This window comes from Ranitomeya variabilis, chromosome 2 (assembly GCF_051348905.1).
Source record: "Ranitomeya variabilis isolate aRanVar5 chromosome 2, aRanVar5.hap1, whole genome shotgun sequence".
NCBI classification, from domain to species: Eukaryota; Metazoa; Chordata; class Amphibia; order Anura; family Dendrobatidae; genus Ranitomeya; species Ranitomeya variabilis.
In genome coordinates, this window is record NC_135233.1 from 641,227,219 (window position 1) to 641,481,304 (window position 254,086).

Sequence of the window (254,086 nt, forward strand, 5' to 3'; positions counted from 1 at the left end):
TAAAAGTAAAAGTAGTGGGGGGTTGGGTCTTCCAAATCTATTGGCATATCATAATGCAAATCTAATAAAGCAAAGCCAAAACTGGTTAAATAAAAAAGAGAACCCAGTATGGCTGGAAATGGAAACATCCCTCCTTAAATCAATTTCTTTGGGAAACCTTCTTCTCAAACATATCTTTAACTTAAACAAATATAAATCTAATCACCCAATAATTTCAGCTATCATTCAAACATAGGACAAATTGGCTAATCCCTCTGGAAAAAAGGATAAACATGCATTTGGAGAAAACATTCCAATTTCACTAATAGCCTCAATGTTCGGACATCAAATACCAGACTTATGGGAACAAAAAGGCATAAAAAAATTAGGAGATCTGCTTGCAAATAACAAATTATAAAATTTTTCAGAAATCAAACAAAAATATAACATGCCTTCCTCAGAATTCACTCATTATATTATTAAAGAGTTTCTTCAAGATTTTCTCTCTAAGGTTCCCCCCAAAACAGAATCAACTTATTTACTATGTAAAAATACTAATCACAAGATATTTTGGAGTACAAAGTATCTATACAACATCTTTAATAAAGACTACAAATTTCAAAAAAACAAATATATGATAAAATGGGGGAAATCATTAAAACTAAATATAAGCAAGGACCAATGGGAAGATGCAATCAAAAACACCTACTCTAACATTTCCCTACAATTACACGAAACATATTATTAGCTACTAACAAGGTGGTACCTTACACCGAACAGAATTTCTCACTTCGGAGGAAACTCCTTGCCTTTGTGTTGGAGGGTATGTGGAATTAAAGGGAACCTGTCACCCCGTTTTTTGAAGATGAGCTAAAAATACCGTTAAATAGGGGCAGAGCTGGGCGTTACATTAGTGTCTTTGTGTGCCTTTATAACCTACCTAAGCTGCCGAAATACCTTTGTAAAGTCGCCGTTTTCTGCTGTCACTGACGCTGGTCTGGTCATATGGGTGTGGTGACAGCGCTGTTTCTCCCCCAGAAACCTGCTCATCATTACGTTGGTGGCGTAGTGGTGTGCGCATGTCCAAAGCGAAGATCCACTGCCCAGGAGATTCAAAACAGCGCGGTCTTCGCTATTCGCAGTTTACCGGTGGGCGCGGCCATCTTTCCTGTGGCCGCGCGTGCGCAGATGGAGCGCTCTGCTGCCCGGGGCTTCAGGAAAATGGCCGCCGCGATCTCCATCTGCGCACGCGCGGAATCCCGCGGCCATTTTCCTGAAGCCCCGGGCAGCAGAGCGCTCCATCTGCGCACGCGCGGCCACAGGAAAGATGGCCGCGCCCACCGGTAAACGGCGAATAGCGAAGACCGCGCTGTTTTGAATCTCCTGGGCAGTGGATCTTCGCTTTGGACATGCGCACACCACTACGCCACCAACGTAATGATGAGCAGGATTCTGGGGGAGAAACAGCACTGTCACCACACCCATATGACCAGACCAGCGTGAGTGACAGCAGAAAACGGCGACTTTACAAAGGTATTTCGGCAGCTTAGGTAGGTTATAAAGGCACACAAAGACACTAATGTAACGCCCAGCTCTGCCCCTATTTAACGCTATTTTTAGCTCATCTTCAAAAAACGGGGTGACAGGTTCCCTTTAAAGGAGACTTGTTTCATATCTTTTGGTCCTGCCCAAAAATTACAAATCTGTGGAACCAAGTATCCAGATACATAGGCACACTTCTAAACCGGGACTTTGTCAAACAGCACTCCTTTCCATAGATACTGAAAAACTGCATTATTCAATAAGGTTTAACAATTCACCTCTTGTTGATAGTTAAGAACAAAATCGCAGCTATGTGGAAGAGATCAGAAGTTCCGAGTTTCTCTAAAATTGTGGACAATCTAAATTTACACAATTCATTAGACTTTAAATTCTCAATAGCGAACGGATATTTACACAAATACAATAAAAAATGGAACATTAAATTCCAAACCAACAGAATAATCAATAGACTGCAGGAGCTGTTGACGACTTAAATAAATTGATAAATATTAGTTTATAAATACAGTTAAAGAAATTTTTTGGGGGCTCTCAGTTATTTAATCTCTTTTACCTATTTAGGTCAGTGGCCCAAAATTCAAGGTTTAAACTTATGGTTTCTTCTAGGTATGGTATTTACATACCTATTTTACTCTTCCTCTCACAGCACCTCTTCCTCACCCCTCCCTTCCTATTCCCTCCCCAATTTTCCTCAGATATGAAGCATATTACAATCTACTGAAAAATGCTTTGTTAAAGAGTTTCAAAATGTTAATAAAATATTTGGAAAACATGGAAAAGGCGCAATAAAGGTGCGCCAAAAATACAATTGTGATTGGCGTGTATTTGGGGTCTAGCGATGGGGGCGGGACTGGAACAGAGATTGGGGAACTGCTGCTGCTGTGCTCACAGATCGGTCACAGTGCACACAGACAACACACACCACAGGAGCATCGCATTGGCCACCAATGAATTTCTCTTGCTCAGAAGCACCGAGGGGATACACAACCGCTCTACACACCAACTCTGAGGTAAAGCTACCGTGCGGAGTGGTGATCGCTATTTTAGATTAACCCCTTTGGCGCTGATTAGTTGAGCAATAGTTACTGGCCTATCAGTGCCAAAGGGGTTAATCAGCCGAGCTGATGTCGCGATCACCCCATCCATTGTGATTGCTGTGGTTTCATACAGTACCAATCACAGCATGTTAAATTTGATTTTTTTTTCAACTTTATTGTGACATCGCTGTGATTGGCTGGTCAGAATTGATCAGCCAATCACAGCGATCTCCAATGCTGGGCAGCAGTTCAACCACCTGGAGTGACGTATAGAGATGGACTGCTGTCAGAGACAGTAGCCATCTTAACTCCGTCACCGCGCGATGCAGCGCAGGACCAGAAATACCGGCGCCATATACATGTCTTTGCAGAAAGGCAGCTTCTGCAGCGCTGTACATGTACAGTGCATGTCAGGAAGGGATTAAAGGAAGCCTGACAGGTGATACATGCTGCCCAAACCGTAGGAAGCATGCATCAGGGACTGGCTGTTTGTCTGTGAAAAACTGCAGCGTTTCAGAGACCAACATAGTTTTAATATACACACAAATAGGCAGAGACTTGTCAGTCACTGACAGCGAGCGGGGACATGGCGGCAGTGACCCAACTACACTAATAGCGCACAGTGCGGCTCGGTCCCTGTTGGCTTTTAAAAGTATGTTTTCTCTGATGCCGCAGCGTTTCTTAGACAAACATACATGGCTGTTATAGAGCGAGTGGTTGATACATGCTGCCCACAGTTTGATCAGCATAGGACATCTCGGTGGCTCAGTGGTTAGCACTACAGCCTTGCAGACCTGGGTTCAAATCCCACCAAGGACAACATCTGCAAAAGTTAGTATGTTTTCCTTGGGTTTGCATGGATTTCCTCTCACTCTCCGAAGACATACTGATGGGGAAATTAGATTGTGAGCCCTAATGTGGACAGTGATGATAATGTCTGTAAACCATTTTTGAGTTAATATCACTATATTCAGTTGAAACCAGAAGTTTCCATACACTATATAAAAAGACACATATGCATGTTTTTCCTCAATATCTGACATGAAATCAGAACAAACCTTTCCCGTTTTCGGTTCATTAGGGTTACCATAATTATTAATAATTGCCAAATGCCAGAATAATAAGAGATAAAGAATGTTTAAGGCATTTTTATTACTTACTGCAAAATCAAAAGTTTTCATACATTTCATTAGTATTTGGCACCATTGCCCTTAAACTGAATGACTTGGGTCAAACGTTTGGGATATCCTTTCAAAAGCTTACCACATTAAGCTTTGGGCCCATTCCTGGTGTAACTGATCCAGTATATATATAACTGATTGAAAACATATCAATAATTTGTATTGATTAATTGAAGTGTTGAAACCATTAAAAATAACTCTTACTACACATTCCACCCCTGGTTTCAACCACTTTAATTAATTAACCTGCCACTAAATTACTGTATATACTCGAGTATAAGCCGACCCGAGTATAAGCCGACCCCCTTAATTTTGCCACAAAAAAATGGGAAAACTTATTGAATTGAGTATAAGCCTAGGGTGGGAAATGCAGCAGCTACCGGTAAATGTCAAAAGTAAAAATAGATACCAATAAAAGTAAAATTAATTGAGATGAGACATCAGTAGGTTAAGTGTTTTTGAATATCCATATTGAATCAGGAGCCCCATATAATGCTCCATACAGTTCATGATGGGCCCCATAAGATGCTCCATATTAAAATATACCCCATATAATGCTGCACAAAGGTTAATAATGGCCCCATAAGATGCTCCATAGAAACATTTGCCCCATACAATGCTGCATAAAGGTTGATGGCCCCATAAGATGCTCCACACATTATGGCCCCATAAGATGCTCCACACGTTATGGCCCCATGAGATGCTCCATGCATTGTGGCCCCATGAGATGCTCCACACATTAGGGGCCCCATGAGATGCTCCACACATTATGCCCCATAAGATGCTCCTCATATATGCCCCATAAGATGCTCCTCATATATGCCCCATAAGATGCTCCTCATATATGCCCCATAAGATGCTCCATACATTTGCCCCATTTGCTGTTGCTGCGATTAAAATAAAAAAAATCACATACTCACTTCTCTTCGCTCAGGCCCCCGGCTGTTGTGAATTCTGCTTTTGGGTTCTGTTGTGAATTCTGCTCTTGGGCTCCCTCCGGTGGTTGTAAGTGGTAGCGCTGCTGTCTCTGAATCGCAGCATTTATCAGGTGTGTTCACTTTTTGCAATTTTGACTGGGCTATTTAGTCTTGCTTCACCCTTTAGTCAGTGCCAGTTGTACATTGCTCCTGGAGGATTCACATCTCTGCCTGGTCTCTCCTGCTTTGCAGTTCATTTCAACAAAGATAAGTTCTGGCCTTGATTTTTTGCTGTCCACATGCTGTGGCCTTATTGTTCAGTTCTTTTCCATGTTTTTGTCTTGTCCAGCTTGGTCTGTATAAGGATTTGTTTAGCCAAGCTGGTATCTCTGGAGATGCAGATATACCCTCCATATCTTTAGTTAGCTGTGGAGATTTTGTATTTTCTGTGGTGGATATTTTCTAGTGTTTTAATACTGACCGCATAGTACTCTGTCCTATCCTTTCTATTTTGCTAGAAGTGGCCTCCTTTGCTAAATTCTGATTTCAGTCTGTGTATGTTTTTTCCCTCTCCTCTCACAGTCAATATTTGTGGGGGGCTGTCTATCCTTTGGGGATTTTCTCTGAGGCAAGATAGTTTTCCCTTTTCTATCTCTAGGGGTAATTAGTCCTCCGGCTGTGTCGAGATGTCTAGGGAGCGCTAGGTACATTCCACGGCTACTTCTAGTTGCGGTGTTAAGTTCAGGGTCTGCGGTCAGTACAGGTTCCACCTTCTCCAGAGTACGTCTCATGCTGCTCTTAGGCCACCAGATCATAACAGGGTTCCCTCCGGTGGTAGTAGGTGGTAATGCAGTTGTCCCTGGGTTGCAGTCCTGGTCAGGTGTGTCTGCTGATTGCAGTTCTGACTGGGGTATTTAGGTGTGCAGGATTCATTAGTCCTTGCCAGTTGTCAATTGTTGTTGGGAGGTGTTGGACCTCTGCCTGGTTCCTCCTGCCTTTCTGCCAAATCAGCAAAGATAAGTGTCTGGTTTTTTTTTCCTGTGGCACACATGCTGTGTGCTTCACAATTCAGTGCTCTTCTTTGTGTTTTCTTGTCCAGCTTAGACTGTGTCAGTATTTTCTCAGTCTTGTTGGATTCTCTGGAGTGGCAGATATACATTCCATGTCTTTAGTTAGATTGTGGAACTTTTTGTATTATCTGCTGTGGATATTTTTGGAAGGGTTTTAATACTGACCGCCTAGTAATCTGTCCTATCCTTTCCTATTTAGCTAGAGTGGCCTCTTTTGCTAAATCCTGTTTTCTACCTGCGTGTGTCTATTCTTCTCCTACTCACAGGCATTATTTGTGGGGGGCTGCCTATCCTTTGGGGGTCTGCTCTGAGGCAAGATAGCATTCCTATTTCCATCTATAGGGGTATTTAGTCCTCCGGCTGTGTCGAGGTGTCTAGGGTTTGTTAGGCACACCCCACGGCTACTTCTAGTTGCGGTGTTAGTTCAGGATTTGCGGTCAGTACAGGTTCCACCGACTCCAGAGAAAGTTTTCATGTGGCTCCAAGGTCACCAGATCATAACAGTACAACTGGCCCATAATGAGTTAAATGCATCTCAGAAGAAGGGACGAAAGGTGTTGAGCCATTTTTTTTTCTGCAGTCTGTTTTGTCTTTTCTTCCCTCTTTATTTATGGGTGGCTGAGGAGTCTTGTGCCAGCATGGATGTTCAGGAATTAGCTTCTCGTGTAGACCAGCTTGCTGCTAGGGTACAGGGTATTTCTGATTATATTGTTCAGACTCCTGCTTTAGAGCCGAAGATTCCTACTCCTGATTTGTTTTTTGGTGATAGGTCCAAATTTTGGGGTTTTAAAAACAATTGTAAACTGTTTTTTGCTCTGAGACCGCGATCCTCCGGTGACTCCATTCAGCAGGTTAAAATTGTCATCTCCCTGCTGCGTGGCGATCCACAGGATTGGGCATTTTCCCTGGAATCTGGGAATCCGGCCTTGCTTAATGTAGATTCCTTTTTTCAGGCTTTAGGATTATTATATGATGAACCGAATTCTGTGGATCAAGCGGAGAAAACCTTGTTGGCCCTGTCTCAGGGTCAAGAGGCGGCAGAATTGTATTGTCAGAAATTCAGAAAATGGTCTGTGTTGACTAAATGGAATGATGATGCTTTGGCGGCAATTTTCAGAAAGGGTCTTTCTGAATCCGTTAAAGATGTTATGGTGGGGTTTCCCACGCCTTCCGGTCTGAGTGATTCTATGTCTCTGGCCATTCAGATTGATCGGCGCTTGCGGGAGCGTCAAATTGTGCGTGCTGTGGCGTCGTCCTTAGAGCAAAGTCCTGAGCCAATGCAGTGTGATAGGATTTTGTCTAGAACAGAACGACAAGGATTCAGACGTCAGAATAGGTTGTGTTATTATTGTGGCGACGCTTCTCATGTCATTTCAGTCTGCCCTAAGCGGACAAAAAGGATCGCTAGTTCATTTACTATCAGTACTGTACAACCTAAATTTCTGTTATCGGTGTCCTTGATCTGCTCATTGTCAGCATTTTCTGTCATGGCGTTTGTGGATTCAGGCGCCGCCTTGAACTTAATGGATTTTGAGTTTGCCAGGCGTTGTGGTTTTCCCTTGCAGCCTTTGCAGAACCCTATTCCTTTAAGGGGGATTGATGCTACACCTTTGGCTAAAAATAAGCCCCAGTTTTGGACACAGGTGACCATGCACATGGCGCCAGCCCATCAGGAAGATTGTCGATTTCTGGTGTTGCATAATTTGCATGATGTTATCGTGCTGGGTTTTCCGTGGTTGCAGGTACATAATCCTGTGTTGGATTGGAAATCTATGTCTGTGACTAGTTGGGGTTGTCAGGGGGTTCATAATGATGTTCCTTTGATGTCAATCTCCTCTTCTTCCTCTTCTGAAATTCCAGAGTTTTTGTCTGATTTTCAGGATGTATTCGATGAGCCCAAGTCCAGTTCCCTTCCACCGCACAGGGACTGTGATTGTGCTATTGACTTGATTCCAGGCAGTAAGTTTCCTAAGGGCCGACTTTTCAACATGTCTGTGCCTGAACATACCGCCATGCAGAGTTATGTTAAGCTACATAGGAGCGATCTGATGATCGCTGCTATGTAGCAGAGCCAATCAGGCTATGCCAGCTTCTAGCCTCCCATGTTTAAAAAAAAATATGAAATAAATAAAAAAAATATGAAATAAATAAAAAAAATATAAAAGTTTAAATCACCCCCTTTCGCCCCATTCAAAATAAAACAATAAAAATAAAATCAAATATATACATATTTGGTATCGCCGCGTTCAGAATTGCCCGATCTATCAAATAAAAAAACGATTAACCTGATCGCTAAACGGCGTAGCAAGAAAAAAATTAGAAACGCCAAAATTACGTTTTTTTGGTCGCCGTGACATTGCATTAAAATGCAATAACTGGCGATCAAAAGAACGAATCTGCACCAAAATGGTATCACTAAAAATGCCAGCTTGGCACGCAAAAAATAAGCCCTCACCTGTCCCCAGATCATGAAAAATGGAGACGCTACGGGTATCGGAAAATGGCGCAATTTTTTTTTAGTAAAGTTTGGAATTTTTTTTCACCACTTAGATAAAAAATAACCTAGACATGTTTGGTGTCTATGAACTCGTAATGATCTGAACAATCATAATGGCAGGTCAGCTTTAGCATTTAGTGAAGCTAGCAAAAAAGCCAAACAAAAAACACACATGGGATTGCACTTTTTTTGCAATTTCACCGCACTTGGAATTTTCTTCCCATTTTCTAGTACACGACATGGTAAAACCAATGATGTCGATCAAAAGTACAACTCTTCCCGCAAAAATTAAGCCCTCACATGGCCATATTGACGGAAAAATAAAAAAGTTATGGCTCTGGGAAGGAGGGGAGAGAAAAACGAACTCGGAAAAACGGAAAATCCCAAGGTCATGAAGGGGTTAAAGGGAGACAGCATCCTTCCTTTAAATATGGCACTCCTGTACCGGAAAGCATAGTTTCACTGGGGAAAACAACAGGGGGCTTCTCTTCTGCCCTGACAGGACGCGGAACAGTCCTTTTAGTATACGGTGCAAAGGCACCACAAACGCAACAGTTCAGTCTCTTCAATGGCACGCGCCTCGCGCCGCTCCAATAATATCAGGTTCCCTTTCCTGGTCCCGGGTCAGGGGTGACTCTGCGGCCGCAGCAGGCACAGGTTGACTCGGAGAGGCAGGGGTGGCAGGAGGCTGGGAGGCAGGAACATCACGGACACTCGACCGTGCCAAGCTCGAGTCCGCACGTTGTGCTATCTCCTCCTGGGTGCATAGGGCCACCGTGAAATAGCCCCGTGGGCAATGCATTTTGTAGAAGGAGACCCAGTCCCCTTCTTCCAGGGGTCTCCCGAATTTAACATAGGCCGCGTTCACGTAGACCTTATGATGGGTCTCGACCTCGCGAATGAAGCCGTAGCCTCGGCCTGTTTCCACATAAGTAAGCTGGCCATAGGTGCGGTGACCAGCCATAGCGCCACCTCCTGGCTGGCGTAATTCGGCCACACCTCCTTCTCTTTTCTATTTCTGCTCCACTACATTGGCCATGAAGCAAAGTAACAAACTTTATTAGAAACACAATTAAAAACACACACATTTAAAAGACACCAAATGAAAATACCAGGAATCCATGTTATATCACAAGTTAACAGCCAACCATTGGCATATGGTAATATACAAAGAGAAGGTGTGCAATAACTCCATGTGATCCTACTAAGTGGACCCAGTTACCATGAACCACCCCATAACCGCCTTAATATATCTTAGCCAATGCTATTCTGATGTTTAAAGAAAGTGCCGGTCAGAGAACCTGATCCACAGTGGGTTACCTGGTTGCCATCCACTGGTTTTCAGACGTGGGCCGGCCCGCGGGGCTGCGGGGCGGAGAGCGGTGGACGCATGCGCCGATACAAGCAGCGGTGTGAGTACCCGGTCACATGACTGCCAAGTGACATGGGACTTACAGGATATAAGGTGTGGTGGTTTGGGAAACGACACTTCCCCTTGATAAAGCAGCAAGAATAGCAGCGAAACGCGCATCGGGGGTGACGCTCAATCCAGGGATCTCCATGTGGGTAAGATTGTGCTTGTGCTTTGGGAGGGGGATTCTTTGACGCCGGATGGCTTGGTACTCATATTGCTCCTCCGGGCACTCTGCATGTTAGTCCTCACTGTGGATCAGGTTCTCTGACCGGCACTTTATTTAAACATCAGAATAGCATTGGCTAAGATATATTAAGGCGGTTATGGGGTGGTTCATGGTAACTGGGTCCACTTAGTAGGATCACATGGAGTTATTGCACACCTTCTCTTTGTATATTACCATATGCCAATGGTTGGCTGTTAACTTGTGATATAACATGGATTCCTGGTATTTTCATTTGGGGTCTTTTAACCCCTTAACGACCGCCGATACGCCTTTTAACGGCGGCCGCTAAGGGTACTTAAACCACAGCGCCGTTAATTAACGGCGCTGTGGAAAAAGTGAATAGCGCCCCCCAGAGTCGGATTTTCTCTGGGGTCTCGGTTGCCGAGGGTAGCCGAGACCCCAGAGAACATGATTCGGGGTTTTTTTACCGACCCCCGAGTTGCGATCGCCGGTAATTAACCGTTTACCGGCGGTCGCAACAACAACAAAAAAAAACGCGATGTGCCGTTTAATTTCTCTGTCCTCCGATGTGATCGCACATCGGAGGACAGAGAAATAGGGTCCCCGATGGCCCCCAATAGCCCCCCGATACTTACCTACCTCCCCCGGTGCTCCTCGTGGGTCCCCATGGGCGCCGCCATCTTTTTTCCGGGAAAAAATGGCGGGCGCACGCGCAGTATGCCCGCCGCCCGGCACCCGGAAGATCTTTGGGGTCTCGGCTGCCGGGGGTAGCCGAGACCCCAAAGAACATGATCGGGGTCGGTTTGCACCGACCCCTGTTTTGCGATCGCCGGTAATTAACAGTTTACCGGCGACCGCAAAAAAAAAAAAAAAAAGCGATCTGTATTTCTCTGTCCTCTGATGTGATCACACATCAGAGGACAGAGAAATAGGGGGATTCGGGGACCCTAACATACTCACCCGGTGTCCCTGGGTCCTCTTGTCTTCTCCTGCCAGCCGGCTTTTTCCTTAAGGCGGGCGCATGCGCAGTGCGCCCGCCATCTGCTGCCATCTGCCGGCCGGCAGGAGAAGACGAGTTGGGGCTAAAATTAGGGTTAGGGTTAGAGTTAGGGTTAGAGTTAGGGTTAGGGCTAGAGTTAGGGTTAGGGCTAGGGTTAGGGTTGGGGCTAAATTTAGGGTTAGGGTTAGGGCTAGGGTTAGGCTACTTTCACACTAGCGTTTTTTGGCTTCCGTCGCAATGCGTCGGAGAAAAAACGCATCCTGCAAAAGTGCTTGCAGGATGCGTTTTTTCTCCATTGGCTTGCATTAGCGACGCATTAGCGACGGATTGCCACATGTCGCATCCGTCGTGCGACGGATGCGTCGTGCTTTGGCGGACCGTCGGCACAAAAAAAGCTACATGTAACTTTTTTGTGCGACGTGTCCGCCATTTCCGACCGCGCATGCGCGGCCGGAACTCCGCCCCCGCCTCCCCTCACAATGGGGCAGCGGATGCGTTGAAAAAACAGCATCCGCTGCACCCATTGTGCGGCGCTTACAACGCTAGCGTCGGTACGTCGGCCCGGCACACTGCGATGGGCCGAGTACGACGCTAGTGTGAAAGTAGCCTTAGGCTTCTATCACACTTGCGTCGGTACGGGGCGGTCGCAATGCGTCGGCGCGACGTACCGACGCACGTTGTGAAAATTGTGCACAACGTGGGCAGCGGATGCAGTTTTTCAACGCATCCGCTGCCCAGTCTATGTCCTGGGGAGGAGGGGGCAGAGTTACGGCCACGCATGCGCGGAAATGGCGGACGCGACGTACAAAAAAAAGGTTACATTGAACTTTTTTTGTGACAAACGGGGCTAAAGTTATGGTTAGGGTTGGGGCTAAAGTTAGGGTTAGAGTTGGGATTAGGGTTTGGATTAGGATTGGGATTAGGGTTACGTTTGGGATTAGGGTTAGGGGTGTGTTGGATTTAGGGTTTTGATTAGGGTTATGGTTAGGGTTGAGATTAGAGCTGTTTTGGGGTTAGGGTTGTGATTATCGTTAGGGTTGTGATTAGGATTATGGATCGGGTTAAGATTAGGGTTAGGGGTGTGTTGGAGTTAGGGTTGGAGTTATAATTTGGGGGTTTCCACTGTTTAGGTACATCAGGGGGGTCTCCAAACACGACAGCCAATTTTGCGCTAAAAAAGTCAAATGGTGCTCCCTCCCTTCTGAGCTCTGCCGTGCGCCCAAACAGTGGTTTACCCCCACATATGGGGCATCAGCGTACTCGGGATAAATTGGACAACAACTTTTTGGGTCCAATTTCTCCTGTTACCCTTGTGAAAATAAAAACTTGGGGGCTAAAAATCTTTTTTGTGGGAAAAAAAAATATTTTTTTATTTTCACTACTCTGCATTATAAACTTCTGTGAAGCACTTGAGCATTCAAAGTTCTCACCACATATCTAGATAAGTTCCCTAGGGGGTCTAGTTTCCAAAATTTGGTCACTTGTGGGGGGTTTCTACTGTTTAGGTACATCAGGGGCTCTGCAAACGCAACATAACACCCACAGACAATTCTATCAAAGTCTGAATTCCAAAATGGCGCTCCTCTTCCGAGCTCTGCCGTGCACCCAAACAGTGGTTTACCCCCACATATTGGGTACCAGCATACTCAGGACAAATTGGACAACAACTTTTGGGGTCCAATTTCTCCTGTTACCCTTGTGAAAATAAAAACTTGGGGGCTAAAAATCTTTTTTGTGGGAAAAAAAAATATTTTTTTATTTTCACTACTATGCATTATAAACTTCTGTGAAGCACTTGAGCATTCAAAGTTCTCACCACATATCTAGATAAGTTCCTTAGGGGGTATAGTTTCCAAAATTTGGTCACTTGTGGGGGGTTTCTACTGTTTAGGTACATCAGGGGCTCTGCAAACGCAACATAACACCCACAGACAATTCTATCAAAGTCTGAATTCCAAAATGGCGCTCCTTCCCTTCCGAGCTCTGCCGTGCGCCCAAGCAGTGGTTTACCCCCACATATGGGGTACCAGCATACTCAGGACAAATTGGACAACAACTTTTGGGGTCCAATTTCTCTTGTTACCCTTGTGAAAATAAAAACTTGGGGGCTAAAAAATCTTTATTGTTAAAAAAAATATATTTTTTATTTTCACGACTCTGCATTATAAACTTCTGTGATGCACTTGGGCATTCAAAGTTCTCACTACACATCTAGATAAGTTCCATGGGGGGTCTAGTTTCCAAAATGGGGTCACTTTTGGGGGGTTTCTACTGTTTAGGCACATCAGGGGCTCTCCAAACGCGACATGGCGTCCGATCTCAATTCCAGTCAATTTTGCATTGAAAAGTCAAATGGCGCTCCTTTGCTTCCGAGCTCAGCCATGCACCCAAACAGTGGTTTACCCCCACATACGGGGTGTCGGCGTACTCAAGACAAATTGTACAACAACTTCTGGTGTCCATTTTCTCCTGTTACCCTTGGTAAAATAAAAATTTGGAGGCAAAAAGATCATTTTTGTAGAAAAAATGCGATTTTTTTTATTTTCACGGCTCTACGTTATAAACTTCTGTGAAACACCTGGGGGTTTAAAGTGCTCACCACACATCTAGATAAGTTCCTTAAGGGGTCTAGTTTCCAAAATGGTGTCATTTGTGGGGGGTCTCCACTGTTTAGGCACATCAGCGGCTCTCCAAACGTGACATGGCGTCCGATCTCAATTCCAGCCAATTCTACATTGAAAAAGTAAAACGACACTCCTTCTCTTCCAAGCTCTGCGGTGCGCCCAAACAGTGGTTTACCCCCACATATGGGGTATCGACGTACTCAGGAGAAATTGCACAACAACTTTTGTGGTCTAATTTCTCCTGTTACCCTTGTGAAAATAAAAATTGGGGGGCAAAAAGATCATTTTTGTAAAAAAAATGCGATTTTTTATTTTCACGGCTTTACGTTATAAACTTCTGTGAAGCACTTGGGGCTTCAAAGTGCTCACAGAATATCTAGATAAGTTCCTTAAGGGGTTTAGTTTCCAAAATGGTATCACTTGTGGGGGGTTTCCACTGTTTAGGCACATCAGGGGCTCTCCAAACGCGACATGGCATCCGATCTCAATTCCAGCCAATTCTGCATTGAAAAAGTCAAACGGTGCTCCTTCACTTCCAAGCTCTGCGGTGCGCCCAAACAGTGGTTTACCCCCACATATGGGGTATTGACGTACTCAGGAGAAATTGCACAACAACTTTTGTGGTCTAATTTCTCCTGTTACCCTTGTGAAAATAAGAATTTGTGGGCGAAAAAATCATTTTTGTGAAAACAAATGCGATTTTTTATTTTCACGGCTCTACGTTATAAACTTCTGTGAAGCACTTGGGGGTTCAAAGTGCTCACCACACATCTAGATAAGTTCCTTAAGGGGTCTAGTTTCCAAAATGGTATCACTTGTGGGGGGTTTCCACTGTTTAGGCACATTAGGGGCTCCCGAAACGCGACATGGCGTCTGATCTCAATTCCAGCCAATTCTGCATTGAAACAGTCAAACGGTGCTCCTTCACTTCCAAGCTCTGCGGTGCGCCCAAACAGTGGTTTACCCCCACATATGGGGTATTGACGTACTCAGGAGAAATTGCACAACCACTTTTGTGGTCTAATTTCTCCTGTTACCCTTGTGAAAATAAGAATTTGTGGGCGAAAAAATCATTTTTGTGAAAACAAATGCGATTTTTTATTTTCACGGCTCTACGTTATAAACTTCTGTGAAGCACTTGGGGGTTCAAAGTGCTCACCACACATCTAGATAAGTTCCTTAAGGGGTCTAGTTTCCAAAATGGTATCACTTGTGGGGGGTTTCCACTGTTTAGGCACATTAGGGGCTCCCGAAACGCGACATGGCGTCTGATCTCAATTCCAGCCAATTCTGCATTGAAACAGTCAAACGGTGCTCCTTCACTTCCAAGCTCTGCGGTGCGCCCAAACAGTGGTTTACCTCCACATATGGGGTATCGGTGTACTCAGGAACAATTGCACAACAAAATTTGTGGTTAAATTTCTGTTTTTACACTTGTGAAAATTAAAAAAAATGGTTCTGAAGTAAAATGTTTGCAAAAAAAAGTTAAATGTTCATTTTTTTCTTCCACATTGTTTCAGTTCCTGTGAAGTATGTAAAGGGTTAATAAACTTCTTGAATGTGGTTTTGAGCAGCTTGAGGGGTGCAGTTTTTAGAATGGTGTCACACTTGGTTATTTTCTATCATATAGACCCCTCAAAATGACTTCAAATGAGATGTGGTCCCTAAAAAAAAATGGTGTTGTAAAAATGAGAAATTGCTGGTCAACTTTTAACCCTTATAACTCCCTAACAAAAAAAAAAATTGTTTCCAAAATTGTGCTAATGTAAAGTATACATGTGGGAAATGTTATTTATTAACTATTTTTTGTGACATATCTCTCTGAATTAAGGGCATAAAAATACAAAGTTTGAAAATTGCAAAATTTTAAAAATTTTCGCCATATTTCCATTTTTTTCATAAATAATCGCAAGTAATATCGAAGAAATGTTACCACTAACTTGAAGTACAATATGTCACGAAAAAACAATCTCAGAATCAGTGGGATCCGATAAAGCGTTCCAGAGTTATAACCTCTTAAAGTGACACTGGTCAGAATTGTAAAAATTGGCTCGGTTATTAAGTACCAAATTGGCTCTGTCACTAAGGGGTTAAATGTGTGTGTTTTTAATTGTGTTTCTAATAAAGTTTGTTACTTTGCTATATATACTCCCGTTGTCCTCCTTCATATACATAGGTCTTATTGGGAGTTATGCGCATAGGGGTGGGGACATTGTTCCTGACTACCTGGTTGATTATGAGTCTGGGTTTGAGTGGAGTGTTACTACATTGGCCATTCAGGCCAGCTGATCCGGGGAAGGAAAGGGTCCATCATTAATGTGAGCGGGACATGCGGCTCCCTGGCACGCCTGGGTGTTTGTGACGTGCCTCCCCTCTAACACCAGGCGATCTGTCGTACGCCTCAGGACCTCCGACTCGTCTCTCACAGGTCGGTCGGTTGTGACAGGGGGGAACGATTTGTGTCGGGCTCTGGGAGCGGACGGAGGGGACAGGGTCTTGCTATCTTGGGGCATGGGTCAAGGCTCACCGCCTCGAGTTGGCATCTCCGGTTCATGTCCTCTCCGCGTCCACTGCATCCTTCCGCGGAGGTGGTGTGGACTGATCTCTCTGGAGGTTATTTCGGCTCCGGCTTCGCTTCCGGTTCACACCCCTCTGGAGTTGTCGCTGGTTCCGGTCCCCGCTGAGTTAACAACTTTGGCTCCGGGCGACGAGGTTCCTCCTGGCACAGAAAAGCTGGCTCCGCAAGATGTTCTGGCTCCAGTGAACATGAAGAGGACTGCTCCGCTCGTGATGTCTCTGGCTGCGGGATGATGTGGACTTTGTCGGCTGCCAACTCTGTGCTGAAGAACTCTTTGGGCTCTGGTAAGTGGGGTGCTCTGAGATTTCTTCCCACTGTCCGGCGGGCCGGGTTCTTACGTCCTGCCGCCAACTTCTTCCAATGCGGCCTAGGCCGCCACAGCTGCATACAAGATCCTCTTCTGGGCCCCACCCATTCCAAGGTGGAGTCGCTTCCAGTCGCTCATCCCATTTTTCAAGTCACTTCAGTAGTCGTGGGGGTAGGTTTCTTCGGTGCATCCTCCGGAGGCGTCGCTCAAGGGATCTTTGCACCATTTCAGCGCAGACACACCCACAAAGGGTACAATTCTAGCAATAGTCCTTTTTGGCGCCACGCACTACCATATTGGTCGCCATTTTTGCTGTGTCAGTCCTGAGCAAATTTACAGTCATATCCAGGTTTTCTGCCATCCCCAGGGCATCCGTACCTCCTGAAGTTAGTCAGGTCCAAAACATTTTCTTCTTCATCGCCGCGCTGGCTTCACAGCCATATGGGGCAGTGAGATCCTGCCGACTATGCCAAGTATAGGAAGGGGAAGCCAGGGAGGTAGCTATGGCTGACAGCAGTCCCTGTATCACTCCCTGGACCCCTTCCCGCATAGGAGCATATCTCTCTGTTGCAGTACCTTGTAGCTGTCTTTCTGCGCCATCTGAACTCTACCGGTACAGGGATGTATTCCTCACAGATGGTTCCGCAATAAAGGAGACACACTCTTTTACTCAGCACAGCTTGTTCAAATACAAGCGCTTCAAGTATCACGGTTTCTTCCTTTCTATCCCTTCTCTGTCCTTTCCTTCACTATGCTCAGCCCCAGGTCAGAGCGAATCTTCTGGTCCTGCAGAATCTGTTCCATCCAGAATTCTTGCCTTACATGGGAGAGTCCTACACCATTTCACCTCGGTTCTAAGAACTGCCACCCAGGCAAAGATCTGCCACATCTCGTGTGCACTACCCGTGCTGACCAGACTTCTCTCTTTTGTGGGGACAGACTTCTATGAGCTGCATCCGCAGCGCTTCCTTGCTTCCTCCTAGAGGAACTTCTAGTGTAGCTGTACTATGCTGGGCCCCTTTCTTTAAGTTGCGGAGCACAGTGACTCCTGGCCAAGTAGCCCAGTGAGCTGCAGTGCTGCACGGGCGCCCAGGCCCCGACTGACTAAACCAGGAAACTTACACTGTCGTAATTCCACTGTGCCCCTCCTACTCTAACTATATACTATAGTGCCCCCCTCTAGTGGCCAACTATGGACACTACACCCCTAACACTATACTGGGCCTGGGGACAAATTTTCCCTATAAACTATATGTGCAAGTGCATAGCAAACAAAGGCATTACATAAATATACAGAGCAATATACGGAAGGTATAGCAATGTGGAGTGCCCGCGAGGGCAGTACTGGGCCAGTTCTTAAAGGGGATGTGTCACAGCAGCAGTGACCCGGTCCATGGCCCTGGGCATCCAATAAAAATCAATTAAAGGGGAAAAATAAAGTTTATAAGGGAAATTGTGACGCCACCTGTGGTACTCAGCAATAAAGATGTTAGCCGACGCTGCAGTTCAGATCCTCTGGGGCTGTTGGTGATGCAGCAGAGTTGGCACAGCTCTCCACAGGTAGAGCTAACCCCAGGGCAGGTGTAGTATTTTTATGATGATGGTGGTTGTGGTAGGCCGGGCAGGTGTAGAAAGAACACAAAGGACACAGAAAGGTGCAGTTTCCAATGCTTTACTCACAGTTCTCCAGTCCACAAACATCAACCTGATGCTGTGTTCTCCAGGTCAGGGGTCCAGCAAACTCCCAGGCAATTTGGGATGCACCTTTGCAGGACTCTCGTATGCGTTTCTCTGGCCGTCTCACTACGCTTGCTTCCACTTCTCCTGCCCAGCGCCTAACCCACAAGCCATCAGCCACGAACCTGGTTGGGCGACGTCTTCTCTGTCCCCTGGATTCTATACGGCAGCCTTTTTGGTGAAGTATGGGTGGATGTGGCTGTGCTTCTTGCAAAAGCCACAGCCTCCGGTTTCTTAGTTGAACTTTAAGTATTCCACTAAGTTGGGGCTGGTCTCCTAACTACGACCTGGTCCCTCCACGTCTGGATACGGGCCCCACAGTTGGCTTCTGCACTACCCATGCCCCTAGAACCCCTTCTGTCCTTCTGGGATCTTCCTTCAATTTCTCCCTCTCAATTCTCTTCAAGCTGTCAGCAGCTGCAGACCCTCACGTCTGCTCAGCTCAACTTCTCTCAAAATCTCTTCTCAGACTCCCACTGACAGGGAGCCTCTTTCTGCACGTCTTACTCCATTCTGCTCCTCTCACAATCTGAATAACTTTCTCTCCTAATTAGCTCCTCCCCTACTCTACCCCCCCCAGCCTGGGATGAGGGCTTCCTCCCTAAGGGTACGCCCAGCTGCCCCGACTAAGCTGGTGTGTGTTGGATGTGAGTGTTAGAGTCCTGGGTAGTGCTCTCTCCTTACCTGAGAGTGGGATACCACACCTCTGGGTGAGGTGCAGCATCTCTGTGGCGACTGGACCCCAGGGGCGTCACAAATGCTCTTGTACACGGTGGTAATACACTTTATGTGTAGCAGTACCAACTTGTATGGACACATTAATAACATATACATTGTTTACACTAAAAGGGGGTTGAGGGGAAGAAGGGAACAAAAACATATTTACATCCCCTACATGTATACAGTAGAGATGAGTGAATATTTCAATGTTCGATTCGGACTACGATCGCCAAATTTGCAATATTCGTAGATTAATTTGTTGAATATTCGCCGAACATAACCGACCGTCATTACAGTCAATGGGACGCAAAAACAAATGCATGCACAACACCTTAAAATAGCCCCAAATGCGGCCAAAACACATCAAATGAGAGACAGACACCAGGAAAGTGGCCTCAATTCACCCACAGTACAAATTGCAGCAAGGCACTGCAGCAATCAGCCAGGCATGTGGTATCGGGGACTGGGACAGCATTTACAGCTTTCAATTGAACGTCACAGTAAGGCGAGGTGGGTGATAGATCAGTGTAGGGCCCCTTTGCTGGGAGCCCTGATAACACATGCAACACCTCTACCTGCTTTCATGCTGAGCCACACTCAAGTGGCACAAATATCAGTTTTCTAAACTACCATTGTCAGAAAAATGTAAGGATAGCAACACGGGTAGTTGATTCCAAGCAATTGGAGGCCTACACATTTTCAAAAATTACTGGTAGACACCACAAAAGTGGCATCAATTTCACTACAGTAGAAACAGGATAATAGGGACTGACAGGTCTTCCACTGCATCCAATCCAACAGATGGACACCCAACCAGGAGTGTTCACATTTAACCCCTTAACGACCAGAGGTATTTTTGGTTTTGCATTTTCATTTTTTGCACATCTTCTTCCCAGAGCCATAACTTTTTTTTATTTTTTGGTCAATATGGTCATGTGAGGGCTTGTTATTTGCGGGACGAGCTGTACTTTTGAACAACATCATTGGTTTTACCATGTCCAGTATTAGAAAACGGGAACAAAATTCCAAGTGCGGTGAAATTGCAAAAAAATTGCAATCCCACACTTGTTTTTTGTTTGACTTTTTTTACTAGGTTCACTAAATGCTAAAATTTACCTGTTATTATGACTCTCCAGGTCATTTCGAGTTCAAAGACACTAGTCATGTCTAGGTTCATTTTTATCTAAGTGGTGAAAAAAATTTCCAAAGTTTGTTAAAAAAAAAATAAATTGTGCCATTTTCCGATACCCGTAGCGTCTCCAATTTTTGTGATCTTGGGTTGGGTGAGGGCTTATTTTTTGTGTGCCGAGCTGACGTTTTTAATTATACCATTTTGGTGCAGATACAATCTTTGATGATCACCCATTATTGCATTTATGTTTACTTTTTTTCCTCTCTACGCCGTTTAGCAATCAGGTTAATCCTTTTTTTTATTGCTAGAATGGGAAATTCTGAATGTGGCAATACCAAATATGTGTATATTTGATTTTTTAAATTTTGTTTTATTTTGAATGGAGCGAGAGGGGGTGATTTGAACTTTTAATATTTTTTTATTTTTTTAATATTTTTAAAGACTTTTTTTACTTTTGACTAGACTAGAAGCTGCCATAACCCGATCAGCTCTGCTACATACAGGCGATAATCAGATCGCCTATATGTAGCTGAATTGCTCACTTGCTATGAGCGCCGACCACTGGGCGGCGCTCACAGCAAGTGGGCAGTGACAACCATAGAGGTCTCCAGGAGACCTCTGGTTGTCATGCCAACCCACCCATGACCCGAGATCACGTGACGGGGTCACCGGTGGGCAGATTTCCGGCGCGATTGCCGGAAATGCATGTTAAATGCCGCTGTCAACGTTTGACAGCGGTATTTAATGGGTTAATAGCTTCAGGTGGATCGTAATTCCTCCAACCACCTGTTACGGACAAATTATAGCATAGATGGTCAGCACTCGACCATGTAGAGAAAAGGTGCTAGTGAAAAGGAACCAAAGATTCCGTAAAGTCCAAAAATAGATATAGAATCACTGCACTCAATAGAAAAGTATGCTTTCAAGTGAATAAATTTTATTTACGGTGGTGGATGAAGCGACAGTATTTTTGACGTTTCGGCCGAACTCCGGCCTTTATCACATAGTCGCCTTTAAGGTCACCGAAAGATTATTGGCACCGTTTATTGGGATATCTCAAATTGATGATATACATCCAATTTAGTGGATAATCCAGGAGGGGTTTGCGGCAAGCCAAAGGAGCGCTGTCCTGACTGTGATGATTGAGAAAAAATAGGAGGCGCAGTAGTTTTGCTGGAGCAACAGCGTGCTCGTGCAGTATATGTGTACTGCACTGGAGGAGGAACAGGAGCAGCCAGCCAAAGGAGCGCTGTCCTGACCGTGAACACTGAGTCGGATTGGCGCAGTGGTCCTGCGAGCACAACGGCGTGCTGGCTGCTCCTGTTCCTCCTCCAGTGCAGTACACATATACTGCACGAGCACGCTGTTGCTCCAGCAAAACTACTGCGCCTCCTATTTTTTCTCAATCATCACAGTCAGGACAGCGCTCCTTTGGCTTGCCGCAAACCCCTCCTGGATTATCCACTAAACTGGATGTATATCATCAATTTGAGATATCCCAATAAACGGTGCCAATAATCTTTCGGTGACCTTAAAGACGACTATGTGATAAAGGCCGGAGTTCGGCCGAAACGTCAAAAATACTGTCGCTTCATCCACCACCGTAAATAAAATTTATTCACTTGAAAGCATACTTTTCTATTGAGTGCAGTGATTCTATATCTGTTACGGACAAATGTCAGCTGTTCAAAACAGCTGATATGTGCCGGAAAAGGTGCGGGCTCACCGCCGGTGCCCACACCAAGCAGGGGGAGGCATCCAATGACAAATAAATCTGTCATTGGTTGTTAAGGGGAACAACTGAAGGCCTTACACCACAGAAGTGGCATCAATTTCACAAGAGTAGAAATAATATAATAGGGACCGACGGGTCTTCCACTACGCTCAGTCCAGCAGATGGACACCCAACCAGGAGTGTTCACATTTCCAAAAATTACTGGCAAACACCACAAAAGTGGCATCAATTTCACTATAGTAGAAATAGTATAATAGGGAACAACAGGCCTTCCACTACACCCAATCCAGCAGAAGTTCACCCAACCAGGAGTGTTCACATTTAAGCAAATGAGGGCCTGACACCACCGAAGTGGAATAACTGTCACAAGAATAGAAATAATATAATTGGGACCGAGACGTCTTCCACTACAGCTAACCAAGCTGATGTGGACCAACCATGACTGTTCACATTTTCACAAATTTGTGTTAATATCAGCAGCAGCCACAGAAGCCACACTAAAGATATCACAGAGTGCAGTTAAGTAACATTAATACATCACACTAAAAAATGCAATATCAACTAGTCTGTACAGTCTGTGATTGGGGTGCAAAAGTCCTTGGAGATCCATGACTTTTTCATCGGGATGAAAGTTAGGCAGTCTACACTTCCAGGGGACAGCCGGCTGCGCTTATCCATCAGGACACCACCAGCAGCACTGAAGACACGTTCTGAGAGAACGCTGGCTGCTGGGCAAGAAAAAACCTCCAAGGCGTGTGAGGCGAGCTCAGGCCACTCATCCATTTTGGAATACCAAAATGTGAAAGGGTCCAAACCCTCCCTGATGGTATTTTTATTCAGTTCTAGATACTCCTGCACCATCCTCTGCATTCATTCACCAAGTGTAAGACTTGGACTCTGTTCTGCTGGTGCACGAGTTGGTCTAAAAAAGTGTCAAAGGGCTCACAGAAATTACTTCTTCCACTTCCACCACTGCTGCTGCTAATGTTTTGGCATTGACAAATTGATATGCCAGAGGTTGGAAGTCTAAAGCTGCAATGTGAACAGTGTGCTTCACTGCTGCCTTGGGGAAAAGCTTTCTTGAGGTTGTGTAAAAGTGTGTTTCAATACTCCAGAATTCATGGGTCCCTTTCTAAGGCTAGAATCATCTGGCAAAATTTGGTTTTATAATGTGAATATAACAGAGTAGCAACCCAGTAGTCAGCAGTGTTCCTAATCACAACTATACGGGGATCATGTTGCAGATAGTGCATCAAGAAGGTATTCATATGTCGGGCTCTACCATGAAGTCCAAGCCCATGCTGTGTTTCTGGCTGGGTAACAATGAGGCTTGTTTCCTCCATCCCCTCCTGCCAACCACGAACAACAGAGAGGGGAGGATTATCCTCTTCATCTAACAGTTGCTTGCCCATCAGCTCTTCCTCCTCCAATTGTTCCTCAGATCTTGCACCTTCGATAACAGTTTGTCTGTTATCACCAGCTCCCCAGGATCTCAGTAATTTACCCTCCCTTGGCATCCGCCTGTGTGATGACTTGAACTTAGAGACAATGTTATCCCTTCCGCATCATCCTCTACTTCCTCCTCTTCTTCTGGGACCACCATCTCCTGCAGGCTATTCAAAGTCTGCTCCAGAATACAGTGGGGAAAAACAGCATTTAGTCAGCCACCAATTGTGCAATCTCTTCCACTTAAAAAGATGAGAGAGGCCTGTAATTGACATCATAGGTAGACCACAACTATGAGGTCAAAATGAGAAAACAAATCCAGAAAATCACCCTGTCTGATTTGGCAAGATTTATTTTGCAAATTATAGTAGAAAATAAGTACCGTATATACTCGAGTATAAGCTGAGATTTTCAGCCCATTTATTTAGGCTGAAAGTGTCCCTCTCAGCTTATACTCGAGTCGTTGTCCCAGGGGGTCGGTGGGGGAGCAGGGGCTGTAACATACTCACCTGCTCCTGGCAGGGTCCCTGCATCTCCGATGGTCTTCCTGTGTTCAGCAGTCACGTGGTACCGCTCAATAATGAATAAGTAATTAATACTTACTTTAATGAGCGGTACGATGTGACCGCTGAACAGAGGAAGAAGCTGCCGGCTCCTGGAGACCATCTGACAGTAAAAAGCTGCCAGGGACCGCGCCGGGAGCAGGTGAGTATAACGGGGGGGTGAGCATTGCGCAATATCCACCTGTTCCCGTTCCACCGCTGGTCGTCGCTCCGTCTTCCACATCCTCTGCCTGTGACTGTTCAGGTCAGAGGGCGCGATGACATGTTTAGTGTGCGCCGCCCTCTGCCTGAACAGTCAGAGAGCTGGAAGACAGAGCGGCGCGCAGCGGTGGAATGGGGGTCAGGTGAATATCGCAAGTGCCGGGGGCCTGAGCGATGAGAGGTATGTGATTTTTTATTTTAATCGCAGCAACAGCATATGGAGCATAATCTATGGAGCATTTTATGGGGCATAATCTATGGAGCATCTTATGGGGCATAATCTATGGAGCATCTTATGGGGCATAATCTATGGAGCATCCTATGGGGCATAATCTATGGAGCATCTTATGGGGCATAATCTATGGAGCATTTTATGGGGCATAATCTATGGAGCATCTTATGGGGCATAATCTATGGAGCATCTTATGGGGCATAATCTATGGAGCATTTTATGAGGCCATTAACCTTTATGCCGCATTGTATGGGGCAAATATTTCTATAGAGCATCTTATGGGGCCATTATTAACCTTTGTGTAGCATTATATGAGGCGTATTTTGTATGGAGCATCTTATGGGGCCCATCATAAACTGTATGGAGCATTATATGGGGCTCCTGATTCAATATGGATATTCAAAATCATTTAACCTACTTATGTCTCAATTAATTTTACTTTTATTGGTATCAATTTTTTTTTTTTAAATTTACCAGTAACTGCTGCATTTCCCACCCTAGGCTTATAGTCAAGTCATTAAGTTTTCCCATTTTTTGTGGCAAAATTAGGGGTCTCGGCTTATACTCGGGTCGGCTTATACTCGAGTATATACGGTATTTGGTCATTATTAAAAGTTCATGTCAATATTTTGTTATATATCCTTTGTTGGCAATGACAGAGGTCAAAGATTTTCCGTAAGTCTTCACAAGGTTGGCACACACTGTTGGTGGTATGTTCACCTATTCCTCCATGCAGATATCCTCTAGAGCAGAGATGTTTTGTGCCTGTCGCTGGGCAACATGGACTTTCAACTTCCTCCAAAGATTTTCTATGGAGTTGAGATCTTGAGGCTGGCTAGGCCACTCCAGGACCTTTATATGCTTCTTACAAAGCCACTCCTTTGTTGCCCTGGCGGTGTGCTTGGGATCATTATCATTCTGAAAGACCCATCCACATTTCCTCTTCAATGCCCTTGCTGATAGAAGGTTTGCACTCAAAAGCTCACGATACATGGTCCCATTTATTCTTTCATGTACACGGATCAGTCTTCCTGGTCCCTTTGCAGAGAGACAGCCCCAAAGCATGATGTTGCCACCCCCATACTTAACAGTAGGTATGGTGTTCTTTGGATGCAACTCAGCATTCTGTCTCCTCCAAACATGACGAGTTTTGTTTCTACCAAGCAGTTCTACTTTGGTTTCATCAGACAGACCATAAGACATTCTCCCAATACTCTTCAGGAAAATCTAAATGCTCTCTAGCAAACTTCAGAAGGGCCCGGACATGTACTGGCTTAAGCAGGGGGACCCGTCTGGCACTTCAGGATCTGAGTCCCTGGCGGAATAGTGTGTAACTGATGGTAGCCTTTGTTACAGTGGTCCCAGCTCTATGTAGGTCATTCACTAGGAGCCCCAAATCGAAGGAGTTTATCAGTGGTCTTGTAAGTCATCCATTTTCTTATTATTGCTCCCACAGTTGATTTCATCACACCAAGCTGCTTGCCTATTGCAGATTCAGTCGATTCAGTCTTCTTAGCCTAGTGCAAGGCTACAATTTTGTTTCTGGTGTCCTTCGACAGCTCTTTGGTTTTCACTATAGCGGAGTTTGGAGTGTGACTGTTTGAGGTTGTGTACAGGTGTCTTTTATGCTGATAAGAAATTCAAACAGGTTCCATTACTACAGGTAATGAGTGGAGGACAGAGGAACCCCTTAAAGAAGAAGTTACAGGTCTGTGAGAGCCAGAAATCTTGCATGTTTTAGGTGACTAAATACTTATTTTCCACCATAATTTGCAAAATAAAGGTGATTTTCTGGATTTGTTTTCACATTTTGACTCTCATAGTTGTGGTCTACCTATGATGTCAATTACAGGCCTTGCTCTTCTTTTTAAGTGGGAGAACTTGCACAATTGGTGGCTGACTAAATACTTTTTTTCCCCACTGTATAGATGACCGGAATAATGATTCTGATGACAGTGTCATCAACGCTAACCATCTTAGTAGTCATTTCAAAACTGTGCAGAAGGGTGCAGAGGTCCTTAATTTGTGCCCACTATGTAAACCTGATATGCGCCACGTCCATACTGCATTGGCCCAGGTTATACAACATTACATATTGCGTCAGGGCTTGTTGCAGCTGCCACAGTCGCTGCAACATGTGCAGAGTGGAATTCCACCATGTCGGCACATCGCATATCAACCTGTTAACTGGCATGGACAAAGACCTCTGTGTCAATGCAAGTCGATGTCCTGAGGGGTGCGACAGGCTGAAATGAGCACACAGCTTACGTGCTTTCTGGAGCAGCTCACCCAGGCCAGGATAGTGGCAGAGAAAACGCTGTACCCCCAGGTTGAGGACGTGAGCCATGCAAGGCACGTGTGTTTTTGCCTCGCCGTAGGGCCACCACCAGGTTCACATAGTTATCAGACACGGCCTTCCCTGGATGCAGGTTCAGCGGAGACAGCCATTGATCAAACTCAGCCTGGAGAGCTGTCCACAACTCTTCAGCTGTATAACTGCGATCTCCAAGGCATATCAATTTTAATACTGCCTGATTGCGGTGAGCCCTGGCTGCGCAGTACGGAGGTGGTGGGGATTCGCTCTGCACTGTTGGAACGCATGTCTCGTTAAGGCAGAGGTTGAGGGCGCAGGTGGGGGCCCTACAGGAGATAGAGGAGGCAGAAGCAGTGGAGGAAGTGTTAAATGTGGAGGTTTGTCCTGCAAGCCTTGGGGATTCCAAGACTTGTGGAGCAGCGCCTGTCCCCACAGCCACCAGAGTCACCCAGTGCCCATTCAGCAAGATGTAATGCCCTTGGCCAGGCTTACTTGTCCAAGTGTCTGTGATGAAATGCACCCTGGCAGACAGAGATTTAGTCAAGGAACGGGTGATGTCTGCACCATGCTGGTGTAGCGCAGGCATAGCTTTCTTTGAAAAGTAATGGTGACTGGGCAATTGGTTCTGGGGGGACTGCGACAGCCATCAGCTTTTGGAAGCCGTTTGTATCTACCAGGCGGAAAGGCAGCATTTCCATGGCCAACAGATTGGAGGTGGTGGAGTTCAACCTCTTAGCTTTGTCACGCGTAGGAAGAAACAATCTTTTACTTGATCACAACTGCTGAACTATGGGCCGGTTGCAGTGCTGAGAAAGGGCGGAGTACGGTGAACCAGATAAACTGCTGGACCGTGAGAGAGGTGGAGATGTTATGGTGGATTGAGAAATTATTGGTGTGCTTGTTCTCTGATATCGGTCAAAAACAGCAGGAATGTCTGCTTCCATTACAGCTGATGGTGGGCTCTCAGTCAGCGTGACTGGAGCGGTTAAAGAACCCGAGGTTCTGCAGTCAAAGAGCTGCGTCTCAATAGTTGGCATGGTAACAGGGGAGGAGAAAGAAGCAGCAGATGCCATTGATGGGGCAGCAGATGGTTGTTGAGGTCCACTAGTCCTCATTTTTGCACAGTGGGATTCCAACAGTAAAGCATGTTGATTGTGCATGTGAGGCTTCATACATGTAGTAGTCAAATTACTGCACTTTTTACCTCGACTCAGGTTTTTTTTGCAAAGCTGGCAGATTACGTGAGTTAGCTCATTCTTTACAGTGTCAAAAAAGGCCCAGGCTAGGCAACCCTTGCTACCCGTGAGCTGCAGACCTGTGGACGCTGCTGGTCACAGGCACAGTTGTGGCTAAGCATGCATTGCTCATCGTGGTTGAATCACTACGTGTCTGCGAGGTATGGCGCAATCTAACCTCGTCTTCCTCCTCAGACCTACTCAGCTGTGTGCCTCTATGTTCACGCCAACTGGGATCTAACACCTCATCATCATCATCCTGTGTGTTATCACATTCCTCGTCCTTGGAGTCACCCTCCTCTTCTTGCCCTGACATCACAGTACAGTCCACATGAGCCTCAGATATCTGAGTCTCATCAGGATCACCTCCCCCACAGGGGTTAACGTCTGATGACGAGGGTCAGGATGCTGTTCAGACCCTACTTCATCCTGCCCTGGATGCAAGCTTAAAAAATTTTGCGCATCAGTGCAGATTTCCTCCTCTTGACTCTGCGAAGCTTTTGAGTACACTTCTGATGACCATGGCATAGAATCTGTGAACAGCTCTTCAAACTCACCCATCTGTTGTTCCGTACAGTCAGTTGTACGGTTGGAGAGTTGGGATGCGGGGGGGGAGCAAGGGGAATTTGGGTGCCACCTCTGTGGACTCTACTGGGTGTGATGTTGAGGTGGAGGAAGAGGAGGAGAGGCCACTAGAAGCTGCGCTTGCCATCCACTCGAGTATCTTTCTGGGCATCAACGACAAGGCAAACTGCTGTGCGTCTGCCAAAGAAAGGTAGCGGTGTAGCCTGTCCAGTAACAGAAGTTGTCAGTTGTGTTTGCATAGGTCGCTTCACTAGTTCTTTCACAAACATTACCACCTACCCCACGTACACCTTGAACATCAAGCCTAATTCCCCTTCCACCACGGCCTCACTTTTTCCCAGTCATGTTGCTCAGATAGTGTGGTAGGAGTACAGTATTAGCAACAAAATTAGATTTTAAACTCTGCACCACCTCTGCAAACAGCTGAATTTCAGCTACATTAAATTCCAAGTTGAAACATGGCGTGCTGTATCGTGTTAGTCACAGAAAAAAGAATTGTGTGGATGAGGCCTGTATGACAAAGAAGTTATGCTACAATTTGAAAGTCAGGTCCCTTATTGTATGACACTAAGAACAGAATAATTATTGCGTGGCCTATGGATCAGGCCTCTATAGCACACTAGATGCTACAAACTATTTTAAAGTCAGGTCTCCTACTGTATGACACTACAGTGGGATTAATGTGGTCTTGCTTCCAACACATTTAGGAGGACGTAATGGCACAGTGAATATAAAAAAACATAGAGTAGGACTGCCCCATTATGAGAATGCCTTGGCGTGGCGGGGTGGCTCAAAGAATTGATCAATTGTTTGCTAAATATCTCATTTTGAAATACAGTTAGAAATCAATATGTGCATGTGCACTTTATGTATTGCGTTCTGACCATAAGCAGCGCTGGCTTCTCCCCTTTTTTTTTTTATATTGGTTTGTGGCTGACCACCACTGTTGCCGTGCGTGCAGGGTTATGCACACCATTCTTTCTGCGTTCATTGTGATTGATCTAGGCTGCCACATACAGCAGCCTTGCCCTGCCCTAGGCTCTGTTTGATTATGCACCTGTGTCTGGGCCTGTCTCACCCTTTATCTGTGGTGCTGGTTAGGCTGTGTGGATGTAGGATGGGTAATGTCAATATGTGCACTTTATGTATTGCGTTCTGACCATAATCAGCGCTGGCTTCTCCCCCTTTTTTTAATGACACTAGGAACACAAGCATTTTTTTGTGGCCTATGGATCAGGCCTCTAAAACACACTAGATGCTACAAACAATTTGAAAGTCAGGTCCCCTATTGTATGACACTAGGAACAGAATAATTTTTTGTGGCCTATGGATCAGGCTTCTATAACACACTAGATTCTAGATTCTACAAACTATTTTAAAGGTAAGGGAGAGATGGATAAAGTCAGCTCACCAGTCTTCATTAGATTCCAACGCACAGAGCCGCCCTGATGAAAGGCGTAGTCAAATTGCAAGCAGAAAAAAGAGTTGTCTCCAGCATAGAAATTCATATGAATAAAACTTCACTTTTATATATACCTTTGTTAACCCCTTCCCGACATTTGACGTACTATCCCGTCGAGGTGGGGTGGGCCCGTATGACCGCCGACGGGATAGTACGTCATAGCCGATCGGCCGCGCTCACGGGGGGAGCGCGGCCGATCGCGGCCGGGTGTCGGCTGCATATCGCAGCTGACATCCGGCACTATGTGCCAGGAGCGGTCACGGACCGCCCCCGGCACATTAACCCCCGGCACACCGCGATCAAACATGATCGCGATGTGCCGGCGATGCAGGGAAGCATCGCGCAGGGAGAGGGCTCCCTGCGGGCTTCCCTGAGCCCCCCGCAGCAACGCGATGTGATCGCGTTGCTGCGAGGGTCTTACCTCCCTCCCTGCCTGCTCCAGACCCGGATCCAAGATGGCCGCGGATCCGGGTCCTGCAGGGAGGGAGGTGGCTTCACAGACGCCTGCTCAGAGCAGGCACTGTGAAGCAGCCTGCACTTCTCTCAGATCGGTGATCTGTCAGAGTGCTATGCAAACTGACAGATCACCGATCTGTATTGTCCCCCCCTGGGGCAAAGTAAAAAAGTAAAAAAAAAATTTTCCAAATGTGTAAAAAAAAATAAAAAAAAATATTCCAAAATAATGAAAAAAAAATATATATATTATTCCCATAAATACATTTCTTTATCTAAATAAAAAAAACAAAACAATAAAAGTACACATATTTAGTATCGCCACGTCCGTAACGACCCAACCTATAAAACTGCCACACTAGTTAACCCCTTCAGTAAACACCGTAAGAAAAAAAAAAAAAAAACGAGGCAAAAAACAACGCTTTATTACCATACCGCCGAACAAAAAGTGGAATAACACGCGATCAAAAAGACTGATATAAATATCCATGGTACCGCTGAAAACGTCATCTTGTCCCGCAAAAAACAAGCCGCCATACAGCATCATCAGGAAAAAAATAAAAAAGTTATAGTCCTGAGAATAAAGCGATACCAAAATAATTATTTTTTCTATAAAATAGTTTTTATCGTATAAAAGCGCCAAAACATAAAAAAAATGATATAAATGAGATATCGCTGTAATCATACTGACCTGACGAATAAAACTGCTTTATCAATTTTACCAAACCCGGAACGGTATAAACGCCTCTCCCAAAAGAAATTCATGAATAGCAGGTTTTTGGTCATTCTGCCTCACAAAAATCGGAATAAAAAGCGATCAAAAACGGTCACGTGTCCGAAAATGTTACCAATAAAAACGTCAACTCGTCCCGCAAAAAACAAGACCTCACATGACTCTGTGGAGCAAATGTGGAAAAATTATAGGTCTCAAAATGTGGAGACGCAAAAACTTTTTTGCTATAAAAAGCGTCGCTGGTTTCACACTTGCGTTTTTGTCTGCAGCGTTTTTTGCACAAAAAAACGCATGCGTTTTTTCCCTATATTTAACATTGAAAACGCATGCGGTTTTTTTGTACGCGTTTGGTCGCGTTTTCAAACGCATGCGGGTTTTTTCTGCATGCGTTCATTTTCAGAAATACAACCTGCAGTATTTTCTTGCGTTTTTAAGCACATGCGTTTGTTTGCGTTAAAAACGCATGCATTTTTATCGAAAAAAAAACAGAAAACACACTGAAAAGCCACCCACCATCAAGGTGATAAAGGGATCCAAACCCTAACCCTAACTCTACCCCTAACCTCACCCCTAACCGTTTAATGAACATTTTCTGACAGTCATAGTGCCACGTATTTCAGTGCCACGTATTTCAGTGCCACGTATTTCAGTGCCACGTATTTCAGTGCCATGTATTTCAGTGCCACGTATCACGTATTTCAGTGCCACGTGTTTCAGTGCCACGTATTTCAGTGCCACGTATCACGTATTTCAGTGCCACATATTTTAGTACCACGTATTTCAGTTGCACGTATTTCAGTGCCACGTATTTCAGTGCCACGTATTTCAGTGCCACGTATCACGTATTTCAGTGCCACGTGTTTCAGTGCCACGTGTTTCAGTGCCACGTATCACATATTTCAGTGCCACGTATTTCAGTGCCACGTATTTCAGTGCCACGTATTTCAGTGCCACGTATTTCAGTGCCACGTATTTAAGTGCCACATATCACATATTTCAGTGCCACTTATTTAAGTGCCACGTATTTCAGTGCCACGTATTTCAGTGCCACGTATTTCAGTGCCACGTATTTCAGTGCCACGTGTTTCAGTGCCACGTATCACGTATTTCAGTGCCACGTATTTCAGTGCCACGTATTTCAGTGCCACGTATTTCAGTGCCACGTATTTCAGTGCCACGTATTTAAGTGCCACATATCACATATTTCAGTGCCACTTATTTAAGTGCCACGTATTTCAGTGCCACGTATTTCAGTGCCACGTATTTCAGTGCCACGTATTTAAGTGCCACATATCACATATTTCAGTGCCACTTATTTAAGTGCCACGTATTTCAGTGCCACGTATTTCAGTGCCACGTATTTCAGTGCCACGTATTTCAGTGCCACGTGTTTCAGTGCCACGTATTTAAGTGCCACGTATCACGTATTTCAGTGCCACGTATTTCAGTGCCACGTATTTCAGTGCCACGTATTTCAGTGCCACGTATTTCAGTCACGTTTAGGGTTAGGGTTAGGGGTAGGGTTAGGGTTAGGGCTAGGGTTGGAGGTAAAGTTAGGGTTGGGGCTAAAGTTAGGGTTGGGGCTAAAGTTAGGGTTAGGGTTTGGATTACATTTACGTTTGGATTAGGGTTGGGATTAGAATTATGGGTGTGTCAGGGCTAGGGGTGTGGTTAGGGTTACCGTTGGGATTAGGGTTAGGGGTGTGTTTGGGTTAGGGTTTCAGGTAGAATTGGGGGGTTTCCACTGTCCAGGCACATCAGGGGCTCTCCAAGCGCGACATGGCGTCCAATCTCAATTCCAGCCAATTCTGCGTTGAAAAAGTAAAACAGTGCTCCTTCCCTTCCGAGCTCTCCCGTGCGCCCAAAAAGGGGTTTACCCCAACATATGTGTTATCAGCGTACTCAGGACAAATTGAACAACAACTTCTGGGGTCCAAGTTCTCTTGTTATCCTTAGGAAAATAAAAATTTGGGGGGCTAAAAATCATTTTTGTGGGAAAAAAAAGATGTTTTATTTTCACGGCTCTGCATTATAAACTGTAGTGAAACACTTGGGGGTTCAAAGTTCTCACAACACATCTAGATAAGTTCCTTGGGAGGTCTAGTTTCCAATATGGGGTCACTTGTGGGGGGTTTGTACTGTTTGGGTACATCAGGGGCTCTGCAAATGCAACGTGACGCCTGCAGACCAATCCATTTAAGGCTGCATTCCAAATGGCGCTCCTTCCCTTCCGAGCTCTGTCATGCGCCCAAACAGTGGTTCCCCCTCACATATGGGGTATCAGCATACTCAGGACAAATTGGAAAACAAATTTTGGGGTCCAATTTATTCTGTTACCCTTGTAAAAATACAAAGCTGGGGGCTAAAAAATCATTTTTGAGAAAAAAAAAAAAAATTATTTTCACGGCTCTGCGTTATAATCTGTAGTGAAACACTTGGGGGTTCAAAGCTCTCAAAACACATCTAGATAAGTTCCTTAGGGGGTCTACTTTCCAAAATGGTGTCACTTGTAGGGAGTTTCAATGTTTAGGCACATCAGGGGCTCTCCAAACGCAACATGGCGTCCCATCTCAATTCCAGTCAATTTTGCATTGAAAAGTCAAATGGCGCTCCTTCCCTTCCAAGCTCTGCCATGCGCCCAAACAATGGTTTACACCCACATATGGGGTATCAGCGTACTCAGGACAAATTGCACAACATTTTTTGGGGTCCAATTTCTTCTCTTACCCTTGGGAAAATAAAAAATTGGGGGCAAAAAGATCATTTTTGTGAAAAAATATGATTTTTTATTTTTACGGCTCTGCATTATAAACTTCTGTGAAGCACTTGGTGGGTCAAAGTGCTCACCACACATCTAGATAAGTTCCTTAGGGGGTCTACTTTCCAAAATGGTGTCACTTGTAGGGAGTTTCAATGTTTAGGCACATCAGGGGCTCTCCAAACGCAACATGGCGTCCCATCTCAATTCCAGTCAATTTTGCATTGAAAAGTCAAATGGCGCTCCTTCCCTTCCAAGCTCTGCCATGCGCCCAAACAATGGTTTACACCCACATATGGGGTATCAGCGTACTCAGGACAAATTGCACAACATTTTTTGGGGTCCAATTTCTTCTCTTACCCTTGGGGAAAATAAAAAATTGGGGGCGAAAAGATCATTTTTGTGAAAAAATGATTTTTTATTTTTACGGCTCTGCATTATAAACTTCTGTGAAGCACTTGGTGGGTCAAAGTGCTCACCACACATCTAGATAAGTTCCTTAGGGGGTCTACTTTCCAAAATGGTGTCACTTGTAGGGAGTTTCAATGTTTAGGCACATCAGGGGCTCTCCAAACGCAACATGGCGTCCCATCTCAATTCCAGTCAATTTTGCATTGAAAAGTCAAATGGCGCTCCTTCCCTTCCAAGCTCTGCCATGCGCCCAAACAATGGTTTACACCCACATATGGGGTATCAGCGTACTCAGGACAAATTGCACAACATTTTTTGGGGTCCAATTTCTTCTCTTACCCTTGGGAAAATAAAAAATTGGGGGCGAAAAGATCATTTTTGTGAAAAAATATGATTTTTTATTTTTACGGCTCTGCATTATAAACTTCTGTGAAGCACTTGGTGGGTCAAAGTGCTCACCACACATCTAGATAAGTTCCTTAGGGGGTCTACTTTCCAAAATGGTGTCACTTGTAGGGAGTTTCAATGTTTAGGCACATCAGGGGCTCTCCAAACGCAACATGGCGTCCCATCTCAATTCCAGTCAATTTTGCATTGAAAAGTCAAATGGCGCTCCTTCCCTTCCAAGCTCTGCCATGCGCCCAAACAATGGTTTACACCCACATATGGGGTATCAGCGTACTCAGGACAAATTGCACAACATTTTTTGGGGTCCAATTTCTTCTCTTACCCTTGGGGAAAATAAAAAATTGGGGGCGAAAAGATCATTTTTGTGAAAAAATATGATTTTTTATTTTTACGGCTCTGCATTATAAACTTCTGTGAAGCACTTGGTGGGTCAAAGTGCTCACCACACATCTAGATAAGTTCCTTAGGGGGTCTACTTTCCAAAATGGTGTCACTTGTAGGGAGTTTCAATGTTTAGGCACATCAGGGGCTCTCCAAACGCAACATGGCGTCCCATCTCAATTCCAGTCAATTTTGCATTGAAAAGTCAAATGGCGCTCCTTCCCTTCCAAGCTCTGCCATGCGCCCAAACAATGGTTTACACCCACATATGGGGTATCAGCGTACTCAGGACAAATTGCACAACATTTTTTGGGGTCCAATTTCTTCTCTTACCCTTGGGAAAATAAAAAATTGGGGGCGAAAAGATCATTTTTGTGAAAAAATATGATTTTTTATTTTTACGGCTCTGCATTATAAACTTCTGTGAAGCACTTGGTGGGTCAAAGTGCTCACCACACATCTAGATAAGTTCCTTAGGGGGTCTACTTTCCAAAATGGTGTCACTTGTAGGGAGTTTCAATGTTTAGGCACATCAGGGGCTCTCCAAACGCAACATGGCGTCCCATCTCAATTCCAGTCAATTTTGCATTGAAAAGTCAAATGGCGCTCCTTCCCTTCCAAGCTCTGCCATGCGCCCAAACAATGGTTTACACCCACATATGGGGTATCAGCGTACTCAGGACAAATTGCACAACATTTCTTGGGGTCCAATTTCTTCTCTTACCCTTGGGGAAAATAAAAAATTGGGGGCGAAAAGATCATTTTTGTGAAAAAATATGATTTTTTATTTTTACGGCTCTGCATTATAAACTTCTGTGAAGCACTTGGTGGGTCAAAGTGCTCACCACACATCTAGATAAGTTCCTTAGGGGGTCTACTTTCCAAAATGGTGTCACTTGTAGGGAGTTTCAATGTTTAGGCACATCAGGGGCTCTCCAAACGCAACATGGCGTCCCATCTCAATTCCAGTCAATTTTGCATTGAAAAGTCAAATGGCGCTCCTTCCCTTCCAAGCTCTGCCATGCGCCTAAACAATGGTTTACACCCACATATGGGGTATCATCGTACTCAGGACAAATTGTACAACAACTTTGGGGGTCCATTTTCTCCTGTTACCCTTGGTAAAATAAAACAAATTGGAGCTGAAATAAATTTTGTGTGAAAAAAAGTTAAATGTTCATTTTTATTTAAACATTCCAAAAATTCCTGTGAAACACCTGAAGGGTTAATAAACTTCTTGAATGTGGTTTTGAGCACCTTGAGGGGTGCAGTTTTTAGAATGGTGTCACACTTGAGTATTTTCTATCATATAGACCCCTCAAAATGACTTAAAATGAGATGTGGTCCCTAAAAAAAAATGGTGTTGTAAAAATGAGAAATTGCTGGTCAACTTTTAACCCTTATAACTCCGTCACAAAAAAAAATTTTGGTTCCAAAATTGTACTGATGTAAAGTAGACATGTGGGAAATGTTACTTATTAAGTATTTTGCGTGACATATGTCTGTGATTTAAGGGCACAAAAATTCAAAGTTGGAAAATTGCAAAATTTTCAAAATTTTCGCCAAATTTCCATTTTTTTCACAAATAAACGCAAGTTTTATCGAATAAATTTTACCTTTAACATGAAGTACAATATGTCACGAGAAAACAATGTCAGAATCGCCAAGATCCGTCAAAGCGTTCCAGAGTTATAGCCTCATAAAGGGACAGTGGTCAGAATTGTAAAAATTGGCCCGGTCATTAACGTGCAAACCACCCTTGGGGGGTGAAGGGGTTAAAAACATGGTCTCAGGCTTGTACAAGTTGTGGGGTCCCTGGTAACCTACCAACGTGTTTCGGCCTATGAGGTCTTACTCATGGTATGAATACGGTCCCTCATCATGATAGTTATATACAGATCAACAAAGAAGTGACAAGTGCAATCGTTAATTTCTTTAAACAGACAGGTGAAAACTCCCTGCCATGTTAACCCTTGTAAAGACAGCACAAAGTGATATCACACAAAAAAAAGCAAAAAAAAAGAAAGAAAGCTCTAAACAAATGTGAAGTTTTATTCATATGAGTTTCTACTTTGGAGACAACCCTTTTTTCTGCTTGCAATTTGACTAAGCCTTTGATCAGGGCGGCTCCGTGCGTGGATGGAACTTGGAATCTAATGAAGACTGGTAAGCTGACTTTATTCATCTCCCCCTTACCTTACTATTTGACTTATTCTGATCTTATTGTGCTCCCTACCTTTTTTGGATATACCGTATATACTCGAGTATAAGCCGAGATTTTCAGCCCAAATTTTTGGGCTGAAAGTGCCCCCTCGGCTTATACTCGAGTCACGGTCGGCGGGTGAGGGGGGAGAGGGCGCTGAGGCATACTCACCTAGTCCCGGCGCTCCTGTCGCTCCCCCTGCCCATCCCACTGTCTTCGGTGCCGCAGCTCTTCCCCTGTTCAGCGGTCACATGGGACCGCTCATTAGAGAAATGAATAGGCTGCTCCACCTCCCATAGGGGCGGAGCCGCATAATTCATTTCTCTAATCAGCGGTGCCGGTGACCGCTGACAGAGGAAGAGGCTGCGGCACCCGGAGACCAGCTGTCCGGGGGAAGGAGCGGGACGCCGGGAGCAGGTAAGTATGTCATATTCACCTGTCCGCGTTCCACCCGCCGGGCGCCGCTCTGTCTTCGCGTCCTCTTGCTCTGACTGTGCAGGTCAGAGGGCGCGATGACGCATATAGTGTGCGCGCCGCCCTCTGCCTGATCAGTCAGTGCGGAGAGACGCCGGGACGGGACGCTGAGGAGCTGCAAGCAAGAGAGGTGAGTATGTGTTTTTTTTTTTATTGCAGCAGCAGCAGCAGCAGCAGCAGCAATGGCACAGCTTTATGTGGAGTATCTATGGGGCAATGGTGCAGAGCACTATATATATAAGGCACAGCTTTATGTGGAGCATCTATGGGGCAACGGTGCAGAGCATTATATATAAGGCACAACTTTGTGTGGAGCATCTATGGGGCAACGGTGCAGAGCACTATATATAAGGCACAGCTTTATGTGGAGCATCTATGGGGCAACGGTGCAGAGCACTATATATAAGGCACAGCTTTATGTGGAGCATCTATGGGGCCATAATCAAAGGTCAAAGGTGCAGAGCATTATATATAAGGCACAGCTTTATGTGGAGCATCTATGGGGCAACGGTGCAGAGCACTATATATAAGGCACAGATTTATGTGGAGCTTCTATGGGGCAAAGGTGCAGAGCACTATATATAAGGCACAGCTTTATGTGGAGCATCTATGGGGCAACGGTGCAGAGCACTATATATAAGGCACAGCTTTATGTGGAGTATCTATGGGGCAACGGTGCAGAGCACTATATATAAGGCACAGCTTTATGTGGAGCATCTATGGGGCAACAGTGCAGAGCATTATATATAAGGCACAGCTTTATGTGGAGCATCTATGGGGCAACGGTGCAGAGCACTATATATAAGGCACAGCTTTATGTGGAGCATCTATGGGGCAACGGTGCAGAGCACTATATATAAGGCACAGCTTTATGTGGAGCATCTATGGGGCAACGGTGCAGAGCACTATATATAAGGCACAGCTTTATGTGGAGCATCTATGGGGCAACGGTGCAGAGCACTATATATAAGGCACAGCTTTATGTGGAGCATCTATGGGGCAATGGTGCAGAGCACTATATATAAGGCACAGCTTTATGTGGAGCATCTATGGGGCCATAATCAAAGGTCAAAGGTGCAGAGCATTATATATGGCACAGCTATCTATGGGGCCATAATCAAAGGTGCAGAGCATTATATATAAGGCACAGCTTTATGTGGAGCATCTATGGGCCAACGGTGCAGAGCACTATATATAAGGCACAGATTTATGTGGAGCATCTATGGGGCAAAGGTGCAGAGCACTATATATAAGGCACAGCTTTATGTGGAGCATCTATGGGGCAACGGTGCAGAGCACTATATATAAGGCACAGCTTTATGTGGAGTATCTATGGGGCAACGATGCAGAGCACTATATGTAAGGCACAGCTTTATGTGGAGCATCTATGGGGCAATGGTGCAGAGCACTATATATAAGGCACAGCTTTATGTGGAGCATCTATGGGGCAACGTTGCAGAGCACTATATATAAGGCACAGCTTTATGTGGAGTATCTATGGGGCAACGGTGCAGAGCACTATATATAAGGCACAGCTTTATGTGGAGCATCTATGGGGCAACGGTGCAGAGCACTATATATAAGGCACAGATTTATGTGGAGCATCTATGGGGCAAAGGTGCAGAGCACGATATATAAGGCACAGATTTATGTGGAGCATCTATGGGGAAAAGTTGCAGAGCACTATATATAAGGCACAGCTTTATGTGGAGCATCTATGGGGCAACGGTGCAGAGCACTATATATAAGGCACAGCTTTATGTGGCGCATCTATAGGGCAACGGTGCAGAGCACTATATATAAGGCACAGCTTTATGTGGAGCATCTATGGGGCAACGGTGCAGAGCACTATATATAAGGCACAGCTTTATGTGGAGCATCTATGGGGCAACGGTGCAGAGCACTATATATAAGGCACAGCTTTATGTGGAGCATCTATGGGGCAACGGTGCAGAGCACTATATATAAGGCACAGCTTTATGTGGATCATCTATGGGGCCATAATCAAAGGTCAAAGGTGCAGAGCATTATATATGGCACAGCTATCTATGGGGCCATAATCAAAGGTGCAGAGCATTATATATGGCACAGCTATCTATGGGGCCATAATCAAAGGTGCAGAGCATTATATATGGCACAGCTATCTATGGGGCCATAATCAAAGGTGCAGAGCATTATATATGGCACAGCTATCTATGGGGCCATAATCAAAGGTGCAGAACATTATATATGGCACAGCTATCTATGGGGCCATAATCAAAGGTGCAGAGCATTTTATATGGCACAGCTATCTATGGGGCCATAATCAAAGGTGCAGAGCATTGTATATGGCACAGCTTTCTATGGAGCATCTATGGGGCCATAATGAACGGTGCAGAGCATTATATATGGCACAGCTTTATGTGGAGCATCTATGGGGCCATAATGAACGGTTCAGAGCATTATATGTGGCACAGCTTTATGTGGAGCATCTATGGGGCCATAATGAATGGTATGGAGCATCTATTTTTAATTTTGAAATTCACCGGTAGCTGCTGCATTTTCCACCCTAGGCTTATACTCGAGTCAATAAGTTTCCCCAGTTTTTTGTGGCAAAATTAGGGGGGTCGGCTTATACTCGGGTCGGCTTATACTCGAGTATATACGGTAATTTTTTTTTTCACATTTGTACATTCTTATATAGACTGGAAATAACTGGTGCAGTGACTTTTGATATGGACAGACATTGTCTCAGTAAATTTTCCTCAATTTTCAACCAGATCAGTGAAGGCACTACTACTTGTAATAATGGAGGGGCTTCCCTGGTTAATTCTTTAGAAGATCTTTCTAGAAAGTTAGAAAATTGTAAAAGCAAAGAAATAAGACTTTGGTGGGATATGAGTTCACTTGAATCTTATCTGTCAAAGAATCTCATACCAAGAGGTCTAATGATAAATAAAAAACCCACCTTTGTCTATTCGGACAAATTCACACAGGAATGGGATCACATATTATCGCAAATGCTCGCTACAATTGATGGAGAAAGTTCTAAATAAAAGTGAAGTTTTATTCATATGAATTTCTATGCTGGAGACAACCCTTTTTTTCTGCTTGCAATTAAACCAATTTAAAGTCAGGTCCCCTACTGTATGACACTAGGAACAGAACAATTTTTTGTGGCCCCTGGATCAGGCATCTGCAGCTTAATTTTAACCCAACAATGACAATGTGTGATACGGCGGGTTATCTACCTTTTTGCAACTGAAAAATGATTTAAAAAAATGTTACGTGCCCTAGGTCTGCAGACAGGATCATATCACTGCCACAAAATGACAAGGTGGAATACAGCAGGTTGTTTCACATTTAGCTTGTGAAAAAATATTAATTAGAATGATATACTTGTGCATGGAGCACAATAGAAGCAGTGCACAACACACTTGTAGGGCATGTGCCCTGCTGGCTTTGTCTGTGAACCTCAGTAAAGGCCAAAAAGAAAGAATGCTGGAAGGTAAATTTAACAGCCACACTGGACACTAGCTAGATACACTGTCTGACTGCTGCTAACAGTGCCAGCGTCAGGAGCAGCCTCTCTGCGCTGTTACAGTGTCAAAATGGTGCTAAAACAAGATGTCCACTATTGATATGGAGAGGGACATGTGATTTCAGCACCCAATAATACAAGCCACTGTGTCAGGACATTGTGGGTGTTTCCTGCGCTCTGATTGGCTAGCCACAATGTGCACACATAAAGTTAAGGTAAAAAAAAAAAGACTGCTTACAAGAACGCCGCGCCTCTGAGCTCTGCAAACCCCCTTGCCTCATTAAACACGTGCCAAACGCTCATGATACACCACCATTATCATTGCTAAAGTGCTGAAAATACTTTTGTGGCAACGCATATATTTTACCGCACTTTTACAGAATGTTATCAATTTTTTTTTCCTGATTTTATAAAATTTTACTTAGGTTTCTGATCATGAAATCCGAATGTGCCATATTCGTGCCGAATTTATGTTTGGCGATCGTTTTCCAAAGCAATTTGCTCTTCACTAGTAGGTCGGTTTCACACTTCCTGATATTTCTAGTACCGGAAAAAACAGTACCGAAGATGTCCGTGTGTGTACTACGTGCGGCACACGTGTGGCAACCATGTGCCACATCAGTACCACACTGACAGCCGCCGGGCAAGAAGCGTTACAGTTAGCACTGTTCCCTGGCAGCTGGTGCTGAAGACGGCTCTCATCATTCTCCCCTGCTCTGCTGGAGATCGGCCCGAGCAGAGGAGGATAATGTCTGAGCGATGACAGCAGGTGGGGGCTTTTAGGACTCTTACCCCATCATCCGACACCTGCTGCCGCTAATAACAGTGACAGCAGGAGCGCATGATGGGGGTATTCCTCATCGGCCGCCTGCGATCTAACGAAATAAATGAATGAAAAACCCGACTTGGGTTCCCCCCTATTTTCTTGAACCAACCAGACAAAACTTACAGCCGGGGGTTGGTATTCTCAGGCTGGTAAGGGGCCATGGATATTGCCCCCAGCCTAAAAACAGCAGCCCGCAGCTGCCCAGAAAAGGCGCATCTATTAGATGCACCTATTCTGGCGCTTTGCCCGGCTCTTCCCACTTGCCCTGTAGCGGTGGCAAGTGGGGTTCATATTTGTCATCACTGGCATTTTCCCACTGTCCTGAGGTCACCACAGTTCAGCCCAGCCTCAATGATGTCACCGATGATGAATGATGCTGCGTTCCCAGCATCTCATTCTCCAGTGGTTTTCAGCCGGGACAGTCACATCTTTGGCACCGTCCAGGTTGACAACTGTTTAGTCACCAGACATGGATTAAAGCATGGGACAGAACTACGGACAGGTATGGTATTATTGTTGTTTTTTTATCTTATTTTTATTACAGGAGATCGAGGGCTTTGCAGGAATCAGGCATTGCAGTAAGTGTGGTTTAATTTAGAATAATAAAGGAGTCTTTGTCATTTTTTCAAATAAAGGATTTTATTCTGGCTGTGTCTTTATTTAGCATATAACTATAGGATTAGTAATGGATGGGTGTCTTATAGATGCCTCTCCATTACTAAGCTGTAGGCTTGATGTCACCTGATATTACAGAGGTGACATCAAGCCCACAAATATGAGCCCCACTTGCCACCGCTACAGGGCAAGTGGGAAGAGCCGGGCAAAGTGTCAGAATAGGCGCACCTAATAAATGCACCTTTTCTGGGCAGCTGTGGGCTGCTGTTTTCAGGCTGGTGGTGGCCTATATTAATGGCTCTTTACTAACCTGAGAATAGCAGCCCCCAGCTGTGAGCTTTAGCAAGGCTGGTTGTCAAAAATGGGGGGACCCTACACCCTTTTTTAAAATTACTTATTTAAATAATTAAAAAACCAGCATGGGGACCCCTCTATTCTTGATAACCAACCATGCCGAAGCTGGCAGCTGAGGGTTGCAGCCCCCAGCTGTGAGTTTTGTCTGGTTGGTTCAAGAAAATAGGGGGAACCCAAGTCGGGTTTTTCATTAATTTATTTTGTTAGATCGCAGGCGGCCGGTGAGGAATACCCCCATAGTCCGCTCCTGCTGTCACTGTTATTAGCGGCAGCAGGTGTCGGATGATGGGGTAAGAGTCCTAAAAGCCCCCACCTGCTGTAATCGTTCGGACATCATTCTCCCTTGGTCGCGCCGATCGCCAGCAGAGAATGATGAGAGCTAGCTTCAGCATCTGCCACCGGGGAACAGCGCTTACTGTAATGTTTCCTCACTGGCAGCCGTGTGTGTATACAGCATACAGCGCAGAGCCCTGTGTATACAGCATACAGCGCAGAGCCGTGTGTATACAGCATACAGCGCAGAGCCCTGTGTATACAGCATACAGCGCAAAGCCGTGTGTATACAGCATACAGTGCAGAGCCGTGTGTATACAGCGCAGAGCCGTGTGTATACAGCATACAGCGCAAAGCCGTGTGTATACAGCATACAGCGCAGAGCCGTGTGTATACAGCATACAGCGCAGAGCCGTGTGTATACAACATACAGCGCAGAGCCGTGTGTATAAAGCATACAGCGCAGAGCCGTGTGTATACAGCATACAGCGCAGAGCCGTGTGTATACAGCATACAGAGCAGAGCCGTGTGTATACAGCATACAGCGCAGAGCCGTGTGTATACAGCATACAGCGCAGAGCCGTGTGTATACAACATACAGCGCAGAGCCGTGTGTATAAAGCATACAGAGCAGAGCCGTGTGTATACCGCATACAGAGCAGAGCCGTGTGTATAAACCATACAGAGCAGAGACGTGTGTATAAAGCATACGGCGCAGAGACGTGTGTATAAAGCATACAGAGCAGAGCCGTGTGTATACAGCATACAACGCAGAGCCGTGTATATAGCATACAGCGCAGAGCCGTGTGTATACAGCATACAGCGCAGAGCCGTGTATACAGCATACAGCGCAGAGCCGTGTGTGTACAGCATACAGCGCAGAGCCCTGTGTATACAGCATACAGCGCAGAGCCGTCTATATAAAGTATACAGCGCAGAGCCGTGTGTATACAGCATACAGCGCAAAGCCCTGTGTATACAGCATACAGCGCAGAGCCCTGTGTATACAGCATACAGCGCAGAGCCATCTATATAAAGCATACAGCGCAGAGCCGTGTGTATACAGCATACAGCGCAAAGCTGTGTGTATACAGCATACAGCGCAGAGCCGTGTGTATACAGCATACAGCGCAGAGCCGTGTGTATACAACATACAGCGCAGAGCCGTGTGTATACAGCATACAGCGCAGAGCCGTGTGTATACAGCATACAGAGCAGAGCCATGTGTATACAGCATACAGCGCAGAGCCGTGTGTATACAGCATACAGCGCAGAGCCGTGTGTATACAACATACAGCGCAGAGCCGTGTGTATAAAGCATACAGAGCAGAGCCGTGTGTATACCGCATACAGAGCAGAGCCGTGTGTATAAACCATACAGAGCAGAGACGTGTGTATAAAGCATACAGCGCAGAGACGTGTGTATAAAGCATACAGAGCAGAGCCGTGTGTATACAGCATACAACGCAGAGCCGTGTATACAGCATACAGCGCAGAGCCGTGTGTATACAGCATACAGCGCAGAGCCGTGTATACAGCATACAGTGCAGAGCCGTGTGTATACAGCATACAGCGCAGAGCCGTGTGTATACAGCATACAGCGCAGAGCCGTGTGTATACAGCATACAGTGCAGAGCCGTGTATACAGCATACAGTGCAGAGCCGTGTATACAGCATACAGCGCAGAGCCGTGTGTATACAGCATACAGCGCAGAGCCGTGTGTATAAAGCATACAGCGCAGAGCCGTCTGTATAAAGCATACAGAACAGAGCCGTGTATACCGCATACAGCACAGAGCCGTCTGTATAAAGCATACAGAGCAGAGCCGTGTGTATAAAGCATACAGCGCAGAGCCGTCTGTATAAAGCATACAGAGCAGAGCTGTGTGTATAAAGCATACAGCGCAGAGCCGTGTGTATAAAGCATACAGAGCAGAGCCGTGTGTAGACAGCGCAGAGCAGTGTGCATACCGCATACAGCACAGAGCCGTGTGTATAAAGGATAAAGCGCAGAGCCGTGTTTGTATACAGAATACAGCGCAGAGCCGTGTGTATACAGCATATAGGGCAGAGCCGTTTGTATACAGCATACAGCGCAGAGCCGTGTATACCGCATACAGCGCAGAGCCGTGTATACAGCATACAGCGCAGAGCCGTGGGTGTATACAGAACACAGCGCAGAGCCATGTGTGTATACAGAATACAGCGCAGAGCCATGTGTGTATACAGCATACAGCGCAGATCCGTGTGTATACAGCATACAGTGCAGAGACGTGTGTATACAGCATACAGTGCAGAGCCGTGTGTATAAAGCATACAGAGCAGAGCCGTGTGTATAAAGCATACAGAGCAGAGCCACGTGTATAAAGCATACAGAGCAGAGCCACGTGTATAAAGCATACAGCGCAGAGCCGTGTGTATAAAGCATACAGAGCAGAGCCACGTGTATAAAGCATACAGAGCAGAGCCGTCTATATAAAGCATACAGCGCAGAGCCGTGTGTATAAAGCATACAGAGCAGAGCAGTGTGCATTTGTAGACAGAGCAGAGCAGTGTGCATACCGCATACAGCGCAGAGCCGTGGGTGTATACAGAATACAGCGCAGAGCCGTGTGTATATACAGAATACAGCGCAGAGCCGTGTGTGTATACAGAATACAACGCAGAGCCCTGTGTGTATACAGCATACAGTGCAGAGCCGTGTGTAAACAGCATACAGCGCAGAGCCGTGTGTGTATACAGAATACAACGCAGAGCCGTGTGTATATACAGAATACAGCGCAGAGCCGTGTGTGTATACAGAATACAGCGCAGAGCCATGTGTGTATACAGTATACAGTGCAGAGCCGCGTGTATACCGCATACAGCGCAGAGCCGTGTGTTTATACAGAATACAGCGCAGAGCCGTGTGTGTATACAGAATACAGCGCAGAGCCATGTGCATATACAGCATACAATACAGATCCGTGGGTACACAGCATACAACGCAGAGCCGTGTGTATACCGCATACAGCACAGAGCCGTGTGTGTATACAGAATACAGCACAGAGCCATGTGTGTATACAGCAAACAGTGCACAGCCGTGTGTATACCGCATACAGTGCAGAGCCGTGTGTGTATACAGAATACAGCACAGAGCCGTGTGTATATACAGAATACAGTGCAGAGCCATGTGTGTATACAGTATACAGTGCAAAGCAGTGTGTGTATACAGAAAACAGCACAGAGCCGTGTGTGTATACAGTATACAGTGCAGAGCCGTGGGTTTACAGCATACAGTGCAGAGCCATGTGTGTATACAGTATACAGTGCAAAGCAGTGTGTGTATACAGAAAACAGCGCAGAGCCATGTGTGTATACAGTATACAGTGCAGAGCCGTGGGTTTACAGCATACAGCGCAGAGCCGTGTGTATACAGCATACAGCACAGAGCCGTGTGTATACAGCATAAAGCGCAGAGCCGTGTGTATACAGCATAAAGCGCAGAGCCGTGTGTATACAGCGTACAGCACAGAGCTCTGTGTGTATACAGAATACAGCGCAGAGCCATGTGTATACAGAATACAGCGCAGAGCCGTGTGTATACAGCGCAGAGCCAAGTGTGTATACAGAATACAGCGAGAGTCGTGTGTGTATACAGCATACAGCGCAGAGCCGTGTTTATACAGCATACAGTGCAGAGCCGTGTGTATACAGAATACAGCGCAGAGCTGTGTGTATTCAGCATACAGCATAGAGCTTCGTGTATACAGCATACAGTGCAGAGCTGGGTGTATACAGCACAGAGCCATGTGTGTATACAGCATACAGCGCAGAGCCGTGTGTTTACAGAATACAGCGCAGAGCCGTGTTTATACAGCGCAGAGCCGTGTTTATACAGCATACATTGCAGAGCCGTGTGTATACAGAATACAGCGCAGAGCCGTGTGTATACAGCATACAGTGCAGAGCCGTGTGTATACAGAATACAGCGCAGAGCCGTGTGTATACAGCATACAGCGCAGAGCCATGTGTGTATACAGAATACAGCGAGAGCCGTGTGTGTATACAGCATACAACACAGAGCCGTGTTTATACAGCATACAGTGCAGAGCCGTGTGTATACAGAATACAGCGCAGAGCTGTGTGTAGTAAGCATACAGCACAGTGCAGCGTGTATACAGAATACAGCGCAGAGCCATGTGTATACAGCATACAGTGCAGAGCCGTGTGTATACAGAATACAGCGCAGAGCCGTGTGTATACAGCATACAGCCATGTGTGTATACAGAATACAGCGAGAGCCGTGTGTGTATACAGCATACAACGCAGAGCCGTGTTTATACAGCATACAGTGCAGAGCCGTGTGTATACAGAATACAGCGCAGAGCCGTGTGTATACAGCATACAGCGCAGAGCCATGTGTGTATACAGAATACAGCGAGAGCCGTGTGTGTATACAGCATACAACGCAGAGCCGTGTTTATACAGCATACAGTGCAGAGCCGTGTGTATACAGCATACAGCTCAGAGCCGTGTGTATAAAGGATACAGAGCAGAGCCGTGTGTAGACAGCGCAGAGCAGTGTGCATACCGCATACAGCACAGAGCTGTGTGTATAAAGGATACAGCGCAGAGCCGTGTGTGTATACAGAATACAGCGCAGAGCCGTGTGTATACAGCATATGGGGCAGAGCCGTGTATATACAGCAAACAGTGCAGAGCCGTTTGTAAACAGTATACAGCGCAGAGCCGTGTGTATACAGAATACAACGCAGAGATGTGTGTATGCAGAGCAGAGCCGTGTGTATACAGCATACAGCGCAGAGCCATGTGTGTTTACAGAATACAGCGCAGAGCCGTGTCTATACAGCATACAGAGCAGAGCCATGTGTGTATACAGCATACAGCGCAGAGCTGTGTGTATACAGCATACAGTACAGAGCCATGTGTGTATATAGTATACAGTGCAGAGCCGTGTGTATACAGAATACAGCGCAGAGCCGTGTGTATACAGCGCAGAGCCATGTGTGTATGCAGCATACAGCGCAGAGCTGTGTGTGTATACAGCATACAGCGCAGAGCCATGTGTGTATACAGAATACAGCGCAGAGCCGTGTGTATACAGCATACAGCGCAGAGCCATGTGTGTATGCAGCATACAGCGCAGAGCCGTGTGTATACAGCATACAGCGCAGAGCCGTGTGTATACAGCATACAGCGCAGAGCCGTGTGTATACAGCATACAGCGCAGAGCCGTGTGTATACAGCATACAGCGCAGAGCCGTGTGTATACAGCATACAGCGCAGAGCCGTGTGTATACAGCATACAACGCAGAGCCGTGTATACAGCATACAGCGCAGAGCCGTGTGTATACATCATACAGTGAACCGTGTGTGTATGCAGCATACAGTGCAGAGCCGTGTGTATACAGCATACAGCGCAGAGCCGTGTGTATACAGCATACAGCGCAGAGCCGTGTGTATACAGCATACAACGCAGAGCCGTGTATACAGCATACAGTGCAGAACCGTGTGTGTATGCAGCATACAGTGCAGAGCCGTGTGTATACAGCATACAGTGCAGAGCCGTGTGTATACAGCGCAGAGCCATGTGTGTATGCAGCATACAGTGCAGAGCCGTGTGTATACCGCATACAGCGCAGAGCCGTGTGTGTACAGTATACAGCGCAAAGCCGTGTGTGTACAGTATACAGCGCAGAGCCGTGTGTATACAGCATACAGCGCAGAGCCGTGTGTATACAGCATACAGCGCAGAGCCATGTGTGTATGCAGCTTACAGTGCAGATCCGTGTGTGTACAGTATACAGCGCAGAGCCGTGTGTATACAGCATACAGTGCAGAGCCATGTGTATACAGCATACAGCGCAGAGCCGTGTGTATACAGCATATAGCGCAGAGCCGTGTGTATACAGCATACAGCGCAGAGCCATGTGTGTATGCAGCATACAGCGCAGAGCCGTGTGTATACAGCATACAGTGCAGAGCCGTGTGTATACAGCATACAGTGCAGAGCCGTGTGTATACAGCATACAGCGCAGAGCCGTGTGTATACAGCATACAGCGCAGAGCCGTGTGTATACAGCATACAACGCAGAGCCGTGTATACAGCATACAGCGCAGAGCCGTGTGTATACATCATACAGTGCAGAACCGTGTGTGTATGCAGCATACAGTGCAGAGCCGTGTGTATACAGCATACAGCGCAGAGCCGTGTGTATACAGCATACAACGCAGAGCCGTGTATACAGCATACAGCGCAGAGCCGTGTGTATTCAGCATACAGTGCAGAACCGTGTGTGTATGCAGCATACAGTGCAGAGCCGTGTGTATACAGCATACAGTGCAGAGCCGTGTGTATACAGCGCAGAGCCATGTGTGTATGCAGCATACAGTGCAGAGCCGTGTGTATACCGCATACAGCGCAGAGCCGTGTGTGTACAGTATACAGCGCAAAGCCGTGTGTGTACAGTATACAGCGCAGAGCCGTGTGTGTACAGTATACAGCGCAAAGCCGTGTGTGTACAGTATACAGCGCAGAGCCGTGTGTATACAGCATACAGCGCAGAGCCGTGTGTATGCAGCATACAGCGCAGAGCCATGTGTGTATGCAGCTTACAGTGCAGAGCCGTGTGTGTACAGTATACAGCGCAGAGCCGTGTGTATACAGCATACAGCGCAGAGCCCTGTGTATACAGCATACAGCGCAGAGCCGTGTATACAGCACAGCGCAGAGCCATGTGTGTATGCAGCATACAGTGCAGAGCCGTGTGTATACCGCATACAGCGCAGAGCCGTGTGTGTACAGTATACAGCGCAAAGCCGTGTGTGTACAGTATACAGTGCAGAGCCGTCAGTGCATACATTATACAGTGCAGAGCCGTGTGTATGCAGCATACAGCGCAGACAGAGCCATGTGTGTATGCAGCTTACAGTGCAGAGCCGTGTGTGTACAGTATACAGCGCAGAGCCGTGTGTATACAGCATACAGCGCAGAGCCCTGTGTATACAGCATACAGCGCAGAGCCCTGTGTATACAGCATACAGCGCAGAGCCCTGTGTATACAGCATACAGCGCAGAGCCCTGTGTATACAGCATACAGCGCAGAGCCGTGTGTGTACAGTATACAGCGCAAAGCCGTCAGTGCATACATTATACAGTGCAGAGCCGTGTGTATGCAGCATACAGTGCACAGCCGTGTATAGTTAGCAGCAGCACAGATGCGTGCTCTCACACGTGACTGATCACATGGTCATGACATCATCACAGGTCCTGCAGCTTACTCCCATCAGCCTGTACCCTGTCGGCATGGAGGCTTGTGACATGGAGGCTCTGAGGGAACAGCTCCGCCATAGAGATGCTGAGATCCGGAGCCTGAGAGAGCAGCTGGCTTCCTGCCGTGCGGTAAACACTAGTGGGCGCTCTGACGGGGGAGACAGTGCCGCCGGGGCGCAGCGGTGACGGAGCCCGGTGCTGTCTGGGCTGGCTGTTACCGGAGAGCACAGAGGCAGTGCAGTGTTGTTATTGCCTGCTACACAGATGTGGTGGGACGGGCTAACCAGAATGCACACAATGACTTATAGGTCCAGAAATATGGAGAGGGGTTATAGATTTCATCTGCATCTCGGCCATGGAATGAGCATAACATATGTACATGTTTTAAGTCTACGTTCACATTTGCGGTCTGCGCCGCAGCGTCGCCGCATGCGTCATGCGCCCCTATATTTAACATGGGGGTGCATGGACATGCGTCACACTTGCGTTTTGCGCCGCATGCGTCCCTGCGGCGCCCGCGTCCGGGCGCAGAGGACGCAGCAAGTTGCATTTTTGCTTCGTCCAAAATCAATCAAAAAAAGGACGCATGCGGCGCAAAACGCAGCATTGTGCATGCGTTTTGCTGTGTTTTTGTGTGCGTTGTGCGTTGCGTCGCCGACGCTGCGGCGCACAACGCAAATGTGAACGTAGCCTTAACACGCCTGTTTATATGGCTATGTGCTCATTTCCCAATTACCTACATACAGTTCATTCCGTGCAGAAGCAATAAGCCCTCTCCATAGTTCTGGGCCGATCAGTTACTATGTTCATTCTTTTTATTGATTCCTTTTCTACATTCTATTTAGTGCGTCCTCGCAGATGTGAACGAAGCCTTATCGTGTGCGCTTCCCCTAGGGCTCATGCCTACTTGTAATCGGACGAATGCAATCCGATAAAAGATCAGATTGGATTCGGACCAATGTTATTCTATCTTTGTGTCATCTCCTTTTTCCAGCTCGGATCGGATCACCATCAGAGTGGAAAAAAGTCCCAGCATGCTGCGAATGTAATCGGAAATTGGATCACATCCTGCAATAAAAGTCAATGGGTGCGAGAAAAAAATCTCTACACACCGATCGCATTTGAAAAAACGGCAATTCATTCAATTAAAGGACTTTTTTTCTGGGTGTCTGTTTTCTTACAATGTGACTATGGGGTTAGTAATGGGAGCGTCTTATTGATGCCTCTCCATTACTAACCTTGGGGCTTGATGTCACCTGACAATACAAAGGTGACATCAACCCCCCCCAACTATCACCCCACTTGCCACTGCTACAGGGGAGTGGGAAGAGTGAGGCTAAGTGCCAGAATTGGCGAATCTTAGAGATGTGTTTTTTTCTGGGGCGGCTGAGAGCTGATGTTTTTAGCCTGGGGGAGGGGGCAGTATCCGTGGCCCCTTCCTAGGCTATTAATAACAGCCCGCAAGCTGTCTGCATAGGCTTACTGGCTATTCATTATAGGGGGACCCTATGTCATTTATTTTTAGGGTCCCCCATTTTAATAGCCAGTAAAGGCTAATTATACTTAATAGCCTGGGAAGTTCCATGGATATTCTTCTTCTCCTTCCATATATATGTGTGTGTTACTGACATCGATATATCTATTGTAAGCATAACGCCCAAGCCCTTATTCTCTCAAGGAATGTGCAACACTTCATATATCACCAAAACATACTGGAATCACAGATAGATAAACTGTGTCCAAAGAAGTGTCTCCAAAAATATGTAAAAACAATTCATTTTATTAACAAATAATTAAAATACAGACAAACATGAACATACAATAAGGTGCCTCAATACAACCATTAGCAATAAAGACGGACAGCATGAGCAGGACACTCAATGTTTAGGAGCAGGAGTAGGTTCGAGCTTGGATTAAAAAAGTTCAGTATATGGTTCACTACAACACTACCAATGCTATTGCAGCGTTACAACACGCAAATGTAGGGTATTTGTTATATGCTAATTATCCACAGTGATCCTTTCAATACCTATTAGAACTGAACCATAATCCAAAGCAGTAGAAATACCTATACTGCGTATGTTCCAATTGAAACAACGATAAAGCCTAAATTGCTGATCCACCCCGTAGCCCACACATATTACCTGCTCCTTGTCTCTCCCAATGTGCTCAGCCAAATGGCACGCTGTTCCTGCCAGCCGCGTTTCGCGTTCTGCTTCTTCTCCCCCAGAAGAATATAAGACACCTCTCCATTACTAATCCTATAGTTACATGGTAAATAAAGACAGCCAGAATTAAGTCTTTTATTAGAAAAAAAACAAAACACACTTTCTTATTTAAAAATAACAAACACAGTTATACTCACCTAACATCTAATTCCGCCAAAGCCCTCTTTCTCCTGTAATAAAACAAAAATGAAAAACAATAATATCCACACCTTTCTGTCGTTCTGTCCCACGCGGTAATCCATGTCTGGGGGATAAATCATTTTCAACCTTGACGGTGCCAAAATGTGACCGTCCAGACTGAGAACCACTGGAGAATGAGCTGCTTCGAGCTGTCTCTAAATGACGCTCGCCATGCCTGTGCAGGAGCAGCTATCGGAGATCCATCTGAAGGGGTTAAATTAATTTACAAGCAGGAGCTCTGCTAATACAGCTGTACTCCTGCCTGTAAACGTTGGGGAATGAATGGACTGCAGGGGAACGTAGTTACCTAGACTCGCGGTGATGCGCCCCCTGCTGGCATAAACTCATATGAACTCGAGCGTGGGAAAATATTCAGAAAAGTTCCCACGCTCGAGTTCATATGAGGTTATGCCAGCAGGGGGCGCAGCACCGCAAGTCTAGGTAACTATGTTCCCCTGCTTCCATTCATTCCCCAGATTTTACAGTCAGGACCACAGCTGCATTAGCAGAGCTCCTGGCTGTAAAATTATTTAACCCCTTCAGATGGATTTACAGCGTGGGATAAGACTGAACGACGGAAGGTATGGGATATTGTTGTTTTTTTATTTTGACTTTGTTTCAGGTGACAAGGGTCTTCAATTGGATTGAAAGTATAATAAACTATTACAACACCCTTTGTCTTTATTTTATTAAAATACCTTTTTCATAATGTGTGTGTGTTTTATTAACCATTTACTACTATTGGATTAATAATGGAGAGGTGTCTTATTGACACCTCTCCATTATTAACCTGGCTTAATGTCATCTTACAATAGCAAGGTGACATTAACCCTTTATTACACCATATCCCACCGCTGCTCGGGATTGGGAAGAGAGTGGCTAAGTGCCAGAATAGGCGCATCTTACAGATGTGCCTTTTCTGGGGTGGCTGGGGGCAGATGTTTTTAGCCAGGGGGGGGCAATAACCATGGTCCCTTGCTAGGCTATTAATATCTGCCCTCAGTCACTGGCTTTCCCTCTCTGGCGGAGAAAATTGCATGGGAGCCCACGCCAGTTTTTTCCGCGATTTAACCCTTTATTTTAACAGCTAGAGCCCCAAAATTTTGCACACACACTACTAACATTAGTAGTGAGGAATATGCAAAAAAAAGGGATATGAAATGGTTTACTGTATGTAAACCATGTCTCATATCATGTCGGGTTTGGGAAGGAGAAATGAAAAGCCGGCAATTGAATTACCGGCTTTTCTGCTATCTAGCTCTGTAATAAATATATATATATATATATAGACTGTATATATGTTTTCACGAATATTTGAGCCCATGGATCCATTGTATGTCCGTTTTGCAAGCCGGTGAGCAAATCTCGCCATACGGATTACATAAGGAGGTTTACATGTGCAAAATAGGCTGCCACACCCTGCCTACGGATGACATATGGATCACTATTTTGGGAACATTTCTGTGTATTACGGCCGTAAAAAAACGGACCGTATTTTCATACGCCTAGTGTGACGCCGGCCTAAGGGTTTAAATTAATGATGTGTACAAAGTAAACATTGGCGACCAAGGTATGATATTGATCATTACCTGTGGCTGACCAAGGTGTGAGATTGAACAATGCCTGAGCAACTCAATGACAGACGAAAATCTGAAAGTAATCAGTGTCCTACACACTCAATGCACTGCCACTCCCCCAACTGTTTACATTTGTATGTATATTTTTTCATGAACTTATCTGTTGCATTGGTGACTTGTGTTCATGCTTCTGTGGTGAAAGCAAAGCTGAACTTTGGGATCCTGAAAAACGCAGCAAGAAACTCGCCAAAAACACACCAAAACCTGCATTGTTATCTCTTTTCTGCCAAGATTGCAGTTTTGCTGCAGAAAAAAAGCTGAAAAAACTTAGAGTGAAAACCTATAGAGCCACGTTCTGATGCTCCATACAATTACATTGTAAAAATCACTTCAGGGTCAGGCAGAGCTCAGCGTGATCCCGGCCAGTCTGCAGAGCGGTGACGTCACAGAGAAGAACGGCTCTGGACACTGGAGAAAGTAGCAGTAGCTGAGTATATTAATACATAACACTACACTACATGTCCTCCCAAGACCTCCTACTCTCTTCCACAGTTATTTGTTCCTCACCCAACCGCCTCCAAGACTTCTCCTGAATATCCCCCATCCTCTGGAATTCTTTGCCCCAAAGCGTCCAGTTATCCACCACATTCGGAACCTTCAGACAGAACCTGAAAACCGATCTCTTCAATAAAGCTTACAACCTGCAATGACCACACTACCGCCTCACCAACACCGGAGTTCCTGCAGCCCTCCAACCTGTCTCCTTCCCCACCATCCTGTAGGATGTAAGCCCGCAAGGGCAGGGTCCTCGCCCCTCTGTATCAGTCTGCCATTGTTAGTTTGCTTACTGTAAGTGATATCTGTAATTTGTATGTAACCCCTTCTCATGTACAGCACCATGGAATCAATGGTGTTATAGAAATAATAATGTACCCACACATTTAATGAAGAGGAATCAAAGTTGGTGGGAGTGCTCTTTTTAATGTGCCCAGAGACGTCCAAAACGTTTGACACCCCCTTTAATGCTCTTATTTTTATTTTTCCAGGATAAAAGTAACACCTCAGCATTGGAGCTGCATGATGTAGATAAGAAATTGGTCCAAATTGTGAAGACTTCTCTTACCAATGATGACATTTTACGATACAGCCGGCAACTTGTTTTACCGGAGTTTGGTGTTAAAGGCAAGTGCTGTGTCTCCTATACATAGATGTCTAATGTGTGTCTGACTACTCACCACAGGTTTTCAGTTACTACAAGTAGTATTTAATTTCACTTTCCATAATCACATTTTAGCCTGTAGAAGAGAAATAAAGTGTGTGGTGTTATGTTTTTAATGTTTGTTTTTTGTTTTGTTTTTTTAACTTTTAACCCCTTAGCGACCGAGCTAATTTTGACCTTAATGACCAAGACAAATTTTACAATTCTGACCATTGACACTTTATAAGGTTATAACTCTGGAACGATTTAGCGGATCCCACTGATTCTGAGATTTTTGAAAAAAAATTTTGTCAGGAAGTTATAAGGGTTAAAAGTTGAGCAGCGATTTCTCATTTTTACAACAATTTGCAAAACCATTTTTTTTTAGGAAACACCTCACATTTGAAGTGATTTTGAGGGGCCTATATGATAGAAAATACCCCAAAGTGACACCATTCTAAAAACTGCACCCCTCAAGGTGCTCAAAACTACATTCAAGAAGTTTATTAACCTTTCAGGTGCTTCACAGGAATGTTTGGAATGTGGAAGGAAAAAATAAATACTGTATATACTCGAGTATAAGCCGAGATTTTCAGGCCACTTTTTTGGGCTCAAAGTGACCCTCTCGGCTTATACTTGAGTCAGTGTCGGCGGGGGGGTCGGCAGGTGAGGGGGAGTGGCGCGGTGACTCACCTGCTCCTGGCGCTGTCCCTGCATGTCCCATGGTCTCCGGGCAGCTCCTCCTGTGTTCAGCGGTCACGTGGTACCGCTCATTAAAGTAATGAATATGCACGCATATTCATTACTGTAATAAGCGGTACGAGACCGCTGAACACAGGAAGATGCCGCTGGATCCCGGAGACCATCTGACAGTGAGACCGCTGCCAGGGACTGCGCCGGGAGCAGGTGAGTATATCGGGGGAGGTGAGCAGTGCGCGATAGTCACCTTCCTCGTTCCACCGCAGCGCGCTGCTCTGTCTTCCTTCCTCTGGCTGTGACTGTTCAAGTCAAAGGGCGCGATGATGCGATTAGTGTGCACGCCGCCCTCTGCCTGAACAGTCAGTGCAGAGGATGGAAGACAGAGCAGCGCGCAGCGATGGAACGAGGAAGGTGACTATCGCAAGTGCCGGGGGCCTGAGCGAAGAGAGGTGAGTATGTGATTTTTTTTTATTTTAATCGCAGCAACAGCTTATGGGGCAAATGTATGGAGCATCTTATGGGGCCACAATGTATGGAGCATCTTATGGGGCCACAATGTATGGAGCATCTTATGGGGCCACAATGTATGGAGCATCTTATGGGGCCACAATGTATGGAGCATCTCATGGGGCCACAATGTATGGAGCATCTCATGGGGCCATAATGTATGGAGCATCTTATGGGGCCACAATGTATGGAGCATCTTATGGGGCCACAATGTATGGAGCATCTTATGGGCCACAATGTATGGAGCATCTTATGGGGCCACAATGTATGGAGCATCTTATGGGGCCACAATGTATGGAGCAACTTATGGGGCCACAATGTATGGAGCATCTTATGGGGCCACAATGTATGGAGCATCTTATGGGGCCACAATGTATGGAGTATCTTATGGGGCCACAATGTATGGAACATCTTATGGGGCCACAATGTATGGAGCATCTTATGGGGCCACAATGTATGGAGCATTGTATGGGGCCACAATGTATGGAGCATTGTATGGGGCCACAATGTATGGAGCATCGTATGGGGCCACAATGTATGGAGCAACTTATGGGGAATAATATTTCGAGCATATTATGGGGCCATAATGTATGGAGTATCTCATGGGGCATAATGTGTGGAGCATGTTATGGGGCATAATGTGCGGAACATCTTATGGGGCCATCAACCTTTATGCAGCATTGTATGGGGCAAATGTTTCTATGGAGCATCTTATGGGGCCATTATTAACCTTTGTGCAGCATTATATGGGGCATATTTTAATATGGAGCATCTTATGGGGCCATTATTAACCTTTGTGCAGCATTATATGGGGTGTATTTTGTATGGAGCATCTTATGGGGCCCATCATGAACTGTATGGAGCATTATATGGGGCTCCTGATTCACTATGGATATTCAAAAACACTTAACCTACTGATGTCTCAATTAATTTTACTTTTATTGGTATCTATTTTTATTTTTGACATTTACCGGTAGCTGCTGCATTTTCCACCCTAGGCTTATACTCGAGTCAATAAGTTTTCCCAGTTTTTTTGTGGCAAAATTAGGGGGTCGGCTTATACTCGGGTCGGCTTATACTCGAGTATATACGGTACTTTTCTTTCACAAAAATTTTCCTTTTTTTTTTTTTTTTTTTCCAATTTTGCGAGGGTCACAGTAGATAATGGACCATACAATTTGTTGTGCAATTGCTCCTGAGTGCGCAGATTCCCATTATGTGGAGGAAAACAACTGTTTGGGTGCACGGCAGGGCTTGAAAGGGAAGGAGCGCCATTTGACTTTTTTAATGTAAAATTTACTGGAATAATTAGCCATGTTGTGTTTGGAGAGCCCCTGATGTGCCTAAACAGTGGAAACCCCCAACAAGTGACACCACATTGGAAACTAGACCGCTTAGGGAACTTATCTAGATGTGTGGTGAGCGCCTTGAATTCACACGTGCTTCACAGTTTATAACGTAGAGTTTCCACTCCATGATTAAGACCTGCCTGGGTCGAAACATATTGATTTTTATGCCTTTTTTTTAAAATCATGAGTGTATCCAAACTGCCTGACCTTTTTTGTTACCTGTTTTTAATATGAAGAAATAAATAGATGTTTTAAGAAACCTTGGATTTCTTGGGATCATTCGTCCAAAGGGGTGCTGGATGTTAACTATTTGATAAATCTCTGAGTGACGTGACATATGAAACCCCCGATGGATCCATTCACTATAATGAGGCAATAAAAATAAAAACAGGAAAAACACATACGGCTTCTAAAAAACAATCTTGACATAATAGTTAACCAAATTTTAAGTCATATATAATTCTATAGCCAGTGTAATGGAACAGTATAGGACACACTGTATACTTGAGCAAAGCAAAAACACGAAAAAACCCCACAGTGCAGTAGTCCAAAATTTAGATAAATAATGCAAAATTTTATTAATATACAAAAGATCACTGACAAATAAGTGGGTTAAAATTGGCAATAGCACGCATATAAAGGGCAAAAGAGGCAGGGTGGCAATCCTGCTGAATATATCGTATGTCAAATCTATGATAACTACCGTATATACTCGAGTATAAGCCGAGATTTTCAGCCCAAATTTGTGGGCTGAAAGTGCCCCCTCGGCTTATACTCGAGTCACGGTCGGCGGGTGAGGGGGAGAGGGCGCTGAGGCATACTTACCTAGTACCGGCGATCCTGACGCTCCCCCTGCCTGTCCCACGGTCTCCGGGTGCAGCAGCCTCTTCCCCTGTTCAGCGGTCACGTGGGACCGCTCATTAGAGAAATGAATAGGCTGCTCCACCTCCCATAGGGGCGGAGCCGCATAATTCATTTCTCTAATCAGCGGTGCCGGTGACCGCTGACAGAGGAAGAGGCTGCGGCCCCCGGAGACCAGCTGTCCGGGGGAAGGAGCGGGACGCCGGGAGCAGGTAAGTATGACATATTCACCTGTCCGCGTTCCACACGCCGTGCGCCGCGCCATCTTCCCGGCGTCTCTTTGCACTGACTGTTCAGGTCAGAGGGCGCGATGACGCATATAGTGTGCGCGCCGCCCTCTGCCTGATCAGTCAGTGCGGAGAGACGCCGGGACCGGACGTGAGGAGCTGCAAGCAAGAGAGGTGAGTATGTGTTTTATTATTTTTATTGCAGCAGCAGCAATGGGGCAATAATGGTGCAGAGCACTGTATGGCACAGCTATGGGGCAATAATGGTGCAGAGCACTGTATGGCACAGCTATGGGGCAATAATGGTGCAGAGCACTATATGGCACAGCTATGGGGCAATAATGGACGGTGCAGAGCACTGTATGGCACAGCTATGGGGCAATAATGGTGCAGAGCACTGTATGGCACAGCTATGGGGCAATAATGGTGCAGAGCACTGTATGGCACAGCTATGGGGCAATAATGGTGCAGAGCACTGTATGGCACAGCTATGGGGCAATAATGGACGGTGCAGAGCACTGTATGGCACAGCTATGGGGCAATAATGGTGCAGAGCACTATATGGCACAGCTATGGGGCAATAATGGTGCAGAGCACTATATGGCACAGCTATGGGGCAATAATGGATGGTGCAGAGCACTGTATGGCACAGCTATGGGGCAATAATGGTGCAGAGCACTGTATGGCACAGCTATGGGGCAATAATGGTGCAGAGCACTATATGGCACAGCTATGGGGCAATAATGGACGGTGCAGAGCACTATATGGCACAGCTATGGGGCAATAATGGTGCAGAGCACTATATGGCACAGCTATGGGGCAATAATGGATGGTGCAGAGCACTATATGGCACAGCTATGGGGCAATAATGGTGCAGAGCACTGTATGGCACAGCTATGGGGCAATAATGGTGCAGAGCACTGTATGGCACAGCTATGGGGCAATAATGGTGCAGAGCACTGTATGGCACAGCTATGGGGCAATAATGGTGCAGAGCACTGTATGGCACAGCTATGGGGCAATAATGGTGCAGAGCACTGTATGGCACAGCTATGGGGCAATAATGGTGCAGAGCACTATATGGCACAGCTATGGGGCAATTATGAACGGTGCAGAGCACTATATGGCACAGCTATGGGGCAATAATGAACGGTATGGAGCATCTATTTTTATTTTTGAAATTCACCGGTAGCTGCTGCATTTTCCACCCTAGGCTTATACTCGAGTCAATACGTTTTCCCAGTTTTTTTGTGGCAAAATTAAGGGGGTCGGCTTATACTCGGGTCGGCTTATACTCGAGTATATACGGTATATCCACCCAGACAGTCCATTGGAATTCATCATTGTAACAACCGTAGAAAAATGTATAAATCTGCAAAGTATAAAGACATGGATTGCAAATAAATGAGCAACATACCAGGTGGAAGTGCACAGGATGCCACGCCGTCTCCCGCCCCTTGTCCTTCTTTTCAGAAGTGCACAAAACTGTGGCTGACAGCACTTTTATGCAATCCTAAAATGACGGACACTGCCGGATCACAGGTCAGACCGCGTTCAGTGCCTCCATCTCCCTCATCATAGGGAATCTTCCGCAAGAGGTTCCAACTGAATCATGTAAGTCAGAGATTTACTTGGAAACCCTGGTGCAAGCTCTCAGTGCTGAGTGCAGGATAAATGTGCGTCCAAGCCTTACTGCGATCTTTGGGAGGCAGAATGAAAAAATCAACAGCATGTGAAGAATTGGTTTTAATTATTTTTTACGCTCTTCCTCGTGCGGTATAATGATTAGGCAACTTAATTTTTCTGGTTGGTGGGATTACAGTGATACCAGATTTATATCGGGTTTTTATGTTTGGCTTCTGTCACACACTAAAAGACGCTTTTTATTGCAAAAACTAGTTTTTGCATCGTCTCCATTTGAGAGCTATAATTTTTCCATATTTCGGCCGACAGAGTCATTTTATGGCTTGTTGTTTTGCGGGACAAGTTTCTTTTTTATTGGCATCATTTTCGGGCACATGACATTTTTTGATCGCTTTCTATTCCGATTTTTGGGAGACAATGAACAAAAAACAGCTATTCAGGAAATGCTTTTATTTTTTTTTATATCATTCCGCGTGTGGTAAAATTGGTAAGTCAGCTTTATTCTTCGTGTCAGTACAATTACAGTGATACCCAATTTACGTAGTTTCTTTATGTTTTGGCGCCTTTACACAATGAAAACTATTTTAGGCTACGTTCACATTTGCGGTCGGCGCCGCAGCGTCGCCGCATGCGTCATGCGCCCCTATATTTAACATGGGAGCGCATGGACATGCGTCGCACTTGCGTTTTGCGCCGCATGCGTCCCTGCGGCGCCCGCGTCCGGGCGCAGAGGACGCAGCAAGTTGCATTTTTGCTGCGTCCAAAATCAATGAAAAAAAGGACGCATGCGGCGCAAAACGCAGCGTTGTGCATGCGTTTTGCTGCGTTTTTGTTTGCGTTGTGCGTTGCGGCGCCAACGCTGCGGCGCACAACGCAAATGTGAACGTAGCCTTATAGAAAAAATAATTATTTTTGCATCACTTTATTATGAGAGCTATAAGTTTTTTATTTTTCTGCTGATGGAGCTGTATGACAGCTTGTTTTTTTGTGGGACAAGATGACATTTTCTGAGGTACCATTTTTCTTAACATTTGCCTTTTTGATCGCGGTTTATTACACTTTTTGTTTGGTGGTGTGATGATAAAGCATTGTTTTTTTTGCCTTGTTTTTTATTTCTTTTTTACGATGTTCACTGAAGGGGTTAACTAGTGGGACCGTTTTAGAGAGCGGGTTGTTACGGATGCGCCGATAGCAAAAATGTGTACTTTTATTGTTCGTTTTTTATTTACATAGATGTGTTTGTTGGAAAAATATTAGTTTTTTTCTTTATTTGTTTTTTTTTTTTTAAATATTTTTACACTTTGTAAAAAGAAAATAAAATTACAATGTCCCATCCTCAGACATCAGTATATGGTGTCAGATCGCTGATCTGATACTCTCCACTACATAGGCAGGCAGGGAAGGACGCATGCCAGCACCAGCTCTCTGCAGGAGCTCACAAGCCACCTTCCCTGAAGGACCCCACGGCCAGGGGTCTCCATGGAGATCATCAGGACAATGCGGCGTAGGGAACTAATTGCCTGCGCCATGCTCATCTATGCCGCTGTCACTACTAGCACCGATCGTGAGCGCACAGAGCAGACACCCACACCTGATCGCCATGGCTTTCCGCGTGAGGCCAAGCGATCGGTGCGCCGTACCTGTACTGCTGTTGACGGAAATGCTTCTGCTGCAGAGCAGTACATGGCGCAAGTCGGGAAGGGGTGAATGTGACTTATGATTCAGAGAGTTTGGATTCAGAGAGTTTAGAAGGGAGGGACTTGTACTAATTCACTGTCTATATTTATTTGTTTATATTCCTGTCTTGTGCCTTCTCAATTAGTAAAATGTGTTCCATTTTTGACATTGTACATTTTATCACATATATGTTGTCCTTGAACATTGCAGTGATTGTACATTTGGAATCCCAGATACTGGACCTAAATGAACAGCTGGCAACACGGAGATCTGTTGACAATATGGAAAGGAGCTTGCTGCTCACTGAGACGTGGGATGGAGCTACCGGAGAGTGAGCCAGCTAGCTGCGTGACCGTTTTAAGGCAGGGTAGAGAGAAGAGTGTCAGGAATGCCAGTGCTCATCTGGCACACATCAATAAGTTCCCTAAGTTGACAGATGAGAGTGGTGTCGGTTCAGGGTAGCACTGCTGCAGCAAGACACGTCCTCTGAAAGGGGGTTGTCTGGTCCATTAATGGGGGGAAATGGGAGCGCAAGGCAGGCCAGACAGGTGCTGGTAGTGAGGGATTCAATTATTAGAGGAGTGTATGACTTTCTGGCAATTGAGTTCGACACATCGTAGAATGGGTTGATAGAATAGTAAAGTTGGTGAAGAACCATCGTTCATGGTGCACATTGGGACTAATGACAAAGTTAGAGGTAGGTAGATGGTCCTTAATTTCAGGGAATTAAGCTCTGAGCTTATAGCAAGAACTTAGAAGTAGAGATGAGCGAATTTGTTCAGCTCCCTCCTTATTTGGCAAGCTGTAGCGCTTGCCGAATAAGCTGCAGAGGGAACTCGGCTACCTGGAGCGCTCCCGATAGTCAGCTGTCCGGTGCCGCAGGTGCATGTGTCACGGCTGTTTCACTGTCACAACACATGCATAGAGTCTAACAAACAGGCTACCGATGCATATGCTGTGTCAGTGAAGCAGCCGTGACACATGCAGCTGCGGCGCCGGACAGCTGGTTATTGGGAGCGCTCCATGTATCCGGGTTCCCTCAGCAGCTTATTCGGTAAGCGCTATAGCTTGCCAAATAAGGAGGGAGCCAAACAAATTTGCTCATCTCTACTTAGTCGGTAGTATACCCTGAAATACGGCCTCCACCACATGCTACGCCAGAGAGGCAGCGGGAGATTAGAGATGTAAATAAGTCAAGAATTGGTAGGAAGGAGTGTCTTGGGTTTCTGGAGAACTGGGCCGATTTCTTAATGGCTATAGGCTCTATGCTGGGGATGTTCTGCACCCAATAGGGAGGGTGAGGCTGTGCTAGGGGAAAAGAATGGCTAGAAGGTTGGGAGATGGTTTAAATTAGGGACAGGGGGAAGGCAATTACTGTAAAGAGGGGCAGATAGTGACCTGGGCCTATAATCAAATTGGGGGTGGCATGGAAGGAGGTGTTGGGACAGTCAATACAATTAACAGCAACATAGGTACAGAGAAATACATAAAGTGCATGTACTCTAATGCCAGAAGCCTCACCAACAAGATGGAGAATTAGAATTAATATTGTAGGAAGAAAAGTATGATATTGTGGGGATAATGGAGACATAACTGGACGAGAGCTATAACTGGGTTGGACATTTACAGGGCTATAATCTGTTCAGGAATCGCCCTACAAATAAGTGAGGGAGAGAGGTCTGCTTATATGTAAAATCTCTAAGGGTAAGTTCACACAGGGCATTTTTGCTGCCTTTTTTATGCTAATTTTCAGCTGGTTTTACAGTACCAGCAAAGCCTATGAGATTTCAGAAATCTCATGCACACACATTGGTTTTTTGTGTGATCAGTATTTTGTGCTTTGCTGCGTTTTTTGGACATAGAGCATTTCTCTTCTTTCAGCGTTTTCACTGCGTTTTTTCACCCATTGACTTGATTGAATGTTGAAAAAAATACAGCAAAAACACAGGTATCATTATGTGCTGCATTTCTGCTGCTGAAAATCCAAGGACATTAGCATGGACAAAGAGAAAAAACGCACTAAATACGCAACAAAAAACGAACCAAAAACGCACCTAAACTTGCGTTTTTGAAGCAGCTTCTTTCCTGCCAAGAAGATCAGGTTTTGCTCCGGAAAAAAAAGCAGTAAAAACGCCCTGTGTGAACTTACCCTAAAACTGATCATACTGATGATATATGGCAGGCAAATGAAATGTAGTGTCCCTGTGGGCGGAGATAAGGGGAGGCAGAAAGAATAATAAACTACTGGTAAGTGTTTGTTACAAATCTCCAGATATAATGGAAGCAGCAGAATATACCCTCATAAAGAACATAACGAAAAAAGATGAGGCAGCCAATCAGGGTGAAGTAGTTATTATGGGGGACTTAACTACCACAATATAAACCTGCAGTTTCAGCAAAAAAAACAGGTTTTTGACATTTTCTTTCACCAGTGGTGCAGGACCGAACAAGAAGGAGGGAACACTTCTATACCTAATTTTATCATAGAAACCAGATGTTCAGTTTGGGGGCCACTTGGGCAATAGCGGTCACAAAGCAATAATTTACACATATCCTTTAATAAGATGTATAGTAGAGGACAATAAACTTCATACTTAATTTCATATATATAAACTACTAGCTTGAAGAGCCTGGCATTTCCCAGGCATAGTAACAAACTGTGGTTAGTTATAACAAATTATAATGATTATATTGCACATAAAAACATTTCACATCATATACCGTATATACTCGAGTATAAGCCGAGACCCCGAACTGTGCCACAAAAAAATGGGAAAAAATTAATGACTCGAGTATAAGGCTAGTAGGGTGGAAAATGCAGCAGCTACCGGTAAATGTCATAAATACAAATAGATACCAATAAAAGTAAAATTAATTGACACATCAGTAGGTTAAGTGTTTTTGAATATCCATATTGAATCAGGAGCCCCATATAATGCTCCATAATGTTCAGGATGGGCCCCATAAGATGCTCCATACACAATACACCCCATATAATGCTCCATAATGTTCATGATGGGCCCCATACGATGCTCCATACAAAATATGCCGCATATAATGCTCCATATAGTTTATGATGGCCCCATAAGATGCTTCATACAAAATATGCCCCATATAATGCTGCACAAAGGTTGATTATGGCCCAATAAGATGCTCCATAGAAAATGTGCCCCATATAATGCTGCATAAAGGTTGATTATGGCCCCATAAGATGCTCCATAGAAAATGTGCCCCATATAATGCTGCATAAAGGTTGTTTATGGCCCCATAAGATGCTCCATAGAATATTATGCCCCATATGCTGCTGCGATTGAAAAAAAAAAAATGACATACTCACCTCTTGTCCTGAGCAGGTGGGGACACCGGCACTTGCGATATTCATCTATCCCCGTTCTACACATCATCGCACCCTCTCATCACAGCCAGAGGACGTGGAAGACACAGCGCGGCAGTAGAACGAGGACAGGTGAATATCGCATTGCTCACCCTCCCCCGTTAGACACCGCGCCAGGAGGGTGAGTATGCTTCTTTTATGGTCTCCGGCTAGCGCCGGCAGCTTGTTCCTGTGCTCAGCGGTCACATGGTACCTCTCATTAAAGTAATGAATATGTGCTCCACCCCTATGGGAGTGGAGCCGCGTCCATATTCATTACTTTAATGAGAGGTACCATGTGACCGCTGAACACAGGAAGAGCTGCCGGAGACCACTGGAGAAGCAGGGACATGCAGAGACGTGTCGGGAGCAGGTGAGTATGATGTGACAGCTGCCGCTCCCCCTCCCCCGCTGACAATGACGAGTATAAGCCGAGAGGGGCACTTTCAGCCTAAAAAAATGGGCTGAAAATCTCAGCTTATACTCGAGTATATACTGTATTCAACACTCCAGATTTGCAACACAAATTAACTAAATGATTACCCAAATATTGATAGTATTTTATTTTCAACTCATTCAAGAGCTTTTGGTAAACAACATTTTTTTTTTCCCTGGTGCAAAGATGAACAGATTTCCCACATCAGCCAGAGCCACCGGACTACTATCCCTACTATCCCTAATATCCCCCATCAGCCAGACCCACTGGACTACTACACCTAATATCCCACATCATCCCGTCAGCCAGAGCCACCGGACTACTATCCCTAGTATCCCTCATCATCCCGTCAGCCAGAGCCACCGGACTACTATCCCTAGCATCCCTCATCATCCCGTCAGCCAGAGCCACCGGACTACTATCCCTAGTATTCCTGATCATCCCGTCAGCCAGAGCCACCGGACTACTATCCCTAGTATCCCTCATCATCCCGTCAGCCAGAGCCACTGGACTACTATCTCTAATATCCCACATCATCCCGTCAGCCAGAGCCACCGGACTACTATCCCTAGTATCCCTCATCATCCCGTCAGCCAGAGCCACTGGACTACTATCTCTAATATCCCACATCATCCCGTCAGCCAGAGCCACTGGAGTACTACCCCTAATATCCCACATCATCCCGTCAGCCAGAGCCACCGGACTACTACTCCTAATATTCCAAACATACCATTAACCAGAGCCACCAGACTACTACCCCTAATATTCCACATCATCACGTCACCCAGAGCCAATGGACTTCTACCCCTAGTATCCCACATCATCCCATCAGAGACACCGGATTACTACCCCTAATATCCCACCTCATCCCATCAGCCAAAGCCACCGGACTACTACCCCTAATATCCCACATCATCCTGTCAGAGCCAACATTGTCAGGTTGGCACTTTTACACCGATTAAAATAATACCTGGGTTGGAGAAATCCATCTTGGGTTTCTTTTTTTAATCTGTGAAGTTAATGAGGATGTTTCACGCCAGACAAAGAGAAGTTCCTGATTCCGGGCTCCCCCTGCAGTCTGTGCCAGAGGGTGATCTGTGGGCACAGTAATAAATTGTGTTATTTCCAGCTTTACAGAAGGACGATAACACCATAGAAATAAGAATAATAGGCCTCGGTTACCACAAGGTAAACTGTTGCTCATAGCAACCAATCACAACTTAGCTTCTTTTAACCCCTTAGTGACAGAGCCAAATTTTTTAAATCTGACCAGTGTCACTTTATGTGGTAATAACTCTGGAACTCTTCAACAAATCCCAGTGATTTTGAGATTGTTTTTTCGTGACACATTATACTTTATGATAATGGTAAATTTAGGTCGATATGTTTTGTGTTTATTTATAAAAAATATCAAAAACGTAAGAAAAATGTTAAAAAATTAGCAATTTTCAAAATTTGAATGATTATCCCTTTAAACCAGATAGTCATACCACAGCAAACCATTAATAAATAACATTTCCCACATGTCGGCTTTACATCAGCACCATTTGTAAAACGTTATTTTATTTTGTCAGCATTTTAGGAGGTTTAAAAATGTAGCAGCAATTTTTAATTTTTTCAAGGAAATGTACAACATTTATTTTTTTAGGGACTGATCCATGTTTGAAGTGACTTTAGGGGTCCCATATATTGGGAAACCCCCAAACGTGATACCATAGCACACCCTGACATATTGAAAACTGCTGTCAGGTAGTTTATTAACCCTTCAGGTGCTTTACAGGGATTAACCCCTCTGTGACCTTTGACGTACTATCCCGTCGAGGTGACCTGGGCCTATCTGACCCTCGACGGGATAGTACGTCATAGCAGATCGGCCGCGATCACGGGGGGAGCGCGGCCGATCGCGGCCGGGTGTCAGCTGCATATCGCAGCTGACATCCGGCACTATGTGCCAGGAGCGGTCACGGACCGCCCCCGGCACATTAACCCCCGGCACACCGCGATCAAACATGATCGCGGTGTACCGGCGGTATAGGGAAGCATCGCGCAGGGAGGGGGCTCCCTGCGGGCTTCCCTGAGACCCCCGGAGCAACGCGATGTGATCGCGTTGCTCTGAGGGTCTCCTACCTCCCTCCTCGCCGCAGGTCCCGGATCCAAGATGGCCGCGGCATCCGGGTCCTGCAGGGAGGGAGGTGGCTTACCGAGTGTCTGCTCAGAGCAGACGCTTGGTAAGCCTGCAGCCCTGCACAGCAGATCACAGATCTGGCAGAGTGCTGTGCACACTGCCAGATCAATGATCTGTGATGTCCCCCCCTGGGACAAAGTAAAAAAGTTAAAAAAAAATTCCCCACATGTGTGTAAAAAAAAAATAAAAAAAATATCCTAAATAAAGAAAAAAAAAAAAAAAATTATTCCCATAAATACATTTCTTTAGCTAAATAAAATAAAAAAAACAATAAAAGTACACATATTTAGTATCGCCGCGTCCGTAACGACCCAACCTATAAAACTGCCCCACTAGTTAACCCCTTCAGTAAACACCGTAAGAAAAAAAAAAAAAAAACGAGGCAAAAAACAACGCTTTATTACCATACTGCCGAACAAAAAGTGGAATAACACGCGATCAAAAAGACTGATATAAATAACCATGGTACCGCTGAAAACGTCATCTTGTCCCGCAAAAAAAGAGCCGCCATACAGCATCATCAGCAAAAAAATAAAAAAGTTATAGTCCTGAGAATAAAGCGATACCAAAATAATTATTTTTTTCTATAAAATAGTTTTTATCGTATAAAAGCGCCAAAACATAAAAAAATGATATAAATGAGATATCGCTGTAATCGTACTGACCCGACGAATAAAACTGCTTTATCAATTTTACCAAACGCGGAACGGTATAAACGCCTCCCCCAAAATAAATTCATGAATAGCTGGTTTTTGATCACTCTGCCTCACAAAAATCGGAATAAAAAGCGATCAAAAAATGTCACGTGTCCGAAAATGTTACCAATAAAAACGTCAACGCGTCCCGCAAAAAAACAAGATCTCACATAACTCTGTGGACTCAAATATGGAAAAATTACAGCTCTCAAAATGTGGTAACGCAAAAAATATTTTTTGCAATGAAAAGCGTCTTTCAGTGTGTGACAGCTGCCAATCATAAAAATCTGCTAAATAACCCGCTATAAAAGTAAATCAAACCCCCCTTCATCACCCCCTTAGTTAGGGAAAAATAAAAAAATTAAAAAATGTATTTATTTCCATTTTCCCATTAGGGTTAGGGTTAGGGCTAGAGTTAGGACTAGAGTTAGGGCTAGGGTTAGGGTTAGGGCAAGGGTTAGGGCTAGGGTTAGGGTTAGGGCTAGGGTTGGGGCTAGGGTTAGGGCTAGAGTTAGGACTAGAGTTAGGGCTAGGGTTAGGGTTAGGGCAAGGGTTAGGACTAGGGTTAGGGCTAGGGTTGGGGCTAGGGTTAGGGTTAGGGCTAGGGTTGGGGATAGGGTTAGGGCTAGGGTTAGGGCTAGGGTTAGGGCTAGTGTTACGGCTAGTGTTAGGGCTAGTGATAGGGCTAGGGTTATTGCTAGGGTTAGGGCTAGGGTTAGGGTTGGGGCTAGGGTTGGAGCTACAGTTAGGGTTGGGGCTAAAGATAGGGTTAGGGTTTGGATTACATTTACGGTTGGGAATAGGGTTGGGTGTGTCTGGGTTAGAGGAGTGGTTAGGGTTACCGTTGGGATTAGGGTTAGGGATGTGTTTGGATTAGGGTTTCAGTTATAATTGGGGGGTTTCCACTGTTTAGGCACATCAGGGGCTCTCCAAACGGGACATGGCATCCGATCTGAATTCCAGCCAATTCTGCGTTGAAAAAGGAAAACAGTGCTCCTTCCCTTCAGAGCTCTCCCGTGTGCCCAAACAGGGGTTTACCCCAACATATGGGGTATCAGCGTACTCAGGACAAATTGGACATCATCTTTTGGGGTCCAATTTCTCCTGCTACCCTTGGGAAAATACAAAACTGGGGGCCAAAAAATAAGTTTTGTGGGAAAAAAAAGATTTTTTATTTTCACGGCTCTGCGTTGTAAACTGTAGTGAAACACTTGGGGGTTCAAAGTTCTCACAACACATCTAGATAAGTTCCTTGGGGGGGTCTAGTTTCCGATATGGGGTCACTTGTGGGGGGTTTGTACTGTTTGGGTACATCAGGGGCTCTGCAAATGCAACATGACGCCTGCAGACCAATCCATTTAAGTCTGCATTCCAAATGGCGCTCCTTCCCTTCCGAGCTCTGTCATGCGCCCAAACAGTGGTTCCCCCCCACATATGGGGTATCAGCGTACTCAGGACAAATTGATCAACAACTTTTGGGGTCCAATTTATCCTGATACCTTTGTGAAAATACAAAACTGGGGGCTAAAAAATCATTTTTGTGAAAAAAAAAAGAATTTTTATTTTCACGGCTCTGCGTTATAAACTGTAGTGAAACACTTGGGGGTTCAAAGTTCTCACAACACATCTAGATAAGTTCCTTGGGGGGTCTAGTTTCCAATATGGGGTCACTTGTGGGGGGTTTGTACTGTTTGGGTACATCAGGGGCTCTGCAAATGCAACGTGACGCCTGCAGACCAATCCATTTAAGTCTGCATTCCAAATGACGCTCCTTCCCTTCCGAGCTCTGTCATGCACCCAAACAGTGGTTCCCCCCCACATATGGGGTATCAACGTACTCAGGACAAATTGGACAACAACTTTTGGAGCCCAATTTATCCTGGTACCCTTGTGAAAATACAAAACTGGGGGCTAAAAAATCATTTTTGTGAAAAAAAAAAAGGAATTTTTATTTTCACGGCTCTGCGTTATAAACTGTAGTGAAACACTTGGGGGTTCAAAGCTATCAAAACACATCTAGATAAGTTCCTTAGGGGGTCTACTTTCCAAAATGGTGTCACTTGTGGGGGTTTTTAATGTTTAGGCACATCAGGGGCTCTCCAAACGCAACATGGCATCCCATCTTAATTCCAGTCAATTTTGCATTGAAAAGTAAAATAGCGCTCCTTCCCTTCCGAGCTCTGCTATGCGCCCAAACAGTGGTTTACCCCCACATATGGGGTATCGTCGTACTCAGGACAAATTGCTCAACAACTTTTGTGGTCTAATTTCTTCTCTTACCCTTGGGGAAATAAAAAAATGGGGGCGAAAAGATCATTTTTGTGAAAAAATATGATTTTTATTTTTACGGCTCTGCATTATAAACTTCTGTGAAGCACTTGTTGGGTCAAAGTGCTCAACACACATCTAGATAAGATCCTTAGGGGGTCTACTTTCCAAAATGGTGTCACTTGTGGGGGGTTTCAATGTTTACGCACATCAGGGGCTCTCCAAATGCAACATGGCGTCCCATCTCAATTCCAGTCAATTTTGCATTGAAAAGTCAAATGGCGCTCCTTTCCTTCCGAGCTCTGCCCTGCGCCCAAACAATGGTTTACACCCACATATGGGGTATCAGCGTACTCAGGACGAATTGTACAACAAATTTTGGGGTCTATTTTCTCCTGTTACCCTTGGTAAAATAAAACAAATTGGAGCTGAAACAAATTTTGAGTGAAAAAAAGTTAAATGTTTAATTTTATTTAAACATTCCAAAAATTCCTGTGAAACACCTGAAGGGTTAATAAACTTCTTGAAAGTGGTTTTGAGTACCTTGAGGGGTGCAGTTTTTAGAATGGTGTCACACTTGGGTATTTTCTATCATATAGACCCCTCAAAATGACTTCAAATGAGATGTGGTCCCTAAAAAAAAATGGTGTTGTAAAAATGAGAAATTGCTGGTCAACTTTTAACCCTTATAACTCCGTCACCCAAAAAAATTTTGGTTCCAAAATTGTGCTGATGTAAAGTAGACATGTGGGAAATGTTACTTATTAAGTATTTTGCATGACATATGTCTGTGATTTAAGGGCATAAAAATTCAAAGTTGGAAAATTGCGAAATTTTCAAAATTTTCGCCAAATATTCGTTTTTTTCACAAATAAACGCAAGTTATATCGAAGAAATTTTACCACTATCATGAAGTACAATATGTCACGAGAAAACAATGTCAGAATCGCCAAGATCCGTTGAAGCGTTCCAGAGTTATAACCTCATAAAGGGACAGTGGTCAGAATTGTAAAAATTGGCCCGGTCATTAACGTGCAAACCACCCTTGGGGGTGAAGGGGTTAATGCAAAGTGGTATGACAGAAATGAAAATGTGTATTTTTACCACCTAAATATCGGTAACTTCAGAACGGATTACAACAGCCGTCAGACTCTAAGGCCGCAATTTGGTCGTGAATTGCCATCGCAAACATCAGGACCACACAATCATGATCTGAGGGCACCAATTGGGATAAAGAGGAACCCCCCACACTCTGTTAACCATTGATAATGATGTAGTCACTATTGACAGCAGCATTTAAGGGGTTAAACAGATTTGGACGGTGCAAACACTGATCGTGGCTGATGCAGCAAGTTGTCAGCTATAGTGTACAGCCGACAGCTGCTGGATTGTCACCTGTATGGGGAGGCTATTCTCTTATATCTCAGGTCAGTTAAAAGACGTATTGGCTGTCATTAAGGGGTTAAACAGCTCTGGTGAAATGAAAGATGCTTAGTGATTGATTGGGGCTAAGTGGAGTGGGCGTGGCTAATGCACACGCCCATGCTTAGTGATTGGTTGGGGCTAAGTGGAGTGGGCTTGGCTGATACACACACACACACACACACACACACACACACACACACACACACCCACCTTTATATATATATATATATATATATATATATATATATATATATATATAGTGGAGGACACTAAACTTCAGGAAGGTGAATTTCCAGTAGCTGATAGGTGAGCTCTGTGCCAGAAACTGGGACAATATTCTTTTGAAAATAAAAATACAAAAAGCAAACGGGACACTTTTATAAGCCTCCCGAATAGGACCTTTGGACCCTATGGGTACAATCTACAAACAGGACACAACCACTATGGCTAAATAGAGCTGTAATGGGCGCAATAAATGACAAAAGGAAAGCTTTTAGAGAACTACAGCAAGTGACAAGGCATTAAATAATTATAGAGAAAAAAATAATGGCAAGACAAGAGGCTCATTGCCAAAGACAGTAACAAGTATTTCAAAGGAAAGCCCATGACAGATGACATGATCAGGGATACCATAAATTCTCAATAAAATGTCACTTGCTTAACTCAACAGTAAGTACTGTGTCGCCTCAAACACAGTAAAGTAGGCCAATCACTGGGCCCAGAATGGCCCACACTCCGAGTACTGCAGGGCTGGAATTAAGTATCGTGATAATGAGACCATTAGTTTTAATATTCAAGGATTCCATAATAACAGGGTCTGTACCACAGGACTGGTGTATAGCAAATGTGGTGTCAATATTAAAAAACAGGGTTAAAATCTGAGCTTGGAAATTATAGGCCGGTAAGTTTAACCTCTACTGTGGGCAAAATCTTTTACATTTTTTTTTAAGAGATGCTGTGCTGGAGTATCTCAATAAGAATAACCTCACGACCCAGCATCAACATGGGTTTATGACGGATCGGTCCTGTCAGAGTAATCTGATCATCTTCTATGGGGAGAAAAGTTCTACACTGCACCGGGCTAACGCCGTGGATGTTTTCCATCTGGACTGTTCAACGGTGTTTCAAACGGTGCCGTACTGAAGGTTGTGACATACAATGAGAGCAATGGGACTGGGAGAAAATTTGTGAACTGGTTAATAACTGGATCAGTGATGGGAACCCAAGTGTAGTTATTAATTGATCCCAGTCTGTTTGAGTCCCAGTTAAGGGGAATCTGTCACTAGGTTTTTGCTATGTAATCTGACAGCAAGCATGATGTAGCGTCATTGACCCCGATTCCAGCAATACATCAGTTAGTGAGCTGCTTGCTGTAGTTATGATTAAAATCACTTTTCTCTGCTGCAGATCTAGCAGTGCCCTGGGTGCTGTGCTTAGTCTAACACCTTTAGTTGGTGGCTTTCTGTGTACAGTGACAGAAAGTTGCTAATCACCGATGGGGTTACACAGAACAGGAGGACTGCATGGTACAAAACAACTACGGTAATCATCTAGTGATAATCTCCTGCTGATAAAACACTGATTTTATTGCAACAACAACACACAACCAAGTAAGTGACACATGAGTTGAATCAGTGTCTCAGCACCTACATCATGCTGCTCTTGGATTACATGGCTAAAAACTGCTGACCTGCTCTCTTTAAACAGTGAGGTACCACAGGGGTTAGTATTGGGTCCTCTTCTTTTTAACATATTGATTATTGACCTTGTAGGGGCAATACAGAGTAGAATTTCAATATTTGAATATGATAATAAACTTTGCAAGGTAATTAACACATAGAAGTATGATTTCATGTTACAGATGGATTTATGTAAGCTGGAGGCCTAGGCTGAGAAATGGAAATTCAAGTTTAATGTAGATGAATGTAAAGTCATGCACTTGGGCTGAGGAAATAATATGTACTAAATTGTAAAACACTGGGGGAAGCTGTCACTGAAAAAGTCTTGGGCTTGTGGGTGGACAGCTGAACTAGAGCAGGTGCAGACAATAGTGGTCGAGGTTTTTAAGGGAAAGGGTGATCTGCAGTACCAAGACAGGTTATTCAATATGAAAAAAACGAAGGCTTAGAGTGATCTTATTACAATGTCAAACATATGAATGAACGGGAGTGGGTGATAATACAGAAGTGGTGACGGGTTTCTATTATACTTTTTCTCTGATTGTTCCTCTCCTGGTTTTGATGTATGAATGCTGAGGTTAAAAACCCTCCAAATACTCAACGTGTGCACGTGGCCTAATGATCGTTTCAAATCTTAGTCTGTAACTACAACAAGGGGCATCCTCTACGTCTAGAAGGTTTAATCCTAATCACAGACGGCGATTCTTTACTGTAAGAGCAGTAAAATAATGGATGTCTCTGCAACGTGATTTTGTAATGGTTGATTCACTACAAAAGTTGAAGCTTGATGCCTTTTTTTTTAATATAACAAAGTTGTACTCAATAGACTCATGAACCTATGAAACTATGACTTAAGCCTTTAATGGCCAGGCCTGGTTAAACTTTACCGAATACCTATTGATTTATAGGAAAGAAAAAATTAAAATCAATAGCAAAGATGAAAATCTTTGTACTATATCTTAACAGACGAAAAGTCCTCTTTCTCCACTTTCTAGCCACTTCTTTCCCTCCCTGGGCCCCTGATCACTCTCTTTGGAAACAGGATGAAATCAGTGTGTACATACATGTAGGGATCTTGATGCCTGCTGCAGCCCATAGTTATCTAGATGAGGGCGCTGCTGCGGGAGGAAGACAGGCTTGTGTCAAGGCATGCAAGTTTTATAGTTGGGTGAATTTCTCATCATTCTATTTTGGGTACATGTGATTTGACTTTTTTAATTAAATGTTTGAGTTTAATTAAGTTTTTTTTTTTTTTTTTGGGGGGGGGGGGGAGTTGTATTTTACAGTGGCACCATTTTAGTGTAAATATATCTTAATGCCTAACTTTTACAGACCATTTGTTGGGAGAAATTCAACAAGAAACAGAACTTCTGCTGTTACAATTATTTTATGTTTTAAATGTTATGCTTATTCATGTACTGCACAAAAAGTGTCATTTTAATCTATGAGTCAGTACAATTATGGGTATAACAAATTTATGTACACCGTGGGCCAATTCATCAATGCTTTTAGTCAAGTAATTGGGCATAAAAACCTTTGAAAAGTTGCACAATTTTGGTATAACTGGAGGCTGCGCGAAAATTATGTGGTGGCGTTCGCTACACCACAAGTGCAGGAGGAACTAGAGTCCTATTTGTGGCGAGGCATACACAGAGGTGCACGTCAATCTTCTGGCGCTTCTGATTCATGAAGAAGTGTACGCAGTGCCAGACTGGGATGCCAAGGGCCCACCAGTGACCAACTCCACTGCCCCACTTTTCAACTACATGCAAATGTGACATTATCCTCAATCACACATTTATATGACAATAGACTGGGTAGATTGTTAGATGCCATCTTTGTCTGCACAAAGTGATTGAAGTATATTGTGCCAAGTACTGCTCATATGCGAGGGTGGTGGCCTACTCTTGCACAGTGGCCCACCGGAGGATTCTCCTGTAGCCATTCCAAGCAGGGCTGTGGAGTCGCTAAGCCAAACTTCTGGCTCCGACCCCTCAATTTCCATGACTCCGACTCCACCAAAATGGACTCCGACTCCATGATTCCGACTGCACAGGCCTGATTCCAAGCCTGGCGTACGCCTCATCATGAATCAGGAGAGTTTGATTTCAGCACTTTCCCTCATTAAGACCGGCATGAGCAACGTCATTATTGATGAATCTGGCCCTGTGTACATTTTTGATGATTCATATTATTGAGCTATCGTACTGTTGGTCAATCCAAAAGTTTAATAAACCTGAAAACTGAATCTTTAAGAAAGTAAAAGTGATGTTTTGTCTTTGTTAGAATATCTTCGTGAGCAGAATTATTGGGAAATTATTAGTGTGCAGAATTATTATGCAACTAAATGAAAAACATAAATTTGCCAACTCAATTATTATTATTTATTATTATAGTGCCATTTATTCCATGGCGCTTTACACGTGAGGAGGGGTATACATAATAAAAACAATTACAGTAATCTGAAACGATACAAGTCACGAGTAGTACAGGAGGAGAGAGGACCCTGCCCGCGAGGGCTCACAATCATTCCATCTGTTAACCCTTTCGCGACATGCGCCGTACATGTACGGCGCATGTCGGGTCCCCTGCTTTGATGTGCGCTCCGGCGGTGAGCGCACATCAAAGTCGCGACATGTCAGCTGTTTTGTACAGCTGACATGTGCGCGCAATAGCGGCGGGTGAAATCGCTATTCACCCGCCGCTATTAACCTGTTAAATGCCGCTGTCAAATGCAGACAGCGGCATTTAACTACCGCATCCGGCCGGGCGGCCGGAAATGACGTCATCGCCGACCCCCGTCACATGATCGGGGGTCGGCGATGCATCAGGAAGGTAACCATAGAGGTCCTTGAGACCTCTATGGTTACTGATGCCGGCCTGCTGTGAGCGCCCCCCTGTGGTCGGCGCTCACAGCACACCTGCATTTCAGCTACATAACAGCGATCTGATGATCGCTGTTATGTAGCAGAGCCGATCGGGCTGTGCCTGCTTCTAGCCTCCCTTGGAGGCTATTGAAGCATGGCAAAAGTGAAAAAAAAAAGTTTTTAAAAATGTGAAAAAAATATTAAAAATATAAAAGTTTAAATCACCCCCCTTTCGCCCCATCCTAAATAAAACAATAAAAAAAAAAAAACCTACACATATTTGGTATCGCCGCGTTCAGAATCGCCCGATCTATCAATTAAAAAAAAGCATTAACCTGATCGCTAAACAGCGTAGCGAGAAAAAAATCCGAAACGCCAGAATTACGTTTTTTTGGTCGCCGCGACATTGCGTTAAAATGCAATAACGGGCGATCAAAAGAACGTATCTGCGCCGAAATGGTATCATTAAAAACATCAGCTCGGCACGCAAAAAATAAGCCCTCACCCGACCCCAGATCACGAAAATTGGAGACGCTACGGGTATCGGAAAATTGCACTTTTTTTTTTTTTTTTTTTTTTTTTAAAGCAAAGTTTGGAATTTTTTTTCACCACTTGGATAAAAAATAACCTAGACATGTTAGGTGTCTATGAACTCGTAATGACCTGGAGAATCATAATGGCAGGTCAGTTTTAGCATTTAGTGAACCTAGCAAAAAAGCCAAACAAAAAACAAGTGTGGGGTTGCACTTTTTTTGCAATTTCACCGCACTTGGAATTTGTTTCCCATTTTCTAGTACATGACATGGTAAAACCAATGATGTCGTTCAAAAGTACAACTCATCCCACAAAAAATAAGCCCTCACATGGCCATATTGACGGAGAAATAAAAAAGTTATGGCTCTGGGAAGGAGGGGAGCGAAAAACGAAAACACAAAAACGAAAAAGGGCCGCGACTTGAAGGGGTTAAAGTGAGACCAATAACCAAACCACTCATAAGTACAAAAATACATTTCCCCAAAAAATATCTGTGACCAATATAGCCATCCTTCTTTTCAGTAAGTGTTACACTATAAGGCTTCCCTCCATGGAGTTTGAAAGGTTCTTATTCTGTTGATAATCAACAGGTCAGGTGAGGAGAGGGCCATGTCATTATTATTTAATCTTTAGAGGGGTATTCTCATGTCTAAGATCCTATACCAATATGTAATAGGTGTAATAATAATATTAGAAAATACCTCCTATTAGAAACGTATAGTTTTTGTGGTTTGCTATATCTCTTTCCTCATGTGCAGGCATTGTAGGACCATAAAATTAAATAAATTCTGTAAAAAGCAAATCAAGGCAGCAAAGATTGAGACAGAGAGACTCATTGCTAGAGAGAGCAAAAATAACCCCAAAATATTCTTTAACTACATAAATAGTAAGAAACTAAAAAATGATAGTGTTGGCCCCCTTAAAAATAGTCTGGGTGAAATGGTGGATGAGGATGAGGAAAAAGCCAATATGCTAAATGACTTTTTTTCATCAGTATTTACACAAGAAAATCCCATGGCAGCCAATATGACTAGTGATAATAATTCCCAATTTAATGTTACCTGCTTAACCCAGCAGGAAGTACGGCGGCATCTAAAAATCACTAAAATTGACAAATCTCCGGGCCCGGATGGGATACACCCCCGAGTACTGCAGGAACTAAGTACAGTCATTGATAGACCATTATTCTTAATCTTTAAAGAGTCCATAATAACAGGGTCTGTACCACAGGACTGGCGTATAGCAAATGTGGTGCCAATATTCAAAAAGGGGACAAAAACTGAACTCGGAAATTATAGGCCAGTAAGCTTAACCTCTACTGTGGGTAAAATCCTGGAGGGCATTCTAAGGGATGCTATGCTGGAGTATCTGAAGAGGAATAACCTTATGACCCAGTATCAGCACGGGTTTACTAGGGACCGTTCATGTCAGACTAATTTGATCAGCTTCTATGAAGAGGTAAGTTCCGGACTGGACCAAGGGAACCCAGTGGACGTAGTGTATATGGACTTTTCAAAAGCTTTTGATACGGTGCCACACAAAAGGTTGATACATAAAATGAGACTAATGGGGATAGGGGAAAATATGTGCAAGTGGGTTGAGAGTTGGCTCAGGGATAGGAAACAAAGGGTGGTTATTAATGGAGCACACTCGGACTGGGTCACGGTTAGTAGTGGGGTACCACAGGGGTCAGTATTGGGCCCTCTTATTTTTAACATATTTATTAATGACCTTGTAGGGGGCATTCAGAGTAGAATTTCAATATTTGCAGATGACACTAAACTCTGCAGGATAATCAGTACAGGGGAGGACAATTTTATATTACAGGCTGATTTATGTAAGCTAGAAGCTTGGGCTGATAAATGGCAAATGCGCTTTAATGGGGATAAATGTAAGGTTATGCACTTGGGTGGAAGTAATAAGATGTATAACTATGTGCTTAATTCTAAAACTCTGGGCAAAACCATCAATGAAAAAGACCTGGGTGTATGGGTGGATGACAAACTCATATTCAGAGGCCAGTGTCAGGCAGCTGCTACAAAGGCAAATAAAATAATGGGATGCATTAAAAGAGGCATAGATGCTCATGAGGAGAACATAATTTTACCTCTATACAAGTCACTAGTTCGACCACACTTAGAATACTGTGCACAGTTCTGGTCTCCGGTGTATAAGAAAGACATAGCTGAACTGGAGCGGGTGCAGAGAAGAGCGACCAAGGTTATTAGAGGACTGGGGGGTCTGCAATACCAAGATAGGTTATTACACTTGGGGCTATTTAGTTTGGAAAAACGAAGACTAAGGGGTGATCTTATGTTAATGTATAAATATATGAGGGGACAGTACAAAGACCTTTCTGATGATCTTTTTAATCATAGACCGGTGACAGGGACAAGGGGGCATCCTCTACGTCTGGAGGAAAAAAGTTTTAAGCATAATAACAGACGCGGATTCTTTACTGTAAGAGCAGTGAGACTATGGAACTCTCTGCCGTATGATGTTGTAATGAGTGATTCATTACTTAAATTTAAGAGGGGACTGGATGCCTTTCTGGAAAAGTATAATATTACAGGGTATATATATTAGATTCCTTGATAAGGCGTTGATCCAGGGAACTAGTCTGATTGCCGTATGTGGGGTCGGGAAGGAATTTTTTTCCCCATGATGGAGCTTACTCTTACCACATGGGGTTTTTTTGCCTTCCCCTGGATCAACATGATAGGGCATGTTAGGTTAGGCTATGGGTTGAACTAGATGGACTTAGGCCATGTGCACACGTTCAGGATTTTTAGCGTTTTTTTCGCGTTTTTTCGCTATAAAAACGTGATAAAAACGCGAAAAAAACGCTAACATATGCCTCCTATTATTTACAAGGTATTCCGCATTTTTTGTGCAAATGTTGCGATTTTTTCCGCGAAAAAATCGCATAGCGGAAAAAAAAGCAACATGTTCATTAAAAATGCGGAATTGCAGGGATTCCGCACACCTAGGAGTCCATTGATCTGCTTACTTCCCGCACGGGGCTGTGCACACCATGCGGGAAGTAAGCAGATTATGTGCGGTTGGTACCCAGGGTGGAGGAGAGGAGACTCTCCTCCACGCACTGGGCACCATATAAGTGGTCAAAAAATAAGAAATAAAATAAAAAACAGTCCTATACTCACCCTCGATGTCTTCCCGCCTCCACTGCATGCTGCCGTTCGGTTCCTGTAGCTGATGTGCGGCGAAGGACCTTGCCGATGACGTCACTGTCCTGTGATTGGTCGTGAGCGGTCATGTGACCGCTCACGTGACCGTGACGTCACGGAAGGCCCTGTGCGCACAGACCAGCTATAGGAAGAGGAGCCGGACGCCGCTGATGAGATGTCTGGGTGAGTATAAGCATTTTTTTATTTTTTTTATTATTTTTAAACATTCTATCTTTTACTATAGATGCGGCATAAGCTGCATCTATAGTAAAAAGTTGGTCATGCTGATGTCAGCAGTTACTGCCCAGATTTTCCAGCTAACAGTAAAGCTGGTAAGTCTCACTATAGCTGCTTGAGGTCTAAAACGGAAAATGCTCCCCCTAGTGGTCAATATGTATATTTGTAAGAAAATATATTATAATTTTCATATAGAAATGTTTGCAAACAGTGCAAACATTGCATTAATACATTTTATTTACTATTTTAAGCTTAATTTCACAAAAAAACAAACTACAAGAAAACTGGTGGCACCTTCCCTTTAACTAGTTGCTAGTGGTCTTAACCATCGATACCTAAGGTCCTACAATGCCTGCACATGAGGAAAGAGATATAGCGAATCAGAAAAACTATACTATATTTCTAATTGTAAGTATTTGTTAATATTATTCTTATTACAACTACTGCATATTGGGATAGGATCTTGGAGATGGGAATGCCCCTTTAAGGCCTTTATTGACTAGCCCAGCAGAGGAGTTTATTTTTTAAAGATGCAGACTTTTTCCCGTACCACTGTTTGGAAAAAGTGTCTTCTAAAAACTAAAAATAGGTTACAAGTTTATTTTGAGTCCATCTTTAACCTGAAAAGGGCCAACTAGCTCACCCATGGCAGTACCCCACCTCCACCTTGCTGGCGCCTGAGTCAAATTGGAGGTTTGTGCCCATTCCTGATCCAGCCACGGGCCCCTTCATCTGGTTTATCAAGAGTCATTCACTTCTCATCAGTCCATAAAACCTTTGAAAAATTTGTCTTCAGATATTTCTTAGCCCAGTCTTGATATTGCAGTCTCCCTCATCTCGGCCATGTCTCTGAGCACTGAACACCTTGTAATTCTGCGCACTCCGGGGAGTCTGCCGTTCTGGAATATGACAGCACTGGAGGATAATGGCTTCCAGGCTGCTTCAGGTTTGATTCTTCTCAAACCTTTGGCAGGTAATGTGCGTCTTTTTTTCTCAACATGGCTTTTGCAACCCTTATAATTATTTTCAACATAACGTTTGATGGCTGTGTGATGACACCCCAATATCTCAGAAATTTCAGGAGTGCTGTGTCCCTCTGTAAGACTTTGTGACTTTTCATAGTCAGATAAATCTCTTTTTTTGGCCCATTTTGCTTGAGGAAAACAAGCTGCCTAATAATTCTGCACACCGTGATAAAGGGTGTTGCATCCTCATTACATATACACGTCACCTGATCTGCTTCATCCAATAAGCATTCACATTTATGCAGCGCGAAGTTGGAAAATCTGCATAAAAATGATATGGTGAAAGTACTCCCATAATAATTAGGCACAGCGTATTTCTATTTATCTTTGATTACTTTTATCCAATAAAGGCTAGGGCTACACAGGAGCATGTCGCGCAACAACAGTGCAGTGACAAGTCGCGCAACTCAAAATGCGAGTGTTTTAAAGCTCTGATTTTGCTGTTAATAAAGCAGCTAAGCTGCAGACAAGTCGCATGCAAATCCCATGTCGTATATGACTTGCAATAAAGTCTATGAAATTGTGTCACATGCAACAAGCGACAAAATATCCATCACATTTGGAAATATATGCAGCTCGGTGTCGCAGTTTCAGTATGTCGCACATACAGCACGATGATATAGGAAATATTTACAGCCAGTGTTGCAATTTCACTGTCGCCCGTTCTGGAGTTTGTCTTTCTTCTTTAGGACAAAAAAAATCCGCTCTCCAGCCTTGCTAAACCAAGACTGCCTCTGGAGCCCAGATATTTAAGCCCCGGATCATGTGACTCCTCCCCCATGTGACTGAACACACGACTGACATCACACAGGGCCTGTAAGCAGTGGTCCTGGGTCTGCAGGTGGAGATAAGGTGAACACCCTCCCACCCACTCTATGGATGTTCACATTAATAACAGCCCATTTATGCAACGTAGCTTAATCCTCACAGTACGTAGTGTGCTGGAGGAAAATACTCTGGGTTTCACATCAGTGACGCCATTAAGCACAATTACACATATCTCCCCTCCAGTATTTTACCAGTGACTTTGTCACACTATATTTCTCTGCCGGATCTGTGCATCATGAATTGTGGTATCTGTTATAAGGGCCCCATGAGACTCCTTCTGCCCAAGGCCCATGAAAACCTGGAGTCGGCCCTGGATGCAGTGTTCATCTAGATCAGTGTTTCCCAAACTCCAGTCCTCACGGACACCACGGGTCATGTTTTCAGGATTTCCATAGTGTTGCACAGGTGAGACAATTCGTGATGCCTTGATGATACTTCCACTACTTGAGCAATACTAAGGAAATCCTGAAAACATGACCCGTGGGGTCCGTGAGGACTGGAGTTTGGGAACACTGATCTAGACACACCATTTTGCGATTGCCGGTAAGTCCATAAGAGTGACTGAAATGTCCTGTACTGGGTCAACTCAGAATTCACCTCCCCAGGCATGTGGTCTGTGCCAAACCTAATTGACTGTACATTTTATAAATACCGTAATACATGCAAGGCCCTGAACTTGAGAACGACCTTCTATTCTTGATGCAATAACACTGTGTCTATTCATTTTGAAATTATTTAGAATAACCTGCATGTTATTTTGTGTTACACTTCTAGTTATTGTTCAAGGCAGAAGAAGTCTTTTAAATTGTTTAACAGTTAATATTTATGGGTTTTCTCTCTCCAGGTCAGCTAAACTTATCAAGAGCATCTGTGTTAATAATCGGATGTGGAGGCTTGGGATGTCCATTAGCTCAATATTTGGCTGCAGCTGGAATAGGTGATGATGTCTGACTTTTTTTTTTTACTTTGTTTTTATTTTCTGTATTTGTTGTGGCACATTTACTCTAGTCATATGCAAGTAATTTTACCACACTTTGAACATATGGCCAGTGTTTCTTTTCTTGTGGTCAAAGATGAGCTATCTCTGCACACGCTGGTTTACCATTTACACTGCGGGGGGCACGATGCCTGAGAAGTGCAGAGATGAGTGTCTGGGGACAGAAGCCCGAGATGAAACCTCAATACAGAAACACCTATTTATAATAAGGCCATTGTGACAAACATCATTAGGAGGCTGATAAGGCACCCCAAACACTTTATGGGGGCATAGTCTGCTGCCAGGTTCCCTTTAACATCACTCAGGACGACAGTGTACAGCAGTGGGTTACAGAGGAATGGCCGAATTAGTCCATAAGCGATTAAATAAAGTATACAAAGAGGTTTATTATTTGTATCTCTTATATGTTGTAGCCATTAGTCAGATGTAGTCCGATATACTATTCCTCTGAAAGTTCACTGCAAAGCTAATGGCTGTACCTGTACCCCAGCCTAAACTACCAGCCCTGTATTGAGGGAAAATATTTCAATAAACTTGGAGGTCCCCTTTAAGGCAAACAAGAAAAATAGGTCTGTATTGTTATACAGAATATAGTTAATATATATTATATTACAAATAGTTTGTAGTTCAAAAATAGGCTAAAGTTTTAAAGTGTCTCTTTGTGTACACAGGACGACTGGGATTGCTGGATTATGATGTAGTAGAAACAAGCAATCTTCATAGACAAGTTTTACATGGAGAAAAAAGAAAAGGCATGTCAAAATCTGCATCTGTGGTGAAAACGCTAAGGAAGTATGTCGTTCTTTAATCGGTTGTCATTTTTACATTATTTGTCCTATTAACACCATGAGAGCGATGTGTCAAAGCTAAAGGAACCCTTGAGATGTTGAGATGTTGTCCTCATCAACTAATCATGTTATTTCATTTTTTGTTGTTGTTTAAAGGCCTTTGAAAACTGAGAACTGGAATCTGATTGGTTACTATGGGAAAGTGCACTCTTTTATTGCACTCATCTTGATAAATCTCCCACATTATCTTTTGTTTGATCATTTTATAATTTGATGATGTTTATTATTAGTTGGGGTTATTTGCATTGGTCTATTTATGACCCTGTCTTCAACTCACAGGATTTGTCCATGTCAATAGAGTATGAAAAATTAAAATGAACCTGTCAGCAGGATTTTGCTCAGTAAGCTACAGACACTGTCAGGTTGGCGCCATTATACTGATTTAAATGATACTTGGGGTGAAGAAATCTGTCTCGTGGTTCTTGTGTAACCAGTGTTAGAAGTTTTCAGTTAGATGCCCGTGCTCCTGGGCAGGACTGTAGTCAGAGTCTTATCTTGTTCCTCTAAGCCAAAGAAACCAAGAAGAGACCTGACCACAGGCCGCCCCAATGCACAAACATGTTCCTCATCATAGTGACAGACAGAGAGAAAAGTACTGATAGGTGAATAAAATAGCATTAATTATTATTAAGAAAAAAAAGTGCAGTTCCTCCATTTTTTTGTTATGCCATTCATTGTGCATTACTAATCACCTGGAAACCTGAATGTCCAAATTTGTGGGGTTACCGCAATATCAAACTTGCTTCCACTTTTTTTTCTGTTTAACCCCTTCCTGACATCAGACGTACTATCCCGTCGAGGTGGGGTGGGCCCCCATGACCGCCGACGGGATAGTACGTCATACGCGATCGGCCGCGCTCACGGGGGGAGCGCGGCCGATCGCGGCCGGGTGTCGGCTGCATATCGCAGCTGACATCCGGCACTATGTGCCAGGAGCGGTCACGGACCGCCCCCGGCACATTAACCCCCGGCACACCGCGATCAAACATGATCGCGGTGTACCGGCGGTACAGGGAAGCATCGCGCAGGGAGGGGGCTCCCTGCGGGCTTCCCTGAGACGATCGGTACAAGGTGATGTACTCACCTCGTACCGAACGTCTTCTCCCTGCAGGCCCCGGATCCAAAATGGCCGAGGGGCTGTATCCGGGTCCTGCAGGGAGCACTTCCGGGTCGGAGCAGGCTGCAGATGAAAGCTGCAGCCTGCTCCGATGAAAGTATGATCGCAGATATGATAGAGTGCTGTGCACACTATCAGATCTGCGATCTGTGATGTCCCCCCCTGGGACAAAGTAAAAAAGTAAAAAAAAAAAATTTCCACATGTGTAAAAAAAAAAAAAAAAAAATTCCTAAATAAATAATAATAAAAAAAAAAATATTATTCCCATAAATACATTTCTTTATCTAAAAAAAACAAACAAAAACAATAAAAGTACACATATTTAGTATCGCCGCGTCCGTAACGACCCAACCTATAAAACTGGCCCACTAGTTAACCCCTTCAGTAAACACCGTAAGAAAAAAAAAAAAAAACGAGGCAAAAAACAACGCTTTATTACCATACCGCCGAACAAAAAGTGGAATAACACGCGATCAAAAAGACGGATATAAATAACCATGTTACCGCTGAAAACGTCATCTTGTCCCGCAAAAAACGAGCCGCCATACAGCATCATCAGCAAAAAAATAAAAAAGTTATAGTCCTCAGAATAAAGCGATACCAAAATAATTATTTTTTCTATAAAATAGTTTTTATCGTATAAAAGCGTCAAAACATAAAAAAATGATATAAATGAGGTATCGCTGTAATCGTACTGACCCGAAGAATAAAACTGCTTTATCAATTTTACCAAGCGCAGAACGGTATAAACGCCTCTCCCAAAAGAAATTCATGAATAGCTGGTTTTTGGTTATTCTGCCTCACAAAAATCGGAATAAAAAGTGATAAAAAATGGTCACGTGTCCAAAAATGTTACCAATAAAAACGTCAACTCGTCCCGCAAAAAACAACAAGACCTCACATGACTCTGTGGACCAAAATGTGGAAAAATTATAGGTCTCAAAATGTGGAGACGCAAAAACTTTTTTGCTATAAAAAGCGTCTTTTAGTCTGGTTTCACACTTGCGTTTTTATCTGCATGCGTTTTTTAAAAAAACCACATGTGTGAAAAAATGCATGTAAACGCGGTAAAACGCATGCGTTTTTATAGAAAAACACAAGAAAACAAGAAAAAAACAAAAAACCCTAACCCTACCCCTAACCCTACCCCTAACCTGAAATACGTGGCACTGAAATACGTGGCACTGAAATATACGTTTATATACGTATATACGTATATAAGTGCCACGATATTTCAGTGGCCACGTATATAAGTGCCACGTAGTTAAGTGCCACGTAGTTAAGTGCCACGTAGTTAAGTGCCACGTAGTTAAGTGCCACGTATTTAAGTGCCACGTATTTAAGTGCCACGTATTTAAGTGCCACGTATTTAAGTGCCACGTATTTAAGTGCCACTTATTTAAGTGCCACGTATTTAAGTGCCACGTATTTCAGTGCCACGTATTTCAGTGCCACGTACTTACGTGCCACGTATTTTTCAGTGCCTGAAATACGTGGCACTGAAATACGGGGCACTGAAATATCGTGGCACTGAAATATCGTGGCACTGAAATATCGTGGCACTGAAGTATTTACGTGCCACGTATTTTTCAGTGCCTGAAATACGTGGCACTGAAATACGTGGCACTGAAATACGTGGCACTGAAATACGTGGCACTGAAATACGTGGCACTTAAATACGTGGCACTTAAATACGTGGCACTTATATACGTGGCACTTATATACGTGGCACTTATATACGTGGCACTTATATACGTGGCACTTATATACGTGGCACTTATATACGTGGCACTTATGACTGTCAGAAAATGTTCAGTAAACGGTTAGGGGTGAGGTTAGGGGTAGGGTTTCAGGTAGAATTGGGGAGTTTCCACTGTTCAGGCACATCAGGGGCTCTCCAAATGCGACATGGCGTCCAATCTCAATTCCAGCCAATTCTGCGTTGAAAAAGTAAAACAGTGCTCCTTCCCTTCCGAGCTCTCCCGTGCATCCAAAAAGGGGTTTACCCCAACATATGGGGTATCAGCGTACTAGGGACAAATTGAACAACAACTTCTGGGGTCCAAGTTCTCTTGTTATCCTTGGGAAAATAAAAATTTGGGGGGCTAAAAATCATTTTTGTGGGAAAAAAAATATGTTTTATTTTCACGGCTCTGCGTTGTAAACTGTAGTGAAACACTTGGGGGTTCAAAGTTCTCACAACACATCTAGATAAGTTCCTTGGGAGGTCTAGTTTCCAATATGGGGTCACTTGTGGGGGGTTTGTACTATTTGGGTACATCAGGGGCTCTGCAAATGCAACGTGACGCCTGCAGACCAATCCATTTAAGTCTGCATTCCAAATGGCGCTCCTTCCCTTCCGAGCTCTGTCATGCGCCCAAACAGTGGTTCCCCCCCACATAGGGGGTATCAGCGTACTCAGGACAAATTGGACAACAACTTTTAGGGTGCAATTTATCCTGATACCCTTGTGAAAATACAAAACTGGGGGCTAAAAAATCATTTTTGTGAAAAAAAAAAATAATTTTTATTTTCACGGCTCTGCGTTATAAACTGTAGTGAAACACTTGGGGGTTCAAAGTTCTCACAACACATCTAGATAAGTTCCTTGGGGGGTCTAGTTTCCAATATGGGGTCACTTGTGGGGGGTTTGTACTGTTTGGGTACATCAGGGGCTCTGCAAATGCAACGTGACGCCTGCAGACCAATCCATTTAAGTCTGCATTCCAAATGGCGCTCCTTCCCTTCCGAGCTCTGTCATGCGCCCAAACAGTGGTTCCCCCCCACATAGGGGGTATCAGCGTACTCAGGACAAATTGGACAACAACTTTTAGGGTCCAATTTATCCTGATACCCTTGTGAAAATACAAAACTGGGGGCTAAAAAATCATTTTTGTGAAAAAAAAAAATAATTTTTATTTTCACGGCTCTGCGTTATAAACTGTAGTGAAACACTTGGGGGTTCAAAGTTCTCACAACACATCTAGATAAGTTCCTTGGGGGGTCTAGTTTCCAATATGGGGTCACTTGTGGGGGGTTTGTACTGTTTGGGTACATCAGGGGCTCTGCAAATGCAACGTGACGCCTGCAGACCAATCCATTTAAGTCTGCATTCCAAATGGCGCTCCTTCCCTTCCGAGCTCTGTCATGCGCCCAAACAGTGGTTCCCCCCCACATAGGGGGTATCAGCGTACTCAGGACAAATTGGACAACAACTTTTAGGGTCCAATTTATCCTGATACCCTTGTGAAAATACAAAACTGGGGGCTAAATATCATTTTTGTGAAAAAAAAAAATAATTTTTATTTTCACGGCTCTGCGTTATAAACTGTAGTGAAACACTTGGGGGTTCAAAGCTCTCAAAACACATCTAGATAAGTTCCTTAGGGGGTCTACTTTCCAAAATGGTGTCACTTGTGGGGGGGTTTAATGTTTAGGCACATCAGGGGCTCTCCAAACGCAACATGGCATCCCATCTTAATTCCAGTCAATTTTGCATTGAAAAGTAAAATAGCGCTTCTTCCCTTCTGAGCTCTGCTATGCGCCCAAACAATGGTTTACACCCACATATGGGGTATCGTCGTACTCAGGACAAATTGCACAACAACTTTTGTGGTCTAATTTCTTCTCTTACCCTTGGGGAAATAAAAAAATGGGGGTGAAAAGATCATTTTTGTGAAAAAATATGATTTTTTATTTTTACGGCTCTGCATTATAAACTTCTGTGAAGCACTTGTTGGGTCAAAGTGCTCAACACACATCTAGATAAGTTCCTTAAGGGGTCTACTTTCCAAAATGGTGTCACTCGTGGGGGGTTTCAATGTTTAGGCACATTAGGGGCTCTCCAAACGCAACATGGCGTCCCATCTCAATTCCAGTCAATTTTGCATTGAAAAGTCAAATGGCGCTCCTTCCCTTCTGAGCTCTGCCCTGCGCCCAAACAATGGTTTACACCCACATATGGGGTATCAGTGTACTCAGGACAAATTGCACAACAATTTTTGGGGTCCAATTTCTTCTCTTACCCTTGGGAAAATAAAAAATTGGGGGTGAAAAGATCATTTTTGTGAAAAAATATGATTTTTTATTTTTACGGCTCTGCATTATAAACTTCTGTAAAGCACTTGTTGGGTCAAAGTGCTCACCACACATCTAGATAAGTTCCTTAGGGGGTCTACTTTCCAAAATGGTGTCACTTGTTAGGGGTTTCAATGTTTAGGCACATCAAGGGCTCTCTAAATGCAACATGGCGTCCCATCTCAATTCCAGTCAATTTTGCATTGAAAAGTCAAATGGCGCTCCTTCCCTTCCGAGCTCTGCCCTGCGCCCAAACAATGGTTTACACCCACATATGGGGTATCAGCGTACTCAGGACAAATTGCACAACAATTTTTGGGGTCCAATTTCTTCTCTCACCCTTGGGAAAATAAAAAATTGGGGGTGAAAAGATCATTTTTGTGAAAAAATATGATTTTTTATTTTTACGGCTCTGCATTATAAACTTCTGTAAAGCACTTGTTGGGTCAAAGTGCTCACCACACATCTAGATAAGTTCCTTAGGGGGTCTACTTTCCAAAATGGTGTCACTTGTTAGGGGTTTCAATGTTTAGGCACATCAGGGGCTCTCCAAATGCAACATGGCGTCCCATCTCAATTCCAGTCAATTTTGCATTGAAAAGTCAAATGGCGCTCCTTTGCTTCCAAGCTCTGCCATGCGCCCAAACTGTGGTTTACCCCCACATATGGGGTATCAGCGTACTCAGGACAAATTGTACAACAACTTTTGGGGTCTATTTTCTCCTGTTACCCTTGGTAAAATAAAACAAATTGGAGCTGAAATAAATTTTGTGTGAAAAAAAGTTAAATGTTCATTTTTATTTAAACATTCCAAAAATTCCTGTGAAACACCTGAAGGGTTAATAAACTTCTTGAAAGTGGTTTTGAGTACCTTGAGGGGTGCAGTTTTTAGAATGGTGTCACACTTGGGTATTTTCTATCATATAGACCCGTCAAAATGACTTCAAATGAGATGTGGTCCCTAAAAAAAAATGGTGTTGTAAAAATGAGAAATTGCTGGTCAACTTTTAACCCTTATAACTCCGTCACAAAAAAAAATTTTGGTTCCAAAATTGTGCTGATGTAAAGTAGACATGTGGGAAATGTTATTTATTAAGTATTTTGTGTGACATATGTCTGTGATTTAAGGGCATAAAAATTCAAAGTTGGAAAATTGCGAAATTTTCAAAATTTTCGCCAAATATTCGTTTTTTTCACAAATAAACGCAAGTTATATCGAAGAAATTTTACCACTAACATGAAGTACAATATGTCACGAGAAAACAATGTCAGAATCGCCAAGATCCGTCAAAGTGTTCCAGAGTTATAACCTCATAAAGGGACAGTGGTCAGAATTGTAAAAATTGGCCCGGTCATTAACGTGCAAACCACCCTTGGGGGTGAAGGGGTTAAATAATGAAAAAAATCAAAATTTTGTAAAATAATAAAAAAATGTTTTCCATTGTGTTGCCATTTCCCAAGACCCGTAACCTTTTTTATATTTTTGTGTTGATGGAGCTGAGTGAGGGATTATGAGTTTACCGTAAAATCCTGTATTTCTGGCATTTAGTTTTTTTCTTTTATACAGCGTTTACTAATAGGATTTATTTTATATTTTGATATATCAGCCTTTCACATACAGAGCGATACCAAATATTTAAATTTTTCTTTTGCTATTAATGGTAAAATATGTGGGAAGGGTTTGTTTTGAATTTTTATATTTAATTTTTTTTTCATTTTTAAAGCATTATCCATGTTAAACTAAAGGTGCTGTCATGCTGATTTAATAGATATCTTCATGTAGCCTGATTTTTGTTAAAGCGAACATGTCAGCAGGATTTTGCTCCTTAAACTACAGATGCTACAGCTCAGGCGCCACCGCTGCAGCCATTTTGCTGATGTAATTATTTTTTCTAACCCCACAATAGTATATGCATTCTGTAAAATATGGGAAGGTCAGTGAAAGATCAGTGACCTGTCATAAGCCTACAGGCCCGCCTGGAGCACGAGAATCTCATTAACTGACATCTTCAAATAAAGATTAGACAACAACCACAAGATGGATTTCATCAACCCAGGTATCATTTTATTCAGTATAATGGCACCAACCTGACACTGTCTGTAGGTTACTGTGCACAATCCTGCTGACAGGTTCCCTTTAAATCATCATTAGAAGTTGCAGATTCCTAGACTCTTCATGTATGGGGGCAAGACTGTGGATAGGGTCTTCAGCTGTGCCACAGCCCCTCCACTGGTGTATTTATCTTCTTTCTCATATAATTTTCACACTGGCGCCGACCTAGCTGTGGGCAACGCTGCCGCAGATTGATCCGGTGGTGGGCTTGGCTTAAGGAAAATGGCACAGGTGGTGGCGCATGTGCAGACTTAGATCTCATTGTGCGTGTGAGCCACCACAGGCACCTTCTTACTGAAAACTGCTGAAGGTCGATCTGTGCATGTGCCGCCACCGGCATCACTTTCCTGAAGCCAGCCACAAGATCAATCTGCGTGAACGTCACCCACAGCTAGGACAGCGCGAGAGCAATAGTTAAATGAGGAAGAAGATAAAGACACCAGAGTCAGCGTAGGGGCTGTAGCAGAGGTGAAGACCCTACACACAGTTCCACCCTTATGCCCGAAGAGCTTGGGAATCTGAAACTTAGGCTGGGGTGACACTTGGATGTGCAATGCGAGAAACTCGCGCATCAATACCCGGCACTGCCACCGTTACTCGGGACCAGACCGTTCAGTTGCATGTATTTCTATGCATCCGCACGCTCCGGTCCCAAGTGCCGGCGGCAGTGCCGGGTATTGATGCGAGAGACTCGTGCGAGTTTCTCGCATTGCACACGCAATGTGTGCTTTGCAGCTGTCACACTCGGGTCAAGAGCGCCGACGGCCAGTCCGACCATGCGATTGTCGTCCGTGATACACGGCCTACTGACTGCGTCCTCACGTTTATGGTAGCTGCATTATCAGCTGAAATGTATATTGCTGTGTTTGCTGAACGATTGCTCCTTGGACAAACATTCATTTAACTGTTGATCAATCAACTTTTTTCTAATGTGTATGGCACTTTTATATATTACTTGTGTTTAACTTATCAGATGGTAATAATATTTCTGAATTCTCATTTCAGTTTAAACTCATCCGTTGAATATGTTCCTTATCAGATGATGCTAAACCCCAGGAATGCTCTCCAACTTATTCAGCAATATCCTTTCAAGTCTTTGCTTCCAAATGATTATTAGTTTATGTTTCTAAATGCAGAAAAATGTGATTGTTTCCAATGCAAGTCTGGCAAGTTCCTTTTCCTCCACTGGAAAGCTATCCCTGATACAGGATTCGTGTACTATCCTTATATAACCCATAACATATGACGTCATAGCAGACTGCTCCGACAATGTGCCAACCAGATATTTGATCAATGATGCTTGTGTGGCCGCTGCTAAACCATTAGTATCAGCAAGTGCATTAAGATGGGAAGGCCAGGTAATTGTCTTTGACTTTTTGAAGTGCAATAATGATTTTCAGTGATGGATAATATAAAATGGTACTGGAGGTTCCACATATTGATTTTTTTTTAAAATGCGACAGTATTTTCAGCAATGTACAAGCCTTAGTCTCAATAATATAAGAAGCCATGGTGCTCTGCTAGATCCTTCATATGGCTAGACCCTAGTAGGCTTTATTGTATGTGGTACTTTTTTTATGCAAGAAATAAGCACTGCAGTTTTTTTCATCACATCTGCCGAGACTGCTGAACAAAGCTCCAACCCTCCACAGGCAGTGTGGAAAGAGCCCTAGGGGTACAGTAAGATGAATGTATTTTTGGTCCATATGCTGTCCGTTTGGACAACAGACGCCACACAGACCAAATGTTAGCCTAGGCGCTAGTTCACATGGGTCAGTGTGAAAAAAACCACTCCCATTCAACACTACGCGAGTGTGGCCATCTCCACACTACACACTGCGCAAGCGCGGCCCCAAGCGCCACACTGCGCAAGTGCAAGATTCCAGTGATATCGGCTCAGCCAGGGAAATCAATCAAATTGAGTCGGCAGCAACACCCGTGACCAAACAGAAAATGAACCACCCTAAACGAGAAGGTACCATATAACTACGGTATATAAAGTGCTTTTTGCACATCTTTACAGCCCCGTTTTTAATAAAAAAAAGAGTTAGAGATGCACACTGCACCACTAACAACTCACTGGGGACAGTTTAGATGCTTTAAATTACGTCACAGGTTCCCTTTATATTCAAGTTTTGAGGGTAACAGACTACTTTTAACACAATTGCGCCAAACCACCACCTTGCAGATCTCGCACAACAAATTCAATCATACCATTTAGTGATGTTTGCTCCTGTCATTTATTCTATTGTTCCATAACTAGATAAAGCTAGCAATAGAAAATTCAACAAAATACCAACTGGTATTGATAAATGTGAAATGCAATTTGTGGGTATTTAAAACATAACCTTTATTAGGTCACCTAAAAAATCAGTGGGCCCAGTGTTACACGATACACCAATAACTATATATTTATATATATATATATATATATATATATATATATATATATATATATATATATATATATATTTATATATATATATATATATATATATATATATATATATATATATATATATATATATATACATACAGTCATATGAAAAAGTTTGGGCACCCCTATTAATCTTAAGCTTAATGTTTTATAAAAATTGTTTTTTTTGCAACAGCTATTTCAGTTTCATATATCTAATAACAGTGACACCATCTGCAGCAAGTTGATGCTGCAGCTCTCTGGAGGTGGTCTGAGGATTGTCCTTGATTGATCTCACCATTCTTCTCTGCCTTTCTGATGTTTTTCTTGGCCTGCCACTTCTGGCCTTAACAAGAACTGTACCTGTGTTCTTCCATTTCCTTACTATGCTCCTCACAGTGGAAATTGACAGGTTAAATCTCTGAGACAGCTTTTTGTATCCTTCCCCTGAACAACTATGTTGAATAATCTTTGTTTTCAGATCATTTGACAGTTGTTTTGAGGAGCCCATGATGCCACTTTTCAGAGGAGATTCAAGTAGGAGAACAACTTGCAAGTGGCCACTGTAAGTAGCTTTTCTCATGATTGCATACACCTAGCTATGAAGTTCAAAGCTCAATGAGGTTACAAAACAAAAAAAGTGCTTTAGTAAGTCAGTAAAAAGTAGGTAGGAGTATTTAAAACAAGAAAATGATAAGGGTGCCCATACTTATGCACCTGTCAAATTTTGTTTGAATGCAGATTGCACATTTTCTGTTAGTACAATAAACCTCACTTCAAGGCAGAAACATTACTGTGTCCAACAGTTATTAGATATATGAAACTGAAATAGCTGTTGCAAAAAAAACAATTTTTATAAAACATTAAGCTTAAGATTAATAGGGGTGCCCAAACTTTTTCATATGACTGTATATATATATATATATATGTGTAGTATAGTCCAAAACCAATTTCCACTACCTAGAAATATATAAAATCTTAGAAACAACTCTCACTAAGTTATACTCCATTCCATCATACATAATAATCGCTAGTTGGGACTTCCGAACACTGTTCCCCAATCCATTAAGGCCACGAACTGCGCTTGCGTAAGTGACATACACGTCTCCGCTAGAGGGATGATATAGAACAGATATGTTGGAAAGCGCAAACAGTGTGTGAGACATGTCCGCTGCTCCTGTCAGCAGCAATAAGCATACACAGATATTAATTTCACCGCACTCCCAATGCGATAGCATCTGGTCTATTTATAGTTATAAATAATTGGTACCTATTAAATATGTATAGAGACCAGTTTTGTGTAATATGGAGGCTCTAAAACCTATAAATTGAACGGTCTCGCCCAGGTTATGATGATATCCGTTGTGATCTCTTATCAGTGGTACCGCAGGGGATCCAGATACCCACCATCTCCAGGGGTGAATTTTGTCACTCTGGCACTGAAAATCTTGGGTTTTTGGCCCCCCTCCCAGATAGTGTTGATAAGAGATCACAACAGATATCGTCATAACCTGGTGAGTCCGTTCAATTTTTGTTTTAGAGCAGGGGACTCAAACTTGGTCTGCACATAGACAAAATTTGAATTTAGGAGGCTGCATTCTTTGTAGAAAGTGACGATTTTAGTGATACCATTTTTTCTATACACCTTTTGATTATATATATACAGTGGGGCATAAAAGTATTTCGTCAGTCAGCGATAGTGCAAGTTCCACCACTTAAAAAGATGAGAGGCGTCTGTAATTTACATCATAGGTAGACCTCAACTATGGGAGACAAACTGAGAAAAAAAAATCCAAAAAATCACATTGTCTGTTTTTTTATCATTTTATTTGCATATTGTGGAAAATAAGTATTTGGTCAGAAACAAAATTTCATCTCAATACTTTGTAATATATCCTTTGTTGGCAATGACAGAGGTCAAACGTTTTCTGTAAGTCTTCACAAGGTTGCCACACACTGTTGTTGGTATGTTGGCCCATTCCTCCATGCAGATCTCCTCTAGAGCAGTGATGTTTTTGGCTTTTCGCTTGGCAAGACGGACTTTCAACTCCCTCCAAAGGTTTTCTATAGGGTTGAGATCTGGAGACTGGCTAGGCCACTCCAGGACCTTGAAAAGCTTCTTACGAAGCCACTCCTTCGTTGCCCTGGCGGTGTGCTTTGGATCATTGTCATGTTGAAAGACCCAGCCACGTTTCATCTTCAATGCCCTTGCTGATGGAAGGAGGTTTGCACTCAAAATCTCACGATACATGGCCCCATTCATTCTTTCATGTACCCGGATCAGTCGTCCTGGCCCCTTTGCAGAGAAACAGCCCCAAAGCATGATGTTTCCACCACCATGCTTTACAGTAGGTATGGTGTTTGATGGATGCCACTCAGTATTCTTTTTCCTCCAAACACGACAAGTTGTGTTTCTACCAAACAGTTCCAGTTTGGTTTCATCAGACCATAGGACATTCTCCCAAAACTCCTCTGGATCATCCAAATGCTCTCTAGCAAACTTCAGACGGGCCCGGACATGTACTGGCTTAAGCAGTGGGACACGTCTGGCACTGCAGGATCTGAGTCCATGGTGGCGTAGTGTGTTACTTATGGTAGGCCTTGTTACATTGGTCCCAGCTCTCTGCAGTTCATTCACTAGGTCCCCCCGCGTGGTTCTGGGATTTTTGCTCACCGTTCTTGTGATCATTCTGACCCCACGGGGTGGCATTTTGCGTGGAGCCCCAGATCGAGGGAGATTATCAGTGGTCTTGAATGTCTTCCATTTTCTAATTATTACTCCCACTGTTGATTTCTTCACTCCAAGCTGGTTGGCTATTGCAGATTCAGTCTTCCCAGCCTGGTGCAGGGCTACAATTTTGTTTCTGGTGACCTTTGACAGCTCTTTGGTCTTCACCATAGTGGAGTTTGGAGTCAGACTGTTTGAGGGTGTGCACAGGTGTCTTTTTATACTGATAACAAGTTTAAACAGGTGCCATTACTACAGGTAATGAGTGGAGGAAAGAGGAGACTCTTAAAGAAGAAGTTACAGGTCTGTGAGAGCCAGAAATCTTGATTGTTTGTTTCTGACCAAATACTTATTTTCCACCATAATATGCAAATAAAATGATAAAAAAAACAGACAATGTGATTTTCTGTATTTTTTTTTCTCAGTTTGTCTCCCATAGTTGAGGTCTACCTATGATGTAAATTACAGACGCCTCTCATCTTTTTAAGTGGTGGAACTTGCACTATTGCTGACTGACTAAATACTTTTTTGCCCCACTGTATATATATATATATTTGACGTTTTTACAGTTGTGTTTTTTAGCACCATATAGTAATTCTGGCAGATATCTTAGTAATGTGCACCCATCCTGGTTCCCATCTTGTATTAATGTCCATCTTGTATTAACCCCCATCCTGTCCCCCCTTTGTAGTAATGCCTCATTCTGGTCCCCATATTGTAGTAATGTCCCCCATCTTGTAGCCATGTCTCATCTTTGTGTAATGTCTCCATGCTGGTCTTCCTCTTGGTGTAATGCCTTCATCCTGGCCCTCATCTTGGTGTAATGTCTCCATCTTGGCCCCCTTAAGGTAATGTCTCCATCCTGGCCATCATCTTGTAGTATTATCACCATCCAGGTCCTCGTCTTGTAGTAATGTCCCCATCCTGGTTCTCATCTTGTCCGCACCTAGTAGTAATGTCACTATCCTGGTCCCCATCTTGTAGCAATGTCCCCCTCTTGTAGTATTGTGCCCATCCTGGTTCCCTTCTTGACCTAATGTAATGTCCCCATCCAGTTTTCCATCTAGGAGTAATGTCTCCATCCAGTAATGTTGTCCCAATCCAGGACCTGTGTTACCATCCAGGAGTAATGTCCCCTATCCTGCACAGAAAAGAAAAAAAAGTAATTCTCACCTGTCCTCCGTTCACTTGGCATCTTTTCTGCACATATGGCCCGCAGGCACTGCAGACCCATTGACTATCGCGGCCCGGTGCAGGAGGGCGACTACGATGCACATTCAGTTGAAATGTATTGCCGCGCAGAGACAAGCTCTGTACACAGCGATACCAATGACAACCACCAGCCAATCGGAGGCCACCAGCTGACATCGGGGTGCCAGCACGACGGCTTATGATGTCACTACCATGCGCCATCACACCAGTCTTAGCCGCTGGCCTCTGATTTTCCCGTGGCTGCCATTTGTATTGGTGTTCAGAGACCTTGCCAATACATTTCAATTGAATGTGTGTCCTAGGGTCAGTAGTGCCTGCTGTCGCATGAAGCAGCCTAAGGGACCGCATGCAGCCCGTAGGACGCGTGTATGACACCCCTGTTTTAGAGCCTCCATATTACACCAAACGCCTTTCTATACATACGTAATTGGTGCTAACTGTATATAATGGTTTGAAATATAACTTAGTGAAGGTTATATCTAAGATTTTTTCTGCAATCATGGCCGAAAGGGTTGGCACCCTTTAAATTGTTCCAGAAAAGGAAGTATTTCTTTCAGAAAATTATTGCAGTGACGTGTTTTGTTATACACAAATTTCCTTTGTGTGTATTAGAACAACACAAAAAATGCAAAAAAAATGCATATTTTCACACAAAACCCCCAAAATGGGCAGCACAAAATTGTTTCAAGTATGTGATGCTAATTCAAACTCAATTATGGAAAGTAATGGGTGTGGGCAGTATGGAAAATCCCCCCTTTGTATCTGATTTCAGGTGTGAAGTTGACTCAGTCTTTGCATTATATCCAAACAATTTTGTCCAGACAATTTTAGGGGTTTTGTGTGAAATGGTGTCCAATTTGACTTTTTCTCCAGTGTTTTTTTTTTTTTGTGTCGTTCCAATACACAAAAAGCAAACAAACATTTGTGTATAACAAAACATGTCTAATTGCAATAATTTTCTGGAGGAAATACTTTAATTTTCTGGAATAATTTCAAGGTGGGTCAACACTTTCGGCCATGACTGTATCTCTAGGTAGGGTAGGTTTTGCACTATACTACACAATATTTGTATAGACATGGTTATTGGTGTGTGGTTTAGTACAGGGCCCATTAATTCTAGAGGACCTAATAAAGGTTATGTTTTAGATGCCCATAATGTAGATTGCTTTTCACATGCAGTAATAACTAATTTATAATTAGTTGGGTTTTTTTGTTGAATTTAAAGGGGTTGTCCCATGAACAAAGTACATTTTCATAACTAGAGCTTGGAATAATAATTTTCACAGTTAGATTAAAAAATGTTCCTGTGCTATGATAAACTTATAAATGTGCCCCTGCTGTGTACAGTCTTATTTGATGTGTCAACCATGCTCTGGTTCATGGTCGGCCCATACCACAGCTCCTGGCCAGGGGAGGAAGCATAAGAGAATATACAGATGACATAGCAGGGGCTCTCAGCTGCTTCTTTCTGAGGTATGAGCTCAGCAGCCACTGACTTGATTTATGATGAGCTCATAGGGCTGTAGATGCTGCAGAAAAATGTGTTCCTGTGATAAAACAGGCAGAGAAATGTGTTGCCTCAGGCTGGTTTCACACTTGCGTTTTGATCTGCAGCGTTTTAGCGCTAAAAAACGCATGCGTTTTTTTTCTATACTTAACATTAAAAAACGCATGCGTTTTTTAGCGTGCGTTTTGACGCGTTTTCGGCAACGCATGCGTTTTTTGACGCGTGCGTTCATTTGCAGAAATGCAACACGTAGTAACGTTTTTTTGCCCCAAAAAAACGCATGCGTTTATTCGCGGCAAAAAAAATGCATTGCTGTCTATGTAAACGCATGCGTTTTTAAGCACATGCGTTTGTTTGCGTTAAAAACGCATGCGTTTTTTAGAAAAACACAAGAAAAAACAAGAAAACCCTAACCCTAAACACAAGAAAAAACAAGAAAACCCTAACCCTAGGGTTACTAGGGATCCTAACCTAAGGTTAGGATCCCTAGTAACCCTAGGGATCCTAACCCTAACCCTAGGGATCCTAACCCTAACCCTTAGGTTAGGGTTACGATTCTAACCCTTAGGGTTAGGGTTAGGATCCCTAGGGTTAGTGTTAGGATCCCTAGGGTTAGGGTTAGGATCCCTAGGGTTAGGGTTAGGATCCCTAGGGTTAGGGTTAGGGTTAGGATCCCTAGGGTTACTAGGGATCCTAACCCTAACCCTAGCTATTTCTGTTTTTAGTGTGTTTTCTAGTTGATTTTGATGATTGGCAGCTGTCACACACTTCTCAGCATGCGTTTAAAAAACGCAAACGCAGGAAAAATCGCATGTAAACGCCGCAAAACGCCGCGGTTTTTTTTCTGCATGCAAAAACGCATGCGTCTAAAAAATGCGGCGTTTTGCCGCGTTTACATGCGTTTTTTCACCACATGCGGTTTTTTTAAAACGCAGATCAAAACGCAAGTGTGAAACCAGCCTCAGAAGGCAGCAGCTGGGAGCCCCTGCTGTGTCTTCTGTATACTTGCTCAGCATAAGTGCCTGATGCTACCTTCCTAGGCCACGAGCTGTGGTATGTGCTGAACTTGAGCTGTTCCAGGCTCCTGATTAGTTCAGCAATGGATCTTTTTTTTTAACTCAACCAATTGTGGAATCACCGTATTTTGTGGATTATAAGACGCACCAGTTTATAAAACTCCCCCCAAATTTGGGGGCAGAAAATAGGGATTTTTTTAAATAAAATGGTGGTGTGTGTGTATTTTAATCTACTTTTACAGTAGCTTACCTGGGGGGGGCGACAGTGATGGAGCGGGGTCCCAGGTGGCATGGTTTGTGCTGCAGGACTGGGGCTATGCTGTGGGCCCCAGGCTGGTAAGACGGGGTGTTTGATGGTGTGAGAGCACTGCCGACATTGTTAAAGCCCAGAGCCCCACATCTTCCAGACTCCATTAAAAGGGCCGCCGGAGGCGGCGCATGCGCAATTGAGATCTTGGTGCCGAGATGTCAATCTCCGCATTCGCTACCTCCGGCATTCATTTTCCCGGAGTCCACCACATTGAAGAGTATGGAAAAGTAAGTGGCTTCGGGCTGTCACAAAATATCGTCTGAGCCCCTGCAACGCGGAACACCCCGTCCTGCCAGCTTGGAGCCCACGGCTGAGCCCCTGCAGCCGCGATCTTGGAACCCCGCTCCAATGCAGCTTCAGTTTGGATTACCCTATTTTCCCCCAAAAATGTTGGGAAAAAAGTGCATCTTATTATCACCCAAAATATATGGTAATATTCCACAATCTATTAATTAAAATATATTTTGTTTGTGGGGAAAAATATATATGATATAGTTCCACAATGGTACAGTCTTAAAGATAATTAACAATGAGCACTATTCAAACAGAATTTTCAAAGATTATGCAAAAAAAAATCTTTACTAAAGGAAATGTTCTTTTTAGCTTACAGTGTATAATCATAGAGGAGGACCTTGTTACCGGTGCCTATTTCCTGTGCCTCCACCTGCAGAGACTGTAACTAACTGTGCAGATGGTGGTGTTCTTGGTATTGGTAGGTGTATATTATATTTATTTTCATTAGTTCAGTTTCTGAGCTTGCTATTTCTTGTCTAATGTGAACATTTTTAGAAGTGTGAATTGTTCTTGAATTTTGTTAATTGAATCATTATTTATTGTATATGGGAAATAATTTGTATGTTTCTTTCAGTGCCTGGAATCATGGGATGCATGCAAGCTTTGGAAGTGTTTAAGCTTGCATCTGGAATGGCATGTATCCTTTACTGTAGTTTTAGTAGCGTTATCTTAAGATATAACCTGTGACTGGGTGTATGGCAGAGCAGGCAGGGACGGCAGACTGGTGAACAATCCAAAAGACCTTTATTGGCACTTGGAGAATATTCCACCGAACATAGGAACAAATCTGGGGGGCACCACCTGGTAATCCGATGGGAAGGAAAATACAACACTGGTCTTTTGAATAGCTTCTCTAAACCAGCAGGTTATCCAAAGTGGGTAACAATAGTACGTAGCAGATGATCTCAGGTCACTAAGAGTCACAGTAGTGGCACCTGGATCTGGCCCTGAACAGCAGTTCTTAAGGCTGAGTCACACATAACGATATCGTTAACGATATCGTTGCAACGTCACGCTTTTGGTGACGTAGCAACGATCCCGCTAACGATCTCGTTATGTGTGACAGCGACCAACGATCAGGCCCCTGCTGGGAGATCGTTGGTCGATGGGAATGATCAGGACCATTTTTTGGTCGCTGATCACCCGCTGTCATCGCTGGATCGGCGTGTGTGACACCGATCCAGCGATGTGTTCACTTGTAGCCAGGGTAAATATCGGGTTTCTAAGCGCAGGGCCGCGCTTAGTAACCCGATATTTACCCTGGTTACCATTGTAAAAGTTAAAAAAAAAACAGTACATACTCACATTCTGATGTCTGTCACGTCTCCTTGCGTCCACAGGGTTGAAACTGCTTTCGGCAGGAGCGCTGCTAATGCACGCGCTCCGGCCGAGAGCTTCCCTGCACTGACTGTGTCAGCGCCGGCCGTAAAGCAGAGCACAGCGGTGACGTCACCGCTGTTACTGCCGGCGCTGACACATTCAGTGCAGGGAAGCTCTTGGCAGCAGCGCATGCATTAGCAGCGCTCTTGCCGAAAGCAGTTTTAACCCTGTGGACGCCGGCGGGGGACGTGACAGACATCAGAATGTGAGTATGTAGTGTTTTTTTTTTTACTTTTACAATGGTAACCAGGGTAAATATCGGGTTACTAAGCGCGGCCCTGCACTTAGTAACCCAATGTTTACCCTGGTTACCCGGGTGCTGCAGGGGGACTTTGGCATCGTTGAAGACAGTTTCAACGATGCCGAAGTCGTTCCCCTGATCGTTGGTCTCTGGAGAGAGCTGTCTGTGTGACAGCTCCCCAGCGACCACACAACGACTTACCAACGATCACGGCCAGGTCGTATCGCTGGTCGTGATCGTTGGTAAGTCGTTTAGTGTGACTTAAGGCCCCGTCTCACATAGCGATTTACCAACGATCACGACCAGCGATACGACCTGGCCGTGATCGTTGGTAAGTCGTTGTGTGGTCGCTGGGGAGCTGTCACACAGACAGCTCTCTCCAGCGACCAACGATCAGGGGAACGACTTCGGCATCGTTGAAACTGTCTTCAACGATGCCAAAGTCCCCCTGCAGCACCCGGGTAACCAGGGTAAACATCGGGTTACTAAGCGCAGGGCCGCGCTTAGTAACCCGATGTTTACCCTGGTTACCAAAAAAACCAAACAGTACATACTCGCCTTTCGGTGTCCGTCAGGTCCCTTGCCGTCTGCTTCCTGCTCTGACTGAGCCGCCGTACAGTGAGAGCAGAGCGCAGCGGTGACGTCACTGCTGTGCTGTGCTCTCACTGTACGGCGGCTCAGTCAGAGCAGGAAGCAGACGGCAAGGGACCTGACGGACATCAGATGGTGAGTATGTACTGTTTGTTTTTTTTTACATTTACGCTGGTAACCAGGGTAAACATCGGGTTACTAAGCGCGGCCCTGCGCTTAGTAACCCGATGTTTACCCTGGTTACCAGTGAAGACATCGCTGGATCGGTGTCACACACACCGATTCAGCGATGTCAGCGGGACCTCAACGACCAAAAAACGGTCCAGGCCATTCCGACACGACCAGCGATCTCACAGCAGGGGCCTGGTCGCTGGTACGTGTCACACATAGCGAGATCGCTACTGAGGTCGCTGTTGCGTCACAAAACTAGTGACTCAGCAGCGATCTCGCTAGCGATCTCGCTATGTGAGATGGGGCCTTTAGGCTTTAGACCTTCCAAGTCATAACAACAACTGCCAACCCTAAACATGAGTCTTTCCTTTTCTACCTTCTTGGGATCAACCCCCTGGGTGGGGAGAAATACTCACACCCCAACCCTTGTGATACATTTAATTCAAAGATTCATAGAAGGTCCCAGAAGCCCTGTCTCCGGCCAGTCTTAAAAGTTGCGTATTGGCAAGATCCTCTGCAGAGAGGAACAAAGACACATACCCCCTACCCAGAAGTAGGATAAGAAATGCTAATGGAGGCTTAAGTACATTATGGTCCATGAAGGCTTTCGGGTGACATATTGTTACAACCCCTTCCTCCTTCAAACTGTACAGACTAGTGACCTTAACAGGTTGCTTGTCAAGTACATGTAGATATCTGACGTGATTCATGGCTCCTCATTGATGAACAATCCATCAGCATTTTGTTGTTGGTTTTCTTTTTGATATTGTATGATAAAGTTAAAGGATTGAAGGGTCAGGCTCCATTTTCACCTTTCCTTTGGATTAAACTCTGCTTCCTGCACCCACAAATAGTCATTGAATATCTCTCACATCGTTTCCTAGGAGAATATCTGCAGACAGGCCACTCATCACACCACTCTAGGATCATCTATGGTGAGAAATGTCAAGTAAATCAAGAACTCTCCTATCATCAAGCAGTACTTCTTGTAAGTGCTTTCTTTGATGATTAGAGGAACTTGTGGCCGTGTCTCGCACCCCATAAACCCCTAGTGGTCGAACATGGGTGCCGGACTCATTAGGCAAGTCAACTCTTAAGTGGTAATGCCTCTCCCTCTATTGTAGTTGACAGTCGACAATAGGTTGATTTGGTGCAGGATAATTTCTCAATCTTCCAGCAGGGCAAGTGACTTGCAGATGCCCAGGCTGCACACCGGTAATACCTGTGCTGTGTTGCACGCCCACCCCCCCACCCCCAATTTGCATTCTGGAGGCGGTAAGGAAACTTGAAGGCTGATACCCAAGTGTAGGTGTAGAAGGTGGTTTTTGGGGTTGAGAACAACTTCACTGGATAGCTGGGCATGTGGCCTGCGGTGCCTAAAACCATAAATTCTGTGCGGTACTACATTCCTTACCAGTCGCATTCCAAAAGATGAGGTAGGAGTAGCTGGAGGCACATTCATACAAGTAGAAAGATGAGGTGGTGGTCTGGTGAGACGGTGAACATTGGAGACTTAAAGACAATGGACCACTGGTAATGGGCAGCTGGCAGTCCTCTCCATCCATCAGCAGATTCTTCCACTGGAGCTTGATAGTAAGTCGAAGCTGCAGCTAGTTCCACTATTGCTGGTGTCCTCTCATGCACCCATTCCCTGATCAGTGAGCATTTGGCAAAGAACTGCTCTTTTAGGATAACCTGGAGAACGGTCTCCTGAGTTAAGGCTACCTCTCCCTCCAGCCAGCAATGACATGCTTGTTTGATCCTTTGAGCATTCATTTTAAAAGAGCCTTCCCTATTACAGACGAACGATCGGAACAGACTTTTATAAGTGTATGGAGTTACCACATAATGTTCCACGATGGTTTCTTTAATATCCTCTTATTTGCGGTTCCACTGAGGGTCCATAACTTGATATGCTTCCTCAGCTCCACCACCTAATGCCATGTACACACGTTGAGTATTTGGTCAGTATTTTTCATCAGTATTGGTAAGCCAAAAACAGGAGTGGAACATTTAGAGGAGAAGTATAATAGAAACACATGCAAACACTTCTGCATTTTTTTTACACACTTCTGCATTTTCTACCCACTCCCGGTTTTGACTTACAAATACTGAAGTAAAAAACTCACCAAATACTCAATGTGTGCATGTGACCTAAGAGTCCCACCAGATGTCTGATCCGCTCCATTTCTGGAACTTCCATTAACTGACATTGGTGTTCAAAGACTTGGAAGAATCCGTCAATGTCCCCTGAAGCCTCATTAAATGGATTAATGAGGACGTTGCTGAACTTTCTTGGGGATTACCTTATGGTGGGTGTTGTGGTTTCTAGTTGCTTCCATAGTGAGCTGCCTTTCATTAGCTCTCCGAACCACCTCCCGTTTATCCTTTGTGGTGGCTTTGTCCCCAAGCAATGCCATCTTCTCATACCACACAACCCTCTGACTTTTCCAGGTAGTTACCTCTAGGTTCCATCTTTCCTGCAATTGCTCTGGGAATCCCTCTCCAGTACAGCCTTGAAGGCTAGTTCCTTCTAAAGCCTCAATTAGTTGATCCTTGGACAGTCCTTTGAAACTCACCCCTATGTCACGGGCCTTTGTTTGTAGGTTCACCACAGGTTCTGATTCCATTTGTTGCCGGGCCGCTGTTCTCCATTCCCTCTGCTCTTTTGAAAATGCAACCCTGGTATTTGGAATAGTTCTTCTAATCGAAAAAGGGAGTCCAAAGTTGGTAACAATAGTACTTAGCAGATAATTGGGCAGCACGGTGGCTCAGTGGATAGCACAGCAGCCTTGCAGCGCTGGGGTCCTGGGCTCAAACCCCACCAAGGACAACATCTGCAAAGAGTTTGTATGTTCTCTCCATGTATGCGTGGGTTTCCTCCGGGTACTCCGGTTTCCTCCCACATTCCAAAGACATACTGATAGGGAATTTAGATTGTGAGCCTCAATGGGGACAGCGATGATAATGTGTGCAACCTGTAAAGCGCTGCGGAATATGTTAGCGCTATATAAAAATAAAGATTATTATTATAATCTCCAGTCTCTAAGAGTCCCAGTAGTGGCACCTGGATCTGGCAGCAGCAGCAGGTCCTAGCTCTTCCAAGATATAATAACTGCCAACCTCAAACATGAGTTTTTCTTTCTCTACCTTCTTCTTGGGATTAGTCCCCTGGTTGGGTAAAGAATCTCACACCCCACCCCCTTAACCATTAGGTACATTTAATTTAAAGAGTCAACGAAGGTCACAGAAGCCCTGTCTCTGGCCAGTCTGAAAAGTGGTGGAACAAAGCCCTCACACAGAAAAACAAAGATACACATGCCCCCACCAAATGTAGTCAAGGAATGCTAATGGAGGTCGCCTTGGGATGACACACTGTTACATAACCCTCCAAAGCTGTCTATATGGGCCTGTAGCTCATAGAAAGCTGAATAAACTGATACCTTGGTATCCGTAATCCAATATCTTATTCCAGATAAATCTATGTTTTCTTATATGTAAATGAGCTGTTAAGATCTATGGGTCGGACACTGATCTGCATGAGAATCTGCCTCCAGAGCTTATTTTTAATGAAAGGAGACATTACCAGTGTGAGACAAGTAACTAAATCAAAACAGTACACATTTCCTGTAGCTCTCACAGCTCTACTGTATTGCAACACTGTCTGTCTGTGAGAAATCCGAAATTTGTATTAAACAGGTATTGAAATAACAAACAAGATATGAAACCAGAGTCCAAAAATATACTGCAAAATTAAATCACTGGCAAGTATAAATGCGGAAGCAATATTTGTGAAGTGCTCAATAAATAATCCAAAAAGATTTGAGAATGAGTTGATATAGAAAAATTGTACATAGTCTTCATGGATCATCACAACAAAATACAATTGAAACGTAGTAAAAGTTGTATAAATTAGTAGTCCATTGCACAAAATCTCCACCTGGTGGAGTCAAAGAGAACAACAAGCAGATGGAAAAAGTGGTGACCGCAAACTGTGTGTCAGACAGGACAATATATGGTAAAACGCTAGCTCGATGAGATTGGTATAAGCCTAAAGGAATTGTTCCATCACCAGGGATAAATACGTATATATCAGTATTAAGTGCTAAGTGCTTTAAGTATTACCTGTTAGGAGCAATGCCTTCTAAATAGTCAAAATAAACCAAGCGTTAGTAATGCTTGTAGTTCTGTTTGACTCCACCAGGTGGCGATTGTGTGCAGTGGCTACTAATTAATATCACTTTTACTACATTTCCCTTGAATCTTGTTGTCATGATCCATGAACACTGTGCACAATTTCTCCATACGGACTCATACCCAGCGTAAAGCGTTTTGGATTACTTACTGAGAACGTCACAAATATTGCTTCTGCATTTACACTTGCCAGTGATTTAATTTTGCAGTATATCCCCTATTTTGTACTCTGGTTTTATATTTTGTGTGTAATGTGAATAACTGATTAATACAAATTTCTGATGTTATTGCTAATGGGAGTACCCTCTTTTAATGATTCTACTCCCATGGACTTCTAGGACCTTTTGAGTCTATATGTAACCCTGGTAGAGATTTCTAGGTTTACAGTCAGAATGTTATGAGAGCCTCTCTGCGTGTCACCTCTGTAGATTCTAAAAATCTTTTACAATCAGGCAGGTTTTGATTTGGAGTGCAGTGCTGCCTTTCACAATTTTTTTTACATTTAGCTCCTTCCGGACATGCGCCGTATATGTAGTGTGCTGTGGGAGCTGCGTTCCTGCAAAGCGAAGTACATATACGGCGCCGCTATTTCCAGTCATCGCGCACTAACAGAGATAAGATGGCTGTTGTCTCTGACAAGCCACTCACAGCAATGTCACGATAAAGTTGGAAAGAAAAACTCTGTGATTGGTACAGTCTAATAAGACCGCAGCAGTCACAATGGGTGGGTGATCGCGATGTCGCCTCGGCTGACTAATAGTTAATGACCAATCAGAGCCACATGGGTTCATCTAAAATGGCGATCACCACTCTGCACGCCATCTTTACCTCAGACAAAGAAGAAGGGGCGGAGGGCACCACTGTAAATAATTCTGGGACCACCTATAGCAAGTAATATACACTAATGCAAAAACCTAGACAAAGACAAGCTATATAAAGTGGGATCACCAGATATAATAAGATAAAATAGTCCTTTATTGATGAACACCACACACAAAGAATGGATAAAAGCGAGTAAAAAAACACAACCATGACTCCAACCATGATCAACCAAAATAGGGTGACCAACCCTGTGAGGCAGTAGCTAAAGAGTAAATCTCTCTATATAATGGATATGGCCCAGCTAAAGTACAAAAATGTAAATAATGCATTGACTTTTCACAAGTGACAAACTGTGAGGGCCACTGATGATATGTTCAGCTTGGGTGTTAGCAAGGCTGTACTGCTAGAAACAACCGGTTCAAAGCCAGGAAGGCAGATAAAAACAATGTAGTAAGCAGGAAAAAAAAATCTATCTATTACAGATTAAATACCAAAGTAACAGCCCTTTAGAAACATAATAATAGATGTATAATGTACAAGCCCATGCTGTGTTCGATGAAAAACGCTGCTGGGGACAGCAAAGGATGACAGATAGAAAGTACCTACAGGAAGCACATTGTGATGCCAATGACCTGGGTCAACCAAAAATCCATGTACCTGACAGGACAGATGTGTTGTGACTGTCACACAGCGGTGACACATGCAGCAGCGGCGCCGGACAGCTGATTATCGGGAGCGCTCCAGGTATCTGGGGTGGTAAGTGCTATAGGTTGCCGAATAAGCAGGGACCCGATCAAATTCACTCATCTCTATAAGAGACGTCTGATTTTTCTTTTAGAAAAAAAAAAAATAATAGTACAGAGTAGCTTTATAAGTAGGGAGGTAGCATTTTCTTTGGCAAAAAAAAAAAAGAATTGTTATCGGCGAGTAAACTTTTAACTAGTGCTTTAGGGGAGCATACCCCTTTAATTGTTAGTGATGTCGGTTTTCCTTTTGCAAAAAAAAAAAATAGAAAATAGTGCCGAGTAACTTTATAGGTAAGACATTATTTTAGTGTACGTCGCTGTAAAAAAATTTTCATACTCATTTTTTTTTTTTTTACATCTACTGATTTTTGTGTTATTTTTTTTGTTCTTCTAAGTGTTTCTTCCAAATTTTTACTCTCTAGTTTTTTATAATAAAAATTACCTTTGCACAAGCTGCACACATTAACGATGTAAAGCACCACTTACACATACATCCTTAGTGTTTTGAAGACTAAAATCAAAATGGCCCATTTGTCAAGAGGAGGCATACGCTTTCCTTGCCTCCAACACTGATTCATGCAGTGAGGAAGATCCCACATTCCTCTATTTCTCTTCCTCCTCCTCCTCATCTAGTGAGGAGGGACCCCCAGCAAGGTGCTCTCGGACCCAGGCAACCCCTACATATATCGATCCCATATGGACGCCACCCCCTGAAAATGATCAGCCTATTCCAGATTTCATAGGCAGCTCTGGAATCAAATTTTACTCTACAGACCTCACTGAAACTGATTTTTTTTATAATTCTTTTTTCAGCAAATAAATAATATTATTGTGGGCCATACAAACATGTATGCCCATCAATTTTTCATCCAAAATCCAATGTCCTCATACGCCAGATGGACCTCTGTAAATGTGGCAGAAATTATGATGTTTTAGTGCATTGTGCTGCATATGGACATAGTAAAAAAATGGGAGCCTCGTACAGCACACAGTATTCCGTATGGCCATGATAAGGACAGGATTTGAAGCGATCCAAAAATGTTTGCATTATAGTGATAATGTTCAGTGTCCTCCCCGAGACGATCCTAACTTTGATTGTCTATATAGTATTCGGCCAAAAGATGAACACTTCAGCAGAAAATGTGCTGAGGTGTACACCCCCAAAGGGACATCACTATAGATGAATCTGGTTCATTTCGAAGGGAGGCTAAAATTCTGACAATACCTGCCCAGTAAGAGGGCCAGGTATGGAATAAAACTGTACAAGCTGTGCGAGAGTACCTCAATGTACACTTAAAGATTTAGGGTCTGGGAAGGGAAGGGCACTAGGAATGCCCCCCTTTCCTAGGAGTGAGTGGGAAAATTGTGTGAGAATTTCTGCACCCACTGCTGGATACGGTTTATCACCTCTACATAGCAAATTGTCTCCAGAGAGGAAGAGGACTAGAACTCTAGTGCTACCTATTGGAAGTAGCAATCCTAACAGTCAATGTCGACCCTTTAACGAGACTTGTCACATGACTTAGGATAAAAGCCAAACCAGAATCTCAATTTGCAGACACTGTGTTTAAAGGAGTATTGCAGCTCTAAGTCTCCTCACCTCGACATGCTTAACCTGTCACTCTTCGCAAGGAGAAACTATGCTTGTTGGATCCTGGTCAGACGCCTCTCAATTAGCCAAACCAGATCTCCACTTAGCACTGACAAAGGGCAGTACCCCGAAACACAGTGTCTGCAAATTGAGATTCTGATTTGACTTTTATCCTTAGTCATGTGGCAAGGCTCTTTAAAGGGTCAACATTGACTGTTAGGATTGCTACTTCCAATAGGTGGCACTAGAGTTCTAGTCCTCTTCCTCTCTGAGGAGACAATTTGCATATTTCCCAGAGGAGCATTACGGCTTTAAGTTCCCTCACCTCGACATGCTTAACATGTCACTATCCACAGGGAGAAACGATACTTTTTGGATCCACCTCTACATAGATAACTTTTACACCAGCATCCCACTCTTTAAGACCCTCTCTGTCAAACGTACAGTTGCATGCGGCACTGTGCAAAAAAATAAGAGGCCTCCCTAAGTTGCTATTTGGGCAACTGTGGAGAAAGGGCGACAACAGAGCCCAATGCAGCGACAACATGCTGGTGGTCAAGTATAAGGACAGGAGGGATGTCCTTATCTTGACCACCATACACTGACAACAGCACCCTGTCACTGTCTGAGGTAACACAAACACAAGTCCCAAGGCCAGATTGTATCCTCGGTTTATAATAAGTATGAGGGGCGTTCATTAAAGATTTTTGCTGACCCATTTCCTGTGGACTGAGAGCTATGGAACTTGGCAGAGTTATTAGTCCTTCTCTACATTGGTGCCACCTATGGACACACACTTCTCTCATGTCTCCTTAAGGACCAGGGGTATTTCCGTTTTTGCGTTTCCATTTTTTGCTGCCCTTCTTCCCACGGTCTAGTTTCCAAAATGGTGTCACTTGTGGATGGTTTCCATTCTTTAGGTACATCAGGGGCTCTCAAAATGTGACATGGCGTCCGCTCTCGATTCCAAACAATTTTGGGTTCAAAAAGTCAAACTGTGCTCCTTTCCTTCCGAACACTGCAATGCGCCAAAACAGTAGATTTCCCCCACATATGGGGTATAGGGGTCCTCAGTTTTGGGGTGCATTTTCTCCTGTTATCTTTGTGAAAATAAAAATATGTGTCTAAAGTAAAATATTTCTGGAAAAAAGATACATTTAAATTTTTTCCTTCCAGGTTGCTTCAGTTCTTGTGAAGAACCTGATGGGTTATTAAACTTCTTGAATGTGTTTTTGAGCACATTGGGAGGTGCAGTTTTTAGAATGGGGTAACTTTTTGGTATTTTCTGTCATATAGACCCCTCAAAGTCAATTCAAATGTGCTGTGGTCCCTAAAAAAATGGTTTTGTAAATTTGCTAGGAAAATGAGAAATCGTTGATCAATTTTCAACATTTTAACCCTTTTAACTTTCTATTAAAAAAAAAGAATCATTTCAAAAATTGTTCTGATGTAAAGTAGACATGTGGGGAATGTTTTTATTAACTATTTTGTGTGACATATCTCTGTGGTTTAAGGGCATAAAAATTTTGCCAAATTTCCAATAGTTTCACAAAAAAAAGCAAGTCATATTGAACAAATTTTACCAATGTCATGAAGTACAATATGTGACGAGAAAAACGTGCCACGACGGATCCTGAGGTGTCCGTCGTTGGCTAGAATGGAAGCCTATGGACGCAGGATCCATCGTGGTACGTAAAATGACGGAATCCAGCGACAGATTCCGTTTTTTTACACTGAGCATGCTCCAAATCAGTATTTAGTAGCCAATTGGCCAGACAGCCCCAAATCTATATAAACCTGCCATGTGTGTTTCATTCGTCAATGTGCCAGCAAGAAGCATACAAGCAAGAAGCCTGCCAATGTAATAAACCTCCAATGTAATAAACATAAAAAAAAAAAAAAAAACCCCACAAAGTCATACAGTCATGGCCAAAAGTATTGACACCCCTGCAATTCTGTCAGATAATGCTGTTTCTTCCTGAAAATGATTGCAAACACAAATTCTTTGGTATTATTATCTTCACTTAATTTCTCCTAAATGAAAAAAACACAAAAGAGAATGAAGCAAAAAGCAAAACATTGATCATTTCACACAAAACTCCAAAAATGGGCCAGACAAAAGTATTGGCACCCTCAGCCTAATACTTGGTTGCACAACCTTTAGCCAAAGTAACTGCGACCAACCGCTTCTGGTAACCATCAATGAGTTTCTTACAAAGCTCTGCTGGAATTTTAGACCATTCTTCTTTGGCAAACTGCTCCAGGTCCCTGATATTTGAAGGGTGCCTTCTCCAAACTGCCATTTTTAGATCTCTCCACAGGTGTTCTATGGGATTCAGGTCTGGACTCATTGCTGGCCACCTTAGAAGTCTCCAATGCTTTCTCTCAACCCATTTTCTAGTGCTTTTTGAAGTGTGTTTTGGGTCATTGTCCTGCTGGAAGACCCATGACCTCTGAGGGAGACCCAGCTTTCTCACACTGGGCCCTACATTATGCTGCAAAATTTGTTGGTAGTCTTCAGACTTCATAATGCCATGCACACGGTCAAGCAGTCCAGTGCCAGAGGCAGCAAAGCAACCCCAAAACATCAGGGAACTTCCGATATGTTTGACTGTAGGGACCGTGTTCTTTTCTTTGAATGCCTCTTTTTTTCTCCTGTAAACTCTATGTTGATGCCTTTGCCCAAAAAGCTCTACTTTTGTCTCATCTGACCAGAGAACATTCTTCCAAAACGTTTTAGGCTTTTTCAGGTAAGTTTTGGCAAACTCCAGCCTGGCTTTTTTATGTCTCGGGGTAAGAAGTGGGGTCTTCCTGGGTCTCCTACCATACAGTCCCTTTTCATTCAGATGCCGACGGATAGTAAGGGTTGACACTGTTGTACCCTCGGACTGTAGGGCAGCTTGAACTTGTTTGGATGTTAGTCGAGGTTCTTTATCCAACATCCGCACAATCTTGCCTTGAAATCTCTTGTCAATTTTTCTTTTCCGTCCACATCTAGGGAGGTTAGCCACAGTGCCATGGGCTTTAAACTTCTTGATGACACTGCGCACGGTAGACACAGGAACATTCAGGTCTTTGGAGATGGACTTGTAGCCTTGAGATTGCTCATGCTTCCTCACAATTTGGTTTCTCAAGTCCTCAGACAGTTCTTTGGTCTTCTTTCTTTTCTCCATGCTCATTGTGGTACACACAAGGACACAGGACAGAGGTTGAGTCAACTTTAATCCATGTCAACTGGCTGCAAGTGTGATTTAGTTATTGCCAACACCTGTTAGGTGCCACAGGTAAGTTACAGGTGCTGTTAATTACACAAATTAGAGAAGCATCACATGATTTTTCGAACAGTGCCAATACTTTTGTCCACCCCCTTTTTTTGTTTGGTGTGGAATCATATCCAATTTGGCTTTAGGACAATTCTTTTTGTGTTTTTTCATTTAAGACAAATTAAATGAAGATAATAATACCAGAGAATTTGTGTTTGCAATCATTTTCAGGAAGAAACTGAGTATTATCTGACAGAATTGCAGGGGTGTGAATACTTTTGGCCATGACTGTATATAAAAAAAAAAAAGATTGCTACCTGCTGTCACTCATCTGTGGTGTGCACTGGCACCAGGAGTGATGTCACCACTGTGATCGCTAGTCACAGGATCATTGCGTTCTGTAATAGGGGTCACTCACACTAGCGAGAGCATCGCGCCGATTATCCTAATGACACTCGACACAAACTCACATCGGGGTTTAAGCAGAGTGTCAGTTTCCTGTGATCCGATTCTCTCACATGAGAGAATGGTATCACAGGTGCACAGAAGACAGAGAGCTTAATATATCCATCTTCTCCATTGTCCCTGTGTGCGTACATCAGGCTGCACTTGTATAACATCTGAGTGCAGCCTGATGTCTTCCATGCACTCATAGACTTGTATAGGTGCATATGGTCCGATTTGTGGAGACACTCGATTGTCTGCTTATGCAGATCTGCACTGCCCCACAGTATAACTTTAGGTCGAGTGCTATCCAATAAAACATTGCATAGCACGCGGCCGTGTTATACACTAATGTGAGCGAGCCCATATGCTGCATCAGTCAGGTGACTTGTACGATCTATCATCCTATGTTTCTGATTTCACACTGCTCAAGTCACCTGACTGCTGCGGCTTATTACAGATCGCAGTGATCCCTGGCTAGCGATCACAGTGACGTTATCACTCCTTGTGCCAGAGCACACCACAGAGCGCCCTGTGCAGGATCCTGATGAGTGACAGCTAGTATCATTATATTATTATGATACATAATTATTTCTAGTGAATCCAAGTTGTCATGTAATATTATATTTAGCCCAGACAACACTGTTCAAGGGGCAGCTCTCAAGATTAGAAGATATCACTTATCCACGGGATCATTTTCAGATCTCTGGGGTCCGACTGCCGTGGCCCCCACCAATCCCAAGAATCAGGGCTCTCAGGATCCCCAGCTGAATGGAGCAGAGATCGATCATGTGCACCACCAGTCCATTCATGCTTAATAGGAGAACCAGAGATTGCTGAGCACAGTGCTTGGCTGACCTCCCATTAGACCAGGGGTCTCAGACTCGGCTGGGTATATATGCTGCATATAGAAAAAATTTGAATTTGGGGGGCCTCATTCTTTGAAGGACAAAGTGACATTTTTAGTGATACCATTTTTTGCAATCCTTTTGAACATTTTTGCTGTGTTTTATTTCTTTAGAGCTTGGGTTGTTATGGATGTGGCGATAACAAATATGCACTCATATTGTAGTTATGTCCCCATCCAGGTCCTCATATTGTAGTTATGTACCCATCCAGGTCCCCATATTGTAGTTATGTCCCCATCCAGGTCCTCATATTGTAGTTATGTCTCCATCCAGGTCTCCATATCGTAGACATGTCCCCATATTGTAGACATGTCCCCATCCAGGTCCCTATATTGTAGTTATGTCCCCATCCAGGTTCCTATATTGTAGTTATGTCCCCATCCAGGTCCCCATATTGTAGTTATGTCCCCATCCAGGTCTCCATATTGTAGACATGTCCCCATGTTGTAGACATGTCCCCATCCAGGTCCCCATATTGTAGTTATGTCCCCATCCAGGTCCCTATATTGTAGTAATGTCCCAATCCAGGTCCCCATATTGTAATTATGTCCCCATCCAGGCCCCCATATTGTAGTCATGTCCTCATATCCAGGTCCTCATATTGTAGATATGTCACCATCCAGGTCCCCATATTGTAGTCATGTCCCCATATCAAGGGCTCCATATAGTAGTTATGTCCCTAGGTTTTAGAGGAGGAAATAGGAAAAAAGTGAAACAAAAAATGTGGTCAATTCTGTACTAATCTCCCCCAGCGTGGTGTATATATATATATGTTCCCAATCCAGGCATATATGGCCCCCTCATCCCTATCCTGGTATGCACAGCCCCCTCATCCCTATCCTGGTATGCATGGCTTCCATCCCCATCCTGGTATGCATGGTACCGTCATCTCCATCCTAGTATGCATGGCCCCCTCATCCCTATCCTGGTATGCAAGCCCCCCTCATCCCTATCCTGGTATGCATGCCCCCTCATCCTTATCCTGGTATGCATGGTCCCCTCATCCCTATCCTGGTACGCATGGATCCCTCATCCCTATCCTGAGATGCATGGCCCCCTCATCCCTATCCTGGTATGCATGGTCCTCTCATCCCTATCCTGATATGCATGGCCTCCTCATCCCTATCCTGGTATGCATGGCCTCCTCATCCCTATCCTGGTATGCATGGTCCTCTCATCCCTATACTGGCATGCATGGTCTCATCCCCATCCTGGTATGCATGGCCTCCTCATCCTCTTTCCTGGTATGCATGGTCCCCTCATCCCTATCCTGGTATGTATGGCCTCCTCATCCCTATCCTGGTGTGCATGGCCCCCTCATCCCTATGCAGTTAAGCAGAGTCCCCTCATCCCTATCCTGGTATGCATGGCCTTCTCATGCCCATCGTGGTATGCATGGTCCCCTTATCCCTATGCTGGTATGCATGGCCCCCTCATCCCTAGCCTGGTAGGCATAGCCCCCTCATTCCTATTATGGTATACATGGTTCCTCATACCTATCCTGGTGTGTATGGTCCCCTTCTTGGACAAAAATGTTGGCTTTGTTATTTGAGTGGCTTCTTGGCGCTTAAAGATGTTACTACTAGCTCAAAACTCACTTCAGTGTACTGAATTGACTGTAATGCTGTTGTTAGTGCAATATTTCAAAATCTGGGGCCCCACTTTGAATTTTGCCTAGGGCCACAATTTGTCTAAAACCGGCCCTACACTTTCAGAATTGAAAAACTTGGACTGGTCAGTAAGGTGAAAACAGTAGTGATGGGTGAACGTGCTCGGATAACTTCTTCCGAGCATGCTCTGGTTATATCCGAGTATCTCGGGAGTGCTCGTATTTTATGTTTGGGTCCCTGTGGCTGAATGATTTGCGGTTGTTAGACAGTCTGAACACATGTAGGGATTCCCTAAGAAATAGGCAATCCCTGCATGTTTTCGAGCTGTCTAACCAGGATGGAGGACATATATACCTGGTTGTTTCACATTATACCATGATGGGACACTTATACCTGGATGGGATACATATATACCAGAATGGGGAATATATATACTAGAATGGGGCACAATGGAGTCATGGCCGAAAGTGTAGGCACCATTGAAATTGTTCTAGAAAATGAAGTATTTGTACCAGAAAATGATTGCAATTACACGGTTTGTTATACAGAGGGAGAAAAAAGGCAAGTTAGACATCATTTCACACACAACCCCCAAAATGGTCCTGACAAAATTGTTGGAATCTTTCCGAAATTGTTGATAAACAACTTTGTTTCAAGGATTTGATACTTGTTCAAACTCACCTGTGTCAAGTAACAGGTGTGGGCAATATGAATATCACACCTGAAACCAGATAAAAAGGGGAGAACTTGACTCAATCTTTGAATTTTCTGTCTGTGTTTGCCGCATGGAGAACAGAAAGAGAAGAGAACTGTCTGAGGACTTGAGAACCATAATTGTTGAAAAATATCAACAATCTCAAGGTTACAAGTCTGTCTATAGAGATCTTAATGTTTCTTTTTCAGGGGTGCACAACATAATTAAGAAGTTTACAACCCATGGCACTGTAGCAAATCTCCCTGAATGTGGATGGCAGAGAAAAATTGATGAAAGGTTGCAACACAGGATAGTCTTGCTGGTGAATGAGCAGCTCCAATCAAGTTCTAAATAAATTCAAGCTGTGTTGCAGGCACAGGGTGCATTGGTGTCAGTTTGAACTATCCGTTGACATTTGAATTAAATGAAATGCTATGAGAGGAGACCCAGGATGACCCACTGCTGACACAGAGACATAAAAAAGCTAGACTGCAGTCTGCCAAAATGTACGCGAGTAAGCCAAAATCCTCGGAAAACGTCTTGTGAACAGATGAGACCAAGATTGAGGTTTTTGATAAAGCATATCATTCTACTGTTTGTCGAAAACAGAATGAGGCCTACAAAGAAAAGAATACAGTGCCGGCAGTCAAATATGTTGGAGGTTCAAAGAGGTTTTGGGGTTGTTTTGCTCCCTTTGGCACTCGGTGCCTTGGCTGTGTGCAAGGCATCATGAAATCTGAAGATTGCCAAAGGACTTTGGGCCACTATATAGTGCCCAGTGTGAGAAAGCTGGGTTTGCATCCTAGGTCATGGGTTTTCCAGCAGGACAATGATCCCAAACATACTTCAAGAAGCACCTAGGAATGGATGGAAACAAAGCGCTGGAGAGTTCTGAAGTGACCAGCAATGAGTCAGGATCAAAATCCAATTGAACACATGTAGTGAGATCTTAAAATTGCTGTTGGGAGAAGGCACCCTTCAAATATGAAAGACATGGAGCAATTTGTAAAAAAAAATTGGTCCAGAATTCCAGTTGAGAGGTGTAAGAAGCTTGTTGATGGTTATAGAAAGCGATCGATTGCAGTTCTTTCAAAGGGTGTACAACCAAATATGAAGTTGAGGGTGTCAACAGTTTTGCCTGGTCCATTTTTCGGTTTTGTTTGAAATTATGTCTAATTAGCCCTTTTTTCTCAGTTTTTTTTGTGGTGTTCCAATACACAAAGGAAATGTGTATAACAAACATTTAATTGCAATAATTTTCTGGGAGAAATACTTCATTTTCTGGAACAATTTCAAGGGTGCCAAAAGTTTCAGCCATGACTGTATATACCTGGATGGGGCACATTGTACCAGAAAGTGGACCAAGACGGGACACATTCTACAAGAAAGGGGACCAAGATGAGACACATTCTACAAGGAAGGGGACCAGAATGGAGGACATTATACCAGGAAGGGGACCAGGATGGGGGATATTATACCAAGAAGGAGGCCAGGTTGGGAGACATTATCACAGGAAGGGGCCCAGTATGGTGACATATTTACGAAAATGGCCTCCTTTATTACATACCATCCTCTCTAGTTGTGTATGGGGAGGTCCCTTATTATGTAGCGTCCTCTGTTATGTACAGTGCTGTCCCATTTTTACATAGTAATATGTCTTGTTATATACAGTTAGGTCCATATATATTTGGACAGAGACAACATTTTTCTAATTTTGATTATAGATATTACCACAATGAATTTTAGACAAAACAATTCAGATGCAGTTGAAGTTCAGACTTTCAGCTTTCATTTGAGGGTATCCACATTAAAATTGGATGAAGGGTTTAGGAGTTTCAGCTCCTTAACATGTGCCACCCTATTTTTAAAGGGACCAAAAGTAATTGGACAGATTAAATAATTTTAAATAAAATGCCCATTTTTAGTACTTGGTTGAAAACCCTTTGTTGGCAATGACTGCCTGAAGTCTTGAACTGATGGACCTCACCAGACGCTGTGTTACCTCCTTTTTGATGCTCTGCCAGGCCTTCACTGCGGTGGTTTTCAGTTGCTGTTTGTTTGTGGGCCTTTCTGTCTGAAGTTTAGTCTTTAACAAGTGAAACGCATGCTCAATTGGGTTGAGATCAGGTGGCTGACTTGGCCATTCAAGAATATTCCACTTCTTTGCTTTAATAAACTCCAGGGTTGCTTTGGCTTTATGTTTTGGGTCATTGTCCATCTGTAGTATGAAACGACGACCAATCAGTTTGGCTGCATTTGGCTGGATCTGAGCACACAGTATGTCTCTGAGTACCTCAGGATTCATTCGGCTGCTTCTGTCCTGTGTCACATCATCAATAAACACTAGTGACCCAGTGCCACTGGCAGCCATGCATGCCCAAGCCATCACACCGCCTCCGCCGTGTTTTACAGATGATGTGGTATGCTTTGGATCATGAGCTGTACCACGCCTTCGCCATACTTTTCTCTTTCCATCATTCTGGTAGAGGTTGATCTTGGTTTCATCTGTCCAAAGAATGTTCTTCCAGACTGTGCTGGCTTTTTTAGATGTTTTTTAGCAAAGTCCAGTCTAGCCTTTTTATTCTTGACACTTATTAGTGGCTTGCACCGTGCAGTGAACCCTCTGTATTTACTGTCATGCAGTTTATGGTAGATTTGGATATTGATACGCCTACCTCCTGGAGAGTGTTGTTCACTTGGTTGGCTGTTGTGAAGGGGTTTCTCTTCACCATGGAGATTATTCTGCGATCATCCACCACTGTTGTCTTCCGTGGGCGCCCAGGTCTTTTTGCATTGATGAGTTCACCAGTGCTTTCTTTCTTTCTCAGGATGTACCAAACTGTAGCTTTTGCCACTCCTAATATTGTAGCAATTTCTCGGATGGGTTTTTTCTGTTTTCGCAGCTTAAGGATGGCTTGTTTCACCTGCATGGAGAGCTCCTTTAAACTAATGTTTGCTTCACAGCAAAACCTTCCAAATGCAAGCACCACACCTCAAATCAACTGCAGGCCTTTTATCTACTTAATTGAGAATGACATAACAAAGGGATTGCCCACACCTGTCCATGAAATAGCCTTGGAGTCAATTGTCCAATTACTTTTGGTCCCTTTAAAAAACAGGGTGGCACATGTTAAGGAGCTGAAACTCCTAAACCCTTCATCCAATTTTAATGTGGATACCCTCAAATGGAAGCTGAAAGTCTGAACTTCAACTGCATCTGAATTGTTTTGTTTAAAATTCATTGTGGTAATGTCTATAACCAAAATTAGAAAAATGTTGTCTCTGTTCAAATATATATGGACCTAACTGTATAGGACCGTCCCTTACACAGCGTTTCTTGTTAATTTTGTTCGTCACCGCACCCTCTCCTAATTAGTGACCTCTTGTTGTTGTTGCTGATGGGACAGCATCTGACCAGAAGAACAGTCCATCAGCCACCTCCTTTATAAAAGGAAAATTTCCCGTTTACCATCACCAGTCGTAATAAAGAGCAACGCACTATAAATAACAAAAATTACAATAGAATCCGATATGTAAGGAATGGCACTCTACATAATAGGAAAGGACACTATGTAGTAACGGGTGGCAATATACAGTACATAGTGAGAGGAGGCTATGTAATAGATATGTATATAGAATTATAGCTTGGTTGCCATAAAAGGAGGGGAATCCAAACAAAAGTTTTTCTATGTGGATTTTTCAGGCAGAAAGTCAACATCCCAAAAAAAAACCTATTTTTTTCACGTTTGTGTATGAGGCATTTTTTTCTGCTGCGATTAAAGAAAATCCGATCTCATACAGAACACCCATGTGGCATCTGATTTTTTCCAATTACATTTCCATTATTGACCTAGAAAAGTATATTTGATCATATACATGTTGAATGTAGAGCTGTGAAAACAATACACATATTTCTTCTTTTTCCACATAGGGACAAGAAACCCCAGCACCAATTCTCCGCCCTCTGAGCACGAGCCGGCTCTTTGTGATCCCTTCATCGGAGCGACCCTTTCTTCTCCACTCTGCACTTTCCTCACAGTAGATACACCAGATGAGGCTGGTGTAAGAGATCTTTATTGTTCATCTGACAGATCTGCTTTAATCATCTGTTTCTAATAAGGGTACTGTCACACAGTACCATTTTGATCGCTACGACGGTACGATTCGTGACGTTCTAGCGATATCGTTACGATATCGCAGTGTCTGACACGCAGCAGCGATCAGGGATCCTGCTGAGAATCGTACGTCGTAGCAGATCGTGTGGAACTTTCTTTCGTCGCTTGATCACCCGCTGACATCGCTGGATCGTTGTGTGTGACAGCGATCCAGCGATGTGTTCGCTTGTAACCAGGGTAAACATCGGGTAACTAAGCGCAGGGCCGCGCTTAGTAACCCGATGTTTACCGTGGTTACCAGCGTAAACGTAAAAAAACAAACAGTACATACTTACATTCCGGTGTCTGTCCTCCAGCGTCTCAGCTTCTCTCCACTGTGTGAGCGTCTGCCAGCCGGAAAGCGAGCACAGCGGTGACGTCTGACGTCACCGCTCTGCTTGCCGGCTATGGCGCTTACACAGTGGAGAGAAGCAGAACGCCGGGGACAGACACCGGAATGTAAGTATGTACTGTTTGTTTTTTTTACGTTTACGCTGGTAACCACGGTAAACATCGGGTTACTAAGCGCGGCCCTGCGCTTAGTTACCCGATGTTTACCCTGGTTACCGGGGACTTCGGCATCGCTCCAGCGCCGTGATTGCAACGTGTGACCGCAGTCTACGACGCTGGAGCGATAATCATACGATCGCTGCGACGTCACGGATCGTGCCGTCGTAGCGATCAAAATGGTACTGTGTGACAGTACCCTAAGCAGGAAAGGTTTTCTAAGAGGATAGATTCTATAGTACCACTTGACTTGAGTATACACATATTTTAGGCTACATATTCATGTCTTTTCTAGCAAAGCCCAGTATTGCTTAGGTGTCCATGGTAGTTATTTGTACCCATGGGTGAGCGTATATCTTAACCCCTTACTGACCTCGGACGTACTATACCGTCAGAGGTCAGCTCCCCTGCTTTGATGCAGGGCTCCGCGGTGAGCCCGCATCAAAGCCGGGACATGTCAGCTGTTTTGAACAGCTGACATGTGCCCGCAATAGCGGCAGGTGAAATCGCGATCTGCCCGCGCCTATTAACTAGTTAAATGCCGCTGTCAAACGCAGACAGCGGCATTTAAATACCGCATCCGGCCGGGCGGCCGGATATGACGTCATCGCCGACCCCCGTCACATGATCGGGGGTCGGCGATGCTCCTCCATTGTAACCATAGAGGTCCTTGAGACCTCTATGGTTACTGATCGCCGGTGGCTGTGAGCGCCACCCTGTGGTCGGCACTCACAGCACACCTGCAATTCTCCTACATAACAGCGATCTGATGATCGCTGTTATGTAGCAGAGTCGATCGGGCTGTGCCTGCTTCTAGCCTCCCATGAAGGCTATAGAAGCATGGCAAAAGTGAAAAAAAAAAGTTTTTAAAAATGTGAAAAAAATAAAAAAAACATAAAAGTTTAAATCACCCCCCTTTCGCCCCAATCAAAATAAATCAATAAAAAAAAATCAAACCTACACATATTTGGTATCGCCGCGTTCAGAATCGCCCGATCTATCAATAAAAAAAAAGCATTAACCTGATCGCTAAATGGCGTAATGAGAAAAAAAATCGAAACGCCAGAAATAAGTTTTTTTGGTCGCCGCGACATTGCATTAAAATGCAATAACGGGCGATCAAAAGAACGTATCTGCACCAAAATGCTATAATTAAAAACGCTAGCTCGGCATGCAAAAAATAAGCCCTCACCTGACCCCAGATCACGAAAAATGGAGACGCTACGAGTATCTGAAAATGGCGCAATTTTTTTTTTTTTTTTTTGCAAAGTTTGGAATTTTTTTTCACCACTTAGGTAAAACATAACCTAGACATGTGAGGTGTCTATGAACTCGTACTGACCTGGAGAATCATAATGGCAGGTCAGTTTTAGCATTTAGTGAACCTAGCAAAATAGGCAAGCAAAAAACAAGTGTGGGATTGCACTTTTTTTGCAATTTCACTGCACTTGGAATTTTTTTCCCGTTTTCTAGTACACGACATGGTAAAACCAATGATGTCGTTCAAAAGTACAACTCGTCCCGCAAAAAATAAGCCCTCACATGGCCAAATTGACGGAAAAATAAAAAAGTTATGGCTCTGTGAAGGAGGGGAGCGAAAAACGAAAACGGAAAAACGAAAAATCCCAAGGTCATGAAGGGGTAAAGCTCCCTTATATGTCGTGTTCTACAGAAGACTCTAGTAGAACTGAAACTTCAAAAGGAAATGATCATTTCTCGGCAAAGACATAAGAGCTATGAAAAAAAACTCTGCTCCTACTAATCTGATCATGATATTCTCTAAGTAGTTACAACTCGCCCAGGGGATCACATGAGTGTTTATAGCCTTAAAAGGATCACATGAGGTTTATAACATTCTTCACATCACAAGACATTTGTCTGCTCAAGGGGAACTTTGTCTACAAAGCTATACTCCGTGTAAACGCCTGCTGATGAGCAAACACATTACTGGCTTTAAAGGGAACCTGTCATGTCCTCCATGCCTCCAACCCAGGAGCATTTACATAGATACTGTATTACCAAATTCCCTGCCTAACCAGCCATTTATAATGTTATTCGCTTAATTAATTTTTTTTAAAAGTATATATTTTCCTATGCTAATTAGGCCTTTGACTAGTCGATGGGGCATTAGTTTCCCTAGACTAGTTGGCCCTCTTTGCATGTGCTCACGCCCATGATTTGCGCCATCGGCAGCCCCCCCAAATTCTATATGTGCTCTATCCAGCAGCATCATTCAGCCTTTGAAGCTGGGTGTGCGCATGACCAAAAGTGCAGAATGTTTGTGAGCCGTATGCCCTATCGACTGGTCAAAGGTCTAATTACCGCATAGACATACCATATATGTAACCTGTCTGACACAACACATTTTTGGATTGCCTAACAACAAACAACACCTATACTTTGCCATTAAAAAACGATGTCATTTGGCCTGTTCCCACATCCTGCAGAGAAGAAACTGACATTTTTGGCTTCCATTGGTTTATAATGCATGATCCGCTTTACTATAAAATGAAAGGTTCCATCAGAATGAAGCAGGGAAATATTTCACATGGATCTTGTCTGAAAAGTACTTCCCTGCTGAAAACAAGTTTTGGAACTGTTGATGTAGAATTTCTTTTTCTCCTTAACCTATTTTAAGCATCTTTTAGCGGTGTTATGCTGATGTTTGATGCTCTGGACGGACGATTTTGCAATATAAGGATTCGAGGCAAAAAATCTGACTGTACAGTATGTAGCAGTTCAGAATTACAGCTACTAACAGACTACGAGGCATTCTGTGGTTCTTCTGCTTCAGATAAGGTTTCTACAATCACCCTATTTTCATTGTCCGAAATATTTTTTGCATTATATCATTAATTTTTTTTTTCTTCTTGATTTCCAGTGCAGAACATTAAATATATTGTCTAATGAAGAGAGGATAACTGTTCAGGTAAGAAATCCAGGAATAAATGTGATCATATTATAAATAAAGTCCCTCGCTTTTCTTGGTTTTCTGGCTTTCTATAGGCATCATTAGAATTTAGTAAATGAAGTAACACTGCATAAGCAGTTACACCAAATATGAACATTAAGGGGTCTAACTCTGTGACCTCTGAGATACAGCAGAGCTAGAGATTGCATACCCTGAAGCGCCTGCGTCTCTAAGTAAGTTTCCAGAGAAATCTCCAATTTGCTTTCTTTACATAACTGAAGCAAGAACATTTCCATGTGTCTTCAATAGAAAACAAATATTAACCCCCTCCCTTAAAATGGAACAATTCTTTCAACACAAATTGCATAAATTAATAGTACAGGTTATTTTAAGAAACTTTGTAAAGTATCAGAGAAATCTGCCTTCCTTCTCCACTTACTAAACACTTCTTCCACTATCTACTGAATTTGTCATCCACTCTGAGCATTTTTTTTCAGGCAAGATAGACTGCCAACACCTTATAATGTCATGTGACACCTATTATACTCTTTGGAGAGGGGAGTGGTGAGGAGCAGAGAGGAAACGGGCAGGCACAGACAAGAAGTCTGTGCTGAGCTCTCTAACAAGTCTTTTACCTCACCTGGTCACATCTAGACAGCTCTGGACTGCTCTATAATGTCCCCCATGCTGCTTTTCTCTGTGTGCTATACAAATTAAAGAAGAGCAGGAATTTATTTGAACACTGTGATGTGTATAGCCGAGATCACATCAGCTTTCAACACCTCACAGTGGATTGCAAATTTCAAACGGGGCATGTGGAGGGGAAAAACTGGTGAAAATGGAAGATACAATTAATTTAATGGTCAGATATAGTGTCATTTATCATGTACACACACAGAACAGCTTATTATGAAAACTTACTTGAAAGTAGTTACCCCTTTAACCCCTTTCTGCCATCGGACGGAATAGTATGCCTATTAACTAGTTAAATGCCGCTGTCAAACTCTGACAGCGGCATTTAACAAGCACTTCCGGACATCCGGCCGGAAATGCGCGCATTGGTGACCCCCGTCACATGATCTGGGGTCATTGGCGCATCGGCATGACAACCAGAGGTGTCCTTGAGACCTCTGTGGTTGTTGATGCCGGATTGCTATGAGCGCCACCCTGTGGTCGGAGCTCATGGCAACTCAGCAATTCAGCTACATAGAGGCGATCTGAACATCGCCTCTATGTAGCTGAGCCAATCATGTTTTGCCAGCTTCTAGCCTCCTATGGAGGCTATTGTAGCATGGCAAAAGTTAAAAAAATGTTTTTAAAAACATGAAAAAATAAAAGTTCAAATCACCCCCTTTCGCCCCATTCAAAATAAAACAAGAAAAAATCAAACCTACACATATTTGGTATGGCCGTGTTCAGAATCGCCCGATCTATCAATAAAAACAAAGGATTAACCTGATCGCTAAACGGCGTAGCAATAAAAAAAGGTCAAAACAGAATTACGTTTTTTTTGTCACCGCGACATTACATTAACCCCTTAATCCCATATGACGTACTATCCCATCAAGGTGACCTGGGACTTAATTCCCAGTGACGGGATAGTACGTCATAGCCGATCGGCCGCACTCACGGGGGGAGCGCGGCCGGGTGTCAGCTGCCTATCGCAGCTGACATCCGGCACTATGTGGCAGGAGCGGTCACGGACCGCCCCCCGCACATTAACCCCCGGCACACCGCGATCAAACATGATCGCGGTGTACCGGAGGTACAGGGAAGCATCGCGCAGGCAGGGGGCTCCCTGCGTGCTTCCCTGAGACGATCGGTACAAGGGAATGTACTCACCTTGTACCGAGCGTCTCCTCCCTGCAGGCCCCGGATCCAAAATGGCCGCGGGGCTGCATCCGGGTCCTGCAGGGAGTACTTCCGGAGCAGGCTGCAGATGAAAGCTGCAGCCTGCAGCGATGTGAGTGAGAGCGCCGATCTGATAGAGTGCTATGCAAACTATCAGATCGGCGATCTGTGATGTCCCCCCCGGGACAAAGTAAAAAAGATTTAAAAAAATTTCCACATGTGTAAAAAAAAAAAAAAAAAAATACCTAAATAAAGAAGAAAAAAAATATATATTATTCCCATAAATACATTTCTTTATCTAAAAAAAAAACCACAAAACAATAAAAGTACACATATTTAGTATCGCCGCGTCCGTAACGACCCAACCTATAAAACTGTCCCACTAGTTAACCCCTTCAGTGAACACCGTAAGAAAAAAAAAAAAAAAAACGAGCCAAAAAACAACGCTTTATTATCATACCGCCCAACAAAAAGTGGAATAACACGCGATCAAAAAGACGGATATAAATAACCATGGTACCGCTGAAAACGTCATCTTGTCCCGCAAAAAACGAGCCGCCATACAGCACCATAAGCAAAAAAAATAAAAAAGTTATAGTCCTCAGAATAAAGCGATGCCAAAATAATTATTTTTTCTATAAAATAGCTTTTATCGTATAAAAGCGCCAAAACATAAAAAAATTATATAAATGAGATATCGCTGTAATTGTACTGACCCGACGAATAAAACTGCTTTATCAATTTTACCAAACGTGAAACGGTATAAACGCCTCCCCCAAAAGAAATTCATGAATAGCTGGTTTTTGGTCATTCTGCCTCACAAAAATCGGAATAAAAAGTGATCAAAAACTGTCACATGTCCGAAAATGTTACCAATAAAAACGTCAACTCGTCCCGCAAAAAACAAGACCTCACATGACTCTGTGGACCAAAATACGGAAAAATTATAGGTCTCAAAATGTGGAGACGCAAAAACGTTTTTGCTATAAAAAGCGTCTTTTAGTGTGCGACAGCTGCCAATCATAAAAATCCGATATAAAAAACGCTATAAAAGTAAATCAAACCCCCCTTCATCACCCCCTTAGTTAGGGAAAAATAATAAAATTAAAAAAATGTATTTATTTCCATTTTCGGGTTAGGGTTAGGGCTAGAGTTAGGGCTAGCGTTAGGGCTAGCGTTAGGGCTAGGGTTAGGGCTAGGGTTAGGGCTAGGGTTAGGGCTAGGGTTAGGGTTGGGGATAAAGTTAGGGTTGGGGCTAAAGTTAGGGTTAGGGTTTGGATTACATTTACGGTTGGGATTAGGGTTGCGATTAGAATTAGGGGTGTGTCAGGGCTAGGGGTGTGGTTAGGTTTACAGTTGGGATTAGGGTTAGGGGTGTGTTTGGATTAGTTTCAGGTAGAATTGGGGAGTTTCCACTGTTCAGGCACATCAGGGGCTCTCCAAACGCGACATGGCGTCCGATCTCAATTCCAGACAATTCTGCGTTGAAAAAGTAAAACAGTGCTCCTTCCCTTCCGAGCTCTCCCGTGCGCCCAAACAGGGGTTTACCCCAACATATGGGGCATCAGCGTACTCGGGACAAATTGGACAACAACTTTTGGGGTCTAAGTTCTCTTGTTATCTCTGGGAAAATAAAAATTTGGGGGGCTAAAAATCATTTTTGTGGGAAAAAATGGATTTTTTATTTTCACGGCACTGCGTTGTAAACTGTAGTGAAACACTTGGGGGTTCAAAGCTCTCAAAACACATCTAGATAAGTTCCTCAGGAGGTCTAGTTTCCAATATGGGGTCACTTGTGGGGGGGTTGTACTGTTTGGGTACATCAGGGGCTCTGCAAATGCAACGTGACGCCTGCAGACCAATCCATCTAAGTCTGCATTCCAAATGGTGCCCCTTCCCTTCCGAGCTCTGCCATGCGCCCAAACAGTGGTTCCCCCCCACATATGGGGTATCAGCGTACTCAGGACAAATTGGAAAACAACTTTTGGAGTCCAATTTATCCTGTTACCCTTGTGAAAATACAAAACTGGGGGCTAAAATATCATTTTTCTGAAAAAAAATAAATTTTATTTTCACGGCTCTGCGTTATAAACTGCAGTGAAACACTTGGGGGTTCAAAGCTCTCAAAACACATCAAGATAAGTTCCTTAGGGGGTCTACTTTCCAAAATGGTGTCACTTGTGGGGGGTTTTAATGTTTAGGCACATCAGGGGCTCTCCAAACGCAACATGGCCTCCCATCTCAATTCCAGTCAATTTTGCATTGAAAAGTCAAATGGCGCTCCTTCCCTTCCGAGCTCTGCCATGCACCCAAACAATGGTTTACACCCACATATGGGGTATCAGCGTACTCAGGACAAATTGCACAACAATTTTTGTGGTCCAATTTCTCCTGTTACCCTTGGTAAAATAAAACAAATTGGAGCTGAAGTAAATTTTGTGTGAAAAAAAGTTAAATGTTCATTTTTATTTAAACATTCCAAAAATTCCTGTGAAACACCTGAAGGGTTAATAAACTTCTTGAATGTGGTTTTGAGCACCTTGAGGGGTGCAGTTTTTAGAATGGTGTCACACTTGGTTATTTTCTATCATATAGACCCCTCAAAATGACTTCAAATGAGATGTGGTCCCTAAAAAAAAATGGTGTTGTAAAAATGAGAAATTGCTGGTCAACTTTTAACCCTTATAACTCCCTAACAAAAAAAAATGTTGGTTCCAAAATTGTGCTGATGTAAAGTAGACATGTGGCAAATGTTACTTATTAAGTATTTTGCGTGACGTATCTCTCTGATTTAAGGGCATAGAAATTCAAAGTTGGAAAATTGTGAAATTTTCAAAATTTTTGCCAAATTTCCATTTTTTTCACAAATAAACACAAGTTATATCGAATAAATTTTACCACTAACATGAAGTACAATATGTCACGAGAAAACAATGTCAGAATCGCCAAGATCCGTTGAAGCGTTCCAGAGTTATAACCTCATAAAGGGACAGTGGTCAGAATTGTAAAAATTGGCCCGGTCATTAACGTGCAAACCATCCTCGGGGCTTAAGGGGTTAAAATGCAATAATGGGCAATCAAAAGAACGTATCTGCACCAAAATGGTATCATTAAAAACTTCAGTTCGGCACCCAAAAAATAAGCCCTCACCCAACCCCAGATCACGAAAAATGGAGACACTACGGGTATCGGAAAATGGCACAATTTTTTTTTTTTTTTTTTTTTTTAAGCAAAGTTTGGAAATTTTTTTCACCACTTGGATAAAAAAGAACCTAGACTAGTGTTGAGCATTCCGATACCGCAAGTATCGGGTATCGGCCAATACTTGCGGGTATCGGAATTCCGATACCGAGATCCGATACTTTTGTGGTATCGGGTATCGGTATCGAAACAACATTAATGTAATAATGTGTAAAAGAAAGAATTAAAATAAAAAATATTGCTATACTCACCTCTCCGACGCAGCCTGGACCTCACGGAGGGAACCGGCAGCGTTCTTTGCTTAAAATTCGCGCGTTTACTTCCTTCCGTGAAGTCCCGGCTTGTGATTGGTCGCGTGCCGCCCATGTGGCCGCGACGCGACCAATCACAGCAAGCCGTGACGTAATTTCAGGTCCTTCAGGATTTTAAAATTACGTTCTGGCTTGTGATTGGTCGCGTCGCGGTCACATGGGCGCGTGTCCTGCGTCCCATGACGTCACGGCTTTTACACATTTATATGGATCCCAGGGCCTGAAGGAGAGTTTCCTCTCCTTCAGACCCTGGGAACCATCAGGGATACCGTCCGATACTTGAGTCCCATTGACTTGTATTGGTATCGGGTATCGGTATCGGATTAGATCCGATACTTTGCCGGTATCGGCCGATACTTTCCGATACCGATACTTTCAAGTATCGGACGGTATCGCTCAACACTAACCTAGACATGTTTGGTATCTATGAACTCGTAATATAAACATAAGGATGAATGACCTCGGGGAGATCAAAACATCCAACACCGCGGAGACACCATCACGTGTTTCTTAACGCAGTGATCCAGAACACTGCCCCCATCCCTTATGGGAAATATGCAAATGCATGTAGAAAAGCCGCAGAGACACCATCACGTGTTTCTCAACGCAAGCAATGAATAGCCAGGTCTTTCACCGGGAAGGAACAACCACGTGAAGGGCAGCATCCAATAAAGGAAAACCACCTATGCCAAAACATGGTATCCATCCACAGACAGACGTTGAGAAACACGTGATGGTGTCTCCGCGGCTTTTCTACATGTATGAACTCGTAATGACCTGGAGAATCATAATGGCCGGTCAGTTTTAGCATTTAGTGAATCTAGCAAAAAAGCCAAACAAAAACCAAGTGGAATTTATTTTCCGTTTTCTAGTACACGACATGGTAAAACCAATGGTGTTGTTCAAAAGTACAACTCATCCCACAAAAAATAAGCCCCACATGGCCATATTGACAGAAAAATAAAAACGTTATGGTTCTGGGAAGGAGGGGAGCAAAAAATGAAAACACTTAGCTTTACTACTGAAACTATAGTTGTATGGCATTATGGGTTCTAGGAAAACAGTAACAATCATTCCTATTTTTTAAGTAATCTGATGTGACTATAAAGTCACATGCAAATTAAACTGGATGTGCATTGACGTGATCAGGCAGCCACAAAACATGCGAGGATTGCCTGACAAACACGGACACTCATGTGCCCGCAGGGACTCGAACACGTCACTCAAGCACCCTAGGCAAACTCTGCACTTATCACTATTGGACTGGTCTGATCACATGCTCCTCCACCAGCAGCCATTGTGTAGAGCTGTGCAGTCTGTGAGGAAAGCTGCAGTAACAAGAGCAGGAGGACCTGACATACCTGTATAACAAACAGTAAGTGCCACATCATCATATGCTCTACTGACAGGACAACATCTCTAGCCTCTGCACAAACTCCAGCATTAAAAGTGGATTGTCAATATGCTGAGAAATCAGCGTTTGAATTGATATGGAAATGTCTATGGTAGATCTGAAGCCCGCGTCATCACAGCTCTATTCCCTGCCAGCACCGCTTCGTCCTGTGTGATTGACGGGTCCCTTGCCTGAGGTCACACAGCCTAGAGGCAGTCAGACAAGCAGGAGGAGGTGACTCTAGATGGGGAATAGATCTGGGGTGACAGAAGCTTCAGATCTACAAATAGTTCTTCAGCCTCATTTGCATATCAATTGAAACGCTGATTTCTCGGTAAGGGATGAACGGAGCGGCCATGTAAAGCATTGCTGCACTTGTCTTTGAAAAGGCGACATGTGCATAGAGATAGTTTGGGGGTGACATCCTGCTGACAGATTCCTTTTTAGCTTCATTTCTGTTAGGAGTTTGATGACTATCATTCCAAATGGTAATAATTGTAAAATCTGCGCTGTTCACTTGGTTTTCCTTTAACAGTACATCTTCTTTAAAGCTCAGAAACAATGTCACCTCCATTGCTGTGTTAAATAAATGTAATATATTTTTGCTAAACGATGTCACGTACCAGTATCCTGTTGTTTTTTTCTTCTAAAACTATTAGTAACGATGCTAATTATTCCACTGGGGTTTTTTTGCACATATTTCACACATTTCCTTTTAGTATTCTTTTCTTAGCCTTTCTGGAAGGGAAGGAAATGCTGAAAAGCGTTCTCCACCCTTTTCTTGATTTCTACAAGCACGATTTAGCTGCATTTTCCGTATATCTAAGATACAGCTAGGATTACACAACAAAATGAAACAAGGAGTTGAATGTTCTCTTGTCTTTACCAATTTTAGTATAATGTGTTTTACATTTATCAGTTCGGGACCAGAGCTTCTTTCTTTGCTGCTGAGTTCCAATCCTATGATCTTTCTGAAACGTGAGAAAATCTTGCAGATATCTAACATTTATTTTGCATCCTCTCTGGATGGCCGTGGTCACTGCAGGGTGCTGTACACATGAAGGCAAAAAAGTTTACAGTAAGCTGGTATAACGTAAATATTAATACACTAGATGGTAGCCCGATTCTAATGCGTCGGGTATTCTAGAATATGTATGTAGTTTATTTATGAAGATTTTAGAATAATACATTGAATACACAGGACTGCGCCTGTCGCTGATTGTTCGCGGCCGGCCATGTAGTATATAACAGCCCACATAATAAATAGCACAGCCACGTAGAATATTGCACAGCCACGTAGTATATTGCACAGCCACGTAGTATATAGCACAGCCCACGTAGTATATAGCACAGCCCACGTAGTATATAGCAGAGCCCACGGAGTGTATAACAGCCCACATAGCATATAACACAGCCACGTAGTATATAACAGCCCACGCACGCAGTATATAACACAGGCCACGTAGTGTATAACACAGCCCACGTAGTGTATAACACAGGCCACGTAGTATATTGCACAGCCCACGTAGTATATTGCACAGCCCACGTAGTATATTGCACAGCCCACGTAGTATATTGCATAGCCCACGTAGTATATTGCACAGCCCACGTAGTATATTGCACAGCCCACGTAATATATTGCACAGCCCATATATTATATTGCACAGCCCACATAGTATATTGCACAGCCCACGTAGTATATTGCACAGCCCACGTATTATATTGCACAGCCCACGTAGTATATTGCACAGCCCACGCAGTATATAGCAAAGTGGGCATCCTATCCCTGTTAAAAAAAAAAAAAAAGAATTAAAATAAAAAATAGTTATATACTCACCTTCCGTTGGCCCCGGATCCATGCAAAGCGGTTACCGACGCTCCTTGGGCGCTCCAGACCCAAGAGTGCATTGCGGTCGCGCGAGATGATGATGTAGCGGTCTCGCGAGACCGCTACGTCATCATCTCTCGAGACCGCAATGCATGGAGCGGTCACCGGAGCGTCGCGAGGAGCGGGAAAGGCCTGTTCTGGATCCGAGGGGCCGACGGACGGTAAGTATATAACGATTTTTGCCGCCGGACTGTGCCGTCGCTGATTGGTCGTGGCCGTTTTGCCGCGACCAATCAGCGACTTGGATTTCCATGACAGACAGAGGCCGCGACCAATGAATATCCGTGACAGGCAGACAGACAGAAGGACAGACAGACAGACGGAAGTGACCCTTAGACAATTATATAGTAAACTAGATGGTGGCCCGATTCTAACGCATCGGGTATTCTAGAATATGTATGCGTAGTGTATAGCACAGCCCACGTAGTATATTGCACAGCCACGCAGTACATTGCGCAGCCCACGCAGTACATTGCGCAGCTTACACAGTACATTGTGCAGCCCACGCAGTACATTGCGCAGCCCACGTAGTACATTGCGCAGCCCACATAGTATATTGCGCAGCCCACGTTGTACATTGCGCAGCCCACGTTGTACATTGCGCAGCCCACGTTGTAGATTATGCAGCTCACATAGTATATTGCGCAGCCCACGTAGTATATTGCGCAGCCCACGTAGTATATTGCGCAGCCCACGTAGTATATTGCGCAGCCCACGTAGTATATTGCGCAGCCCACGCAGTACATTGCGCAGCCAACGCAGTACATTGCGCAGGCAACGCAGTACATTGCGCAGCCAACGCAGTACATTGCGCAGCCCACGCAGTACATTGCGCAGCCCACGTAGTACATTGCGCAGCCCACGTAGTACATTGCGCAGCCCACGTAGTACATTGCGCAGCCCACGTTGTACATTGCGCAGCCCACGTGGTAGATTACGCAGCCCACGTAGTATATTGCGCAGCCCACGTAGTATATTGCGCAGCCCACGTAGTATATTGCGCAGCCCACGTAGTATATTGCGCAGCCCACGTAGTATATTGCGCAGCCCACGTAGTATATTGCGCAGCCCACGTTGTACATTGCGCAGCCCACGTTGTACATTGCGCAGCCCACGTTGTACATTGCGCAGCCAAGTTGTACATTGCGTAGCCCACGTAGTATATTTGCGCAGCCCACATAGTACATTGCGCAGCCCACGTTCTATATTGCGCAGCCCACGTTGTATATTGCGCAGCCTACGTAGTATATTGTGCAGTCCACGTAGTATATTGCACAGCCCACGTAGTATATTTGCGCAGCCCACATAGTACATTGCGCAGCCCACGTTCTATATTGCGCAGCCCACGTTATATACTGCGCAGCCCACGTTGTATATTGCGCAGCCTACGTAGTATATTGCGCAGCCCATGTAGTATATTGCGCAGCCCATGTAGTATATTGCGCAGCCCACGTAGTATATTGCGCAGCCCACGTAGTATATTGCGCAGCCCATGCAGTACATTGCGCAGCCAACGCAGTACATTGCGCAGCCCACGTAGTACATTGCGCAGCCCACGTTGTAGATTACGCAGCCCACATAGTATATTGTGCAGCCCATGTGCATTTTCATTATGATGCATTCAAAATTACATTTTATTATGTTTTTGTGGATTTTGGAATATCCATTTCCTATGTATTTATCTTCATCAATAACTTAAGCCTGGATAAACAAGTTAATCTTTAAGGGCTTAATACCATTAATCATAAGGTAATGACATTATATTTTTGGGAAAAAGCCCTTTGATTTTTATTAAATATAAGACCATTCAAAAAAAGTTGTAACAATACTGACAATAAATTGTGCTTTAGATTATTTTTCATCTTAATATTTTGTTTGTTCCAATTTCAGATCTATAAACAAATGCTTGATGAAAAAGTTCCGCACTTGCTTATTGATGTGCGACCACAGGCTGAAGTGGATATATGTCATCTGGAACATTCTATTCGTATCCTTACTTGTACAGGATGAGTGATATTTTTGTGACATATTTGTTGCTTTTTTAATATATATGATATGTTTAGTCATAAAAAGTTTTGAGAAAAAAAAAACCCACACTGAACAGCAGTAAATCCATCTCTATGATCTGTGGACAGCACAGTATAAAGAAGGAGAAGCTGAGCAGAATATATAGGTTTGTGGGAAACGATTCTTTATCATTTATTCCTTGAAATCCCTGGTGTACATATCCGTACGAGTCCAGCGGGCGGTCCTACTAGTGATTGACACCTATCTCTGCATACACAGTCATACAGGGAAGACTGCCAATCATACCAAGGATTTCAATTAATAAATGGCAAGGTTTACTGAAACTTATCCAACAATAAAAACACTTTAACTGAACAATTTTTTCTTAAAGTACTTAAAGATATATCTTTGAGTCAACTGGAAGACAGAAATTTGACTTGGGTCAATGTCCTGACTGAAAGACTGTCAGAATTAACCAAGAGCACTAAAGAAATGGGCAATAAAGGTAAGCTTAAGAAATATGTAAAAAAACAGTATCTAGTGGCGCTAAGTATCCGTAGATCAGAGTCCTTGCAGCGACACCAACAAACCTCCACAAATGGTTTGTAAATAAGATATATAGTAAGAAACAATATACACCTAAGGTATATAGGTGCGCGCTGGACAGTGGCAAATATAAAGGAAATAGGGTGCTGTTGTATACAGAAATGCCTCAAATGAAGGTGGTCCGCTTTGAAAACTCAATCAGTGATGCTTGTTGGTAAGCTATACGATTCAAAAAGAGTCTCTAAGGGAAACAAGCGCAGGATATCTCCGGCTAAAAATCAATACTTAAAATGTCAAGGGTGCATCCACATATGCTTACCCGAATCCTTGAGGGGCTGGAGAACCTAATGGATGCTGTCGTTGCTTTGGAGATCCAAGATAGGAATGGTCTAAACAGGTGGCTGCTCCGGCCGGTAACAGCCACCTAGAAACTGTGCTCAGGGAGAGGGCGAGGACCTGTGACTCCGGACGCCGCGTGAGGTGGAAGCGGTGAGTCCGGATGAGCTGCAGGACCTTTCTGGCGTCACAGGGCACGTGATCGCTTCCCTGAACCCGTGAGTGCAAGTGAACGTGAACGCAAGTACGGGGTGCAGTGAGGATCAGTCTCTACGCGTTTCGGAGACAACTGTCTCCTTCCTCAGGATTCCTGAGGAAGGAGACAGTTGTCTCCGAAACGCGTAGAGACTGATCACGTGCCCTGTGACGCCAGAAAGGTCCTGCAGCTCATCCGGACTCACCGCTTCCACCTCACGCGGCGTCCGGAGTCACAGGTCCTCGCCCTCTCCCTGAGCACAGTTTCTAGGTGGCTGTTACCAGCGGTGGACACCGCGTCAGCCACACTAATCCAATACGGTGTCTTGTCCATACAGCCCTACATAGGTTAACTATCCACTTCCTTATGGAAAATTAATTATCATCTGCTCATACGGGCTTGTTTCTCGCACATATCCTTCACAGCACGTAACTGATGAAGGTCCAGTTCGGGACCGAAACGTTTTTTGTTGCTGATAATAAATATATTTCCAGTTGATAAAGTTGAGTGCCAGGTTTTATTTTATATTGTCATGGTGTTGGAACCTACCTGAGCACCATAAGTGTAAAGGCAGTGCACACGTTTTTCATTTAAGGTAAAAAATGCTATTAACCTGCAGATATGGGTTAGCTCTGCAGGCTAATAGCGTGCTGAAGCTGCTCTGCGTCCGCTTTGAAAGCCCAGCTACTGGGAGAAAATTATCTTTATTCCTCCATGCAGCCTCAGGCTTCCGTCTCCGCTCAGTACATAGTGAGTTGCGGCAGTAACCGTGCGCCATCACTGACTGACAGCTGGCTTTGTACTGATGCACTGTAGAGCCAGCTGTCAGTCAGTGCCGGTGCAAGGTTACAGCCACTGTGCACTGTGCAGTGACTGAAAGCCTCAGGCTGCTGGGAGGAATAATGTTGATTTCCTTCCAATAGCCAGACTTTCCATGTGGTGGCAGCACGGCTTCAGGGCGCTAGTAACCCTGAGATTAACCCCATAGTCGCAGGTCAATAGCTTTTTTTCACATGGCAGGTTCCCTTTAAGCCTTTCCTCTTCTCATAATGCTGTCTGGCTTTAAAGGGAACCTGTCACCCCCAAAATCGATGGTGAGGTAAGCTCACCATCATCAGGGGCTTATCTACAGCATTCTGTAATGCTGTAGATAAGCCGCCGATGTTACCTGAAAGAGGAAAAAAAGACGTTAGATTATACTCACCCAGGGGCGGTCCCGCTCCGATGGGTCTCTGGTCCGCTCCGGCGCCTCCCATCTTCATTCCATGACGTCCTCTTCTGGCCTTCACGCCGTGGCTCCGGCGCAGGCGTACTTTGTCTGTCCTGTTGAGGGCAGAGCAAAATACTGCAGTGCGCAGGCGCCGGAAAGGTCAGAGAGGCCCAGGTGCCTGCGCACTGCAGTACTTTGCTCTGCCCTCAACAGGACAGACAAAGTATGCCTGCGCCGGTGCACCAGTAAGCTGGTGGGCTTACCTCATCATCGATTTTGGGGGTGACAGGTTCCCTTTAAGTCCTCATTCAGATGTCTGATGAGACTCGGACCGTTTTTTGCATACATGAAGAATCAATGTGTGGTCAGTTTTAACCATTAGTGTTTCAACAGTGATTTTTCATGTATGAAAAAAAAGATAATTAGCAAAGCTTCTTCTATACATGGCGATGTTAATCACGGACAGCACAGGAATTACACATTGATGCCAACCGTGTGCTGTCTGAGATTTTTCTCAGACCCATACACTTGTATGACTTCAATCAAAAATTGGATCCTGGGGTTGCAAAAAATCACAGATGTGAATAGCACCATAGACTATAATGGGTGCGTATTCTGCGCTTGAAAAACACAGATGGCGCAAATACCTGACAAACGGACATCTGAATGACGCCTAAATCTGTCCTTATGTATGAAATAACGGTTTGATAAATGACCTTTTAGATAATAATTATTTTTCATGACCATAATCATGCAGTTAGAATAATAGAGGAAATTATAACCTGGGAACTTTCTGTCTTTTCTCTATACTCCTTGTTGAATTTTAACTGGTCTTTAAAGAAGCTCCTCTGATTCTGACGCTCTTTGTCGCTGCATCGCTCCATTTCAGAGATCTTCACATGTGTTTCTTCTGGGGCACACAAAGTTCTGGGTTTGTTTTAGTGAAAAGGTTATGATTCATAAAATCATTTAAAACAACCGGGGATATGTAAAATGTAATTTCTTTCCTTAGAATGGAGCTGTGTGAGCTTGTTTATTGTATGTCGTGTTGACATTTTATTTGCAATACTTTGCAGTAGATATAACTTTTTGATGGGGTTTTTTTTTGCATTTTTGCACCCATAACATATGATGCCAACAAAAATGCCTCTCAAACACAGTATGATCCCTACACAGCACCCTCCAGATGCACAGTATGATGACCCTACTGTACTCACATGGCAGAGTATGGTGACCCCAATACAGTATGATGACCCAACTGCGACCCCAGTTGAGAATGCGAGCAATCTGGCCATCACACAGCTCCAAAAAATGTAACAAGTTAAGACTCTCTGGAGAGGGTGACACAAAACTTTTTTTATTACTTATTTTTTACACCACTGAAAAAAAAAACTGAGCAAGCTTTGGTATCACTGTATTGACCTAGAGAGTCTTTCTCCCGGGTCACTTTTAGGGTAAGTTCACACAGGGCGTTTATGCGGCTTTTTTTTTCCGCAGCAAAACCTGATCTTCTTGGCAGGAAAGAAGCTGCGTCAAAAACGCAGGTTTAGGTGCGTTTTTGGTGCATTTTTTTTCTCTTTGTCCATGCTAATGTCCTTGGATTTTCAGCAGCAAAAACGCATCAAATAATGATACCTGCATTTTTTCCAACACCCATTCAAGTCAATGGATGAAAAAACGCAGAAAAAATGCTGAAAGAAGTGACATGCTCTATGTCCAAAAAACGCAGCAAAGCGCAAAATACTGATCAAACAAAAAACCAATGTGTGTGCATGTGTGAAATCTCATAGGCTTTGCTGGTATAGTAAAAAGCAGCTGAAAATTAGCATAAAAAAAGCAGCAAAAATGCCCTGTGTGAACTATATAATGAACACTAAAATTTTTTTAAAAAAGTCAGTTAAATTGTGTTTGTTTTTGTTTTGTTTTTTTTTTGGGGGGGGCACCATATTCACCATTTAAAGGGAATCTGTCAAGAGATTTTTGCTATGTAATCTGAGGACAGCGTGAAGTAGGGGTTAAAACCCAGAATTCAACAATGTGTCACATGTCAGGCTGCATGGTGCTGTTTAATCACTGGGATATTATCATTGCTGGAACTAGCTGGTGTACACTTTCAAGTCCGACTCCGCCCCCTCCTGTGATAAGCATCTCACTGTCTACATACAGTATGTACACAGAGAGCCTGCTGTGGGCGGGGTTAGCTTTCTCTGCTCTGCTTCACTGCTAATTCTCTGATTGTGTCAGAACTGCAGCACCCAGAGATCTAAAGGTACCTTAACACTAAGCGACTTTGCAGAGAGAACGACGACGATCCGTGACGTTGCAGCGTCCTGGATAGCGATCTCGTTGTGTTTGACACGCAGCAGCGATCTGGATCCCACTGTGATATCGCTGGTCGGAGCTAGAAGTCCAGAACTTTATTTCGTCGCTGATCATCCGCTGTCATCGCTGGATCAGTGTGTGTGACACCGATCCAGCGATGTGTTCACTTGTAACCAGGGTAAATATCGGGTTACTAAGCGCAGGGCCGCACTTAGTAACCCGATATTTACCCTGGTTACCATTGTAAAAGTAAAAAAAAAACACTACATACTCACCTTCTGATGTCTGTCACGTCCCCCGCCGGCGGCTTCCCTGCACTGAATGTGTCAGCGCTGGCCGGCCGTAAAGCAAAGCACAGCGGTGACGTCACCGCTGCTGCCGGCGCTGACACATTCAGTGCAGGGAAGCCGCCGGCGGGGGACGTGACAGACATCAGAAGGTGAATATGTAGTGTTTTTTTTACTTTTACAATGATAACCAGGGTAAATATCGGGTTACTAAGCGCGGCCCTGCACTTAGTAACCCGATATTTACCCTGGTTACCCGGGTGCTGCAGGGGGACTTCGGCATTGTTGAAGACAGTTTCAACGATGCCGAAGTCGTTCCCCTGATCGTTGGTCGCTGGAGAGAGCGGTCTGTGTGACAGCTCCCCAGCGACCTAAACAGCGACGCTGCAGCGATCGGCTCGTTGTCTATATCGCTGCAGCGTCGCTGAGTGTGACGGTACCTTTAGTGATACATCCTTTGAATCATCTTTTCTTTCTCTACATCAGGCTGCTCTCAGATGAGCTAGCAATTACCTAGTGACAGATTCCCTTTAACTGCATTTATATTTCCAGTACCTTATATGGTAAAATAGTGTAATTGAAAACTACGGTATATCTTGCACCGTAAAAAAATAATAGGGTAAAGGTATTAAGGTTGGGTGTCACACACAGTGCTCGGTGTCTTGCCATTAGCAATTCATCTAATATATAATTGCCTAGAATACTACTTCCTGCAATTTGTGCCAACTTCCGTGGCTTTGTCCGGAGCTAATGTCCGGAGATAATGTCCGGAGCTAATGTCCGGAGATAATGTCCGGAGCTAATGTCCGGAGCTAATGTCCGGAGATAAGTGACGTCACCAGTGTCCTACACCCAGGCAGAGCACAGGGGCCCCAGGCAGCATATGGGGCCCCAGGCAGAGCACAGTGGCCCCAGGCAGAGCACAGGGGCCCCAGGCAGCATATGGGGCCCCAGGCAGAGCATAGTGGTCCCAGGCAGAGCACAGGGGCCCCAGGTAGCCTATGGGGCACCAGGCAGAGCACAGTGGCCCCAGGCAGAGCACAGGGGCCCCAGGCAGCATATGGGGCCCCAGGCAGAGCACAGGGGCCCCAGGCAGCATATGGGGCCCCAGGCAGAGCACAGTGGCCCCAGGCAGAGCACAGGGGCCCCAGGCAGAACATGGGGGCCCAGGCAGAGCACAGGGGCCCCAGGCAGAGCACAGGGGCCCCAGGCAGCATATGGGGCCCCAGGCAGAGCACAGGGGCCCCAGGCAGAGCACAGGGGCCCCAGGCAGCATATGGGGCCCCAGGCAGAGCACAGGGGCCCCAGGCAGCATATGGGGCCCCAGGCGGAGCACAGTGGCCCCAGGCAGAGCACAGGGGCCCCAGGCAGAACATGGGGCCCCAGGCAGAGCACAGGGGCCCCAGGCAGAGCACAGGGGCCCCAGGCAGCATATGGGGCCCCAGGCAGAGCACAGGGGCCCCAGGCAGCATATGGGGCCCCAGGCAGAGCACAGTGGCCCCAGGCAGCATATGGGGCCCCAGGCAGAGCACAGGGGCCCCAGGCAGCATATGGGGCCCCAGGCAGAGCACAGTGGTCCCAGGCAGAGCACAGGGGCCCCAGGCAGCTTATGGGGCCCCAGGCAGAGCACAGTGGCCCCAGGCAGAACATGGGGCCCCAGGCAGAGCACAGTGGCCCCAGGCAGAGCACAGGGGCCCCAGGCAGCATATGGGGCCCCAGGCAGAGCACAGCGATATTTTGGACCACTGTGCGGTGTTTCAGACCCCCTGTGTGATGTCTGGGGCCCTGTTCTTAAGTATATTAAAGATTAAAGTAACGTATATTAAAGTATATTATAGATGAAATTTGACACGTTTATGAGCACCATTGAGTGATATACTCAAGAATGACATAATTTTTCAACATTTTATGGTTTCAAACTGTAAACACTCAGAGTTTTTTTTACTTCAACCAGAAAACCTTAACGGTTCATAAAAAACTTGACTGTTCAGGATATGATAAAAGTCATAGTATTCTGAATCTTTAACTTATAAAGATACCTTTACATGGGGTGATTATTGGTTCCAGAGAGGCTTTCGGCCGATAATCGTACACATGGCTGGTGACAGGACAATACAATATAAACGTTCAAAGGTAAACACTGATAACATTAAAATCTAATATATAATTGCCTAGAATACTACTTCCGGCAATTTGTGCCAACTTCCGTGGCTTTGTCCGGAGATAATGTCCGGAGATAAGTGACGTCACCAGCGTCCTACACCCGCTCAGGGTGGACAAAGATATATGCCTTCGTGGTGCGCGGCACTTTTCTGATTGGTTGCCGCCTGCCGCGAGCGACCAATCAGAAATGTGCCGTACTGTCAAGAATTGTCAAGAGCTGGTGAGTGCAGCCATTTTTTGTTCTTTCTTACTATTATTTATTACTTGTATTATTCTTACATTTGAATAAATAAAGTATATATGGATTCTAGACTCCCGATTCTTTAGAATCGGGCTGCCATCTAGTCTTTAATATTTCAATTGAAAGCTGCTGCGATATTTGGGGGGTGGCACTATGCTACACATGTGCTGGGTGCTGTATCTGCCATGCCGTATTATTACCTTTAGCGCTCGCTCACACCACCGTATAGCACGGATGAGTGCTATTCTATTTATTATCACAATGTTATTCAATGGGGCCGCTCTGATGACTGATTTCTAGACTGACAGAATCTGTCTATGAAAGAAGTGCAGCATTATGCAATTTCGCTCCCAAATCTGATCAGTGTGAGAAAAAAAATTGCATGCCATACAGACCATCAGTACACGGACCATCCGTACACGGACCATCCGTACACGGACCATCAGTACACGGACCATCAGTACACGGACCATCCGTACACAGACCATCCGTACACGGACCATCAGTACACGGACCATCAGTACACGGACCATCCGTACACGGACCATCCGTACACGGACCATCCGTACACGAACCATCAGAACACGAACCATCAGTCGGATCCTGTTTTTACGGGTACAGTACAGTTCTGTCACTTAGGTAAATGTACATGGTCCTGTAAAGGATGAATAGCTACTGTAAGAATCATGTCGGTCTGGTAGTCGGGGGCAGGTATATCTCGCCCAGGTATTTGTCCTATGTGAATTAGACTGCTCAGTGTATTCAGGATAATGATGGGTTAATGAGTGCAGGAATAAAGCATGACCAGCTGGGGGTTTCCGGTGTCAGCCTGGGGCACACAGATTGCCTGTCTGTGTGAGACAAACGTGAGTGAGAGCTGTGCTCAAGGACTGTGTGTTGTTAGCTGGGTGGGAGAAGCCCCCCCAGTTGTTAGATAGCAGCTTATTGGTTTAGTTAGTGCCGGACAGGCTAGGATTTATTTTTATGTTTTGTTTTTTCTATATTGCTTTCACGTTAATAAATCTGACCTGAGGTCAGCCAACTTGGAAACGTGCTGTCGCCTCAGAATTCAATGCACAAACCACGTGACCTTTGACCCCAGCAAAGGCGATCCCGGAGTGTTTTGTTACACTACATAGAAAAAATCCTGCCACTTTTCTGGTTGAAAATCGTCACTATCTATAATATAACGCTGGGAGCGTCACTCTGTCCGAAGCCTTTATAGACTGCGCAAGCGCAGGCGCAGTCTGGACCCCACAGAGTGACGCTCCCAGGAGAAGGAGATCGCGGTATGCGTAAGCAGTGAACGCACACCGCGATCTCCAACGGAGAAGCAGGGACGAGCCAGGAGGGTGAGTATGTGATATTTACCTGTCCCCGTTCCAGTGATGCAGGCTGCTCCATCCTCCGCCTGCGACTGTTCAGTCAGAGGGCGGCGCGCATTAACCCAGAAGATGGAGCGGCGCGTAGCAGTGGAACGTTGGACAGGTAAATATAGCAAGTGCCGGGGGCCTGAGCTAGCGGCGACTCCGGCACCTGACTCCCCCAGCGCGCCGGTGTCCCTGCCTGCTCAGGCCCCCAGCACTCGGCGCCCAGCACAGCCACGCACAGCCGCCCACACTCATCAGAGCCACGCACAGCCGCCCACACTCGCCAGAGCCACGCACAGCCGCCCACACTCGCCAGAGCCACGCATAGCCGCCCACACTCATCAGAGCCACGCATAGCCGCCCACACTCATCAGAGCCACGCACAGCCGCCCACACTCACCAGAGCCACGCACAGCCGCCCTAACTCATCAGAGCCACGCACAGCCGCCCGTACTCACCACCGCCACGCACAGCCGCCCGCACTCACCACCGCCACGCACAGCCGCCCGCACTCACCACCGCCACGCACAGCCGCCCGCACTCACCACAGCCACGCTCAGCCGCCCGCACTCACCACAGCCAACTCAGCCGCCCGCACTCAGCACCGCCACGCGCAGCCGCCCGCACTCAGCACCGCCACGCGCAGCCGCCCGCACTCAGCACCACCACGCGCAGCCGCCCGCACTCACCACCGCCACACACAGCCGCCCGCACTCACCACAGCCGCCCGCACTCAGCACCGCCACGCGCAGCTGCCCGCACTCAGCACCGCCACACGCAGCCGCCCGCACTCACCACAGCCAACTCAGCCGCCCGCACTCAGCACCGCCACGCGCAGCCGCCCGCACTCAGCACCGCCACGCGCAGCCGCCCGCACTCACCACCGCCACACACAGCCGCCCGCACTCAGCACCGCCACGCGCAGCCGCCTGCACTCAGCACCGCCACGCGCAGCCGCCCGCACTCAGCACCGCCACGCTCTGCACAGCCGCCCGCACTCTGCACAGCCGCCCGCACTCAGCACAGCAGCGCGCAGCCGCCGCCGCCCGCGCTCTGCACAGCCGCCCGCGCTCTGCACAGCCGCCCGCCCTCTGCACAGCCGCCCGCACTCTGCACAGCCGCCCGCACTCTGCGCGCAGGATGGAACAGCACATGACAGGATGGGGACGCAGGATGGAGCACCACATGACCGGATGGGGGCGCAGGATGGAGCAGCACATGACAGGATGGGAGAGCAAGATGGGAGCAGCACATACCAGGATGGAGACCATATACCAATATAAATGCTCGCCACCCGGGCGTAGAACGGGTTCAATAGCTAGTTTTTTTATACTGTTGTGTGACTCCAGCCTAAATCCATAGTAGAGAGAAGACAAGCAAAATACTTCTAAGTCTATATAATGTTCATGATCTATTGGTAAAGAATAATACTTGTTTTCATACATTTTGTGTTTTTTTTAGTGATTGTTATTTGCAAACTTGGGAACGATTCGCAAAAAGCTGTGAAGATACTACAGGAATTTTCAAACAGAAGCACGTCCAAATTTGAGGCTAAAGATATTATAGGCGGTTTGATGGCCTGGTCTGGAAAGATTGATTCCACGTTTCCACAATACTGAACTTTCATTCCTTGATGCAGTTCCAGTTCATTTGCATACCTAACTATTAAAATCAAATTGAAAATGTTCTTTTTAATAAAGTTTTAAAACTTTGGCTGCAATATATGGTACAGACAATGGCTTTATCTCACATTGAATCTACATAGAAAGTTGGCAGTTCATGAGAAATAGAATGGAAAACACGATCAGTGCTGTGAGGCTGGTGGATAGGGAATGTTTTCTATTTATTCAAAAAGAGCAAAAAAGTAGAAACGGGTATGGTCTGCGATAGAAGGTGGTTTACCAGGCAACCATTACTTTAGTGCATTCCCTGCTTTCTTGTTCTTTTTCTTTTCTAGTTCTCGGACAACTCCTTTAACCCCTTTCCGACATTGGGCATAATAGTACACCGATGTCAGTATCCCCCGCTTTGATGTGAGCTCCGGCTGTGAGCCCACATCTTTCCCAGGACATGTCAGCTGTTTTGAACAGCTGACATGTGCTCGCAATAGCCACGGGTGCCATGGCAATCCGCCCGCGGCTATTAACTAATTAAATGCCGCTGTCAAACGCTGACCGCAGCATTTAAATGACGCTTCCGCCAATCGCGCCGGAAATATGCATACCGGTAACCCATGTCATGTGATCGCGGGTCACTGTTTGGTCGGCATGACAACCCGAGGTCTCCTGGAGACCTCTATGGTTGTCACTGCCGGATTGCGGTGAGCGCCACCCAGTGGTCAGTGCTCATAGCAACTCAGCAATTCTACTACATAGAGGCAATCTGACCATCGACTCTATGTAGCAGAGCCGATTGAGATGTGTCAGCTTCTAGTCTCCTATGGAGACTATTGAAGCATGGCAAAAGTACAAAAAAAAAATTGCTTAAATATATATATATATATATATATATATATATATATATATATATATATATATATATATATATATATATATATATATGTTTAAATCACCACCCTCTCGCCCCATTCAAAAATAACACAATAAAAATAAAATCAAATATACACATATTTGGTATCGCCGTGTTCAGAATCGCCCGATCTAGCAATGAAAAAAAAGGATTAACCTGATCGCTAAACGGCGAAGCGAGAAAAAAAAGTCAATATGACAGAATTATGTTTGTTTGGTCGCCGTGACATTGCATTAAAATGCAATAACTGGCAATCAAAAGAACGTATCTGCACCAAAATGGTATCTTTAAAAACGTCAACTCAGCGTGCAAAAAATAAGCCTTCACACAAACCAAGATCATGAAAAATGATTTGGCGAATCATAATGGCAGGTCAGTTTTAGCATTTAGTGAACCTAGCAAAAAAAGCGAAGCAAAAAACAAGTGTGGGATTGCACTTTTTTTTGCAATTTCACCGCACTTGGAACTTTTTTTCCAGTTTTCTAGCACATGACATAGTAAAACCAATGGTGCCATTCAAAAGTACCGCTCGTTCCGCAAAAACTAAGCCCTCACATGGCCATATTAACGGAAAAATAAAAAAGTTATGGCTCTGGGAAGGAGGAAAATGAGAAACGCAAAAACGAAAAAATCTCCGGTCATGAAGGGGTTATTGTGTATGTGGAGAAATGCAGGTTGACAGACCTAAAATGGGTGGTCCCCAACCCAAGTTAGCTGCATCAGAAACCCCGATACCTGGAGCCCTCCCGATAATCAGCTGTTCGGCGCCGCAGCTGTTTGTGTCACAACAAACAGGCTCTCAATGCATATGCTGTGACTGTCGCACAGCGGCAACACATACAGCTGTGGCACCGAACAGCTGATTATCGGGAGCGCTCCAGGTATCGGGGTTTCTGATGCAGCTATTCGTTGAGCGCTATAGCTATTCGGATAAGGAGGGAGCCGAAGATATTCGCTCATCCCTAATCATTACTTATTACTTAAAAGCTAAGCACTGTTGTAAATCACTGCTGTTTCAAGATCCCTCTTAGGGAAATTTCCAGGTTTTTTTTTTTCTCTTCCTAGGACATTTTGTTTGTGACTTCCAGCATGCATTGGGGAGTCTCATGTGGAAGGTCATCACTGACATGGGCTGAGTTGCAAACCATACCTCCTCTACATCTTACACCTCCACTAAACGGACCACCATCATCAATGACGTTCATTTCAGGCACTGGATTGGTCTTCGCGTTACTGATTTACTATGAAAACTGTACATTCACACTGAAGGCATCAAAACTATGAATTAACACATGTGGAATTATATACTTAACAAAAAAGTGTGAAACAACTGAAATTATGTCTTATATTCTAGGTTCTTCAAAGTAGCCACCTTTTGCTTTGATGACTGCTTTGCACACTCTTGGCATTCTCTTGATAAGCTTCGAGAGGTAGTCACCGGGAATGGTTTTCACTTCGCAGGTGTGCCCTGTCAGGTTTAATAAGTGGGATTTCTTGCCTTATAAATGGGATTGGGACCATCAGTTGTGTTGAGCAGAAGTCTGGTGGATACACAGCTGATAGTCCTACTGAATAGACTGTTAGAATTTGTATTATGGCAAGAAAAAAGCAGCTAAGTAAAGAAAAACGAGTGGCCATCATTACTTTAAGAAATGAAGGTCAGTCAGTCCGAAAAATTGGGCAACCTTTGAAAGTGTCCCCAAGTGCAGTGGCAAAAACCATCAAGCGCTGCAAAGAAACTTGCTCACATGAGGACTGCCCCAGGAAAGGAAGACCAAGAGTCACCTCTGCTTCTGAGGATAAGTCTATCCGAGTCACCAGCCTCAGAAATCGCAGGTTAACAGCAGCTCAGATTAGAGACCAGGTTAATGCCACACAGAGTTCTAGCAGCAGACACATGTCTACAACAACTGTTAAGAGGAGACTTTGTGCAGCAGGCCTTCATGGTAAAATAGATGCTAGGAAACCACTGCTAAGGATCAGCAACAAGCAGAAGAGACTTGTTTGGGCTAAAGAACACAAGGAATGGACATTAGACCAGTGGAAATCTGTGCTTTGGTCTGATAAGTCCAAATTTGAGATCTTTGGTTCCAACCACCGTGTCTTTTTGTGAAAAGGCCCTGGCGCCTGCGCTGTAAGTTCAAAGGGCAGCGCAAACTGCGCATGCCCGTAAAAAATGTACAGTGCGGGCGCCGGGGCCGCAGCAGAACACACGGGCGACTGCTGCGTGTTGACTTCCTCAAAGTGGTCGCTGTTGCGGCTGCTGCTCCGACCGTGGAAGGTCGTCTGGGAAGCGAGGGACGCACTGCAGTGGTCACTGACAAGGCGGTAAATCCGGGAGCCCCAGTGGGACTTTAATGAAGGCAGAAGAGGCAGAGCCCGGCGCACAGAGTATTGAGTGACAGCTGGGAGGCGTTTCTGTCCGGGGAAAAGACATGCCCTCAGGTCTAATTCGAGGAATCAGGGACAAATTATAAAAGCGATTATTTCAGCGTTTGCAGGGACCCAAACTAAAAGAGCTACCTTGACAGAATGCAGCATTAGTGCTGCACAAGGTGGCTCTTTTAGTTAAAAACGCCTGGGGGGGTGACAGGTTCCCTTTAATATGGGGTGCTGTCACCCAGGGAAACTGGACAAGGGAAGTCTGGCCTATTTAGGAACTGCAATCTAAAGCCGTATGATTTGTATTGCTATGAACTGGTGTGAACTGAACACTGATAATATACACTGAAATGATATGCATTTGTGTGAATTGCACTTTAATGCTGTGAGGAAACACATTAAAGACACTTTTGTGTTGGAACTTTGTGGGTCACTGCCTTTTCACTGCGTACGATGTTGCTGCAGCCTTACAGGTGTCATTTCTTTGGAGGGCCGCATAGCCCACCATGTGCTCGCCAGTGGTAGCCTGACTGCCATTAGGTACCAAGATGAGATCCTCAGACCCCTTGTGAGACACATGCTGGTGAGGTTGGCCTCGGGTTCCTCCTAATGCAGGACAATGCCAGACCTCATGTGGCTGGAGTGTGTCAGCAGTTCCTGCAAGATGAAGGCATTGAAGCTATGGACTGGCCCGCCTATTCCCAGAGCTGAATCCGATTGAACACATCTGGGACATCATATCTCGCACCATCCACCAACATCATGTTGCACCACAGACTGTCCAGGAGTTGGCGGATGCTTTAGTCCAGGTCTGGGAGGAGATCCCTCAGGAGACCATCCGCCGCCTCATCAGGAGCATACCCAGGCGTTGTAGGGAGATTATACAGGCACGTGGAGACCACACACAGTACTGAGCATCATTTCCTTGTCTTGAGACATTTCCACTGAAGTTGGATCAGCCTATAACTTCATTTTCCACTTTTATTTTGAGCATCATTCCAACTCCAGACCTCTGTGGGATATTAATTGTGAATTACGTTGATCATTTTTAGGTTTTACTGTTCTGAACACATTCCACTATGTAATGAATAAAGATTTACAACTGTAATATTTCATTTTGTGATATCTAGGATGTGGGATTTTAGTGCGCCCTTTATTTTTTTGAGCAGTGTATATGTATATATATATATATATATATATATATATATATATATATATATATATATATATATATATATGTATATATATATATATATACATATAAAGAAAAAAACAGGAATACAATTATTTTAAAATCTCTTACAGCCACATTTTATTCACAACATAACAGATAACAAATCAGAAGATGAAAGACATTTTTCCATTTTATGTGGAAAAAATGTGCTCATTTAGAAATTGTTGGCAGTAACCCATCTCAAAAAAATAATGACATTGTGTAACATCACCTCTTCCTTTATTCGGACTCCCATGACAGCACTACGAGAGAGGGGATCCGCCCTTAAGGAACAGGAAACCTACAGATACAAAAAGGGCGGCACCTCTCCCATGCATCAGTTGGTTTCCTGTTCCTGAAGGGACTGGATCCTACAGAAGATTCCCTATGAGGATTTCCAGGCCGGCTGGACCGATTCTGGTAGCGAGGGGGTCTCCTACCTCGGCCGGTGCGGAGTACCTGTAGTAGTCACGGTGGCCCTGGCAGGGCTGCACGGCGGTGGCTATTCAGCGTGGAGCGGTCACCGGGGGTGTCCTGTCTCCGGAGCCGGCATGTGGTGAGTATGATGGTTCCCCTCCCTAAAATGCTGTGGGCGCCTCTGTGGGATCGGCGACATCGTGGTGGCGCCGCTCGGAGTCTCCTGGCAAAGTCTCGGCGTCCCACGCTGTTCACGCTGTTGACAGGAAGCGCTGTGGACTCAGGGTGACGTCGGGGGGCGGAGCCGGCGGTGACTTCCGGGTCGCGGAGCTTCTGCGCATGCGCAGGGGCTCCAAGATGGCGGCGCCCACCGGAAAGTGTGCGCCGATCACCCTCAGGTGTCGGCTGATCCCCTGCAGCTGCAGGGGGTGAGGAGAGCAACCGGAAAGCGCGGCACAAGTACGCTGACCGAAGGAGGGGCTATATATCGGTCGCCAAATGTGCTTTCCTTGCTTCTGGCCTCCAAATCAGGATGGAGTCCGATCAGGATCAGCAGCCTCTGCTGCTGGACGAAGCACCTCAGATGTCTGTGGAGAAGGAGCATGGAAAAAAGAGCGATGGATCTGGCCACAGAAGCTCCTCCAGACAGGGGTCTGGAGCGTCAGCCAGGAAAAATCCCCCTCGTACTTCGGTAGCTTTCTGGGTATGGGCATCCACTGGTAAGTGATCTTCGAGAATGTTCACTCAGTGATTAGTCTCCCCTCGTATATGTTTTCACAGGGGAAGAAAAACACCAGTAAAACAAAGCATAGGGAATGTGCCATCTGCGGGGTTCCCTTGACTGACTCATACCCTAAAAAGCTATGTGACCCCTGTATCCAGCAGACGGTGAGGTCTGGGAAGAGGGGGAGGGGGTCATGGCTTTAGTTCATTAGACTAGTTTGCCTTACTTGCCCCCTCAGGTAGCAGAAGAATCCTCTTCTATTGCGGCCAGTCTGAAGGAAATGGTTAGGATGGAGGTTAAGCAGTCCATTGAGGACCTTTCACAGTCAGTAGGCCCTAAACGAAAAACTCAGTGGTCATCTGATTCGTCGGTGGAGGAAAAGAGCGTAGAATCGGACGATTCAGCAGCATCATCCTCCTCCTCGGAAGAAGACGCTGCTCGGTTTTGTTTACCCTTGGAAAGAATAGACAAGTTAATAAAAGCGGTCAGAGGCACAATGGGTATAACAGAACCCAAGCCTCAACTGTCTAAAGAACAAATGATGTTCAGTGGGTTAGAACAAAGAAAGCGTAGAGTTTTCCCTCTGAATGAAAAGATACAAGAACTTATCAACAGAGAGTGGAAAAAACCGGAGAGGAAAGGTTCCTTACCACCTGCACAGAAGCGAAGGTATCCCTTTGACGACCCAGCAGTAGGTAGCTGGGAAAAAGCCCCAAAACTGGATGCAGCGATTGCCAAAGTAGCGAAGCGATCCTCTCTCCCGTTTGAAGATATGGGAACGCTTAAAGACCCCCTAGATAGGAAGGTGGATACCTTCTTAAAGGGAACCTGGGAAATGGCAGCCGGCTCCTTAAGACCTGCGGTGGCGTCAACATGCACGGCGAGGTCAATGATGGTCTGGCTAGACCAGTTAGAGACCCAATTAAAACAAGGGGCCTCTAGAGACTCTATTATCGCGGCTTTACCAGTAATCCAGGAGGGGGCGGCGTTTTTATCAGACGCCTCAATTGACTCCGTTAAGTTAGCAGCTAGAGCAGCGGGGCTGTCTAATGCTGCAAGGAGAGCCCTATGGTTGAAATGCTGGCCTGGGGATATGCAGGCGAAAGCAAAGCTCTGCGCTATCCCTTGTAAAGGCGAGTATTTATTCGGGCCTACCCTGGATGAACTCCTGGAGAAGGCAGGAGACGATAAGAAAAAGTTTCCCAATACCTTCAATGCATACCGTCGTCCCTTCAACAAAAGAAGGTTCAATCGGGGAGGGAAGCGCGCCCTCTCACCGGGCAGAGATCGATCCAGATGGGACGATAAGCGAAAAAGAGGTACAGGTCTCATGTTTCGCGGTAACCCGACGGAAAACAAGAAACAAGAACAATGACTAGCAATCCCAGTGGGAGGGAGACTGTTGCATTTCTCAGCAGCATGGTCAGAAATCACAAACAGCGTTTGGATAAAAGACACTGTTTCCCATGGTCTCAAACTTGAATTTGTCCAGGCTCCACGGGACAAGTTCAAGCTAACACCCTGGCGCTCATCTCCCACTGAACAATTTGCCCTGGAAGAGGAAGTGAGGACTCTTTGTTCTAAAAATGTGTTGGTGGAAGTACCATATTCTGAGACAGGAGGGGTTTTACTCCCCCCTCTTCCTAATCCAAAAACCAGATAATACTTATAGAACCATTATTAATCTTAAGGGTCTCAATAAGTTTCTGGTAAAGCATACTTTCAAAATGGAGTCCATCAATTCTACAATAAAAATGCTCTTTGAAAATTGTTTTATGGTAGTGGTGGATTTGAAAGATGCCTACTATCATGTACCCATTCATACTGATTTTCAACAATACCTGAGAGTAGCACTGATAATGGAGGGTAGGATTCAACATTTTCAGTTTAGGGCACTCCCCTTTGGGATAACCTCTGCTCCTAGAGTGTTCACTAAAATAATCGCAGAGGTTATGGCACATTTAAGGGAGTCAAATGTCCTTATAATCCCCTACTTAGACGATTTTCTCATTGTCGGGAACTCAGTGGATCACTGTCTGTCACAATGGGAAATTACTAAAGCTAAACTAGAACGTCTAGGTTGGATCATAAACTTTGAAAAATCTAAATTACAGCCTCTAAATATGCAAAAATTCCTGGGGTTAATTTTGAATTCAGTAACACAGCAGTGTCTTCTCCCCGGGGAAAAAATAGCGCTAATCCAGAGTTATGTGTTAAAAGCAATTAAATCACCCTCCATGACACTTAGGCAAGCAATGTCCCTACTGGGGTCACTCACATCTTGCATCCCCGCTGTTAAGTGGGCTCAGTTACACACCAGATCCCTGCAAAAAGAAGTTTTATTCCATGACAGAGCCCTAAATGGCGTATTAAATGGGAAATTAACGTTGGGGCCTATAACACTGAACTCCCTCAGGTGGTGGTTAGACATACAGAATTTGTCAGCAGGGGTGCCCTGGATAGTAAATGTCACCCAAGTAATAACCACAGATGCCAGCTCTTCGGGGTGGGGAGCTTATATGGGGGACATGGTGGTTCAGGGACAATGGGAACCCTTCACAACATTCTCATCCAATCAGAGGGAATTGTTGGCAATTGAATTGGCTGTTAAAGAATTCCTCATATATCTACAGGGCCAGCACGTCAGAATTCTGTCGGACAACAAAGTGGCAGTCGCCTACATAAACCGGCAAGGGGGAACACGGTCCGAGACTTTAATGCAGATCACGGATCGCTTGTTCCAGGTGGCAGAGCTCAATTTTCAATCTTTGACGGCTCTCCACATCAAAGGAAAGGAAAATATAACAGCAGATTTCCTAAGTCGAAACACGCTAAGACAAGGAGAATGGTCTCTCAACAAGGATATTTTCAACTGTATCAGCCACAGATGGGGTCAACCAGTGGTGGACCTGTTCGCCACCAGAGACAACAGGAAAGTAAAACTCTTTTGCTCTCTGAATCCCAGGAAAAATCCCCTGGCGGTGGACGCTTTTCTAATAAAATGGGATTTTCCGCTGGCTTATGCCTTCCCACCACTGAATCTGATTCCTCTAGTGGTGAGAAAAATCAGAGAGGATCGAGCAAAAGTTATCCTTATTGCCCCCTTTTGGCCCAGAAGAACCTGGTTTGCCTGGCTCAGGACGATGTCTGTATCGGATCCCTGGGTACTGCCAGACAGGGCCGGACTGGGACTAAAATTCAGCCCTGGCATTTGAAGTTACACAGGCCCACTTGTCACATGGTGACTGTATAATATCTTTGTACACTTGTAGGCAGGGCCGGTTTTAGGCAAAGTGGGGCCCTAGGCAAAGTTTAAAATGGGTCCCCAAATGCTAACATATTGCACATCACACAGAAGCCTTTCTGTTGTATTTACATGCGCTGAGTTCAGGCCGCTAAACGAGTTTGATCGACAATACTGAAGTTGTTCAACGCTTGTTTCCCGGCCTCTTTCCACCAGCTGAGGAATAATGATGAGACAGAACGATCACTAATAGATCACCATACAGTATCATGTTTTCAGCAGCACTTCTACAGTTTACACTGGCAATGTGCTGCTGACAACAAGGCTTTTTGTTCCAGCAAAAACAATCTGAATATGCAGCATTTTACTTGTTTAGTAAAATACACCCCATAGTCCTCCATATATTATAATGTGCTCCATAGTCCTCCATATAGTATAATACACTCCCTATAGTCCTCCATATATTAAAATACACTGCTCAGTCCTCCACATAGTATAATACACTCCTCATAGTCCTCCATATAGCATAATACAATCCTCATAGTCCTCCATATAGCATAATACAATCCTCATAGTGCTCCATATAGTATAATGCACCGCCACAGTCATCCATGTAGTACAATTCACTTCCCATAGTATAATGCACCCCATAGTTCTTCATATAGTATAACGTATTCCCCATAGTCCTCGATACAGTATAATGCAGCCCACATATAGTATAATGCAGCCACCCCAGAGTATAATGCAGCCACCCCAGAGTATAATGCAGCCACCCCAGAGTATAATGCAGCCACCCCACAGAGTATAATGCAGCCACCCCAGAGTATGTAACCCCCATAGAATATAATACAGCCCACCTCCCCATAATATATAATGCAGCCCCCCATAGTATATAACGCAGCCTCCCCCATAGAATATAATATACCCCCACAATAGTATATAACACAGCCACATAGTACATAACATGGCCTCCCCCATAGAATATAATATACTCCCCATAGTATATAGCAAAGCCCGCATATTATATAGCACAAACCGCATAGTATACAGCACAGCCTGCATACTATAGCACAGCTCGCGTAGTAGATAACACAGCCCACACAGCAGTATTCAGCACAGACCACACAGTAGTATACAGCACAGACCACACAGTAGTATACAGCACAGCCCACGTAGAAGTATACAGCACAGTCCACACAGTAGTATACAGCACAGCCCACAGAGTAATATATACAGCACAGCCCACAAAGTAATATATACAGCACAGCCCACAAAGTAATATATACAGCACAGCCCACAAAGAACTATATACAGCACCGCCCACAGAGAACTATATACAGCACAGCCCACAGAGAACTATATAAAGCACAGCCCAGAGTACTATTCACAGCACAGCCCAGAGTACTATATACAGCACAGCCCAGAGTACTATATACAGCACAGCCCAGAGTACTATATAAAGCACAGCCCAGAGAGTACTATATACAGCACAGCCCAGAGAGTACTATATACAGCACAGCCCACAGAGTACTATATACAGCACAGCCCACAGAGTACTATATACAGCACAGCCCACAGAGTACTATATACAGCACAGCCCACAGAGTACTATATACAGCACAGCCCACAGAGTACTATATACAGCACAGCCCACAGAGAACTATATACAGCACACAGTAGTATACAGCACAGAGCACAGCCCACAGAGAACTATATACAGCCCACAGTAGTATACAGCACAGAGCACAGCCCAGAGAACTATATACAGCACAGAGCACAGCCCACAGAGAGCTATATACAGCCCACAGTAGCATACAGCACAGAGCACAGCCCACAGAGAGCTATATACAGCCCACAGTAGCATACAGCACAGAGCACAGCCCACAGAGAACTATATATAGCACAGAGCACACAGTAGTATACAGCACAGAGCACAGCCCACAGAGAGCTATATACAGCCCACAGCAGTATACAGCACAGAGCACAGCCCACAGAGAACTATATACAGCCCACAGTAGTATACAGCACAGAGCACAGCCCACAGAGAGCTATATACAGCCCACAGTAGTATACAGCACAGAGCACAGCCCACAGAGAACTATATACAGCCCACAGCAGTATACAGCACAGAGCACAGCCCACAGAGAACTATATACAGCCCACAGCAGTATACAGCACAGAGCACAGCCCACAGAGAACTATATATAGCACAGAGCACACAGTAGTATACAGCACAGAGCACAGCCCACAGAGAGCTATATACAGCCCACAGCAGTATACAGCACAGAGCACAGCCCACAGAGAACTATATACAGCCCACAGTAGTATACAGCACAGAGCACAGCCCACAGAGAACTATATACAGCCCACAGCAGTATACAGCACAGAGCACAGCCCACAGAGAACTATATACAGCCCACAGTGGTATACAGCACAGAGCACAGCCCACAGAGAACTATATACAGCCCACAGTAGTATACAGCACAGAGCACAGCCCACAGAGAGCTATATACAGCCCACAGTAGTATACAGCACAGAGCACAGCCCACAGAGAACTATATACAGCCCACAGCAGTATACAGCACAGAGCACAGCCCACAGAGAACTATATACAGCCCACAGCAGTATACAGCACAGAGCACAGCCCACAGAGAACTATATATAGCACAGAGCACACAGTAGTATACAGCACAGAGCACAGCCCACAGAGAACTATATACAGCCCACAGCAGTATACAGCACAGAGCACAGCCCACAGAGAACTATATACAGCCCACAGCAGTATACAGCACAGAGCACAGCCCACAGAGAACTATATACAGCCCACAGTATACAGCACAGCCCACAGAGTACTATATACAGCCCACAGCAGTATACAGCACAGAGCACAGCCCACAGATAACTATATACAGCCCACAGCAGTATACAGCACAGAGCACAGCCCACAGAGAGCTATATACAGCCCACAGCAGTATACAGCACAGAGCACAGCCCACAGAGAACTATATACAGCCCACAGTAGTATACAGCACAGAGCACAGCCCACAGAGAGCTATATACAGCCCACAGTAGTATACAGCACAGAGCACAGCCCACAGAGAGCTATATACAGCCCACAGCAGTATACAGCACAGAGAACAGCCCACAGAGTACTATATACAGCCCACAGTAGTATACAGCACAGAGCACAGCCCACAGAGAACTATATACAGCCCACAGCAGTATACAGCACAGAGCACAGCCCACAGAGAACTATATACAGCCCACAGCAGTATACAGCACAGAGCACAGCCCACAGAGAACTATATACAGCCCACAGCAGTATACAGCACAGAGCACAGCCCACAGAGAACTATATACAGCCCACAACAGTATACAGCACAGAGCACAGCCCACAGAGAACTATATACAGCCCACATCTCTTCTCTTCCTCCCCTCACCTCCTCCGAGAATGGCCCCACAGTCCAGAAAAAAAAAAAAACTCTCCTCACCTCTCCTCGTGCCCAGCGTTGCTTCCTGGTTCCTGCTCCTGTCTCAGCAGCTGCAGTCTGCCCGGGGGACACAGCAGGTGCGCGATGATATGACGTCATCGCGCACCCGCAGTGTCAGAGGCAGAGCGGGGAATGATGGGAGAGGAGCGTCTGTAGACGCTCTCTCCTCCATCATTGCATTCAACTGTGCCGGCGTCTATACGCCGGTATAGTTGAATGCGACGGCGGGGGCGGCGGATTGAGCGGCCCACCACTGGCACCGGCCCTTCTGGCATTTGCCAGAAGTGCCCTATGGCCAGTCCGGCCCTGCTGCCAGAGATCCCGAATTTACTCTCTCAGGGACCAATCTCCCATCCACAAGTGGCAGCGCTCCGTTTAACGGCGTGGAGTTTGAACGGTCACTGTTAATAGATAAAGGCTTCTCTCCGAACCTGGCAGAAACGCTCCTAAAGAGTAGAAAGCAAATAACTACAAAAATCTACTCTAGGACTTGGAGGAAGTTCTTGTCCGTTTCTAAATTTAATATCCAAGAAGGGGTGCCAATACAACAAATCTTAGAGTTTCTACAAAAGGGGTTTGAGCTAAAACTCTCTACTAGTACCCTTAGAGTACAGGTCTCAGCTCTGGGTGCCCTGTTTTCCTGTAATGTAGCTAACAACTATTGGATAGCGAGGTTTATGAAGGCAGTCTGTAGAACTAGAGCAGTGTATAAAGATAGATCAGTTCCGTGGGATTTAAATTTAGTTCTATCCTCACTAACAAAACCCCCCTTTGAACCTCTACACGAGGCCTCGATTAAAATGCTGACACTTAAAACAGCCTTCCTAATTGCCATAACCTCAGCTCGCAGGGTAGGGGATATCCAGGCACTTTCCAGGCTTCCCCCATATACAGAGTTCCTGTCTGACAGAGTAGTCCTTAGACCAGACCCAGCATATCTACCAAAGGTAGCAACAAGGTTTCATAGGTCGCAGGAAATAGTTTTACCATCTTTTGTTCCTAATCCATCCAATCCTAAAGAGCAGGAGCTTCATACGCTAGACGTTAGGAGATCTCTCCTACAGTATATTTCAGTCACCAATAGTTGGAAGAAGGATGAGGCACTGCTTCTTTCCTTCCAAGGTCCAAACAAAGGATGTAGAGTGTCAAAATATTTACTGGCTAGATGGATTAGGGAAACTATTTCTATGGCTTATACAGCGGGTGGGGGACCAGCTCCGCAGTATCTAAAGGCACATTCCACCCGAGCCATGGCGTCATCCTGGGCAGAAAGATCTGGAGTGTCGGTGGAACAAATATGTAAGGCGGCCACTTGGTCATCCCCTTCCACGTTCTTTAAGCACTATCGGTTGGATTTGGGGTCCTCCTCTGATCTCACCTTCGGGTTAAGGGTGCTGCAGGCTATAGTCCCTCCCTAAGGTAGCTTACATCTCTGTAAATCTCTCGTAGTGCTGTCATGGGAGTCCGAATAAAGCATTAAGCTACTTACGGGTAGCGGCATTTTTCGGAGGCCCATGACAGCACCCTTAGTTCCCTCCCTATTTCACGTGGGGGTTGCACTTCCTAATTTGTATATAGTGTGAAGTATGAAGATTTCACGTATGGTGTCTAGCTACAATTTAATAAAATATTTTTCGTTTTCAAAATGTATATAATGTATATTTGTATGCCACTAACCGCGGTAGTCCTCTCAAGGCTCTGAAATACAACTGATGCATGGGAGAGGTGCCACCCTTTTTGTATCTGTAGGTTTCCTGTTCCTTAAGGGCGGATCCCCTCTCTCGTAGTGCTGTCATGGGCCTCCGAAAAATGCCGCTACCCGTTAGTAGCTTAATGCTTTTACAACAGTCTGTAAATGTCTGGGAAGTGAGGAGAATTGCTGGAGTTTTGGGAGAGGATTGTTGTCCCATTCTTATCTGATGTAGGATCAGCTGCTTTACAGTCCTGGGTCTTTGCTGGATTTTTTGTTTCATCATGTGCCAAATATTTTGTACCGGTGAAAGGTCTGGACTGCAGGCGGCCAGTTCGGTGAAGTCATGCTGTGGTGATGGGTGCAGTATGTGTTTAGCATCGTCCTGCTGAAATATGCAAGATCTTCCCTGAAATAGATGCCGTCTGGATGGGAGCACGAGTTGTTCTAAAAACTCTACAGTATATAATCCTCAGCATTGATAGTGACTTTCTAGAGGTGTACGCTGCTCATGCCATAGGCACTAAGTTGTGCATTTGTAGATTTCATGGCAAACTGTGTTCCCAGGCAATGATTTCCAGAAGTATTCCTAAGCCCGTGCAGTGAACTGCATGACCAAATCATGTCTGTTTTTATTGCAGTACCACCTAAGGACATCTAGATTACAGACATCCAATATTGTGCCTTATTCCTTGTGCTCATGGATTTTGTGTACTCTAGATGGTGAGATAGTAAAAGTCTTTTAAATTCTACGTTGAGCAGCATTTTTCTGAAATTATTCAGAAATTGGTGAACTTCTGATCATCTTTGCTTCTGAGAGACTCTGCCTCTGTATCATGCTCTTTTTATATACAATCGTGTGACATAGTTGAAAACACTCCAACTTTTTTTTTTTTTTTAGATGTGTTGCCATTATCAATTTCTAAAGGGATATTTATTCAAATAAAACAGAAAATTGTCTAACTTTCATCTTCTGATATGTGGTCTGTGTTATGTTGTGAATAAAATTTGTCTGTAAGAGATTTCCAAATCGTTGCATTCTTGTTTTCTTTACATTTTACACAGCATCACACAACTTTTTTGGAATTGGTGTTGTACATATCTGTATATATTTATACAGCACAGGTCAAAAGTTTGTACAGACCTATTTATGCAATGGTCTTCATTGTTATTGGAATGTTCACATTGTAGATTCAGACTGAAGTCAGCCAAACTATGAAGAAACATGGAGTACAGAAATGTGTGAAACAAACCAGAATGTGTTAAGCTTCAAACTCCTCAGAGTATCCTGCTTTTACTCATGACTGCTTTCCACACTTTTAGCATTTTCTCCAGCAGCTTCATCAGTTAGTCATGTGGAATGGCTTGAAGGCATTTCCAGATGTGATGAGCACTTGTTGGATGCTTTGACTTGACTGTGCCGTCAAACTCATCCCAATCATCTCAATTAGTAGCTTCAACTATTATTGCTACCTGAACATCAATTAACACAGCAGAAAGGGCAACAGTGTTTACCTGCCCAGGTGACAGTACTAATGCACTATCAGGATGCATCATATGTTAGGGTTGGCAGAACGCACCGAATATATATTTATATTTATCCACCGTGCAGGAAAGAACCTGCTGCTAGATATGGCGGTACAAAATAGTAGTATAAACAAACTCTGTTACTTCACCGAGTGTTAGCAAAGAGAACGCTGTGCCCTGTTTAGCTCACAGAGGAACACAGCTACTTAGTAGAGCAGGTAGTGGTCATGCAGTCAAATGCAAACACGCAGCTCCTCTCTGGTGGAGCCGGAATTCTATGGCTATACGCCAGCCTTGAATCCACTCACATGAAACTCCTCGCCGGAGGTGCCAGCATTCTAGGGGCTTATTTCAGCCGGGTCCCTGAATACACACACACGAAACTCCTCGCCAGAGGTGCCAGCATTCTAGGGGCTTATTTCAGCCGGGTCCCTGACTGCATACAAACACGACCACACTGGCGCTGAGCTCATACATAAATTGATACTAGCACATGGCCATACGGTCATGAGAACCTTTCATAGCTGCAGCTACTTCAGGACCTTCCCAGAAGGACCAATGGAAGGCTGCCACAGAACTTGATCAGGTACAGGACCTTCCTGGAGGACCAATGGAAGTTGCTGCAGTACCTGAGCATGTGACCCTTGATGTCCATTGAGAGATCTTACCCTGGGCATGCTCAGTGTGTGCAAAGCAGGACTTAGTCCCAGAAAAGCCTGCTCGCCGCAGACCAGTGCAGGGTATAATAGCAGAGCCTGGAAAGGCAGCAGTAACCCTTTGCACAGTATCAGACTCAGTGAGACGCTGGGACCGATGTCTCCGCTGAGCAGGCTCCACTGCAGCTGATGCAGAATGGGAGACCGCAGCAGACATGGTTCGAGATTCCCCCTGTGCAGCGGCGGGAACTCGACTCCTAACATCATACCTATGTAATAAAGATGAAGGCAATACTGATGAGACAATCACTCACAATCTACCAATTCGTGGAGGGGGTGATTGCTCAGTATTAAATTTGCAAAACAAATTAGGCTTGTATAAGGCACTGGTCACATACAGGTAGTGCACAATGTCTGGCTTATAGCTTATTTGTGACCCTCGTACTGTTAGTCTACTTTCACACTACTGTTGTGCACTGCACGTCGCTATGCGTCGTTTTGTAGAAAAAACGCATCCTGCAAAAGTGCTTGCAGGATGTGTTTTTTCACCATTCGCGACGCAGTGTGACGCATTGCCACACGTCGCGACGGTTGCGTCGTGTTGTGTCGGACCGTCGCCACCAAAAAACGTTGCATGTAACTTTTTTGGTGCGTTGTGTCCAGCATTTCCGACCGCGCATGCGCAGCCGGAACTCTGCCCCCTCCTCCCCGCACCTCACAATGGGGCAGTGGATGCATTGAAAAACAGCATCCGCTGCCCCCGTTGTGCGGCGCTTCCACAGTATGCGTCGGTGCGCCGCAACGTCGCAACGCTAATGTGAAAGTAGCCTTAGATTAGGCGGGCTGCACATTATATTTTTCTTCAGAGTGAAGCCAAGCCCATCAATGTTGGCCTTGTAAACTAGGGTGTCTGTTGCCATGGGGGTGCACTTATATAGTGCTGAGCAGCCAGCCTAATCTAATAGTATGGGTGTCACTTATGGGCGGTAAGCCATACACTTTTGTGATCAGAGCAGGTAAACACTATTGCCCTTTTTTGCTGTGTTCAGTCTTTTTTGGGAATTCCTCTTTCTGTGGTCTTGTTTTTAATTTCATCCTCAACACCACTAAAGATCAAATATTCTGTGAACATGATTATTCCATATTAGCAGATCACTCTGCACCATCTAAACTGCAATCATCTAGACAATCTTTTCTATTACTGCTGTTTCCAATTACAGAATATGTTATTGTCACCAGTTAATAATGACCCCACTCTATAAAATAAGGATACAGTTGTCGCTCCACTAAACCAAGTGGAGGGGACCGTTTCTACTTATGTGGACCCTTATGATACTATCTTTATTTTGTCTGACTTGGATGAAGAATCAAAAGTTTTATAGCTTACAGTGATTAGGACAGTGATAATAAAAACTAGATGGGTATTTCCTGAAGGAACTACAGATAGTGCTTTGGAATGGTGCCCGGGCTGCCCCTGCAAGACTTTCACACTTGGGTGCCCCTCAGGCGCTGGTTTGGTAGTTGTAGCCCCTCAGGGTTGAGGCCACTCTGGGTCCGATTTGGTGGGCCGGGTCACTCTGGGTCCGATTTGGTGGGCCGGGTCACTCTGGGTCCGATTTGGTGGGCCGGGTCACTCTGGGTCCGATTTGGTGGGCCGGGTCACTCTGGGTCCGGTTTGGTGGGCCGGGTCACTCTGGGTCCGGTTTGGTGGGCCGGGTCACTCTGGGTCCGGTTTGGTGGGCCGGGTCACTCTGGGTCCGGTTTGGTGGCCCGGGTCACTCTGGGTCCGACTTGGTGGGCCGGGTCACTCTGGGTCCGATTTGGTGGGCCGGGTCACTCTGGGTCCGATTTGGTGGGCCGGGTCACTCTGGGTCCGATTTGGTGGGCCGGGTCACTCTGGGTCCGATTTGGTGGGCCGGGTCACTCTGGGTCCGATTTGGTGGCCCGGGTCACTCTGGGTCCGATTTGGTGGCCCGGGTCACTCTGGGTCCGATTTGGTGGCCCGGGTCACTCTGGGTCCGATTTGGTGGCCCGGGTCACTCTGGGTCCGATTTGGTGGCCCGGGTCACTCTGGGTCCGATTTGGTGGCCCGGGTCACTCTGGGTCCGATTTGGTGGCCCGGGTCACTCTGGGTCCGATTTGGTGGCCCGGGTCACTCTGGGTCCGATTTGGTGGGCCGGGTCACTCTGGGTCCGATTTGGTGGGCCGGGTCACTCTGGGTCCGATTTGGTGGGCCGGGTCACTCTGGGTCCGATTTGGTGGGCCGGGTCACTCTGGGTCCGATTTGGTGGGCCGGGTCACTCTGGGTCCGATTTGGTGGGCCGGGTCACTCTGGGTCCGGTTTGGTGGGCCGGGTCACTCTGGGTCCGATTTGGTGGGCCGGGTCACTCTGGGTCCGGTTTGGTGGGCCGGGTCACTCTGGGTCCGGTTTGGTGGGCCGGGTCACTCTGGGTCCGATTTGGTGGGCCGGGTCACTCTGGGTCCGATTTGGTGGGCCGGGTCACTCTGGGTCCGATTTGGTGGGCCGGGTCACTCTGGGTCCGATTTGGTGGGCCGGGTCACTCTGGGTCCGATTTGGTGGGCCGGGTCACTCTGGGTCCGATTTGGTGGGCCGGGTCACTCTGACTGACAGCAGGATAAGGGAATGGCTGATAACAGAGAATAGACTGACAGCAGGACAAGGGAATGGCTGATAACAGAGAGAATAGACTGACAGCAGGACAGGGGAATTGCTGATAACAGAGGGAAATAGACTGACAGCAGGACGGGGAATGGCTGATAACAGAGAGAATAGACTGACAGCAGGACAGGGGAATGGCTGATAACAGAGAGAATAGACTGACAGCAGTACGGGGAATGGCTGATAACAGAGAGAAATAGACTGACAGCAGGACGGGGAATGGCTGATAACAGAGAGAATAGACTGACAGCAGGACAGGGGAATGGCTGATAACAGAGAGAATAGACTGACAGCAGGACGGGGAATGGCTGATAACAGAGAGAATAGACTGACAGCAGGACAGGGGAATGGCTGATAACAGAGAGAAATAGACTGACAGCAGTACGGGGAATGGCTGATAACAGAGAGAAATAGATGGGTATTTCCTGAAGGAACTACAGATAGTGCTTTGGAATGGTGCCCGGGTTGCCCCAGCAAGACTTTCACACTTGGGTGCCCCTCAGGCGCTGGTTTGGTAGTTGTAGCCACTCTGGGTCCGATTTGTTGGGTGGGGCCCCTCAGGGGCCGATTTGGTGGGCGCTGTATACTGCGGGGCTCTGCGCTGTATACTGCGGGGCTCTGCGCTGTATACTGCGTGGCTCTGCGCTGTATACTGCGCGGCTCTGCGCTGTATGCTGCGCGGCTCTGCGCTGTATACTGCGGGGCTCTGCGCTGTATGCTGCGGGGCTCTGTGCTGTATGCTGCGCGGCTCCGCGCTGTATGCTGCGTGGCTCTGCGCTGTATACTGCGCGGCTCTGCGCTGTATACTGCGCGGCTCTGCGCTGTATGCTGCGCGGCTCTGCGCTGTATACTGTGGGGCTCTGCGCTGTATGCTGCGCGGCTCCGCGCTGTATGCTGCGTGGCTCTGCGCTGTATAATGCGCGGCTCTGCGCTGTGTACTGTAATAATAATAAGACTACAGATAGTGCTTTGAAATTGTGCTGTGCTGTCACTTTAAGAGCTGATATTATCTGGCAAAACTGTGCTGGTGTGGTCATGTACAGTTCGCAGGCGTTGGCATAGTAACTGGGCCTGACTGCGCATATCAATGAGCTAATCAGCCAGGTGGCAGGTACATTTCAAATTGCCTCAGAAACCCGGCCATTATAACCTATGGGAAAATTTCCCTATTGAAATGCATTACAATGAGGGGAAAAAACATTTTCAAACGCAAATTGCGCCAAAACTACAAATCCGATCGACACGAAAAATACTTAGCACACCTCTTGGGGACGCTGGCTTCGAAATGACACCTCACTGGAGTCTGTGAGTGAAGCGGTTCGGGCCGCATTACGTGCGGACTGAATAATAATAATAACTAGATGGGTATTTCCTGAAGGAACTACAGATAGTGCTTTGGAATGGTGCCCGGGCTGCCCCTGCAAGACTTTCACACTTGGGTGCCCCTCAGGCGGTCCGATTTGGTGGGTTGGGTCAATCTGGGTCTGATTTTGTGGGCGGGGTAAATCTAGGTCCGATTCGGTGGGCGGGGTCACTTTTGGTCCGATTCTGTGGGCGCGGCCACTCTGGGTCCGATTCGGTGGGCGGAGCCACTCTGGGTCCGATTTGGTGGGCGGGGCACCTTAGGGACCAATTTGGTGGGTGGGGTCACTCGGTCCGATTTGGTGGGCTGGGCACCTCAGGGTCTGATTTGGTGGGCTGGGCACCTCAGGGTCCGATTTGGTGGGTGGGGTCACTCTGGGTCCGATTTGGTGGGCGGGGTCACTCTGGGCCCGATTTGGTGGAAGGGGTCACTCTGGGTCCGATTTGGTGGAAGGGGTCACTCTGGGTCTGATTTGGTGGAAGGGGTCACTCTGGGTCCGATTTGGTGGGCGGAGCCACTCTGGGTCCGATTTGGTGGGCGGGGTCACTCTGGGTCTGATTTAGGGGGCGGGGTCACTCTGGGTCCGATTTGGTGGGCCGGGCCCCTCGGGGTCCGATTTGGTGGGCCGGGCCTCTCGGGTTCCGAATTGGTGAGCGGGGTAATCTACTATCTAATTATCTAAGGGCACTTCCGTCTTTCTGTCTCACAACACCGCTACGTCATCATCTCGTGAGACCGCAATGCACTCTTGGGACCGGAGCGCGCAACAAGCATCGGGTAGCGGCCACTCCAGGTGCAACAAGCATCGTGTACCGGCCGCTCTAGGAGGTGCAACAACCATCAGATACCGGCCGCTCCAGGAGGTGAGTATGTAACTTTTTTATTTTAATTCTTTTTTTTTTTAACAGGGATATGCAGTATACTATGTGACTGGACAATATACTACGTGACTGGGCAGTATAACTACGTGGCTCTGCGCTGTATACTGCGTGGCTCTGTGCTGTATACTGCGTGGCTCTGCGCTGTATACTACGCGGCTCTGCGCTGTATACTACGCGGCTCTGCGCTGTATACTGCGTGGCTCTGCGCTGTGTACTGCGCGGCTCTGCGCTGTGTACTGCACGGCTCTGCGCTGTGTACTGCGCGGCTCTGCACTGTGTACTGCGCGTTCTGCGCTGTATACTGCGCGGCTCTGCGCAGTATACTGCGCAGCTCTGCGCAGCTCTGCGCTTTGTACTGCGCGGCTCTGCGCTATATACTGCGTGGCTCTTCGCTGTATACTACGCGGCTCTGCGCTGTGTACTGCGCGGCTCTGCGCTGTGTACTGCGCGTGTCCGTGCTGTGTACTGCGCGTGTCTGCGCTGTATACTGCGGGGCTCTGCACTGTATACTGCGGGGCTCTGCGCTGTATACTACGCGGCTCAGCGCTGTATACTGCGCGGCTCTGCGCTGCATACTGCGTGGCTCTACGCTGCGTACTGCGCGGCTCTGCGCTGTATACTGGGTGGCTCTGCGCTGTGTACTGCGCGGCTCTGTGCTGTGTACTGTGCGGCTCTGCACTGTGTACTGCGCGGCTCTGCGCTGTGTACTGCGCGGCTCTGCGCTGTGTACTGCGCGGCTCTGCGCTTTATACTGTGCGGCTCTGCGCTCTGTACTGCGCGGCTCTGCGCTGTGTACTGCGCAGCTCTGCGCTGTATACTGCGCGGCTCTGCGCTGTGTACTGCGCGGCTCTGCGCTGTGTACTGCGCGGCTCTGCGCTGTGTACTGCTCGGCTCTGCGCTGTGTACTGCGCGGCTCTGCGCTGTGTACTGCGCGGCTCTGCGCTGTGTACTGCGCGGCTCTGCGCTGTGTACTGCACGGCTCTGCGCTGTGTACTGCACGGCTCTGCGCGGTATACTGCGCGGCTCTGCGCTTTATACTGTGCGGCTCTGCGCTCTGTACTGCACGGCTCTGCGCTGTCTACTGCGCGGCTCTGCGCTGTGTACTGCTCGGCTCTGCGCTGTGTACTGCGCGGCTCTCCGCTTTATACTGCGCGGCTCTGCGCTTTATACTGCGCGGCTTTGCGCTGTGTACTGCATGGCTCTGCGCTGTGTACTGCGCGGCTCTGCGCTGTGTACTGCACGGCTCTGCGCTGTGTACTGCACGGCTCTGCGCTTTATACTGCGCGGCTCTGCGCTGTGTACTGCACGGCTCTGCGCTGTGTACTGCGCGGCTCTGCGCTGTGTACTGCACGGCTCTGCGCTTTATACTGCGCGGCTCTGCGCTGTGTACTGCACGGCTCTGCGCTGTGTACTGCGCGGCTCTGCGCTGTGTACTGCACGGCTCTGCGCTTTATACTGCGCGGCTCTGCGCTGTGTACTGCGCGGCTCTGCGCTGTGTACTGCGCGGCTCTGCGCTTTATTCTGCGCGGCTCTGCGCTTTATACTGCGCGGCTCTGCGCTGTGTACTGCGCGGCTCTGCGCTGTGTACTGCGCGGCTCTGCGCTGTGTACTGCACGGCTCTGCGCTTTATACTGCGCGGCTCTGCGCTGTGTACTGCACGGCTCTGCGCTGTGTACTGCGCGGCTCTGCGCTGTGTACTGCACGGCTCTGCGCTTTAAACTGCGCGGCTCTGCGCTGTGTACTGCACGGCTCTGCGCTGTGTACTGCGCGGCTCTGCGCTGTGTACTGCGCGGCTCTGCGCTTTATACTGCGCGGCTCTGCGCTGTGTACTGCGCGGCTCTGCGCTGTGTACTGCGCGGCTCTGCGCTGTGTACTGCACGGCTCTGCGCTGTATACTGCGCGGCTCTGCGCTGTGTACTGCGCGGCTCTGCACTGTATACTGCGTGGCTGTGCAATATACTACGTGGACATGCATATTCTAGAATACCCGATGAGTTAGAATCGGGCCACAGTCTAATAATCATAAGACTACGGATAGTGGTTTGGAATTGTGCTGTACTGTCACTTTAAGAGCTGATATTATCTGACAAAACTTGTGACCTGGTGAGCTGATGTAGACTTCATAGGAGTTGGCATAGTAACTGTGTCTGACTGCGCATATCAATGAGCTAATCAGCCAGGTGGCAGTTATTTTTAGAAATTGCCTCAGAAACCAGCCCATTATAAACGCATAGGAAAATTTCTCCATTGAAACGCATTGAAAGACTTTTTTCAAACACAAATTGCGCAAAAACTACAAATCCGATCGACACAAAAAATACTTAGCACACCTCTCAGGAACGCTGGCTTCGAAATGACACCTCACTGGAGTCTGTGAGTTTAGCGGTTCGGGCCGCATTACGTGCGGACTGAATAATAAGAATAAGAAGAAGTTTACCACGGTGGAATAACAGTATAGTGCTTTGTTCCAAAGCACTATAACTAGATGGGTATTTCCTGAAGGAACTACAGATAGTGCTTTGGAATGGTGCCCGGGCTGCCCCTGCAAGACTTTCACACTTGGGTGCCCCTCAGGCGCTGGTTTGGTAGTTGTAGCCCCTCAGGGTTGAGGCTTGGTGGGCCGGGTCACTCTGGGTCCGATTTGGTGGGCCGGGTCACTCTGGGTCCGATTTGGTGGGCCGGGTCACTCTGGGTCCCATTTGGTGGGCCGGGTCACTCTGGGTCCGATTTGGCGGCCCGGGTCACTCTGGGTCCGATTTGGCGGCCCGGGTCACTCTGGGTCCGATTTGGTGGCCCGGGTCACTCTGCGTCCGATTTGGCGGGCGGCGCCACTCTGGGTCCGATTTTGCGGGCGGCGCCACTCTGGGTCCGATTTTGCGGGCGGCGCCTCTCTGGGTCCGATTTGGCGGGCGGCGCAACTCTGGGTCCGATTTGGCGGGCGGCGCCACTCTGGGTCCGATTTGGCGGGCCGGGTCACTCTGGGTCCGATTTGGCGGGCCGGGTCACTCTGGGTCCGATTTGGCGGGCCGGGTCACTCTGGGTCCGATTTGGCAGGCCGGGTCACTCTGGGTCCGATTTGGCGGGCCGGGTCACTCTGGGTCCGATTTGGCGGGCCGGGTCACTCTGGGTCCGATTTGGCGGGCCGGGTCACTCTGGGTCCGATTTGGCGGGCAGCGCCACTCTGGGTCCGATTTGGCGGGCGGCGCCACTCTGGGTCCGATTTGGCGGGCGGCGCCACTCTGGGTCCGATTTGGCGGGCGGCGCCACTCTGGGTCCGATTTGGCGGCCCGGGTCACTCTGGGTCCGATTTGGCGGGCGGCGCCACTCTGGGTCCGATTTGGCGGGCGGCGCCACTCTGGGTCCGATTTGGCGGGCGGCGCCACTCTGGGTCCGATTTGGCGGGCGGCGCCACTCTGGGTCCGATTTGGCGGGCGGCGCCACTCTGGGTCCGATTTGGCGGGCGGCGCCACTCTGGGTCCGATTCGGTGGGCGGAGCCACTCTGGGTCCGATTTGGTGGGCGGGGCACCTTAGGGACCAATTTGGTGGGTGGGGTCACTCGGTCCGATTTGGTGGGCTGGGCACCTCAGGGTCTGATTTGGTGGGCTGGGCACCTCAGGGTCCGATTTGGTGGGTGGGGTCACTCTGGGTCCGATTTGGCGGGCGGCGCCACTCTGGGTCCGATTTGGCGGGCGGCGCCACTCTGGGTCTGATTTGGCGGGCGGCGCCACTCTGGGTCCGATTTGGCGGGCGGCGCCACTCTGGGTCCGATTTGGCGGCCCGGGTCACTCTGGGTCCGATTTGGCGGCCCGGGTCACTCTGGGTCCGATTTGGTGGCCCAGGTCACTCTGGGTCCGATTTGGCGGGCGGCGCCACTCTGGGTCCGATTTGGCGGGCGGCGCCTCTCTGGGTCCGATTTGGCGGGCGGCGCAACTCTGGGTCCGATTTGGCGGGCGGCGCCACTCTGGGTCCGATTTGGCGGGCGGCGCCACTCTGGGTCCGATTTGGCGGGCGGCGCCACTCTGGGTCTGATTTGGCGGGCGGCGCCACTCTGGGTCCGATTTGGCGGGCGGCGCCGCTCTGGGTCCGATTTGGCGGGCGGCGCCACTCTGGGTCCGATTTGGCGGGCGGCGCCACTCTGGGTCCGATTTGGCGGGCGGCGCCACTCTGGGTCCGACTTGACGGGCGGCGCCACTCTGAGTCCGATTTGGCGGGCGGGGGCACTCTGGGTCCGATTTGGCAAGCGGGGGCACTCTGGTCCGATTTGGTGGGCTGGGTCCGATTTGGTGAGCGGGGCAATAATGATAAGACTACAGATAGTGCTTTGTAATTGTGCTGTACTGTCACTTTAAGAGCTGATATTATCTGACAAAACTTGTGACCTGGTGGGCTGGTAGAGTTTATAGGCGTTGGCATAGTAACTGGGTCTCACTGCGCATATCAATGAGGTAATCAGCCAGGTGGCAGTTATTTTTAGAAATTGCCTCAGAAATCAGGCCCATTATAAACGTATTGGAAAATTTCCCTATTGAAATGCATTGAGACACTTTTTTCAAACGCAAATTGCGCCAAAACTACAAATCCGATCGACACGAAAAATACTTAGCACACCTCTCAGGAACGCTGGCTTCGAAATGACACCTCACTGGAGTCTGTGAGTTTAGCGGTTCGGGCCGCATTACGTGCGGACTGAATAATAATAATAAGAACTAGATGGGTATTTCCTGAAGGAACTACAGATAGTGCTTTGGAATGGTGCCCGGGCTGCCCCTGCAAGACTTTCACACTTGGGTGCCCCTCAGGCGGTCCGATTTGGTGGGTTGGGTCAATCTGGGTCTGATTTTGTGGGCGGGGTAAATCTAGGTCCGATTCGGTGGGCGGGGTCACTTTTGGTCCGATTCTGTGGGCGCGGCCACTCTGGGTCCGATTCGGTGGGCGGAGCCACTCTGGGTCCGATTTGGTGGGCGGGGCACCTTAGGGACCAATTTGGTGGGTGGGGTCACTTGGTCCGATTTGGTGGGCTGGGCACCTCAGGGTCTGATTTGGTGGGCTGGGCACCTCAGGGTCCGATTTGGTGGGTGGGGTCACTCTGGGTCCGATTTGGTGGGCGGGGTCACTCTGGGCCTGATTTGGTGGAAGGGGTCACTCTGGGTCCGATTTGGTGGAAGGGGTCACTCTGGGTCTGATTTGGTGGAAGGGGTCACTCTGGGTCCGATTTGGTGGGCGGAGCCACTCTGGGTCCGATTTGGTGGGCGGGGTCACTCTGGGACTGATTTAGGGGGCGGGGTCACTCTGGGTCTGATTTGGTGAGCCGGGCCCCTCGGGGTCCGATTTGGTGAGCGGGGTAATCTACTATATAATTGTCTAAGGGCACTTCCGTCTTTCTGTCTCACAACACCGCTACGTCATCATCTCGTGAGACCGCAATGCACTCTTGGGACCGGAGCGCGCAACAAGCATCGGGTACCGGCCACTCCAGGTGCAACAAGCATCGTGTACCGGCCGCTCTAGGAGGTGCAACAACCATCAGATACCGGCCGCTCCAGGAGGTGAGTATGTAACTTTTTTATTTTAATTCTTTTTTTTTTTTAACAGGGATATGCAGTATACTATGTGACTGGACAATATACTACGTGACTGGGCAGTATAACTACGTGGCTCTGCGCTGTATACTGCGTGGCTCTGCGCTGTATACTGCGTGGCTCTGCGCTGTATACTACGCGGCTCTGCGCTGTATACTACGCGGCTCTGCGCTGTATACTACGCGGCTCTGCGCTGTATACTGCGTGGCTCTGCGCTGTGTACTGCGTGGCTCTGCGCTGTGTACTGCACGGCTCTGCGCTGTGTACTGCGTGGCACTGCACTGTGTACTGCGCGTTCTGCGCTGTATACTGTGCGGCTCTGCGCTGTATACTGCGCGGCTCTGCGCTTTGTACTGCGCGGCTCTGCGCTGTATACTGCGGGGCTCTGCACTGTATACTGCGCGGCTCTGCGCTGCATACTGCGTGGCTCTGTGCTGTGTACTGCGCGGCTCTGCGCTGTGTACTGCTCGGCTCTGCGCTGTGTACTGCGTGGCTCTCCGCTTTATACTGCGCGGCTCTGCGCTGTGTACTGCGCGGCTCTGCGCTGTGTACTGCGCGGCTCTGCGCTGTGTACTGCGCGGCTCTGCGCTGTGTACTGCGCGGCTCTGCGCTGTGTATTGCGCAGCTCTGCGCTGTGTACTGCTCGGCTCTGCACTGTGTACTGCGTGGCTCTCCGCTTTATACTGCGCGGCTCTGCGCTGTGTACTGCGCGGCTCTGCGCTGTGTACTGCGTGGCTCTGTGCTGTGTACTGCGCGGTTCTGCGCTGTGTACTGCTCGGCTCTGCGCTGTGTACTACGCGGCTCTGTGCTGTGTACTGCGCGGCTCTGCGCTGTGTACTGCGCGGCTCTGTGCTGTGTACTGCGTGGCTCTGCGCTGTGTACTACGCGGCTCTGTGCTGTGTACTGCGCGGCTCTGCGCTGTGTACTGCGCGGCTCTGCGCTGTGTACTGCTCGGCTCTGCGCTGTGTACTGCGTGGCTCTGCGCTGTGTACTGCGCGGCTCTGTGCTGTGTACTGCGCGGCTCTGCGCTGTGTACTACGCGGCTCTCCGCTTTATACTGCGCGGCTCTGTGCTGTGTACTGCGCGGCTCTGCACTGTGTACTGCGCGGCTCTGCGCTGTGTACTGCGCGGCTCTGCGCTTTATACTGCGCGGCTTTGCGCTGTGTACTGCATGGCTCTGCGCTGTGTACTGCGCGGCTCTGCGCTGTGTACTGCGCGGCTCTGCGCTGTGTACTGCGCGGCTCTGCGCTGTGTACTGCGCGGCTCTGCGCTGTATACTGCGCGGCTCTGCGCTGTGTACTGCACGGCTCTGCGCTGTGTACTGCGCGGCTCTGCGCTGTGTACTGCGCGGCTCTGCGCTTTATACTGCGCGGCTCTGCGCTGTGTACTGCGCGGCTCTGCGCTGTGTACTGCACGGCTCTGCGCTTTATACTGCACGGCTCTGCGCTGTGTACTGCACGGCTCTGCGCTGTGTACTGCGTGGCTCTGCGCTGTGTACTGCACGGCTCTGCGCTTTATACTGCACGGCTCTGCGCTTTATACTGCGCGGCTCTGCGCTTTATACTGCGCGGCTCTGCGCTGTGTACTGCGCGGCTCTGCGCTGTGTACTGCACGGCTCTGCGCTTTATACTGCACGGCTCTGCGCTGTGTACTGCACGGCTCTGCGCTGTGTACTGCGCGGCTCTGCGCTGTGTACTGCACGGCTCTGCGCTTTATACTGCACGGCTCTGCGCTTTATACTGCGCGGCTCTGCGCTTTATACTGCGCGGCTCTGCGCTGTGTACTGCGCGGCTCTGCGCTGTGTACTGCGTGGCTCTGCGCTGTGTACTGCGTGGCTCTGCGCTTTGTACTGTGTGGCTGTGCAATATACTACGTGGACATACATATTCTAGAATACCCGATGAGTTAGAATCGGGCCACAGTCTAATAATTATAAGACTACAGATAGTGGTTTGGAATTGTGCTGTACTGTCACTTTAAGAGCTGATATTATCTGACAAAACTTGTGACCTGGTGAGCTGATGTAGACTTCATAGGCGTTGGCATAGTAACTGTGTCTGACTGCGCATATCAATGAGCTAATCGGCCAGGTGGCAGTTATTTTTAGAAATTGCCTCAGAAACCAGCCCATTATAAACGTATAGGAAAATTTCTCTATTGAAACGCATTGAAAGACTTTTTTCAAACACAAATTGCGCAAAAACTACAAATCCGATCGGCACGAAAAATACTTAGCACACCTCTTGGGGACGCTGGCTTCGAAATGACACCTCACTGGAGTCTGTGAGTTTAGCGGTTCGGGCCGCATTACGTGCGGACTGAATAATAAGAATAAGAAGACGTTTACCACGGTGGAATAACAGTATAGTGCTTTGTTCCAAAGCACTATAATTATTTTTGGGACATCCAAAAACTGTAATAGCCATATAAAGGAAAACAAATATATAATTTTTGAATGTTATTTTAAAAAAATTGTTCACCTTACAAAGTGAGAAGATAAACAAAACTGTAATGGGAAAATAATCTATAAAAAAAATAAACATTTATGCAGCATTTGAATATGCATGAAAAAAAAAATTTGGGAAGCCACTCCAAACATGCCCCCTGTCTGCTAGGAAATGTATTGTGTCTTTGTTATTTCTCAGCTGATAAAAGAATTAATATTTTGGATTTTCAAACATTTTTGTGCTGAGGGGGCGTGGTTATGTAACAGGAGCGAGAAGACGCACCCGGGGAGAGCTCCTGACATCCTGTCTGAATCCTGGCACCTTAACCCCTTCCAGTGTGAGCTACTCACTGCTTGCAGACCCTCTTGGACCCCGGAGGGTGAGCGGCTGCTACGGGGAGTATTCCGGAGTTCGGAGAGGAGATCCGGGGAAACCCGTGTGAGCGGCGGGACACACACGAGGCGGCAGCCATTTTCTATGGGCGCGCACTCAGGAAGTACAGAGCGGCGCCTGCCTTCATTACCGCTGGGACCAATCTGAGCCTGGGAGGCTCTGCGGTGAGCGCGGCGGTGCATGGCTGGGTTCGGCTGCGCCAGAGATTGGAGGGAGCTGGTCAGTGGTGCCGGTGGGAGGTGGCGGTCACTCTATAAGCGCGCGCCTTATCAGGAAGAGACGTGGCGCTGAATACCATCCTTATGGCGCTGTATGGGAGGTGAGCACATATCCTGATCCACACTGTGGGGACAGTCGGCGTGTGCCCTGAGATATTGGGCCCCGTGCTCCCCCTATGCAGAAGTCACCTATCCCCATTGGTGCTAGAGACTTGGAGGGATTGGCTCCCCTCCTTGCTGCTTTGCGGGTGCTGCGGACCTTCCCCTCCTCCCCCTGATGCACAAAGTTTGACCTGGACCGGGCGCTGCTGCGTTTATTGTACTTTATTGCCACTATAAGCACCTTACTCATACTGTGCTGCCTCATAAACTCTATATACAGGATCCGCATCACCCTATCATCTTAGTGAGTGGAACTGTTTATTTTATTATCCTGGTCACCTGGTTGTTTTCCACCTCTGTCAGTCATGCAACATTCAAAGGGCTCAGGAGCCACTGACAGACTGAAGAAATATGCTAGAGAGGACCATTCGGATGGTGGGCGAACTCTTAGAAATAATCCCACACATGCTCAACGTAAAGGCCGCCTGTCGGACAGTATTGAGGAGGGTGAACAGGAAGAACTAACCCTCAAACAGGCTTCTGAACAACTTATGCAGGCTATCTTTTTGACTAGATCTTCTCTTACTGAAAAAATAGAGGCTGTGCACACTGAGGTTGGCTGCCTGAGACATGATATGCAAACCATGGGAGGACGTATCACAGAGGTAGAGACAAGAGTGTCACAGGAGGAAGATACCATCCCCCCATGGAGGCTAAATTGACAAAGGTGGCTGGCTCCATAAATGCCTGGAAACAAAAAGCGGATGACCTGGAGAATAGACTGCGTCGGAATAATATCCGAATTATTGGTCTGCCGGAATGCTCTGAGGGTCAACATCCTGAAGAATTTCTGGAGGAATGGCTCAAGACCTCTCTGGGAGGTGAATTCTCCTCAATTTTCTCCGTGGAGAGAGCCCATAGAGTTCCTACGAGACCTCTCCCCCCTGGAGCCCCACCGAGACCCTTTTTGGCACGTCTTCTCAACTGCAAAGATAGAGACACTATCCTGCGCCTGGCAAGGCAGAAGAGCCCTATTAAGTTCCACAATGCTACTATTTCAATCTTCCCGGACTTCTCAATGGAACTTCAAAACAACGGGCTCGGTTCATGGATATCAAGAAACAGCTCAGAGACCAAAATGTTATATACTCCATGATCTATCCAGCTCATCTGCGTGTTGTTCATGAAGGTACCTGTTGTGAATTCTGCTCTTGGGCTCCCTCCGGTGGTTGTTGGTGGTAGTGCAGTTGTCTTGGGGTTGTAATCCTGGCAGGTGTTTCTGCTGATTGCAGCTCTATTAGGTATTTAGGTGTGCAGGATCCATGAGTCTGTGCCAGTTGTCCATTGTACTTGGAGGGATTGCATCTCTCTCTGGCTCCTCATGCCCTGTTGCCAATTCAGCTAAGATAAGTGTCTGGTTTTTTGTCTCTGTGCACACATGCAGTGTGCTTTGCAATTCAGTGCAATTTATTGTGTTTTTGTCCAGCTTAGACTTTGTTTGGATTTTTCAGTCATGCTGGATTCTCAGGAGATGCAGATATACTTTCTATGTCTTTAGTTAGATGTGGAATATTTGTATTATCTGCTGTGGATATTTTTAGGATTTTAATACTGACCGCTTAGAATTCTGTCCTATCCTTTTCTATTTAGCTAGAAGTGCCTCTTTTGCTAAATCCTGTTTTTCTGCCTGCGTGTGTCTTTCCTCTTATACTCACAGTCAATATTTGTGGGGGGCTGCCTATCCTTTGGGGTTCTGCTCTGAGGCAAGATAGAATTCCCATTTCCATCTATAGGAGTATTTAGTCCTCCGGCTGTGTCGAGATGTCTAGGACGTGTTAGGTACATCCCACGGCTACTTCTAGTTGTGGTGTTAGTTTAGGGTTTGCGGTCAGTACAGGTACCACCTACTCCTGAGAAAGTCTCTCATGTGGCTTCAAGGTCACCAGATCATAACAGGTACCTCTGTATTTTTCACTGATCCGGAAAAGGAGGCTGAGTGGCTGCGAACCCACGGGGTGTCTAATGCAAAAAAAATCTAATGTAGTTGTGCTGATAATTGCATACTGGAGCTTTCTATTTGGGCATCCCACTCATGACCTTGCCGTTTTTTGCAATTCTGACCAGTGTCCCTTTATGAGGTAATAACTCAGGAACGCTTCAACGGATCCTAGCGATTCTGAGATTGTTTTTTCATGACATATTGGGCTTCATGTTACTGGTAAATTTAGGTCGATAATTTCTGAGTTTATTTGTGAAAAAAACGGAAATTTGGCAAAAATTTTGAAAATTTTGCAATTTTCACATTTTGAATTTTTATTCTGTTAAACCAGAGAGTTATGTGACACAAAATAGTTAATAAATAACATTTCCCACATGTCTACTTTACATCAGCACAATTTTGGAAACAAATTTTTTTTTTGCTAGGAAGTTATAAGGGTTAAAATTTGACCAGTGATTTCTCATTTTTACAACAAAATTTACAAAACCATTTTTTTTAGGGACCACCTCACATTTGAAGTCAGTTTGAGGGTTCTATATGGCTGAAAATACCCAAAAGTGACACCAGTCTAAAAACTGCACCACTCAAGGTGCTCAAAACCACATTCAAGAAGTTTATTAACCCTTCAGGTGTTTCACAGCAGCAGAAGAAACATGGAAGTAAAAAATGAACATTTAACTTTTTAGTCACAAAAATGATCTTTTAGCAACAATTTTTTTATTTTCCCAAGGGTAAAAGGAGAAACTGGACCACGGACGTTGTTGTCCAATTTGTCCTGAGTACGCTGATACCTCATATGTGGGGGTAAACCACTGTTTGGGCGCACGGCAGGGCTCGGAAGGGAAGGAGCGCCATTTGACTTTTTCAATGAAAAATTGGCTCCAATCTTTAGCGGACACCATGTCGTGTTTGGAGAGCCCCCGTGTGCCTAAACATTGGAGCTCCCCCACAAGTGACCCCATTTTGGAAACTAGACCCCCCAAGGAACTTATCTAGATGCATAGTGAGCACTTTAAACCCCCAGGTGCTTCACAAATTGATCCGTAAAAATGAAAAAGTACTTTTTTTTCACAAAAAAATTATTTTAGCCTCAATTTTTTCATTTTCACATGGGCAACAGGATAAAATGGATCCTAAATTTTGTTGGGCAATTTCTCCTGAGTACACCAATACCTCACATGTGGGGGTAAACCACTATTTGGGCACATGGTAAAGCTCGGAAGGGAAGGAGCGCCATTTGACTTTTTGAATGAAAAATTATCTCCATCGTTAGCGGACACCATGTCGCGTTTGGAAAGCCCCTGTGTGCCTAAACATTGGAGCTCCTCCACAAGTGACCCCATTTTGGAAACTAGACCCCCCAAGGAACTCATCTAGAGGCATAGTGAGCACTTTAAACCCCCAGGTGCTTCACAAATTGATCCGCAAAAATGAAAAAGTACTTTTTTTTCACACAAAATTTCTTTTAGCCTCAATTCTTTCATTTTCACATGGGCAACAGGATAAAATGGATCCTAAAATTAGTTGGGCAATTTCTCCTGAGTATGCCGATACCTCATATGTGGGGGTAAACCACTGTTTGGGTGCACGGCAAGGCTCGGAAGGGGAGGCGTGCCATTTGACTTTTTGAATGGAAAATTAGCTCCAATCGTTAGCGAACACCATGTCGCGTTTGGAGAGCCCCTGTGTGCCTAAACATTGGAGCTCCCCTACAAGTGACCCCATTTTGGAAACTAGACCCCCCAAGGAACTTATCTAGATGCATAGTGAGCACTTATAATCCCCAGGTGCTTCACAGAAGTTTATAACGCAGAGCCATGAAAATAAAAAAATAATTTTTCTTTCCTCAAAAATGATTTTTAGCCCAGAATTTTTTATTTTCCCAAGGGTAATAGGAGAAATTGGACCCCAAATGTTGTTGTCCAGTTTGTCCTGAGTACGATGATACCCCAGATGTGGGGGTAAACCACTGTTTGGGCGCACGGCAGGGCTCGGAAGGGAAGGCACGCCATTTGGCTTTTTGAATGGAAAATTAGCTCCAATCATTAGCGGACACCATGTCGCGTTTGGAGAGCCCCTGTGTGCCTAAACATTGGAGCTCCCGCACAAGTGACCCCATTTTGGAAACTAGACCTCCCAAGGAACTAATCTAGATGTGTGGTGAGCACTTTGAACCCCCAAGTGCTTCACAGAAGTTTATAACACAGAGCCATGAAAATAAAAAATAATTTTTCTTTTCTCAAAAATGATTTTTTAGCCCACAATTTTTTATTTTCCCAAGGGTAACAGGAGAAATTGGACCCCAAAAGTTGTTGTCCAGTTTCTCCTGAGTACGCTGATACCCCATATGTGGGGGTAAACCACTGTTTTGGCACACGTCGGGGTTCGGAAGGAAAGTAGTGACGTTTTGAAATGCAGACTTTGATGGAATGCTCTGCGGGGGTCACGTTGCGTTTGCAGAGCCCCTGATGTGCCTAAACAGTAGGAACTCCCCACAATTGACTCCATTTTGGAAACTAGACCCCCAAGGGAACTTATCTAGATGTGTAGTGACACTTTGAACCCCCAAGTGCTTCACAGAAGTTTATAACGCAGAGCCGTGAAAATAAAAAATGTGTTTCCTTTCCTCAAAAATATTTTTTTAGCCCACAATTTTTTTGTTTCTGCAAGAGTAACAGGAGAAATTGGACCCCAAAAGTTGTTGTCCAGTTTCTCCTGAGTATGCTGATACCCCATATGTGGGGGTAAACCACTGTTTGGGCACATGCCGGGGCTCGGAAGGGAAGTAGTGACGTTTTGGAATGCAGACTTTGATGGAATGGTCTGCGGGCATCATGTTACGTTTGCAGAGCCCCTGATATGCCTAAACAGTAGAAACCCCCCACAAGTGACCCCATTTTGGAAACTAGACCCCCCAAGGAACTTATCTAGATGTGTGGTGAGCACGTTCAACCCCCAAGTGCTTCACAGAAGTTTCCAATGCAGAGCCGTGAAAATAAAAAATCATTTTTCTTTCCTCAAAAAAGATGTTTTAGCAAGCAATTTTTTATTTTCACAAGGGTAACAGGAGAATTTGGACCCCAAAATTTGTTGCCCAGTTTGTTGTGAATACGCTGATACCCCATATGTGGGGGTAAACCACTGTTTGGGCACACGTCAGGGCTCGGAAGGGAAGTAGTGACATTTGAAATGCAGACTTTGATGGAATGGTCTGCGGGCGTCACATTGCATTTGCAGAGCCCCTGATGTGCCTAAACAGTAGAAACACCCCACAAGTGACCCCATTTTGGAAACTAGACCCCCGAAGGAACTTATCTAGATGTGTGGTGAGCACTTTCAACCCCCAAGTGCTTCACAGAAGTTTATAACGCAGAGCCGTGAAAATAAAAAATAATTGTTCTTTCCTCAAAAATTATGTTTTAGCAAGTAATTTTTTATTTTTGCAAGGGTAACAGGAGAAATTGGACCCCAACAGTTGTTGCCCAGTTTGTCCTGAGTACGCTGGTACCCCAAATGTGGGGGTAAACCACTGTTTGGGCGCACGTCGGGGCTTGGAAGGGCGGGAGCACTATTTGACTTTTTGAACGCAAGATTGGCTGGAATCAATGGTGGCGCCATGTTGCGTTTGGAGACCCCTGATGTGCCTAAACAGTGGAAACTCCTCAATTCTAACTTCAACACTAACCCCAACACACCCCTAATCCTAATCCCAACTGTAGCCATAACCCTAATCACAACCCTAACACCAACACACCCCTAACCACAACCCTAACCGCAACACAACCGTAACCCTAATTCCAACCCTAATCCTAACCCTAATCTCAACCGTAACCCTAATCCCAACCCTAACCACAACTGTAACCCCAACACACCCCTAACCCTATCCGTAACCCTAACCACAAGCCTAATCTTAACCCTATTTCAAACCCTAGCCCTAATTCCAACCCTAACTCTAATTCCAACCCTAACCCTAAGGCTATGTGCCCACGTTGCGGATTCGTGTGAGATCTTTCCGCACGATTTTTGAAAAATCTGCAGGTAAAAGGCACTGCGTTTTACCTGCGGATTTACAGCAGATTTCCAGTGTTTTTTTTGTGCGGATTTCACCTGCGGATTCCTATTGAGGAACAGGTGTAAAACGCTGCGGAATCCGCACAAAGAATTGACATGCTGCGGAAAATACAATGCAGCGTTTCTGAACGGAATTTTCCGCACCATGGGCACAGCGGATTTGGTTTTCTTTAGGTGTACATGGTACTGTAAACCTGATGGAAAACTGCTTCGAATTCGCAGCGGCCAATCCGCTGCGGATCCGCGGCCAATCCGCTGCGGATCCGCGGCCAATCCGCTGCCAATCCGCTGCCAATTCGCGGCCAATCCGCTGCCGATCTGCTGCCAATCCGCGGCCAATCCGCTGCGGATCCGCGGCCAATCCGCTGCGGATCCGCGGCCAATCCGCTGCCGATTCGCGGCCAATCCGCTGCCGATCCGCTGCGGATCCGCTGCCGATCCGCGGCCGATCCGCTGCCAATCCGCTGCGGATCCGTGGCCGATCCGCTGCGGATCCGCTGCCGATCCGCTGCGGATCCGCGGCCGATCCGCTGCGGATCCGCTGCGGATCCGCTGCCGATCCGCGGCCAATCCACTGCGGATCCGCGGCCAATCCGCTGCGGATCCGCTGCCGATCCGCTGCGGATCCGCGGCCGATCCGCTGCGGATCCGCGGCCGATCCGCTGCGGATCCGCTGCGGATCCGCGGCCGATCCGCTCTGTGTGCACATGCCATAACCCTACCCCTAACCCTAACCCTACCCGTAACCCTACCCCTAACCCTACCCCTAGTTCTAACCCTAACCCTAGTGGAAGAAGAAAAAAAAATATTTTCTTTATTTTATTATTGTCCCTACCTATGGGGGTGATAAAGGGGGGGGGTTTATTTATTATTTTTTTATTTTGATCGCTGTGTTAGAACCTACCACAGCGATCAAAATGTACCTGTAATGAATCAGCCAGCCGGCAGATTCGGCGGGCGCACTGAGCATGCGCCCGCCATCTCGGAAGATGGCGGCGCCCAGCGAGGAGACGGACCGACACCGGGAGCCTCGGTAAGTATAAGGGGGGGGGAGATCGGGGCACGGGGGGGGCGTCGGAGCACCGGGGGGTGACATAGGAGCAGGGGGGGAGCGGGCAGGAGGACGGGGGAGCGGAGCACAGGACGGAGGGGACCGGACCCCATAATGGAGCACTGGGGGGGGCGATCGGTGGGGTGGGGGGGGGTCACTTCAGGTTTTCCAGCCATGGCCGATGGTATTGCAGCATCGGCCATGGCTGGATTGTAATATTTCACCAGTTTTTTAGGTGAAATATTACAAATCGCTCTGATTGGCAGTTTCACTTTCAACAGCCAATCAGAGCGATCGTAGCCACGGGGGGGTGAAGCCACCCCCCCCTGGGCTGAAGTACCACTCCCCCTCTCCCTGCAGATCGGGTAAAATAGGAGTTAACCCCTTCACCCGATCTGCAGGGACGCGATCATTCCATGACGCCACATAGGCGTCATGGGTCGGGAAGGGGTTAATAACAATACCGGACGCTGAACCTAGCGAGGGTATCTGTAGCGCCCCCACTGCCGCAGGGCCGAGGGGTACCCGGTACCGGGCCTGTGAGTCTCTGCTCTGGGGTTGTCACGGTGGCTAGACCCGGTCCATGACCCTGCTGAGGGGCGTACAATGATAGATGTGGATGGTGGTGGTGGTGCGGTGCAGTAAATAACGAGGACACCAGGTTGAAGTCTCTTTACCTCTTTACTGAAGGTCTCTGGGTCCTCAGTCCGGAATACGGTTCACCAGGCTGCGCAAGTCCGGCCGGTCCAATGGCACCTCCAGAGTTCTCCTTGCAGGTGGAAATCTGTGCCTTCCTGCTAGCGCTATGTGTTGTGGTCCTCCCCTGCTGTGCTTACGGGATAGTCCCCACAACTGTTGTGTCTGTTTCTCGTGTTCCCTCACAACTCGATTAGATGATGTTCTGCTAATCCGTCCCTCCCGGTGTTATGGTTGGGACGCACCCGTATGACGGGTAGGCTCGGAGCTCTTCCGGGACCCTAGAGTCGCCCCTCTCCACAGGTTGCCCCCTATGTCTTCTTAGGTGATTTAGGTGAGACAGCCCGCCTATGACTGACTGTCCTGCCGTTGGTTTGAAGTATTGCCTGAAGCTATATATAGAAATACTTCCTCGGCGTTCCGGCCGCCGGTTGTGCGCCTCAGTAGGATGTTGCCTCGGTCTTACAGCACGACTCCTACTGGTATTCTCCTTCTTGCTTTGATCTCGTTTCTCACTCAGCACAATATATCTCGCTTCTGATCCTCTCTTAGGGCACCGCCGCTATGCTGAGCAGGCACGGTCCCGTGACGTTCTCTCTCGTTGCCAGGCCTCTGTCAGGGTCCCAAACCTGACAGGGACCCTACCGAATCTTCCCCTGCAACACCCTCTGCCACAAGGTGTTGCCTTATTCCAACCCAGTCAGCTTTCTGAACTAACTTCCTGCCTGACCCCCAGTTTACCCACACGGTGAGGAGTGGCCTAATAAATAGCACCCTTAGCTCCCCCTGGAGGCCCGGCTGTGAAATGTATTGGTGTATGTGATACCTGGTCAGATGAACTCCTTCAGTGCCATCGGACGTACCATAGCTCCCCTTAGCGGCAGAGCTTCAGTACTGCAATGACCAGGACTCTGGGGCGCTGCACTCCCCCCCGGTTAAATCCAGTACTCCGGGACTGGGAAGAAAACAACAATACATGTCAGCAAAAAGACATACAATTTTTGTGAGTGCAATAACAATAAGCATATTTGAACAGAGCTTCCCTTTATGGGAGGTGAGGACACGTGAACGTTACAAACATGGTTAAATACTTTTAAATAACTTTTCTTACCCAACCGGGTATTCTACTAAGTGCAAAATTTTTAAACATTAATTCAACATTGCCTTTAAGGATGTACACTCTGAATCCACTAAAGACCTTCTTATAACACATTATAAGGCTTAAGCAACTGTGCTTCATTCTCCTACTTTACGTCTGCAGGACCGCCTGTCCTAACGGCTCTAGACCTACTGCCTCTCCTTTCTGTTACAGGGCCGCTCCTTTCCGCCCGAGCCTACTGTCCTTCCACTACTATACACAGTATAGAACATATTTTTCTTTCAGTTCGAGATCACTGAGCCATCTCTATACGGCTCCTAAGAGGACTCACCACTAACCCCCACGGGTTCACTTCCTGTCCTCCTTCTCTGACACATTATCAAATATTTCTTACAATCAACTAGTTAGTTACATTTAACTTTCACATATCAACATCATTACTTTTTCTTTTTCAAGACATTATTGCCATTCAACCATCTTAAGGCAACACTGTTCATAAGTGCAGGATGCGAACATCCCCTTTAAGAGGGGACCAAGTCTCTATGAAGTAGTGCAACTTTTCAAGCTGCAAGTCCGTATGCAGCAAGGACTCCAGTACAAGTTCCAAGAACTGTATCTTCGCAAAGAGTCCGTCTTTTATATAAAACCAGTAGAGAGCACCTTTAAGAAGGTGCAAACTATATACAAGAAGTTTGTATCATGCATTGTTCATGATTCAGCAGTTCTGGATAACTTGTGCAAAAAAGTAGAAAACAAACAAAAATAAGAAACAATAGGGATCCCGGGTCAACAAAGGGATCCCTTTAAAAGTTAACCCTGGACGGGTTTTAGCAGCAAAACAGTGGAAACAGTTAACTATTTACAATCAATAAAGCATTTTTGCTTACTCGAACCACTCAGGAGGCAGCACCGGCGGAGGCAACCCCTTTGGGTATTGCGAGCCGCCCGGTACTGCATAAGGAGGTCTGTTGTCCCATCTGGGGGTCTGTGTACCCACAGTCTTCAGTTCTGGAGCAGCACGGGCACCACCCACCGGAAGAGGTGCCTCCTTGGCCACGAGGGTGGTGGAGGTGACAATGCTGCATGTCGTGGTCTTGACCATAGTGCACGTGGGGGTGTCCTCGGTGGTTCTGGCAATGACCATGGGCTGACCACAAGGGGGCACCTTTGCTACAGGGGTTAGCTTCACTGGCACCTTAACCGGGGATATCACAAGGCCCGGCCTTTTGCGGACATTCAGGGCAAACCACCCTTTTTCCCCAAAGTGCCTGGTGTACGAGACTTCATTCCCCGGGTAGAGATCCCGGTCTGGGTGGCCCTCTCTGAGATGTGACTCAACATCCCTTCGGTTTACAAACACCTCCGCATACAGGCCCGGCTCTTTAATGAAGCCCCAGCCTCCGCGGAGCTGGAAGGTGGTGATGATGCCCTGCCTGCGCGGGGCCTGGTGAGTGGTGGGGTCCTTGCGGGCCCGGTCCTTGACCGCCAGGTCTTTCTGATGGTAGGCCTCCAGCCCGGCCTGGTACGCCTTTTTCTCTCCCTTCCACTGCTGTTCCAGCTGGGCCTGGTATTCCTCCCAGCTCAGGGCCTGCACCATCTCCACTTCCCGTGTCTTCACCCCGGGGAACCCCATGAGGTCGGATCCTGGGTTCACCCAGCGGCATACCGTGCGCTCCGCACGGGTCTCACATGACAGGGTGGTTGGCGCGATCGGGGTCTTCAGGCGGTGTTCCATGCCCGTGGCCTCCTCCCAGGGTAACAGGCGTTGGAGTCTATGGGTCCCAGGGAGAGGGGGTGCCGCAACAGGGCCTATTAACAAGTCCTCCGCCGGCGGGACAGGGTCGATGGACTCACCAGCCGATGCAGGTTTCTCCTCCGCGGCGGGTTCCGCTAACGGTGTCGGCGAGGGCCTCAGCAACAACTCCGGTAGCGGTACAGGATCCGTTGTCAGAGGACTTCCTTCCGGCGCTACCTGGTGCAGAGCCTGGGCCCCCGTGTTCAGCTGAAGGAGCTGGTGAATCAGGTCTCCCATCTCAGCCTGCCAAAGATCAGCGTTGTCTGTGGAGTAGTGGCTGCGGTACTCATCCGGGTAGTTGGGGGAGACTTCTGCTTCCACCCCACATTCGGGTTCCGAGCTGCTGGCCATGGCGTCCTCCACGTGAGTCGCTTCCTGGTTCTTTTCCCGCTCTCTCCTTCGTGGGCGGTTTCGTTTTCTCTGTTTCCGCCCACCATTGAGAATCAGGAGGCGGATCTCTGCTGCTGACGGACACGTCCTCACGGTGCAGAAATATTTAGACTGGGCGGCCATTGTCTTTCGCTCTCTCCAGCTTGTCTACGCCCACTCCACGCCCCTCTTCTTCTCCTGCGCTCTCCTCAGCGCTGTAATGGCGGCGGATTTTGGCGGCAAGTGGCACCGCACAGTCTTTGCAATAAAGTACAGTCCAAGCACAATAAATCACAGTTCCAAGGCACACATGACCTGATTCTTCAGGCTTAAGTAGATCCTGTTCGTGACGCCAAGTTGTAGCGCCCCCACTGCCGCAGGGCCGAGGGGTACCCGGTACCGGGCCTGTGAGTCTCTGCTCTGGGGTTGTCACGGTGGCTAGACCCGGTCCGTGACCCTGCTGAGGGGTGTACAATGATAGATGTGGATGGTGGTGGTGGTGCGGTGCAGTAAATAACGAGGACACCAGGTTGCAGTCTCTTTACCTCTTTACTGAAGGTCTCTGGGTCCTCAGTCCGGAATACGGTTCACCAGGCTGCGCAAGTCTGGCCGGTCCAATGGCACCTCCAGAGTTCTCCTTGCAGGTGGAAATCTGTGCCTTCCTGCTAGCGCTATGTGTTGTGGTCCTCCCCTGCTGTGCTTACGGGATAGTCCCCACAACTGTTGTGTCTGTTTCTCGTGTTCCCTCACAACTCGATTAGATGATGTTCTGCTAATCCGTCCCTCCCGGTGTTATGGTTGGGACGCACCCGTATGACGGGTAGGCTCGGAGCTCTTCCGGGACCCTAGAGTTGCCCCTCTCCACAGGTTGCCCCCTATGTCTTCTTAGGTGATTTAGGTGAGACAGCCCGCCTATGACTGACTGTCCTGCCGTTGGTTTGAAGTATTGCCTGAAGCTATATATAGAAATACTTCCTCGGCGTTCCGGCCGCCGGTTGTGCGCCTCAGTAGGATGTTGCCTCGGTCTTACAGCACGACTCCTACTGGTATTCTCCTTCTTGCTTTGATCTCGTTTCTCACTCAGCACAATATATCTCGCTTCTGATCCTCTCTTAGGGCACCGCCGCTATGCTGAGCAGGCACGGTCCCATGACGTTCTCTCTCGTTGCCAGGCCTCTGTCAGGGTCCCAAACCTGACAGGGACCCTACCGAATCTTCCCCTGCAACACCCTCTGCCACAAGGTGTTGCCTGGTTCCAACCCAGTCAGCTTTCTGAACTAACTTCCTGCCTGACCCCCAGTTTACCCACACGGTGAGGAGTGGCCTAATAAATAGCACCCTTAGCTCCCCCTGGAGGCCCGGCTGTGAAATGTATTGGTGTATGTGATACCTGGTCAGATGAACTCCTTCAGTGCCATCGGACGTACCATAGCTCCCCTTAGCGGCAGAGCTTCAGTACTGCAACGACCAGGACTCTGGGGCGCTGCATATCCCCATATTTTCTTGTTAATAGGAGCACAGGACTTTACTCCTATAGTGTTTGGTTTTTTCTCTGTTTTTGCTTTTATGTTGGTTTTACTTGTTTTGTAGGTAGAAATCGCCGCCAACAACTCTCCTGCCTTATATGGGTTGTCCCCAGTCTTTGCTCGGACACCACTATTTATCATATCTTGATGTGTGAGTATGGGATCTAAAGTAATCTGTATGACTTGGAATGTACGGGGTATTAAATCACCTTGGAAGAAGATTAAGGTCTTTTCTCAGATCAAGAGTCATCACCCCCATGTCGTGGCACTGGTAGAGACACATTTGACCAGAGACTCGGTCCGTTGTGTACAGAAACCATGGGTGCAATGGTCCGTTCACGCACTTCACACTAGATATTCCAGAGGGGTCGCACTGCTCATTCACAGGGATGTTAGATGGGAGGTCAGAGAGGCTAGAAGGGATACCGAAGGCTGTTTTGTCTTTGTACATGCACTAATTAACTCTCGTGAATATGTTATACTGTGTGTTTACAACCCCCTGGCTAACATCTCAGTCCTTCAGAGGGCACTAAAGGTACCTTCACACTGAACAACTTAACAACGATAACGACAGCGATCCGTGACGTTGCAGCGTCCTGGATAGCGATATCGTTGTGTTTGACACGCAGCAACGATCAGGATCCTGCTGTGACATCGTTGGTTGGAGCTAGAAGGCCAGCACCTTATTTCGTCACTGGATCACCCGCTGACATCGCTGAGTCGGCGTGTGTGACGCTGATTCAGCGATGTCTTCACTGGTAACCAGGGTAAACATCTGTCTGTCGCGTTCCCCGGCGTCCGCTTCCCTGCACTGTGTCAGCGCCGGCTGGCCGTAAAGCAGAGCACAGCGGTGACGTCACCGCTCTGCTTTACGGCCGGCGCTTACACAGTGCAGGGAAGCGGACGCCGGGGAACGCGACAGACACCGGAATGTAAGTATGTAGTGTTTGGGTTTTTTTACATTTACACTGGTAACCAGGGTAAACATCGGGTTACTAAGCGCGGCCCTGCACTTAGTAACCCGATGTTTACCCTGGTTACCCGGGGACTTCGGCATCGTTGGTCGCTGGAGAGCTGTCTGTGTGACAGCTCTCCAGCGACCACACAACGACGAAACAGCGACGCTGCAGCGATCGGCATCGTTGTCTATATCGCTGCAGCGTCGCTTAATGTGACGGTACCTTTAGTTTTGCCCTAAGCTTCCCAGAAGCTAATGTTATTTGTATGGGGACTTTAATCTAGTTATGGATAATCGCCTTGATAGACTGAGATTGTGCGATGAGACGACTGGGGAGCCTCCATCTCTGTTGTGAATTCCGTTCTCGGGCTCCCTCCTGTGGTCGTGAATGGTACTTTGGTGAGTTCTGTCCTTGGACACCCTCTGGTGGCTTTAAGTGGAACTGCTGATCTTTGAGGTTGGCTTCCTCAGCTGCCCTCGTTTATTGCTGCTGATGGCTTCCCTATTTAACTCTGCCCAGGTCGTTAGTTCATGCCAGCTGTCAATGTCTCAGTACTGGTTCAGATCTCTCTTGGATTTCTCAGATGACCTGTCTACTCCAGCAGAAGCTAAGTCCTCGCTAGTCCATTTGCTGTTTATTGGTTTTTGAATATATTTCTCAGTACATGCTATGTTTCAGTCCAGCCTGCTATTATGATATTTCCTTGCTAGCTGGAAGCTCTGGGGGTGCAGAGGCATCTAGGGAGAGTTAGGTATGCTCCACGGCTATTTCTAGTGTGTGTGATAGGATTAGGGATTGCGGTCAGTAGAGTTACCACTTCCTCAGAGCTTGTCCCAGGTTTTTCCATTTTAACCATCAGGTCATTTCGGGTGCTCCTAACCACCAGGTCCATAACAGTACAGCTGGCCCGTAAAGTGTTAATGCATCTCAAAAGAGGGATAAGAGAAGTTCTGAGTCAATTTTTTTTTTCTTTGCAGCTTGTTTTGTCTTCCTTTTCCCCTTAACCTCTGGGTGGTTCAGGACTCAGGTGTAGATATGGATATTCAAGGTTTGTCCTCTTGTGTGCATCAACTCACTGCTAGGGTACAGAGTATTCAAGATTATGTAGTTCAGAATCTGATGTTAGAGCCTAGAATTCCAATTCCTGATTTGTTTTCTGGGGATAGATCTAAATTTTTGAATTTCAAAAATAATTGCAGACTGTTTCTTGCTCTGAAACCCCGCTCCTCTGGTGATCCCATTCAGCAAGTAAAGATTATTATTTCTTTGTTGCGTGGTGACCCGCAAGACTGGGCATTCTCCCTTGAGCCAGGAAATCCTGCATTGCTTAATGTGGATTGCTTTATGACAAACCTAATTCTGTGGATCAGGCAGAAAAGATCTTGCTGACTCTATGTCAGGGTCAGGATGAGGCAGAAGTATATTGCCAGAAGTTTAGAAAGTGGTCTGTGCTTACTCAATGGAATGAGTGTCCCCTGCCAGCAATTTTCAGAAAGGGTCTTTCTGAAGCCCTTAAGGATGTTATGGTGGGGTTCCCCACGCCTGCTGGTCTGAATGAGTCAATGTCTTTGGCCATTCAGATTGATCGGCGTTTGCGTGAGAGCAAAGTTGTGCACCATTTGGCGGTGTCCTCTGAGCAAAGGCCGGAGCCTATGCAATGTGATAGGACTTTGACCAGAGCTGAACGGCAAGAACACAGACATCAGAAAGGGCTGTGTTTTTACTGTGGTGACTCCTCTCATGCTATCTCTGATTGTCCTAAGCGCACTAAGAGGTTCGCTAGGTCGGTCACCATTAGTACTGTGCAGCCTAAATTTCTCTTATCTGTTACTCTGATTTGCTCATTGTCGTTCTACTCTGTTATGGCATTGGTGGATTCGGGCGCTGCTCTGAATTTGATGGACTTTGAGTTTGCCAGGCGCTGTGGTTTTTTCTTGGAGCCTTTGCAGATTCCTATTCCCTTAAGGGGGATTGATGCTACGCCATTGGCCAAGAATAAACCTCAGTACTGGACTCAGCTGACCATGTGCATGGCTCCCGCACATCAGGAAAATATTCGCTTTTTGGTGTTGCATAATTTGCATGATGTTGTCGTGTTGGGTTTGCCATGGTTACAGGTTCATAATCCAGTACAGGATTGGAAATCAATGTCTATGTCTAGTTGGGGTTGTCAAGGGATACATACTGATGTTCCTTTGATGTCAATTTCTTCTTCCACTCCTTCTGAAATTCCTGAGTTTTTGTCGGATTACCAGGATGTATTTGATGAGCCCAAGTCCAGTGCCCTACCTCCTCATAGGGACTCTGATTGCGCTATTAATTTGATTCCTGGTAGTAAGTTCCCTAAGGGCCGACTGTTTAATTTATCTGTGCCAGAGCATGCCGCTATGCGGAGTTATGTAAAGGAGTCCTTGGAGAAAGGACATATTCGCCCGTCTTCGTCACCGTTGGGAGCAGGGTTCTTTTTTGTGGCCAAGAAGGATGGCTCTCTGAGACCCTGTATAGATTACCGCCTTCTCAATAAAATCACGGTCAAATTTCAGTATCCTTTGCCTCTGTTGTCTGATTTGTTTGCTTGGATTAAGGGGGCTAGTTGGTTTACCAAGATTGACCTTCGAGGGGCGTATAATCTTGTGCGTATTAAACAGGGCGATGAATGGAAAACAGCATTTAATACGCCCGAGGGCCATTTTGAGTACCTGGTGATGCCGTTCGGGCTTTCTAATGCCCCATCTGTGTTTCAGTTCTTTATGCACGACATCTTCCGGAAGTATCTGGATAGGTTCATGATTGTATATTTGGATGATATTTTGGTTTTTTCGGATGATTGGGAGTCTCATGTAAGGCAGGTCAGGATGGTGTTCCAGGTCCTTCGTGCTAATGCGTTGTTTGTGAAGGGGTCTAAATGCCTCTTTGGAGTTCAGAAGGTTTCCTTTTTGGGCTTCATTTTTTCCCCTTCTACTATCGAGATGGACCCTGTTAAAGTTCAGGCCATTTATGATTGGACTCAACCTACATCTGTGAAGAGTCTTCAGAAGTTCCTGGGCTTTGCTAATTTTTACCATCGCTTCATCGCTAATTTTTCTAGTGTGGTTAAGCCTTTGACTGATTTGACGAAGAAAGGCGCTGATGTGGTGAACTGGTCCCCTGCGGCCGTTGAGGCTTTTCAGGAGCTTAAACGTCGTTTTACTTCGGCCCCTGTGTTGCGTCAGCCAGATGTTTTGCTCCCTTTTCAGGTCGAGGTTGATGCTTCTGAGATTGGGGCAGGGGCTGTTTTGTCTCAGAGAAGTTCTGATGGCTCTTTGATGAAGCCGTGTGCTTTCTTTTCTAGAAAGTTTTCGCCTGCTGAGCGTAATTATGATGTCGGCAATCGGGAGTTGTTGGCTATGAAGTGGGCATTCGAGGAGTGGCGACATTGGCTTGAGGGAGCCAAACATCGCGTGGTGGTCTTGACTGATCACAAGAATCTGACTTACCTCGAGTCCGCCAAGAGGTTGAATCCTAGACAGGCTCGATGGTCTCTGTTTTTCTCCTGTTTCGATTTTGTGGTCTCATACCTTCCGGGATCTAAGAATGTGAAGGCTGATGCCCTTTCTAGGAGTTTTTTGCCTGATTCTCCGGGAGTCTCTGAGCCGGCTGGTATTCTCAAAGAGGGGGTGATTTTGTCTGCCATCTCCCCTGATTTGCGGCGGGTGCTGCAGGAGTTTCAGGCTGATAGACCTGACCGCTGTCCAGTGGAGAAACTGTTTGTCCCTGATAGATGGACTAGTAGGGTCATTTCTGAGATTCATTGTTCAGTATTGGCTGGTCATCCTGGGATTTTTGGTACCAGAGATTTGGTTGCTAGGTCCTTTTGGTGGCCTTCCTTGTCACGGTATGTGTCATGATCTCAATGGCAAGAGATCATAGCATCAGCATATATAGGAACTAGCTCTTGGAAGATGGAAACTGAGCTGACCATGAACTAAACCTAACGCACAACTAGCAGTGGCCGGGTAGCATGCCTACGTTGATTCTAGGACTAAATAAAGCTAGCAGAGGAAAATATTAGTCCTAGCTCACCTCTAGAGAAATACCCCGAAAGGAGACAGAGGCCCCCCACATGTATTGGCGGTGAATCAAGATGAAATAACAAACGTAGTATGAAAATAGGTTTAGCAAATTTGAGGTCCACTTACTACATAGCAGAAGACAGAAAGGACACTTTCATGGTCAGCTGAAAACCCTATCAAAACACCATCCAGAAATTACTTTAAAACTCTGGCATTAACTCATAACACCAGAGTGGCAATTCCTGTTCACAAGAGCTTTCCAGACACAGTAACGAAACTACAGCTGTGAACTGGAACAAAAATGCAAAAACAAACATGGACAAGAGTCCAACTTATCTAGTAGTTGTCTAGGAGCAGGAACAAGCACAGAGAGGCTTCTGATAACATTGTTGACCGGCAAGCAACTAACAGAGCAGCAAGGTTATATAGCGACTCCCACATCTTGATGGGAACAGGTGAACAGAGAAGATGAAGACACCAGTTCAATTCCACCAGTAGCCACCGGGGGAGCCCAGAATCCAAATTCACAACAGTACCCCCCCCTCAAGGAGGGGGCACCGAACCCTCACCAGAACCACCAGGGCGATCAGGATGGGCCCTATGAAAGGCACGAACCAGATCAGAGGCATGAACATCAGATGCATTCACCCAAGAATTATCCTCCTGGCCGTATCCCTTCCACTTGACCAGATACTGGAGTCTCCGTCTGGAAACACGAGAGTCTAAGATTTTCTCCACAACGTACTCCAACTCACCCTCAACCAACACCGGAGCAGGAGGCTCAACGGAAGGCACAACCGGTACCTCATACCTGCGCAATAATGACCGATGAAAAACGTTATGAATAGAAAAGGATGCAGGGAGGTCCAAACGGAAGGAAACAGGGTTAAGAATCTCCAATATCTTATACGGGCCGATGAACCGAGGCTTAAACTTAGGAGAAGAGACCCTCATAGGGACAAAACGAGAAGACAACCACACCAAGTCCCCAACACGAAGACGAGGACCAACACGACGACGGCGGTTAGCAAAAAGCTGAGTCTTCTCCTGGGACAACCTCAAATTGTCCACCACCTGCCCCCAGATCTGATGCAATCTCTCCACCACAGCATCCACTCCAGGACAATCCGAAGATTCCACCTGACCAGAGGAAAATCGAGGATGAAACCCCGAATTACAGAAAAACGGGGACACCAAAGTGGCAGAGCTGGCCCGATTATTGAGAGCGAACTCCGCCAATGGCAAAAAAGCAACCCAATCATCCTGGTCAGCAGACACAAAACACCTCAGATATGTCTCCAGGGTCTGATTAATCCGCTCGGTCTGGCCATTCGTCTGAGGATGGAAAGCGGACGAAAAAGATAAATCTATGCCCATCCTAGCACAGAATGCCCGCCAAAATCTAGACACGAATTGGGTCCCTCTGTCAGAAACGATATTCTCAGGAATACCATGCAAACGAACAACATTTTGAAAAAACAGAGGAACCAACTCGGAAGAAGAAGGCAACTTGGGCAGAGGAACCAAATGGACCATCTTAGAGAAACGGTCACACACCACCCAGATGACAGACATCTTCTGAGAAACAGGCAGATCTGAAATAAAATCCATCGAGATGTGCGTCCAAGGCCTCTTAGGAATAGGCAAGGGCAACAACAATCCACTAGCCCGAGAACAACAAGGCTTGGCCCGAGCACAAACGTCACAAGACTGCACAAAGCCTCGCACATCTCGTGACAGGGAAGGCCACCAGAAGGACCTTGCCACCAAATCCCTGGTACCAAAAATGCCAGGATGACCTGCCAACGCAGAAGAATGAACCTCAGAGATGACTCTACTGGTCCAATCATCAGGAACAAACAGTTTATGAGGTGGGCAACGATCAGGTCTATCCGCCTGAAACTCCTGCAAGGCCTGCCGCAGGTCTGGAGAAACGGCTGACAATACCACTCCATCCTTAAGGATACCTGTGGGCTCAGAGTTACCAGGCGAGTCAGGCTCAAAACTCCTAGAAAGGGCATCCGCCTTAACATTCTTAGAACCCGGTAGGTACGACACCACAAAATTAAACCGAGAGAAAAATAATGACCAGCGCGCCTGTCTAGGATTCAGGCGCCTGGCGGTCTCAAGATAAATCAAATTTTTGTGGTCAGTCAATACCACCACCTGATGTCTGGCCCCCTCAAGCCAATGGCGCCACTCCTCAAAAGCCCACTTCATGGCCAAAAGCTCCCGATTCCCAACATCATAATTCCGCTCAGCGGGCGAAAATTTACGGGAAAAGAAGGCACAAGGCCTCATCACGGAGCAGTCAGAACTTTTCTGCGACAACACTGCCCCAGCTCCGATCTCAGAAGCGTCGACCTCAACCTGAAAAGGTAGAGCAACATCAGGCTGACGCAACACAGGGGCAGAGGAAAAACGGCGCTTAAGCTCCCGAAAGGCCTCCACAGCATCAGGGGACCAATCAGCAACATCAGCACCCTTCTTAGTCAAATCGGTCAATGGCTTAGCAATATCCGAAAAACCAGCAATAAATCGACGATAAAAGTTAGCAAAGCCCAAACATTTCTGAAGACTCTTAAGAGAAGAGGGCTGCGTCCAATCACAAATAGCTTGAACCTTGACAGGATCCATTTCAATGGAAGAGGGGGAAAAAATATATCCCAAAAAGGAAATCCTCTGTACCCCAAAAACACACTTAGAACCCTTCACACACAAAGAATTAGACCGCAAAACCTGAAAAACCCTCCTGACTTGCTGGACATGAGAGTCCCAGTCATCCGAAAAAATCAGAATATCATCCAGATACACAATCATAAATTTATCCAAATAATCGCGAAAAATATCATGCATAAAGGACTGGAAAACTGACGGAGCATTTGAAAGACCAAAAGGCATCACTAAATACTCAAAGTGGCCCTCGGGCGTATTAAATGCGGTTTTCCACTCATCCCCCTGCCTGATTCGCACCAAATTATACGCCCCACGAAGGTCAATCTTAGAGAACCACTTGGCCCCCTTTATGCGAGCAAACAAATCAGTCAGCAACGGCAATGGGTACTGATATTTAACAGTGATTTTATTCAAAAGCCGATAATCAATACATGGTCTCAAAGAGCCGTCCTTTTTTGACACAAAGAAAAAACCGGCTCCTAAGGGAGATGACGATGGACGAATATGTCCCTTTTCCAAGGACTCCTTTATATATTCACGCATAGCAGCATGTTCAGGCACAGACAGATTAAATAAACGACCCTTTGGGTATTTACTACCCGGGATTAAATCTATGGCACAATCGCACTCTCGGTGCGGAGGTAACGAACCAAGCTTGGATTCTTCAAAGACGTCACGATAGTCAGACAGGAACTCAGGAATTTCAGAGGGAATAGATGATGAAATGGAAACCACAGGTACATCCCCATGAGCCCCCTTACATCCCCAGCTCAACACAGACATAGCTTTCCAGTCGAGGACTGGATTGTGAGATTGCAGCCAAGGCAATCCTAGCACCAAATCATCATGTAGATTATACAGCACCAGAAAGCGAATAATCTCCTGGTGATCCGGATTAATACGCATAGTTACTTGTGTCCAGTATTGTGGTTTATTATTAGCCAATGGGGTGGAGTCAATCCCCTTCAGAGGAATAGGAGTCTCCAAAGGCTCTAAATCATACCCACAGCGTTTGGCAAAGGACCAATCCATAAGACTCAAAGCGGCGCCAGAGTCGACATAGGCGTCCGTGGTAATAGATGACAAAGAGCAAATCAGGGTCACAGATAGAATAAACTTAGACGGTAAGGTGCAAATGGAAACAGATTTACCAAGCTTTTTAGTGCGCTTAGAGCATGCTGATATAACATGAGTAGAATCACCACAATAGAAACACAACCCATTTTTCCGTCTAAAATTCTGCCGCTCGCTTTGGGACAGAATTCTATCACACTGCATACTCTCTGGCGATTTCTCAGTGGACACCGCCAGATGGTGCACTGGTTTGCACTCCCGCAAACGCCTATCGATCTGAATAGCCATTGTCATGGACTCATTCAGACCCGCAGGCACAGGGAACCCCACCATAACATCCTTAACCCCTTCACCCCAAAGCCTGTTTTCACCTAAGTGACACGGCCAATTTTTACAATTCTGACCACTGTCACTTTATGAGGTCATAACTCTGAAACGCTTCAACGGATCCTGGTGATTCTGAGATTGTTTTCTCGTGACATATTGTACTTTATGATAGTGGTAAAACTTCTTCGATATGACTTGCATTTATTTGTGAAAAAAACAGAAATTTGTCGAAAATTATGAAAATTTAGCAATTTTCAAATTTTTCGTTTTTATGCCCTTAAATTAGAGAGTTATATCACATAATATAGTTAATAAACAACATTTCCCACATGTCTGCTTTACATCAGCACAATTTTGGAAACATAATTTTTTTTTTGTTAGGGAGTTATAAGGGTTAAAAGTTGACCAGCGATTTCTCATTTTTGCAACAAAATTTGCAAAACCATTTTTTTTACGGACCACCTCACACTTGAAGTGACTTTGAGGGGTCTATATGACAGAAAATGTCCAAAAGTGACACCATTCTAAAAACTGCACCCCTCAAGGTACTCTAAACCACATTCAAAAAGTTTATTAACCCTTCAGGTGCTTCACAGGAATTTTTGGAATGTTTAAAAAAAATTGAACATTTAAATTTTTTTTCACAAAATTTTTACTTCAGATCCAATTTGTTTTATTTTACCAAGGGTAACAGGAGAAATTGGACCAAAAAAGTTGTTGTACAATTTGTCCTGAGTACGCCGATACCCCACATGTTGGGGTAAACCATTGATTGGGCACATGGCAGAGCTCGGAAGGGAAGGAGCGCCATTTGACTTTTCAATGCAAAATTGGCTGGAATTGAGATCGGAACCCATGTCGTGTTTGGAGAGCCCCTGACGTGCCTAAACAGTGGAAACCCCCACAAGTGACACCATTTTGGAAAGTAGACCCTCTAAGGAACTAATCTAGATGTGTGGTGAGCACTTTGAACCTCCAAGTGCTTCACAGAAGTTTATAATGTGGAGCCGTAAAAAAAATTAATATTAATTTTCACAAAAAATGATCTTTTTGCCCCAAATTTTTTATTTTCCCAAGGGTAGCAGGATAAATTGGACGCCAAAAGTTGTTGTGCAATTTGTCCTGAGTACGCTGATACCCCATATATTGGGGGGAACCACTGTTTGGGCGCACGGCAGAGCTCGGAAGGGAAGGAGCGCCGTTTGAAATGCAGACTTAGATGGATTGGTCTGCAGGTGTCATGTTGCATTTGCAGAGCCCCTGATGCACATAAACAGTAGAAACCCCCCACAAGTGACCCCATATTGGAAACTAGACCCCCCACAGAACTTATCTAGATGTGTTGTGAGAACTTTGAACCAACAAGTGTTTCACTACAGTTTATCACGCAGAGCCATGAAAATAAATTTTTTTTTTTTTTCCACGAAAATTATATTTTAGCCCCCACATTTTTATTTTCCCAAGGGTAACAGGAGAAATTGGACAACAAAAGTTGTTGTCCAATTTGTCCTGAGTACGCTGATACTTCATATATGGGGATAAACCACTGTTTGGGCGCACGGCAGAGCTCGGAAGGGAAGGAGCGCCGTTTGAAATGCAGACTTAGATGGATTGGTCTGCAGGTGTCATGTTGCATTTGCAGAGCCCCTGATGTACCTAAACAGTAGAAACCCCCCACAAGTGACCCCATATTGGAAACTAGACCCCCCACGGAACTTATCTAGATGTGTTGTGAGAACTTTGAACCCCCAAGTGCTTCACTACAGTTTATAACGCAGAGCCGCGAAAATAAAAAATATATTTTTTTCCACGAAAATTATATTTTAGCCCCCATGTTTTTATTTTCCCAAGGATAAGGCTGGTTTCACACTTGAGTTTTTTTTAAAAACGCATGTGTGAAAAAACGCATGTAATCGCGGTAAAACGCATGCGTTTTTTTAGACGCATGCGTTTTTATAGAAAAACACAAGAAAACAAGAAAAAACCAAAAAACCCTAACCCTACCCCTAACCCTACCCCTAACCTGAAATACGTGGCACTGAAATACGTGGCACTGAAATACGTTTATATACGTATATACGTATATAAGTGCCACGATATTTCAGTGGCCACGTATATAAGTGCCACGTATATAAGTGCCACGTATATAAGTGCCACGTATTTCATGTACATGCCACGATATTTAAGTGCCACGTATTTAAGTGCCACGTATTTAAGTGCCACGTATTTAAGTGCCACGTATTTCACGTAAATGCCACGATATTTCAGTGCCACGTATTTCACTGAAATACCGTGGCACTTAAATACGTGGCACTGAAATATCGTGGCACTGAAATATCGTGGCACTGAAATAACGTGGCACTGAAATAACGTGGCACTGAAATACGTGGCACTGAAATACGTGGCACTGAAATACGTGGCACTGAAATACGTGGCACTGAAATACGTGGCACTATGACTGTCAGAAAATGTTCATTAAACGGTTAGGGATGAGTTTAGGGGTAGGGTTAGGGTTAGGGTTTGGATCCCTTTATCACCTTGATGGTGGTGGGTGACTTTTCAGTGTGTTGTGTTTTTTTTTCTATAAAAACGCATGCGTTTTTAACGCAAACAAACGCGTTGAGATCGGACGCCATGTCGCGTTTGGAGAGCCCCTGATGTGCCTAAACAGTGAAAACTCCCCAATTCTAACTGACACCCTAACCCCAACCCTAACCCTAGTCCTAACCCTAGCGCTACTTTCACACTAGCGTTTTTTTGCATACGTCGCAATGCGTCGTTTTGGCGAAAAAACGCATCCTGCAAAGTCATCTGCAGGATGCGTTTTTTCCCCATAGACTAACATTAGCGACGTATTGACACACGTCGCAAGCGTCGTGCGACGGTTGCGTCGTGTTGTGGCGGACAGCCGGCAGCAACAAACGTTACATGTAACTTTTTTTGTGCCGACGGTCCACCATTTCCGACCGCGCATGCGCGGCTGGAACTCCGCCCCCACCTCCCCGCACCTCACAATGGGGCAGCGGATGCGTGGAAAAACAGCATCCGCTGCCCCCGTTGTGCGGCGCTTGCACAGTATGCGTCGGTATGTCGGGCCGACGCAGCGCGACGGCCCCGTACCGACGCTAGTGTGAAAGTAGCCTAACGGGAAAATGGAAATAAATATATTTTTTAAAATTTTATTATTTTTCCTAACTAAGGGGGTGATGAAGGGGGATTTGATTTACTTTTATAGCGTTTTTTGGGCGGATTTTTATGGTTGGCAGCCGTCACACACTAAAAGACGCTTTTTATTGCAAACAATAGTTTTTGCATCACCACATTTTGAGAGCTATAATTTTTCCATATTTTGGTCCACAGTCATGTGAGATCTTGTTTTTTGCGGGACGAGTTGACGTTTTTGCTGGTACCATTTTCGGGTACATGACATTTTTTGATCGCTTTTTATTCCGATTTTTGGGAGGCGGAATGAACAAAAACCAGCAATTCCTGAAATTCTTTTAGGGGGTGCGTTTATACCGTTCCGCGTTTGGTAAAAAGGATAAAGCAGTTTTATTCTTCGGGTCAGTACGATTACAGCGATAACTCATTTATATAATTTTTTTATGTTTTGGCGCTTTTACACAATAAAAACTATTTTATATAAAAAATAATTGTTTTTGCATCGCTTTATTCTGAGAGCTATAACTTTTTTATTTTTCTGCTGATGATGCTGTATGGCGGCTTTTTTTTTGCGGGACAAGATGACGTTTTCAGCGGTACCATGGTTATTTATATCCGTCTTTTTGATCGCGTGTTATTCCACTTTTTGTTTGGCGGTATGAGAATAAAGCGTTGTTTTTTGCCTCGTTTTTTTTTTTTTTTTTTACGGTGTTCACTGAAGGGGTTAACTAGTGATATAGTTTTATAGGTGGGGTTGTTACGGACGCGGCGATACTAAATATGTGTACTTTTACTGTGTGGTGTTTTTTTTATTTAGATAAAGAAATGTATTTATGGGAATATATTTATTTTTTTTTTCTTTATTTAGGAATTTTTTTTTTTTTTTTTTTACACATTTGGAAAAATTTTTTTTTTACTTTGTCCCAGGAGGGGACATCACAGATCGGTGATCAGACCGTGTGCATAGCACTCGGTCTGATCACCGATGTGACAGGCACGTAACAGAGGCTTGCCGGCGCCTGCTATGAGGATTCTCAGCAGACGCCGGCAAGCAGGGTCATCTTATGACCCGGAAGGAGTCCCGCGGCCATCTTGGATCCGGGGACTCCTTCCAGGTCACCGGAGTAGCGCGATCTCATCGCGGTGCTCCGGTGGGAGAGCGCAGGGAGCCCCCGTCCCTGCGCGATCCCCCTCTATGCCGCTGTCACTATTGACAGCGGCATCAGAGGGGTTAAATGCCCGCGATCGGCGACAGCGCCGATCGTGGGCATTACTGCGGGGTGTCAGCTGTCATATACAGCTGACACCCGCACCCGATCACCGCGGCGCTCAGCGTGAGACCGCGGTGATCGATGCGCCGTACTAGTACTGCGGCTGGCACTAATGCAGTGCCGGCAGCGCCGTACTAGTACGGCGCATGTCACGAAGGGGTTAATGGCATCAGAGAGACCCTCTCTGAAAGTCGCCGCCAGGGCGCACTCATTCCACTGAGTAAGCACAGACCATTTACGGAATCTTTGGCAGTAAATTTCCGCTTCATCTTGCCCCTGAGATAGGGACATCAAAGTTTTTTCTGCCTGAAGCTCCAAATGAGGTTCGTCATAAAGCAACCCCAAGGCCAGAAAAAACGCATCCACATTGAGCAACGCAGGATCCCCTGGTGTCAATGAAAAAGCCCAGTCTTGAGGGTCGCCCCGGAGCAAGGAAATCACAATCCTGACCTGCTGTGCAGGATCTCCGGCAGAGCGAGATTTCAGGGACAAAAATAATTTGCAATTATTTCGAAAATTCTGAAACCCAGATCTATTCCCCGAGAAAAATTCCGGCAAAGGAATTCTCGGCTCAGATACAGGTGCATGACAAACAAAATCTTGCAAATTTTGTACCTTCTTGGCGAGATTATTCAAACCTGCAGTTACACTCTGAAGATCCATTGCAAACAGGTGAACACAGAGCCATTCAAAGATTAGAAGGAGAGAAAAAAAAAAAAAAAATTTCAGCAGACTACTTATTTCTCTCCTTTCTCAGCCAAGGATTTTAACCCTTTAGTGGGCCGGTCAAACTGTCATGATCTCAATGGCAAGAGATCATAGCATCAGCATATATAGGAACTAGCTCTTGGAAGATGGAAACTGAGCTGACCATGAACTAAACCTAACGCACAACTAGCAGTGGCCGGGTAGCATGCCTACGTTGATTCTAGATGCCCAGCACCAGCCGGAGGACTAAATAAAGCTAGCAGAGGAAAATATTAGTCCTAGCTCACCTCTAGAGAAATACCCCGAAAGGAGACAGAGGCCCCCCACATGTATTGGCGGTGAATCAAGATGAAATAACAAACGTAGTATGAAAATAGGTTTAGCAAATTTGAGGTCCACTTACTACATAGCAGAAGACAGAAAGGACACTTTCATGGTCAGCTGAAAACCCTATCAAAACACCATCCAGAAATTACTTTAAAACTCTGGCATTAACTCATAACACCAGAGTGGCAATTCCTGTTCACAAGAGCTTTCCAGACACAGTAACGAAACTACAGCTGTGAACTGGAACAAAAATGCAAAAACAAACATGGACAAGAGTCCAACTTATCTAGTAGTTGTCTAGGAGCAGGAACAAGCACAGAGAGGCTTCTGATAACATTGTTGACCGGCAAGCAACTAACAGAGCAGCAAGGTTATATAGCGACTCCCACATCTTGATGGGAACAGGTGAACAGAGAAGATGAAGACACCAGTTCAATTCCACCAGTAGCCACCGGGGGAGCCCAGAATCCAAATTCACAACAGGTATGTGCGTTCTTTTGTGCAGTCCTGTGGGACTTATGCTCGGGCCAAACCTTGCTGTTCTCGTGCCAGTGGGTTGCTTTTGCCTTTGCCTGTCCCGAAGAGGCCCTGGAGGCATATTTCCATGGATTTCATTTCTGATCTTCCTGTCTCTCAAAGGATGTCTGTCATCTGGGTGGTTTGTGATCAGTTTTCTAAGATGGTCCATTTGGTACCCTTGCCTAAATTGCCTTCCTCCTCTGATTTGGTTCCATTATTTTTTCAGCATGTGGTTCGTTTGCATGGCATTCCGGAGAACATTGTGTCGGACAGAGGTTCCTAGTTTGTTTCTAGGTTTTGGCGGTCCTTTTGTGCTAAGATGGGCATTGATTTGTCTTTTTCGTCAGCGTTCCATCCTCAGACAAATGGCCAAACCGAACGAACTAATCAGACCTTGGAGACCTATCTGAGATGCTTTGTCTCTGCTGATCAGGATGATTGGGTGACCTTCTTGTCATTGGCCGAGTTCGCCCTTAATAATCGGGCTAGTTCTGCTACTTTGGTTTCGCCTTTTTTTTGTAATTCTGGTTTTCATCCTCGTTTTTCTTCAGGGCAGGTTGAGCCTTCTGACTGTCCTGATGTGGATTCTGTAGTGGACAGGTTGCAGCAAATTTGGACTCACGTGGTGGACAATTTGACGTTGTCTCAGGAGAAGGCGCAACGTTTTGCTAACCGCCGTCGCTGTGTTGGTCCCCGACTTCGTGTTGGGGATTTGGTTTGGTTGTCTTCTCGTTTTGTTCCTATGAAGGTTTCTTCTCCTAAATTCAAGCCTCGTTTCATTGGTCCTTATAAGATTTCTGAAATTATCAATCCTGTGTCGTTTCGTTTGGCCCTTCCAGCTTCTTTTGCCATCCATAATGTGTTCCATAGGTCGTTGTTGCGGAGATATGTGGCGCCTATGGTTCCTTCCGTTGATCCTCCTGCTCCGGTGTTGGTTGAGGGGGAGTTGGAGTATGTGGTGAAGATTTTAGATTCTCGTATTTCGAGACGGAAGCTCAGTACCTGGTTAAATGGAAGGGCTATGGTCAGGAGGATAATTCCTGGGTTGTTGCCTCCGATGTCCATGCTGCCGATTTGGTTCGTGCCTTTCATTTGGCTCGTCCTGATCGGCCTGGGGGCTCTGGTGAGGGTTCGGTGACCCCTCCTCAAGGGGGGGGTACTGTTGTGAATTCCGTTCTCGGGCTCCCTCCTGTGGTCGTGAATGGTACTTTGGTGAGTTCTGTCCTTGGACACCCTCTGGTGGCTTTACGTGGAACTGCTGATCTTTGAGGTTGGCTTCCTCACCTGCCCTCGTTTATTGCTGCTGATGGCTTCCCTATTTAACTCTGCCCAGGTCGTTAGTTCATGCCAGCTGTCAATGTCTCAGTACTGGTTCAGATCTCTCTTGGATTTCTCAGATGACCTGTCTACTCCAGCAGAAGCTAAGTCCTCGCTAGTCCATTTGCTGTTTATTGGTTTTTGAATATATTTCTCAGTACATGCTATGTTTCAGTCCAGCCTGCTATTATGATATTTCCTTGCTAGCTGGAAGCTCTGGGGGTGCAGAGCTGCACCTCCACACCGTGAGTCGGTGTGGAGGTCTTTTTGCACACTCTGGGTGGTTTTTGTAGTTTTTAATACTGACCGCATAGTTCCCTTTCCTATCCTCTGTCTGTCTAGAGAAGATTCGGCCTCCTTTGCTAAAATCTGTTTCATTCCTGTGTTTGTTACTTCCTCCTAACTCACAGTCAATATTTGTGGGGGGCTACCTTACTTTGGGGTATTTCTCTGAGGCAAGGTAGGCTGCTATTTCTATCTTTAGGGGTAGTTAGCTCTTAGGCTATGAAGAGGCGTCTAGGGAGAGTTAGGTACGCTCCACGGCTATTTCTAGTGTGTGTGATAGGATTAGGGATTGCGGTCAGTAGAGTTACCACTTCCTCAGAGCTTGTCCCAGGTTTTTCCATTTTAACCATCAGGTCATTTCGGGTGCTCCTAACCACCAGGTCCATAACACATCTCAGGCTTCTTCCCAACTGGCTTTTTTTATGGCGGGAAGTGGGTGGTTGGATCTGTGGAGAGTGCGCCACCCCGGGTTAAAGGGATATACCTGCCACTCATCTACCAGATTCTCCCTCTCCCATTTAGATTACATATTCGGATCTGAGAAGGTGGCAATGTGGGTGGACAGCATTGAACATGGTAATAGGGGAATATCTGACCACAGCCCAATTATCCTTAAGCTTAAATTTGGACAATCCACCAATGGCATAGTCTGAAAGCTGAATCCGTTTTGGCTTAAATTAATGGACTCTAGTGATAGAACTGTTGATCAGCTGGAATGTTTTCTTTCGTCCCACCCGGAGCCCCAGGGCACTAATATATTCTTGGATGCCCTTAAGGCGTATCTGCGGGGATGTTTATCTTCCACAATTTTCTATATAAAGAGGGTGACCTCAAGGGAGGATGACGAGGTGGAGCGGAGATTAAGAGATTCGGAATATGCATATATATCTGACCCTACTAATGGCAATAGACTTGAGTGGCTATCTTCTCAGAGGCTAGATGTCCAACATACAGACACTAAGTCCAAGCGTAAATTATTTTTTGCGCTTCAGTCTTATTTCGAATTGGGCAACCAAGCTAGTAAATTTTTGGCCTTCTTGGTACGTCAACATAATATATCCAATACTATATTACAGATCCGAACACCTGACGGACTATTGGTGTCCTCAACCGAGGAGATACTCCACTGTTTTCATTAATATTATAAGTCACTATATTCATCCAAATGTGACTTTGATATTTCGGAAAACTTAAACTACTTATCGGATATAACGTTTCCCACACTGAGCCCAGCTCAGCGGGCCTATATGGATGCTGAGTTTACCTTGGAGGAGATTGAATATGCTATGGCAGATATGGCTTCTGGGAAAGCTCCTGGTCCAGACGGGTTTCCCATTGAACTATATAAGAAATATCGGGGCACACTGGCACCACTCTTGTTGAAAGTATTCCGGGGGATGTGGGAGGAAGGCTCTATGCCCGATACCTATTACGAGGCAAACATTATTGTACTTAAAAAAGAGGGAAGGACCCTTTGGAATGTGGATCTTACCGCCCTATATCATTGGTAAACGTGGACTATAAAATCTTTACTAAAATTCTAGCTATCAGACTAAACTCAATTACACTAGACCTTATACATCCAGACCAAACAGGTTTTATGCCAGGTAGGAATACTTCCATCAATATTAGACGAGTCCAATCGGTAGTCCAATACAGTTCATTAGTATCAGATAATTCCTGGGCACTGGCATCGCTGGATGCGGCAAAGGCCTTTGATTCTCTCGAGTGGCCCTTTCTCTCAGCCTGTTTACAAAAATATGGCTTCGGTGACAAATTCTTAAAATGGGTGGGTCTACTGTATATCAAACCTAGAGCCCGTCTAATTGTAAATGGTACAATCTCTAAACCCTTCTCACTACATCGAGGAACCCGCCAGGGGTGCCCCCTCTCCCCGGCCCTCTTCACTCTGGCGATAGAGGCATTGGCGATACGTGTAAGGTCCTCTCCGGATATTAAAGGTATAGACATCGGTCTGTATGCTGATGACATTGTGATATTTATGGATAAAGCGGAGGAAACATTGCCGCGGGAAATTGCTACTATAGACGAATTTAGTAGATATTCAGGCCTATACATAAATTGGGACAAGTCCGCGTTGATGCCCCTCTCCCATACTCCAGTGCCTTGCCTTGGGACCCTCTCTCCCCTTCCTATTGTAGCCAGCTACAAATACTTAGGCATACATATTTCTCAACTTAGTGGGCTCGACTTACAACTTAACATATTTCCTCTGATAGAGCTGGTTAAATCTAAATTTGCAGCTTGGACTAAACTCCCACTTTCTGTAGCTGGTCGTATTAATTTAATTAAAATGATACTACTCCCTAAGCTCAGTTACTTCCTTCAGCACAGTGCGGTGCCAATCCCTAAATCCTTTTTTACCACTTTGAACTCTCAAACTACAACTTTCATATGGGGTACTTCCAGACCCAAACTTAAATTGTCCACGCTGCAGACAAAAACAGGGGGGCGGGGTGGCGTTGCCGGATTTCTATCTCTATTATCTGGCCGGTCAGGCTAGAGCTCTCAATAAGTGGATGCCTGATAGGTGACTTTCAGAGTTGGGAGGGGACCTATTTCAATCGGCCCAAATTGATTGTCCACTACACTTTCTGGAGACAGAGAAAACCATTGTCCCGCATTTGCTACCTTTGCTTCGTTTGGCGCGATCAGTCTGAAGGCAAATTTAAAAAAAAACAAAACTATTAGATTCACAGCCATTATAGCGGAGATGCCCCTGTGGAACAACAGATATTTTCCAGCACTGTCTAATCACCCGTCCACTGACTTCTGGGTAACACATGGCGTCTCCTCAATAGGCGATCTGTATAATGGGGGGATCTTTGTATCGTTTGAGCAACTACGAGCTAAACATAGTATACCGAGGTCCCAATTTTTTCGATATTTACAATTGAGATCAGCTATTCAATCGTATATGAGACATTCAGGCGTAGGTCGTGCTATTTCTTCTTTACCTTTGATAGGGATCCTCAAATCTCAGGGCCCTCAGGGTCTTATCTCCTCCCTCTATACTTATTTGCTATCTTCAGGAGCTACATCTACTCTTGATTCTATTAAGGGAAAATGGGGGGGACTCCTTTCCAATATACAGGAAGAGGAATGGGAGGACGTTCTTGAATCTCCAGTTAAAGTATTTCCATCAGTTAATAATAGGATGATCCAGCTATATAATGCACCAAGCATATTTAACTCCGACACGGCTCTATAAAATGGGTCGATTCCAAACGTCAGAGTGTCTGCGATGTCATTCATCGGATGCAGATTTCATCCACATGATATGGAGATGCCCTGTCACTTCTCACTATTGGAGGGAGGTGACATCCTTACTAACGTCGCTGTTATCGATCCCTGTTCCCCTTGATCCATTAATTTGTATATTCGGAGTGTGGGAGGAGACTTGGGATCATTACACTGAGATCCTTTTGCGGGAAACCCTTTTTATGGCACGAAAGGCATTGGCACTGCAGTGGATGGGGAGCTCATGCCCCTCCCGGAGAAATTGGATTGACCTGGTAAACTCGATCATTCCATATGAGCGCACACTATATCAAAATAGGGGGTGTCCGGGAAAATTTGAAAAAATTTGGGGTAGATGGAACTCTTCCCATCTTACTCTGTAGATATAACATGACTGGTTTTGGTAATGGGTGGGGACATCGCATGGGCGACAGGCACGAGGTAATGCGGCGTATTAGTAGTTAGAGTAGAGATAGGTACAATTTATGATTCATATCTCTATATGTTACAAATAACTTAGCGCCTTTACTTTATAGCTTCAAAAGAGCGTTTGTCATAACTGAGATAGTATTCTACTGTATACTTGCTAATACATAATTCAAATGTATTGTTTATTATGATCAAACTTTTGGAAACAAATGTGTATGTAACATGATTCATTTTGTTATTAATAAACGAATTTCAAAAAAAAAAATGTTTGTGCTAAATTTACATTTTATAAGCAAGTCGACTAACTGCCAATATCAAAAAGATCATATGTTCCCTGCCTTGACTATCACCAAAAAAAGAAGCTGGAACATTAACTCAATGAAGCGAGAGATACATCAGTGTGGTTAACAGGAGATAGTCATGACTTTTCAGCTAACGGTTGTTTACTCATTAATGTCAACACAAAACAAATATTTCGTTTTCGGTTATGTTCCCACAATGAATAGTTGGTTAGTTTTTGGCGTTGCAGGTGTGGGAAAATACTATGAAATAAGAATGCTTTAAAAAATAGAAATGGTAATAGTTTATCTATTAACAAAATGCAAACATGAATGAACAAAAATAAATCTAAATCAAATTACTGTTTGTGCACGAACACTGGCTCTGCTCTTTCTTGCAAATGCCAACACCCTCCTTCTCTGATATCACCTCCTCGACACCTTGACTTGGTTCTCAGGTCTTGTCCCATACACAATCATCCTCATTAGGGTTGAGCATAACGGATCGGTCATTTTCATAAATCGCCGACTTTTAGGCAAAGTCGGGTTTCATGAAACCCGAACCGATCCTAGTGTGGGATCGGCCTCGCGGTCGACGATCAGAGCGCCAAAGTCGCATTTCATATGACGCTGTTACCGCCGTTTTTCATCCAATGAAGGAGGACGCAGAGTGTGGGCAGTGTGATGACATAGGTCTCGGTCCCCACCATCTTAGAGAAGGGCATGACAGTGATTGGCTTGTTGTCTGCGGCGTCACAGGGGCTATAAAGGGGCGTGCACGCTGACCGCCATCTTACTTCTGCCGATCTGAGCATAGGGAGAGTTTGCTGCAGTTAGTCAGAAGCAGGGATATAGTTAGGGAGGGAAGATTAACCCCCAAACCGCTTGTGCTGTAGCGATTTCCACTGTCCCACACCACCTTTTTGTCCAGGGACAGTGGAGGTCGTATTTTAGTGCATCAGCTGCATAGCTGTGTGCACGGTGCTAAGCAAATCAACTGCTTTTTTGAAAGCAAAAATCCTGTTGCTCCTTTCTGCAAAGTTACCTGTCTTGTTTATTTGTCCACACTTTTTTGTTCTGAAGTCCTTTTTATTGCTGCCATACTTGTCCTGAGATCATTGTAGGGACTAGGGAGCGTGTTATTGCAGTACCTTTTTTTTTTTCTTTATAATAATTCCAGCCACTTTCTGCCACGTTCATAGTGTTGTGTTATACCACAGGGCCAGAGTTAGGGTTCAGTGTCTCCCCCCAAAAAATGGAGATTCAAATTCTCACACAGTGTATATTCAGCTGTACTGCTAGTGCGTCGTATATCAGGCCAGGGCCGTATTTGCCACTAGGCACTGGAGGGCACGTGCCTAGGGGCGGGAGGCTGCAGGGGGCGGTACCAAGACAGAGAAGAACTTTTTTTTTTTTTTTAACCTCCCCTTCCCTCCCTCCGTCAGACAACCCATGAAATGGTTGAATTTTTGGTATTTCTAGGCCTCCTGACCTTCTGAGGTCACACTCACTCCAGTAGCCGCCGTCCATCTTGGATTTCCCTGGTTTCCAGGGACGCTACCAGCCAGAGCGTCCCTGGCTCTGCACAGGTGGTGCTTTCACCTTATCCTTCCTGGCTCCGTGCTGCTTCATCGCTCCCCCCCTTCTCGGATTACAGCTATCCAGGCATTGTGTGCACAAACTTGAAGCTTCTTAAAGGTATAGTACCCGAAGTTACTACATTGCTTCTATGTATCTGCTGCATCACCAATGCTAAATAAGGAAGGATCACATTACTAAGACAGCCCAAAGTTGAGTCCTCAGTTCAAAAGTGCCAAACTGCATTGATAAACTTCACTGCTCATAGAGCTGAAGATGGGGGAGGGGGGGGGAGTTTGGTGACAGGGGAGAGTCTGGAGCAGCTATATACTGGTGACGGGAGAGTCTGGAGCAGCTATATACTGGTGACGGGGGAGTCTGGAGCAGCTATATACTTGTGACGGGGGAGTCTGGAGCAGCTATATACTGGTGACGGGGGAGTCTGGAGCAGCTATATACTGGTGACGGGGGAGTCTGGAGCAGCTATATACTGGTGACAGGGGGGAGTCTGGAGCAGCTATATACTGGTGACAGGGGGGAGTCTGGAGCAGCTATATACTGGTGACAGGGGAGAGTCTGGAGCAGCTATATACTGGTGACAGGAAAGTCTGTAGCAGCTATATACTGGTGACCGGGGAGAGTCTGGAGCAGCTATATACTGGTGACGGGAAAGTCTGGAGCAGCTATATACTGGGGAACAGGGGAGGCTGGAGCTGCTATATACTGGGGAACAGGGGAGGCTGGAGCTGCTATATACTGGGGAGGCTGGAGCTGTTTTATACTGGGCAACAGGGGAGGCTGCCTGGTGCTATGCAGGCTGGCGATTTGGGGGTGGCTGACACTTTAGAATAGGGATTGGGGGGCATATTCCTATAGATGACTTTGAAAACCTGAAGGTGTTAAAAAAAGCTCAAAAGACTGAACCTGTGTACAGCAAGTGCAGGCGTTCATTCTTTTAGTGTTTGTTTAGCGCTTTTTAAAGCATTTTACAGAGTGCATCTGCCTTAAATAGATGTCGTGTGCACAGACTCAGTGTGTGACGTCAGTAAGGGGCGCAACCATGAAAAGTGCCTAGGGCAGCATGAAGGCCAAATACGGCCCTGTATCAGGCAGCCACTTTCTGCCACGTTCATAGTGTTGTGTTATACCACAGGGCCAGAGTTGGGGTTCTGTGTCTCCCCCCAAAAGCAAGTCATCTTTCAGGCAAGCTACGTGTCAGCAGGGGAAGGTGGGGCAAAAGAATGTGAAATCCATGATTGGTTAATTTAAATGAAGGTTAGCTAATCAACATTTTTGGTAGCCAGACGTGTCCTTTTTTCGGTCAGTATTGAACCAGCAGCACTGAACACTCTTTCTGAAAGCACACTGACAGCAGGGCAATCGAGGTCCTGTAATCCATATTCTGGCAATTCAGGCCAGGTGTCTAGTTTAGATGCCCAGTAATCAAAGGGGAATGACCTGTGAGGGAGAACGGAAATCGATAAGGGCGGAAAAGTAGTTTGTAACCATACTGGACAAATGCTGTCTCCTGTCACTTTGAATCGATGCAGCTGTCCCTGTCGTGTCAGCGGTCATTGCGAAATCATTCCACAACCTTGTCATAAAACCCCTCTGTCCAACGCCACTTCGGATTTCTGCACCTCTAGCACCTCTGCCATGTTGCCCCCTGCAGCTCGTGTGAGAACCATCACCGCCGCTGTGTGCTGGGAATGCCTGAACCAAACGGTCTACAAGAGTTGCTTGTTTGGTAGCCAATAAATGACCTAGGTTCTCATGTGGCATGATATTTTGCAGTTTTCCTTTATATCTTGTATCCATGAGGCAGGCCAACCAGTTGTCGTCATCGGTCATCATTTTAACAATGCGGGGGTCCCTTTTTAGGATACGCAAGGCATACTCAGCCATGTGGGCCAATGTTCCAGGTGTGAATTAACTGTTTCTGCTGGGTTGAGGACCACTTTCTTGCAAATCAACATCACAAGTGTCCCGCAATAAACCTGTACCAGACCTTGCAATGCCACCAGTTTCTATTGCCACCTGAGAATCATCCTCCCCCCATACATATTCATCCCCATCATCCTCCTCATCCTCTTCGTCCACCAATTCGTCCTGGACAGTTCCCTGAGCAGACAATGGCTGACTGTCATCAAGGCTTCCCTCCTCCTCGGCTGCAGACGCTTGCTCCTTAATGTGCGTCAAACTTTGCATCAGCAGACGCATAAGTGGGATGTTAATGCTTATGATGGCGTCGACCACTGCACACCAGACAACTCCATGTCTGCCATCCAAGTGCCTGCCCGTGTATCCTCCCACAAATTAATTACAGCACGCCTCTGTTCGCACAGCCTCTGAATCATGTGCAGTGTGGAGTTCCACCTTGTTGCAACGTCGATTATTAGGCGGTGCTGGGGAAGATTCAGCAATCGCTGATGGTTCAGCATACGGCTGGAGTGTATGGGCATCCGGCAGATGTGCGAGCAAAGTCTTCGCACCTTCAGGAGCAGGGCTGGTAACTTTGGATAATTTTTGAGGAAGCCCTGCACCACCAGGTTAAAGGTGTGAGCCAGGCAAGGTATGTGTTTCAGTTCTGAAAGGGCTATGGCAGCCCTAAAATTCCTTCCGTTATCACTGAATACCTTGCCTGCCATAAGATGTACACTGCCCAGCCATGACTGAGTTTGTTGCTGCAAGTACTCCACCAGTACTTCTGCGGTGTGTCTGTTGTCGCCCAAACACTTCATTTGAAACACAGCCTGCTGACGCTTACCACTAGCTGTTCGATAATGGGACACCCTGTGTGCAACACTGGCAGCTGCGGATGGAGTGATAGGGCGACTGCGCTCTGTGCACGAGCTTTCGCTTCTGGAGGAGGAGGAGCAGGAGTGGCGAACGCCTTATGCCAACTGTTTCCTTAGACTGTGGGATAGGCTGAACTGTCCCACTATGGCTGCCCCCTGTGGACCCTGCATCCTACACATTAACCCAGTGCGCCGTGATGGACACGTAACGTCCCCGGCCATGCCTACTGGTCCATGCATCTGTTGTGAGGTGCACCTTTCCACTGATTGTTTGCCTCAAGGCATGGACAATGCGGTCTTTGACATGCTGGTGGAGGGCTGGGATGGCTTTTCTCGCAAAGAAGTGGCGACTGGGTAGGTCATAGCGTGATACTGCGTGGGCCATCAGGTCTTTGAAAGCTTCGCTTTCAACCAAACGGTAGGGCATCATCTGAGATTAGTATAGCAATGTGGGCGTTCAAATCCTGTGTACGCGGATGAGAGGATGAGTACTTTCTTTTCCTAACGAGAGTCTCTTGTAGGGTGAGCTGGACTGGAGAGCTGCATATGGTGGAACTAGCGGTGGTGGTGGTGGACATGGCGGATTGAGAGAGAGTTTGTTATGGTATTCTTGTTGTTGGCCTACATACAGTCTTTCCTACCAATAACCTTGTGATTCCCTGACTGCTTTGGCCTTACGACGATACCTCCACATTTGCTGCTGGTGGTGTCCTAACCGGTGGGCTTACAGTGAGGGAAGCAATGTAGCATTGCTGACTACCTTCATTCCGAGCAGGTGCACCAATGGTACGGGACGTTTGGTAGTTAGTCCAGGCTTGCAAGTGCATGCTGGTTAAATGTCTAAGCATGCACGTTGTATTTAAATTTTGAAGATTCTTCTCTCTGCTAAAGGTCTTTGAGCATTTCTTACAGATAACTTTTGACTGATCATTCTGATCTTGGTTAAAAAATTGCTACACTACTCTCTTCCTACTATCGAAAACCTTTTCAGGCATTGTGCGCTGTGCTACTTTCACCGAATGGCCGCGCTCTCCTAAAACTGTTTTTGTTTTTCGCAAACATTTTTGGCCTGATACGGGCCTGCCAGATGACAGCTGTTGCAATGTAGATGGCTGCTGCGGATCATCCTCCTCCGCTTCTGAGCTAGTGGCAGCGGCACCCTCTTCCCCCAATGGCTGCCAATCTGGGTCAACAACTGGGTCATCTATCACCTCCTCCTCAATGTCATGTGCACCTTCCTCAGTGTCACCGTCTAAGGTGCTATAGCGTTCGGGACAGGGCACCATAGTCTCATCAGGGTCACATTCTGGCTCAGTAAACTGCGAGGGCAATGTAGTGATCAGAGTCAATGGAACAGCATCACAATCTTGCTGTGGCTGTGCATCAGTGCACTCCATGTCCGATTCTTCTTGTAATTGGCAAAGTACAATTTCCCTTTCTAACCCAGGCACGGTATGTGTAAAGAGCTCCATGGAGTAACCTGTAGTGTCGCCTGATGCATCCTTCACTTTTGGTTTGGGAGAAGGACACAAGGAAATGTCTTTTTCCTGACCGGGAGCATCCACTGACGACTGGCTGCTCTTACATTTAGAACTTTGGGAAGGGAAGGCGAAAAAGCTAGAAGGTGAGTCAGCAAGGAAAGACAACACTTTTTCCTGCTTCTCCGGCTTTAAAAGCTGTTTTCCTACTCCCAGGTAAGGGAGCCTTCGAAGCCTTGTGTAGCCAGACGATGACGCAGGCTGAACACCTCCAGCCTTAGGTGCTACTGTGCTTTTGCCACTACCACGAGATGCAGCACCACCAGCACCATCAGTACCAGCTGGCAACCCCCGCCCACGGCCTCTTCCACCAGACTTTCCTCATTTTTTGGGGGGAGACACTGAACCACAACTCATATTACACCGTTGTAATATGAGGGGCCCTGTGCCAGTACCGCCGCCCACGAGAGAGTGTTCCCCCCCCCAGCTTGAATAGTGCTCTACCACTTGCAATACTACCTCTCCCAGCTCCACCACTGTGTAGTCTGTGCGGTTAAAACCTTAAATGGCACTGCCAATACGAATTATTTGAAATGATAGATGATAGTTAAACTATACAGGGGCCCTGGCCTCCATTATATTAAACTGCATTTGGCCTACTTGTTGGGTTGGGCCTAGTAACATTGTCTGCTGCCGCCTCTTGTTTTCCTCTATTAAACAAAGCTGAGCATGAAGCTTCAGGCTTTCAGCCTGTAACAACAATATGAAACTACATTTGGCCTAGTTCTTGGTTTGGGCCTAGTAACGTTGTCTGCTGCTGCCTCTTGTTTTCCTCTACTACACAAAGCTGAGCTTCAATCTTCAGGCTTTCGGCCTATATTTAGAATATGAAACTGCATTTGGCCTACTTGTTTGGTTGGGCCTACTAACGGTGTCTGCCGCTGATTGTTGTTCTCCTCCACTGAACAAACCAATGCCGCCTGTTTACTCCTGTTACCAATTTTTAACAGCTTTTAGCCTAGTTTTTTTTATTTTGGGCCTATATCTGTGTTTCCTCCTCATTCCTGCCCATTGCCCAGCCACTGCTAGATGAGTCTGCTGGTACATTGACCTAGACCACTACATTCCCCTTGCACTCTACACAGCCTGAATCTGACCCTGCTGAAACTCAGGTTCCCCTTCCCGCATACTATACCACCTTACATGGGGACAAAGAGGAAGGTGCAGATGAAAGTGCAGGTTCCTTCAACAGGTGGGGGGGTCATACTCATTGGCGATGTCACTGGCGCAGGGCCCCTCATAGTACGCAAAAGTGTCTCTGCCGGTGGGAGGCGCCCCCGCTGTCAATCAATACGCCATACTGAGGGGCCCTGTGCCAGTGGCAATGCGAACGAGTGTGCCCCCCCTGCTTGCTCAGGATCACAGCACTTGCAAAGTTGAAATACTTACCTCTCCCTGCTCCACCGCCGTGACGTAGTCCGCGTTTCCTGGGCCCACGAAAAACTTGAGCCAGCCCTACTCCCCCCACAACTGTTGCCAAATGACCCCCAAATTTTCAATGGCTAACTATTATTATAAGGTAAATTAAGATTGACAAGCTTAAGTAACAAGAATTGATGTTTTTGGCATTAAAATGGGCTCTATTGGTGTTTTCCTGTCCTCCACTCACTGCCGACTTTGATTCTCCATTGACTTGCATTGGGTTTCGTGTTTCGGTCGGATCCCCGACTTTTCGAAATAATCGGCCGATTTCACCCGACCCGACTTTTGACAAAGTTGGGTTTCGCGAAACCCGACTTGATCCTGAAAAAGTAAAAGTCGCTCAACCCTAATCCTCATCATTCTTGACTGACAGATTCCTTAGTGCTAGAAGTGTCCGGAGCTACACAATTAACAGAGCCACCCACACAATTTCACTAATGTTCTCCATCTCTTCTGGCCCCATGTCATCCAAGGCTGAATGTTCATCTTATGCAATAAATCAACATCATGAGTTGTTGTGAAAGATTTTAGCACCTTGTTGACAGAATTTATTAACTTTGACAGCAGTGACTGTGCAGAACTGATGGTGTCACTTTGAGAGGTAACATCATCCTGCTATGACTGAGATGAGTGATGTTCCATATCCATAGCGCCCTCTGCTTCCTCTTCTCTAATATGCTTGCCAGAAGCAAAGAAGACCAAATAGAATCTGCAAGTGGCAGTATTACTACTTGGAGAGCTGGTGCCTGTCGTGGGGCTGCTAGCAGCTTATAGAAAAAAAGTTTGGCTCCAACTCCCAGATACAATTCAAATGCTTTATTTAAACAAGCTAAAATAGCATGGCACTAGGCTTGGAAGAATAAAGGCAAGATGAGAGAAAGTGACACATTTCAATCACAATCTCGGTCTTAGGGTACCGTCACACATTGAAATTTCCATCGCTACGACGTTACGATTCGTGACGTTCTAGCGATATCGTTACGATATCGCTGTGTCTGACACGCTACTGCGATCAGACACCCTGCTGAGAATCGTACGTCGTAGCAGATCGTTTGGAACTTTCTTTCGTCGCTTGATCACCCGCTGACATCGCTGGATCGTTGTGTGTGACAGCGATCCAGCGATGTCTTCGCTTGTAACCAGGGTAAACATCGGGTAACTAAGCGCAGGGCCGCGCTTAGTAACCCGATGTTTACCCTGGTTACAAGCGTAAACGTAAAAAAACAAACCGTACATACTCACCCGTCGGTGTCCTTCAGGTCCCTTGCCGTCTGCTTCCTGCTCTGAGTGCCGGACGGAAAGTGAGAGCAGAGCGCAGCGGTGCTGTGATCTGCTCTCACTGTACGGCTGCACTCAGAGCAGGAAGCAGACGGCAAGGGACCTGAAGGACACCGACGGGTGAGTATGTACTGTTTGTTTTTTTACGTTTACGCTGGTAACCAGGGTAAACATCGGGTTACTAAGCGCGGCCCTGCGCTTAGTTACCCGATGTTTACCCTGGTTACCCGGGGACTTCGGCATCGCTCCAGCGCCGTGATTGCAACGTGTGACCGCAGTCTACGACGCTGGAGCGATGATTATACGACGCTGCGACGTCACGAATCGTGCCGTCGCAGCGATGAAAATTTCAATGTGTGACGGTACCCTTAGTCTGAGGTAGTCTCTCTGGAAAGAAACAGGTTAAATATACAGTGGTTTGTGAAAGTATTCACCCCCAATACCTCTCCCCACCTTGGCATTTTCCTGTTCTGCTATCTCCACAATCTGGAACTTTACAGGTTCTTTTTTTGAGAGTTTGCATTAGTTCATGTAAAGAACACGTCAACAACTATAAACCTTTGGCCTTATTTTCATTGTGATGCAAACAACAAAGCGAAAATAACTGAAAATTCAGTGTACATAACTATTCACCCCCACTAAAGTCAGTACTTTGTAGAGCCTCCTTTTGAATCAATTACAGCTACTAGCTGCTTTGGATACGTCTCTAGGAGCTTTCCACATCTTGTCACTGGGATGTTTGCCCGTTCCTCAAGGAAAAACAGCTCCAGAGCCTTCAAGTTAAATGGTTTCCTCTGCTGAACAGCAATCTTCAAAGCTGACCACAGATTCTCAATTGTATTAAGGTCTGGGCTTTGACTAGGCGACTCCAAAACATTTGCACACTTCCCGTTAAACCACTCGAGTGTTGCTTTAGCAGTATGCTTTGAGTTACTGTCTTGTTGGAAGGTAAACCTCTGTCCCAGTCTCAAACCACTGAGAAAGTTTTGCTCAAGAATATCCCTGTATTTCGCACTATACATCATCCCCTCAACTTGCACCATTTTCCCTGTCCCTGGTGCAAAAAAGCATCCCCACAACAGGATTCTGCTACCACCACGTTTCATTGTGAGAATGGTGTTCATTCATGGGGGGGTGAGGTGTGTTGGTTTGGCGCCAGACATGGCATTTACCTTGGTGCCCAATAAGATCAACTTTCATCTCACCTGACCACAGCACCTTCCTCCATACATTTGTGAAGTCTCCCACATATATTTTGGAGCCTTACAATTTTGGTGTGCAAGTAAAGGCTTTTTTTCTGCCCACTCTTCCATAAAGGTCAACTCTATGGAGTATACGGCTTATTTTGGTCATATGGACAGATACTTCAGTCTCTGCTTGGGAGCTCTGCAGATCCTGCAGGGTTACATTTAGTACCTGTGCTGTGTCTCTGATTAATGACCTTCTTGCTGGGCTGAGAGTTTTGGAAGGCGTCCCTCTCTTGGCAGGTTTGTTGTAGTATCATGTTCTTCCCGTTTGATGCTAATGGATTTAAATGTACAGCTCTGGCAAAAATTAAGAAACCACCACATCAAAACCCTGTCATGGGCAGCCCAATCTCCAGACCTGAACCCCATTGAAAACCTCTGGAATGTAATCAAGAGGATGATGGATAGATAGTCACAAGCCATGAAACAAAGAAGAACTGCTTAACTTTTTGCGCCAGGAGCAGTGTGAAAGAAAAGACAGGTGGAAAACATGATAGGACGCAGGAAAGCTGTGATTTAAAATCATGGTCATTCCACAAAATATTGATTTCTGAACTCTTCCTGAGTTAAAACATTAGTATTGTTGTTTCTAAATGATTATGAACTTGTTTTCTTTGCATTATTTGTGGTCTGAAAGCACTGTTTTTTGTTTTTTTTTATAATGTTGATCATTTCTACTTTTCAGAAAAAAAATACAAAATGTATTGCTTGGAAATTCAGAGACATGTTGTTATAAGTTTATAGAATAAATGAACAATTTACATTTTACTCAAAAATATACCTATGAACAAAAAAACAGACAAGACAGAACCTTTTTGCAGTGGTCTCTTAATTTTTGCCAGAGCTGTATATCACAATTGTGCATATGTGTTACATTTTGGAGTCGCCCTGCTTTTTTCTATTTCATATAGATGACCCAGAGGCGTAGCTAGGGTTTTGGTTCGGGGGGGGGGGGATGAAGCTTCTGAGTGGGCCCCTAACCAGGTAACCTTCATTACAACTCGGTGACTCACCCTAATAGTGGAGGAGAACCTCAGTAGAAGACTGCGCTATTGCTGAAGATAATCTCTATATAACGACCAATATGGATATTACTGCCATATGGTCAGTGGTAGGTACCAGCCCTACAGAACATATAACAGATCACTGCACAGTTACAGATAATATCTTACCGCTGACGTCCTTTCTGATGGAATCGTTCATTTTTCCCGTCTTTTCCATCTGGCTCAGACAGACATGACAACTTCTTCCAGCTACAACTCGGCTGCAGAGAATACAACAAAGACACATTTCACTTCTCATATTCCAGCCCCATCACCATCTATTCCCAACCTGCACAAACTCCTCATCCTGCTGATATCCCAATACTGAGCCGCTGCTGCCGTATGTCCCTATTACTGCCCGATACCCCAATACTGAGCCGCTGCTTCCGTATGTGTCCCTATTACTGCACCTGATACCCCAATACTGAGCCGCTGCTGCCGTATGTCCCTATTACTGCCCGATACCCCAATACTGAGCCGCTGCTGCCGTATGTCCCTATTACTGCACCTGATACCCCAATACTGAGCCACTGCTGCCATATGTGTCCCTATTACTGCACCCGATACCCCAATACTGAGCCGCTGCTGCCGTATGTGTCCCTATTACTCAACCTGATACCCCAATACTGAGCCGCTGCTGCCGTATGTGTCCCTATTACTGCACCCGATACCCCAATACTGAGCCGCTGCTGCCGTATGTGTCCCTATTACTGCACCTGATACCCCAATACTGAGCCGCTGCTGCCGTATGTGTCCCTATTACTGCACCCGATACCCCAATACTGAGCCGCTGCTGCCGTATGAGTTCCTATTACTGCACCTTATACAGTGGGGCAAAAAAGTATTTAGTCAGTCAGCAATAGTGCAAGTTCCACCACTTAAAAAGATGAGAGGCATCTGTAATTTACATCATAGTTAGACCTCAACTATGGGAGACAAACTGAGAAATAAAAATCCCATTGTCTGTTTTTTTATCATTTTATTTGCATATTATGGTGGAAAATAAGTATTTGGTCAGAAACAAACAATCACGATTTCTGGCTCTCACAGACCTGTAACTTCTTCTTTAAGAGTCTCCTCTTTCCTCCACTCATTACCTGTAGTAATGGCACCTGTTTAAACTTGTTATCAGTATAAAAAGACACCTGTGCACACCCTCAAACAGTCTGACTCCAAACTCCACTATGGTGAAGACCAAAGAGCTGTCAAAGGACACCAGAAACAAAATTGTAGCCCTGCACCAGGCTGGGAAGACTGAATCTGCAATAGCCAACCAGCTTGGAGTGAAGAAATCACCAGTGGGAGCAATAATTAGAAAATGGAAGACATTCAAGACCACTGATAATCTCCCTCGATCTGGGGCTCCACGCAAAATCCCACCCCGTGGGGTCAGAATGATCACAAGAACGGTGAGCAAAAATCCCAGAACCACGCGGGGGGACCTAGTGAATGAACTGCAGTGAGCTGGGACCAATGTAACAAGGCCTACCATAAGTAACACACTACGCCACCATGGACTCAGATCCTGCAGTGCCAGACGTGTCCCACTGCTTAAGCCAGTACATGTCCGGGCCCGTCTGAAGTTTGCTAGAGAGCATTTGGATGATCCAGAGGAGTTTTGGGAGAATGTCCTATGGTCTGATGAAACCAAACTGGAACTGTTTGGTAGAAACACAACTTGTCGTGTTTGGAGGAAAAAGAATACTGAGTTGCATCCATCAAACACCATACCTACTGTAAAGCATGGTGGTGGAAACATCATGCTTTGGGGCTGTTTCTCTGCAAAGGGGCCAGGACGACTGATCCGGGTACATGAAAGAATGAATGGGGCCATGTATCGTGAGATTTTGAGTGCAAACCTCCTTCCATCAGCAAGGGCATTGAAGATGAAACGTGGCTGGGTCTTTCAACATGACAATGATCCAAAGCACACCGCCAGGGCAACGAAGGAGTGGCTTCGTAAGAAGCATTTCAAGGTCCTGGAGTGGCCTAGCCAGTCTCCAGATCTCAACCCTATAGAAAACCTTTGGAGGGAGTTAAAAGTCCGTGTTGCCAAGCGAAAAGCCAAAAACATCACTGCTCTAGAGGAGATCTGCATGGATGAATGGGCCAACATACCAACAACAGTGAGTGGCAACCTTGTGAAGACTTACAGAAAACGTTTGACCTCTGTCATTGCCAACAAAGGATATATTACAAAGTATTGAGATGAAATTTTGTTTCTGACCAAATACTTATTTTCCACCATAATATGCAAATAAAATGATAAAAAAACAGACAATGTGATTTTCTGGATTTTTATTTCTCAGTTTGTCTCCCATAGTTGAGGTCTACCTATGATGTAAATTACAGACGCCTCTCATCTTATTAAGTGGTGGAACTTGCACTATTGCTGAATGACTAAATACTTTTTTGCCCCACTGTACCCTAATACTGAGCCGCTGCTGCCGTATGTGTCCCTATTACTGCCCCTGATACCCCAATACTGAGCCGCTGCTGCTGTATGTGTCCCTATTACTGCACCTGATACCGCAATAATCTCCATACTGTATGATGGCCCCCTAGATAGCCTCCATATACAGTAGCATGATGCACCAAATAGTCCACAATATAGTATAATGCACTCCCCATAGGCAGACTCTATAGCATACACCAGCCACGATAGGCAGACACCCCCATATAGGCAGACCCTGTAATAAGGCAGCACCCCCATAGGCAGACCCTGTAATAAGGCAGCACCTCTATAGGCAGACCCTGTAATAAGGCAGCACCCCCATAGTCAGACCCTGTAATAAGGCAGCACCCCCATAGTCAGACCCTGTAGTAAGGCAGCCCCCATAGTCAGACCCTGTAATAAGGCAGCACCCCTATAGGCAGACCCTGTAATAAGGCAGCACCCTCATAGGCAGACCCTGTAATGAGGCAGCACCCCCATAAGCAGACCCTGTAGTAAGGCAGCACCTCTATAGGCAGACCCTGTAATAAGGCAGCACCCCCATAGTCAGACCCTGTAATAAGGCAGCCCCCATAGCCAGACCCTGTAATAAGACAGCACCCCCATAGTCAGACCCTGTAATAAGGCAGCCCCCATAGTCAGATCCTGTAATAAGGCAGCCCCCATAGTCAGACCCTGTAATAATGCAGCAGCACCCATTAAAAAAAAATAAATAAATAAATACTCACCTCTCTTTTTCCTGGTTCTTGCGCTGCTCCTGCTGATCTCCCGACAGCAGGCGCCGGGCAGTGACATCATCGCGCCCGCTGTCAGTGTTGGCGACATCAGACGACGACACTGACAGGGGGATGATGGGAGAAGGAGCGCAGTGCTCCTTCTCCCATCAATGCGATCAGCTGTATCGGCTAAATGCCAGTACAGCTGATCGTCCGATGACGGCGGGGGGCCCACTGCTGGCACCGGGCCTTCCCCCCGCCTACTCAGGGGCTGCACAGCGGCCGGGCGGCAGAGCAGGGAGATCGATTCTCCCTGCTCTGCTGCAGAAGGTAACTGTATCGGCGAGCTGCGCGCGCCGATACAGTTACGGTGGCGTAGCTCCGGGTGGGCCCCCTCAGAGCTACGGGGCCACCACCCCTTCTGCCCCCCCCCCCCCCGGTAGCTACGCTACTGAGATGACCTTCATAACAATCATCCTTGTGATAATTGAGTCATAGCAATTGTAGGTATGTACTTTATATATTGTCCTTTTGGTGGCATTCTCACACGTTATTTGTTACTAGAATGATAAAACGGTTATTTTTGGCTGCTCACCCATTTTCGATTTTTCTAATACCTGAATTTTTGTACACTTAATTGGTGTGTGCTGGTACGAGTCGAGTTCATAGTGTCACTTTTTGCACTTATCACTGAAGCAGCACGCTGTATAAGATATTTGGCTTTTTTTTTATTTTCTCTTAATTTTTTTATTTCTGTAAATATCTTAAACCCCAATTATTTCCCAATTGTCAAAAAAGTACACCACAAGAAATGCAAGATAGATACTCTCTGATAGCCAAAGTCTGCAACAGACTGCAGTATTGGTGTCAAACTACCCTAGTAAATCATATGCGCAATAACAGACATGTACATTTATATGTCCAGACTTTTTAATTTAGGCCTGTTTTTTATGCTATTTTTTTTAATACCAAAAAAGGAGGCCACAAGGAATGTTAGGTAGGCACATGTCCATATACCCAGCAACTTTCTGCAACAGACCTATTAGTGTGGGGTGTACGCATGTCAGTTTGGACTAGTAAACAAGTTTGCAAAAACACACACAAAAAAAACATCCAGGCATTTGCGGTAAGTGTGCATACCTGTTTTACTAGTCCAAATTAAACACCCATACACACCACTCAACAATACCAACAGTGGCCTGTTACACAACATATTGGGCATTTGGATGTGTACTCATCTATCTGCTAACATCCTTTTTAACAATCAAAAAAAATTCAGACATTTAGCTGTACATTTTTTTTTAAATTGAAATAATGATTGCCCCTACTCAGATTTTTTTCTTTGAAAAATAATTGTGTTGGATAGCTGCTTTCCAGTGCATTTTTAATGAAGAAAAAATGTGTAATTTTCAAGCCCAGCAGCACTATATCACTAATCAATCAATCTGCCTCTCCTCTCTTTGTTTCCCCATATCAATTGACTCTCTATTATTCTCAGACTATACCACTCATCTTCTTTAGTGCTGCAGTTGAAAAATACATAGGGGCCGATTTGTTAAAGCTTTTACACCAGTATTCTGGCATAAAAAGCTATGAAAAGTAAAATAATTTTGGTGCAATTGGAGGCTGCGCTTAGCTTATGTGTCGTTTGCCATTTTCATGCCAGTTTCACCCAGCTCTGACACAGTGGGCGGAGCTTTGGCAGGATGTGGGAGTGGCAACCACCACTCATCAAATTCTCAAGGAGAGGCAGCATTCGCTACTCCACAAATCTTATTCTAGCATGGACTGGAGTAGGATTTGTGCCAAGGTTCACTCAGAGGTGTACACCACTCATCCATTGCTCCTGATTCATGAAGACTGATGTTTGATGACGAGCGTCTGACTCACAATGCTTGTCTTTTTTAATCGAATCAATACTGTCCGGACTCTGGAGTACTTGTCCTTCGATCTAGGGCTTTCTCTTCCTATTTTTATTACTGAGCTATCTTACAAGGAACCTGTCACCCCCCAAATCGAAGGTGAGCTAAGCCCACCGGCATCAGGAGCTTATCTACAGCATTCTGTAATGCTGTAGATAAGCCCCCCGATGTATCCTGAAAGATGAGAAAAAGAGGTTAGATTATACTCACCCAGGGGCGGTCCCGGTTCTGTTCTGGTCCGATGGGCGTCACGGTCCGGGGCCTCCCATCTTCTTACGATGATGTTCTCTTCTTGTCTTCACGCTGCGGCTCCAGCGCAGGTGTACTTTGTCTACCCTGTTGAGGGCAGAGAAAAGTACTGCAGTGCGCAGGCGCCGGGAAAGGTCAGAGAGGCTCGGCGCCTGCGCACTGCAGTACTGTGCTCTGCCCTCAACAGGGCAGACACAGTACGCCTGCGCCGGAGCCGCACCGTGAAGACAAGAAGAGGACGTCATTGTAAGATGTGAGGCCCCAGACCGCGACGCCCATCGGACCGGACCATAGCCTCTTTTTCTCATCTTTCAGGATACATTGGGGGCTTATCTACAGCATTACAGAATGCTGTAGATAAGCCCCTGATGCCAGTGGGCCTAGCTCACCTTTGATTTTGGGGGTGACAGGTTCCCTTTAAATTACTCTAAAATGGCTACAAAACATATTTTACTTTTTTGCTTCTATTCTGGAAAATATAACTAACATTTGTGTCTGTACAGCAGAACTTTCATACATACCATTAGTACGTACGTACATACATCAGCATCTAATCAGTATTGAGTTAATTAAATGGGTCAAAATAAAAAAATATAGTTTTGATTTTTTTTTGTGTGTGTGTGTGTTTTGATGCCCATCTAACCTAACCGTACATATTAAAAAGTATAGTTTTACAGTTATATGGATACCAAACGTGTTGAGGTTATATTACATAGTTAATTATCATAAATATATGACGTGAGGCAGCCCTACAGTATCTTAATCTGAACCAATGCAAAAGTGACCCTCTCCTATTCACAGTATTAAGTGTCGAGATCCTGATGTTGATTCGTGGTTACTGGTTACAACATTGTTGCTCACTAGATTACTTTGATATAACCATCACACTGTGTGAAGAAGAGCTCACATATCAGGGATATACCCATGCAGGGTAAATATGGGGTTAACCAAGTTAGATCTCCATACTAAGGAATATTTGTGACATGATCTGAGCCTGGTTTGTACTTGAGCATGATGTTTCCATAGTAACCAGATCCAATCTGACTTCAAAGCACTGACGTAGATAATGATTTCTGCAATTAGAGGAAACCCATGAAAAAAGAAAACCAGAGGAAGATTATGCATGACTAAACAAAGAATAGCAGGAAAAAAATGGAGGAAGATATACGCATAAAAATAGCCAAAAGAAAAGTTATTTTGGTAGCATCCGGGTTATTTTTTCATTTTGCACGACCTGCAAATGATTTTTTCCTTTTTTAAACCCAAGATAAACAGGAATAGTCACCTGTTATGGATTCACCTGGTGTAGATAAGGATAAACAACATGGACAAAGGTAATGGTACAGCAGGCGGGATATGCCGGACAGCGTGCAGATCAGTGATGGCCAATACAGCATGATGGCAGGTAGACAAGAGTAGCAAGGACACGCCAGAAGACGCACAGCCAGAAGTGTAGACACACACAAAAATTATACATATACCATCAGTCCAGGATGTGCAGGACAAAAAATGGCTGAAAACCAAGTTGTGTGCCATTAACAGACAGAAGAGCTTTAGCAGGGTGAGGGGCGATCAGTGGTGTAAAGAGGCCCCTAAGGTAAGGGGCGATCAGAGGGTGTACCAGTGGTCCTTTGCAGTGTCTCGTCCCACCAGGTCTCAGGCGTATGACTTATTACAGTTGGTGGAAGGTGGAGCCTGAGACCTTGACCCCGGCCAAGATGGTAGAGAGGGTGGTGGTCGACCGGCTGGTGAGGGCTCTGCTGGCCGCCATGCAGCATTGGGTGGGGCAAGGGGATCCAGGCACTCTGGACTAGCTGGTTAAATGGATTGAGCGGTATACAGCCACTCAGGATGGTGTAAGGGACACTGCTCCACTTCGGCTAACATGTCGGGCCTCGCCAGCCCAGGAGCATGGGAAATGTCCACAAACCACTGTTGGGGCTCACCAGGATCGAGCCCGTGATGAAGTGGGGCTCACCAAGATCGAGCCCGTGATGAAGGGGTAACCTGAAGTGAGGGTCACAAAAGTCCCATTTCCACTAGAGCAACTCCAAGGTGTAGTCGTGCTGCAGCGATTAAGTGTTGGCGGTGCCAAGGGCCAGGACATGTGGCTGTCAACTGTCCCCTGAAATTTGCATTGCTTGCAGAACTCAAATAATGCAAAAAAAACAAGTTCATAATCATTTAGAAACAACAATACTAATGTTTTAACTCAGGAAAAGTTCAGCAATCAATATTTTGTTTAATAACCATGATTTTTAATCACAGCTTTCATGCGTCTTGCATGTTTTCCACTAGTCTTTCACACCGCTTTTGGGTGACCTTATGCCACTCCTGGTACAAAAATGTAAGCAGTTCTTCTTTGTTTGATGGCTTGTGAATATCCATCTTCCTCTTGATTACATTCCAGAGGTTTTCAATGGGGATCAGATCTGGAGATTGGACTGGCTATGAGAGGGATTTGATGTGGTGGACCTTCATCCACATCTTGATTGACCTAACTGTGTGGCGCATTGTCCTGCTGGAAAAAAACAGTCCTCAGAGTTGGGGAACATTGCCTGAGCAGAAGGAATCAACTGTTTTTCCAGGATAACCTTGTATGCGGCTTGATTCATATATCTTTCGCGAAGAACATCCTGCCCAATCACAGCTTTGTTGAAGCATCCCCAGATCATCACCGATCCTCCACGAAATTTCACAGTGGGTGCAAGACACTGTGGCTTATAAGCCTCTCCAGGTCTCCGTCTAACCATTAGATGACCAGGTGTTGAGCAAAGCTGAAAATTAGACTCATCAGAGAAGATTACCTTACTCCAGTCCTCTATGGTCCAATCTTTATGGCCTTTGGCAAACTTCAGCCTGGCTCTCCTTTGCTTCTCATTGATGAAAGGCTTTTTTCTAGCTTTACATGACTTGAGCCTCTAGGAGCCTGTTACGAACTGTTCTTGTCATGCACTTCACCCCAGCTGCCATTTTATAGGTCACTTGATGTCATCCTGCGGCTGCTGAGTGACATTTGAATAAGATGACAGTCATCCCGGTCAGTGGAGAGTAGTTTTCGCCCTCTACCAGTCTTTAGCTTTGTCATCCCCAATGTATGCTGCTTGACCTTGTTGTAATGGACTGCCGTCTTAGAAATTTTAAGGATGGAGGCAACATGACACCCACTGCGTCACTTTGGGATATTACTAGCATTTGTTTTGCCATCCAGCTTGTCCTATTGCAAGAGGATTGTGAACACCACAGCAGTGTTTTTAATACTTTCCTTCGTTAAATAAGATTTTCTTCAGGTGATCACCTAATCAGAAGCACATTAAGAAGAATGTGGTGTACTCTGGTTGGAATTCAGTTGACACTGGAATGGAATGGCTGTCAGATATATAGAGAAGCTGATTTTTATAAAACTGCAGTGGTCTCTTAATTTTTGCCAAAGCTGTAAATAAACCTCCTGGCCGCCACTATCAGACTCCCTCATTAACACAGTACAGTATGCTGCCACCAGTTCCTCGTTAGCTATAAGCCCCATCCGACAACAGGCTTATATCGGGTCGGAAACAAGCCCCAGGGTAGCATATATTAACCAACCAAGCGTGCGGACATGGAGATTCGTGAATCAAGATAAAAGAGCAGCCCAAGATTAATTTTATATTTAATCGCCGAAATGCGCACTAGAAAGATACAGGTATATATACCATGGGTACGGAAAGTATACATTCCCCTTTACATTTTTTACTCTTTGTTTCATTGCAGCCATTTGGTAAATTCAAAAAGTTCATTTTTTTCTCATTAATGTACACATGGTCATAAGTATTCAGATGTCCTTTACTCAGTATTGAGTAGAAGCACCCTTTTGAGCTACTACAGCCATGAGTCTTGGGAATGATGCAACAAGTTTTTCACACCTGGATTTGGGGGATCCTCTGCCAATCTTCCTTGCAGATCCTCTCCAGTTCCGTCAGGTTGGATGGTGAACATTAGTGGACCGCCATTTTCAGGTCTCTCCAGAGATGCTCAATTGGGTTTAGGTCAGAGCTCTGGCTGGGCCAGTCAAGAATGGTCACAGAGTTGTTCTGCAGCCACTCCTTTGTTATTTTTGTTGTGTGCTTAGGGTCATTATTTTATTGGAAGGTGAACATTCGGCCAAGCCTGAGGTCCAAAGCACTCTGGAACAGGTTTTCATCCAGGATATCTCTGTACTTGGCTGCATTAATGTTTCCTTCAATGACAACCAGTCGTCATGTCCCTGCAGCTGAAAAACACCCCCATAGTATGATGCTGCCACCATCATGTTTCACTGTTGGGATTGTATTGGGCAGGTAATGAACAGTGCCTGATTTTCTCCACACATACTGTTTAGAATTATCACCAAAAAGGTCTATCTTCATCTCATCAGACCAGAGAATCTTATTTCTCATAGTCTGGGAGTCCTTCATGTGGGTCACGTACCTGCTTCTCAGCACCTGACTGGGGGTTACGCCTGCAAGGGTTAATCTATCTCCTCACTCAGTCCAGAATTCAGCCACTGTCCTAAACTCCAATAGGAGCATAAATCACTCCCTGACACAGACCATGCATCCCGCTTCACACACGCTGCCACCACTCACCGAACACACGGGCGATGAGTTCTGGAAGTACTACTACTATACACTCACCGGCCACTTTATTAGGTACACCATGCTAGTAACGGGTTGGACCCCCTTTTGCCTTCAGAACTGCCTCAATTCTTCGTGGCATAGATTCAACAAGGTGCTGGAAGCATTCCTCAGAGATTTTGGTCCATATTGACATGATGGCATCACACAGTTGCCGCAGATTTGTCGGCTGCACATCCCAAAGATGCTCCATACAAGGCAGGATGGATCCATGCTTTCATGTTGTTTACGCCAAATTCTGACCCTACCATCCGAATGTCGCAGCAGAAATCGAGACTCATCAGACCAAGCAACGTTTTTCCAATCTTCTACTGTCCAATTTAGATGAGCTTGTACAAATTGTAGCCTCAGTTTCCTGTTCTTAGCTGAAAGGAGTGGTACCCGGTGTGGTCTTCTGCTGCTGTAGCCCATCTGCCTCAAAGTTCGACGCACTGTGCGTTCAGAGATGCTCTTAGGCCTACCTTGGTTGTAACGGGTGGCGATTTGAGTCACTGTTGCCTTTCTATCAGCTCGAACCAGTCTGCCCATTCTCCTCTGACCTCTGGCATCAACAAGGCATTTCCGCCCACAGAACTGCCGCTCACTGGATTTTTTTTCTTTTTCGGACCATTCTCTGTAAACCCTAGAGATGGTTGTGCGTGAAAATCCCAGTAGATCAGCAGTTTCTGAAATACTCAGACCAGCCCTTCTGGCACCAACAACCATGCCACGTTCAAAGGCACTCAAATCACCTTTCTTCCCCATACTGATGCTCGGTTTGAACTGCAGGAGATTGTCTTGACCATGTCTACATGCCTAAATGCACTGAGTTGCCGCCATGTGATTGGCTGATTAGAAATTAAGTGTTAACAAGAAGTTGGACAGGTGTACCTAATAAAGTGGCCGGTGAGTGTATGCCAATCACCAGGGTCACACATTCTAAGGCTATGGATTATTTTATGGCATACAAGGTTCAAACTTATTAAAGTTTTAAGCCTTAATAGAAAATGTACAGTGCTTACAATAAAAGGATTTATAAATATGGAAATAAAAAATGACATACAAATATGCAAAACAGTTATAAAAATAAAGGGAGAAAACTTACAGAAATATCTAAACTTTGCAGTCCGGCATTCTGCTCCCTGAGGGGGCAATGAATATGGAATGGCTCACATCAGCGTGGCTGCCCCTCAATCTGTGAACAGATTTCTATGCTTATCATGTCACTCTCCGCAAGGAGAAGCGATACTTTTTGGATCCCGGTCAGACGCCTCTCAATCAGCCAAACCAGATCTCCACTTTGCACTGACGAGGGGCAGTACCCCGAAACACAGTGTCTGCAAATTGAGATTCTGGTTTGGCTATTATCCTAAGTCATGTGACAAGGCTCGTTAAAGGGTCGACATTGACTGTTAGGATTGCTACTTCCAATAGGTGGCACTAGAGTTCTAGTCCTCTTCCTCTCTGAAGAGACAAATTTGCATATGTGTAAAGGACTAATTTATAGAGTCAACGAGGAGGTCAAATTTCTAGACTAGCCTCTCAGGTTAATATTCTAATCCTTGGTTTGTGACTGAATCCTGGCTATTTTACCAATAAATACATTATTTTTCTTTGAACCTATTTGTGTGACCTTTCTCATAGTAAATAGTGTTGTGCTGCAATTGGCATGTCTGTTCAAAAGAGTCAGAAGGTGTGAAATGTTTCCATTTATGTGTGTTCAGGAGATCCCCCTGGGGTGATGGGAGACCAGGAGACTGCCTGCTCAGGATAACATAGTTCATGACCTTTGTGAGAGCTGCAGTCTAAAGGTACCGTCACACTCAGCGACGCTGCAGCGATATAGACAACGAGCCGATCGCTGGAGCGTCGCTGTTTAGGTCGCTGTAGAGATGTCAAACACAGCAGCTCCAGAACGATGCAGGAGCGATCCTGTGACGTAAGGGCTACTCACTTATCGTTCTCACAGGTCGTCACAGGTCATTAGCTCCATGTAAATCATTGCTGGCATTGTTGCTTTTGCTGTCAAACACGACGATACACGCCGATATGACGACCAAATAAAGTTCTGTACTTCTAGCTCCGACCAGCGATATCACAGCAGGATCCAGATCGCTGCTGCATGTCAAACACAACGAGATCGCTATCCAGGACGCTGTCGTTCTCGCTGCAAAGTCGCTTAGTGTGAAGGTACCTTTAGTGAGAAAGCAGTAGGAGAAACACAACTACAGATAATAAACTGTAAACATAGAACAAAGTCAGAAAACAGAGGAACTGAGAAACATGGGAGGGTGCTGTGTCCCCCAATGAAGGCTCCGAGAAACAGATTTTACGGTAAGCAACCAAAAATCTTGTTTTCTCTATCGCTTCATTGGGGGACACAGGAACCATGGGACGTCCCAAAGCAGTCCCTGCGGTGGGGAAAAAAACAGACTTCCATCAGGTCGGGGGACTCACCACTGTAGCCTGCAAGATCCTTCTGCCTAGGCTGGCGTCCGCCGAACTGTAGGTATGGACCTTGTAAAATTTGACAAACGTGTGGACGGAAGACCAGGTTGCCGCTTTGCAAAGCTGTAGGGTAGAAGCCCTGTGATGCACTGCCCAGGAGGCACCGACTGCCCGAGTAGAGTGAGCCTTAATCCCAGGAGGGGGCACTCTGTTCTTGAGCCGGTAAGCCTCCAAAATTGCCGTTCTGATCCAGCGAGCAATTGTCGCCTTGGATGCCGGCAGACCTCTACGCATGCCATCTGGAATGACAAAGAGAGAGTCCGTCTTCCGAAAAGGAAGCCATTGTAGCCAGATAGATCCTCACTGCCCTGACCAGATCGAGCTTGTTCAAGGAATGCTCTAGAGGATGAGTCGGAGCAGGACAAAAAGAAGGTAGCACGATGTCTTCATTGAGGTGGAAAGAGGATGCCACCTTAGGGAGAAAGGAAGGTGGAGGCCGCAAGACCACTTTATTCTGGTGAATAACCAAGAAAGGGGGTCGACAAGAAAGGGCCGCCAACTCTGAGACGCGGCGGATGGAGGTGATGACCACAAGAAAGGCCACCTTCCAAGAAAGGAGTGATAGGGAGATCTAACTGAGAGGCTCAAAGGGGGAACCCTTCAGGATCTCCAGGACAAGATTGAGATCCCATGGATCCACGGGAGCCCGGTACGGAGGAGCCGTATGTGCTACTCCTTGAAGGAAGGTCTTAACCTGCGGTCGATCTGACCATTTTTTCTGGGAAAGGATGGAAAGCGCTGAAACCTGACCCTTTAAGGCTACTTTCACACTTCTGTCGGTACGGGGCCGTCGCAAACCGTCGGCCCGACGTACCGACGGACAGTGTGCTAAATGTAGCACAACGTGGGCAGCGGATGCAGTCTTACGACGCATCCGCTGCCCAGTGTGATGAGCGGGGAGAAGGTGGGGGAGGGGAGCGCATTCGCGGTCGGAAAAAGCGGAACCGATGGACAAAAAACGTTACATTGAACTTTTTTTGTGCGTCACGGCCGCCAAAACACGATGCATCCGTCGCACGACGGATGCGACGTGTGGCCATACGTCGCAATGCATCGCAAATGCAAGTCTATGGAGAAAAAACGCATCCTGCGGGCACCTTTGCAGGATGCGTTTTTTCTCCAAAAATGACGCATTGCGACGTACGCCATAAGACGGAAGTGTGAAAGTAGCCTAAGGAGCTAAGGGCAAGCCCCGCATCCAGTCCAGCCTGGAGAAAAGCCAAAATCGAAGGAAGGGAAAAGGACACCGGCGAGATGCTATTGGACTCGCACCAGAGGAAATAGGCCCTCCAGGTCCGATAGTAGATCCTGAGGACGATTGCTTCCTGGCCTGAATCATAGTGCGAACTGTTATGACCCCAATGGCGAGGGTCTCAGAGGAACGTGGAAGTCTGCAGAATACAAAAAACCAGCTCATAGGGCAGTGGTAACTGGGTTGACCATATATCTACTCCTAACGCCAACACTAGAAGTAGCCGGGGATCATTCCTACGATGATTCTAGATGACACGCTCCAGCCGGAGAATCTAACTACCCCTAGTAGAGGAAAAACAAAGACCTTTCTTGCCTCCAGAGAAGGGGACCCCAAAGCTGTATAGAAGCCCCCCACAAATAATAACGGTGAGGTAAGAGGAAATGACAAACACAGAAATGAACCAGGTTTAGCACAGAGAGGCCCGCTTACTGATAGCAGAATAAAGAAAGGTAACTTATATGGTCAACAAAAACCCTATCAAAATCCACACTGGAAATTCAAGAACCCCCGAACCGTCTAACGGTCCGGGGGGAGAACACCAGCCCCCCTAGAGCTTCCAGCAAAGATCAGGATATAGATTTGGAACAAGCTGGACAAAAATGCAAAACCAAAACAAATAGCAAAAAGCAAAAAGGCAGACTTAGCTGATATAACTGGAACCAGGATCAGTAGACAAGAGCACAGCAGACTAGCTCTGATAACTACGTTGCCAGGCATTGAACTGAAGGTCCAGGGAGCTTATATAGCTACACCCCTAACTAACGACCCAGGTGCGGATAACAGGAATGACAGAAAAACCAGAGTCAAAAAACTAGTAACCACTAGAGGGAGCAAAAAGCGAATTCACAACAGTACCCCCCCCTTAGTGAGGGGTCACCGAACCCTCACCACGACCACCAGGGTGATCAGGATGAGCGGCATGAAAGGCACGAACTAAATCGGCCGCATGAACATCAGAGGCGACCACCCAGGAATTATCCTCCTGACCATAGCCCTTCCACTTGACCAGGTACTGAAGCCTCCGCCTGGAGAGGCGAGAATCCAAGATCTTCTCCACCACGTACTCCAACTCGCCCTCAACCAACACAGGAGCAGGAGGCTCAGCAGAAGGAACTACAGGCACAATGTACCGCCGCAACAAGGACCTATGAAATACATTGTGAATAGCAAACGACACAGGAAGATCCAGACGAAAAGATACAGGATTAAGGATTTCCAATATCTTGTAAGGCCCAATAAAACGAGGTTTAAATTTGGGAGAGGAGACCTTCATAGGAACAAAGCGGGAAGAAAGCCATACCAAATCCCCAACGCGTAGTCGGGGACCCACACCGCGGCGGCGGTTGGCAAAGCGCTGAGCCCTCTCCTGTGACAACTTCAAGTTGTCCACCACATGATTCCAGATCCGCTGCAACCTATCCACCACAGAATTCACCCCAGGACAGTCAGAAGGCTCCACATGACCTGAAGAAAAGCGAGGATGGAAACCAGAGTTGCAGAAAAAAGGCGAAACCAAGGTGGCGGAACTAGCCCGATTATTAAGGGCAAACTCAGCCAACGGCAAGAATGTCACCCAATCGTCCTGATCAGCAGAGACAAAACACCTCAAATAAGCCTCCAAGGTCTGATTGGTTCGCTCCGTCTGTCCATTAGTCTGAGGATGGAAAGCAGACGAAAACGACAAATCAATGCCCATCCTACTACAAAAGGATCGCCAGAACCTGGAAACGAACTGGGATCCTCTGTCTGACACAATATTCTCAGGGATGCCGTGCAAACGAACCACGTTCTGGAAAAACACAGGAACCAGATCGGAAGAGGAAGGCAGCTTAGGCAAAGGAACCAAATGGACCATCTTGGAGAAGCGATCACATATCACCCAGATAACGGACATGCCCTGAGATAGCGGAAGATCAGAAATGAAATCCATGGAGATATGTGTCCAAGGTCTCTTCGGGACAGGCAAGGGCAAGAGCAAACCGCTGGCACGAGAACAGCAAGGCTTAGCTCGAGCACAAGTCCCACAGGACTGCACAAATGACCGCACATCCCTTGACAAAGAAGGCCACCAAAAGGACCTGGCCACCAGATCTCTGGTGCCAAAAATTCCCGGGTGACCTGCCAACACCGAGGAATGAACCTCGGAAATGACTCTGCTGGTCCACTTATCCGGGACAAACAGTCTGTCAGGTGGACAAGACTCAGGCCTATCCGCCTGAAATCTCTGCAACACACGTCGCAGATCCGGAGAAATAGCTGACAAGATAACTCCATCTTTAAGAATACCAACAGGATCAGCGACTTCAGGAGCATCAGGCACAAAGCTCCTAGAAAGAGCATCGGCCTTCACATTCTTTGAACCTGGTAAATACGAGACAACAAAATCAAAGCGGGAGAAAAACAATGACCAGCGGGCCTGTCTCGGATTAAGGCGTTTAGCAGACTCGAGATACATCAGATTTTTGTGATCAGTCAAGACCACCACACGATGCTTAGCACCCTCGAGCCAATGACGCCACTCCTCAAATGCCCATTTCATGGCCAACAACTCCCGATTGCCCACATCATAATTTCGCTCGGCAGGCGAAAACTTCCTAGAGAAAAAGGCACAAGGTTTCATAACAGAGCAACCAGGGCCTCTCTGCGACAAAACGGCCCCCGCTCCAATCTCTGAAGCATCCACCTCAACCTGAAAGGGAAGTGAGACATCGGGCTGGCACAAAACAGGCGCCGAAGTAAACCGGCGTTTCAACTCCTGGAAAGCCTCCACGGCAGCAGGAGCCCAGTTGGCTACATCGGAGCCCTTCTTGGTCATATCCGTCAAAGGTTTCACAATGCTAGAAAAATTAGCGATAAAACGACGGTAGAAGTTAGCGAAACCCAAGAATTTCTGAAGACTCTTAACTGACGAGGGCTGAGTCCAATCAAGAATAGCTCGGACCTTGACTGGATCCATCTCCACAGCAGAAGGGGAAAAAATGAACCCCAAAAAGGGAACCTTCTGTACACCAAAGAGACACTTTGAGCCCTTGACAAACAAAGAATTTTCACGCAAAATTTTAAAGACCAACCTGACCTGCTCCACATGTGAATCCCAATTATCAGAAAAAACCAAAATATCATCCAGATAAACAATCAAAAATTTATCCAGATACTTCCGGAAGATGTCATGCATAAAGGACTGAAAAACTGAAGGCGCATTGGAGAGCCCAAAAGGCATCACCAAGTACTCAAAATGACCTTCGGGCGTATTGAATGCGGTTTTCCATTCATCACCTTGCTTAATGCGCACAAGGTTGTACGCACCACGAAGGTCTATCTTGGTGAACCACTTGGCACCCTTAATCCGGGCAAACAAGTCAGACAATAGCGGTAAAGGATACTGAAATTTGACAGTGATCTTATTTAAAAGCCGATAATCAATACAAGGCCTCAAAGATCCGTCCTTTTTTGCCACAAAAAAGAATCCCGCACCAAGAGGGGAAGAAGACGGACGAATATGTCCTTTCTCCAGAGACTCCTTGATATATGAACGCATAGCGGTATGTTCGGGTACCGACAGATTAAACAGTCTTCCCTTAGGAAATTTACTGCCAGGGATCAAATCAATAGCACAGTCACAGTCCCTATGAGGAGGCAGAGCACTGGACTCAGACTCACTGAAGACATCCTGATAATCAGACAAATACTCCGGAACTTCCGAAGGCGTAGAAGAAGCAATAGACACAGGCAGGGAATCCCCATGAATACCACGACAGCCCCAACTTGAGACTGACATAGCCTTCCAGTCCAGGACTGGATTATGGGTCTGTAACCATGGCAGCCCTAAAACAACCAAATCATGCATTTTATGTAAAACCAGGAAACGTATCACCTCGCGGTGTTCAGGAGTCATGCACATGGTAACCTGTGTCCAATACTGCGGTTTATTTGCTGCCAATGGCGTAGCATCGATACCCCTAAGAGGAATAGGATTTACTAATGGTTCAAGAGTAAAACCACAGCGCTTAGCAAATGACAGATCCATAAGACTCAGGGCAGCACCTGAATCAACAAACGCCATGACAGGATAAGACGACAGTGAGCAAATCAAAGTTACAGACAGAATAAATTTAGGTTGCAAATTACCAACGGTGACAGGACTAACAACCTTAGCTATACATTTAGAGCATGCTGAGATAACATGTGTAGAATCACCACAGTAGTAGCACAAGCCATTCCGGCGTCTATGAATTTTCCGCTCATTTCTAGTCAGGATTCTATCACATTGCATTAAATCAGGTGTCTGTTCAGACAACACCATGAGGGAATTTGCGGTTTTTCTATCACATTGCACCGAATTAGGTGTCTGTTCAGACAACACCATGAGGGAATTTGCGGTTTTGCGCTCCCGCAACCGCCGGTCAATTTGAATAGCCAGTGCCATAGTATCATTCAGACCTGTGGGAATGGGAAAACCCACCATAACATTCTTAATGGCTTCAGAAAGGCCATTTCTAAAATTAGCGGCCAGTGCACACTCGTTCCAATGTGTCAGTACGGACCATTTCCGAAATTTTTGGCAATACACTTCAGCCTCGTCCTGCCCCTGAGACATAGCCAGCAAGGCCTTTTCTGCCTGAATCTCAAGATTGGGTTCCTCATAAAGTAAACCGAGCGCCAGAAAAAACGCATCAATATCAGCCAATGCCAGATCTCCTGGCGCCAGCGAAAAAGCCCAATCCTGAGGGTCGCCCCGTAAGAACGAAATAATAATTTTTACTTGCTGAGCAGAGTCTCCAGATGAACAGGGTCTCAGGGACAAAAACAATTTACAATTATTCCTGAAATTCCCAAACTTAAACCTGTCTCCGGAAAACAGTTCAGGAATCGGTATTTTAGGTTCTGACCTAGGATTTCTGATAACATAGTCTTGTATGCCCTGCACACGAGTAGCCAGCTGGTCCACACTTGTAATTAAGGTCTGGACATTCATGTCTGCAGCAAGCATAGCCACTCTGAGGTAAAGGGGAAGAAGGAAAAAAAAAAAAAAAAAACTCAGAATCTTCTTTCTTATAATCCCTCTTCTGCAATGCATTTAAACATTTAATACTGGCCTGGCAAACTGTTATGACCCCAATGGCGAGGGTCTCAGAGGAACGTGGAAGTCTGCAGAATACAAAAATCCAGCTCATAGGGCAGTGGTAACTGGGTTGACCATATATCTACTCCTAACGCCAACACTAGAAGTAGCCGGGGATCATTCCTACATTGATTCTAGATGACACGCGCCAGCCGGAGAATCTAGCTACCCCTAGTAGAGGAAAACAAAGACCTTTCTTGCCTCCAGAGAAGGGGACCCCAAAGCTGGATAGAAGCCCCCCACAAATAATAACGGTGAGGTAAGAGGAAATGACAAACACAGAAATGAACCAGGTTTAGCACAGAGAGGCCCGCTTACTGATAGCAGAATAACGAAAGGTTACTTATATGGTCAACAAAAACCCTATCAAAATCCACACTGGAAATTCAAGAACCCCCGAACCGTCTAACGGTCCGGGGGGAGAACACCAGCCCCCTAGAGCTTCCAGCAAAGGTCAGGATACAGATTTGGAACAAGCTGGACAAAAATACAAAACCAAAACAAATAGCAAAAAGCAAAAGGCAGACTTAGCTGATATAACTGGAACCAGGATCAGTAGACAAGAGCACAGCAGACTAGCTCTGATAACTACGTTGCCAGGCATTGAACTGAAGGTCCAGGGAGCTAATATAGCAACACCCCTAACTAACGACCCAGGTGCGGATAAAAGGAATGACAGAAAAACCAGAGTCAAAAAACTAGTAACCACTAGAGGGAGCAAAAAGCAAATTCACAACACTTCGCAGCGTCTGGCTCAGTCTGATACTGTGTGGATGGTTACTGCTGCCTTTCCAGGCTCAGCCATTGTAGCCAGTACTGGTCAGCTGCGAGCAGACGTCTCTGGGACGAAGTCCTGCTTTTCCCCTTCTGAGCATGCTCAAGGTAAGACCTCTCATTGGAGGTTAGGGGTCACATGCTCAGGTACTGCAGCATCTCCCATTGGTCCTCTAGGAAGGTCCTGAAGTTGCTCAGGTACTGTGGCAGCTCCTATTGGTCCTCTAGGAAGGTCCTGAAGTTGCTGCAGCTAAAAAAGGTTTGCATGGCCACACGGCCATGCGCTAGCATCAACTTATGTCCTGAGCTTTTGTTATTCAGTGGTCTTGTCTGCTTGTGGTCAGGGTCCGGCTGAAATAAGCCACAAGAATACCAGCACCTCCGGTGAGGAGTTTTGTATGGTGAATTCAGGGCTGGCGTAAAGCCTTTAGAATTCCGGCTCCACCGGAGAGGTGTTTGTGTACTTGCTACTCCCTGACCACTGATTGCTTTTGCTCTGTTAGGCAGCTGTGTTCACCTGTGATGCTAACAGGGCAGCCCTAACATAATCCTAGCCCCAGGGTCTGGCTAGCAATGGCGGACATCCAGCAGCTGGAGGGCAGGTTGGCAGCTCTCGAGCGCACAACCTCAGCTGTGGATGTTACCGCAGTAGCTGTTCAGGCTGCTAGCGTGGCTGCAGCAACTTTGTCCACTGCCACCCCTGCTCCGACTCTCTCGCCTCCCGCTGCCAGAAAAAAATTCTGGTGATGGCAAATCTTGTAGGGGTTTCGTGAGCCAGTGCTCTATACACCTCGAGCTCCTGGCTGCACATTTCCCTACAGAGCGGGCAAAAAGGTGGGATCCATTATGTCTCTCCTATCGGGCAGGGCGTTGGAGTGGGCTACGCTGCTGTGGGAGTGTGGCGATCATGTGGTGCAGAGTGCTCCACTGTTCCTGAGCACTCTGAAACAGGTCTTCTTAGGACCTCGAGTCACCCATGATACAGCGCTCCAACTGTTGGCATTGACTCAAGGCTCGTCCTTGGTCAGCCATTTTGCCGTCTACTTCCGCACCTTAGCATCTGAGCTGGAGTGGTCGGATAAAGCCCTCATTTCTATATTTTAGAGGGGGCTGGCTGACCATGTTAAGGATGCTCTGGCCACTAGGGAGATTCCCGCCACACTGGAGGAGCTAATAGCTGTGTCTACTCGTATTGACCTCCATTTTAACGAGCGGAGGTTAGAGCGAGCCCAGTGTAGGCAGAGGTTTCGGCTGGCTCCCAGCTTCGCCAAACCTTTGGAATCTCCAGTCCAGGCGCCCGAGTCTGAGTCACATGAGGCCTTGGAGGTGTCACGAGCGGGATCTAAGTCCCGGACCGCTCGTGCACTTAGGGTCTGTCATGTTTGCCGGCAGTCAGGACATCTTGCCACCAGATCTCCACAGCGGTCGGGGAAACGTCAGCGTCTAGTGGCAGTAGGTGGAGGTACACTAGACACGGCGATGTTTGCCTCCAAATAGACCTTTAAGGGGACAATTACCATTGGCCCATCCACTCATTCGGTAGAGCTTTGCGTGGATTCCGGGGCGGAGGGCAATTTTATGTCTTCTGCCTTCGCCCAACGACACGCAATACCTCTGGTGCTGCTCGCCCAACCAGTGACCGTACGAGTGGTGAATGGGTCGACACTGCCCTCAAAGATTACACACCAGACCATTCCATTTACTCTATCCATGTCGCCATCTCATCAGGAGATAATATCTCAGCTCATCATTCCTGAGGGAATTGATGAAGTCCTGTTAGGGATACCTTGGCTACGGTACCTCTCTCCTCATATTGAGAGGTCCACAGGCAGGATTTTGGGATGGAGTGAATCTTGTGGGGGTAGATGTCAGAGGGAATGCATTCAGGTTGCTACTACTGAGGTACCCACAGATCTCTCCTCTCTCCCCAAGCGATATTGGCTATGCGGACGTGTTCTCCAAAAGGGCTGTGGAGACCCTTCCGCTTCACTGCCCCTATGACTGTCCTATTGACCTCTTGCCTGGTGCTGAGCCTCCCTGGGGTCGAGTCTACCCATTGTCTCTCCCAGAGACAGAGGCGATGTCTCAGTACATCCAGGAGAATCTGGCAAGGGGATTCATTATGAAGTCAGTGTCACCTGCAGGGGCTGGGTTCTTCTTCGTGCAAAAGAACGGAGAATTACGTCCATACATAGATTACAGTGGTCTTAACGCCATCAACGTTAAGAACAAGTACCCATTGCCCCTGATATCTGAGCTTTTTGATAGGCTTCGGGGAGCAAGGGTGTTTACTAAACTAGATCTGCGGGGTGCTTACAACCTGATTCGCATCTGTGACGGGGACGAATGGAAGACGGCTTTTAACACCAGGGATGGGCACTATGAATATCTGGTGATGCCCTTCGGGCTCTGTAATGCCCCAGCCGTTTTCCAAGACTTTGTGAACAATATCTTCTGGGATATGCTCTCCACCTCGGTTGTAGTCTACCTGGATTATATTCTCATCTACTCTCCAGATATAGACTCCCACCGGAGAGATGTTTGCAAAGTCTTCGACCTCCTACGGCAAATTCCCTCTATGCCAAGTTGGAGAAGTGTGTGTTTGAGCGGGAGTCTTTGCCTTTCCTGGGCTATATCATCTCGGCCCAAGGATTGGCTATGGATCCCGCCAAGCTACAGGCGGTGATGGACTGGCAGGAACCCCATTCTCTCAAAGCGGTGCAGTGCTTTATGGGGTTTATTAATTACTATCGCCAGTTCATCCCCACTTCTCAACTTTGCTAGCTCCTTTGGTTGCCCTCACCAAAAAGGGAGCAAATCCCAAATTGTGGTCGGAGGAGGTTTCCAAGACCTTCCTCTCTATTAAGTCCCACTTTGCTAGCGTTCCCATTCTACATCGCCCCGATGTAGATAAACCTTTGCTAATGGAGGTGGATGCCTCATCTGCCGGTGCTGGAGCTGTCCTATTCCAAAAGGATGCTCAAGGTCGGAAGTATCCTTGCTTCTTTTTCTCTAAGACCTTCACACCAGCGGAGAGGAATTATTCCATCGGGAACAGGGAGTTGCTAGCTATGAAGTTGACCTTCTCAGAGTGGAGACACCTCCTGGAGGGGGCTCGCTTTCCCTTCCAAGTTTTCACCGACCACAAGAACTTGGTCTATATTCAGACTGCCCAGCGGCTAAATTCTCGCCAGGCCAGATGGTCCCTGTTTTTCTCCTGGTTCCATTTCACCGTCCATTTTCTCTTCGGGGAGAACAACATTCGTGCCAACACTCTCTCCCACTCCGTAGTGTCATCAGCGGAGGAGGAGGAACCTCGGCTTATTGTCCCTTCTGAGAGCCTGAGGACCATGGCTCCAGTTTCGCTAGAGTCTGTGTCCCTGGGCAAGACCTTCGTGCCATCAAATTTGCGACCGGAGGTTCTCTCTTGGGCTTACTCGTCCAGGGTGGGTGGACACTTTGGGACCAAAAGGACATGTGAGCTTCTGGCAAGGACGTACTGGTGGCCGCATATGGCCCGTGACGTCAGAGACTATATTCGGGCGTGTGTCTCTTGCTCCAAAAATAAGTCTTCTCGACAACGGCCAGCTGGGTTACTTTATCCCCGGGGTCCCCAGTTTGCATCTCGGTTCTGGAGAGAGCTTTGTCATCTACTCAGTAGAGCTGAATCTCTCTTCAGCATACCATCCCGAGACGAATGGGTTGGTAGAGAGGGCCAACCAGACCTTGGTCACATATCTGCGACATTTTGTTTCAGCCAGGCAGGATGACTGGGCATCCTTGCTACCATGGGCAGAGTTTGCGCTGAACAACACCATAGCCGACTCCACTGGGCAGACCCCATTCCTTCTCAACTACAGTCAGCATCTGCGGGTTCCTGTGCCTATGCCAGTGTCTTCCACCGACTCCAGGGTAGTAGTCTTAGGCAAAATGAAGACCGCGCTCACGGGATATATTTAAAATGGTTTATTTTAGCCTACGCGTTTCAAGAGCGTTCCTGCTCTCTTCCTCAGGGCATGTAATACATAACACAATATGGAGTATATTTATAGAAAAGACAGGAAGGGGAGGGGCGACAATGCCCCTATATTATAGTACTTGAACTAGTTAAAAACATATATATATGGTAATACAAAGGCAATACACATTAATATCAATAACCTAAAACGAAAATTTATTAAAAAGACAAATAGAAACATGAAAAGATGAAAAAAATGATTAAAATAAATAAAAAATAAACTGGGAGCTGAGTATAAAAAGGCAGGGATCTCAGGTAGCACAACAAGTATTCAAACCGGGGACCCTTGTATGGTAATTCTATTATTTAAGCTCCTCAAGTCATTGTGCTACCGGTTCCTGATAGGTTAGAGGATGTCTGCTATTACATTTAGCCCTTCAGGTTCAAGGGAATTCAAGGTGTATATCCAATAAATTTCTTTCCTATTAAGTGACTGTGTACGATTAGAAACATGTGCAGGAACGTGATCAATGGGGTGAACACGAAATAATAAAGGATTACAATTATGTGCGATATTGAAATGTCTAGAAAGACCATGTTTTAGATAACCTGTTTTAATATTGTGTCGGTGTGAGTTCATGCGGAGGTGGAGTGGTTGTGTAGTCCTACCAACATATATCTTGTTGCAAGGACAAGTGATAATGTAAATAACAAAGGAAGTGGTGCAGGTGAAGACATGACTGATTGGAAAAGAATAAGGAAAGGAAGGATGTTTGAATCCTGTACTGGTATGGGCTATAATACCACAACATAGACATTTTTTGTGAAAACATTTAAAAATCCCTGGTTTTTGTGCAACAAATGATTTTTTTCTTTCATCAAGAAGTCTGCTGGGAGCCAATTTGTTTTTCAGGCTTGGTGCTCTCCTAAAAATAATTTTAGGATGTTGTGGCACCAGTTTACCAAGTATTTTATCCTCTCTTATTATATGCCATAATTCATTAATAGATTTTTTAATAAATTTGTGGTCAGTACTGAATGTGGTTAAAAAACTACAGGTGTATTCATCTAAATTAGCTGCAGTGTCACCTTTTTCTTTTTTTAATAACATTTCTTGATTAAAATTCTTAAAAACGTGTTCGATTGCTCTGTTTACCAACTCCCTGGGGTATTTTTGTGCTAAAAACTTATTTTTTAAAACCTCCGATTGATCCTTAAAATCACTATCAGAAGAACAATTTCTCCTAATACGCATGAACTGGCTTTTTGGAATATTACAAAGCCATTTATCAAGATGGTTGCTATTATAATGAACATAGCTATTACTATCTACTTTTTTAAAAAAGTTCTTTGTATGAATTTCACCATCCACAATAAAGAATATCACATCTAGATAATTGATAGCAGTTTTATTAAAAACGGAAGTAAAATCGAGACCCCAGGGGTTGTTTTTCAGCTCTGATATTAAAAATTCAGGAGGTTTAAAAGTTGTATCCCAAATAAAAACAAGGTCATCAATATAACGTCCATAAAAAACCATACAATCAGTAAAAGCACTATTATAAATAAAGGAATTCTCAAAATGACCCATAAATAAATTAGCATAAGTTGGTGCTACCCGAGATCCCATTGCTGCACCACGTGTCTGGTGGTACAGTTCACCCAAGAAAGTAAAATAATTATTTTTTAAAATAAAACTCATTCCCGACATTAAAAATTGTTTTTGTTTGTCCGATAATCTCGGATCTGTATCCATAAATAATTTCATACTTTCAAGTCCAATTTCGTGTTTGATATTTGTATATAATGAGCAAACATCAACTGTAACAAATACATAACTATCTTTCCATTTAATATTTCTGATACGTCTGATCACATGTGCAGAATCCTTAATATAGCTTCTCAATTGGGTAACATGTACCTGCATAATACAGTATTATGCAGGTACATGTTACCCAATTGAGAAACTATATTAAGGATTCTGCACATGTGATCAGACGTATCAGAAATATTAAATGGAAAGATAGTTATGTATTTGTTACAGTTGATGTTTGCTCATTATATACAAATATCAAACACGAAATTGGACTTGAAAGTATGAAATTATTTATGGATACAGATCCGAGATTATCGGACAAACAAAAACAATTTTTAACCCCTTCACCCCAAAGCCTGTTTTCACCTAAGTGACACGGCCAATTTTTACAATTCTGACCACTGTCACTTTATGAGGTCATAACTCTGAAACGCTTCAACGGATCCTGGTGATTCTGAGATTGTTTTCTCGTGACATATTGTACTTTATGATAGTGGTAAAACTTCTTCGATATGACTTGCATTTATTTGTGAAAAAAACAGAAATTTGTCGAAAATTATGAAAATTTAGCAATTTTCAAATTTTTCGTTTTTATGCCCTTAAATTAGAGAGTTATATCACATAATATAGTTAATAAACAACATTTCCCACATGTCTGCTTTACATCAGCACAATTTTGGAAACATAATTTTTTTTTGTTAGGGAGTTATAAGGGTTAAAAGTTGACCAGCTATTTCTCATTTTTGCAACAAAATTTGCAAAACCATTTTTTTTACGGACCACCTCACACTTGAAGTGACTTTGAGGGGTCTATATGACAGAAAATGTCCAAAAGTGACACCATTCTAAAAACTGCACCCCTCAAGGTACTCTAAACCACATTCAAAAAGTTTATTAACCCTTCAGGTGCTTCACAGGAATTTTTGGAATGTTTAAAAAAAATTGAACATTTAACTTTTTTTTCACAAAATTTTTACTTCAGATCCAATTTGTTTTATTTTACCAAGGGTAACAGGAGAAATTGGACCAAAAAAGTTGTTGTACAATTTGTCCTGAGTACGCCGATACCCCACATGTTGGGGTAAACCATTGATTGGGCACATGGCAGAGCTCGGAAGGGAAGGAGCGCCATTTGACTTTTCAATGCAAAATTGGCTGGAATTGAGATCGGAACCCATGTTGTGTTTGGAGAGCCCCTGACGTGCCTAAACAGTGGAAACCCCCACAAGTGACACCATTTTGGAAAGTAGACCCTCTAAGGAACTAATCTAGATGTGTGGTGAGCACTTTGAACCTCCAAGTGCTTCACAGAAGTTTATAATGTAGAGCCGTAAAAAAAAATTAATATTAATTTTCACAAAAAATGATATTTTGCCCAAAATTTTTTATTTTCCCAAGGGTAGCAGGATAAATTGGACCCCAAAAGTTGTTGTGCAATTTGTCCTGAGTACGCTGATACTTCATATATGGGGATAAACCACTGTTTGGGCGCATGGCAGAGCTCGGAAGGGAAGGAGCGCCATTTGACTTTTCAATGCAAAATTGGCTGGAATTGAGATCGGAACCCATGTCATGTTTGGAGAGCCCCTGACGTGCCTAAACAGTGGAAACCCCCACAAGTGACACCATTTTGGAAAGAAGACCCCCTAAGGAACTTATTTAGATGTGTGGTGAGCACTTTTAACCCCCAGTTGTTTCACTAAAGTTTAGAATGTAGCGCTGTGAAAATCAAAAAATCATTTTTTCTTTCCACAAAATGATGTTTTAGCCCGCAATTTTTTTTCCCCCAAGGGTAACAGGAGAAATTGGACCACAAAAGTTATTGTCCAATTTGTCCTGAGTACGCTGATACCCCATACATTGGGGGGAACCACTGTTTGGGCGCACGGCAGAGCTCGGAAGGGAAGGAGCGCCGTTTGAAATGCAGACTTAGATGGATTGGTCTGCAGGTGTCATGTTGCATTTGCAGAGCCCCTGATGTACCTAAACAGTAGAAACCCCCCACAAGTGACCCCATATTGGAAACTAGACCCCCCACGGAACTTATCTAGATGTGTTGTGAGAACTTTGAACCAACAAGTGTTTCACTACAGTTTATCACGCAGAGCCGTGAAAATAAAAAATATTTTTTTTTACACAAAAATTATATTTTAGCCCCCACATTTTTATTTTCCCAAGGGTAACAGGAGAAATTGGACAACAAAAGTTGTTGTGCAATTTGTCCTGAGTACGCTGATACCCCATATATGGGGGGGAACCACTGTTTGGGCGCACGGCAGAGCTTGGAAGGGAAGGAGCGCCGTTTGAAATGCAGACTTAGATGGATTGGTCTGCAGGTGTCATGTTGCATTTGCAGAGCCCCTGATGTACCTAAACAGTAAAAACCCCCCACAAGTGACCCCATATTGGAAACTAGACCCCCCACGGAACTTATCTAGATGTGTTGTGAGAACTTTGAACCCCCAAGTGCTTCACTACAGTTTATAACGCAGAGCCGCGAAAATAAAAAATATATTTTTTTCCACGAAAATTATATTTTAGCCCCCATGTTTTTATTTTCCCAAGGGTAAGGCTGGTTTCACACTTGCGTTTTTATCTGCATGCGTTTTTTAAAAAAACGCATGTGTGAAAAAACGCATGTAATCGCGGTAAAACACATGCGTTTTTTTTAGACGCATGCGTTTTTATAGAAAAACACAAGAAAACAAGAAAAAACCAAAAAACCCTAACCCTACCCCTAACCCTACCCCTACCCCTAACCTGAAATACGTGGCACTGAAATACGTGGCACTGAAATACGTTTATATACGTATATACGTATATACGTATATAAGTGCCACGATATTTCAGTGGCCACGTATATAAGTGCCACGTATATAAGTGCCACGTATATAAGTGCCACGTATTTCATGTACATGCCACGATATTTAAGTGCCACGTATATAAGTGCCACGTATTTAAGTGCCACGTATTTAAGTGCCACGTATTTCACGTGAATGCCACGATATTTCAGTGCCACGTATTTCACTGAAATACCGTGGCACTTAAATACGTGGCACTGAAATATCGTGGCACTGAAATACGTGGCACTGAAATACGTGGCACTGAAATACGTGGCACTGAAATACGTGGCACTATGACTGTCAGAAAATGTTCATTAAACGGTTAGGGATGAGTTTAGGGGTAGGGTTAGGGTTAGGGTTTGGATCCCTTTATCACCTTGATGGTGGTGGGTGACTTTTCAGTGTGTGTTCTGTTTTTTTTCTATAAAAACACATGCGTTTTTAACGCAAACAAATGCGTTGAGATCGGACGCCATGTCGCGTTTGGAGAGCCCCTGATGTGCCTAAACAGTGAAAACTCCCCAATTATAACTGAAACCCTAACCCCAACCCTAACCCTAGTCCTAACCCTAGCGCTACTTTCACACTAGCGTTTTTTTGCATACGTCGCAATGCGTCGTTTTGGCGAAAAAACGCATCCTGCAAAGTCATCTGCAGGATGCGTTTTTTCCCCATAGACTAACATTAGCGACGTATTGACACACGTTGCAAGCGTCGTGCGACGGTTGCGTCATGTTGTGGCGGACCGCCGGCAGCAAAAAACTTTACATGTAACTTTTTTTGTGCTGACGGTCCACCATTTCCGACCGCGCATGCGCGGCTGGAACTCCGCCCCCACCTCCCCGCACCTCACAATGGGGCAGCGGATGCGTGGAAAAACAGCATCCGCTGCCCCCGTTGTGCGGCGCTTGCACAGTATGCGTCGGTATGTCGGGCCGACGCAGCGCGACGGCCCCGTACCGACGCTAGTGTGAAAGTAGCCTAACGGGAAAATGGAAATAAATATATTTTTTAAAATTTTATTATTTTTCCTAACTAAGGGGGTGATGAAGGGGGATTTGATGTACTTATATAGCGTTTTTTGGGCGGATTTTTATGGTTGGCAGCCGTCACACACTAAAAGACGCTTTTTATTGCAAACAATAGTTTTTGCATCACCACATTTTGAGAGCTATAATTTTTCCATATTTTGGTCCACAGAGTCATGTGAGATCTTGTTTTTTGCAGGACGAGTTGACGTTTTTACTGGTACCATTTTCGGGTACATGACATTTTTTGATCGCTTTTTATTCCGATTTTTGGGAGGCGGAATGAACAAAAACCAGCAATTCCTGAAATTCTTTTAGGGGGTGCGTTTATACCGTTCCGCGTTTGGTAAAAAGGATAAAGCAGTTTTATTCTTCGGGTCAGTACGATTACAGCGATAACTCATTTATATAATTTTTTTATGTTTTGGCGCTTTTACACAATAAAAACTATTTTATATAAAAAATAATTGTTTTTGCATCGCTTTATTCTGAGAGCTATAACTTTTTTATTTTTCTGCTGATGATGCTGTATGGCGGCTTTTTTTTTGCGGGACAAGATGACGTTTTCAGCGGTACCATGGTTATTTATATCCGTCTTTTTGATCGCGTGTTATTCCACTTTTTGTTTGGCGGTATGAGAATAAAGCGTTGTTTTTTGCCTCGTTTTTTTTTTTTTTTTTTTACGGTGTTCACTGAAGGGGTTAACTAGTGATATAGTTTTATAGGTGGGGTTGTTACGGACGCGGCGATACTAAATATGTGTACTTTTATTGTGTGGTGTTTTTTTTATTTAGATAAAGAAATGTATTTATGGGAATATATTTCTTTTTTTTTTCTTTATTTAGGAATTTTTATTTTTTTTTTTTACACATGTGGAAAATTTTTTTTTTAACTTTTTTACTTTGTCCCAGGAGGGGACATTACAGATCGGTGATCAGACCATGTGCATAGCACTCGGTCTGATCACCGATGTGACAGGCACGTTCCACAGGCTTGCCGGCGCCTGCTATGAGGATTCTCAGCAGACGCCGGCAAGCAGGGTCATCTTATGACCCGGAAGGAGTCCCGCGGCCATCTTGGATCCGGGGACTCCTTCCAGGTCACCGGAGCAGCGCGATCTCATCGCGCTGCTCCGGTGGGAGAGCGCAGGGAGCCCCCGTCCCTGCGCGATCCCCCTCTATGCCGCTGTCACTATTGACAGCGGCATCAGAGGGGTTAAATGCCCGCGATCGGTGACAGCGCCGATCGTGGGCATTGCTGCGGGGTGTCAGCTGTCATATACAGATGACACCCGCACCCGATCACCGCGGCGCTCAGCGTGAGACCGCGGTGATCGGGGCGCCGTACTAGTACTGCGGCTGGCACTAATGCAGTGCCGGCAGCGCCGTACTAGTACGGCGCATGGCACGAAGGGGTTAATGTCGGGAATGAGTTTTATTTTAAAAAATAATTATTTTACTTTCTTGGGTGAACTGTACCACCAGACACGTGGTGCAGCAATGGGATCTCGGGTAGCACCAACTTATGCTAATTTATTTATGGGTCATTTTGAGAATTCCTTTATTTATAATAGTGCTTTTACTGATTGTATGGTTTTTTATGGACGTTATATTGATGACCTTGTTTTTATTTGGGATACAACTTTTAAACCTCCTGAATTTTTAATATCAGAGCTGAAAAACAACCCCTGGGGTCTCGATTTTACTTCCGTTTTTAATAAAACTGCTATCAATTATCTAGATGTGATATTCTTTATTGTGGATGGTGAAATTCATACAAAGAACTTTTTAAAAAAAGTAGATAGTAATAGCTATGTTCATTATAATAGCAACCATCTTGATAAATGGCTTTGTAATATTCCAAAAAGCCAGTTCATGCGTATTAGGAGAAATTGTTCTTCTGATAGTGATTTTAAGGATCAATCGGAGGTTTTAAAAAATAAGTTTTTAGCACAAAAATACCCCAGGGAGTTGGTAAACAGAGCAATCGAACACGTTTTTAAGAATTTTAATCAAGAAATGTTATTAAAAAAAGAAAAAGGTGACACTGCAGCTAATTTAGATGAATACACCTGTAGTTTTTTAACCACATTCAGTACTGACCACAAATTTATTAAAAAATCTATTAATGAATTATGGCATATAATAAGAGAGGATAAAATACTTGGTAAACTGGTGCCACAACATCCTAAAATTATTTTTAGGAGAGCACCAAGCCTGAAAAACAAATTGGCTCCCAGCAGACTTCTTGATGAAAGAAAAAAATCATTTGTTGCACAAAAACCAGGGATTTTTAAATGTTTTCACAAAAAATGTCTATGTTGTGGTATTATAGCCCATACCAGTACAGGATTCAAACATCCTTCCTTTCCTTATTCTTTTCCAATCAGTCATGTCTTCACCTGCACCACTTCCTTTGTTATTTACATTATCACTTGTCCTTGCAACAAGATATATGTTGGTAGGACTACACAACCACTCCACCTCCGTATGAACTCACACCGACACAATATTAAAACAGGTTATCTAAAACATGGTCTTTCTAGACATTTCAATATCGCACATAATTGTAATCCTTTATTATTTCGTGTTCACCCCATTGATCACGTTCCTGCACATGTTTCTAATCGTACACAGTCACTTAATAGGAAAGAAATTTATTGGATATACACCTTGAATTCCCTTGAACCTGAAGGGCTAAATGTAATAGCAGACATCCTCTAACCTATCAGGAACCGGTGGCACAATGACTTGAGGAGCTTAAATAATAGAATTACCATACAAGGGTCCCCGGTTCGAATACTTGTTGTGCTACCTGAGATCCCTGCCTTTTTATACTCAGCTCCCAGTTTATTTTTTATTTATTTTAATCATTTTTTTCATCTTTTCATGTTTCTATTTGTCTTTTTAATAAATTTTCGTTTTAGGTTATTGATATTAATGTGTATTGCCTTTGTATTACCATATATATATGTTTTTAACTAGTTCAAGTACTATAATATAGGGGCATTGTCTCCCCTCCCCTTCCTGTCTTTTCTATAAATATACTCCATATTGTGTTATGTATTACATGCCCTGAGGAAGAGAGCAGGAACGCTCTTGAAACGCGTAGGCTAAAATAAACCATTTTAAATATATCCCGTGAGCGCGGTCTTCATTTTGCCTAAGACTACTACTCCCAACATCCTCCTGGATTTCTGTGGAGACCTGCTGCTACGGTTACACCCGCATGGGAGTTGTGACCCATTTTCACAACTGCAATAGGTGAGCATATTCCCTACCAAGTCTGTATTTATCTATATACAGTGTGACACATTGGGGGCGCCTTGTGTTTTTTTTCTTTTTTTTTCTTTTTACCGACTCCAGGGTGGCAGACTGGGCTGTGGAGGCACGGGATATTTGGGACCGCACTCAGGATGCCATTCGGGCCTCCAAGGAGAGAATGAGGTCCTCCGCTGATACACATCGGCGCCCTGCTCCGACCTTTTCTCCTGGCGACTTAGTGTGGCTCTCCGTCCATAACATCAGGCTGCGAGATGAGTCCATTAAGTTTGCACCTCGCTACTTGGGACCCTTCAAGGTCCTCGAACAGGTTAACCCTGTGGTCTACCGTCTGGCCCTTCCTCCACGCCTAGGTATCACCGACACC

The 254,086-nt window shown here is 45.6% G+C and overlaps 1 protein-coding gene and 1 long non-coding RNA gene across 3 annotated transcripts; one reads left to right on the forward strand and one right to left on the reverse strand.

Annotated features, from left to right (window-relative positions):
- The first annotated feature begins 50,361 nt into the window (after positions 1-50,361).
- On the forward strand, positions 50,362-147,193 carry MOCS3 (molybdenum cofactor synthesis 3). The gene is made up of 13 exons (XM_077289127.1): positions 50,362-50,527; positions 55,430-55,565; positions 84,130-84,222; positions 84,954-85,074; positions 93,443-93,517; positions 93,678-93,795; positions 102,230-102,338; positions 102,495-102,557; positions 125,875-126,035; positions 126,118-126,165; positions 136,682-136,778; positions 137,199-137,303; positions 146,931-147,193. Exons 1-13 carry the CDS (start codon positions 50,372-50,374, stop codon positions 147,086-147,088), a joined length of 1,440 nt encoding a protein of 479 aa, XP_077145242.1. The 5' UTR covers positions 50,362-50,371; the 3' UTR covers positions 147,089-147,193.
- Positions 55,559-221,319, reverse strand: LOC143807508 (uncharacterized). Of its 2 annotated transcripts, XR_013221751.1 has the most exons (4): positions 221,291-221,319; positions 67,325-67,449; positions 58,356-58,498; positions 55,559-55,678 (listed from the first exon to the last, which is right to left on the reverse strand). It is a non-coding gene; the product is annotated as an uncharacterized LOC143807508 (long non-coding RNA). The 2 variants fall into 2 exon arrangements; XR_013221750.1 differs by lacking the exon at positions 221,291-221,319 and having other exon boundaries at positions 67,325-67,524.
- Positions 221,320-254,086: the final 32,767 nt, after the last annotated feature.

Bases quoted from the DNA above. Each gene is read 5' to 3' on its own strand.
- MOCS3 (XM_077289127.1), top strand. From the start codon at position 50,372: ATGGTCATGACATCATCACAGGTCCTGCAGCTTACTCCCATCAGCCTG. The intron at 93,518-93,677 runs ATATCCTTTCAA...ATAACCCATAAC, and splicing joins GCTCTCCAACTTATTCAGCA to ATATGACGTCATAGCAGACT. The intron at 126,036-126,117 runs GTTTCTACAATC...CTTGATTTCCAG, and splicing joins GTTCTTCTGCTTCAGATAAG to TGCAGAACATTAAATATATT.